The sequence below is a fragment of the Molothrus aeneus genome, chromosome W (assembly GCF_037042795.1).
Source record: "Molothrus aeneus isolate 106 chromosome W, BPBGC_Maene_1.0, whole genome shotgun sequence".
NCBI lineage: Eukaryota > Metazoa > Chordata > Aves > Passeriformes > Icteridae > Molothrus > Molothrus aeneus.
In genome coordinates, this window is record NC_089679.1 from 632667 (window position 1) to 921024 (window position 288358).

General features: G+C 44.6%; 1 protein-coding gene and 2 long non-coding RNA genes across 9 annotated transcripts; 1 reads left to right on the forward strand and 2 right to left on the reverse strand.

The window, feature by feature from the left end:
- Positions 1–65041: 65041 nt before the first annotated feature.
- On the reverse strand, positions 65042–67174 carry LOC136568543 (uncharacterized). The gene is made up of 2 exons (XR_010785244.1): positions 66513–67174; positions 65042–66349 (listed from the first exon to the last, which is right to left on the reverse strand). It is a non-coding gene; the product is annotated as an uncharacterized lncRNA (long non-coding RNA).
- Positions 67175–106682: 39508 nt separating this feature from the next.
- Positions 106683–116445, reverse strand: LOC136568570 (uncharacterized). Its single transcript, XR_010785257.1, has 3 exons — positions 116038–116445; positions 113982–114182; positions 106683–106908 (listed from the first exon to the last, which is right to left on the reverse strand). It is a non-coding gene; the product is annotated as an uncharacterized lncRNA (long non-coding RNA).
- Positions 116446–116533: 88 nt separating this feature from the next.
- Positions 116534–223766, forward strand: LOC136568568 (spindlin-Z-like). Of its 7 annotated transcripts, XM_066568585.1 has the most exons (8): positions 116534–116859; positions 167002–167066; positions 178635–178774; positions 180791–181016; positions 196583–196631; positions 217288–217541; positions 218550–218783; positions 220048–223766. In XM_066568585.1, exons 4-8 carry the CDS (start codon positions 180965–180967, stop codon positions 220245–220247), a joined length of 789 nt encoding a protein of 262 aa, XP_066424682.1. In that variant the 5' UTR covers positions 116534–116859; positions 167002–167066; positions 178635–178774; positions 180791–180964; the 3' UTR covers positions 220248–223766. The 7 variants fall into 7 exon arrangements, with proteins under 7 accessions (XP_066424682.1, XP_066424681.1, XP_066424680.1 ...); XM_066568584.1 differs by lacking the exon at positions 167002–167066; XM_066568586.1 differs by lacking the exons at positions 116534–116859; positions 167002–167066 and adding an exon at positions 117258–117362.
- Positions 223767–288358: the final 64592 nt, after the last annotated feature.

Consider the following 288358-nt stretch of genomic DNA (forward strand, 5'->3'; position numbering starts at 1 on the left):
ACATCATTGTTATCAATTTTTACAGCAGCACAAGCAGTTCTCAAGCACACACAACCTTGACCAGTATATACGAGCACAGTTTTCTGATCAGTGACTGGATGAATTTCGAAGTGGCAAATACTCTGTTCAGTGTCTAGACACACATCTTGGGCATATAATAGTATTGCTTTCACAAATGAATCTTAGTTGTTCTTTAGTGATGCAGGATTCTAAGTTTACTGTTTGCCACTTTTCATTCACTTTTCGTGCTCACACCCTATGTTCTGAAGGGTAGAGCACTGTTTTTTCATGATTTAATCTTAGTGCAATGATGGGATGGATAACGTAAACAGTGGCATTACGTATGGTAAGCACAAAGGCAGTGGCCACATTAGAAGCAGGATCATAGGCGAAATTTACCATAGTCCACTAGGATTGAAACTTCTTTTCAAAATCAATTGCATTATTCTAGACAACTTTCTGAATTTCAGCTGGAAAATTACCTTCACCCCTTTCCCATATGATCAGTGCTGCTGTTGCTTGCATCTATAACTGTGCTTGTATACAACTGAAAGCTAAAGACACATTATCTTGAACTGTACTAAGCACTTTTTTTATTAAATTGTGGTCTTGGTCCCTGGCCTTTTCTCACTTTGGCAGCACTTTTGAAATCTGCCCCTGGCTAGTTCTTAATGCTAATAGAGATGACTGTAAAGGCTGCTTCAATTTTGCTAGGCTACCTGCTGCAGTCGCTAGCTTATTCATCAGTATTTCTGAATCAATTCCATTTAAAACTCTCAATCTTTTCTTTAATATCTCAGTTAGATCTTTTTTTATACTGCTCTTGAGGTATACCTATTTTTGTAACTATGTTGTCTAGCTCTCAAAGGATGTTCTTAGGAAAGAGGAGCAGGCTGGTTGGATTTTTGAGATGTTAATTTGCATTAGCAACTCATCGCATTTCCACAGTTCTCGTTCTTGCCACTCCTGCTCTTCATATACTTGATCTTCATGAATTACTACAGTGGATAGGTTTAGATCTTTTATCTCAGAAAGTTCTCCCATGGATCTAGTATACTGATTAAAAGCCTGGGACCAAGGCCATTCAGCATTGCTTTGAATAGAGGTACTCTCTAATTCTAAGACTCTAGTTATAATTATATACAAAACAATTCTGTAAATGAAATTACAAACTACTCCTGGCCGCAATATACTCATTTTGCTTGAGTAAGTTTTAGTCTCAGTTCATTGCCTCTTGGTGTCATTTTGCTTGAGTAAGTTTTAGTCTCAGTTCATTGCCTCTTGGTGTCACTCTCCAAGGGGCTTCTGGGGCCTTCTTCACTCAAGAGTGATGGATCCAGGCATTTTGCTCTTTGATCTTGATTGCGGTGAAGGTGGTGAGAAGCACTTGATGTGGTCCCTCTCACTGTGGTTCTAAAGTCTTTTCTGCAAGAGGCTTAACATATACATAATCTTCAGACTGTATATTATGTACTGGTCTTTCTTGCTCTTTGCTCCTAGTTCCAGCCACGTGTTTCTCAATTTCTCTGAGCTGTTTGCTTAAAGCCACCATGTAGGTGGCCAGTGTTACCTCCCCAATGTGGGTGGACATTGCCTTTTGTATTTTATATGGTCTTCAAAAAAGCATTTCAAAAGGACTCAGCTTTTCTTTAGCCCGAGGTTTAGTTCGAATTTGCAATAGTGCCAGTGGAAGAGCTTGGGGCCAGGGTAGATTAACTTCCTGCTCAAGTCTTACAATCTGCTGCTTAATCAAATGATTCATTTTCTCTACCTGGCCGCTTGATTGGGGGTGGTATGGAGTGTGAAGTTCCCAATCTATGCTCAGGTGGCTACTAATTTGTTGCACTATTTTGGAAATGAAATGTGATCTTCTATCCAAGGATATTGTGGCTGGAACTCTGAAGCATGGTATTATTTCTCGTAATAATACTCTGGTCACCTCTCAAGCTTTGACAGTTCTGGTGGGGAATGCTTCTGGCCACCCTGAAAATGTATCTGTCAATACAAACAAATACAGATACCCCCCTTTCCTTGGGAGTTCTGAAAAGTCAATTTGCCACTGCTGTCCAGGCCCATGGCCTCTCCCAATCTGACCGAGTTTTGGCCTGGGGGTATTTTTGGGGTTAGTCTGGAGGCAAGGATCTCCCTGTCGGTTTACCTGAGTAATAGTGGCATATAAATTCTTAGCAATGATTCTTTCAATCAGATATGTGTTCTAGAAAGCCTGTGGAAACTACTACTTCAAAGTCAACACTTCATTTCGATGAACTCTGTATCACTGGCAGCCTTGGTCATTCTGGGAAAGGAGCTACACTTTATAAAAGTTTTTAAGTAGTTAGGCCCCAGTGTATTTTCTAGTACTCCTCCTTCACTAGTGATAGTTGCTTGGAGAAGTAAGCAACTGCCCTCCGGTATGGACCCAAGTCTTGAGCGAGTATTCCCAGGGCAATTCCCTGTCTTTCATGGGAAAATAGAAAGAATGGTTTACTTACATCTGGAAGTCTCAAAGCTGGAGCTGACACGAGGGCACTCTTTAGCTGGCGAAAGGCCCGTGTGGCTTCTTTTGTCTACTGGAGATCTCTGTTTCCATTGGCAATAAGAGCATAGAGGGGTCTGACGAGCAGTCCATAATTATAAACCTACAGCCGGCACCACCCTGTCATGCTTAAGAAGGTTCAGAGTTCCTTTATTGTCTGGGATTTCAGGGTTTGGCATATGGCTTCTTTGCAAGCCTGCCCTAAAGTCCCTTGTCCAGCACTCACCTCGTACCCTAGGTAGATTACTTTCTGTTTCACTACCTGTGCCTTTTTCTTTGATACTCTGTATTCTTGGAGTCTTAGGAAATTTGAAAGGCTTACCGTCCAAGCCATACATGCTTCCCTCCTCCAAGTGGTTACTAGAAGATCATCCACGTACTGCAATAGCCTTCCTTCTTCCTGTGGAGCATCCCAGGACTCTGGGTCTTTGCAAGTTGTTCCCCAAACAGAATGGGGGAATTTTGAAGCCTTGAGGCACATGGACAATGTGAGCTGGGTTTTGCACCACTTTTAGGACTTTCCATTTGAATGCAGAAATTTTTTGTCTGGCTTCGTGGATAGGGAGGCAAAAGAAGGCATCTCTCAGGTCTAAAACAGTAAACCAGGTTAGCTCAGGTGTTAAACAAGTTTGTAAAGTATATGGATTTGCTACCACAGGGTATAAATTCTTTGTTATCTTATTGACAGCCTTCAATCTAGTACTATCAATTATTGGGCTGATTTCTTCCCTATCTTCTTTTTGAGGGGGTACTGCTTAATTCTCACTAGTTGTGTACCTTCCTTAAGCTTGATTACTATGGGGGGGGGGGCATTTTTCACCCTCCTTGGTACAGCAGAGGCCCATACCCCCAAAAATACTTATTTACTTATTCTAATATCTCTTTACTAATGTCTTTCTTAATTTCAATGGCTGTTAATGTTAAGCCTAACATCTTTATATCATTTGCCTCCAGAGTAACCTCCCCATTTGAGAATGTTTAGCGAATTGGGCATATACAAAAGCTTCTAAGTACACATGTTACTTTAAAAGCTTACAAAAGTATGCCTTCTCAGACTGGCCAGTTGTTCTCCACACTACAATATAAACATTCTCCACAGGTACTAAAGCTTTATTTAAAACTGAATATATGGCCCCTGTATCAACTAAAATTCCACCCTTTTTTTTTCTTCTGGTCTCACTGCCTCTTGCAGAGGGGTCTGTTACCTCCTAGTTCTGGATGAAATCAGACTGCTAGGAGGGAGATGGGTGCGAATGGGTATACCTTCAGAGCCTGAGTCCTCTTCCCTTTTGGGGAGGTCTTCCTTATCCTTCTTTTCTTACTTTAGGAGGAGCCTTTAACAAATCATATGTACTCATTTTGGGAATTGTAATCGCTTTGCATTTCAGCATGATAATCTTTGTCTGATTTCATACATTGGTATCTTATGCTGCATGCTGAACAACACGTTTGATTTGCCTTCTCTTTGCTTTGTTTTTTTTTTTTTTTTTTCTCAAGAGCTACACCAGTAGGTCAGAGGGAGCTCTGAACCCACAGTTACTCTGCCATTCTGGGTGATTTTTTAAAACAAAAAACACATCAGCATACGGGACCTTATCCCATTTACCTTCCCATTTTAAAACAGCATTAACTGCAATAAGGTATTATAAATCTTTTTATTTTCTGAGCCGCCCCTACTGGCAGCCTTCTCCCAGTGAGCCCCTCCCAAAAAGGGCTAGTTCAGGAACCTCTTTACTCTGATTAGTTCTCATTATCTCCTTCTCTTTATACTATCTTGTTTCCACCCAAGCCTCACAGTGTCTTTTCTCAGTTTTTCATCACACACAGACCTCCAGGTGGCAGGTATCAGATGTGATTCTCTACACATAAGCTTTAGGATCTCAGGTTCTGAATTGGCTTGATCAGGAACCTTTAATTTACACTTAAGACACGGAACAGTAATACTAGCGCCTCTCACAAACTCTGCATTGCACATAAGGTGCCAGCCTCTCAATGCACTAAAAACTCCCAGGAATTGCCTGCAGGCTATTCCATTTATCACTTCGGCGTTTATCACTTAACCTCTGTGGCGGGTTGTTCTCAGTCCAAACTTACTATATTACCCACTGAAGTCCCATAAACTCATTAATCTCTTCTATCTAAACTCTGTTTTACAAAATGTCAGTCTTTTCTAGTTCTCTTCTTGCACAATCTAATTAAACATTGTTTCTACTGACACTCACTTTACTGCCTTGCAAAAGGCTGTGCTTGTTACAGCAAAAACTCTGATATGCCCACAAACACAGACACACACACACACCCCTTATCTCAAATTGACTAGAGCCAGGGCTTGAATTGCTGTGGGGAATTCTTGGAATTCCTTTAATTTGCTTTACCACAGTTAAACATAAATCACCATACCATAGTTCTTCTGTGTAAAATGCTACACTTGTTGTTAACAAAATCCTAAAATCTCCACAAACACCACTATACAATCTGAGAATTAAATTACTACAATGCGGGGGAAGAACCACACAAACTCACTGGGAAAGGGCATATCTCTCAAAGTGCCCACTTTTCTCAACACAACACAGCATACAATAATTCAGCATTTACCCACATCAGCTTTCTCTGGACACAATCAAAATAACAGCACACAGTAAAATTCCAGAGATCAAGTCCAAACTACCAGGGCAAAGGAACTCCCTGAGCTCGTACTCACGGTTGCAATGTGCCAAATCTACACAAATCACCACCTTTAAACACAATAAATATCCTCACTGATGTTTCTCCAGTTGTTCTACTTCTCTGCAGGGCACTCCCTGCCCCCACAGCCTGCCTCAGCCAGCACCTCAAGCCTCACCCAGCCACTTCAAACACGGGTAGAACTCACACCCCCGCATCATGGGTGAACTCACTTGTTTGCTCTCTCTTTCATATGCCACACACTCGCACGATTACAAACACATTAACATTAACCATACAATGATACAGTGTCCGGACACCACACACACACACATGCACACACACACATACAGGTTCACTCGACCCACCCCCAGGGTTGCTAGCGGTCCGCTTTATCAGACAGTGAACCCCTGTCTCTAGTCCAGCCACTCTACTGACTGCAAGCACAGGCTGAGCACTCAGACCTTTCTGAGTGACTTATTCAGCCGTCCTATCTCTCTTTTTCCCTGGGGGCCCCTCAATACATACCATATCCTCCGCACACCAGCAGGTCCTTGTCTGTCTCCACAGGAGGCAAGCCGAGAGGAGCGGAGCTCCTCCAGGAAAATCCCGGGGCACGCCTTGCAGGTCCATCTATTCTCTCCTGCCCCTGGGGGGACAGAGACGGTCCCATCTGGGGTGCCAGAATGTTTTGCGGAGATGAACAAAACTCCACAACTTTTGTGAAATTTGTAAAACCGGTATGTTTATTACAGCGCTGGATGCAGGTGGGAATCGTTCTCCTAAAATGACATGCGTACTTCTGGGAAATTCAGGTCCTTTTTTATCCCCCTCTCAAATACATATCCATACAATTTCACAATAGGTTAATACATATTCATTTTTACGAATTTCGCGTGATATTTGCTACTAGTTCTTCTTTATTGGAAAGAATTCCTAGGTCAGGTTGACCTGCTCCCACAGCAGTCTCTGTCTCTCTCACTTTCTGTCTCCCCCTCTTATCTCTGTCCTTCACTGAAGCAGTTTCTCTGAGCTTAGGCTTTTGCAGCCAGACTACACAGCAAGCCACATTCTTAAAGATGTAAATTCCACCTAAATCAAAATGGATTTCTACCCTGGAAAATTTCTACTCTGCCTCAGCAATAGCCTGTTACATATTCATATATCTCATACATTATTCAAAAATTCTTTTCAAACAAAGGCTGTTTTCTGGTTATTGTCAACTTCCCCCCCTCATCTTCTAAATCAGTCATCTCGGTCCCCACCAAGTCTGGTCCTTCCCAATAAGGAGGCAATAATTCTTTTCTTGGGGATTTTGGTGTCTTGTTGCTGTTATCTCTGTGCAAAGAATTTCTTGAGCTAGTTAGAAAAAGTATCCTACATCACATAGTTTCTAGTTTAATATTATGTTATAGCCTAAAACTATATTTAACACACTACCGAAAAAGATTAATGCAGTATAACTTTCTAACATAACACTTATAATATTCATTTTCATATTTGCGAAAAGCCAATCACATAATATGCATTTTTCACAAAGGTCAGTTTGGATAGGGCTTTGAGCAACCTGTCCTAGTGAAAGATGTCCCTGCCCTTGTCAGGGGGGTTAGACTAAATGATCTTCAAAGGTTCTTTTCAACCCAAACCATTCTATGATTGTATGACTTTGCAACTGCTAAGATTGTAAACTGGAGGGATTCCACACTGGTAAGTATGTAAAGAAATATGTATGTAAAGAAGGGGTTGGACTGTATAGTATTTGCACTTGGGGATGGCATGGTTGAGAGCCTCTGGGTAAGGTTTAGGGGGAAAAACTAATAAAGTGGATGTTGTTGTGGGAGTCTACTATAGATCACCCAGCCAGGATGATAACACCAGTGTATTATTCTATAAGCAATTAAGGGAAATATCTAGATCACTTGCCCTTGTCATTACCGGTGACTTCAATGTCCCAGATGTTAACTGGAACTATCAGACAACAAACACAGTTAGATTCAAGAAATTCCTGAAGCATGTTAAAGATAACTTTTTGGTAAAGATACTAAGGGACCAAGTAGGAAAGGTGCACTCATAGACCTTTTGTTTGTAAATAGAGATGGTCTCATGGGTGAAGTGATGATTGGTGGCTTTCTTGGCCACAGTGATCATGAAATAGTTGAGTTGAAAATGTTTGCTGATATGAGAAAAACTGGAAGCAGAGGTGCTACCCTGGATTTTGGGGAAGCAGACTTAGGGTTGTTCAAGGAGCTAGTAAGGTCTCCTGGGAATCTGCTTTCAAGAATACTGGAGCCCATAAATGCTGGTCACTTTCTAAGAATCATCTTTTAAGAGCACAGGAGCAGGCAATTCCAGTGTGTCAGAAATCAAGCAATTGGGGTAGAATGCCACCTTGGCTGAACAGGGATCTCCTGGAACGTAGGCAGAAAAAGAGAATATATGAACTTAGGAAACAAAGTCAGGCTACAAAGGAGGACTACAGAGATGCTGTTCACTACTGTAGGGAAAAAATTTGTACAACCAAAGCTCAATTGAAGTTGAAGCTGGCCAGTACTGTGCTGAATGACAAAAAAATGCTTTTTTGCCTATGTTAACAGCAAAAGGAGGACTAAAGAAAACATTGGTCCATTACTTGATGAGGTTGGTCACCTTGCCAATAGGGATGAACATCAAGCAGAGACAGTTAATGCCTTCTTCACCTCTGTCTTTAACACCAATGATGGGCCCTGGGCTCAAGGGCTATGACTTGGGGAGTGCCAAGTTACCAGTCAACTTTGAACTTTTATGGGATGTGCTGCTGCAAGTGAATGCACAGAAGTCTATGTGGCTTGATGGGATTCATCCCACAGTATGAAAGTTGGCTGATGTTCTTGCAAGACCTCGCTCAGTTATTTATCAATGGTCTTGGGAAATGGAAGATATTCCAGTTGACTGGAAGATAGTAAATATTATTCCCATTTTTAAGAAGGGCAAGAAAAGTCCCGGGTAGTCATAAGCCTGTCAATCTTACTTTGGTGCCTGGTAATATTAGGGAGAAGATTATTCAGGGAGTTATTGAAAAACACTTGAGAGGGTCTTAGGTTGGAAATGCAAGATGTGTCTGGGGGTGTGTATTCTATTGCCACCTGTTAGATGTGGGGCAGTTATCTTCTGTTAATTGGGCCACCTGTTAAAACTAGGTGGGGCAGTTTTCTTTATCTCTTCCACAACCAATCCTCCCTCCTGGGAGATATCTTCTGTTAACAGGCCATTGAGTCTCACTGCATGACTGATAAAATTACATCATCCCATTGTGAGATGCTCCACCCAGGGGGAGGAGACAAACATTCCTACCTGGATATAATATGAAATTTGTAACACCACAGGCAGCCTTTTCCCACTGGATTCCCAGAGGAGCAGCTTTCTTTCCCACTGGATTCCCAGAGGAAGACCAGGCCCATCTACACCACTACTGGACCTTCAGAGGAAAACTACACCATTCTGCAGGATCATTGTTTCAACAGAACCACATCTGTCACTCCAGGAGGACTGCAGCCACCATTTAATCAGACTGCTACCAACACCCTGACCCACAGAATGTCAGGTCATATTCTGACTCTGTCAGTGTTGTTTTGTAATACTTCATTTTTATTTTTACATTTTCTTTTGATTTTTTAATTTTTTTCCTTATAAAGAACTGTTATTCCTGTTCCCATATCTTTGCCTGAGAGCTCCCCTTAATTTCAAAATTATAATAATTCGGAGGGAGGGGGTTTGTATTTTCCATTTCAAGGGAGGCTCCTGCCTTCCTTTGTGTATACCTGTCTTTTCAAACCAAGACAGAGAGTCATCAGTCAAGGCCACCATGGGTTCATGAAGGGAAAGTCATGCCTTACTAACTTAACATTCTTTTATGACACAGTTACCCACCTGGTGGGCAAAGGTAAGGCGTCAGCAGTAGGGTTTGGGGGATTTTAGCAAAGCTTTTGATACTGTCTCCCACAGGATCTGTATTGGGTTTGCATGGCCTGGTTTTTGGTAGCAGGGGGGCAACAGGAGTGGCTTCTGTAAGAAGCTGCTAGAAGCTTCCTCAGTGTCCAGCAGAGCCTATCCCTGGTGGCTCCAAAGATGGACATGCCACCGGCCAAGCCTAGGTAAATTAGAAATAGTGGTAACACCTCTGTGATAACAGTTAAGAAAAAATCAAAACAAAAAGTGCTTGTGTAGTTTTAATTTCAGCCAGAGAAGAGCAGAGTGAGAACAAGTGAGATGAACAACTATGCAGACACCAAAGTCAGTGAAGAAGGAGGGGGAGGAGGTGCTCCAGGTGCCAGAGCCAAGATTCCTCTGCAGCCTGTGGTGAAGACCATGATAAAGCAGGCTGTCCCCCTGCAGCCCATGGAGGTCCATGACAATGCAGAGATCCACCTGTAGCCCGTGGAAGAGCCCCACGCCAGACCAGGTGGATGCCTAGAGGAGGCTGTGATCCTGTGGGAGCCCCATGGAGAGGCCAGCCCTGCTCCCATGTTGGAGCAGTCTGTCCTTAGAGAACTGCACCCTGTAGAAGAGTGACCCATGCTGCAGCAGTTTGAGGGGGAGGTTTTGCCCATGGGATGGACTCACGTTGCAGGAGTTTGCAGAGAACTGTTGCTCGTGAGATGGACTCACATTAGAGAAGTTCACGGAGAACTGTCTCCTGTGGGAAGGACATCACAGTGCAGCAGGGGAATGACTCCTATCCCTGAGCAATGGGAGAAGCCATGTGTAATGAACTGGCCATAACCCCCATTCCCTGTCTCTTTACATCACTGGGGAAGGAGGTAGAGCTGGGAAGTAGGGAGGAAGGTGTTTTTAAGGGTTTATTTTACTTCTTATTGTCTTGCTCTGATTTTGTTAGCAATAAATTCACTTCATATCGCTAAGCTGAGCCTGTTTTGCCCATGCTGGTATTTGGTGAGTGATCTCTCCCAGTCCGTATATTGTCAAAACCTCCCTCATAGGTCCCCCTGATGGGGAGACCCCTAAAAAGTTCTGTGCCAGGAATGAGAGACAGATGGGACTCTTGGTTTTTCAGTCTTCGGGTTATTGTTTATTTTTCTCTTATCAAAAGTTCTGCATGCTATCTACATGCCAGACTTAGCGTACAAAGAGAAGGCACCAAAAGTCACAAGACACACAGATTCAAGGTCTTTTAAAGCTGTTTTGTCCAATTAATTCTTAGAACATATTTTATTTCTACCTTTCTACCAATAACTTATTATTTTTCTGTCCACTCAACATCTGCATTGCAGTTCTTTCTAACCAATCACCCTGTGCTCCCAACACTGCAGAAAATGGAGTAGATGAAGAAGAACAAGAAGGAGATCAGACAATGCCCAAAATCCTCCATCTTGTCTCCAATTCACCTCCATACTAAAAACCCAAATCTCTAAGTTTTTCACCCTGTGATAAACTATACTACTATCTATTTCACACACTCGTAGTTTCTAATTCATCCCAAAGTCTTGGAAGCTTTCTTCATGGATGAAGGTTAAAAGCAGTGTTCTCCTGAGGATCAGGACATCTCAGGACAGGCAGAGAAATATTCCCTGTGCCCTGGGTGAATTGTCAAAACCAAAAATCACAAAGACTCTCTAACTAGTCAAAGTTAGAAAGTGGTATGTTTATTACGGCAGCGGGGGGCACAGGGGGTCATTCCCGAAATGCATGACCGCGCCGTACAAGGATTTTTGCCTTCTATTTATTTCCCAAAATAATACATATGCACAACCCCAGCACCTCCCATCCTCGCTTTGTATTAAAATGAGATTATTAGTCTTTTACGCGTACACAATTCTTCTCTCGAATTGGGTCGGTGGTCTTGAATTGGGTCAGTGGTCCCAGGGATGAAGTCAGAAATGTCTTCGTCAGGTCTCTGTGACCCTCTGGCACAATCCAAGGCCCCCTGCTTCATGATGGATTGACATAGAGTCCGGGTGCTGGGCATTGTTCTACTGGTTTCAGTATGTTCCTATAATGGTTCACTTGCTCCACTTCCTTCTACAAATAAGCTCATAATATAACAATTAACTTTAGCTTAAGCATCTAATAATAATTAACCTATCGTTTGTGTATCTAACTTCAATATGAATTGGTTCTAACCCTCAGCTAAAATCTTAACCCTTTAAAATCATGATTCATGGGTTCCAACAGTGTATCAACCCATGAATGCTTCATTATATTTTCTCTCCTCTGTCTGGCTGCAGAGGGGAGTGAGTGAGTGGTTTTCATGGGTACCTGGCATCTGGCCAGCATCAACCCATGACAGTATCCTTCTGGACTAAATGTCCAGCATACAGCTAGACACACACACAGTACAATGGGTGGACAATTGGCTGAAGAGTCAGGCTCAAAGAGTTCTAATAAATGGGGCAACATCTGGCTGGCAGGCAGTCACTCAGTGGTGTTCCACAGGGCTCAATTTTAGAGTGAGTTCTCTTCAATGCTTTTATCAATGACCTGGATGTAGAAATTGAGTACACACTAAGTTTGTTGATGATACTAAATTAAGAGAAGTCAATTCCCTCAAAGGTAGAGAGACCTTACTGAGAGATCTTGATAGATTAGAGTGCTGTGCAATTGCTAGCCTTATGAAATTTAACAAGGACAAATGCCAGATTCTGCACCTGGAATGGTGTAATCCTGGATGTACACATAGACTGGGGGACAAGAGGTTGGAGTGCAACCCTGTAGAAAGGTATTGTCTTGGTTTGAAAGACAGATGTCTGCCAAGGAAGGTGGGAACCTCCCTTGTGTTGTATTGCACTAAATAGTTATTTAGTTATTTGCACTGGGTGTTTGGTAATTTGCACTGTTCATATTATTTGTATCCTATCACCATATGGTCTTCCCCCTTCCCCCCCCACCATTAGTGTTAGCGGTCTCTTTCTGGTTTACCCCTCCCCTCACCCCTCCTCGCTTGTATCCCGTTGGCTGTTGCCCCCATCCTCTGCCCCCCCTTCCCCTCAGCTCAAAATCCTCCCCCCCACCCCCACCCCCTCCCCCCCCCCCAGGAGAAGGCGATGCCCTCTTTTCCATCTGAGGAGTCACCTGGACCATGTGGTGTCTCCTGTCAAGGAAATAAACTTAGGACATTTGTCCCCACGTGGAGAAGAGCACTTCACGTCTTTTGCCTTTTGTCCTATGTAAGATCGTGTGGGCTGGAGTCCATAGCTAGCCGGATTGGATCTGAACAGCTCACCAGACATGGATTCTGACACCTGTGGAATGGAAAAAATTACTCCCTTCCCTCCAAATTATTATAACTTTGAAATTATGGGACTTTCAGGGTATGGTAAAAGGAATAGAAGTTCTTTACTAGTATATATATATATATATGTATAACAAGGCAAGCAAGCATCACCACCAGCAGCAACAACAAACAGAAAAAAACCCAGAAACCCAACAACAGCCTTCTCTCAGCTGTCAAGCACTTTCCCCTTTGGTGTAGTTATGGTCACAGTTGTCAGGGATGCTGTTGGCTCCTGGTGGGCAGGGTAGGTATTATGATCCCCCTGCGGCTGCAAGGGGGTGCTGTGGCGTGAGCTCAACCATCTCTGCCATCTCTCTCCATATGAGTAATGGCAGGTGAGCTGGCAGAAGAGATAGAAAAGGGGCTTCCTTTAAAAACCCACAGGGGCAGCCAATCCTGGTGCCCCTCTAGATGGCAAAATGGACTATAGCAGGAACCTCAGAGCAGCAAGCTGGAATGGCAGAGGCAAGGAGACCCTGGAGTGGCAAAAACAATGTAGAAGAAACTCCGCAGCCATAGCAGGAGCCGTGGGGGTTTGGGTGGACACAGGAAGTTGAGTTAAAGTGCAGCAAAAAACCTGAAGCAGCAGAAGAAAAGCAGCGGGGCTGGGCAGTGGCAGCTGGAATCCTGCAAACAGCTGTGAGATGCTCCCTAGGAGGAACTCAAGGCTCAGGCTCCTGGGTTTTCCCCTGGGGCACTAGAGTAGATGGTGAGGGTCCTTCCCAGTGAGGTCAGGTGTTAATAAGGTCCCAGTTCAATAGCTGCTTTTACAAGCAAAGGCTCACCCACAGTAAAGAAGCAGCAAAGGACAGAACTCTGCAGTGGCATCGAACTCTCCCCACAGCAGCAACAACACAGTCTCCTCCTCTGGTCCCAAGAATGAGAGAGAGGAGCAGAGCCCAGCCCCTCACCCCTCAACCAAAATCTCGCAGTATGCCTGCCCTTCCCAAGAGAAAGCCCCTCAGCTAAGAGAGTACAGAGAGCTGCACTCCTCCTCCTCCTCCTTGGCTGCATCTTTTATCTCTCTTAAGTACCATTGTTATCATCTCTCAGGCACTAAAATCTGATATTTTTCACTCTGGGGGCCAATTTCTAAGTTTACCAGGGGGTCTATCTGGTGTCCAATCTCATCCCCCAGAGCATAGAGCCCCTGACACCCCTAATCATCATCTCCTCTCAGAATCTTCTCCAGGGTGTCCTGTTCTTGCTCAATTGCTTCATCCATTTGTAATTTTTTGCAGGACAGCTTAACGTGCCCTTTTTTTGCTGCAGTAATAGCAATACACATAATCTTTTCCACGTACCCAGCTTCCCTTTATTTTCTGCTTCCCCTTTTGGCTCCCTTCTTCCCACTCCTACACTTTCTCTTGCTACTGCCACCACAATTTTTGCTTTTGTTCTGTTCTTCTCCTCATCTCTCCTTAAATAAAGTTTTAGAGCTTCCCTTAACAGATTGTTAATTCCCCTTGCCAGTCTTCCAATTTTTTCTAATTTCCCTCTAATGTCAGGCAAAGCTTTGGTAACAAACTGTACTTTTAATAATACTTGGCCCTCTGGTCCATCAAGATCAATTTTGGAATGTAACTGAAAATTTCGTTTTAATCAATTTAGTCATGCCCCCGGGGACTCATCCTTTTCCTGACCCCCATCAAATGCCAATTTGGTATTGCTGCTTTTGGGTACGGATTCTTTTATGCCTCTTATAATTAGAGTTTTTGTTCACCCGGGAGTCCAGTGCAGTTCTCCTTCTCCCAGATCTTTATCCCTGCTGATCTTATGAGGCGTATCTCCTTTGGGGAGGAGAGGATATTCATAATAGAATGAAGCTCCCCCCAGGTATATATATTGGGACCCAGGAATTGATCTATTTGCTGTGCTGTCCCAAGTGGATGATCTACCAGGCTTACCAGTTACTTTTTGAATGTTCTTACATCAGAGGCTGTCAGGGGTGCATTTACAAAACCTATTCCTCCTATCCCCCCACCCAGTGGAACTTCCCTCAGGGGAAACAGCTTGTCAGGATTTAACTCTGGCCTCACACCTCTTTTTGATCTGGTATTACTGTAAGGGCCAGCATCTAAAGGGTCATTTGACTGTCTCACAAATTCTTTGTTATCATTGTGGGAAGTTACAGTTGTTAGGTTGGAGGATATATCCAGAGGTTTTTTCTCAGGGAAAGGAGTTGTATTCTGATTTACAGGTTGAGCAAGCTGCAGGTTAGTGGGTGTAGGTGCAGCGGGGGAAAAGCATGAAGGGGTGGATATATGTGAGGGAGTGGAGTTGTTGGAGTTAAAAATAACATGGAGATTCTCTGAGGAAATAGAGGAGAGGTGGGGATTGTTATAAATGATCAAATCAGTAGCCAAATTTATGAAAAATTTAACAAAGATTTATTGGATCAATAACAAAAAAAAAAAAAAATAGAATTTCAAAAAAGAACCACCACAGTCAAGACAGTGTCAGCCCTGGGTGTAGGTGCTGGGTGAACTAGGGTCCACTGACAAAGTGACAGCATTTCCCCAGTGGTTCACCCCGAGTGCTTCCAGCGGCTAGCTTATATACAGTTTATTCTGCCTGAGGCAGAGATGACCACACGTTTCTTTGTGTCTCTTCACATGTAAAGTGGGATCCATACATGTGCAGGAACAGACAAAGATGAATCCGGAGACTCAGATGAATGTCTGAGTATCCAGGCAGAAGCTGTATTCACATGTAGTAGAGTGATACCAGTTCCTGAGTGTAGTAAACCCCATAGATTTAGGAAAAGCACCATGGAGGATATGAACAATAGGAATGCTGAAACAGCAAAAGAAAATTCCTGTTTTCTTGTCCTCCACCCCTTAACCTACCTCTGTAACCCTATAAGGCAATGTCATGTTAACCCCTTACCCATTGGTCAAGCTTGGATCCTTTCCAACCCTATAAAAGAAGCATACTGTACCCCATTAGTTGAGAAAGAAGAAGAGCAGAGACCCTTCACGGACCTCCCCAAATAAAGCCATCTTCGTGGAACAGCCTGCGCCTTCTCCTTCTCCTCTCTCTCCGTCTGCTGCAGCCTCAAGCCCAGGGCACCACTACCTAGCAAGCAGAGCTGAAATCCTGAGAGCTTGCAATCACTATAGAGCTGATAATCACCATGCTTGCTAGATGGTAGCCCTGCGGCCTTGGCATGAGCGAGCGAGCTTCGGGCACCCAGTCCCTACCCAGGGACTGAGCTCCTGAGCCCTAGTGCTCTGCATTATGATAAGGCCAAATAAGAGGCTTTATTAAAGTGGCGTCCCAACGACTTCGGATTCGGACCCCCCCCAGAGGCGATATCCGTCGGTTGAGCAACGAAGCCCCCCTGGGGTTTTCTGTGATTGCCTGTTCGGGAAGCCGCTCCTTCTGTGAAGGGACTTTTCGTTTTAGAAAATCCTTTCCCCAGGAGGGTCAGTTCGACACTCAAAACTTACATCTGAACGACAGAAAGTTCCGAGAAGAACTGACGTCAGCAGACCCCTTCCACAGATCTTGGACCCCAGGAATTGTAAGTATTAGCTAATATTGCGCGCATAACTTTGGGGCTCTAAAACTTTTTTTTCGGGTTTTTTTTTTCTTTTTTTTTCACGTTTTTTCTGCTGGAAGGGCTAACCATTAACATGGGTACAATTTTTAGTACTTTAAAACTAAGTAAAACCGAGAGAGAGATATATTCAACTATTTTAGAAATCTTATCTGCTAACAACTTCTCCTTTTCTAAAGGCAAGCTCTCAAAAACTAATCTTAAAAAATTTGTAACTTGGATTATTTCGCAATACCCTGATACTGATCAGAAAGCAGTCATTGAAAATTCGTTTTGGGATATGATCGGGAACACAATATATATCTCCCAAACAAACCAGGATTTCTCTGCAACTCACTATTTGCCTTTATTCCATATAATAACTAAAACCGTTGAAAGATTTAACAGAGAAAAAATCTTGCAGGGCTTAACAGATACTTCCTCTTCAAATAGTAACAAGATCGATAAGGACTCAGAGGAATGTCACTTGCATATCTCACACCACCCCTTCATTCCTAAAGTCCCTCTTGTCTCCGTTACTCCTAAAGCAGAGGTTACGCTGCCCACCCCAGTTCCCCCCCCCACATCCTCCACCCCTGCGGGACCTGCGCTGCCCAACTCCGCGAATCCTATCTTATCTGTAACTCCACACATCCCCCCTACCCCTGGCTCGGCTTCCTCCTTGCTTCCGGTCCCGGGGGTCCCTTTTCCTGCCTCTGCCGCCCCCTCCACCCCTGTGTCGGCTCTTCTCCCCTCTGCTGCGTACCCCCCCACCCCCGCGCTGATGTCCCCCACCGTCCCTCCCGCCGCCGCGCCCGCCCCCACTCCCCTCGTCCCGGCTCCGACCGGCCTGGCCACCCCCGACGGCTCCCCGAGCCACACCCACCCCGTAACCGCAGCATCCCGGACCGGTACCACAGCCTGCCTCCCCTCATTCCCGCACCCCCACCCCGCCCAGCCCCCCTGCCCCCACCACGTGTCGCCCCGACCCCCCGCCCACCCTCAATGCCATCCGAACGGAATCCCAGACACCCCCCACGGTGCTATCCCCCCCACCCGGTCCTGTGCGTGCTGTGCTGCCATCCCAGCTCCAGTGGCACCTCCCCCCGGCCAGGTCATGCCATGTCTCCCCCCCCAGCCATTGAAACCTTTGAAAAACGCTTCTAAACGAAAAAAGCGCAAGTCACGGATAGCAACCCTCCCTCAGTCCTCCTCAGAGGACCAGAGCTCTTGCAGTGAATCTGATTCTGATACGATCCACACGGATCCATAGGCTCTAATTAAAGTAGAAGCGACAAAGGCTGGAGACTGGGAGCTGGCACAGAAGATTAATGCTTTCCCAGTAGAATATAAGCAAGGACGGAATGGTGGCGAGTCCGCTATAAAGACGTGGAAAGCTAACTCCAATAAGGAACTAGTGCAATTAAGAAATATAGCCAAAGAACATGGGCGAAGCTCACATATTTTTAGAAATTTCTTAGAAGCCATGTTCTCAGCACATGTCTTACTTCCCCATGATGTAGAAAATATTTCACACTGCCTCCTGTCCCCAGCAGAATATTTGTTATGGGACAGGCATTGGAAAAGACATTTAAAAACGTTATCAGATTCATATTCTGCAGATGCTAATAAGACGAATTTTACAGTAGCCCAACTAGCTGGTGAAGGTGACTTACAGAAACCAGCAGACCAATTGGAAACCTTGAATAAAGAGGCACTGCAGGACATCGCTCTTGCAGCAAAAACCTCTTTACTTCTCGTGCATGATGAGTCAATGCCAACAATGCATTTTTCTGCTATTAAACAAGGGACAGATGAAAGTTTTATCAAATTTGTGGACAGACTTAGAGATGCTTTGGAGAAACAGATAGAGAGCACAGAGGCAAAGAAGGAACTCTTATGTAAACTTGCCTTGTGTAACTCAAATGAAAACTGCAAAGCCATTTTGAGGTCTCTACCCATGGATACAGACCCCACCATAGAGCAAATGCTGGAATGCTGTACACGTCACACGTCCACGGAAAATACAGTGGCCCAAGCAGTTGCTAAAGGTATTGCTGAAGGAGTTTCTGGTGCATATGCAGTAATAGCTTCTAAAGACCAAGCTAAATGCTATCACTGTGGAGATCTTGGACATTATATAAAGGACTGCCCAGAGAGATCACACCCCCGATACCACCGTAACAATTACCAAAGACCCCAGAATCAGCAGCACTACCAGCAGCATTCGGGAAACTTCTTGCGCCGCCCGGTCGAGCCCCGGACGCTGACAACAAATCAAAGGCCACCCAGACCCAGCCCCGCACCAGCCCAGGATGTTCCGGACCACAAGAAGAGGATCCAACCCACGGGGCAACCCAGATGGGAACTCGCCATCAACTGGTAACAGCTTTGTCCATTGACTTTAATAATGAGAATGTTCACCGTGTTCCCACTGGCAAATATGGGCCAAAAGGTGGTCCTTCGCACATTTTAATTATAGGTGACTCTCTTAATAGCCCAAAGGAGATCTTCGTTGTTCCAGAAGTGCTGACAGTGCAGCCAGGACAAGAGATTCTCATCCAGGTATGCTGCATAGATTCACCATTTTTTCTTTCAAAGGGAACCCCAATAGCACAAGCCTTTTTACTCCCAAAGGATCACAGGGAACAGATTCCTCTCAACCCTACAGCTATGTGGGCACAAGTCGTGGGACCATCCAAGCCTACTATCGAGTGCGGCCTCACCTGCAAAGGCGAGAAGACCCACCTGCCAGGGATGCTGGACACCGGTGCGGATGTGACCATCATCGCCCGCTCAGAATGGCCAGCACACTGGGATCTACAACCTGTTGCAGGCATGATTTCTGGGATTGGTGGAGCCACAGTGTCCATGAGAAGCAAGAACAACATCCTTGTGGAAGGGCCTGAAGGCAAGCTGGCAACCATTCGTCCATTTGTGGTAAGGGCCCCCATCACCCTTTGGGGCAGAGACGTTCTATCCCAGTGGGGAGCTTCCCTATGTATCCCCACTCAGGATTTCTAATTGGGGCCACTGAGGCACGCGCACTGCCAGATACACCTCGTCTCACCTGGAAACGCCACAAGCCACTCTGGATTGAACAGTGGCCCCTTAACAAAGCCAAACTGCGCGCCCTAAACACCCTCGTGGAAGAACAGCTCGCAAAAGGCCACATAGTGGAGTCCAACAGCCCTTGGAACTCTCCAGTCTTTGTTCTACGGAAGCCTGGGACAAACAGGTGGAGGCTTCTCCACGACCTTCGCAGAATCAACGAGGTCATCGAGGACATGGGCCCCCTCCAGCCTGGCCTGCCCTCCCCATCGATGCTGCCTAGAGACTGGACACTTGCTATCATAGACATTAAGGACTGTTTCTTCAGCATTCCTCTGCACCCTGAGGATGATCCACGGTTTGCTTTTTCCGTTCCCTCTCTTAACAAGGAGGCCCCGCTCAAAAGATATCATTGGCGTTATCTTCCTCAAGGACTAAAAAACAGCCCCACTATTTGCCAGTGGTACGTGGCTCACATCCTGTCTCCCATTCGGAAATCATTCCCCGATGCTATCATCCATCACTACATGGATGACATCCTGGTGTGTGCTTCAGACAAAGCTTACTTGGACAATACAGTTAAAAAGACTATTGAAACCATAGAAAAGGCAGGAATGGAGATTCGTGAGGATAAAATCCAGTACACCAAGCCATGGACTTACCTTGGAGTCCAGATCCGGGAAAGGACCATCGTACCTCAGCAGCTCACCATAAATGACGACCCAAAAACCCTCAGGGACTTACACAGCCTGTGCGGATCCATCAACTGGGTACGTCCACTGCTAGGAATTACAACAGAGGACCTTGCTCCCTTGTTCAACCTTCTTCGCGGACCTAAGGACCTGGACTCTCCCTGCACTCTCACAGAAGAAGCCAGAGGTGCCATCACTAATGTCCAGGAAGCCCTGTCTTCATGCAAAGCCCATCGCTTCAAGCCCAGTCTGCCTTTCAAGTTCATCATCCTGGGAAAAGCACCTCGATTCCATGGACTGATATTCCAATGGAACTCACAGCTTCGAGACCCTTTGTTGATACTGGAATGGATCTTTACAAATAGCCAGCCCACAAAGACACTCACCACCTACCAGGAGGTCATAGCACATTTAATAAAAAAGGCTAGGACTCACCTTCGCTCTCTTTCAGGTTGTGAGTTCGAATGCATATACTTACCAATAACTCTTACAGACTTTGAGGATTTGATCCAGACCAATGAAAGCCTCCAGTTTGCCCTGGATAGCTACACGGGCCAAATTTCAGTTAAGATCCCAAAACACAAACTTTTTAACCCTGATGTAACCTTCCATTTGATTCCAAAACAAATCCAAAGTAGAAAACCTCTCAAGGCTCTAACACTCTTTACAGATGGCTCAGGGTCTTCCCACAAGTCGGTGGTTACATGGAGAGACCCCCAAACACAAGATTGGCACTCTGACATACAAATAGTGGAGGGATCTCCACAGATCGCAGAATTAGCAGCCGTTGTCAGAGCCTTTGAAAAGTTTGAAAACGAGCCTTTCAATCTGGTTACAGATTCAGCTTATGTCGCTGGGATAGCGATGAGAGCAGAACATGCTCTTCTCAAAGAGGTCTCTAATCCAAAGTTGTACCAACTGCTCTCTAAATTAACACACCTAATCTACCACAGAAAGCAACCTTACCATATAATGCATGTGAGGTCACACATGGACCTCCCAGGTTTTGTTGCAGAAGGCAACAGAAAAGCGGATGCATTAGCAATGGCAGCAGAAACTGCTAATGTTCCTAACATCTTTGCCCAGGCAAAGTTGTCACACGCGTTTTTTCATCAAAATATACCTGCCCTTATGAGAATGTTTAAGCTCTCAAAGGATCAGGCAAAGGCTATCGTGGCTTCGTGTCCGAACTGTCAGAACTATCAGATACCATCCATGGGGATGGGAGTCAATCCCAGAGGTCTGAATAGCTGCCAGCTGTGGCAGACAGATGTAACTCACTTCGCACCTTTTGGAAGATCAAAATACGTGCATGTATCGATCGACACGTTTTCAGGAGCAGTATTTGCATCATCACATGCAGGAGAAAATACCATGCACACAATAAAACACTTTCTCCTCGCTTTTGCCGCCCTGGGTGTACCAAAAGAGATTAAAACAGATAATGGACCAGCCTACACTTCCCGCAAGTTAAAGGAGTTTTTCAATGAATGGGGAATAGCACACAAGACCGGCATACCTGTAAACCCCACAGGACAATCCATCGTGGAAAGGACACATCAAACCCTCAAAAGAGTCCTCGATCAACAGAACAGAGACATGAGAATCACATCTCCAGTGGAAAGACTTTGCAAGGCTCTCTACGTCATCAACTTCCTGAACTGTACAGCCTCAGAGCCTGACCCACCAATACTTCACCACTTTGCAAATACCACCCAAGCAAAGCTCACTGAGAAACCACCTGTGCTCGTGAAGGACCCTGAAACACACCAAATTTCTGGGCCTCACCAGTTGATTACCTGGGGTAGAGGATATGCGTGCGTGCTACTACCATCCGGTCCGAGGTGGTACCCCGGAAAAAACATAAAGCCATACCTAGGCACTGAGAACACTACTCCTGCAAACGGGGACAAGAACGCTCCTGAGGCAAACACAAGACCACCTCAAAACCAAACCAGCTCTGCCTGGAGACGAAGACGTCGCCGAATACCCACAAACACAAGAACAGACCACCCCATTACAAGACAGCAGACAAAACTGAAAAGCTAAACAACAGTCTGCTGCATCAGACCATAGATAACCTTAACACAAAAGTGTTCTCTGAACTATATGTTGTTACACTGTTTTTTTTTTTTTGTATTTAAAGAAAGAAAAAAGAAAAAAAAAAAAAGAAACACTGTTATTCCCCCTCCCTAATCTTTTAAAACCCCTTAACCCTCTACCCACTCCTCCTCCCATAGTGTAGCTTAGAAATTAAAAGAAAAAGGGGGGAGGAGGGGAACAAGAAAAGAACAAGGCAGAAAACCCTCTCATCATAAAGATAACAAATTCTGCTTATATTCCCTATCAGAAGCCCTATTCCTGCCCAAAGATGAAAAATATCTCAGTCGCTGCTGTCCTCATTGCTGCCTGGATGTTCTTCACTGTACCGCGTGCCTTTGGCTGGATTAGCCTACAGCCCAGCCATAATGTTTGGGTAACCTTAGCAAAAACATTAAAACAGGACAACATGTGTTTGTCCACGGGAAGCATTGATAATCCACTTTCCACATGTCTAGTAGGAATTCCCTTTGTAGCAGATGACTGGCCTGTCTATAACTCAGAGCTTCTCCGCACCACAGGTAAGAGACCCAATGTGGTTGATACTTGGGACGAGTGGACAAAAATTCTGCCAGATGCTCGAGAGGAACCCCAAGAATTAGATCTGTTGGGGTCCTCCAAGGCCACATACTGTGTCAAATTTTACTTTAGACGTCCAAAAAACAATTGGCCAGAAATTGACCAGAACAAAAACACATATCGAAAAGAGATATCACCAATTAACAAAGCCTATAACTCTCACGATTGGTGCAATTACACGGCTCGTGTGATTTCTGTGTCCTCTCTCCATCCCAAAGTATTACCCAAGGGAATGTTTCTCATCTGTGGTGACAGAGTATGGGCTGGGATCCCCTCCCGACTCCAGGGAGGTCCCTGTACCCTTGGAAAACTTTCTACCCTTACACCAAACATCACCCTGTTACATAATTGGAAAAAAGAAAGCGAATCAAAACGACAAAAAAGGTCCTACACTGAATTTGATGAAAATTGTGATCCTAAATTATACGATTGGAACAAACCAAAAGAGATTGCTGTCTCCCTTTTTTTAACCTGGGTAGCTGCAGCTAAAGCCCTCGGTGAAATCAATCACCTTGGGTGCTGGCTCAGTAAACAAGCTAACGCTACTTCTGCAGCCTTGAGTGATCTCTTAAAGGAAGAAGAAACCACAAGACATGCTTCGCTCCAAAATCGAGCAGCAATCGACTTCCTGCTGCTTGCCCATGGACACGGCTGTGAAGACTTTGAAGGGATGTGCTGCTTCAACCTCTCTTCACGCTCGGAATCCATCCATGCGAACATCCAGAAACTGAAAGATCTCGTGAAGGACTTGAAAGTAGAAAGAATCCCAGACTGGGTCAATGAACTTTTTGGGCAATGGGGATTAACAGGATGGGCTGCATCCTTGATTAAGGGAATGTTGTTGATTCTCCTTGTAGTTGTTATTGTGTTAACTATGTTCTCGTGCCTTGTTCACTGTTTCAAAAGAACTATAACGAACGCCTTTTTTGTAAAAACAGAAAGTGGAGTTGTAGTAAACCCCATAGATTTAGGAAAAGCACCATGGAGGATATGAACAATAGGAATGCTGAAACAGCAAAAGAAAATTCCTGTTTTCCTGTCCTCCACCCCTTAACCTACCTCTGTAACCCTATAAGGCAATGTCATGTTAACCCCTTACCCATTGGTCAAGCTTGGATCCTTTCCAAACCTATAAAAGAAGCATACTGTACCCCATTAGTTGAGAAAGAAGAAGAGCAGAGACCCTTCACGGACCTCCCCAAATAAAGCCATCTTCGTGGAACAGCCTGCGCCTTCTCCTTCTCCTCTCTCTCCGTCTGCTGCAGCCTCAAGCCCAGGGCACCACTACCTAGCAAGCAGAGCTGAAATCCTGAGAGCTTGCAATCACTATAGAGCTGATAATCACCATGCTTGCTAGATGGTAGCCCTGCGGTCTTGGCATGAGCGAGCGAGCTTCGGGCACCCAGTCCCTACCCAGGGACTGAGCTCCTGAGCCCTAGTGCTCTGCATTATGATAAGGCCAAATAAGAGGCTTTATTACCTGAGTACCGCAGATGTAATCATGCCCAGGTACAGGTCTTGTGAGTTTCTTGAGACATTCCATTAATCATGGTCCAGGAAGGTCTAGATGCTATCTCCCAGGTGCAGATGCCAGGGGAAATCATCTATGATGGTCCAGGACTGTCCCATTCATATGGTAACAGACCTGATAATATCTTAACGCTGTCCAGGAACTGGTTACAATGAGAATAGAACTCTGCTCCCAGCCAGAGTGGTCAAAGGCATAACTTTGGACCTTCACAATATTTTATACACACATATATCTATCTATATAGCATGAATTATCTCTACCATATATTACAGGGATAATTGGAGGGGATAAAGGTAGGTTTTGAGAAGCAGGAGTCTGGGTGTTAAGTGGGGGGGGTGGCTTGATAGTTTGGAGGAAGAGTTGGTGGGGCTTCATAATCAAGGGGATCCCACCTCTTTTGAATAACTCCCTTGTTTTCTTTATCCTTTTCTTCTGATTTCTGCTCTTTATCCTTTTTTAGTTTGTATATCTGTCATGGTTTGACACTGGCACAATGCCAGTGCCCCCATGAGGATACCTTCTCCCTGGTTTCTGCTGTGAGATGTGACCAGGAATAAGCAAAGCAGGCTCCCTCTTAGAAAGAAAAGAAAAGAAAACTTTATTAACTACACTACAACTATAGATAAAAAGGAACACACAGGGAAAACGAAAACCTTACAAATACATTTCCTCCTCCCCCCACCAAATTTCCAATACAATGCATCTATTCCCCAAATCACCAACTCTTGGTCCAGAACCACCCTTCAGACAATCAATCCTCAGTTCATCAAGAGGAGAGGAGTCCTTCTTGTACTATGGGCTTCCCCTGGAAACACAGCTGAAGCCTCGTGTGTTTCCGTGTCACTCGTGGCACCGCCCAGAGTACATCTGCCGTCGTGACCTCTTCCTTTCATGTCCAGTGCTCTCACCACTGAACACGGACCAGAGCTGCTTCTAGGGTTGTCTTTTTAAGGATGCTTTGTCCTGATCCAAAAAAGGCACAGTCTCTCTTTTGGGACACCTGTCCCCACAATCTCTCCTTTGGGACAAGTGTCCCCCCCATATTTTTTCACCCCCTGGGGCCGAGGGGCACCAACACTGAACCCTCTTGGTTCTGAGGCCATTGCCTCCCCCTAGAATGCAGTCTCTGTGTCACAAGGAACATGGTTCTGTCCATGGCTGTACAAAAAGAGTCCAGCAAAGCCACTCCATCATCTCTTCCCATTAGGATTCTTCTCTACTCTTCCACTATCTCTCACTCGCCCAGACCTCTCTCACACTTGCACATTTCCTTCCTCATCTTCCACTCTATCTCTCTTCTAGGAAAGGTCAATGTTCTGTAAAGTTCTCATTCTCCGAAAAGGGGTTAAAAGCTCCTACAAGCGGCCGGCTGCACCCCCCCCTTCTTCTCCTTCCCAGCCGTGCTGCCGGCACAGGCCCATGTTTATCAAGTTTCAAGGTTACAGTCTCAGGCAGCGGCTCTCTTTCTCTCTCTCTCTGTGTCTCTCAGGGGGGGCTGCCCGATGGCTCCCGGTGTCTCGCTCTCTCTCTTCCACCCTTCCACCCCCGGGCTCAGGCCTACCTCTCCCGGCCACATGGCTTTTCCCCTCCCCCTGCCCAGCCAGCAGCTGGGCCGGGGGAGAGACCCGAACTCTTTCCCGCCGGAAACCCAAGAGAAGGCTCTCAGGGGAGAGCTCTGCTTTTAACCCCGTGTTCTCAGAGGCGTGTCCAATGTCCTAATGGCCAGGTTAAATGCCAATATTAAAGTCTGAATATCCATTGGCCCAAACACAGCATGCCAAAAAACACATTTCCTGTCAAACCACCACAATATCTTAGAATTTCCTTCTAAGAATTTGACCCAGCAAGTAACATACTCTACTTCTTCTGAATTAGGGTTTTCTTGGTTACATACTTGCTGATATAATAAATTACATAACCACTTATCTCTACTTCCATACCAGGGCCACTTTAAAGATTTTTGTTGTAATTTCCTCTTTAGCCAATGTTCCACACAATAATAAATCATCCTCACTTGATCTAACTTTTTAGTTGTTTCCCACTTATTCCAGTCATCCAGTATATCACCAAGGGGGCTACCAGGAGGAATATTCTTATTCTTTTCCCTTGGTCGCCCTCCTCATCTACTGTGGCTCTGACCCATGGTGACTTTTAAGTTACTATAAGCTTTTGAGCCAGTAAATAAAACTGCTTACTGTTTCTGGCCCTTTTAAAAGTTCTGTCTTACTTTTTTTTTTTTAACTTAAAAGAGAGAAGTTCTCCTCTGAATTTAAATTAGCTCCTTTTAATCTCTTTCTGTTTATGCAACAGGTCTCCTTGCCCTCAACAATCGACTTTGGTGCCCCTGGGCACTCTTATCTGGTGTTTTATCTAAGGAACACTTATTCTTTGGCACTCACACACACATTTTTTCACACCCTCACACCCTCAGGCCTGTTCATTCATACTTCTCTAGCCAAGTTTTTGGCTCTTGGTGCCTCGCCCACCTGGACTTATGTAGGTACTTTTTTCAACACTCCAGAGCCCTTGAGTACTGACACCCTAAGTTTCCCCGCTGACCTAGGTTCAGCACCCCCATAAATTTCCCTTTTCTTTTATTGGACAGAGGAAGGAAATGTTAGCAAACCTCATAGACTTACACAAAGTGGAACCCTGTTGCCAGAGAATCACTGGTCCGCGTAGGCCCCCACCCTGACCCCTTCCACCTCCCCTGAGTTTTGGTTATCCCTCTTCCCTAGAGATAGCCTCAGAGTCAAGGGTTCGGACCTCCGCACCTTGCTCAAGCTGGACTTCCCACCCCCTGTACCCTGAGGCATGGGCCACATAACCGCCCCTCGAAGCCACAGAGCTATAAAGGTCCTACGATACTGTAGCCCCCCTCGTCTTGGGGTCGGCCTCTCCAGGCTCCAGTACTGCCGGGCCTTCGGAAAGGACCCTGAATCTGGTTGCCTCTGGTGCCAGTTCACCTGTGAGGCTGATCTGCGTGTCACTCAAACCTTCATCACCGCCGCCTATATGCCCAGGGAGCTGAAGCTGATTTGCATGTAACTCACTCTCTCCCCACAGTCCCCACATGCCAGGGGATCAATGGCTTGTTTGTGTGTCACTCACACCTTCCCTTGAGATTGCCACTGCCCCCTACACACCCAGGGGACAATGGCTTGCCAGGCTTTATTGTGGCCTGCCTGGGTGCTGGAACAAGGAGGGGTGGGGGAGCGCCTCACTCGGTCTTCCCTCTTTCTCTTCCCTCCATTCCCAGCCGGTGTCCTCGTAGAAAGCCGGAACCGTGGTACTAGGAGGCCCTTAATCACTCTGGGGCTCCAAGCCGCTCGGGCTGCCAGTCGTGCCTCAAACACGCTCTGCACACACTCACGCCCCCCCCTCCCCCCCCCTTGGCCCCTCCCCCTGTCGGTGGATGGTTGATACTTACCAACTAGCGTCTTGCTCCGCTGTGCCTCATGTGCCTCAGGCCTTTTTCCTGGATACTGACAAAAGGTCCCTCCATGTATCTGGGGAGGACAGGCAGCCGTCCCATCTTCCGGTCTTGATTGGGCAAGGTCATATCCTGGCGAAAGTCCCCAAGCTGTTATAAACGTGAACACACTCCCGGAACTAAAGTGATTTCAGCATTTATTATAAGGCCTAAAGCTTGGAGGGCCCATGGGTCGAACAGGAGAGTTCCCAACAAATGAGGATGCTGCAGAACCAGTGCTGGCTGGATCTTCTTCCTTTCTTGAGCAGGGATGTTCCCGATGTTCCAGGTGGAGCGACACAGATTCACTGGGTCAGATGTCCCCTTTTTATACTGTTTTTTGTTTCTTTGCAGTGTTTTCTGTTGGGATCCTTCATTTGCATGAAAGTTAAGGTGCTTGATTGGCCCTTACAGTTCTTTCCAGGCTGGCTCGTTTTTTGCCTTGGCGGGGTGGCGGGGGTGCACTTTACTTAGGTGTAATATGGTACGTTGAGTACCGTATTTCTTATAACTACCCTTTTAACCCCTTTTACAATATAATAACAAAATTTTTTAACAGTACATGCTTAACAATTATTAACTATTTTACAACAGTTTCCAATCTATTTTTGACAGAATGATTTGGGTTGGAAGGGACATCTTTGAAGATCATTTAGTCTAACCTCCCTGACAAGGGCAAGGACATCTTTCACTAGGACAGGTTGCTCAAAGCCCTATCCAAACTGACATTGAACACTTCCCAATTATGGGGCATCCACAGATTCTGTGGGCAACCTGTTCTAGTGCCTCACCACCCTCACAGTAAAGAATTTCTTCCTAATATCTAATCTAAACTGCCTTCTTACAGTTTAAAGCCATTTCCCCTCTTTATATCACTAAAGGCCCTGGTAAAAAGTCTGTCTTTCTTATAAATAGCCTTTAAGTATTGAAAAGACACAATAAGGTCTCCCCAGAGACATCTCGAGACTAAAGAATTCCAGTTCTCTCTGCCTTTCTTTGTAGGAGAGGTGTTCCAGTCCTCTGACCATTTTAATGGTCATGCTCTGGACCTGTTCTAATAGGTCCACATCTTTCTTGCATTGGGGGCCCCAGAGGTGCACACAGTACTCCAGGTGGAGTCTCATCAGAGAAGAGTAGAGGGGCAGAATCACCTCTCTTGACCTGCTAGCCACACTTTTTTGATTCATCCAGGATACATTGGCTTTCTGGGCTGCAAGCTCACATTGCCAGTTCATGTTCAATTTTTCATCTACCAGTACCCCCAATCCTTCTCTGCAGGGCTGCTTTCAATCCATTCATCCCACAGTCTGTATTGATACTGGGGATTGCCCTGACTCAGGTGCAGGCCTTGTTGAACTTCATAAGGATCACATGGACCCACTCCTTGAGCCTGTCAAGGTTCCTCTGGATGGCATCCTTTCCCTCAAGTGAATCAACTACACTGCTCAGATTGGTATCAGCTGCAAACTTGCTGCAAGTGCACTCAATCCCACTGTCTATGCCATTGATGAAGATAATGAACACTACTGGTCCCAGTACCCTTGAGGGACATCACTAATTCCTGGTTTCTACTTGGACATTGAGCTGTTGACTTTGAATGCATCCATTAGCCAATTCCTTATCCAACAGTCCATCTATCAAACCCACATCTCTCCAATTTAGAGGCAAGAATAAGTCCACAATAGCTAACATCAGTTGCTCTTCCCTTGTCCACTGATGTAGTCACCCCATCATAGAAGGCCACTAGATTAGTCAGGCATGACTTGCCTTTGCTGAAGTCATGTTGGCCATCTCTAATCACTTCTCTGTCTTCCATATATTTTGATGTGTCTTCCAGGAGGATCTGTTCCATGATCTAACTGGGCACAGAGGTGAGGCTGACTGTTCAGACTAGTTCTTTTTAGCCTTTTAAAAAATGAATGTGACACTTTCCTTTTTCCAGTCACTGGGGAGTTTGCCTGACTGCCATGACTTTTAGAATATGTTGGAGAATGGCTTAGCAACTACATCAGCCAATTCCCTGAGGACCCTGGGATGCATCTTGTTGGATCCCATGGACTTGTGTATGTTCACGTTCCTCTGTTGGTCTCAAACCATATCTACTATGACAAGAGTGACTTCATTCTCCCAGTCCCTGCCCTGAGGTTTGGGGACTCTAGAGATATGGGAAGAGAGATTACCATTGAAAACTGGGGCAAAAAAAAAAAAAATATTGGTAACAATCTCAGCCCTCTCCATGCAGAGTGTCACCAGTTTTCCTGTCTTATTTATCCAGGAGAGGCAGGGCGGGGGGGAAATTTTCTTTAGTCTTCCTTTTCTGGCAAATGTACCTGCATGTTGATCCTCCATGATGCTTGTGGGTCCTTTCCAACTCAGGATATTCTATGATTCTATGAAAGGAGCAAGTGGGGGTCCTAGTATCATTCATTGAGGGGCCACAGATTTTTGGATCTAGGAAGGGTTCTGCAGACTTTAAACCCGGAGTGCCAGCTACTGGGGTGACTAGTGTGAGTGAATTTGGTGATAGATACTGAAATCAGACTGGGAGTGTAAGCACCCCTGGCCTGTGGTGACAGCTACTGGAGCAAGTGGTGTCTAACCTCCAGCTACTGGGGTAGGAACAGTGTGCGTTCTGAAAACCAGCTACTGGAGGGACTGGCATGACTTGGTGTGTTGTTGAAGATTGCATGCAAGATGTTTTCCATTACCATCTGTATGGCAGATTACCTTTGTCAAGTGGGCAGTTTGCTTTATCTCTCTCTTTGAGTGACCACATTCACACCTCCCTTGGGAGGGGACCTCTGCTGATAACAGACTATTGAATGTCAGTGCATGACTGATAAGAACTATAACATCCCATTGTGAGATGCTCCACCCAGAGGGAGGAGCCAAGCATTGCTACCCAGATATAATCTGAGATTCTGGAACATCAGCACGGCTCTCTCCACAGGATTCCTCAGAGAAACAGCAGCTGTCTTTGTCTTCCACAGGATCTTCAGAGGAAGAATACATCCTTCTCTACAGATCCCCCTTGCTCCAACAGAACCACACCTGATACTTCAGGAGGACTGCAGCCACATTTCCAATTGGACTGCTACCAACACCCCACAGGGTGTCAGGTTGGGTTCTGACTCTGTCAGTGTTGATCTAGTGTACTGCATTGTTTATTTTATTTTTTATTTTCTTTTCCCTGATAAAGAACTGTTATTTCCTGATTCCATATTTTTGCCTGAGAGACCCTTAATTTAAAATTTATACAAATTCAGAGGGGTGGGCAGGGCTTACATTCTCCATTTCAGGGGAGGCTCCTGCCTTCCTTAGCAGACTCCTGTCTTTCCAAACCAAGACAGGTGTGTACACACACATGTATGTGATCTGAAAAGACCAGGTGCTAGCTACTGGGAGGACCAGAGTAAATGGATTTGGTGTTATCTACTGGAGTCAAACCGGGGGTGTTGGAGGCCCTGGCCTGTGGTGTCAGCTACTGGAGCAAGTGGTGGAGTTCTGAGTGCCAGCTACCAATGAGATCTGTGTGTGTGCAAGTAAAATTTGTTGTCTGCTACTAGAGTCAGACTAGGGGTATAGGTGCTGCACAGCCAGTAGTGTCAGCTACTGGAGTGGGGAGGGGGGATTTTTTATCTTCAGCCACTGGGTGGGGAACAGCATGTGTCCTGAAAGCCAGATATTGGGGGGAATCAGCATCAGTGAGGCGAGTGAGAGGCTCAATGCCAATGACTGGAGCAGGACTGCAGGTCACAGCATGCATACCTAGATCTGGCTGCTGAGGGGCAGGGGGAAGTTGGGTGTCTGTATTTTCCCCAAACCAGCTGTGTGGGTATGCATGTGCAAGCATCTTTGCTAGCAAACTTCAAGCTGTACTTGCCAGCAAGTAGCAGAAGGGTCTTGGGGCTGGGCTGGGCTGGGGCATTAGGCAGGCAAGGGTTAATGCTGGTATACCCATGGGGACTTGTGACTGTAGAGTGCCTGGGGGATGAGCTTGTGAGTGCATTCATGTTTGCTATCCAGCATCAAGCTCAATTAGCCCTGAGTAGGAACCCATGAAGCAAGTAGGAGGGTCTGGGACTGGGGCAGGGCTACCAGGTAGACAGAGGGTCCATGACAGTACTTGAGGGATCCTCAAAAGTGTGTGTGCACTTTCATTAGTGACTTTGTATTTCTACCAACCAGAGGAGAAAGGGGGCTTGGCTGTTGTCCTAGGGTGACGTTATGATGCTTGTATCCCCATTCACGTGTTCTGTTTATGCTGGATATTATGTTCTGTGCCTTCAAGACTGGCTCTGAAGAGTGAAAGTTTTGTTTTGGTTTCTTAACAGCCGCTCCCCCACAGCTGGCGGGACACAGAGACAGGACAGTACATAGTGCTGCTTTTGCTTTTTGCTTGGCTTTTCACTTTGCTCTTGCTTCTGCTTTGCTCCAGCTTTGCTCTTGCTTTTTGCTTCTGCTCATTAGTTAGTAGCTAAGCAGTCCAAATTTTTTCCTGGACTGTTTCTCCTTTCCCTTTTTTTGGACCTACTTGAACCTGCTCCAGACTGGGACCTAGGAAACACCGAGAGTTTGCACCTTGTGGCTGCAGCAGCAACCCCAGCGCCGGAGGGACTGACGACAGAGCGACAACCGCCAAGAGAGACTTTCTGAATTTGTCATTTTTTCAGAGTGGTGAAAGAGTGATGTCATCCAGAATTGTTCATTTTGTGTGCTGGGGGGGTGCTGTGCCTGTTAAATTAACAAGTTCTTTCCACTTCTCTCTGAGGAATCCTTCCTGAACCTGGTTGGGGGGAGGGGCTGTGTTGGTTGGCTTTCTGGAGGGGCCCCCTTTGGAGGTTTTCTCCCAAATTTGCCCTAAACCAGGACAAAATTTTAGTGCCCAACACGGGGGGCTCAAGGGAGAGTGAAAAAAAACCCTGTTTTGAGTGAATTTTGGTTGCCATTACTCTCTGTTTAAAGCAGTTAATAGCCATGTTTTTTGAATTCATAATGTCTCTTGGGGTGAAGGCTTGCATGCATTTCTGGTCCCTAGGTTTTTTTGAGATCTTAATACCTCTATGGTCCCTAGGTTTATTTTCTTATCCAGAAATACCTCTAGTATTGTCCCTAATACATAGTTTTTACAGCAGAGGGGCAGTGACCAGAATAGCTATCCTGCTGGGCTTGGTGGTAATGGTTTGTGAAAAGTTTATAAACATGCTGAGGTCTTCTCCAGGTATGAATGGTTCGTGGCTATGGTTATGCATCCAGTTTGTTAGAGGAGGAGCAGGGGATGAGGCTTTTCAGCCTTTGCTTTCCTTCTTCTCCTCTGAATCTGTTACACCACTATTGAAGAATGTTCAGTTTCCCCTGAATGTTAAAGAGACCATCTTTCTGGTATTTAATCTGGTAACCTTCCTCTATACAATCTGCTGCTTCTCTAGAATGATGGCTGTGATTTCTAGAGGGGCTGATGAGACCCCTGACCCAGAAGTTGACCTAGGAGTGGAAAATCCTGAGTGGTGTGGGAAATGGGAGGATATGGGCCAAATCCTGAAGGAATTCTCTGACCCTATAGTCTGGGACTTTCCACATGAACAAATACAGAACCCAGCTGAGGTGGGGAAATACCTGAAAGAGAAGTACCATGATGACCCTAGGGAGAAAAAGATCATTGCAGTGAGCTAGGCCCTGGCATATGCTTATCGCACTCTGTTGGAGACTGTACGACAGCAGACAGGGGCAGGGAGATAAATCAGCAGCTATCCCAGTCACTCAGGCTGTAGCCAACAGCCCAGGCTCGAAGCCAGCAGCCAAAACAGATAGTGAGCCTAAGCCAGCAGCTAAACCAGAGAGTAAGCCTCAACCAATGACTGTTGCTACAGGCACTAGAAGTGGAAAATGCACGGACAAGACTAATCGACCAGTGGATGATGATGATGATGATGGTGATGCAGGAGAAGGACCCTCAATGCCTCCTGACATAAAATCAGGAGTCAAAGCAGCGGGTGCAAGATCAGAAGTCAATATTGAGTCCTTTTCCCTGAAGGACCTTTGTGGCCTAAGGAAGGATTACACTTGAAGAGCTGATGAATCCATAATTAGTTGGTTTGTCTGTCTTTGGGATGCTGCAGGCGAGGCTACAATTCTGGATGGCACTGAAGTGAGGCATTTGGGATCCCTGTCACATGATCCCGTCATCGACTAAGGTATGTTGAGGGGGGCTAATCCTCACAGCCTCTGGGAACGGGTCTTGGAAAGTGTTGCACAAAGATACCTGTGTGCAGATGATCTCTATATGAAGTTAACCCAGTGGAAGACCATAGAACAAGGGACCAAATGCCTGAGAGAAATGGCAGTGGCAGAGATTTTCTTCTCAGATGGCGTAACAACTAGGAACCCAGACTTGGTACCATGCACGTCTGTGATGTGGTGAAAACTTGTACGACTTGGGCCACACGAATATGCTTCTGCTTTAGCCATAACGAAGCGTGATGAGAGGGATGAGACTGTGCTTGATATGGCAAAGAAGCTCCGAGCATATGCAGATGCTGTACATGGCCCAACACATGCCAGAATCGCAGCGGTGGAAACATTTCTGCAGAAATTAGAGGACGAGATAGACGAGAATGGACATTCCTGAGTACTGTCAGATCGTGAGCCCTCTTTACCTGGTCACCCAGAAGAAGAACACTTTCCACTGGGGCCCTGAGCAGCAACAAGCTTTTGCCCAGATTAAGCAGGAGATCGCTCATGCAGTAGCCCTTGACCCGGTCAGGACGGGACCAGATGTGAAGAACATGCTCTACTCTGCAGCCGGGAACCATGGCTTGTCCTGGAGCCTTTGGCAGAGGGTGACTGGGGAGACTAGGGGTTGACCACTGGGATTTTGGAGTCAAAGCTACAGAGGCTCTGAAGCCAACTACACTCCAACAAAGAAAGAAATCTTGGCTGCCTATGAAGGAGTCCAAGCTGCCTCAGAGGTGATTGGTACAGAAGTGCAACTCCTCCTGGCACCCCGACTACCGGTGCTGGGGTGGATGTTCAAAGGAAAGGTTCCTTCCACTCACCATGCCACCAGTGCCACATGGAGCAAGTGGATTGCTCTTATCACTCAGCGCGCCCGTATAGGTAAACTGAATTTCCCTGGGATTTTGGAGGTAATTACAAATTGGCCTGAAGGTGAGAATTTTGGTGTCACAGATGAAGAACAAGAACCAGTGAAACGGACTGAAGAGGCTCCTCCATGTAATCAACTGCCACCAGAGGAAACACGCTACGCTCTTTTCATTGATGGTTCCTGTCACATTGTAGGGATGAACCAGAAGTGGAAAGCAGCCGTATGGAGCCCCACACGACAGGTCGCAGAGGCCACTGAAGGAGAAGGTGGATGTCATGGTTTGACACTGGCACAATGCCAGTGCCCCCATGAAGATACATTCTCCCTGGTAGCTGCTGTGAGATGTGACCAGGAATAAGCAAAGCAGGCTCCTAATTAGGAAAGAAAAGAAAACAGAACTTTATTAACTACTCTACAACTACAAATAAAAAGGAACACACACACACAGGGAAAATGAAAACCTCACAAATGCATTTCCTCCTCCCCCCACCAAATTTCCAACACAATACATTTATTCCTCAAATCACCAACTCTCAGTCCAGCACCACCTTTAGACAATCAATCCTCAGTTCATCAAGAGGAGAGGAGTCCTTCTTGTACTATGGGCTTCCCCTGGAAACACAGTCAAAGCCTCGTGTGTTTCCATGTCACTCGTGGCACCGCCCGGAGTACATCTGCCGTCGTGACCTCTTCCTTTCATGTCCAGTGCTCTCACCACTGAACACGGACCAGAGCTGCTTCTAGGGTTGTCTTTTAAGGATGCTCTGTCCCGATCCAAAAAAGGCACAGTCTCTCCTTTGGGACACCTGTCCCCACAATCTCTCCTTTGGGACATCTGTCCCCCCCATATTTTTTCACCCTCTGGGGCCGAGGGGCATCAACACTGAACCCTCTTGGTTCTGAGGCCATTGCCTCCCACTAGAATGCAGTCTCTGTGTCACAAGGAACATGGGTCTGTCCATGGCTATACAAAAAGAGTCCAGCAAAAGCCACTCCATCATCTCTTCCCACTAGGATTCTTCTCTACTCTTCTACTATCTCTTGCTCGCTCAGACCTCTCTCACACTTGCACATTTCCTTCCTCATCTTCCACTCTATCTTCCAGGAGAGGTCAATGATCTGTAAAGTTCTCATTCTCCAAAAAGGGGTTAAAAGCTCCTACAAGTGGCTGGCTGAACCCCCCCCTTCTTCTCTTTCCCAGCCGTGCTGCCAGCACAGGCCCATGTTTATCAAGCTTCAAGGTTACAGTCCCAGGCAGCGGCTCTCTTTCTCTCTCTCTCTCTGTGTCTCTCAGGGGGGGCTGCCCGGTGGCTCCCGGTCTCTCTCGTTCTCTCTTCCACCCTTCCTCCCCCGGGCTCAGGCCTACCTCTCTCGGCCACATGGCTTTTCCCCTCCCCCTGCCCAGCCAGCAGCTGGGCCGGGGGAGAGACCCGAACTCTTTCCCACCGGAAACCCAAGAGAAGGCTCTCAGGGGAGAGCTCTGCTTTTAACCCCGTGTTCTCAGAGGCGTGTCCATGTCCCAATGGCCAGGTTAAATGCCAATATTAAAGTCTGAATATCCATTGGCCAAAAACACAGCATCCCAAAAAACACATTTCCTGTCAAACCACCACAGTGGATCAAGTCAACTTGTGGAACTCAAAGCCGTTTGACTGGCCCTGGACATTGCAGAAAGAGAGAAGTGGCCAAAGCTCTACCTCTACACTGATTCATGGATGGTAGCAAATGCTCTTTGGGGATGGCTGGAGAGGTGGAAAGAGGCTTACTGGCAGCGTAGAGGAAAACCAATTTGGGCTGCTGATGAGTGGAAAGATATGGCTACCAGGGTAGGGAGGCTACCTGTGAAGGTCTGCCATGTAGATGCTCATGTCCCCAAGAGCAGAGCTAATGAGGAGCATCAAAACAATGAGTAGGTCGACCAGGCTGCAAAGATAGGGGTGTCCAAGATTGACCTAGATGGGGAACACAAGGGAGAGTTATTCCTAGCTCGATAAGCCCATGATGCCTCAGGCCATCAAGCTAGAGATACCACCTATAAGTGGGCACGAGACCAAGGAGTAGATTTAACCATGGATAGTATTTTACAGGTTATCCATGACTGTGAGACGTGTGCTGCCATCAAGCAGGCCAAGTGAGTGAAGCCCCTGTGGTATGGTGGGTGGTGGTCCAAGTACAGGTATGGGGAGGCCTGGCAGATTGACTACATCACACTGCCACAGACATGCCAAGGGAAGCGCTACATGCTCACAATGGTAGAAGCTACCATGTGATGTTTGGAAACCTACCCTGTGTCTCATGCTATTGCCCGTACCACCATCCTGGGCCTTGAAAAGCAGGTCCTTTGGAGGCATGGTACCCTTGAGAAGATTGAGTCAGACGATGGGACTCATTTCAAGAACAGCCTTATCAACATCTGGGCTAGGGAACATGGCATTGAGTGGGTGTACCATGTCCCCTACCATGCACCAGCTGCAGGAAAAGTAGAGAGGTACAATGGACTACTAAAAACCCAGTTGAAAGCTTTGGGTGGGGGATCTTTCAAAAATTGGGAGCAGCATTTAGCAAAGGCCACCTGGTTAGTTAACACCCAAAGTTCCACCAACCAAGCAGGTCCTGCCCAGTCTGAGTCCCTGAATATAATAGATGGAGATAAAGTCCCAGTGGTACATGTCAGACGTTTGTTAGGGAAGACCGTGTGGATCAATTCTGCCTCGAGTACAGACAAACTCATTTGTGGGGTTGTCTTTGCTCAGGGACCAGGTTGCACATGGTGGATAATGCAAAGAGATGGAACAACACAATGTGTACCTCAGGGAGATCTGATTGTGGGGTGAGAATGATATGCAAATATCATTCATTGAATGTTACTGCCATTGTCTCTACATTAAACCATACAGACATGAGATAGAAGGAAATGTGTAAGTGTCGAAGGTCTCAGCATGTGAAAGATTGAGTTTTGAGTGAGTTAAGTGAAAGTGGGGAATCCTGCAGCTCTGTAGTATGGGGCCTGGATTCAGTGGTCCAGTGTGGGGATGTGATGAGGGCATGATGGGTATTGTTTGTAATTTTTGGGGGAACAGATGAAAGTTTTATGTGAATAAAATGCATGATGTGTGGTAGCATGTTGACGATATGGGGATAAGGGATGGATTGTCCTAGGGTGACGTTATGATGCTTGTATCCCTTTCTGAATTTGTCATCTTTTTCAGAGCGGTGAAAGAGTGGTGTCATCCAGAATTGTTAATTTTGTGTGCTGGGGGGTGCTGTGCCTGTTAAATTAACAGGTTCTTTCCACTTCTCTCTGAGGAATCCTTCCTGAAACAGTTGGGGGGAGGGGCCATGTGGGTTTGCTTTCTGGAGGGGCCCCCTTTTGGAGGTTTTTTCCCAAATTTGCCCTAAACCAGGACAGCTGTCTATTTTTATGTTATATGCAGGTCCTGTATATTAGGTACTGTTGAAGGCAGCACCTTGTCTGGGGCAGTCTCTGTAACCAGCCATGTCAGTGTGCTCTCTGTGTGCCTCTGGGATACATCCTCAGCTTTGCAACTGATTGAACCAGCAAACAGATAAGTGAGAGTTGAGTCCCTGAACCTAGGCAGAGACTCTGGGTGCCCAGGATACTGGGCTGGGCTTAAGCAACTGGGCAGGAGGGAGTCCTCGGCTGGAGGAGTGTCTCAGTTTCAAGACAAATTTCAGGAGAAAATGTCCTGGAATGAACATTTCCTCTAAAGAAAAGAGCTTCATTAATCCCTTTTTGCCAATGAGAGAAATGCATAGCCGGGTGAAAGTGAAGAAAACCCCTTATTATTAACAAAAAAAATAATGGTGCCTGCAAGTCACATAAAATGAAAGAAAAAAATTTGAATAAATGCTAAATATTTATGAAAAATGTGTATTGTATGATTGTCTCTTCACAAATATTAAAATGAATACTATATGTGTTATGTTGGAAAATTATGCTGTATTAATCTCTTTTAAGTAGTGTGGTAGATATAGTTTTTAGTCTATAGCATAATATTAAAATAGAAACTATGTGATGTAAGATACTTTTTGTAACTAGCTCAAGGAATGGATAAGATAATCAAGAAATTCTTTGCATAGACATAACAGCAACAAGACACCAAAATCCCAAATGTATTATTGCCTCCTTATCGGGAAAACCCACCTTCATGGGGACCAAGACGATGGATTTACAAGATGAGGGGGGAGAGTTGACAATAACCTTAGCCACTCCTCCCCAGAAACCCAGTAACAGCCTTCTCTTGCCTGCAAGCATTTTCCCGTTTGGTGTGGTTACAGTCACAGCTGGCAGGGGTACTGATGGATCCCCCGCCGAGCAATGACGGTGTGATGACTCACCTGTGGCTGCAGGCAGCGCTGTGGTGAGAGTCCAGTCATCTCTCTCACGTGGGCAATAGCAGATGCAGACGGCGAGATGGGAAGGGGCTTCTTTTACAATTTCACAGGGGGAGCCAATCTTGGTGCCCCCTCTGGATAGCAAAAGGAGCTGTAGCAAGAACCTCAGGAGAAGCAAGCTGGAACGGCAGGACCTCCCGGTAGGCAGGGGGTGAAAAGCTACTCAGAGGAATAGCGGATTTGTCTTTACAAACAAACTGTGGGTCTGCTGGTAGATAAAACTAGCACTGGGAGATAAAAGAAACAATGGGAAGGATTCCACTGATTGATGAATGGAAGAAGATATTTGCTTTTACAAATAAGCTTTAGGTTTGCTGATAAATGAAATTAGACATTGAAAGATGAAAGAAACAATGAGGAAGAAAAACCCCTAAATTTCATATCAATTAAAAATTAAAAGGGAGGGTTATACATTAGAGGGAAATCTTTGGTATCAGGCATATTGGGAAGTCTGTACCTCTCAGGTACCTCAGCCAATGGGGAAAGAGAGAAGGGAAATGCAGCCGAGAAATTAGGATAAAAAGGGAGGCTGCATCCTCCAAAAATTTGAGAGATCCCAGGGGAATGCCCCATGGCCTCTCCCTTTATTCAAATAAAGTAAAAGGACTCCTCTGTCTCCTTTTTGGACATAAGCCTCTGATGTTTGTGGATTAATTTTCCTAACACTACAGTGTAGCACAATTCCAGAACAATGGCAGAAGTATGGCAGGGGTTGGGCAGCAGCAGTCCAGCTCCCGAACAGAGTAAGGAAAAGGGTCCTTGGGATTTCTCACTGGCACTGGCTGGTTCTTTGGGTCCAGGCTGTACAAAGGGTGGGGGAGCAGCCCCCCGGCAGGAAAAACGAGGGTATTCCCGGGTCCTGTTGGGGCACACACTGGCTCTGGGCTTCCTGACAGAAGAGCAGCAGAAGAAGCCAAGCCGGCAAGCTCAGTCACAGTGCCGAAGCAAAAAAAAGAAAAACAAACCCAAAGAACAAACAAACCCCCCCCCAAAACAAAACAACCAAACAAAAAGAAGCAGGCAAAACCCACAGAAAGAGCAGGATCTCTGGTCAGAGATACCGGCTGCACGTGTCCAGTCGAATGGCCCGTGCTGAAAAGGAAGGGCTGGCTGCCTCTTGTCTTGCTGGGCTCCCAATTCCCTCTGGAAACCCTGGCTTGGCTGCAATTCATCACGATAGTCCCAGAGCCAGGGAGGATAAGGGGTGGAGCAGGGGCGGCAGCCACCTCAGGCACAAACAAAACAAAACATATCAAAAGGCCCCCAAATGGTATGGGATAATAAACCGTCCCCAAGACAAACCTGCTCTGGACTGAACACCCAGAAGAGCACCGGCAGCTCGCACCTGTGGCCGACCGGGCCGGGCCTGGGCCACGACATTTCCAGCACCGGAGGAACTGATAAGAGACTGAGTGAGCTGAACTGCCACCTGGGGAGGGGATTTTTTTCAGTTTGTCATCTCTTTTGGAGCAGCAAGGGGTTTTATTGTTTAATATTTTTTAGGTTTTATTGTTTAATAAACAGATTTTTTTCCACTTTCCTCCAAGGAGATATTTTCTCCCAGACCAATTGGGGGGAGGGGCCGATTGAATCTGCTTTCCTAGAGGATCCCCTCTGGGGGTTCTCTCCCAAATTTGCCCTAAACCAGGGCAAACCAGGACCTGTGTAATGGAGAACTGGAGACACAAGTACAAAGTGGGAGAAGGGTTTAAGTTTCTGAAATAGTAGTATGATTCATTTAGTATTGTCTTCCTGTGACCAGAGAGTCTGCTGAAGAATTGGTCTCATCTTAAATAACACTAAGTCATATATGTTTCAAAGGGATTTCTGACTACTATCAGTGACTTATCTCTCCAGGGACATTTATTAGACTTTCTTTTTTCCTTTCAGTGGTTTATCATTCTTTGAAACATAGTAGTGATCATTTATTCACAAAAATCAATGTAACTACACTGGTCTAGTGCGTTGACCTTGGCTGGACACCAGATGCCCACCAAGACACACTATCACTCCCCTTCCCAGCAGGACAGGGGAGAGAAAATAAAATGGAAAACAACTAGTAGGTTGAGATAAGACAGTTAACCAAAACAAAAAAAGTGAAAAATTGCACGTGCATAAGCAAAGAGGAAAAAAAGTTTATTCTCAACTTCCCATCAGATAGAATGTCCAACCACTTCCTGGGAAGTAGGGCTTCAGCATGTGTAGCAGTTTTTCCAGAAGGCAAATATTACACATGGGACCACTTGTTCTGTGGAGTCGGTGATCAGAGACAGGGACAACACACACCCCGATGTCCATGTGGCAATAGAGAATGTTTATTGGTTCAACCCCTCTTTATAAAGGAGGTTTGACTGGATAGCTCATTGGTCTGATCTTTTAACCCCACCCAGCTGCTGGACCAGTGAGATGCCTACAGCTTAAGCTGGAATGTAATTGGTTGAGGTTCCTGTATGTCAACCCAGAGGCCAGTTTATGGAACCAGATAGGTTTCTTATTTATAGCCGAATTAATTGCCCAGTACAAGCCAGCTTGTGCTGTGACATACTGTGATACCTCCTTTTTTTATTAAAAATTGCAACCTGCTCTCTTTCACCTATCTGCAAAGGCCCCTTGCAAGCAGGGTGACAGAGGACAGCATGGGTTTAATTTGCATGAGGCTATATATCACTGGAGCTGCAGCATTCATGTCTAGGAGCTGTTAGGTGAGAACTACTATCTTTTCAGGCTAACATGTCACAGGCTATTTTCTTAGAAGTTACAAGTTATAACTAATCTCTAAAAACAAAAAACTATTTAACTCTTAAACTATTTAACCCTTAGAACTGTTAGAGAAAAACCCAACTACCAGAAAAACAATCTGTAAACAGAAAACCAGTTTGTAAACAGGAAAAAAAATTGTAAACAAATGAAGTAACTGTAACTTCTAGAGTCAGCTTTCCATGAGGTAGGTGATTAATTGTTCTGGTTACACGACTGTGATGTCTGTTGAGGGGTCATCAGGAGGATTGCTGCCTGTGGTCCCGAGCTGGACACATCTGGCAGGTATCCAACATGTCCCATTGTCTGTTGAAAAACATGCATATCTCTTTTTTTAAAGTAATAAGATCTCAAGGACCCCCCCCCCCCATGTATTGGTGAGGAGGTGTCTCACCATTACTTTGGGTTTGGGCAGCTGAACATCACAGGATGATTGTAGTGATAAGAAGTGATTTAAAATAACTGGGTTCTGGGACTTTTCTAATACTGCTAAACGATTTAGTGTTTATATAGCTTTAGCTATTCTGCTCTGTGGGGTCTCACCACATGCCTCCTGTCGTTGTAGAGATGGATGGAAACGACACACCGAGCAATGTATCCAAGGCTTTTTTTTATTGCTGCATGTTCTCCTTTTTTATACAGTTTTACCTACCTTGTGTGTGACTCCAATTGGTTAGTAGCTTTCTATCCAATTACTCTATTGGTTAGTAAAAGGTATTTTTCTTGTCCATCAAATATCTCTATTCTTAAATTGTTTACATACTTTCTTCGCTGATTCCCATGGGACAGATTTAATGTTTATGCAGGTGCTAGTTGTTTTTCACCCCGGAACAGATTGTTATGTTAACAAACTGTTCATGCCAGGATTGTTTTCACATGGAAACTTGCAAAGTGCCAGCCACTCATCTAACAGAGCAGGCCTGATTTTGAGGCCTCTCTTGAATAATTTTTCTACTTGACTGCAACAACCTCCCTTTTGTTTATTAAGTATACCTTTTAAATTATCATGCACTCTTTCCACTACTGCTTGTCTGGTTGCAAAATGGGGGATACCAGTTTAGTGTGCCACACACCGAGTTGTAAAAATTGTCTAGTTTTCTGTGAAGTGCATGAAGGGCCATTGTCTGTTTTGATGGTGAGAGGGATGCCCAAAGCTACAAAAGCTGATCACCAGTGTGTGATGGCATCCCGACCTTTTTCTCTTGTGTGTACTGTAGCCCATATTGCTGATGAAAAAGTATCGAGACATGCATATTTTAAACAGCCAAATTCAGGGATGTGTGTGACATCAGTTTGCCAGATTTTTACAGCATGCAAACCATGAGGGTTCACCCCCCTGTCCTAGATTGCAAGGCTATGTGTGTATTCTATTTGCCATCTGTTAGAGGTGTGGCAGTTATTTTCTGTTAATTGGACAGTATTCTTTATCTCTTCCACAAACCAATCCTCCCTCGGGGGAGACATATGCTGTTAATGGGCTATTGAATGTCACTGCATGACTGATAAAAATCACAGCATCCCATTGTGAGATGCTCCACCCAGAGGGAGGAGCCAAGCATTCCTAACTGGATATAATCTGAGATTTTGGGACACCAGAACAGCCTTTCAACTGGATTCCCAGAGGAGCAGCTGACTCTTCCACTGGATTGACCCTTCTACAGGATCACTGCTCCAATAGAACTACATCTGCCATGCCAGGAGGACTGCAGCCACCATTCCAATTGGACTGCTACCAACACCCTGACCAACAGGGTGTCAGGTTGTATTCTGACTCTGTCAGTGTTGTTTTGTATTACTGCATTGTTTATTTTATCTTTTTATTTTCTTCCCTAATAAAGAAATGTTATTCTCGCTCCCATATCTTTGCCTGAGAGCCCCCCTTAATTTCAAATTTATAACAATTCGGAGGGAGTGGGTTTACAGCTCAGGGGAGGCTCCTACCTTCCCTAGCAGACACCTGTCTTTTCAAACCAAGACAGGTTTCTTCATCCTACCCAGCATCCTAATTCCAGTAGCGTGTTTTGGGGGTTTATTAGTAATTGCACCCAGTTCCTTTGAGGAGGAGTAGTGGATGAGGCTTTTCAGCCTTTCCTTTCCTTCCTCTCCTTTGAATCCATTAGGTCACTTTTTGAGAATGTTCCGTTTCCCCTGAATGTTAAAGAGACTGCTTTCCTGGTATTTCATCTAGTAAGCTTCTTCTATATTGAGACATAAACTTTAAGGAATTTAGAGATTTTAGAGGAGCTAAGATTTTAGCTAGAGATAAGCTTTATTTGGGTAATTAAAATAAATGGGTAGGTCTTGATGAAGTGAAGAGTTAGTAGTTAACTAATAATTGATTGCTTGTCAACACAATGTTTGGTTAGCTGGGTTTATAATGAAGAATATAGAAACTGATAAATAGCTTTTAGGAACATAAGACAATTGTAGGCCTCCTCTGTTCTGAAACCAATTGAAGAGAGGGAATGGGAGTTCTACCAAGGGTTCATTTGTCATATTTGCATTGAAAAGATAGAAAGGTTAGAACCAGGAAGACTTTTTTTACTTCCTCATTTTGGGACCCCTCCCCATGAAAAGGACCAACCACCCATTTCAAGGAACAAACTACACAAGCTTAATAGCTTTTGAACTAATTACCATACAAAGCGGGGAATGGGATGTACCAAAGTTATGAATATGTATTTGTATTTTGGGTATTCAATACTTGTATAGATAAAAGGACTCTGTAATCACCTGTAAATTGCAGTGTGTATTTGGGAGCTATCCCGCACACTTTCTAACTTTAAACTGTTAGAGAGTTTTTGTCCATCATAGTTGGATATAGGTACTAGATAAATATCCATATTTAAAAAAAAAATTAATATGGTCTGCTGTTGTGTTGTGTCTGTATAAGTTGGACTGTTCTGTTCCCCCTATCATGTAATGGTTCTGCCCTGGTTCTCCCTTCCCTCCTTTATGCTGCCAGTTATCCCAACTCCTCCCCAGTTGCCTTGGAGATTAATGTACCCTTTCTCAAATCCCTCCCCGGTGCCCTGTCCGTCACTTGGCGCTCCCACCCTTCTCTCTAGAACTCTCTAGAAACTTCCAGCTAGAGCGTCGAGTGATTGGCTCAGGGGCTGGGGCCCCACCCTCAAGTTATCCCCATTGGGGTTTTCCCTAAGTCAATCTTTTGTATCCCACTCCCCTCTGAAACCCTATTCGTCCAAGGACTGATTCCTCCCCTGTGTCCCTCCCTCCTTAAAAGCTGCTTCAATCCCTCCCTCATCCTCTTCGGTTGTCTGTTTCCCCTAGGACCCAATAAACCTGGATTCACCACAGCTGGAGAGTGCTCTCTTCTTATTTCTGCTGACTGTAGCCATAAGCCAAGCCACGTCCTACCACAAGGTTGCACTGCTGTCATAGCACAGAGAGTTTGCCTTAGGTGCTGTCCTGAACCACGGAGATTGGGATAGTGCCCCCCCTACTGCTAGTGGTGCTGGAAAGCTAGCTGGGACATCCAAGAAGGACAATCTTTCTCCAGCTGGACCGCTTCAGTCTGCAACTTCTCTAAAATGAAGGCTGAAATTTCCAGAAGAGCTGATGAGACCCCTGACCCAGAAGCAGACCCAGGTGTAGAAAATTCTAAGTGGTGTAGAAAACAGGAGAGAATGAGTCAAACCCTTAAGGAATTTTTTGATCCCCCAGCCTGGGAATTTTCACATAAACAAATTCAGAACCCAGACAAGGCGGGAAAATAACTGGAAGAGAGCTACCATGATAACTAGAAGACCAACAAGTACCAATATACTACCTCAACAGTACAAAACAACTTGTATGCTCCAAAACATCTTCAGTACATCAATAACATCATAGTGTGGGGAAACAGCAACAGAAGTGTTTAAGAAAGGAGAGAAAATCATCCAAATTCTCCTAAAAACCAGTTTCACCAGCAAAAAGAGAAAAGTTAAGAAACCTGCTCAAAAGATCCAGTTCCTGGGAGTAAAGTAACAAAATAGACAACAACAGATTCCCACCAATGTCATCCACAAGATCACAGCAATGTCTCCACCAACCAACAAGAAGGAAACACAAGCTTTCCTAAGAGCCATAAACTTTTTAAAAAATGCATATTTCTGCGTACAGACAGATAATAAGCCCTCTCTACCTAGTCACCCACAAAAAGAACACTTTCCAGTGGGGCCCTGAACAACAACAAGATTTTACCCAAATAAAGCAGGAGATCACTCATGCAATAGCCCTTCGCCCAATCAGGACAGGACCAGATGTAAAAAACGTACTCTACTCTGCAGCTGAGAGCCATAGTTTATCCTAAAACTTTTAGCAAAAAGTACCTAGTAAGACTCAAGGCCGACCACTAAGATTTTAGAGTCAAAGTTACAAAAAGTCTAAAACCAACTACACACCAACAGAAAAGGAAATTTTAGCAACCTATAAAAAAGTCCAAGCCACCTTAGAAATAATAAACACCAAAGCACAACTCCTCCTAGCACCCTGACTACTGGTGCTAGTGTAGATATTCAAAGCAAATATTCCCTCTACCCACCATGCCACCAATGCCACATAGAGCAAGTAAATTACCCTCATCAAACAACACACCCATATTAAAAAACTGAATCACCCATAAATTTTAGAGATAATTACAAATTAGCCCAAAAATAAAAAATTTACTCTCATCAACAAAAAAAATCCAAGAGCAAATAACACATGCTAAAAAAGCTCCACCATACAAGCAACTACAAATAAAAGAAACACATTACACTCTTTTTACTGATGATTCTTGCCACATTGTAAAAATAAAACAAAAGTAGAAAACGACCATATGGGGCCCCACACAACAAGTCACAGAAGCTACTAAAAAAAAAGTAGATCAAGTCAACTTACTGAAATCAATGCCATTCAACTAACCCTAGACATTACTAAAGGAGAGAAGTGGCCAAAGCTCTACCTCTACACTAATTCATAGATAGTAGCCAATGCTCTTTAGAGATGGTTAGAAAAGTAGAAAAAAGCTAATTAGCAGCATAAAAGAAACCCAATTTAAGCTGCTAAGGAGTAAAAAGATATCGCTACCAGGGTAGAGAAACTACCTATAAAAATCCACCATGTAAAAATCCATATTCCCAAAAGTAGAGCCAATAAAAACCACCAAAATAAAAAACAAGTAAATCAAGCTGCAAAAATAGAAGCGTCAAAAATAAATTTAAATTGGCAACATAAGAGAGAGTTGTTCCTATCTAAATGGGCTCATAATGCCTCAAGTCATTGGGGTAGAGATGCCATCTATAAGTAAGCACAAGACCAAAGAGTAGATTTAACCACAAACAATATTTCTCAAGTTATCCCTAACTGTGAGATATGTGCTGCCATCAAGCAAGCCAAGCAGGTAAAGCCCCTATAGTATAGTAGACAGTGATCCAAATATAAGTATGAAGAGGCCTAGCAAATTAATTACATCACTGCCTCAAACCCACCAAAGCAAGCACTATGTACTCACAATAATAAAAGCCACCACTAAATGGCTAAAGACCTACCCTATGCCTCACACTACAGCCTGTAACACCATCTTAAACCTTAAAAAGCAAGTCCTTTAGAGACATAATACCCCTGAAAAAAATTAAGTCAAACAATGAGACTCATTTCAAAAACAGCCTTATCAACACCTAAGCTAAAGAACATAGCATTAAGTAAATGTACCATATCCCCTACCACGTACCAACTACAAGCAAAGCAAAGAGGTACATTACTCTGTTAAAAACCACCTTAAAAGCATTGGGTGGGGGATCTTTCAAAAATTAAGAGCAGCATCTAACAAAAGCCACCTAATTAGTTAACACCCAAAGTTCCACCAACCAAGCAAGCCCTGCCCAATCTAAGCCCTTACATACAATAGACAAAGTCCCAGTAATACATGTCAGAAATTTATTAGAGAAGACAATTTAGATCAATTCTACCTCAAATACAGACAAACCCATTCATAGAATTGTCTTTACTCAAGAACCGCTACAGACAGTAAATAATGAAAAAAGATAGAACAACACAATATGTACCTCAGAAAAATCTAATTAAGAACTATGTGTAAATATCAGTTTGCGAAATGTTACTGTCATTATCTATATATAGCTATATACATGTATATATAATGTATGTGTTTATAAAGTTAAAATACATATTAATTTTAATAGTAAGCTGGCAATATAGAGATAAGGAGTGAAATGTCCTAGAGTGACTTTGTGATGCTTATATCCCCATTCGTCTGTTTAGCCCAAAATAAGTTTTGCACCTTTAAGACTGTTTCCAAGAGCAAAGGGCAGGAGAGAAGAAGCGCAGAGTTTTTTATCAGAAACTGCACTTGCTCCCCCGCATTCTTCTCCTAGACTGTGTTCTCTGCAGAACAGACAGATGGAGGGAGAGAGCATTACTTTTTAGGTAGTTTTTAGTTAGCTAAAGCAGAGAAGTTCCCTAGACTGTAGATTTCTTTTTCTTAGAACTGTTTAAACCTACTCTAGATGAAAAACCCAGAAGAGCACTGGAAGCTCACACCTATAGCCCTCCGGGCCAGGCCTGGGCCACAACATTTCCAGCACCAAGGAGACTAATAACAGACTGAGTAAGCCAAGATACAACCTACAAAAAAAAACTTTCTAAATTTATCATCTCTTCAGATAGGCAAGAAGTTTTATTGTTTAATATTATTCATTTTTTTATGCTAGTAAATACTTTGCCTGTTAAATAAATAGTTTTTTCCCACTTTTTTCCAACAAAATATTTTCCCTAACCAGTTAAAAGAAGACCCACTTAAATCTACTTTCTAGAAGAACCCCTTTAAAATTTTTCTCCCAAATTTGCCCTAAACCAGGACACAAGGACATTGCTGTCACAAGAACGATAACCAAAAACGTTTTGTTACTAAGGGAACAGGGGCAAAAAGGTTAATTTGTGGAAAGAACTAACTCCACAACTTTGTAAAAGTTGCAAAGCTGGTATGTTTATTACAGCGCTGGACGCATGTGGGGATCGCTGGACGCATGTGGGGATAGTTATCCCCCTAAAGGACATGGGCACCCCTGAGAACCCTCGATCATTTTTTTATCTCCTTTACTAATTCATATGCATAGAATTTAACAATGGGTCCATACATATTCATTTTACTGATTTCCCGTTACACTTGCAAGTTACACTTGCAGCCATTTTTTTTTATCAGAAAGTACAAAAAGAACTCCTGGGTCATCTGTCCCTGTCTCCCTGGTCTTCGTCTGCTTCAAAGTTCAAGGGGCCTCTCTTATCTCTGTCCTTTGTCTGAAGCAGTTTTTCGAGCATAGGGTTTTTTTGCGAAAACAGGCAGTCTTGAACGCAGATCAAACAGTTATGCTTTCAAGCTACATACTTAATAATTCAAAGTGGCACATTTCACCTAAATCTGAAATGGATTTCTACTCTGGAAAATTTCTACTCTGTTTCAGGGTTTGAGTGGAAAATTTTGTATGGAACTTAGCATCCTATAAATACTAGTGACTCGTGTAAAACACTCGCTTTGCTTGCATAGCATGGTCCGTGTCTCTCAATCCCCGCAAATGGTGTTTCTGTGTGAGGAACTGTGGATGCAAGAGTTTAATCGGAGAGAGAGAAACAGATAACTTTCCCAGGCATCATTCTAGGAAAAGCTGAGAGAAGCTCAGAGAAAGAATTGAAACAATCTTGCAGCTGGTGTTTTGAACAGTTGTTTTCTCATAAGATGTTTACCAAAGGGTGTCTTCTTAACTAGCCAATGGTTTGAGGGGTGTTGATTAAATGACCAATCAGGTCCACCTGTATCAGAACAGTGTATAAAAGAATGGGTTTCTAATAAACTCTAATTAGCCTTCTGAAGAGACCTAGAGTCTATGTATTGCTCATTCACCTGTCCCTAACTCAACGGTGACAAGGAACGACAATTTGCCTATCCAGCTGTCTGGTGGAGGAGCCCCACAGAACTGAAGTGCTGCTGAAAGGAAGCAGGAGCCAGCGAGCAACAATCCCTTCAGGTTTTGAAGTTGAGCTGTGGGGAACATGGACAGTAATATGTGTCTTGGTTTGGAAAGACAGGTGTCTGCTTAAGAAGGCAGGAGCGTCCCCTGAAATGGAAAAATGTAAACCCCCTCCCTCTGAATTGTTATAAATTTGAAATTAAGGGGAGCTCTCAGGCAAAGATATGGGAGCAGGAATAACATTTCTTTATTAGGGAAGAAAATAAAAAGATAAAATAAACAATGCAGTAATACAAAACAACATTGACAGAGTCAGAATACGACCTGACACCCTGTTGGTCAGGGTGTTGGTAGCAGTCCAATTGGAATGGTGGCTGCAGTCCTCCTGGAGTGGCAGATGTAGTTCTATTGTTCTATTGGAGCAGTGATCCTGTAGAAGGGTGTAGTCTTCCTCTGACAATCCAGTGGAAGAGGCAGCTGCTCCTCTGGGAAATCCAGTGGAGAAGCCATGCTGGTGTTCCAGAATCTCAGATTATATCTGGGTAGGAATGCTTGGCTCTTCTCTCTGGTCAGAGCATCTCACAATGGGACTGTTCTTATCAGTCATGCAGTGACATTCAATAGCCTATTATCAGCAGATGTCTCCCCTGAGAGAGGATTGGTTTGTGGCAGAGATAAGGAAAACTGCCCACTTAACAGAAGACAACTGCCATACAAATGGCAAATAGAATACATCTTGCCTTGCAATCTGGGACAATATGTCTTCAGAAGAAAAACATGTTTTCGAACTTATGTTTAAACTTTTAGAGAAGCATGGCAAATCAGGTGCTTCTCATTCTCCTAAGCTGATTTTACGCTGGGTGGAATCACACGTTAAAGGGTTAAACGCCAGCACGGCTTTCACAGCAGAACTATGGTATGAAATAGGAGTGAGGCTCTGGGATTGGGCGAGGAGAGGTGATAAGATCGTGGCTGTTCTTTTACCTCTCTGGAGAGCTATTTTAGAAACTCTTAAAGCTCAGGAGGGTGCCAGGAAAGAATCACCTCCCAGTGCCCCCTCAGGAACAGGCAAGGACTCTGCAGAAAAGTTTTTAACATCCCCCATGCCCCCCTTCTGCAAAAGCACAAGTTTCTAACATGCCGATATGAGCCCCTGAAATCCAATTTACTGCCTCTAATGGGGATTCAGAATTTGAGGACTATACCTTTGATCCTTGACCTCTTGAGAATTAGCTTGATTTATATCTCCCTAATCCACATAACAATTATCAGTGGCTCTGGCAGCAGGTACGGCTGTGACAAAGAAGTTACTCATCATGAAGCTTGTGATATTATTCTTTTAATGTTAGCAATAGAGAATGCAAGCAGTGACTGTCAAAAGGTTCTTAGGCCACTTAAAAATCCCACAATTATAGGAATGGTTGAAGCTTGTAATTGTACCAGAACGGTTGAACACAAGTTTGAAACTATGGCTGCTGCTTTTGCTGCATTTAAGGTGGCCCCTGCTCCTGCGGGAAAGACTTGTGGAAAACCAGGCCACCTTAAAAGAGACTGCCATGCTTCAAAAGGAGCAAAGCCAAAAAACTGCTTGGACTTTGTCTGAGATGCTGCAAAGGACAGCACTATGCTAACCAGTGTTGCTAAAAATATGATATTGATGGCAAACCAATCAGAGCACAGCATGGCGATGAGGTCAGACACAAATTCTTCAGCTGAACTCTGCAGCAGGAGTACTGCTGCCTTACAGCCAGCCGCCAGCCGCAGTGCTGGGGTGGACCTGGCAACTGGCTGTGCAGTAACTATTTCAGATTCCTCTGTCCATCTGATCCCCATGGGGATAAATGGACCTTTAGGGGAGGGGCAGAGTTCATTGCTTTTGGGGTGTTCAGCCACCTTAATGGGATTGTTTGTGCTCTCCAGGAGTAACAAATGCAGACTTCTTAGGAGAAATCAAAATCATGGTCTGGACTCCCTTCCCCCCATGTACTGTACCCCAGGGTTCTAAAATTGCTCAGTTAATATTTTTTACAATGCCAATATCTACTAACGCAGAGCAAAAACAGAGGGGGAGGAGGGTTTTGGGTCTACTGGAGAACCTCAAATTTTCTGGACTCAGCAGCTAACTGTTCAGTGTCCCAGTTGCAAATGCAAACTGTCATGGCAAGGGCAGCATGTCACACTCACAGGCATTATTGATAGAGGAGCTGATGTCACAGTAATTTCACAAGCCAAGTGGCCCCCCAGATGGCCACTTACTGCAGTTCCCCAAAGCACTCACTGGTATTGGGGGAAGCAGTACTAGCTTTCAAAGCAAGGATTTTATCCACATTGCAGGTCCTGAAGGACACACTGCTACTATTAAGCCTTTTGTTTTACAAATTCCCATGATATTATGGAGCTGGGACATGCTCTCACAGATAGGAGTGACAATTGGGTCCAATTTTTCATAGGGGTCACTGATTTGCACACTACCCTGAAACTGACCTGGAAAACTAATGAACTGGTATGCATAGATCAGTGTCCCCTGCAAGCTGAAAAATTGTGCAGCTTACAAGTATTAGTAAGACTAAGCAAAGTTAAATTTAAGTCTTATTCAATTTAAGTTCTGTTATTTTAAGTTCTGTTAAGTGCTAGTAAGGTCAATTCAGTTTCAGTAATGTTAACTTTAAGTTCTCTTAGGTGTACTTTCTGTTATATTTAGGTGACATTAAGTTTCAGTGAAATAAATTTTAAGTTCTGTTAAAATATGCTTGTTTCAATTATAAAATGCAATTATGTTGTTATAGAGATGAGTCATGTGAAGTTTGCATGAAGCTGACTTCTGTTAAAATCTGCTCATTTACAAGATACAGTTATTTTATTATTGTCATGGTTTGACGCTGGTGCAATGCCAGTGCCCCCATGAAAATACATTCTCCCTGGTGTCTGCTGAGGGATGTGACCAGGAATAGAGCAAAGCATGTAGTAAACCCCATAGATTTAGGAAAAGCACCATGGAGGATATGAACAATAGGAATGCTGAAACAGCAAAAGAAAATTCCTGTTTTCTTGTCCTCCACCCCTTAACCTACCTCTGTAACCCTATAAGGCAATGTCATGTTAACCCCTTACCCATTGGTCAAGCTTGGATCCTTTCCAACCCTATAAAAGAAGCATACTGTACCCCATTAGTTGAGAAAGAAGAAGAGCAGAGACCCTTCACGGACCTCCCCAAATAAAGCCATCTTCGTGGAACAGCCTGCGCCTTCTCCTTCTCCTCTCTCTCCGTCTGCTGCAGCCTCAAGCCCAGGGCACCACTACCTAGCAAGCAGAGCTGAAATCCTGAGAGCTTGCAATCACTATAGAGCTGATAATCACCATGCTTGCTGGATGGTAGCCCTGCGGCCTTGGCATGAGCGAGCGAGCTTCGGGCACCCAGTCCCTACCCAGGGACTGAGCTCCTGAGCCCTAGTGCTCTGCTTTATGATAAGGCCAAATAAGAGGCTTTATTAAAGTGGCAGCCCAACGACTTCGGATTCGGACCCCCCCCCAGAGGCGATATCCGTCGGTTGAGCAACGAAGCCCCCCTGGGGTTTTCTGTGATTGCCTGTTCGGGAAGCCGCTCCTTCTGTGAAGGGACTTTTCGTTTTAGAAAATCCTTTCCCCAGGAGGGTCAGTTCGACACTCAAAACTTACATCTGAACGACAGAAAGTTCCGAGGAGAACTGGCGCAGCAGACCCCTTCCACAGATCTTGGACCCCAGGAATTGTAAGTATTAGCTAATATTGCGCGCATAACTTTGGGGCTCTAAAACTTTTTTTTTGGGTTTTTTTTTTCTTTTTTTTTCACGTTTTTTCTGCTGGAAGGGCTAACCATTAACATGGGTAAAATTTTTAGTACTTTAAAACTAAGTAAAACCGAGAGAGAGATATATTCAACTATTTTAGAAATCTTATCTGCTAACAACTTCTCCTTTTCTAAAGGCAAGCTCTCAAAAACTAATCTTAAAAAATTTGTAACTTGGATTATTTCGCAATACCCTGATACTGATAAGAAAGCAGTCATTGGAAATTCGTTTTGGGATATGATCGGGAACACAATATATATCTCCCAAACAAACCAGGATTTCTCTGCAACTCACTATTTGCCTTTATTCCATATAATAACTAAAACCGTTGAAAGATTTAACAGAGAAAAAATCTTGCAGGGCTTAACAGATACTTCCTCTTCAAATAGTAACAAGATCGATAAGGACTCAGAGGAATGTCACTTGCATATCTCACACCACCCCTTCATTTCTAAAGTCCCTCTCGCCTCCGTTACTCCTAAAGCAGGGGTTACGCTGCCCACCCCAGTTCCGCCCCCCACATCCTCCACCCTTGAGGGACCTGCGCTGCCCAACTCCGCGAATCCTATCTTATCTGTAACTCCACACATCCCCCCTACCCCTGGCTCGGCTTCCTCCTTGCTTCCGGTCCCGGGGGTCCCTTTTCCTGCCTCTGCCGCCCCCTCCACCCCTGCGTCGGCTCTTCCCCCCTCTGCTGCGTATCCCCCCACCCCCGCGCTGATGTCCCCCACCGTCCCTCCCGTCGCCGCGCCCGCCGCCCCCGCTCCCCCCGCCCCAGCTCTGACCGGCCCGGCCCCTCCCGCGGGCTCCCCGAGCCACACCCCCGCCGCTCCCGAGCCCGTGTCCATCCCCGCCCCCTCCCCCTGCTCCCTGCCTGCCACAGCAGGGACACCTCACACAAGCCCAATCCCAGACACCCCCCACGGTGCTACCCCCCCCACCCGGTCCTGTGCGTGCTGTGCTGCCATCCCAGCTCCAGTGGCACCTCCCCCCGGCCAGGTCATGCCATGTCTCCCCCCCCAGCCATTGAAACCTTTGAAAAACGCTTCTAAACGAAAAAAGCGCAAGTCACGGATAGCAACCCTCCCTCAGTCCTCCTCAGAGGACCAGAGCTCTTGCAGTGAATCTGATTCTGATACGATCCACACGGATCCATGGGCTCTTATTAAAGTAGAAGCGACAAAGGCTGGAGACTGGGAGCTGGCACAGAAGATTAATGCTTTCCCAGTAGAATATAAGCAAGGACGGAATGGTGGCGAGTCCGCTATAAAGACGTGGAAAGCTAACTCCAATAAGGAACTAGTGCAATTAAGAAATATAGCCAAAGAACATGGGCGAAGCTCACATATTTTTAGAAATTTCTTAGAAGCCATGTTCTCAGCACATGTCTTACTTCCCCATGATATAAAAAATATTTCACACTGCCTCCTGTCCCCAGCAGAATATATGTTATGGGACAGGCATTGGAAAACACATTTAAAAACGTTATCAGATTCATATTCTGCGGATGCTAATAAGACGAATTTTACAGTAGCCCAACTAGCTGGTGAAGGTGACTTACAGAAACCAGCAGACCAATTGGAAACCTTGAATAAAGAGGCACTGCAGGACATCGCTCTTGCAGCAAAAACCTCTTTACTTCTCGTGCATGATGAGTCAATGCCAACAATGCATTTTTCTGCTATTAAACAAGGGACAGATGAAAGTTTTATCAAATTTGTGGACAGACTTAGAGATGCTTTGGAGAAACAGATAGAGAGCACAGAGGCAAAGAAGGAACTCTTATGTAAACTTGCCTTGTGTAACTCAAATGAAAACTGCAAAGCCATTTTGAGGTCTCTACCCATGGATACAGACCCCACCATAGAGCAAATGCTGGAATGCTGTACACGTCACACGTCCACGGAAAATACAGTGGCCCAAGCAGTTGCTAAAGGTATTGCTGAAGGAGTTTCTGGTGCATATGCAGTAATAGCTTCTAAAGACCAACCTAAATGCTATCACTGTGGGGATCTTGGACATTATATAAAGGACTGCCCAGAGAGATCACACCCCCGATACCACCGTAACAATTACCAAAGACCCCAGAATCAGCAGCGCTACCAGCAGCATTCGGGAAACTTCTTGCGCCGCCCGGTCGAGCCCCGGGCGCTGACAACAAATCAAAGGCCACCCAGACCCAACCCCGCACCAGCCCAGGATGTTCCGGACCACAAGAAGAGGATCCAACCCACGGGGCAACCCAGATGGGAACCCGCCGTCAACTGGTAACTGCTTTGTCCATTGACTTTAATAATGAGAATGTTCACCGTGTTCCCACTGGCAAATATGGGCCAAAAGGTGGTCCTTCGCATATTTTAATTATAGGTGCCTCTCTTAATAGCCCAAAGGAGATCTTCGTTGTTCCAGAAGTGCTGACAGTGCAGCCAGGACAAGAGATTCTCGTCCAGGTATACTGCATAGACTCACCATTTTTTCTTTCAAAGGGAACTCCAATAGCACAAGCCTTTTTACTCCCAAAGGATCACAGGGAACAGATTCCTCTCAACCCTACAGCTATGTGGGCACAAGTTGTGGGACCATCCAAGCCTACTATCGAGTGCGGCCTCACCTGCAAAGGCGAGAAGACCCACCTGCCAGGGATGCTGGACACCGGTGCGGATGTGACCATCATCGCCCGCTCAGAATGGCCAGCACACTGGGATCTACAACCTGTTGCAGGCATGATTTCAGGGATTGGTGGAGCCACAGTGTCCATGAGAAGCAAGAACAACATCCTTGTGGAAGGGCCTGAAGGCAAGCTGGCAACCATTCGTCCATTTGTGGTAAGGGCCCCCATCACCCTTTGGGGCAGAGACGTTCTATCCCAGTGGGGAGCTTCCCTACATATTCCCACTCAGGATTTCTAATTGGGGTCACTGAAGTAAGCGCGCTGCCAGAAACACCTCGTCTCACCTGGAAAAGTCACAAGCCACTCTGGATTGAACAGTGGCCCCTTAATAAAGCCAAACTGCGCGCCCTAAACACCCTCGTGGAAGATCAGCTCGCAAAAGGCCACATAGTGGAGTCCAACAGCCCTTGGAACTCTCCAGTCTTTGTTCTACGGAAGCCTGGGACAAACAGGTGGAGGCTTCTCCACGACCTTCGCAGAATCAACGAGGTCATCGAGGACATGGGCCCCCTCCAGCCTGGCCTGCCCTCCCCATCGATGCTGCCTAGAGACTGGACACTTGCTATCATAGACATTAAGGACTGTTTCTTCAGCATTCCTCTGCACCCTGAGGATGCTCCACGGTTTGCTTTTTCCGTTCCCTCTCTTAACAAGGAGGCCCCGCTCAAAAGATATCATTAGCGTTATCTTCCTCAAGGACTAAAAAACAGCCCCACTATTTGCCAGTGGTACGTGGCTCACATCCTGTCTCCCATTCGGAAATCATTCCCCGATGCTATCATCCATCACTACATGGATGACATCCTGGTGTGTGCTTCAGACAAAGCTTACTTGGACAATACAGTTAAAAAGACTATTGAAACCATAGAAAAGGCAGGAATGGAGATTCGTGAGGATAAAATCCAGTACACCAAGCCATGGACTTACCTTGGAGTCCAGATCCGGGAAAGGACCATCGTACCTCAGCAGCTCACCATAAATGACGACCCAAAAACCCTCAGGGACTTACACAGCCTGTGCGGATCCATCAACTGGGTACGTCCACTGCTAGGAATTACAACAGAGGACCTTGCTCCCTTGTTCAACCTTCTTCGCGGACCTAAGGACCTGGACTCTCCCTGCACTCTCACAGAAGAAGCCAGAGGTGCCATCACTAAAGTCCAGGAAGCCCTGTCTTCATGCAAAGCCCATCGCTTCGAGCCCAGTCTGCCTTTCAAGTTCATCATCCTGGGAAAAGCACCTCGATTCCATGGACTGATATTCCAATGGGACTCACAGCTTCGAGACCCTTTGTTGATACTGGAATGGATCTTTACAAATAGCCAGCCCACAAAGACACTTACCACCTACCAGGAGGTCATAGCACATTTAATAAAAAAGGCAAGGACTCGCCTTCGATCTCTTTCAGGTTGTGAGTTCGAATGCATATACTTACCAATAACTCTTACAGACTTTGAGGATTTGATCCAGACCAATGAAAGCCTCCAGTTTGCCCTGGATAGCTACACGGGCCAAATTTCAGTTAAGATCCCGAAACACAAACTTTTTAACCCTGATGTAACCTTCCATTTGATTCCAGAACAAATCCAAAGTAGAAAACCTCTCAAGGCTCTAACACTCTTTACAGATGGCTCAGGGTCTTCCCACAAGTCGGTGGTTACATGGAGAGACCCCCAAACACAAGATTGGCACTCTGACATACAAATAGTGGAGGGATCTCCACAGATCGCAGAATTAGCAGCCGTTGTCAGAGCCTTTGAAAAGTTTGAAAACGAGCCTTTCAATCTGGTTACAGATTCAGCTTATGTCGCTGGGATAGCGATGAGAGCAGAACATGCTCTTCTCAAAGAGGTCTCTAATCCAAGGTTGCACCAACTGTTCTCTAAATTAACACACCTAATCTACCACAGAAAGCAACCTTACCATATAATGCATGTGAGGTCACACACAGACCTCCCAGGTTTTGTTGCAGAAGGCAACAGAAAAGCGGATGCATTAGCAATGGCAGCAGAAACTGCTAATGTTCCTAACATCTTTGCCCAGGCAAAGTTGTCACACGCGTTTTTTCATCAAAATATACCTGCCCTTATGAGAATGTTTAAGCTCTCAAAGGATCAGGCAAAGGCTATCGTGGCTACGTGTCCGAACTGTCAGAACTATCAGATACCATCCATGGGGATGGGAGTCAATCCCCGAGGTCTGAATAGCTGCCAGCTGTGGCAGACAGATGTAACTCACTTTGCACCTTTTGGAAGATCAAAATACGTGCATGTATCGATCGACACGTTTTCAGGAGCAGTATTTGCATCATCACATGCAGGAGAAAATACCATGCACACAATAAAACACTTTCTCCTCGCTTTTGCCGCCCTGGGTGTACCAAAAGAGATTAAAACAGATAATGGACCAGCCTACACTTCCCGCAAGTTAAAGGAGTTCTTCAGTGAATGGGGAATAGCACACAAGACCGGCATACCTGTAAACCCCACAGGACAATCCATCGTGGAAAGGACACATCAAACCCTCAAAAGAGTCCTTGATCAACAGGACAGAGACATCAGAATCACATCTCCAGTGGAAAGACTTTGCAAGGCTCTCTACGTCATCAACTTCCTGAACTGTACAGCATCAGAGCCTGACCCACCAATACTTCGCCACTTTGCAAATACCACCCAAGCAAAGCTCACTGAGAAACCACCTGTGCTCGTGAAGGACCCTGAAACACACCAAATTTCTGGGCCTCACCAGTTGATTACCTGGGGTAGAGGATATGCGTGCGTGCTACTACCATCCGGTCCGAGGTGGTACCCTGGAAAAAACATAAAGCCATACCTAGGCACTGAGAACACTACTCCTGCAAACGGGGACAAGAACGCTCCTGAGGCAAACACAAGACCACCTCAAAACCAAACCAGCTCTGCCTGGAGACGAAGACGTCGCCGAATACCCACAAACACAAGAACAGACCACCCCATTACAAGACAGCAGACAAAACTGAAAAGCTAAACAACAGTCTGCTGCATCAGACCATAGATAGCCTTAACACAAAAGTGTTCTCTGAACTATATGTTGTTACACTGTTTTTTTGGGGTTTTTTTGTTGTATTTAAAGAAAGAAAAAAGAAAAAAAAAAAAAAAAAGAAACACTGTTATTCCCCATCCCTAATCTTTTAAAACCCCTTAACCCTCTACCCACTCCTCCTCCCATAGTGTAGCTTAGAAATTAAAAGAAAAAGGGGGGGAGGAGGGGAACAAGAAAAGAACAAGGCAGAAAACCGTCTCATCATAAAGATAACAAATTCTGCTTATATTCCCTATCAGAAGCCCTATTCCTGCCCAAAGATGAAAAATATCTCCGTCGCTGCTGTCCTCATTGCTGCCTGGATGTTCTTCACCGTACCATGTGCCTTCGGCTGGATTAGCCCACAGCCTAGCCATAATGTTTGGGTAACCTTAGCAAAAACATTAAAACAGGACAACATGTGCTTGTCCATGGGAAGCATTGATAACCCACTTTCCACATGTCTAGTAGGAATTCCCTTTGTAGCAGATGACTGGCCTGTCTATAACTCAGAGATTCTCCGCACCACAGGTAAGAGACCCAATGTGGTTGATACTTGGGACGAGTGGACAAAAATTCTGCCAGATGCTTGAGAGGAACCCCAAGAATTAGATCTGTTGGGGTCCTCCAAGGCCACATACTGCGTCAAATTTTACTTTAGACGTCCAAAAAACAATTGGCCAGAAATTGACCAGAACAAAAACACATATCGAAAAGAGATATCACCAATTAACAAAGCCTATAACTCTCACGATTGGTGCAATTACACGGCTCGTGTGATTTCTGTGTCCTCTCTCCATCCCAAAGTATTACCCAAGGGAATGTTTCTCATCTGTGGTGACAGAGTATGGGCTGGGATCCCCTCCCGACTCCAGGGAGGCCCCTGTACCCTTGGAAAACTTTCTACCCTTACTCCAAACATCACCCTGTTACATAATTGGAAAAAAGAAAGCGAATCAAAATGCCAAAAAAGGTCCTACACTGAATTTGATGAAAATTGTGATCCTAAATTATACGATTGGAACAAACCAAAAAAGATTGCTGTCTCCCTGTTTTTACCCTGGTTAGCTGCAGCTAAAGCCCTCGGTGAAATCAATCACCTTGGGTGCTGGCTCAGTAAACAAGCTAACGCTACTTCTGCAGCCTTGAGTGATCTCTTAAAGGAAGAAGAAACCACAAGACATGCTTCGCTCCAAAATCGAGCAGCAATTGACTTCCTGCTGCTTGCCCATGGACACGGCTGTGAAGACTTCGAAGGGATGTGCTGCTTCAACCTCTCTTCACGCTCGGAATCCATCCATGCGAACATCCAGAAACTGAAAGATCTCGTGAAGGACTTGAAAGTAGAAAGAATCCCAGACTGGGTCAATGAACTTTTTGGGCAATGGGGATTAACAGGATGGGCTGCATCCTTGATTAAGGGAATGTTGTTGATTCTCCTTGTAGTTGTTATTGTGTTAGCTATGTTCTCATGCCTTGTTCACTGTTTCAAAAGAACTATAACGAACGCCTTTTTTGTAAAAACAGAAAGTGGAGTTGTAGTAGACCCCATAGATTTAGGAAAAGCACCATGGAGGATATGAACAATAGGAATGCTGAAACAGCAAAAGAAAATTCCTGTTTTCTTGTCCTCCACCCCTTAACCTACCTCTGTAACCCTATAAGGCAATGTCATGTTAACCCCTTACCCATTGGTCAAGCTTGGATCCTTTCCAACCCTATAAAAGCAGCATACTGTACCCCATTAGGAGAGAAAGAAGAAGAGCAGAGACCCTTCACGGACCTCCCCAAATAAAGCCATCTTCGTGGAACAGCCTGCGCCTTCTCCTTCTCCTCTCTCTCCATCTGCTGCAGCCTCAAGCCCAGGGCACCACTACCTAGCAAGCAGAGCTGAAATCCTGAGAGCTTGCAATCACTATAGAGCTGATAATCACCATGCTTGCTGGATGGTAGCCCTGCGGCCTTGGCATGAGCGAGCGAGCTTCGGGCACCCAGTCCCTACCCAGGGACTGAGCTCCTGAGCCCTAGTGCTCTGCTTTATGATAAGGCCAAATAAGAGGCTTTATTAAAAGCAGGCTCCAACTTAGGAATAAAGAAGAGAAAACTTTATTAACCTACAACTATATGTAAAAAGAAACACACAGAAAGAATGAAAACCTTCCAAAAACATTTCCTCCTCCCCCCCCACCAAATTTCCAATACATCCATCCCTCAGATCACCAACTCTCAGTCCATCACCACCCTTTAGATAATCAGTTCTCAGTTCATCAAGGAGTGAGGAGTCCCTTTTGTACCATAGGCTTCCCCTGGAAACACAGTTGAGACCTCTTGTGTTTCCGTGTCACACGTGGCACCGCCCGGAGATCATTTGCCATCTTGACATCTTCCTTCCATGCCCAGTGCTCTCACCACTGTGCATGGACCAGAGATGCTTCTAGAGTCTTCCTTTTAAGGGTGCTTTGTCCAGGTCCAAAAAGAGCACAGTCTCTCACTTTCGGGACACCTGTCCCCATGAAATTTCACCCCCTAGGGCCGAGGGGTCTCGAGAACAGAGATCTTCTCCTCCACTGAAAATTGAGGGCACTAACCACCCTCCTCACCCGTTTTCTCTGTTCGCTCTGTTCATGCACTCCTTCACATAACATCACTGCACTGTCTTGGCTCAGAGCCATTGCTTCCCCCTAAATGCAGTCTCTGTGTCACAGGAAAAAAAATGGTTCTGTCCATGGCTATACAAGAAAAGTCCAGCCAAAGGCCACTCCATCCCCTCCTCCCACCTAAGATTCTTCTCCACTTCTCTCGTGGCCCATTTCCTCTTATCTCATCTCTATCTCTCTTCTCATTCAGCTCCAGGAGGATCAGCATTTGTAAGGTTTCCATCATCCAAGAAAAGGGTTAAAAATCTCCGTCTCTGCCTGTCCAGGACTCCCATGGCTGCCCTGCCGGACACCTTCTCGGCCGCAACCCCCCTTCTCCTTCTCAGCCGGCCTGATATCAAATTTCAAGGTGGCACATATCAAATTTCAAGGTGGCACAAGCACAGGCACCGTCTTTTCCTCTCTCTCTCTCTCCTGGGGACGGGGGGGGGGCGGGGCTGGCTGCCCGATGACTCTCCAATGTTCCTCCACCCTTCCATCCTGCAAGGGCCTCTTCACCTCCCCTCTCTGTCCAAGGCCCCGGCCTACCTCACCTGGCCGCATGGCTTCCCCTCTCCCGCCCAGCTGCAGCAGCTGGGCAGGGGAGAGGTATGAACCTTTCCCTGACCAGAACCAAGAGAAAGTTTTCCTGGGAGTTCTCTGCTTTTAACCCCCTGTGTTCTCAGAGGCGTATCCATGTCCTCAGTGGCCACACCAGGTGCCAATATTCAAATCTGAGCACCTATTGGTTTGACCACAGCAGCCCAAAAAACTCACTTCCTCTCAAACCACGACAATTATAGAGATAAGATAAAACCAACTAACAGGATTATAATGAAACACTGGTAAACACCTATTTAAAGATATAAGAAGATACAGTTTGTTAGATCCTTGATTTCATCAGGGATTCTATGCATGTAAATACTTTGCACTGGTTAATTAACATAATTATTTATAACAACTTCTGCTGCTTTATCTTCCATAGGTAGCACAGAAGAATGACTTACAATTCCAAATTATGGCTGAGCTGTAAGCTTGTCATGGTTTGACGCTGGTGCAATGTGGAGAGCTTTGTGGATAATTGGCTAGCTGAGAAAGGCCACTTGGATATGATACCGTTGGATAAGTTTCAAGGAGACAAGCTGGGGATTAAGTAGTCAGTGTCCAATCACTGACAAGGGTCATGGTGACCTTGCTGCAACATGAAGATGGGGGAGAGAATCTTTTGCCAGAAAAATGAAGATAGCCTTGGTAGAATAGCCACAGGAATGTAAACGTAGAAACAAAATAATCATTAGAGCATAGAAGTAGGTGTGGTTGATTCATGTGTGTTTTAACCAATAATGAGCTCAGCTTTGTAATATGTATAAGCTTCATTAACACCAATATAAATATGTGTGAGCGACCAATAAACTTTGGGATTTGCTGTTCATTCATATTGAGTGCTGTTCTTCCTCCGCCGACCCGACAGTGCAATGCCACTGCACCCATGAAAATATATTTTCCTCAAATAAGTGCTGTGAGATGTGACCAGAAACAGAGCAGAGCAGGTTCAAGCTTAGAAATAAAGAAAAAAAATTTATTAACTTACAACTATAATAAAAGGAACACACAGAATTCAAAATGAAAACCTTTCAAAACATTCCTCCTCCCCCCACCCCATTTCTACCAAAACACAGTGAGACAAAACCTTGGATTCTCAATCAAGTTACCACCCCTCAGATAATCAATTCTCAGTTCATCACCACCCCTCAAATAATCAATTCTCATTTCATCAAGGGAGAGAGGAGCCTCTCTTGAACCACAGTCTTCCCCAGGAAACAGTTGGAAACTCTTGTGTTTCTATGTGACACATGGCATCACTGGGAGAAAATCTGCCATCATGACATCTTCCTCCCATGTACAGTGCTCTCACCACCATTCATAGACCAAAACTGCGTATAGGGTTCCCTTTTAAGGATGCTTTGCCAAGTACCAAAGAACAACCATCTCTCATCTGGGAACAACAGTCCCCCCCCCCCCATTTTCACTTCCCCTGGGGCCGAGGGTCTCGAGAACAGAGATCTTCTTCCCTGAAGACAGAGGGCACCACCACACCCTCCTCATCTTTCTCTGTTCACTTCACTTCACTCCTGTACTGGCAGTCACTGCAGTAGGTCACTATCTTGGCTTAAGCCATTGCCTCCCCCTAAATGCACTCTCTGTGTTACAGGAAAAATTGGTTCAGTCTATGGCTATACAAGAAAAGTCCAGCCAAAGGCCACTCCATCATCTTCTCCCACCTATGATTCTTCCCCATCTTCTGACATCCTTCACTTGCTCAGACCTTCACTACACTTGACCATTTCCTTCTATTTCATGTCTGTGTCTCTTCTTGTTCAAATCAAGGAGGATTAATGTTCCGCAAAGTTTTCATTGTCCAAGAAAAGGGTTAAAATCTCGGGCTCTGCTTGCCCAGGACTCCCACGGTGGCCAGGCACCTTCTCATTGCACCCCCTCTATAGGATTCAACGTGACCCCTGTGGCAGGGATAAATGACGAGGAGGACTCCATTGATATCAGAAGGCTAATTAATTACTTTATTATACTATATTATTCTATACTATATTACATTACATCTAAACTGAATCTGCCAAGCACTCAACTGCACCGAATCTTGTGACTGTCTGCTGACCGACAGTCTGGACACGCGCTTGGCCCTGATAGGCCAAGGAAATAAAACACCATCACTGTGGGTAAACAATCTCCATTTTGCTTTCTACTTTGGCACAACACAGGAGCAGAGGAGCAGCAAATGAGATAAGAATTGTTTTAAAAATTCTTTTCACTGCTTGTCTCACTGCTTGTCTCAGGTTCAGAGAATGTGAATCCCACACCCCCCCTTCTCCTTCTTGGCAGTGCTGCCAGCACATGATATCAAATTTCAAGGTGGCACAGGCACAGGCTCTCTCTCTCCCTCCCCCTCTCTCCCGGGGATGGGGGGGGGGGGGGGGCCTGCCTGATGCCACTCTTTGTTCCTCCACCCCTCCGTCTTGTAGGGGCTCCAGCCTACCTCAACCTGGACCAGGTAGTTTCCCCTCCCCCACCAAACCCAAGGCTGGGCAGGGGAGGTATGACCTTGTGACAGCGTTCACAGGGGTTCATGGATGAGGCAAGAGACGAGAATGTTGACTCCATGTTCAGAAGACTTGATTTATTATTTTATGATATATATATATATTACATTATAACTATACTAAAAAGAAATAGAAGGAAAGGTTTTGTCTCTCAGAAGGCTAGCTAAGAATAGAATAGAAAAGAATGATAACAAAAGGCAGCTGGCTCGGACAGAGAGTCCAAGCTATCTGGTCTGTGGTTGGCCATTAATTGTAAACATTCAAAATGGCCCAATCACAGACACACCTGATGCATTCCACAGCAGCAGATAACCACTGTTTACATTTTGTTTCTGAGGCCTCAGCTTCTCAGAAGAGAGAAAATCCTAAGAAAAGATTTTCACAAAAAGATGTCTGCAACATGTCACCTTTTTTTATTTAGTTAAATTAAAAAGTAAAGTGTTTGTAATTTTCTCTGCTGGGCTCATGCAGAGGAAAGAACAAACACTTGACAGGTTATCTTTTGCCAATCAAAACCTCAATCAAGTGCTGGTGTGGAATGTAGAACATAAAATTCTATCATATCACTAAAATAATCTTACAATATAAGAAAATGCAAAAACAATGCAAAGAAGATTCAAGTCCAAACAGCTGAGTTTCAGGAAAAGTCTATGGACTGAAGATCTTCCTCTTTGACATATCCGAAAGTCCCTTTTGATCCTGAAACAGGCTTGCTACAGAAAAATCCATCAATAGTTATCAAAAGTCTATTGACAGTCATCTGACAATTTCAAACAATTTTGAGAAAACTTCTGGAATGTCTTGCCACAGCCCTTTATTGAACAACTTGGGCTGAAGGTAATTTTTGGCCCTTCAATGCTTTTGAGCTGCTGCCAGCTCTTTCAACCCTTTTTATTTAATTTAATTTTTTTTTTTTTTTTTTTTTTTTTTTTTTTTTTTTTTTTTTTTGGAAAGAGCAGCAGCAGACAGCCTGAGAGGCCCTCCTGAGAGGCCCTGGGGAGCCCTGGCTCTTTTGGAAGGATCAGGAACCCCAGACCTGGCCCACAAAAGCGTGGCCCAGGACCTGAAGGGGGAAGCAAAGCCCCCAAACCCAACAGCTGGCCAGGCAGTGGCCCTGGCCCAAGCAACCAAGCCAAACGGCCCAGGCCCAGCCTGCCAGGCGGGCTCTGCATTGTCACAGCCCAGCACCACACTGCCAATGCAATGGCAGAACAAGTGACCAAATGCTTCCTCCCCCCAAAACCACCAACACATGCCGGCAGTGAGGGAATAGAAGCTGTCCTGAGAACCTTCATCTTGGGTCGGGGGATGTTTTTTCCCCACAGCAGACAAGCGATGATCGTTTCCCGCTGTGCCCTCTGCCTCTGCAATGCAAATGCAAAAGGTGTTCCTCCCATCTGCCTCCCGGTACCACCCCCACTGGGCTGGGGACCAAAGGCAGAATGTTCAGGACCCACCTCCCCCTCGCCGCTGGGGCGGGAGAGGGGCGGCAGAGAGATTCGCACCCCCCAAGGGCATACAACTGACCAAACATCCCCCAACCCGCCAAGAACGCTGAGCTTGAAAGCAGGCAGCCGGGCTCCACCCGCACTCAGCTGTCGGGCCATGCCTCCTCCACGGAAGGAGAGGCTGGCTGCTGGAGCCGCTGCCGCGAGGGCAAACAGCCCGGGACGGTCCGAGCTCGAACATGCCGCTGATTCCAGGGCAGCCTCTGACGCAGACACGGAGGACGGAGTCCCCGAAGGCGGCAGAACTTCCGGGGTGGGCAGCGGGGGCAGCAGGGGTGCACGGGAAAACGCCGCCGTTGTGTCGCTCAGCTCCGGGAGAGGCAGTGCAGGCGCGAGCTCTGCCCCTGCGGGAGGGGCTGGCGGGGACAGCACGGGGTCGCCAGCATCTTCTGCCCCTGGCTCTGGGGTCGGCCACGGAAGCGCAGTCGCAGAATGCGGCAAAGTCCGCGCGGAAGGCAGCGGGGGGGGTGGCAGCGGCGGCACCAGGTCGCTGTTCTCAGCTGCAAGTGCATCGCCTAGCAACACAGGCGCAGCCGCGGGAAGTGGCGGGAGCGGCGCTGGGTCGCTGTTGCCTAGCAACACCGGCGCAGCCGCAGGAAACGGTGTTTCTGAGATCGTAGGCACGGGCACAGAACCTGGCAGAGCCGCAGGCGGGGCTGTGCAGAGAGGCAGCCGCAGGGAGGGTTGGATTGCCCCCGCTGGCTCGGGAGGCGGCCCCGCGGGCCCGGGAGGCGGGACCTTGGGCACCGATGCCACCCCCAGGTCTGAGCGGGGCAGGGTTCAAGAGGCCAGCCGGGGCGGGGCCTGCAGGGCTGCCAGGGGGGGTGCCGCCCACTCAAAATCCCCCAGAGGGCAACGGGGGGGGGGGGGGGGGGGGAAATAAAGCGGGTCCGTCTGAGCATGCTCCGAAAACGCAGGAAAAAAAACTTCTTTGGCTGCAGGCAAAATCTCCCCCCCACTGCGATTCAGGGGGGCTGGGAAGCAGCAGATCGCCTCCCCCCAAAGGATCTTCTCCCGTAGGAACTGGGGGGAATGGCGCCTGCCCCCTGCAATCAGCAATCCACTGAAAGGAAGCGGCTCCCTGTTTCAAAACCCGGAAGAGCGCCCTAAATGATGGGTAAATCCGGGGGTACCCCAATGCACGGTCTCAAACGGCTTGGAAAATGGATTCCATGCATTCCCATACGAACATATCAAGGGCATAGAGCACATTCGTAAAAAACCCAAAGATCTTTGCCCATCGAAAAAACTCATAGAAATGTCTCTCTGCCATAGAAATTCTGTCCTCTTCACCCCATTTTTGCCAGAGGGCAATAAGTTTCTCCTCTGAGGGGGAGAAAGGAACCTCTGCCTCGGTGGCCAGCCCCCACCACTTTTGCAGCCATAATCTGCAAAGGCCAGCATCTTCAGGAAGGGAAAAGCTAACAGTACCTTGTGACAGTGTCCAGCACTCTCTGGCCAGCTGCTTGATGCTGCTGAGCTTTCCGGACATCTTCCTGGAGGCTTTTCAAAAGGTTTTCTTTGTGGTCAGCCTTGGCTGTGAACTCTGTCCAAATCAGGATCTTCAGTTCTTTAGCTCCTGGCTAGAATCCACTTCTGTGGTCACTTGTGAGGTGACCATCAGCGCCACACATTCGGGGTTTACCCAAATGTAGCAATGCTCCTCTGGGGGTCTCACCAAGTGATGATTTCCTCTTCAGTCACTCGGGGTCACCAACTGTGACAGTGTTCACAGGGGTTCTTGGATGAGGCAAGAGACGAGAATGTTGACTCCATGTTCAGAAGACTTGATTTATTATTTTATGATATATATATTACATTATAACTGTACTAAAAAGAAATAGAAGGAAAGGTTTTGTCTCTCAGAAGGCTAGCTAAGAATAGAATAGAAAAGAATGATAACAAAGGCAGCTGGCTTGGACAGAGAGTCCAAGCTATCTGGTCTGTGGTTGGCCATTAATTGTAAACATTCAAAATGACCTGATGCATTCCACAGCAGCAGATAACCACTGTTTACATTTTGTTTCTGAGGCCTCAGCTTCTCAGAAGAGAGAAAATCCTAAGAAAAGATTTTCACAAAAAGATGTCTGCAACATGACCTCTTTCACCGACAGGAACCAAGAGAGTGTTCCCCTGGGAGTTCTCTGCTTTTAAACCCCCTGTGTTCTCAGAAGTGTATCCATGTCTCCAGTGGCCACATCAGGTGCCAGTATTTAAATCTGACCACTGATTGGTTTGACTACTACTTCCCAATAAATTCACTTCCGTGTCAACCCAGGACAAAGCTATTTTGTGCTTACTTTTTTACTTTTATTTGCTTTAATGCTATATATGCATAAATATCTAGAAAAATATTATCTTGACTTCTTAAGACAGTTACTGCTGATGTATTTATTTCATAACGCAAATTCACTGACCTTTTATAACAGGCATTATCCATAAGATATTATTTAAGGTTACACATATGCATTACTTTAGATATTTGCGGTTTGTTCATGGTACCGTTGATTATTTAGCTAAAGATTAATTACAAAGCCAGCTGCTTTACAAATTTTAGTATATCTTTGTGTAGCTATCTGCAAGACGTATCATTTTAAGAAACTTTCCTAAATGCTATTACTAACAGACCTGTCTATAAAATATGTTAGGGAGACCCTTCCAATTAAGGCCTGGGCTCTGGCCAAGCCCAAGCCCACTCCAAGGGCAAAACAGGCTCAACTTAGAAGTACAAATTAAATTTATTACTAACAAAATCAGAGGAGGATAATGAGAAGCAAAAGAAGCCCTTAAAACACCTTTTCCCCCTATCCCCTCCCTCCTTCCCACAGGGAGTGCAGGGAGACAGGGCATGGGGGTTTTGGTTAGTTCATCACCGAGATTTTCTTCCGCTGCTCTGGGAAAGGAGTCCTTCCCCTGTGAGACTGTGGAGTTCCTCCCATGGGACACAGCTCTCCATGAATTTCCCCAGTGTGGGTCCACTCTCATGAGCAACAGCCCTATCAGAACTGCTGCAACGTGAGTCCCTCCCAAGGGCAGACAGTCGTCCCAAAACTGCTGCGACATGGGTCACTCTTCCATGGGATGCAGTCCTCCAAAGACAGGCTGCTTCAGCCTGGAAGCAAGGGCCCTCTCTCTCCACTGTACCTCCCACTGGATCACAGCCTCCCCCAGGTATTTACCCACTCCGTCATGGGCACCTCCCCCATGGGCTGCAGGTGGATCTCTGCATCCTCCACAGACCCATGGGCTTCAGGAGGACAACTTGCTTCACCATGGTCTTCACCACAGCTTGCAGAGAAATCTTAGCTCTGATGTCTGAAGCACCTACTCCCTCTCCTTCTCCACTGATCTTGGTGTCTCCATGTTGTTTTCCTTCACATGTTCTCACCTCCTCCTCTTCTCTGACTAGGAGCAAGACCCGTGACTTTGGTTTGATTTTCTTCTTAAATATGTCATCACAGAGGCATTACCAACCTCTTTTATTGGCCCAGTTTTGGCCAGCAGCATGTCCATCTTCAAAGCTGTCAGAGATTGGCTCTGCTGGACATGGTAGAAGCTTCCAGGAGCTTTTCACAGGAGCCATTTTTGTGCCCCCCCTGCTACCAGAAGCCAGGGTGTGGAAAACCAATACAGAAGGCACTAAAACTTTCCCATATTGACCAAATCTTGAGGATTAAAATCTTGACCTAAATGTTACATATTTTAGAGCAAATCCACCAACTCTCTAGTATTAATTGTCCAATTTTGAAAACCTTTTTTACTGAGTTAAATTCATCTAGCCTAAAAAACTGGAGGCTGAACTCATCCAATCTCTTAAATCTCAGTTAGTTTTAAGATTTTGCTCGAATTGAACTACTGACTCTTTCTTTTAAATATATTTGTCAATCTTTTTTCCAATTCTAAATAAGGTTGATTTGTTACAAGCCTGTTCCTAGAAATTAAATATGTTTTCCAGAAGTCACTGGTAGCAGAAGGAAGTAGTATCTGATACAGCTTACTTTTAATTTAGTTGTAATTGGAGCATTTATCTTAGAAGATTTGCTTTATTCACTACTTCCAGTAGTGTGCATGAATTCACTTAAAGAAGGCAAATTTTCCTGAAATAGTTACACAGTTGACTAGTAGATCATTGTAGGTCTCTTCTGTCAGGAAAGTTAATCCACAAACACCAGAGGTTTATGCCCAAAAAGGGGACAGAGGAGCCCTGTAACTTTATTCAAATAAAGGGAGAGGTCAATGGCATTTCCCATGGGGACTCTCAAACTGTTAGAGGATGCAGCCTCCTTTTATCCTAATTTCCCGGCCGCATTTCCCTCTCTCCTTCCCCATTGGCTGAGGTACTTGAGAGGTACAGACTTTCTGAATCAACTGATACATCCCCTTTCTAATGTGTACTCCCCCCCTTTTTATTTTTCCTTGTGTCATTGTTCTTTTTCTCTAAATCTAGAGATTTAGCACAGTCTTGAGTGGGTAACAGTCTGTGTCAATTAGTGGAATTCCTATGGAATTTATGGTTCCCCCCATTGCTTCATTCACCTTTCTGTATCTGGCCTTATCTACCATCAGGCCCACAGTTTGTTTGTAAAGACACCTCCTTCTCATTCCATTCAATCCCTCCTTATTTTTTCAATAATTTTCTTTGAAAACCTTAATTATCAATGCCTTAACTTTCTGTTCTTGGGTCCTTTTTGGTTTTGAAATTATTTGCAGCAACATCATTTTCTGTCCTTTTGTAGCTGATTCTGGATCAGTAAGCATAGCTACTGCTTGCACCCCCTTGATCACATGTTGAATAAGTTGCACTAAGCAAGGGATCAAAGTCTATCTTTGACACCTCTATCTTTGCAGCCTGATCTACCTGCTTGTTATTTTGGTGCTCCTCATTAGCCCTACTCTTGGGGACATGGGCATCTACATGGTGGACTTTCACATATAGCTTCTCTACCCGGGCAGCAATGTCTTTCTGTTCTTCAGTAGCCCATACTGGTTTTCCCCTACACTGCTAATTAGCCTTTTTCCACTTTTCCAGCTATCCCCACAAAGCATTGGCTACCATCCATGAATCAATGCAGAGGTAGAGCTTTGGCCACTTCTATCATTCAGCAATGTCCAGGGCCAGTTGAATCACTTTCAGTTCAGTGAGTTGGCTTGATCCACTTTCCCCTTCAGTAGCTTCTGTGATCTGTTGTGTTAGGCTTCATACAGCTGCTTTCCACTTTCATTTCATCCCTACAATGCGACAAAAACCATCAGTAAAAAGAGCGTAGCGTGTTTCTTCTGCTGGCAGCTGGTTGTATGGTGGAGCTTCTTCAGCATATGTCACTCTTGTTCCTCTTCATCTGTGAGACCAAAGTTTTCACCTTCAGACCAATTTATAATTATCTCTAAAATCCAAGGGCGATTCAGTTTTCCAATACGGGCGTGCTGTGCAATGAGGGCAATCCACTTGCTCCATGTGGCATTGGTGGTGTGGTGGGTAAAGGGAACCTTTCCTTTGAATATCCACCCCAGCACTGGTAGCCAGGGTGCCAGGAGGAGTTGTGCTTTAGTGCCAATTACCTCTGAGGTGGCTTGGGCTCCTTTATAAGTTGCTAAGATTTATTTTTCTGTTTGAATGTAGTTGGCTTCAGACCATCTGTAGCTTTGACTCCAGAATCCTAGTGATCAGCCTGGAGTTTCACCAGGAACTTTCTGATAAAGGCTCCAGCACAGCCCATGGCTCCCAGTTGCGGAGTAGAGCACGTTCTTCACATCTGGTCTTGTTCTGAGTGGGCCAAGGGTAGCTGCATGAGCGATCTCCTGCTTAATCTGGGCAAAGGCTTTCTGCTGTTCAGGGCCCCATTGGAAAGTGCACTTCTTGTGGGTGACCAAATAGAGAGGGCTCACAATCTGGCTGTACTCAGGAATATACATGTTCCAAAAGCTTATGGCACATAGGAAAGCTTGTGTTTCCTTCTTGTTGGTTGGTGGAGACATTGCTGTGATCTTATTCATGACATCAGTGGGAATCTGATGCTGTCCATCTTGCTGCTTTACTTCCAGGAATTTGATCTCTCAAGCAGGTCCCTTAAGTTTGCTCTTGATGGTGAAACCAGATTTCAGGAGAATCTGGATTATTTTCTGTCCTTTCTCAAACACTTCTGCTGCTGTGTTTCCCCACACAATGATATCATCGATGTACTGCAGATGTTCTGGAGCCTCACCATTTTCTAGTGCAGCCTGGATCAGTCCATGGTCGATGGTAGGACTGTTGGTTCCAGGTGTACTGCATGCCCTTCCAAGTGAAGTGAAATTGAGGCCTGCATTCTGCTATCAAAGGAATGGAGAAAAATGCATTGGCAATGTCAATAGTGGCATGCCGCTTCGCTACCTTGGACTCCAGCTCGTACTGGAGCTCCAACATGTCCGGCACAACAGCACTCAATGGTTGAGTCACTTCATTTAAGGCATGATAGTCCACAGTCAATTTCCATTCTCCTTCAGATTTGTGCACAGCCCAAATGGGACTGTTGAGGAGTGTGTGGGTTTTCCTGACCACCCCGTGGCTTTCCAACTCACGGATCATCTTGTGATTGGGAATCACAGCATCTTGAGTTGTTCTGTACTATCTGTGGTGCACTGTCAAAGTGGCAATTGGTACTTTTTGCTCTTTCCCTTTCAGAAGGCCTACTGCAGATGGGTTTTCTAATAGTCTAGGCAAGGTGTTCAATTGCTTAATGCTTAATGCCCTCTGTCTCTATAGCAGCTATCCCAAATGCCCACCTGAGTCCTTTTGGGTTTTTGAAATACCCACTTCGGAGGAAGTCTATGCCCAAAATACATGGGGGTCCTGGACCAGTCACAATAGGGTGTTTCTTCCACTCATTTCCAGTCAGGCTCACATCAGCTTTCACTAAGGTGAAATCCTGTGATCCTCCTGTCACACCAGCAATAGAAACAGATTCTGCCCCTACAAGTCTCAATGGGATTAGTGTGCACTGCGCACCAGTGTTGACTAAGGCCTCATATTTTTGTGGTTCTGATGTTCCAGACCAACGAATCCACACAGCCCAAAAAACACGGTTTTCCCTAGCCTCTACCTGGCTAGAGGCAGGGCTCCTCTAAGCCTGGTTATCCTTCCTTCCCGGGGTGTACGTCTTAGAGTTTCCTTCAGTGGGATCAGAAATATCATCACCACCATACCTGGCAGTTCGGCTTTGGGCAACTGGTGCTTCTTCCTTTTTGGTGGAACTTCCTCTCTGAGTCCTGCTCTCCTTTAATTTACACACCTATTGCGCCAGAGCAGCAGTGGGTCTTCCATCCCATCTCATGCTTCTCCCACAATCACACAGGAAGAACTGTGACAGTGTTCACAGAGGTCTTAGGATGAGGGAAGAGACAAGGATCTGATTCCATGTTTCAGAAAGCTTGATTTATTATTTTATGATATATATTATATTAAAACTATACTAAAAAAATAGAAGAAAGGACTTCATCAGAAGGCTAGCTAAGAATAGAAAAAGAAGGAATGAATAACAAAGGCTTGTGGCTCGGACTCTCTCTCCGAGCTAGCTGACTGTGATTGGCCATTAATTAGAAACAACCACATGAGACCAATCACAGATGCACCTGTTGCATTCCACAGCAGCAGATAATCATTGTTTACATTTTGTTCCTGAGGCCTCTCAGCTTCTCAGGACAAAAAATCCTAAGGAAAAGATTTTTCAGAAAATATCATGGCTACAAAGAACCACAGCTCACCTTGTGGGGTGTACATTCTCTCCCTGTCTGGGGAATGTCTGTGTTTGGTTCCAGAACCTTTGATCTGTACTGCCAAGATTTGGAGAAGGTCATCCATAATGTCTTCTTTGAGTTTCTTGTGATTCTCCTCTATCTTATCTTTTAATTTTTGCAGATGTGTTTCCACAGCTGCAATTCTTGCATGTGTTGGGCCATGCACGGTATCTGCATAAGCTCAGAGCTTCTTCGCCATATCAAGCATGGTCTCATTTCTTTCATCCCACTTCATCATTGCTAAAGCAGAAGCGTATTCTTGTGGCCCAAGTAGTACAATTTTCACCACATTACGGGTGTACATGCTACCAAGTCTGCATTCTTAGGCATTGCTGGGTCTTCTGAGAAAACAATCTGCCACCACCATTTCTCTCAAGCGTTGAATCCCTTGTTCTATGGTCTTCCACTGGGTTTGCTGCATGTAGAGAACCTCTGCACACAGATATCTTTGTCCCACACTTCCCAAGATCTGTGCTCAGAGACTGTGTGGGTCAGCCCCCCCTTACCATTCCCTGCTCAATGACCAGATCATGTGACAGGGATTCCAAATGCCTCACTTCAGTACCGTCCAGAATTGTAGCTTCGCCTGCAGCGTCCCAAAGACAAACTAACCAACTAATTTTAGATTCATCAGGTCGTTGGGTGTAATCCTTCCTTAGGCCACAAAGGTCCTTCAGGGAAAAGGACTCAATAGTGACTTCTGATTTTGAAACAGTTGCTGGAGCTGGCTTTGAGGGTCCTTCCCCTGGATCATCATCGTCCACTGGCCGATTGGTTTTGGTTTTGTGCTTCTTTCCCACGGTAACGACTGCCAGTGGCTTAGGCTCACTGTCTGGTTTAGCTGCTGGCTTAGGTTTACAGTCTGGTTTAGCTGCAACTTGAATGACTGGGGTATCTGCTGCAACAGGGATACATGTCCTGGGGTGACTTTATGATGCTGGTATCCCCATTGTCTTTTTGCTCAGAAATGGGTCCTGTAGTTTTAAGTTAGGTCCAGAGAGACAGAGAGGGCAAAGAGGGGGGAGAAGTAGTGCGCAGATTGCCTGCAGAAGCTTCGCTTTACTCCCCTGGAATTCCTGTCTCGTGGACTGTGCTGCCTAGCCCGGACAGAATGAGAGAGATAAGGCTCTCAGTGCTTTTGGAGTTCTCGGCTTTTGCAGAGAGAGAGACGGAGTTTTTCTTTGCTTTTATTCACTGGTTTTCCTCATTAGCTACAAGAAAGGTTTTCCCTGGACTGTGCCTTCTTCTTCTGAGACTGTTCAGCTACTCTCCAGTCCAGGACATGAGGAGAATCACCATGGGGACCCCAAGCTGCATGCCGGGCCTGGCATGCTGGGCCTGAGCCCCAGAGCAACTGAAAGACTGAGCCACGCCCACAGAAAGACTTTCTGAATTTGCCATCTCTTCAGAACAGTGAGAGGTTTTATTGTTTAATATTATTAATTTTCCATGCTTGTCAATACTTTGCTTGTTAAATAAACAGGTTTTTTCCACTTCTCTCCAAGGAAACTTTTCTCCCGAATCGGTGAGGGGACAGGCTGCTGAATTTTGCCCTATAGGGAAACATCCTTTTGGAGGTTTCCTCCTAAAATTTGTCCCAAACCAGGACAATGGTAAAAAGATGAGAGTTGCTACAGCACATAAGAGGGAAAAAAGTATTTGTTTAACCCATAGTCTGCCAGGTAACCACTAAAACATGTACCATTCCCATCCTTTCCACATTTAGACTGGTATATGAGCTAACTTTCTTATTCCCTTTTTATTTGTTTCACTACTTTTCCATTGTCACCTATTTGTCAACAGCACTTTGAGTAATTTAATTTTCTACACACTCCTCCTTCTTCTGCTAATAGATAATCTAATACCATCCAATGCTGAAATTTTGCATTGCTCATCTGAGTGGATTGGTCAGCAAGAAGGTCAAAGAGCTGTAGCTGTGTTCCAGATTGCAAGGGAAGATGTATTCTATCACCACCTGTATGGCAGTTGTCTTTTGTCAAGTGGGCAGTTTTCCTTATCTCTTCCACAGTCACTCCTCCCTTGGGAGGGGATATCTGCTGATAACAGGCTATTGAATGTCACTGCATGATGGATAAGAACTATAGCATCCCATTGTGACATGCTCCACCCAGAAGGAGGAGCCAAGCATTGCTACCCAGATATAATCTGGAGATTCTGGAATACCAGCACAGCTTCTCCACTGGATTTCCCAGAGGAACAGCAGCTGCCTCTTCTTCCACTGGATTGTCAGAGGAAGACTACACCCTTTTTCTACAGGATCCCTGCTCCAGCAGAACCACACCTGATACTTCAGGAGGACTGCAGCCACATTTCCAATTAGACTGCTACCAACACCCTGACCAACAGGGTGTCAGGTTGAGTTCTGACTCTGTCAGTGTTGTTCTAGTGTACTGCATTGTTTATGTTATCCTTTTATTTTCTTCCCTATTAAAGAACTGTTATTCCCTGCTCCCATATTTTTTGCCTGAGAGCCCCTTAATTTAAAATTCATACTAATTTGGAGGGGTGGGGAGGGTTTACATTCTCCATTTCAGGGGAGGCTCCTGCCTTCCTTAGCAGACACCTGTCTTTCCAAACTGAGACAAGCTGCCTGGCTGGTTATTATTTCAAAGACAGCTTGTAACCTAATTATCCAATATAAATGTGTTGAGAAGGATGAAAGTTTGACAAGAAAGTCTCACAGATATGTATGTTTGGCAGAAAGATTTTTGAATGTAGAACCTGAGAATGAAATGGAGATGGAAGCAAGTTTTGATATAGAAGAAAAGAATTGCTGAGCCAGTCTTAGTAGATAACTAAGAAGGCAAAGGGTATGTTAGTTAGAAGGGGTTTTTATGACTTAGAGCAAAGGATAAACCCACCTCACACAAGATGTTTTTACCAAGCAGAAAGATAGTATAGGCAAACAAGTCTGCTGATGTTGCAAGTAGAAAAAAGGTCTCAGAAATTTCCACTGCAAGAAAACTGAAAAACAACTCTCTTAAACTGCAATGTACTAACTTTTAGTGATTGGAGAATAGTAACATGAATATGGTAATTATAGTAGTATGATAGGCTATAGGTAAAAAATATGGTATAGATTGGTTCTTCTGTATTAAGATGCTCAACAAAGAAAAGTATATAATGCATTGTAACCAAAGCTAAAGGGTCTCCAGGCTTGCCTGCAGCTGGAGCTGACAGCTGTAGGCACAGGCTCTGTCGCCCACGACCCTGGACTGCTGTAACGTCTTGGATGCAATAAACTGCATTTTGAAGAGCTGCCTGAAGTCTCACATCCCTCATTATGGCTCTTACATAAATGGGTTGTCTGGAACTTGATATTAAATCATTTGGATTCCAGGTGGGTGGTCCATAATGTATGATTTGCTTAGGTGGCCATTTATCTGTTCCCCACTTTTGGGTGCTCCCTCCAGCCGAGGATGCATCAACTGACCTCTTTTCTCTAATTAGATAATCATATACCTTGATTCCTAACGGATTTCCCTGAACTTGTGGTAGCAAAGAAGAACAATGGTTTAATATACCCTACATAACATATTCCTGACCAGTTTGGAGGTAACCTGCGATAGGCATGTTGGCCACCCATGCATGGCCTGTTGTCAGATCCTCCTGGCCTTCTGCTGACCCAACAATTGCTAAGGTTAAAGGTTTTTGCTACTTCTCCTAGGACTAAAAAAACAATTCTCCCACCTCTGGCCCAAACCTAACTGAAAATATAAAGGTAAGATTATTATGAAAAACATTCTAATGGTGTAACCTGATTTCCTAATCTAATTCTCATGTTGTCTTCCGCACCACCTGTGGCGAGTGAAGGTGCAGAAACAACTAAACATAAAGAAAACAATGACAGAGAGGATTAGCCCCCAATGACTGGAGATCCAAAAGGAGAGATGCCCATACAGGCTATTTCAGCAGACAGTCTGTGGGTAGGCACATGGGGCTTCCCCCGTTGTCGACACACTGGTTACTGCTCTGGTCCACTACTGCAGAGTGTCAGTCGTGACCTCCCATCCTTCTCCAGCTGAGATGTCCAAGTTTCTGGGGCCTTAGAGACCTTGACCAGAGTGTGATGGGTCCACCATTGTTCAGCTGTCTTGATGGCTATTTCTGTGGTCAGTAACACTTGGAAAGGTCCATGCCACTTTGCCACTAGTGGTGCCTTTTTTTGCCCCTTAACTAGGACCCAATCTCCTGGTTGGATGTTATGAACAGCAAAGTCTAAAGGCAGGGTCTGTGCCAACTGAGCTTCCTGCCAAAGAGGTTTCACAAGAGAGAGTATCCTGGCCACATATTGTTTTAAATACCCATCACTTATTTCCACTGCCCTACTAGGTTGAGAATTCTAAGGGTAAGGAATTCCAAACATCAATTCAAAGGGAGATAACTGAATATCTCCTCTGGGTCTGGCCCTTATTCTTGCCAAAGCCAATGGCAAAAGCCATACCCATGGCATCTTAGTTTCTATCACAAGCTTCAAAAGGTGTTTCTTTATTTCTCCATTCATTCTTTCAACTCAGCCTGAGCTCTGGGGGTGCCAGGGGGTATGGAGGTTCCATTGTATTCCTAAAGCAGTCATAACCCCTTGAAGAATTTTTCCTGTAAAATGAGTTCCCCTGAGTCTATTGCTTCCACAATCCCATATCTTGGAATTATTTGTTCCAAAAACACTTTAATAATTGATCCTCTAGTTGCTGAAACAGTTGGAAATGCTTCTGGCCATCCTGTTAACTGACATACTATTATCAGAAGATATCTAAACCTTGCCACTTGGGGCATTTTGGTAAAATCCACCTCGCATCTTTGGAAGGTACCTACAGCCCAAGGCCTCCCTCCCCTGGCAGTTTTCTTTGTAGCCCTGTTACTGATTTTAGCACAAATCAAACAACTGTCAATAGCTTGCTTTGCTAAAATAAAAAGACCCACAGTAACATACATTTTGAGGAAGGCTTCTGCCAGTCCTTGAGAGCCCTAATGGCTCCCTTCATGGAGTTGTTTTAATACCTGTAAGGCCAGAGCTTTTGGTATCCACTGCATACCATCCCTTGTAAACCAATTATCCCCTCTGTATTTCTGTCTTAGTTTAGGGCAAATTTGGGAGAAAACTTCTAAAGGGGTTCTTCTAGAAAGTAGATTTAATCAGCTCCTCTCTTAATTGGTTTGGAAAAATATTTCCTTGGAGAAATGTGGAGGCCTTTGAGCCTATTAGGGGAACTTCTAGGATATTGCCCTGGAAGAATTTACTGCAGGTTAAAAGGATACCTCAATGGTTAGGGTGAGACAAAAGGGGCTTCTCCCATGGTGCTCTGCAGTGTTATGTTAATCTGCCCTTTCCCCATACGTCATTGCCATTTGCCCTGCCCTTGTACTGCCCTTGTGCCCACAGATGATTGGCCCCTGACTCCATACATAACCCAGGACCCTGCACTGTTTGTCTTTGTCCCTGGACTCCATCAGTGTGACTCTATAATAAACCTCGCTGGAACTCTATACAGAGACCCTTTCAGTCTTTCTTTGCTGACCTATCTGTGGTGTGAGTGTGGATTGAGTGACTGTACTTGCCTGACAGGCTTTCTTAGAAGAGACTTTTGGGAAGTAGCAGCAAAACACCATCAATTTTACCACACTGCTAAAGAGAAAAGTGGAAAAAATTTGTTATTTGTTTATTTAATAGGCAAAGCATTTACCAGCACAAAAAAAAAAGAACAATATTAAACAATAAAACATTTTGCTGATCCAAAAGAGATGACAAACTCAGAAAGTCCCTTTCGTGAGCTGTAGTTTGGCTCACTAAGTCTGTTATCAGTCCCTCTGGCAGTGGAAACACTGCGGCCCAGGCCAGGCCCCGGTGGGCTATAGGTGTGAGCTGCCAGTGCTCTTTTGGGTGTTCAGCCTAGAGCAGGTTTAAACAGTTCTAAGAGAAAAGAAAAACTACAGTCTAGGGAACTTCTCTGCCTCAGCTAGCTGAAAACTAACTAAAAGCAAAGGAGAGCTCTGTCCCACTGTCTGTGCTGCAGACAACACAGTTGGAATGTGGACGAGTGAGTGCAGTTTCTGAAACCAAACTCTACATTTCTTGTCTCCCCCCTACACTCTCAAAACTAGTTTTAATTGTGAAAAACATATTTCTGGGCTAAACAGATGAATGGGGACACAAGCATCATAAAGTCACCCTAGGACATTCCACCCCTTATATCTATATCATTAGCTTACTACCATAACTAATATATATTCTAACTCTACTAATACATATATTATACATATATATATAGTGTGTGTATATGTATATATATAGAAAATGGCAGTACCATTCAGCAAATAGTGATATTTACACATGGTTCTCACTCAACAATCAGATCTTTCTGTGGTACATATTGTGTTCTTTCATCTTTTTGCATTATTCACCATGTGTAATTTAATCTCTGAGCAAAGATAACCCCATGGACGGGTTTGTCTGTATTCAAGGTAGAATTGATCTAAATTGTCTTCCTTAACAAATTTCTGACGTGTATTATTGGGACTTTGTTTACTGTATGTAGGGGCTTAGATTGGGTAGGACCTGATTGTTTGGTGGAACTTTGGGTGTTAACTAACCAGGTGGCCTTTGCTAGATGTTGCTCTTAATTTTTGAAAGATCCCCTACCCAATGCTTTCAAGGTGATTCTTAATAGTCTATTGTACTTTTCTACTTTGCTTGTAGTTGGTGCATGATAGGGTGTCGCTATAGAGTCCCACATGGTGCAAAGCACTAGGGCTCCATCAGAAGGCTGTTTAGACTTATTTATTGAAGCAACATGTTGCTTTTATAGTTTTACAAGATGTTTACATTTACTTAACGAACACATATGTGACGGTGGTCACAGGGGTCTTGTTGAAGGAAGAGACGAGGACTTGACTCCATATTTCAGAAGGCTTCATTTATTATTTTATGATATATATTACATTAAAACTATACTAAAATAATTGAAGAAAAGGTTTCATCTCAGAAGGCTAGCTAAGCTAAGAATAGAAAAGAATGAATAACAAAGGTTTGTGGCTCGGACAGAGAGAGAGCCAGCTGAGCCATGATTGGCCATTAATTACAAACAAGCACATGAGACCAATCACAGATGCACCTGTTGCATTCCACAGTGGCAGATAACCATTATTTACATTTTGTCCCTGAGGCCTCACAGCTTCTCAGGAAGAAAAAATTCCAAGAAAAGGATTTTCATAAAAAGATGTCTGCGACACACATACTCTGCCCATTGGTCATAAAGAAGAAAAAATGCTTTCAATAGGTGAAAGGAGCCACACCACTGTGTAAGCAAACCAAAGTCCAGATCTTTAGCTTACACATTTTCTTTCTCTTTCTTCACATTGTCATAGTGATAGCCTTGGTAAATTCCTTGAGCGAGATATGAGGCTTTCCTAATCTTCAAGAAGCCTTCGCTGGCTCACAAGAACAGCACAGAAATGTCTTTCCCACAGTAGGGGATATGGCACACCCACTCAATGCTATGTTCTTTAGCTTAGGTGTTGATAAGGCTGTTCTTGAAATGAATTTTATTGTCTGGCTCAGTCCTCTCAGGGATACCATGCCTCTAAAGGACTTGCTTTTCAAGACTTGAGATGGTGTTATGGGCTGTAGTGTGAGGCATAGGGTAGGTCTCCAGCCATCCAGTGGTGGCTTCTACTATTGTGAGCACATAGCACTTACTTTGGCATGTCTGGGACAGTGTGATATAGTCAATCTGCTAGGCTTCCCTATATTAATATTTGGACTACCGTCCAGCATACCATAGGGGCTTTACTGGCTGGTTTGCTTGATAATAGTAAACATCTCCCAATCATGGATAACTTGAGAAATATTGTCTATGATTAAATATACTCCTTGGTTTTGTGCCTACTTATAGGTAGCATTTCTACTCTGATGACTTGAGGCATTATGGGCCTATCAAGCTAGGAACAACTTTCCTTTGTGTTGCTAATCTAAGCCTATTTTTGACACTTCTATCTTTGTAGCTTGATCTACTTGCTGATTGTTTTGGTGCTCCTCATTAGATCTACTCTTGCAGACATGGGCATCTACATGGCAGACTTTTATAGGCAGTTTTTTTACCTTGGTAGCGATGGTTTTTACTCTTCAGCAGCTCAAATTGTTTTTCTTCTGTGCTGCTAATTAGCTTTTTTCTACTTCTCCAGCCATCCCCACAGAGCATTGGCTACTACCTTTGAATCAGTGTAGAGATAGAGCTATGGCTACTTCTCTCTTTTAGCAATGTCTAGGGCTAGGTTGAATGGCTTTGAGTTCAGTGAGATGGCTTGATCGATCTTCTCTTTCAGTAGCTTTTGTGACTTGTCATGTTGGGCTCTATATGGTTGTTTTCTACTTTTGTTTTATTATTACAATGCGGCAAGAACTATCAGTAAAAAGACAAGAACTATTAGTAAAAAGAGCGTAACGTGTTTCTTCTGTTGGTAGCTGGTTGTATGATGGAGCTTCTTTAGTACATGTTACTTCTTGTTCTTTTTTGTTAGCAAGACTAAAGTTTTTACTTTTAGGCTAATTTGTAATTATCTCTAAAATCTTAGGGCGATTCACTTTTCTAATATGGGCACGCTGTGTGATGAGGGCAATTAATTTGCTCTATGTGGCTGTCATGGTTTTGACATGGGAGGAATTTAGGGAAGTGATGTAAAAATTTTTGTGTAACTAACAGTCTGTTCAACCACTGAGAAGCTAGACACACCTCTGTGAAAGACACATGTTAAAGATGAAAGAAACCCAGCAACTTCTTCTTTCTTTCCCGGCCAGCAAGAAGGTAACAACCCCGGGCCCGCTGGGTCCTGTCCTGGCCAGGCCCGGGAAGCCTGCCGGGCCCTGTCCCAGGCTGGGCCGGGCAGGCTCTGCCACAGGGGGGACTGGGCCCCTCTCCGGAGGCTCTGGGGGTCTCTGAACCCCATTGCGGCCGGGCTGGGCCCCAGCAGTTTCTGGGCGGGAAGGGGGGGAGACTGCAGAGCCGTGGTTGGAGCAGGGCTGGCTGCAGCTGGTAAGATCTTACCATCAAGTCCCCTCCCCCCAGCGTGGCTGAGACCAGAGGCAGCCCTGCCGCCATGCAGAGTGGCCCTGCGGCTGGAATTGAATGCAAAGAAAACAAAAAACCAACCATGAAGCTGATCCTTACACAGCCCTAGCCGCAGCTCCAGGCACAAGTTACCGGCGCAGGTCAGGCGACCATTTGAAGGACCCAGGTAACATTAACTCTTTCAGTACTTCAATCCTCCCTTGAGTAAGAGAAAAGAACAAGATACAAACATGTAAAGGAACAACATGAAAACATCATGATCAGTGAGAAAGAAGTTAAATCCCACATGGGAAGGATGAGGAGATACCTTGATTTTAGAGCTGAAATCCTCTTATAAACTATGGAGAAAAGACTCTTTTCCCTATAACACATGAAACTATGGGGAGATGAAGAGTTCAATTAATATCGAGCAAAGGCCTCCATGCTAAAGTAAACAGATATTAAAGTAGCTGTAATCTCATGAGAAGTTTGAACAGAAAGAGAGTAGTCCTGTGCCCCTAGAAGAAGATCTCTGTTCGCAGAAATGAAGATGATTTTAGAAATGGATAATGAGAACTTTTACCTTTGACCAACTCATCTTTAAACCAATACCCCATAAGTTAACATAACCCATAAACAAACTATGGGAAGGCTTGTAGAAAATAGGAGGGGCTTCACAATAGCAGATTTTCCCTGTGCAGCTGCTATTCGTAACCAAATTGAGAACCACAAGAGAACTGTTTTTTCTCCTCTGGAGAAGTCTCCATAGCATTAACAAGAGAGACTTCTCTCCCTAAGTGAACTGAAGAAAGACAATTTTAAAAGTGATAAACTAACTGGAAATTTTAAGTTTTGTTTCTTTACATTATCAGTAGAAAATAAAAGGTTGTGGGGAGAGAAGTGTTAGGAAAGGTTTGTCTTGATTCTTACTACTTTTTTTCTTTTAGTTACTGTTAATAAAATTTTCTTTATACACTTTTAAAGTTTTGAGCCTACTTTACCTTTCTCCTAATCCTATCTCACAACAGGAAGTGAGTACATTGGTGATTGGCCAACACCAAAACATACCACAATCTTTGGTACATTAAGTTGAGAAATATTAAAATTGGAAAAACCTTAAATTAGCAAACCAAAACCACTATACAAAATTTGTGTTTCTACCCTGTTTCAAACTTAAACCAGCACAGTGGCATTGGTGGCATGGTGGGTAGAGGGAATATTTGCTTTGAACATCCACCCTAGCACTGGTAGTCAGGGTGCCAGGAGGAGTTGTGTTTTAGTGTCTATTACTTTTGAGGTGGCTTGGACTTCTTTATAGGCTGCTATTTTTTTTTTTGGTTGGAGTGTAGATAGCCTCAGACTTTCTGTAGCTTTGACTTTAAAATCTTAGTGGTCTGTTGTTGAGGGTTTCTTGAAGGACAATGGACATATGTCGCTGTCGAGGCGGTCACGACACAAAGCAGAGACCACAAGCAGTCTCAGTTGGCAACTCTTTATTATTGAACATGGTTGACTTTTATACACTTTCCAATTGTTTATGCTTCTTCTACCTTTACTATTGGCCACAATAAGTCAACATAATACTATTGGTGAGAAGTTATAGTGACTTCAACTAACTTTCTAAAAATGCTTCGTCCAGCTGCAAGGTTCTCTTATCTTTCTTCTCTTGGTCTCCTTGGTTACAGCCTTGGAGAGAGCTCCTTATCAGCTTCTTCTTACTTCTCAGCTTCTTCTCGCTCCTTTAGCTAACAGGCCTGCTGTTAGCCCCTCCCACAATTCCCCCTTTTTGTTTTTGAACTGTAAATACAGCTGCTATGGATTTTTGCAGGGCCCTTTGCAAAAATCCTAGTGGAGAGGGGACACACAAAACCACAATCACAACCATCAACAAAATTCCCATTCTTAATACAATCGTTCCTGTCCTTCATCCATCTATAAGTACTGATATATGGTCTTAGCCAGTGTCATCCGCACCTTCTGCTTCAGCTGTGGAACCATCCATCCTGTCCTTTCCTGCACGTTCTAGGTAAGGTTTAACACAGCGAGCAGGAACCCATCGAGGACCAGTATCTGTCAAAACACAAGCATAACCCCTCCCCCAGGTTATTAGTTCCACTGGGCCAGACCACATACCAGTAATTAAATCCTTGACCCATACCTTAACATTTCTACGGAAATCTGGTTGCTTAGAATTCAAAGAAGAAAAGTGTTAAAAGATTGGAGATAACTGTGAGTCAGGTAGGGGACGCAAAAGTTTAACACATAAACAACTTTATCTAATCTCACTTGAGGTGAGTCCTGTTGCATTCCCCCTTTTTGTTTTTGAACCTGACGTTTAAGAAGTCCATGAGGTCTTTCAATAATTGCTTGGCCCGTGGGGACATGTGGAATGCCTGTTGAATGCTCAATGCCCCAAGCACGAAAGAATGCTTGCATTTTCTGCGAAGCATATGCTGGGCCGTTATCTGTTTTTACGTGACATGGAACACCTAGGGTAGAAAAAGCATGATAAAAATTACTAATAGCATCACGAGTTTTTTCTCCTGTGAATGCTGAAGCAACCATTGCATGAGAAAAAGTATCAATTGTAACATGAACATACTTAAAGCGACCAAATTCTGGCATTTTAGTAACATCAGTTTGCCATTCTTCTAACGCAGAAAGGCCCCTAGGGTTGGTACCATAATACTGAGTGACATGAGTCATGTGACAGTCAGGACAAGAAGAAAGGATTGATTTTGCTTCACCAGGAGACAATTTGAATTGCTGCTGTAAAGCTTGAGCACTCTGATGAAAAAATTGATGAGATAAAATTGCCTGCTGCAACACATTCGGTACAGTTTTGATTGCAGCAGCAGCTACTAAAGAATCTACATAGGCATTGCCTTCAACAAAAAATCCTGGTAATGATGTATGGCTGCGAATGTGCATGATGAAGTAAGGATATTTTCGAGTGCCAATAACTGTCCATAACTTCACTGACATGTTAAACAATGGCTTCTCTTGAATATTATATAACACTGCTTGATCTAAATGCTTAACCAAATTGGCAACATAAAGGGAATCGGTAACTATATTTACAAAACCAGGAAACAAAGTAAAAGCCAAAAGAACAGCAGAAAGTTCAACCAATTGAGGAGATCCCTGCTGAGTCATTGTCTCATATTCCCAGTGATCATCCTTTCTCCAAGCCACAGCTGCTTTTCCGGTTTTCCTGGATCCATCTGTAAGAACCGTTATACCTTCCACTGGAACAGGAGAACAAATTTCTTTCCCTTCAAAAGGAATCTCTTTAGTCAGTGTTAGAACAGGATGAGAAGGCAAATGGTATGTGATTTGGCCTGTAAAACAAGATAAGGCAGATTGCAATTCATGATTATTTTGAAAGCACCATTCAAAATACCACTGTTGTACAGGTATCACAATGGTCACAGGGTCGTGTCCCAAAATCTCATGACAACGCCTGCGGCCCTTGATGATAATATCTGCAAAAATCTCATAAAGTCCTGGAGCTGTTTTCCGAGATCTGAAAGATAAAAATATCCATTCCAGAATATGCAGTTGACCTTCCCAATTTTCATTCCATTGACACAGTATCCCACATGGTATTTCATGGTCCTTCAAAATAAACAATTGAACACCAACAGAGATATCTATCCTGTTAACAATTCTGTGTGCTAGGGCTAATTCAACTTCTTCTAGGGTCTTTTTTGCTGCTGAGGTCAATTGCCTCCTATGAGTAGAGGAGGTGATGCCTGACAGCAAATCAAACAATGGCTGCATCTGATGATTAGTTATACCTAAATATGATCGAATCCAACCTATCAAACCAACCAATTTCTGCACATCAGTAGCAGTTTTAACATCAATGTCTAACTTTACAGGTTGAGGCATAACTTGAGTGTTGGTCACCAACATACCTAGATATTACCAAGGCATGTGTTCCTGCACTTTCTCTGGAGCAATGATCAGACCAAAAGCCTTCAAATTTGTCACAGCACATTGTTTAAGAGCTGATAACTGTTGTTTGTTGTCAGATGCCAACAAGATATCATCCATGTAATGATAACAGTAACCATTTTTAAATTGCTCCCGCACTTTTGACAAGGCCTGTGCCACAAACCATTGACAAATAGTCGGTAAATTTTTCATGCCTTGGGGAAGTACCTTCCATTGATATCTTTTATTTGGTTCAGCATGATTTATAGAAGGCACAGTAAAAGCGATTTTTTCTTTGTCCTGCTCAGCCAATGGAATAGTAAAGAAACAATCTTTCAGATCAATGACAACTATTTGCCATTCCTGTGGAATCATTGTAGGTGGAGGAAGGCCTGGTTGTAAAGCTCCCATTGTTGCCATTACAGCATTTATCTGCTGTAAATCATGTAAAAGTCTCCATTTTCCCAATTTCTTTTTTATTACAAAAACAGGGGTATTCCAGGGACTGAATGATTCCTCAATATGTCCTGCTTGCAATTGTTCTGTGACTAATTCTTGCAGGGCAGTAAGCTTTTCAGTAGTAAGGGGCCACTGGCCAACCCAGACAGGCTTATCTGTCAACCATGTCAGGGCCAAAACTGGACGTTCATTGCCCTGCATCACAGTGGCCCCCGTTAAAAATCCATAGTAATTTTGACACCCCATTGAGATAAACAATCTCGTCCCCACAAACTCTGAGGAGCATCGGCAACATAGGGTCTGATGTTAGCTTGTTGGCCATCAGGGTGTTTCACATTAATTACAATGGCTGACAGGCCACCTGTTGTAGCACCACCCAACCCCAGGAGTCCAAAACTTGCATAAGTGAGAGGCCACGATTGAGGCCAGCAAAGTCACGAGAGTATTGTGACATCTGCTCCAGTGTCAATCAAACCTGTTACTGATATAGTTCCTGGATGACATCCACTGGCAGTGAGAGTGTATGTCTTTTCTGGATGGCTCTCCATTACTTTCTCAGTCCAAAACACTTGAGGTACTCCTGTCGATCCAAAACTTCCTGTGCCACGACTTCGGTCCACTGTGTTTGGAACAGAACTCACAAAAGGTACAATTTGAGCAATGCAAGTTACTTTCTGAATAGTGACAGGAGGGTCATCAATGGATACTATGGCATGAATCTGTTCTAAATAATCAGCATTAATAAGCCCTAGATGCACATGAATACCTCTAAGTGTAGTACTTTATCTCCCTATCAAAAACTCATTCAATCACCGTCCTATCGGACCATAGGCATCGAGGGGCACTTTACATATTTCTTTTGTCAAAATGGTTACTGTGCCAGCGGTGGGTATATCAATCCCTGCGGACCTGCTTGTTGCCCCTGAGTATTGTTCACAAATGGGTAGCTTTGCAGTGCTGGGAAGGCCCACATTTGCTGTTGTGGTGGTTGTTGTCGGGGTATTTGTTTCCCCACGCGCGCCTTCGTGCTCCTCTTTGGGTTTCCCGGTGATAGCTGACCATTTACATGATATTTACTCCTGCATTGTTTAGCATAGTGCCCAGGTTTAGCACAGCGATTGCATACAACATCGCTGCTTGCACTTGGCTTAAATGTTGTTTTCCGGACAGTACACTGTGACCTTACGTGCCCTTGTTGTCCACAATTATAACATTTCGCTGAAGGTCTTAGCACTGCAACAAGAGCTGCCATTTTATGCTCGACTGAACCAACTTTCGAGCAAGCAGTAACCATTTCAGACAAGGTGGGTTCCCCAGGTAAAGTGTCAATAATCTTTTTGCAGTCTGGGTTTGCATTTTCTTTAGCCAATTGTATACACAATTTGTCTCGCAAAGTTTCATCATCTACCTGTTTCTCAATAGCTGCAGCAAGTTTTTCTGCAAATTGCAAAAATGGTTCTCTCATCCCTTGCTGTATAGTGACATATTTCTGTCTTGGAGCTGCCATTTCCATTGTTTTAGTTAAGGCACTTATGCCAATTTGCTGAGCTTGCGCCAAAATCGAAGGATCCCACCTTGCCTGTAAATCTGGATTGGCAAAAGGCCCAGTACCCAGTAGGGCATCAACACCCACAGCAGGACGAGGGTGGTGTTGAGGCAACTGCATATTTGTTAAAGCGGTGCGCTCAGCCACTCTCCTCCAAGTGTCTTGAAATACACTTTATTGCACTGGCTGGAATAGAATTGTAGCGAGATGCATGATGTCATAAGGTGCAAGCAAATCTGCATTAATCACACGTATTAATTGCATTACCTCTGAGGAATTAATACCATACTGAGCCACTTTCGATTGGAGATCTTGCACAACCCTCCAGGCAAAGACATGATGACTGTCACCCTGCCCTGTTCCAGGAGCTGCTTTAAAAACTGGAAAAGCCATAGGGTTATCACAAGCAACATTTGCATTGGCACTGTTCTCCTGAGGTACTCTTGGACCACCTAACCTTTCTATGATGTCCCAATTCTTTTCTTCAACTGCTTTGCTCCTAACAAATTCCCAAAACTCCTGAGGGTGTCAAGGAAGCACAGTTACTTGACATGGAGGCAAAGTCCATGGGGCAGCAAGGCTAGAGCTCTTAGGAGGTAAAGGGACCAGAGCTCCTTGCCCCAACTCAAGTGTTACTGCAGGCGACTCATCACTTGATTTGCTGTTGCTGTCACTGTCAGATAACGGAGGATACAACCTTGCAGGTTGTTCAAGCCGCTCAGAGGGGAGCAGGGGGGCGGACGGCTGGACTAGAGCGGAGGGAAGCGGGGGGCCAGATGGCTGGGTTTCTCTCTCTGCTAAAGACATTTCAGCTAACTGGCATAGTGGTGTAGTATATACAGGCACCATTGTGAGCTGCTGTGCAGGTGTGAGATAAAGAGGTTTAAGGATCTGATAAGAGGATGCTATGGAAGGTTGCCCAGAAGTTTTGGCAGGTTGCCCAGAAGTTTTGGCAGCTTTCCCAGAAGCTTTGGCAGCTTGCCAGGTAACTTACATGGCACCCAGACTTTCTTCCCCATCAGAGGCCCCCTCTGCCTCATCCTCCCCATCAGGTTCTGTTATCAGCCCCAACTCTTCGTCCGCATCCCGCTCTGCTTGTTCTCGCTCTGTTTTCCATTCCTTTAATGCCTCAAAGAGTGATTCCCAAGTAACTGCTAGATTGACAACTGTTTTATCTCCCACTCGGATGACTTCCCACAGTCTGTCCCTGACTTTTTTCCATGCCTTAACACTAAATGCTGTGTCGGGATCAGTGCCAAAGTCCTGTGATTTAGCCCACAGCAATATATTTCGAAGTGCATAGTCTGACGTTTTAATCCCCTTATTTCTTAACAAAACTTTCCATGTAGCCAGAACATTTTCTTCCTCTTTAGATAAATTATGTCCCATTATTACTAGTTGGTGGCTCACCTACTTCCAGGTGTCTTGATAGGAGGAAATCAGGTCCAGACCTCCCTGCGGCTTCCACCTGCCACTCTCAGCTGCACCAATGCCGCCTCCCCCACTATGTCCCAGCGGGTCACGGTTGCCAGTTGCTAGGACCCCATATGGGCCCCCACCGACTATGTTCTTATCATGTCGGCAATCACCAGATGTCGCTGTCGAGGCGGTCACGACACAAAGCAGAGACCACAAGCAGTCTCAGTTGGCAACTCTTTATTATTGAACATGGTTGACTTTTATACACTTTTCAATTGTTTATGCTTCTTCTACCTTTACTATTGGCCACAATAAGTCAACATAATACTATTGGTGAGAAGTTATAGTGGCTTCAACTAACTTTCTAAAAATGCTTCGTCCAGCTGCAAGGTTCTCTTATCTTTCTTCTCTTGGTCTCCTTGGTTACAGCCTTGGAGAGAGCTCCTTATCAGCTTCTTCTTACTTCTCAGCTTCTTCTCGCTCCTTTAGCTAACAGGCCTGCTGTTAGCCCGTTCCGCAGACATATGCACAATCCAGCCCTCACAGAAATTGAGTAGAAAGTCACAATGCCCTTGAGGACACGAAAGAGGAAGAGCACACTCAGCAGTAGACAACTCCAGGATGTAAGGCAGGATGTAAAGGCGGAACGAGAAACCACAGCGAGATGCATGAAGAAGAAAAACTAACTAATCAACTAAAAGCTTAATACGCATGCACAGAAGGGCTTAACCAATCATGTATTAGCTTGAGGTGTGTGAACAGTAGAATGCAGTATAAATCTAGCTTACTTTTTGCAATAAATCAACTTCACTTGATCACATTGATCATGGCGTGATGTCCCATTCTTGATCCTCTGCAGTCTATGGATACTGACAGCCTGGTCAGAGAGAGAAACAGATAAACTTTCCCAGGAATTGTTCTGGGGAGTTTTGAGAAGGCTGAGAGAAAGAATTAAAACAATCTTGCAGCTGGTGTTTTGAACAGGTGTTTTCTCATAAGATGTTTACCAAAGGGTGTTTCCTTAATTAGCCAATCATGTGAAGGGTGTTGATTAAGAACCAATCAGGTTCTGGGTGAACGATGTTGGTTATAAATATTGTGAGATTGTAATAAAGGAGCCTTTTGCCTCTGAAAATGTATGGAGTCAAGTGTCGCCTTTCTTCCCGTTCCTGACTCAATGGTGACAGTGGTCGGCTTCAAGTCTTCCTAGGCACCTGCCAAAGGCTTTAGGACAGACCATGGCTCCCAGCTGTAGAGTAGAGCACGATCTTTATATTTGGTTTTGTCTTGATTGGGCTAAGGGCTATTGTATGAGTCATCTCCTGCTTGATTTGGGTAAAGGCTTGTTGTTGTTCAGGGCTCTATTGGAAAGTGTTCTTTTTGTGGGTGACTGTGGATGTGACAGCCTGGCCAGAGAGCAAAAAAACTAGATAAGTTTTCCCAGAATCGGCTTGTGAGTCTTTACGGAGTTGCAGAGAAACAATGATAGCTTGTTATTATAAACAACCTGCAGGTGGTGTTTTCCTACTCTCTGTTTTCCTGGTTTTCTCAAAGATTGTTTATAAGAAAGGTGTTTTTGTTAATTAGCCAATCAGGTGAAATGTATTGATTAATTGACCGATCTGGTTTGTCTCTATCGGAACAGTGTATAAAAGAGAGATTTTCGAAGTAAAGCAGGATGCTGTGCAAACCAGCCTTCTGGTGAGTCTGTGTCATTTCTTACTCAACAGCGACAGGTGAGTAGGTAGAGATGGCTTACAATTTGGCTGTACTTAAGAATATACATTCTCAAAAAGCCGATGGTGCTTAGGAAAGCTTGTGTTTCTTTTTTGTTGGTTGGTGGAGACATTGTTATGATCTTGTTGATGACATCAGTGGGAATCTGACACTGTCAGTCTTGCCACTTTACTCCCAGGAATTGGTTTTCTCAATAGGTTACTTAATTTTGTTCTTCTTGATGGCAAAATCTGCTTCTTGGAGAATTTGGATGATTTTCTCTCTTTTCTTAAACACTTCTGTTGTCATGTTCTCCTACGCAATCATGTCATCAATGTATTGTAGATGTTTTTGAGCTTCACTCTTTTTTAGTGTAGCCTGAATCAGTCTATGGCAGATGGTGGGACTGTGCTTCTACTTTTGGGGCAATTGGTTTTAGGTGTACTGCATTCCTCTCTATGTTAAGGCAAACTGAGGCTTGCATTCTGTTGCTAAAGAATGGAGAAAAATGCATCGGCAATGTTAATAGTGGCATACCACTTTGCTGCCTTGGATTCTAGCTTGTATTGGAGTTCTAGCATGTTTGGCACAGCAGCGCTCCGTGGTGGAGTCATTTCATTCAAGGCACAATAGTCTATAGTCAATCTCTATTCTCCTTCAGATTTGCGCATAGGCTAAATGGGGCTGTTGAAAGGTGAGTGGGTTTTGTTGACTACCCTTTGGCTCTCTAGCTCATGGATCATTTTGTGGATGGGGATTATGGCATTTCGAGTTCTTCTGTACTGTTGGCAGTGCATTGTTGAGGTGGCAATTGGTATTCGTTGGTCTTCTACCTTTAGGAGTCTTATTGTAGATGGGTTTTCTGATAGTCTAGGCAAGGTGTTTAATTTCTTGATGCCTTCTGTCTCTATAGCTGCTATCTTAAATGCCCACTTGAGTCCCTTTGGGTCTTTGAAATATCTACTTTGGAGGAAGTCTATGCCCAAAATGCATGGGGCCTCTGGGCCAGTCACAATAGGGTGTTTCTTCCACTCATTTCTAGTCAGGCTCACATCAGCTTCTACCTAAGTAAAATCTTTGTGATCTCCTTGTCACGCCAGCAATAGAAACAGATTCTGCCCCCACGTCTCAATGGGATTAATGTGCACTGCGCACTAGTGTTGACTAAAGCTTCATATTTTTGGGGTTCTGATTTGCTAGGTTAACAAATCTACATAGTATAAAAAACACAGTTTTCTCTAGCTTCTATTTGGTTAGAGGCAGGGATCCTCTAAGCTTGGTTATCTTTTTTTCCCTGGGCATATGTCTTGGAGGTTCCTTCAAGGGGATCGGACGTGTTGTCATCTGTTGTAGTGTGTTTTTATACTTTGTCATACTTTGTAATAGTTTTGTTTTTGTATCCCTATATGTTTCCCAAATGGTTTATCCCAGATTGTACCCCCTTCCCTTTACCTGTGTATTCCCTTTCCCTTGCTGAGATCATCCCCAAATCCCCACCCTGGCTCTCTGTCAATCACTCAGCATCCCATCCCCTCCATCTAGAAGCTTTGGTCCAGGATGTTGAGTGATTAGCCAGAGGCTAGGGGTCAGTCCCCTAAGCCTTGCCCCATACGCTGTCCTAAATGTCTATCCCCCAGTATCCATCCCTTAGGGTCACTTATTGGTTAGTAAAATGTTACATACTTTTGGTTTCTACCTCCCTTTAAATGTAACCTTGGCACATCTCCTGGGGCTCTCAGCAGGAGGCCCCCTGAGGTGTAGGGGCTCCTTCGGGACTCCTAGAATAAAACCTTGGATTGACCCCTGCTAAGAGTCGGCCCTGTGTCGTCTACTAATGTCTCTAGTGTCTCTTCTGCTGCAAAGGTGACTAGCCTAGCTGCCCTCAATACCCTCGGGGTGCGAGAGAGTGTCTCCCCGCTGTCGGCTGTGTCGGGGCTGCCCCCCCCGCTGTCTGCAGACTCGGGGCTAGCCAGGGTTCCTGAGAGGCTCCCAGAGAGACAAAGACAACTTGACTGCCCTCTGAGAAAGCAGTTTTTAGATTTTAAATACAATAAGCTTAAAGATCAGAATTCCCCAAAAGAGAACCTTCCAAAAAACTAAATAAAGAGCGCTCCTTTTTTCAGCACTATGACAAAAATAGGGTGGATCTGATTCTGGCCCAGGGGGGACAAAAAAACAAGTTTAGGAGATGTGCAGATACTGGCATTGGACAAGACAGAACATTCATTTAACTGTGACAATCCCAGACCAATTCTAACGACCAATTCTCCCCATAACTCTTACAGATTGGCATTGACAGAGCCTCTCCATCTCAAGGACACTAACTGGCATTTCGTAACTGTTAACCCTGAACAGCCAGGTACTTGGACACAGCTTTGCCAGAGACGTCATAGTAAGTATGTCGTCCTTGGGGACACAAAACACACACCCCAGGAAATTAACATTCCTCTGGGTCTCATATCATCAGACCCGAAACAGTTTGTCATTTGGCTCCATTGTACTCACCCACCCGTGTACTTGCCCAAGGGCCAAATAATAGCCCAAGCCATCCCAGTGCCTGAGCCTCCATGGGACCAGGAGCAAGGAGACACCCTCAGAGATAAACTCCATCCCAATGTCTGCTGGACTCAGGTATTGGGAAGAGAAAAACCCAAGATATCATGTGGGTTGCACCGAGGTGGGGAGTACAAATCTATGCAAGGACTTCTAGATACTGGACCAGATGTTACGATCATTCCGTCCAAGGAGTGGCCATCACATTGGGAATTCCAAACCGTGGCAGGACATGTGCAAGGTGTAGGGGGCATCCAATTAGCAAGACAATCAAAAATTGTCATCCAAATTGAGGGACTGAATGGCAAAGTGGCTTCTATATGCCCATTTGTTTTAGACTACACAGAGCCCCTCTGGGGCAGAGATTTGATGGTTCAGTGGGGAACCACAATTGACATCCCAGAAACCCCACAGGTTTTTCGGGCGGCGGCCACTGAAGAGCACTCTATCCAAAAGCTGGTTTGGAAAACTGATACTCCAGTGTGGGTAGAACAGTGGCCACTCAAGAAAGGAAAATTAAAGGCACTTGAAGAGCTCGTCGAGGAGCAGTTAAAAAAAGGTCACATCATGGAGACCACGTCACCGTGGAACTCTCCTGTCTTTTTCATAAAAAAACCCAACAAAGACAAGTGGCAGCTCCTCCATGACCTCTGTCAAATCAACAACGTTATTGAGGACATGGGCTCTCTACAACCAGGGATGCCCTCACCGACCATGCTTCCACATAATTGTTTTTTAGCTGTGATTAACATCAAAGACTGTTTTTTTCAAATTCCCCTGCATCCTGACGATGCCCTGCATTTTGCCTTTTCGGTTCCCACCATTAACCGAGAAGCCCCAATGAAGAGATACCACTGGAAAGTACTCCCACAAGGTCTCAAAGTGAGTCCTGTGATTTGCCAGAGGTATGTCTCTTCCTTGCTGTCCCCAGTCTGTGAAGCTGCAGGAGATTCCATCATCCTGTACTACATGGATGACATCCTGGTGTGTGCCCCAACCGATGACATGCTTACTCACACACTTGACCTGACAATCAATGCATTTGTTGCTGCAGGGTTCGAGCTCCAGGAAGAAAAGATTCAAAAGATGCCACCTTGGAAGTACCTGGGTCACGAAATAAGAAAGCGGACCATTGTGCCGCAAAAATTAGCTATCAAAAACAACATCAAAACCTTAGCAGATCTCCATCAACTGTGTGGGTCTTTAAACTGGGCAAGACCTTGGCTAGACATTTCCACTGAGGATCTAGCCCCCCTTTTCAATTTGTTGAAAGGGGGAGATGACCTTAATTCTCCTAGGACCCTCACCCAGGAAGCAAGAACTGCACTGGAGAAAGTTCAGGAGACAATGTCTGCCAGGCAGGCCCACAGGTGCCAGCAGGGCCTGCCCTTCAAGTTCATCATCTTGGGTAAGTTGCCACACCTCCATGGGGTGATCTTCCAGTGGGAAACTGCCCAGGCAGGGAAAGATGACCAGGACAAGAAGGACCCACTCTTAATCATAGAATGTGTCTTCCTCAGTCACAACAGGTCCAAAAGGATGACAAGGCTACAGGAGCTGATGGCAGAACTGATCCGGAAAGCAAGGATTTGGATCAGGGAATTGGTAGGGTGTGACTTTGACTGCATCCACATCTCCTTAAATTTAAATCAGGCCAACTATTTCAAGCAATGTTAGAACAATTGCTTCAAGAGAATGAAGCCCTGCAATTTGCGCTAGACAGCTACACGGGCCAAATTTCGATCCAGCGACTGGCCCACAAAATTTTTAATTTGGATGTTCAGTTTTCTTTATCATTGACAAGTATTCAGAGCAGAATGCCTCTAAAGGCACTGACAGTTTTCACTGATGCATCTGGAGCGTCCCACAAGTCTGTGGTGACTTGGAAAGATCCTCAAACTCAGCAGTGGGAGGCAGATATTGCCAAGGTGGAAGGATCACCCCAAATTGCTGAGTTGGTCACTGTCATCAGAGCCTTTGAGAGCTTCTCCAAGCCTTTTAATTTAGTTACTGATTCAGCTTACGTAGCAGGTGTAGTGTCCAGGGCAGAGAATGTGGTATTGCAAGAAGTTTCCAACATTCCTTTATATGAATTGCTTTCAAAATTAGTAAAAATAATTTCCCACCAGGAACAACCCTTCTATGTGATGCATGTCAGGTCACACACAGACCTGCCAGGGTTCATTGCAGAAGGTAATCGTAGGGCTGATGCCCTTGCAGCACCAGCTGAGATGGTCTCGCTCCCAGATGTATTCCAACAAGCAAAGATCAGTCACCAGCTTATCCATCAAAATGGAGCCGGCTTGGTTTGGCAATTCCACCTGACACGCGAACAAGCCCAGGTCATCATAGCCACGTGCCCTTCTTGTCAACACCATTCACTACCCTCTCTAAGTACAGGGGCAAACCCTAGGGCTTTGCAGAGCTGCGAGGTGTGGCAGACAGATGTAACCCACATCTTGTCATTTGGCAAATTTAAAGATGTCCATGTCTCAATGGATACTTTCTCTAGTGCAATCTATGCTTCCGCCCACACAGGAGAGAAGGTCTCTGACGTAAAAAAACATCTCATGCAAGCCTTCTCCACATTGGGAATCCCTAAGGTCATCAAAGCAGACAATGGCCCAGCATACAAGTCCAAAGAGTTTCGGAGCTTCCTGCAGCAATGGGGAATAGAACATAAGACAGGCATCCCCTATTCCCCGACAGGCCAAGCCGTGATGGAGAGGGCCCACCAGAGCCTAAAAAAGGTCCTTCACCAACAACAAGAGGCTATTAAGGTGGAGTCCCCTCAAGTCCAGCTGTCCAAAGCATTGTTCATGCTGAATTTTTTAAATTGCACGTATGAAAACCTTAACCCACCCATCATGAGGCACTTCAAAGAGAACAGTCAGCACAATCTGAAAGTCTGGCTACCCTTCCTCATAAAAGACCCTGAGACTTGGAAAACGGAGGGGCCCTATGAGCTAGTGGCCTGGGGTAGGGGATATGCGTGCGTATCCGCTCCCTCAGGCTTGAGATGGATCCCCTCCGAGTAGGTAAGACCATACATTCCAAAAGTGTCAAAAGATAAAGCCACGGCACAAGTAGCTGATGTCCGCTGGAGGAGGAAGCGTCGTCAGACTCTTTAAAGTTAAGTTGCTATTACCTGAACCTTATTCCTAACATTTTTTATCTTCAGTTTTTTCAGTGTTTCCCCTTGATCTGAACTCAGACCCCGTACCATCAGAATGAGCCCCATCCTTCTGCTGCTCCTGTTGTCAGCCATCCATCCAAGTCAGATATGAATCATTTCTCAGCCTCAGGCAAACGTATGGACCACTCTTGCCAGAGTTCTCAACAAGATCACATTTGCCTGTCTGCCTCCTCTGTGTCTGACCCAATGTCTACTTGCATTGTGGGGATCCCATCTAAATCTAGTGAATTTCCGGCAACATTAGCAACCCCCATTTTTCCAGTATATAATCTGTTATCCCCTTGGTCAAAATTAGTTTACAGACAGACAGTAACAGAAAAGGAACCCCAAGAATTTGAGCTCCTTGGTTCTTCAAAGGCGTTCTATTGTGTTCAGTTTATGTTTAAACAGAAAGACCAGATAAATTTGTATCAGGAAGTCCAACAGTTTAAAGAAAACTACACAGCAAAAAATTGGTGTAAGAAAATTTCCCATGTGGAGATGTCGTCCACCCCCGATAATAAGCCCCATGCCCTCTCTAAAGGGTTTTTCCTCATTTGTGGCGATAGAGCGTGGGCAGGCATCCCCTCTCGTCTAATCAGAGGTCCATGCACCATTGGAAAGCTGAGCCTGTTTACACCCAACAAGACCCAAATCATGGATTGGCGAACAAAAACCAGTGCCCACAATTTGGCCCGCAAAAAGAGAGACTTAAGGAATTTAGACCCAAATTGCGATTCTGAAATTGTACATTGGTCCAAACCAAAAGGGGTTGCAATCACTGCGTTTTTGCCATGGATGTCTGCAGCCAAGGCTCTAGGTGAATTGTCACAGCTAGAGTGTTGGGTTGATAAACAGGCCAATATTACATCATTTTCACTTTCTGACCTCCTGGCAGACGACAAAACAACAAGGAAGCCACCCTACAAAATCACGCTGTAATTGATTTTCTTCTCCTACTACATAATCATCAGTGTGAGGAGTTTGAGGATCTCTGTTGCCTGAATCTGCCATCCAAAGTGGAAGACGTCCACAAAATCATTGGAAAGATGCAACAGATGGTCCAGGACATCAGTCAAGAAACAGCAGACTGGATGGACGGACTTTTCCAAGGATGGGGACTCTCGGGCTGGGTCAGATCCATACTAAAGTCTGTATTTTTAGTTTTGCTTGTTCTTTTTGTTATTTTGATCAGTTTTGGGATTATCAAGAGCATCGTGGTCAAATTAATATCGAAAGCTACTTCTCATTTAGAGATCAATCAGGTGACTGTTCCCACCGCTCCCGAGGAGGAAACAGGAACCTCTGCAGGGTTCATAAAACAGCCTTGGTTTGCCGATGCTTGAGATCAGCCCAAGCTGAGTTTTGATGTTTTTATACTTAGGTGCCTCTCCCTTTTTATTTAAACAAAAAGAGGGAGTCATCATCATCATACTTGGCAGTGTGGCTATGGACTATTGGAGCTGCCTCTTTTTTGGTGGAACTTATCTGAGTCTTGTTGTCTTTTAATTCAAGCACTTGTGCTAGAGCAGTAGTATATTTTTTATCGCATCTCTTCATGTTTTCTGTATAATTATGTAGGAAGAACCATAGCTTAGTTTGAGGGGTGGACATTTTCTCCCTATTTGGGGGACATCTGTGTTTGGTACCAGAACTTCTGATTTGTATTGCTGAGATTTGGAGAAGGTCTTCTTTAATCTCTTCTCTGAGTTTTTCGTGAGTTTCTTTTATCTTGTTTTCTAATTTCTGTAGACATGTTTACAGAATTGCAATTTTTGTATGTGTTGGGCCATGCACGGTATCTGCATAAGCTCAGAGCTTCTTGGCCATATCAAGCACAGTCTCTGTCTTGTCATCTTGCTTTATTATTGCTAAAAAAAAGCATATTTTTGTGGCTTAAGTCATATAAGTCTTCGCTACATCATGGATGTACATGGTACCAAGTCTGGATTCCTAGCGTTTATGTTATCTGAGAAGACAACCTCTGCCACTGCCATTTTTCTCAAGCATTGAATATTTTGTTCTATGGTCTTCTATTGGGTTTGCTGCATATAGAGATCATCTTCACACAGATATCTTTCTGCCACACATCCCAGGACCCATGCCCAGAGACTGTGAGGGTTAGCCCCACTCATCATTCTTTGGTCGATAACTGGATCATGTGACAGGGATCCTAAATGCCTTGCTTCAGTATGTCCTGGTTTAGGGCAAATTTGGTAGAGAATCTCCAAAGGGGGGGGGCCCCTCCAGTAAGCAAACCCACACGGCCCCTCCCCCCAACCGGTTTGGGAAGAATTCCTCGGAGAGAAGTGGAAAGAACCTGTTTATTTAATAGGCACAGCACCCCCCAGCACACAAAATTAACAATAACAGATGACACCAGTCTGAAAAAGATGACAAATTCAGAAAGTCTCTCTCGGGAGTGGTCGCTCTGTTATCAGTCCCTCCGGCGCTGGGGCAGCTGCTGCAGGCCACAAGGTGCAAACTCTCGGTGTTCCCAGGTCCCAGTCCGGAGCAGGTTCAAGTTCTTTCTAAAAAGAAAAGGAGAAACAGTCCAGGAAGAAATTTGGACTGTTTAGCTAAACTAGCTAATGAGCAGAAGCAAGAGCAAGCAGAAGTGAAGCAGAAGCAAGAGCGAGAGAGCAAAGTGAAAAGAAAAAGGAAAAAGCAAAAGCAGCACAAGCTGCGGCCCTGTCTCTGTGTCCCGCCAGGCTGATAAGAAAACCCAAACAAAACTTTCATTCTTCAGAGCCAGTCTTAAAGTTACAGAACATATTATCCAGCATAAACAGAACACATGAATGGGGATACAAGCATCATAAGTCACCCTAGGACATTCCACCCCTTATCCCCATATTATCAACATACTACCACACATCATGCATTTATTCACACAAAATTTCCATCTGTTCCCCCAAAATTTACAAGCAATACCCATCATGCCCTCATCACATCCCCACACTGGACCACTGAATCCAGGCCCTGTACTAGAGAGCTGCAGGATTCCCCCCTTTCACTTTACTAAATCAAAGCTCCATCTATCACTTGCTCAGGCCTTGGACACTTGCACATTTCCTTCTCCATCTTCCACTTGCCCAGACCTTCAACACTTACACATTTCCTTCTTTCTCATGTCTGTATAGTTTAATGTACAGACAATGGCAGTAACATCCAATGAACAGTGATATTTGCCTCTCATTCTCACCCCACAATCAGATCTCCCTGAGGTACACATTGTGTTGTTCCATCTCTTTGCATTAACCACTATGTGCAACCTGGTCCCTGAGCAAAGACAACCCCATGAATGGGTTTGTCTGTACTCAAGGCAGAATTGACCCACACAGTCTTCCCTAACAAACGTCTGACACGTACCACTGGGACTTTATCTCCATCTATTACATTCAGAGACTCAGACTGGGCAGGACCTGTTCGGTTGGTGGAACCTCGGGTGTTAACTAACCAGGTGGCCTTTGCTAAATGCTGCTCCCAATTTTAGAAAGATCCCCCACCCAAAGCTTTCAGCTGGGTTTTTAGTAGTCCATTGTACCTCTCCACTTTTCCTGCAGCTGGTGCATGGTAGGGGATATGGTACACCCACTCAATGCCATGTTCGCTAGCCCAGGTGTTGATAAGGCTGTTCTAGAAATGAGACCCATTGTCTGACTCAATCCTCTCAGGGGTACCATGCCTCCAAAGGACCTGCTTTTCAAGGCCCAGGATGGTGTTACGGACAGTAGCATGAGACACAGGGTAGGTTTCCAACCATCCAGTGGTGGCTTCCACCATGGTCAGAATGTAGCGCTTACCCTGGCGTGTCTGGGGCAGTGTGATGTAGTCAATCTGCCAGGCCTCCCCATACTTGTACTTGGACCACCGCCCACCGTACCACAGGGGCTTCACTCGCTTGGCCTGTTTGATAGCAGCACACGTCTCACAGTCATGGATAACCTGTGAAATACTGTCCATGGTTAGATCCACCCCTCGGTCTCATGCCCACTTATAGGTGGTATCTCTGCCCTGATGGCCTGAGGCATCATGGGCCCATCGAGCTAGGAATAACTCTCCCTTGTGTTCCCCATCTAGGTCTATCTTGGACACCCCTATCTTTCCTGCCTGGTCTACCTGCTCATTGTTTTGGTGCTCCTCATTGGCTCTATTCTTGGGGACATGGGCATCTACATGGCAGACCTTCACAGGTAGCCTCCCTACCCTGGTAGCCATATCTTTCCACTCATCAGCAGCCCAAATTGGTTTTCCTCTACGCTGCCAGTAAGCCTCTTTCCACCTCTCCAGCCATCCCCAAAGAGCATTTGCTACCATCCATGAATCAGTGTAGAGGTAGAGCTTTGGCCACTTCTCTCTTTCTGCAATGTCCAGGGCCAGTCGAACGGCTTTGAGTTCCTCAAGTTGACTTGATCCACCTTCTCCTTCGGTAGCTTGTGCGACCTGTCCTGTGGGGCTCCATATGGCTGCTTTCCACTTCTGGTTCATCCCTACGATGTGACAGGAACCATCAGTGAAAAGAGCGTAGCATGTTTCGTCTGGTGGCAGTTGGTTACATGGAGGAGCCTCTTCAGCCCGTGTCATTGGTTCTTGTTCTTCATCTGTGACACCAAAATTCTCACCTTCAGGCCAATTTGTAATTACCTCCAAAATCCCAGGGTGATTCAGTTTACCTATACAGGCGCACTGATAAGAGCAATCCACTTGCTCCATGTGGCACTGGTGGCATGGTGAGTGGAAGGAACCTTGCCTTTGAAAATCCACCCCAGCACCGGTAGTCGGGGTGCCAGGAGGAGTTAGCTTCTGTACCAATCACCTCTGAGGCGGCTTGGACTCCTTCATAGGCAGCCAAGATTTCCTTCTCTGTGGGAGTGTAGTTGGCTTCAGAGCCTCTGTAGCTTCGACTCCAAAATCCCAGTGGTCGACCCCGAGTCTCCCCAGGCACCCTCTGCCAAAGGCTCCAGGACAAGCCATGGTTCCTGGCTGCAGAGTAGAGCATGTTCTTCATATCTGGTCCTGTCCTGTCTGGGCCAAGGGCTACTGCATGAGCGATCTCCTGCTTAATCTGGACAAAGGCTTGTTGCTGCTCAGGGCCCCAGTGGAAAGTGTTCTTCTTGCGGGTGACCAGGTAAAGAGGGCTCACGATTTGACTGTACTCAGGAATGTGCATCCTCCAAAAGCCTATGGCACCTAGGAAAGCTTGTGTCTCTTTCTTATTGGTGGGTGGAGACATTGCTGTGATCTTGTTGATGACGTCTGTAGGAATCTAACGCTGTCCATCTTGCCACTTCACTCCCAGGAACTGAATCTCACGAGCTGGTCCCTTTACTTTGCTCTTTTTAATGGCGAAACCAGCTCCCAGGAGGATTTGGATGATTTTCTTTCCTTTCTCAAAACACTTCCGCACCTGTGTTCCCCCACACAATGATGTCATCAATATATTGCAGATGTTCTGGAGCCTCACCCTTTTCTAGTGCAGTCTGGATCAGTCCATGGCAGATGGTAGGACTGTGCTTCCACCCCTGGGGCAGTTGGTTCCAGGTATACTGCACTCCCCTCCATGTGAAAGCAAACTGAGGCCTGCATTCTGCTGCCAGAGGAATGGAGAAAAATGCATTGGCAATGTCTATAGTGGCATACCACCTCGCTGACTTGGACTCAAGCTCGTACTGGAACTCTAATATGTCTGGCACGGCAGCACTCAGTGGTGGAGTCACTTAATTCAATGCATGGTAGTCCACAGTCAATCTCCATTCTCCTTCAGATTTTCGCACAGGCCAAATGGGGCTGTTGAAGGGTGAGTGGGTCTTGCTGACCACCCCTTGGCTCTCCAGCTCTCGGATCATCTTATGGATGGGGATCACAGCATCTCGAGTGGTTCTATACTGTCATCGATGCACTATGGAAGTGGCAATTGGCACCCGTTGCTGTGCTCCCGTCAGGCGTCCTACTGCAGATGGATTCTCAGACAGCCCAGGCAAGGTGTTCAATTGCTGGATGCCCTCTGTCTCTACAGCAGCTATCCCAAATGCCCACCTGAGTCCTTTTGGGTCTTTGAAATACCCACTTCGAAGGTAGTCTATGCCCAAAATACATGGGGCCTCTGGGCCAGTCACGATAGGATGTTTCTTCCACTCATTCCCAGTCAGGCTCACATCAGCTTCCACCAAAGTGAAATCCTGGGATCCCCCTGTCACATCAGCAATAGAAACAGACTCTGTCCCCACATGTCTCGATGGAATTAATGTACATTGAGCACCGGTATCAACCAAAGCTTTATACTCTTGTGGTTCCGATGTGCCAGGCCAATGAATCCACACAGACCAGAAAACACGATTTTCCCTAGCCTCTACCTGGCTAGAGTCAGGGCCCCTCTAAGCCTGGTTATCCTTCTTTCCCTGGGCATATGTCTTGGATGTTCCTTCAAGGGGATCAGACTTGGCATCATCAGCATCATACCTGGCAGTTCGGCTATGGGCTACTGGAGCTGCTTTCTTTCTGGTGGCTTCCTTCAATACATGCACCCGTCGTACAAGAACAGCAGTAGGTTTTCCATCCCACCTCCTCATGTTTTCTCCACAATCACGCAGGAAGAACCACAGCTCAGTTCGTGGGGTGTACCTTCTCTCGCTATCTGGGAAATGTCTGCCTTGGATACCAGAACCTCTGATCTGTACTGCCGAGATTTGGAGAAGGTCTTTAATCTCCTCTCTGAGCTTCTTATGATTCTCCTCTATCTTATCCTCTAAGTTCTGTAGACATGTTTCTACCGCTGCGATTCTGGCATGTGTTGGGCCATGCACAGCATCTGCATATGCTCGGAGCTTCCTTGCCATATCAAGCATGGTCTCATCCCTCTCAGCCCTCTTCATTATGGCTAAGGCAGAAGCATATTCATGTGGCCCAAGTCGCACAAGTTTTCACCACATCACAGACGTGCATGGCACCAAGTCTGGGTTCCTAGTTGTTACATCATCTGAGAAGATAATCTCTGCCACTGCCATTTCTCTCAAGCGTTGAATCCCTTGCTCTATGGTCTTCCACTGTGTTTGTTGCATATAAAGGTCATCTGCACACAGGTATCTTTGTGCAACACTTTCCAAGACCCGTGCCCAGAGGCTCTGAGGGTTTGCCCCCCTCATAATTCCTTGGTCGATGACAGGATCATGTGACAGGGATCCCAAATGCCTCGCTTCAGTGCCATCCAGAATTGTAGCCTTGCCTGCAGCATCCCAGAGACGGACTAACCGACTAATTATGGATTCATCAGGTCGTCGGGTGTAATCCTTCCGTAGGCCACGAAGGTCCTTCAGGGAAAAGGACTCAATATTTGCATCTGATCTTGCACCCGCTGCTTTGACTCCTGATTTTATGTCAGGAGGCATTGAGGTTCCTTCTCCTGCATCATCATCATCATCCACTGGTCGATTGGTCTTGTCCGTGCATTTCCCACTTCTAGTACTGGTAGCAACAGCCATTGGTTTAGCTGCTGGCTTAGGCTCACTATCTGGTTTGGCTGCTGGCTTCGAGCCTGGGGTGTTGGCTGCAGCCTGAGTGACTGGGATAGCTGATTTATCTCCCTGCCCCCCTGCCTCTGTCTGCTGTCGTACAGTCTCCAACAGAGTGCGATAAGCATATGCCAGAGCCCAGCTCACTGCAATGACCTTTCTCTCCTTAGGCTCATGCTGGTGCTTCTCTTTGAGATATTTCCCCACCTCAGCTGGGTTCTGTATTTGTTCATGTGGAAAGTCCCAGACTATAGGGTCAGAGAATTCCTTCAGGATTTGGCCCATATCCTCCCATTTCCCACACCACTCAGGATGTTCCACGCCTGAGTCTACTCCTGAGTCAGGGGTCTCATCAGCCCGTCTAGAAATCTCAGCCCTCATTCTATAGAAGCAGCAGACTGTATAGAGGAAGGTTACTAGATTGAATACCAGAAAGATGGTTTCTTTAACATTCAGGGGAAATTGAACATTCTTCAATAGGGATGCAACCGATTCAGAGGAGAAGAAGGAAAGCAAAGGCTGAAAAGCCTCATTCCCGGCTGCTCCTCCTCTAACAAACTGGACGAATAACCATAGCCAAGAACCATTCATACCTGGAGCAGACCCCAACATGTTTATAAACTTCTTGCACATCATTGCCATCAAGCCCAGCAGGATAGCTATTCTGGTCACTGCCCCTCTGCTGTAAAAACTACGTATTAGGGACAATACTAGAACTATTTCTGGATAAGAAAATAAACCTAGGGACCACAGAGGTATTAAGATCTCAAAAAACCCTAGGGACCAGAAACACATGCAAGCCTTGACCCCAATAGACATTATGAATTCAAAAAACACGGCTATTAACTGCTTTAAACAAACACAGAGTAATGGCAACCAAAATGCACTCAAAACAGGGTTTTTCCACTCTCTCTTGAGCCCCACATTGGGCGCCAAGATTTTGTCCTGGTTTAGGGCAAATTTGGTAGAGAATCTCCAAAGGGAGGGGGGGGGAGGGGAGGGCCCAACCGGTTTGGGAAGAATTCCTCGGAGAGAAGTGGAAAGAACCTGTTTATTTAATAGGCACAGCACCCCCCCAGCACACAAAATTAACAATAACAGATGACACCAGTCTGAAAAAGATGACAAATTCAGAAAGTCTCTCTCGGGAGTGGTCGCTCTGTTATCAGTCCCTCCGGCGCTGGGGCAGCTGCTGCAGGCCACAAGGTGCAAACTCTCGGTGTTCCCAGGTCCCAGTCCGGAGCAGGTTCAAGTTCTTTCTAAAAAGAAAAGGAGAAACAGTCCAAGAAGAAATTTGGACTGTTTAGCTAAACTAGCTAATGAGCAGAAGCAAGAGCAAAGCAGAAGTGACACAGAAGCAAGAGCGAGAGAGCAAAGCGAAAAGGAAAAGCAAAAGCAGCACAAGCTGCTGCCCTGTCTCTGTGTCCCGCCAGGCTGATAAGAAAACCAAAACAAAACTTTCATTCTTCAGAGCCAGTCTTAAAGGCACAGAACATAATATCCAGCATAAACAGAACACATGAATGGGATACAAGCATCATAATGTCACCCTAGGACACAGTACCATCCAGAATTGTAGCCTCACCTGCAGCATCCTAAAGACGGACTAATCAACTATAGATTCATCAGGTCGTCGAGTGTAATTTTTTCTTAGGCTTCAAAGGTCTTTTAGGGAAAAGGACTCAGTAGTGACTTCCAATTTTGTGTCAGTAATTGGTTTTGAGGGTCCTTCCCCTGGATCATTGTCGTCTATATGGTGATCGATTTTGGTTGTGTGTTTTCCTCCTCTCGTGGTAGGAGCAATAGCCATTGGTTGAAGCTCACTGTCTGGTTTAGCTACAACCTGAGTAGCTGGGGTGTTGGCTGCAGCCTGAGTGACTGGGGTAGCTGCTAATTTATTTCCCTGCCCCTGTGCTTCTATTTGCTGCCCTACGGTATCTAGCAGCGTGCAATAGGCATATACTAGGGCTTAGCTTATTGCAATGATCTTTTCTTCCTTAGAGTCATCATGGCACTTCTCTTTCAAGTATTTCCCCACCTCAGCTGGGTTCTGAATTTGTTCACATGGAAAATCCCAGGCTATGGGGTCAGAAAATTATTTTAGGGTTTGGTTCATATCCTCCCATTCTCCACACTACTCAGCATTTTCCACACTTGGGTTTACTTTTGGGTCAGAGGTCTCATCAGCTCCTCTGGACATCTCAGCCCTCATTCTAGAGAAGCTGCAGACCGTATAGAGGAAGCTTGCTAGATTAAATACTAGGAAGGTCGTCTCTTTAACATTTAGGGGAAATTGAACAGTCTCAAAAAGTGTCATAACAGATTTAAAGTAGAAGAAGGAAAGTAAAGGCTGAAAAGCCTCATCCTCTGCTCTTCCTCTAACAAATTTGGCACAGTTACTAATAAATCCCCAAAACATGTTATTGGAACTAGGACGTAGGGTAGGATGAAGAAACTATAAACTATACATATCTTGAATAGATTCTAGTACATTTGTAAACTCCCTATAAATCATTATCACTGAGCTCAGCACAATAGCCATTCTAATGTGTGCCCCTCTGCTGTAAAACCCATGTGTTAGGGATAATATTGGGGTTATTTATGGATAAGAAAATAAGCCTAGGGACCAGAAAGGTATTAAAACCTCAAAAAAAGCTTAGGGACCAGAAACACATGAAGGCCTCTACCCAGAGAGACATTATGAATTCAGGTAACATGGCTATTGACTGCTTTATCTCAATTCAGAGTAAGTACAACTAAAATGTAATCAGTATAGCTTTTTTCTGTTTTCTTAAACCATGTGTAGGGTGCCAAAAACTGTATTTGTCCTGGTTTAGGGCAAATTTGGGAGAAAACCTCTAAAGGGGTTCCGCTAAAAAGCAGATTTAAGCACCCCCTCCCTCAACTGCTTTGGGAAAATATTTCCTAGGAGAAAAGTGGAAAAAACTGTTTCTTTAATAGGCTGTCCTAGGGTGACATTATGATGCTTGTATTCCCATTCATGTGTTCTGTTAATGTTGGATATTATGTTCTGTACCTTTAAGACTGGCTCTGAAGAGGGAAAGTTTTGTTTTGGTTTTCTTATCAGCCTGGCAGGACACAGAGACTGCAGCTTTTGCTTTTTTGCTGCTTTTGCTTTTCGCTTTGCTCTCTCTCACTCTCGCTTGCTTTGGTTCTGCTTGCTTTTGCTCTTTAGCTAGTTTAGCTAAACTGTCCAAATTTCTTCTTGGACTGTTTCTCCTTTCCTTTTTCTGACCATTTCGAACCTGCTCTGGACTCTCACCTGGGAAACACCGAGAGTTTGCACCTTGTGGCCTGCAGCAGCTGCCCCAGCGCCGGAGGGACTGAGAACAGAGTGACCACCCCCCCAAGAGAGACTTTCTGAATTTGTCATCTATTTTCAGAGCAGTGTCATCCGGTATTGTTCATTTTGTGTGCTGGGGGGTGCTGTGCCTATTAAATAAACAGGTTCTTTCCACTTCTCTCCAAGGAATCCTTCCCGAACCAGTTGGGGGGAGGGGCCGTGTGGGTTTGCTTACTGGAGGGGCCCTAATTTGGAAATTCTCCTCCAAATTTGCCCTAAACCAGGACATAGGCAAAGCATTTACCAGCTCAAAAAAATTTAACAATATTAAACAATAAAACCTTTTGCTGATCCAAAAGAGATGACAAACTCAGAAAGTCCCTTTTGTTGGCTGTAGTTCAGCTCACTAAGTCTCTTATCAGTCCCTCTGGCAGTGGAAATGCCGCGGCCCAGGCCAGGCCCCGGTGGGCTATAGGTGTGAGCTGCCAGTGCTCTTCTGGGTGTTCAGTCGAGAGCAGGTTTAAACAGTTCTAAGAGAAAAATAAAACCCACAGTCTAGGGAACTTCTCTGCCTCAGCTAGCTGAAAACTAACTAAAAGCAAAGGAGAGCTGTGTCCCGTCGTCCGTCTGTGCTGCAGACAACACAGTCCATGAGCCAGAATGTGGAGGAGTGAGTGCAATTTTTGAAAACTGTGCTTCTTCTCTCTCCCCCTTTGCTCTCAGAACTAGTCTTAAAGTTGCAAAACTTATTTCTGGGCTAAACAGATGAATGGGGATACAAGCATCATAAAGTCACCCTAGGACACCCTCTTTACTCTGCCTCACTCTTTTTAATTATCTCAACCTCCTCTGATGGAAAAGACAGTTTCTCTGGCAAGGATGAAATTACTAGGAGCAAAGGGAGGATCTTAAGAGATTTCTGGCAATAATGAAGCTTTCCAAGCTTCTTCAGCAGCCAGTCAGTTACCTATTGCCTCTTCTGACCACCCTGCCTGGTGTCCCCTAACATGTATTATTGCTACCCCTTTTGGTAAATTCACCACTTCCAATAGGTGAGAAATTAGGCTCTCATTAGCTAACAATTTTCCTCTGCAGGTTAATAAACCTCTTTCTTCCCATAATTTCCCAAATGCATGTATCACTCCATATGCATATTCAGAATCAGTAAAAATCTTCACTATCTTGTCCCGATATAATTCACAGGCCCTTACAAGTATATACAGCTCCACTGTCTGAGCTGACCATGTGGGTGGAAATCTACCTCCTTCCTTTAATTCCTTTCCATTAATGATAGCGTATCCTATAAATCACTTCCCTTCTACCACCCTTGAAGACCCATCCATAAACACATTTTCTCCCTCAGGCCAGGAAGTGTCTCGTAAACCTTCCCTAGCCCGGGTCTGGAGATCTATCACTTGAATGCAGTCATGGGTTTCTTCCTGGCCCCCTCTTCATGGCCGTTCACAGAGGCTGGGTTAAACCCTTCCCCACTTTTCAATTCCAAGTCCTCCTGTTCCATTAAACAAGATTCATGCTATAATAAGCGAGCACTGGTCATCTCCTTAGAGGCTCTTTCAGTTAACAAAGCTTTAACCTGATGGCAAACTTGAATAATCAGATATCCTCCTACTGTCAGTTTTTGGGACTCAGTTATCATCAAGGCTGTGGTTGCACAGTTCTGCAGACAGTGAGGCCAGCCTCTGGACGCTGGGTCTAAGAGCTTAGAAAAATAAGCAACAGGCTGCTGTGTTCCCCTCATGCTCTTGTACGAAAATTCCTTTAGCATGGCCTTGTTTAACATCCACATATAATTCAAATTCCTTTTCTGAGTCTGGAAGAGCTAAGACTGGGGCATTAACCAATTTGTCTTTTAATTTTCTAAAGCTTTTCTCTCCTTCTGGTGTCCATGCCACAACATTAGGACTCTCTTGGGTTAAAAAGTCCTATAAAGGTCTGGTTAAACAGAAAAATTCTCAATCCATGTTCTGCAGTACCCTACTAACTTTAAAAACTGCCATAACTTCTTCTTTGTCTGGGGTAATGGTACTTGTAAAATCCCTTATATTCTGTCTGGCTCAATACACCGCAACCCTCCAGTCAAAATGTGTCCCAAATATTAAACCTTTTTCTCTACCAACTGCTCCTTCTTTTCAGACGCTCTAAGTTGCTTTTTAGCAAGAAAATTAAGTAGCTTCACAGTAGCATCTTCAACCACCTTTTCCTGTTCCCCTGATAAAAACAAATAATCCACGTACTGCAACAACCTGTCTCCTGAGGGTGGAGTAAACTCTCTTAATATTTTTTGCAGGGCTTGCCCAAACAGAACCGGTGACTCTGTAAATCCCTGTGGGGAGACTGTCCATGTCAATTGTTGTTTTACCATCTTCTCTCCTTCCTCCTGCTCCCACTCAGAGGCAAAATACTGTTGACTGTCCTCAGTAATTGGATACCCCGAGAAAGCATCCTTCAAATCCAGTACTGAATAATACTGATGTGAAGAAGGGATCTGATTCAGGATGGTATAGGGATCCAGAACTGTGCGATGCCTTGGTTTGACAATTTCATTTATTATTCTTAGATCCTGCACCATTCTGTAGGTTCCATCCTGTTTCTTAACCAGCAGGATAGGAGCGTTATAAGGAGACATCCATGACTCCAAAAGACCTACCTTTAGCAGGGACTCAATGACAGGCTGTAACCCCTTCTTTCCTTCCCTTGAAATAGGATATTGCTTTTTAGACACCACTTGTCCTGGTTGCTTCAAAATAATTTGGAGAGGCTCTATATCAAATCTTCCGTATTTCCCTGGGGCCACTCACATTTCTGGGTTTATTTCAGCATAAACCTTCTCAGACATTTTACATAAAGTTACCAGTGTTAGGCTCTGTATCATTTTTCACAATACTAATTTGCATTCCCACTTTAGCCATCAAATCCCTTCCCAGTAAATTACAATCACAATTAGGAACAAACAGGAATTCATGCATTTCAAACCTGACTCCCACATCTATTAATAGGGGTTGAACAAAATGCACACATTCATCCTTCCCACTCACCCCTTGAATAATCATTTTGACAATTTTCCCCTCTTAGGGATAAAATTCAAGGTGGATTGAGAGGCCCCTGTGTCTACCAGGAAACACAGCTCCTCTCAATCTGGACCCACCTTAAAAGTTAGCAAGGGCTCCAGTGTGGTAGGTTCCTGGTATAATGGGAGCCCCTGACACCCCTAACAATCTGTCTCCATTATCCTCTGGACTTCCTCCTCCTGAGGATCCAATTGTTTCTGCAGGCATTCTTGCTTCCAGTGTCCCTCTGCCCTGCAGATAGCACACTGATTTCTCCCCAAATGATGCCTGAGTTGGCTCTCCCCTGCTGAGGAGGGAATGCTTCTGCCACTTCCTTGTGGCCAACCCTGTCCCTTCTATCCTGGGGGACCCCTTGGGTTCTGCGGCTTATGCCTCTGGGGCTGTAAAAACTCTGCTATATCACCTTTGCTTTTTCCTCATCCCTTCTTATATACACTTGTGTTCCAGATTGTGAGGCAAGATGTATTCCATTACCATCTGTATGGCAGTTGTCTTTTGTCAAGTGGGCAGTTTTCCTTATCTCTTCCACAGTCACTCCTCCCTCCGGAGGAGACATCTGCTGATAACAGGCTATTGAATGTCACTGCATGACTGATAAGAACTATAGCATCCCATCGTGACATGCTCCACCCAGAAGGAGGAGCCAAGCATTGCTACCCAGATATAATCTGGAGATTATGGAATTCCAGCACAGCTTCTCCACTGGATTTCCCAGAGGAACAGCAGCTGCCTCTTCTTCCACTGGATTGTCAGAGGAAGACTACACCCTTTTTCTACAGGATCCCTGCTCCAGCAGAACCACACCTGATACTTCAGGAGGACTGCAGCCACATTTCCAATTAGACTGCTACCAACACCCTGACCAACAGGGTGTCAGGTTGTGTTCTGACTCTGTCAGTATTGTTTTAGTTTACTGCATTATTTATTTTATCCTTTTATTTTCTTCCCTATTAAAGAACTGTTATTTCCTGCTCCCATAATTTTTGTTGCCTGAGAGCCCCTTAATTTAAAATTTATAGGAATTCGGAGGGGGAGGGTTCATTTTCTCCATTTCAGGGGAGGCTCCTGCCTTCCTTAGCAGGCACCTGTCTTTCCAAACCAAGACAACTTGCTGTATCTTTCTAACCAGTTCATCCAGGGACTTATTCTGTTCTTCCTCTAGTCCCCCCACTACTGCCTGTGGGTACTCATTTTCCCACAGCTCAAACCCACTCATTTTTCCAGTGAACCAAACAAAATCCTTAAAAGAAAATTCTTATCCTTCCACATACAATCTGCATTTCCCAGATAGGTCTTCCTCCTCCTCGTGCTCACTCTCTTGATCACACACTGCATACCAGAGCCAGTCCTTGTCCTGTTGCAGTGTCCAAATGGCTCCTCTCCCCCAGTGCTCCTAGTGGGCACAGCTGGCAGCACCATGAGCAGCCAGGGTGTCCCGCAGCCTCATGGGGGCCAGCAGCCACTGCCACCCCTGCCCAGGGGTGGCGGGGTCAGGCACTGCCTGGTGCTGAGCCCCGGCTGCCCCACAGCCCCCACAGGCCCCCAACCCCTTCTCCCAGTCCCGCACTTCCACGTCCGGTCTTGCTGCTCCACGCCTCAACCATATCTCTCTACATTCCCCTTCAACTAATCTTTTCTCAACATATCAACACTATTTGTCCATCTCCTGTTGTCAAGACTCCTTCTCGACTCCCCTTATTGCTCCCCCCGGGCATGGATTTTAAAGACCCTTTCTCAACTTTTCCTTATTGCCCCCTTTGGGCATCCATGTCTTTACTTCTGGAAGAATGTGTAAACCAACTCCACATTCTTCCAAGGGATTCTTCAGAGATATTTTGGGATCATCATCCCTTTTGCTGGGGCCCCTTCCCAGCTTTACATTTGCTAGCTCCATGGGTGCCCTCCCAGGTTGACTCCCCGAAGATCCCATTTTACTCACCGGTGAGATTATCAGTGGTCCTTCTCTGTGGACTCTTCACAGACCCCCCTGGTCTGACACTCATCTGTTTCCTGGACAGTTTTGGGAACCCAATCAATCGCCTGGTGCCCATCACCATCAAGGGGAGCTGATCACTGAAACTGGGTGAGGCACACCTTCAGCTCCACTCGCTGCCTGCTGCCCCTGGATGATAGAAATATCCTGGACAAGATCCCGCAAATTGTCAGGAATATTAATCCACAAACACCAGAGGTTTATGTCCAAAAAGGGGACAGAGGAGCCCTGTAACTTTATTCAAATAAAGGGAGAGGTCAATGGCATTTCCCATGGGGACTCTCAAACTGTTAGAGGACGCAGCCTCCTTTTATCCTAATTTCTCGGCTGCATTTCCCTCTCTCCTTCCCCACTGGCTGAAGTACTTGAGAAGTACAGACTTTCCCAATCAACTAATACATCTCCTTTCTAATGTGTACTCCCCCCCTTTTTATTTTTCCTTGTGTCACTGTTCTTTTTCTCTAAATCTAGAGATTTAGCACAGTCTTGAGTGGGTAACAGTCTGTGTCAATTAGTGGAATTCCTATGGAATTTATGGTTCCCCCCATTGCCTCATTCACCTCTCTGTATCTAGCCTTATCTACCATCAGGCCCACAGTTTGTTTGTAAAAACACCTCCTCCTCATTCCTTTCACTTCCAACTGGAACTATTCTATTTATTTAATTTATATTACCAGAATTTGAAACTTATTTATGTTTTATTCAAGTTGCTAAAAGATAGGTTGGTTCCTGCTGGCATATTAAATTTAATCAGTTGTAACCATGTCAGAAAGGAAACACATTGGAAGGAGGCTTCTGTTTCTGTTGACTTTAAATAATTCCTGTGATAACTCTACAGTAGCTTGCTTAAAAAAGAGAAATAGAGAAATTAGACAGGTAGCCAGATAGTTATCTCAAACAGATAATTGCTTATTTAAAGTTAGATTAAAGCAAAAGTAGTATTTGCATTTAAAGATATTAAGATCAGATCCAAGACATCATTCCTCCTTCAAATTCAGATCAAGCAAACATCTAGCCACTTAATTTCTGAGGGTTCTTGATTCTACCATCAAATCAAAAGGGCTGAGGGGGTTTTTTCATCAGTTAAGGCTGTTTCTCTTTAGTTTGGAAGGATATCAAGAAAGCAAAATTTTCTGGGACCAGAGGAAACCTGGTTCTCACACAAAGCTACTCAATAGCATTCAAAGCTTCTGTAAGAGTTCAGCCATTTTATTTCTAACCAAACTAGGTGGCACCTCAAAGCATCCAAAAAGACTAGGAAGTTTATGTACAGCTGCGACCGGTACCTCCTGCTCCTGATCTTTGGTAATATGGTTAGCATAACTAATGCCATTTTATAAGGTAAATGGCCATTCTCTGTGACTGAGTTGGTCATGTATCGGTCCCTTTTTGCCTCCTCAAGGTCTTGAAGGTCCTTCACACTATGCAGACTTTTCCCCTTCCCTATTGGCCTCCAGATTTTTGGACACCATGCTGACTTCTCCCCACCTTACTGGCTTTGAAGGTCTCAAGGCACATGGTCAAATCATCATTTTCATTTCTAGTAGGCATGATATAAATTATTGAGACCACACAGTCAGTAGGTGCTAAGAACATTATTAGTGTATAATTGCTGAATCATTATCTGGAGACCCAAGATCCCTACTAAGGGCAAGTGATCAACGAAATTAACTTCTGCAAGAACAGAGGCTTCTTATCTGAAGGATCCATATCCAAGAGAAACATGAATTGTTGATGCCTAAAAAATTTGCAAAAGTTAATGATGGAAACATCTGGATTAACAGACAAATCACAAGGATGCTGACAGAAAATTATACTGTACTCCTACAAAATATATGCTTGTAACATTTGTTGCTATGCTATACCACGTTTATGATTAGACAATTAGAAATCTGCATTAGTAGGTGGATTATTCATATCATACCCTTGTAGTATAAGGTATAAACCCCCTAAAAATACCTTGTTTGGCTGAGACATCTCATGCACTTGAATAAATACATACCTTTGTAATTCTATACTTTGCATCCTAGCCTCTCTCCTCAGTCGTCACAGGCCAAATTTGTAACACAGGATATCCATAGCTGATTTTTCTTTCTTATGATGGCTTACACATTTTCTTTCCTATGATGGTGAGAGGGCAGTGCGCAGCCACTGGCTCCCAAGGCCTGTTTAAGGAAGCGGTACCGCTGACATAAAGCCCTGTGGCCACTTTACGAGGCAGCACTAGATCCACCGTGGTGGGTGGGCGGATGGGAGGGGAAAGACGGACATTCACTGCCCCAGGGTCTAGTGGTCTGAGTTTGGAGAAGGGCTAACAGACAGCCAACTGGGGACAAGCCCACACCACTCTCCGCTACGACGCCACTCTCCTCGACGGAGCGCCGAGAGACGGCAGTGGAGGAAAAGGAGCGCCTGCGCGGTACAGAGTAGCGGTGGATTAGGCGGAGGATTGCTTCCTGCGCTCCTGTCGCAGTTCGGAATTTCCAGTGCGCCTGCGTGTTGGTGGAGGGGAAGAGGGCGGTGTCCGGTCCCGTGTTTTGAATGTCTCGATGCGGCTAGCTCACTATTTGGCAGGAAAGTGAGGAGGCCTCCATCCTGGTGGTAGAGTTCGTGTACGGAGAGGAGGATCCGAATGTAGCAGAGGCGAATTGGAGGCAGCAGTGGTGACTGCGGAGTGGGACAAACGAAACAAGGGGAGCAGTTCCCCATACTGCTGCCGCAGAGAATCTGGGTGGCCTAGTGAGACAGGAGGACTGCTGCGGCTGCAGTGCTAACACTTCTAGACTATCCTCCTGGCACTCCCAGGCGCCCGTCCCCCCAGCAGGTGAGTAGTGAATGCGAGGGAAGGGGGAAGGGAAAGGAAAGCACAACCTAGGACCGGGTAGAACCGGAGGGAGTCGCTGTGGAACGAGCTCGGAGCCGCGGTTCGTAGCTTTCCCTCCCCTCCTCCTTCCCTGCGGCTGACGTTATTTTTATACTTGCGGTGTTCCGTCTCTTAACCGTTTCTTCTTCACTATCTGCCTCAGCAGCCCGCCTAAAAGCCGCGGGAGGCGGGCGAGAGTGGGGGTCTTCAGACTCTCTTCCCACGTATTGCCCCGACTCCTTGGCAACTACCACTGTTTTGGGCTTTGGGGACTGCTGCTCTCATTTGGCATGGCCCCTCCCGGTATCTACCCCGCCCACATCGCGTCCGTTGCTGGAGAGAAGGGGTCACAGCTGCACATTCCCCCTTCCTCTCTGTGGATCTATTGTACTGTGGGCTGGGGCCCGCTAAGGGGCTCCCAGCAGATAAGCCTCTCTGTCGATAGTGCACGTTGAGGGAGACAGGTATGTCTCTGACCTGTCATCTATTGGCTCCCCTCGTGAAAAAATGTGGTGAAGGGGATGTGAGGGTGGTGGCCGGGCTCGGCCGAGCCTCAGTAGCCAAAGGCTGGAGTTGTGAAAGTTGCTAACGCGTCGGGCTGGCAGCACTGGAGTTGCACACGCCACCGCTGCTGTCCGGGACACCCAGAGTGTGTGGACGTATGCTCGCGCTTTGCTCGCGCTTTTCTGGGTTCCTTTGTCTGCTGCTGTCGCCGCTTTCCCCTCCTCCCTCGATTCCCTCTCTCTCCTCCCTCCTCTCCTTTCTTTCCCCCTCCCTTCTTTCCCCTCTCTTCCAGACTCAAAACGCTGCTGCAGCTGCAGGTTTGTAAATACTGGATTAACACACACAACATGGCTGACGTTCGCCCTGTTCCTTCAACGGGCTCTCCTCTTTCTCCCTCTGTCTCCACTGCTTAGCCTTTTCTCCATTTAGTGTTTTGTTTCTTCTCATCCATCTCCCATTAAAAAAAAAAAAAAAAGAATTCACCCTCCTTATTGCGCCCATGGCGGGATTTCAAGGGTAAGGATTGTCACTTTGGAGTCTTTCTCATTTCGTTTTGCCGTTTACAACAAAATCCAAACCTAAAATTAGAGGGGGTTTGGGAACCTAGCAAGGCCTGGAGGGAGGGCGAGAATTGGCTGAGCCCTGCTGAGAGAGGCTCGGTTGGAATGCGCGTATCTCTTTGGGGGGAGGGGGCTGATGCACTAAAGTGCTGGCAGAGATGAAATACTGTATTATGCTTGCAAAAATGATCTAGTAATTTCTTTCATTTTGGGATATAGCTCAGTATAAGGTATTAACTTGGCATAGTCTTATTAAAAAAAAACCTGAGCTACTTATGTTAGAATAGGTATTGTGTAGTGAAAAAACATAGCATAGGTTTTCTTGGCTTTCTCTGTATCTCCTTGTCAATATCTTAAATAGCTCACAGATCACAGGATATGAAACTGAAATTAACACTTGCCAGGTCTCTTTGTGTTGCTAGTTTTCTGTCACAGAATTATTTGCCCTTGTGATGACAACAGTATAAACAGAAGCGTGTTGGTTTTGTTCTTAATAGGAGCATTTTTTCTTAAAAAGGTAAAAGGCATGGCATTGTGAACTGAAGTGCGATACTGAACTACACAACAGCATATTTCTGACTTTTAACACAAGACAAATGTTCAGTTCAGCACCTACCGGCCTCATTTATTCAGAGTACTCTCTTCTGACTTCAAAGAAAATAACATATTTTATTGGGTGGTTGGGGTTTTTTAATGACATAAAGCTAAAATAACATTTTAATTTCTTGGGCATATGTAAAATGATCTGCTGGGGAACAGCATATCTAGGTTGTAAGGATGAGTACCCAAGGTGCAAAGGATGTGATGCTTTCTATTGCTTTCTAAATATGTGTTACTGTAACTCATAGTCAATGTTTAATTTTCAAAGATTATATTTAAAAACACAGTCTTTATTCAAAGTATGAACACATTGATAGCCATGGCTTCTATCAGAGCAGTGCCCTAAAGTAATGTCCTAACTTTTTGTTTTTGTTATTTTGCTTTAGAAGTTTCTACTGGAGGAGCACTGGTATAGCATAATCATAGTTCTTATTGAGTTAGAAGTAGTTACTGCATTTTAATGCTAGAATTAAGTATCATATAGTAAAACATTCTTTAATTTCTCTCCTGCTTTTTCCCTCCCCATTAACAAGTGTTGATTAACTGGAGAAGACTATAAATTATAGGATCGAGTTTACCACAATGTAAAACTTGAGTGGAGTAATCCAAATTGCATTTTGAAATATGTATTCAAGTCATGGCTCCCAAGCCAACTGTAATATTTCTAGATGGAAAAATCTGAGCAAAAGTCTGTAACTTGATATGTTGGTGAATTTGTGCAGCACTCAGTTACTCTAACTATCATTAACTAATCAAAATATTAGTTAACTAATTTTTATTTTATCTATGAACAGTGTAAAATGGGCCTGGCAATGCTAAAGTAATTTTCAAGTAATGATGAAATTATTTATTTGAATACTATACAGTACTTATTACTTTTTTTATGTGACAGTGGTTGGATTTAACTTTCTCTTTTAATCTAAAATGTGAATTTGGTGATGACATGCAGAAATGTAGGAGGTGAATTTATTTGACTATTTGAGAGGTTGAGGAGAATGTTTTCCTATTCTTTGACCATGTTGTAGCTGACAGTCCCCTTGTATTAACAGTGCCAGCTACTTTAATTGAAGTGCTTTGGATTCAGTCCCTGCAGTTCCATTTTCTGGGAGTGATCAGTGGTGTGATAACCTGGTTAGTCTTAATGTTCCTTTCTGGAGGTTTTGGCTTGTTTGATTTTGTGTCAGAGTTCTGGGGAGCCTATCTGTTTGGTCAAGTTTAAGACTGCTTGTATCTGCAGGTTTGGAAATGCTTTAGGATAAACGTGCACTAATAAAATATATTGTTAATGTTTAAGGTCACTGGTTGATCTCTCATCCTTCTGTTTTCAGAGTCTTCCTAGTGGTTCAGAGGTAGTCCTGAATACCAAGTTCCCTATGTAACTGTGTCTAGCCTATTAAGATGATAATTCCCTCTGAATGTGTACCTCAAAGGCTTTTTAATTCTATCCACTGTATTGCTTGGTGGGTTTTTTGTTTCCCCACATTACTATTAGGTCAGAACAAGTAATGAATATAGACAACATGGGTAACTATTCTGTTTTAAGATTACTATGATGACTAGGTTGTAAAGTATAACCTCACTTAGCAAACTGATGTCTACCACTGGTGCTGCTTCTTAAGGTGATATTGATTTGCCCAGATGTTGCCAGTCACTTCTAAAATGAAGAAGTAAGCTTGACATTTTCAGAAGTGTTCACTTGATGCCTTGGAGTAGCTATCTAGAACAGAGGCTAGACAAAGTTAAAAAAATAAAGTAGGTATCTATCAAAGGCCTTCAATAGATACACCTTGGGCAGTGCAAAAGCCTTGCAGAGACTACACCCAAGATGGGGTTTACTGTTGTTAGATATATACTGTTGTTAAATGCATACTGCTAGTGGATATTTAGTATTGAGACTCGACAAGGTAGAGGCCTTGTCAAGCCTCTAAAGGGGGAAATGATGCCTTAAGTCTTAGCTTTTATATTTTTCAGATCCTGTACTACATTAGTGTATAACTCTGAACTCCATATAGAGTGTTAGTAAGCTCTCTTCACATTTTGGTCAGACAAAACAATCCTTCCAGGCCTGAGAACAAAGGACACCCTCTGCCTCAGGCCCTGAAAAGTATAAAAAAAAGTGAATGGGGGGAAGCAAACCGGGGGTATAGGACTTCATTACCTGAAGCTATAATTGGACAACTAACCTCTGATATGCAAATAGACCAAACTTATATCTGTCTGAGAAACTCGTAACCATCGTCCATCTTGGATGTAGTCTCTGCGAGGCTTTTGCACTGCCCAAGGTGTATCTACTGAAGGCCTTTAATAAATACCTACTTTATTCTTTTAACTCTGTCTAGCCTCTGTTCTAGGTAGCCATTCCAACAGTAAATATCTAACAAGAGTAAATATCTACTTGATCTAAAGCATACTAAGCTGTGTTTATGCTTATTTCTGAAAAAAAGCCTTCACCTATCTACACCTTAAGTTGACTCCCTGTCCTGGTTTAGGGCAAATTTGTGAGAAAAACCTCCAAATTGGATGCCTCTAGAAAGCGAATCCAAGTGACCCCTCCCTCAACTGGTTTGGGAAAAAAGATTTCCTTGGCGAAAAGAGGAAAAAAACTTGTTTATTAAACTGGCAAAGCATTCACCAGCACAAAAAAAAAAAAAAAAAAGAACAATATTAAACAATAAAACCTCTTGCCAATCTAAAGAGATGACAAACTCAGAGAGTCCCCTTCATGTGTTGTAGCTTGGCTCACTCAGTCTCTTATCAGTCCCTCCTGTGCCGGAAATGCCGTGGACCAGGCCTGGCCCGGTGGGCCACAGGCATGAGCTCTTAGTGCTCTTCTGGGTGTTCAGTCCAGAGCAGGTTTAAACAGTTTCAAGAAAAATAAAACCCACAGTCTAGGGAACTTCTCTGCCTCAGCTAGCTGAAAACTAACTAAAAGCAAAGGAGAGCTCTCTCTTGCTGTCTGTGCTGTAGACAACACATTCCAGAAGGATGCAGGGGAGCAAGTGCAGTTTCTGATAACAAACTTTGCGCTTCTTCTCTCCCCGCCTTTGCTCTTGGAAACAGTCTTAAAGGTGCAAAACTTATTTCTGGGCTAAACAGACAAATGGGGATACAAGCATCATAAAGTCACCCCAGGACACCCCCTTTCAAAAATATCAATTACATTTTTTTTTTTCTGAACCTGTCTTAATCACATTTAAGTGTAAAAATGAACTTTACTAGATAATGACTTCTTACTCCAAGAAGCACAACTGAAAGACATATCAAATATCAGATTTCTAGTCTGATATGTGTTAAGATCAAATAATAATTTTCACAACGGTTTCCTAGTTTAGAATGTATTTTCTTTATTAAAAATTCTTCCCTAATATGTTCAAAAAAGGTAACTGCACTGTATAATTTCAAGCTTACTGTTGAGATTTTTAAATCTGAAATTTTCCAGCAGCATAGAAGAAAGCATGTTCTAGATTACTTCTCTTGTGACATTTTTTTAATTGGGTATAATTGGCCAGGTTGGGGTATGGGGGGAGATCAGAGTATGGCTTCAATGAGTGACCTCTGTGGGAGAAATTTGTGGACTGCCCTGTACTGGTTAGAGTTGGTTCTAGACAGCTCATCAGGAACCCCATTGCAGGTCATAGATGAGCCAATCAGTAAACTTTGTGGTGCCTCTGTGAAAATAAAGCAAGGAAGGGTGGTAAATGCTGAAAAAAAAAAAAAGGAAGAAAAGAAATAACAGCAGCAGAGAAGAAAGAGGAGACACAAGACCATGCTGGAAAAGGAAGAGAGCAGGAGCTCAAGTGGTAGTCTGAGCAGGAGCTGAGAGGCCTGACTCTAAAGGGACTGCTACCAGTACAGGAACCACCACACACTGACCCAAATTTCCTGAGCTGCCTCTTGCCCCATCAAAGAGACTTTTTTGTGTGGTGATGGGGTTGGAGACAGAACAGAGGGGAGATTTTGCAGAGGCAAGGGATGATGAAGTGGATTGAAAGCTGTCTGAATGGCTGGACCCAGAGAGTGGTGATCAGTAGCAAAGTCTAGTTGTAGGCCAGTAGCTAGTAGTGTAGCCCAGGGGTCAGTACTGGATCCAGTCCTTTTCAGCATCTTCATTAATGGTCAGGATGGATGGGGCAGAGTGTACCCTCAGCAAGGGAGGGAGTGACATACCAAAGGGTTGTGCTGCCACTCAGAGGGACCTGGGCAGGCTGGAGAAATGGGCTGACAAAAACCTCATGAAAATCACCAAAGGGAGGTGTCAAGTTCTGCCCCTGAGGAACAACTTCATGTACCAGTACATGCAGGGAGCCACCTATCTGAAAAGCAGCTTTGCAGAAAAGGACCTGGAGATCCTGGTGAGCACCAGGTTGAACATGAGTCAGCAATGTGCCCTTGTGGCAAAAAAGCCTGATGTTATGCTTGGCTGCATTAGGCAAAATATTGCCAGCAGGTCAAGGGAGGTGATCCTTCCCTTATATTAAGTACTGGTGAGGTCACACACAGTATACTCCTGGAAAAGCTGGCAGCCCCATGGCTTGGACAGGAGCACTCTTTGCTGGGTTAAGAACTGGCTGGATGGCTGGGCCCAGAGAGTGATGGTGAATGGTGCTGCACCAGTTGGCGGCAAGTCACCAGTGGTGTCCCTCAGGGGTCTGTGCTGGGACCAGTTCTGTTCAATATTTTTATTGACGACATGGATAAGGGTATTGAATCTTTCATTAGTAAATTTGAAGATGACACTAAGCTGGTAGCATGTGTCGATCTGTTGGGAGGTAGGAGGGTTCTGCAGAGTGACCTGGAATGGTTGGATGGATGGGTGGAATTCAATAAGATGAAGTTTAATAGGTCCAAGTGCTGAGTCCTGCATTTTGGCCACAATAACCCCCTGCAATGCTGTAGGCTGGAGATGGTGTGGCTGGACAGTGCCCAGGTGGAAAGGGACCTTGGGGGTACTTGTCGACAGCTGACTGAACATGAGCCAGCAGTGTGCTCTGGTGGCCAAGAAGGCCAATGGCATCTTGGCCTGTATCAGGAATAGTGTGGCCAGCAGGACCAGGGAGGTCATTCTTCCCCTGTACTCGGCACTGGTGAGGCTGCACCTTGAGTACTGTGTCCAGTTCTGGGCCCCTCAGTTTAGGAAGGATGTTGAGACGCTTGAGCATGTCCAGAGGAGGGCAATGAGATTGGTGAGCGGCTTGGAACACAAGCCCTATAAGGAATGACTGAGGGAGCTGGGTTTGTTTAGCTTGGAGAAAAGGAGACTCAGAGGTGACCTTATCACTCTCTACAACTTCCTGAAAGGTGGTTGTAGTCAGGTGGGGGTTGGTCTCTTTCTCCAGGCAGCAACTGACAGAATGAGAGGACACAGTCTTAAGCTGTGCCAAGGGAAATAAAGGTTGGATATTAGGAAAAAGTTTTTGACAGAATAAGGGATAAAGTTCTGGAATGGTCTGCCCGTGGAGGTGGTGGAGTCACCATCCCTGGATGTGTTTAAAAAAAGATTGGATGTGGCACTTGGTGCCATGGTCTAGTTGAGGTGTTAGGGCATGGGTTGGACTCGATGATCTTGAAGGTCTCTTCCAACCTAGTGATTGTGTGTGTGACTACCATGTCCAGTTCTGGGCTCCAGAGTACAGGAGAAATATGGACATACTGGACTGAGCCCAGTGAAGGGCAACTAAGATGATTAAGGGACTAGAACATCTCGTATCTGAAGAAAGACAGAGAGCTGGGAATGTTTAGCCTGAAGAAAAGAAGGCTCAGGTAGAATCCTACTATCTATAAATACCCGAAGAGAAGCTGTAATGAAGATGGAGCCAGACTCTTTCCAGTGGTACACAGGGACAGGACCAGAGGGAATAGGCACACAGTGAAACATAGGAGATTTCATCTGAGCATTAGAAAACACTTCTTTACTGTGAGGGTGTCTGAGCACTGGGACAGTGTTGGGGAAGATGAAACAGGAAAGCCTTATAAATATGATTGCCTGGCAAAAGATTTTGAGAATATAGAAACTAGAAGTGAGATTGAAATGAAAGCATGCTTTGAGATAACTTAGTTACTGAACAACTGGAAAGCAATGGTGTGGCTGGCTGAAGGCAATCCCCTTTTGATGAAACAATACCCTCTGCTTGCAGACAGGTCCAAGGGTCAGAGCAGACCCTACTAGCTTAGCAGAAGGGGTCCAAAGAGTAGTTTTAAGGGTTTAAAATGTAACACAGTATGGTAATGTAATGATTCTTATAGGCTGTATGTAAATGCTATAGGGTTTGTATATTGTACTGGATTAGTTAGTGAGAATTAGAATATTCAACACAGAAGAAGATTTATTGTATTGTAACAGGAACTTCACTCTCTTACGCTCTTACTCTCTTACCCTCTCATCCTCTCTCTCTCTCTCTCTCTCATCCTCTTTACCACTCTCTTCTCTCGGGCCTGCTCTGAGCTGTGGCTGGCAGCTCCAAGCAGGGCCCCTGCACCCACGCCCTTTGCAATAAACCGCAAGTTCCACGACCTGGCTTCAGAGATCTCTTGTCTCCATCCGTCCCGACTGTCCTACCCCCTGACGCTCCTACAGGACAGGTTACCCAGAGAGATGGTGGAGTCCTTGTCCTTGGAAATATTCTAAATCTGTCTGGACATGGTACTAGACAACTGGCTCTAGGTGGCCCTGCTTGAGCAGGGGGGTTGAACCAGATCACCTCCAGATGTCCCTTCCAACATCAACCATTCTGTTATTTTGTGATTTCTGAGGGAGAATGAGCATGGCTTTTTGTTTGTTTCACTAACAGAACTGGTAATTAGAAGTTTTTAATTGACAACAAATTAAATTGTTCGAAATTCCCCAAAAATCAGTAAACTTTTTTGCTCATAACACATTCATGTTAAGTTTTCCTGTTATCCTTTTTCAAATACTGTGTCAAACATAACTAAAATTCAGCACAGTTCTTAGGTCTCTGGTATGCTTAGATAATGGCCATCATCATACCAATGAACATTTTTTTTTAGTTCTTCTGTATATCATTGTCATCGTTGAGTCAGAAACAGAAATGAAGGCAACACAACTCCATGCATTTTCAGAAGGCATAAAAACTCCTTTATTACAAAACTTCACATTTTTATAAGCAACATCGTTTACCCAGAACTTGATTGGTTCTTAATAACACCTGTCACCCAATTGGTTAATTAGGAACAACACCATCTTTCCATAAACATCACGTGGAACACATGTTCACAAACACCAGCTGCAGAGACTTAAGAATTGTTTCTCATTCTGTTCTCTGAGCTTCTCACAGCTTTCCCTGAACGATGCCTGGGAAACTATCTGTTTCTCTCTGAGAACGTCCACATATCTGTAACTTATCTGGTCTTCAATTTGAATTGTAAAATGTTTGGAGAGTAAACTGTCTTTAAATTTTCTAGGAATTGTACAAATAATGAAAATAAGGCTTGGAAAATGTAGGTTGTCTAACACATCTTGTACTCAAAAGACAGCTACATCTGTATGATTTGGGATGGTTATTTGTCTATCCTGTTCCTTAATCTCCTGTATATTGGGCAGTCATAAGATCTCTATCTTAATGTTGAAAGAAGACACAAGGTTTCATTAATGGTTGATTTGCCATCAGTGGAGTGGCAGTTATAGGATATCTGCTCTGTCAAAATATCCACTGACAGGAGTGTCTTCAAAAAACAGCTTAAGAGAAAATTCTGTCTCTTGCGTGGTACAAATACTTTTAAAAAATCTGACTCTTAAATGCTTTTGGAGTTTGAGAATACACAGGTGTTTGATGTATTTGGAAATTGGAAATCAGAAATCATTAAGTACTTATTGCTTGACATTTTGTGAGTAGCGGGACCATTCACAAAAGCTGCCCTCAGGTCCCATAGGGTCATCTCTACTAAGGAAAAGGCTTTTTCTAGAAGGGACTCAAGATAGAAATCTCTCTTGGTCCATTGACTGCTGAGGGCACCTCAGGTGACTACTGGCTTATTTTTATTGCTAGTATTTGTGAATGAAATCTCTTTTGATCTTCTATGTGTGTCCTCTGTCCCCCCCATTTTATAAGTATAAACATACTTTATTGTTAGGTGTCAACCATAAGACAGAGCAAGCAACCTCTCTTCTGGTTTATGTGCCGTCCTAATGACACTGAAATCGGCCAGAATAAATTAACACAATTTGAAGCATTAGAAAGCAGGCATTCTTTATGTAGAAAACACAGAGGATCTCTCCTTATTCTGTGTGTTCAATGAGACTTTACAACAAGGTATTTATCCATCATCATCATACATATTCATTACAGCATATCTCCTATCTGATACATAAACATCACTTCCTTAGAACTAATTTGCATGCATCTGCCTCCTACTGGAAGTCCTTTTATGGTCCTGGAGGGTCATCAAAAGGGGTCTCTGGTGGTTGTATTCACTGAATGCTTTGATATTAAAGGTGACCTTTCCTTGAACTTTTTCTTTGGGCATGTGCTGTTGCTTCTTGTTACGTAACTTGCAAAAAAACTTACTGTAGGCCTCTTTACCCATTTCTCCACTGGTTCCAGCTATGTTTATCATCCTGTGTGCATACCTTTACATCCTTTTATCTTTTTTTGCCAGTTAGTCATTAAGCTCTGTTCAGCAACTTCAGGGAAACTGAAAATTTCTATTCTCTATGTTATTTATCACTAACAATTCACTTGTTTAAAGTTGGGGGGAAGGAGGGATTGACTGACTCCTACCCTCAGTTATAGCAGTGTTGGCTTGTATAGAGAGGATGATGAGGCAAATTTAATTCATATGACTAGAGATGTAGCTGTCAATGTTGGATTAAAAGTATATTTTAAAATGGTAATGACTTGGGACAGGATTCTTTGCTGTGAATGAACATCCTGGTTGTCAGTCATGCTGAGGCCTCTAACCACAATTCTGGGAGACTATGTTTGGGTGAGGGTAGAGCAAGTTTAAATATGAAGCAAGGATGTGGTGGGAAAAAATAGGAAGAACAGGAGCAAGTTTTGTGGGTCAAAACAAAAACAGGGAGATCACTTGCCAATTAACTGCCATGAGCAAAACAGACTTGGGGAATTTAATCACCAGAGGAGTGAGGTTTTGAAAAAGCTTAATTATTGCCAAGTCATTCATATATATATATATATATATATATATATATATATATATATATATATATATATATATAATTCAAATATTGGGAAACAGAATCAAAACAAACATTAAAAGACTTATGGAGAACACACTTAGGAAAACACTTTTCCTTCCCTTTTTCCTGGCCTCTGCTTTACTCCAAACTCTTCCCCTTGCCCCTTATGTCTGCAGGTTGCACTCAGTCCCTTCAGTGATGCAGTGTGTGTATGTCTAAGTTGTTATGGTCAGCATATAGCAGCTTCTCTGCTGCTCATTCCTTGTCACTTTTTCTGTTCTGGCATGGGTTCTCTGCAGACTGCAGTTCCTTCAGGAATGTTTGCTCTGCTATGAAGCTCTTTCTGTTCTGACCTTGGTGTTTCCTCTGTTGTTTTTCACTTATTTTTGTTCCCTTCTCCCATTTTTAAATGTTTCCACAGAGGTGCTGCCAGCTTTGATGTTTGGTTTAGCTTTGGCCTGTGATGGATTTGTTGCTGAGCAGGCTGGAACCAGCTGTGGCAGGTGCAGGGTAGTCCTTAACTTCTTGCCACATACACCCAATGAACTATGAAAGGCAGAGGGAGGTGTCTGTTCTTGTGTGTGCTCTATTTATCCATAGGATAGACTTCCAGAAAGCCTTACCTGTATATAAGGGGAGGGATACCCTGCTTTCTGAGATCCTAACTTTTTCCCTTTCTGTGAGTTTTTTTGTTTGTTATTGCCAATATATATATTTATGCAAAATCTCAGGAAATCCAGGATATAATTAAGTGTTTATGTTGTTGAATCAAGTTCAGGTCAGACATAAGGCTTTCTGCAAAATTTTTTCAAGCTAAGAGGAGGAGGATCTGTCTCTTGTCCCTGTCAAAAGTTCTCACTCTAAAGTCCTATCTTGGTGAATGTACTTTTCCATTTCTTTTCCATTTGTGCTACATGTGCAATAAATAAAATAATTTAGAAGCAAGATTTTTTAATAAAAATTATTATCAAAGTAAGAAATTAATACACATTTTTTGTAGAACAAACAAGGTATACTAGGGGGAAAAAAGATTCCAAGATGGTCTTCATTCTTAGAGTCTTGGCTTCCTTCTTGCCATATTTTTTCACCTCCCTACTAATACAGGACAAGAAGAACTAAATGTTTGAGGCATATATTTTGCTTGTCTGTAGAGGCAATTCCTCAAAGTCTATTCACAGATAGTCCTTCCAGTTATATAATCTTTTGAAGTACAATAACATAGTAACATTACCTTCTTTCTCTGCTGAATTCTCACATCTGTAAATTATTCTAGGTGTTGGTAAGTGCTACCAAATACTGGTCCAGTTCATAAGGGGAGTGTTGTTTTCCCAGGATGCTAGGTTTTTTGTGTTCTGAAAAAACATTCTAGCAAGAGGGGATAAGCATAGAATACAGTGTGAATTCTTGAGCTACAGGTTGGTTTTGACAGCTCAGTTAAAAGGAATTTAAACCAGTTTTGCTAATTTCTGAAGAAAACCTGTTCATATACTTACAAACTTATGCAGGTGTTCTCTGAAAGTACATTTTTTCATAGCCCAATATACAACTTTTCACCAAATAACTTTAATAACTTTAAATGTTTATTCTTCCTCTTAAATACTTCCTTAAGATCTTCTGGTTATCATTTATTTTCATGGGTATGCAAATATGCATTAGTTTCAGAGCCAGTTCTTAGTGCATTTTTTCCTCCACTTCTTAAAACACCAGCAGTATCATGATCACTGTTCTCTGTTTTTTCCTCCCTTTCTGGGAAGGGTTGTCAGTTTTGCAACTTTATTTCCCCACATTCCTTTATTTTTTCTTTTTTAATTATGCAGGATGTTACTTGTTTTCCATGAAAAATCCGAAAGACCTGTATATAAATAGAAAATAACATACAGTGCTATGATGCGGAGGAGTAATCTTTTGTGTGTGTGTGTAAAAACCAAACTCACAACACACCAGTAGAGTAAGTAGTTTAAGTTCTCATTTGCCCTTGTTGATGATTTCAGTGTTAATTACAATATTTAAATTATCAGTATTACAGGGCTATGATTTCTTTTCTATAGCTGTGCTACTCTTCTACAAGCAACACTTCACTTTAAAGAACTGTTTTTCACTGACCTTTCAAATTTATAAATGTATAGAATATTTAGCAGGGCTACTCTCAAGGAGTTTTTCTCCCAGTCAGTGCTCACGTCTGGGATTGTCCTGACCCAGATGCAACACCTTGCACTTGGATTTGTTGAACTTCATGAGGTTCTCATGGGCCCAATTCTCAGGTTTGACCAGGTCCCTCTGGCTGGCATCCCTTCCTTCTCTCGTGTCAGCTGCACTGTTCAGTTTGGTGTTATCTGCAAACTTGCTGAGGGTGCACTCGATCCCACTATGTCATTGATAAAGATATTAAAGAGCATAGGTCCCAAGACAGAGCCCTGAGGGACACCACTCATCACTGGCCTCCACCTGAACATAGAGCCATTGACCACAAGTCTCTGGCTGTGTCCATCCAGAGGATTCCTTATCCGCTGAATAGTCCATACATCAAATCCATGTCTCTCCAATTTGGAGATAATGATGTCATGTGGGACCATATCAATCCAAACCGAAATAAAACTATCTATGCGGAGGTGGGGATGGAGGGGGGAGGGAGGAGAAGGAGAGACAAAAGGATAGAAAGGGTAACAATAAAAAGGAATAGGGCCTAAAGGCCCAACAGCATTTAAGTTTAACAGCACTTTAACAGTATTTAACTTAAACTATAACTTAACTTAAACAATTTAGCAAAGGATTCATATAGGATTTAGTATACCACAACAGTAATTTACTTAGAGGCCTAACTTAGAAATCTAAAGTACTTAAGAATCTAGGAGAGCAGCATTTCTCCCACATTTGATATAGCATATGCGCACCTGCATGAACACATAAAGAGTCTGCACAATGTACCTGTGAAAAATTCCCCTCAAAGGTAGTGAAATACTCACTTCAGATGCCTTTGCATCTTCGCAATTGGTGAAGGGTTGAGCCTTGAGGAATGGGGGTATCAGCCCAGGATCTGTTGTCATTTGATAGTCCTCAAGTATAGCAAACTTGAGAGTTTGCTGGCTCTGAGAGGCTCCACTCAGAGGGAGGTTGCTGGTTGCAGCTGCCGTGGTCCAGGAGAGCTCAAAAGATCTCAGTTTGGACTGCTGTTTATAGGCTCGCAGGAGAGTGGGCTTTGGTCATAACAGTGTTTCATCCTGGCCACACTTCAGGTCGGAAACTATCTTTGAAAGTGTGAGAACAAAAATATCATTCCACTTGACTTGTTATTCAGGCAAAAAAATTTTCCAAGGCTGTTCATTAAAAAAAGAGCAGGAGCTCATAAGCCAGCACTAGTTCCTGGAAGCAGTGTTTCTGATAAACTCAAGAGGAGCTGAGCCCAGGTGCTGTTCATCAAGCCCAAGGCCTAACAAACATTTCTGAGATCATAGTGCAGCCTGGGGGAGGTGAGGGATGCACCACAACGAGTAAGGACAAAACACTTGCATTCTACTACTTGAAGTTCACTTGCATCTACCTATGGTGGGTTGACCTTGACTGGCTGCCAGGTACCTACTAAGCCATTCTGTTACTCCCCCTTGTCAACAGGATGGGGAGAAAGTAAGATGAAAAACTCATGGGGTGAGATAAAGGCATTTTATTGAAGAAAAGCAAAGGCTATGCATAGGAGCAAAAAGTTTTATTTTCTACTTTCTATCAGCAGACAATGTCCAGCAACTTCCTAGGAAGTCCTCTCTAATTTGATATCCTTCTATTATAAGGTCACCTACCTAGTGGATGAAGGGAAGGTGGTGGATGTAGGTTTTCTTGGATTTTAGTAAGGCTTTTGATACTGTCCCTCACAGCATCCTTTTGGACAAGTTGTCCGACTGTGAGATGAGCAGGTTCGTGGTGCGCTGGGTGAAGAACTGGCTGAAGGGCAGAGCCCAAAGGGTTGTAGTTAGTGGGGCTACATCAGGCTAGTGACTGTTCACTAGCAGTGTTCCTCAGGGCTCAATTCTAGGGCCAGTTCTGTTCAATATTTTGATCAGTGATCTGGAGGCAGGAGTTGAATGCACCATCAGCAAGTCTGCAGAGGATACCAAACTGGGAGGTGCTGCTGACTCTCTTGAGGGCCAAGAGGCCTTGCAGAGGTGTATATATATAGATTGGAGCATTAGGCGGTCATTAATGGCATGAAAATTAGCAAGAACAAATGCTGGATTCTGCACAAGGGACAAGTATAAATTGGGAGAGGAGTGGCTGGAGAACATGCTTGCTGGAAAGGATTTGAGGGTGCTAATTGACAACAGGCTCAACATAACTCAGTAGTGTTCCCTGGCAGCCAAGAGGGCAAAATGTGTTCCAGGGTACATCAAACACAGCATAACCAGCTGGTCAAAAGAGGTGATTATCCTTCTGTATTTAGCATTGGTACAGCCTCACCTTGAGTATTGTGTGTAGTTCTGGGCCCCACAAAATGCTGGAGTTAGCAGAACTGCCACCCTGGACTTCTGGAGGGCAGACTTTTGCCTGTTTAGGAGACTGGTTGAGAGAGTTCCTTGGGAGGCAGTCCTGAAGGGCAAAGGATTCTAGGAAGGCTGGATGGGTTTTAAGAAAGAAATCTTAAAGGAGCAGTACCAGGCCATTTCCATGCTGAAAGAAAAGCCAGCACAGAAGACAACTGGTGTGGCAGAACAGAGCTTTAGCTCAAACTCAGGGAGAAAAAGAGTTTATCAGCTCTGGAAAAAGGGGCAGGCAGCTCAGGACTACAAGGATGTCATGAGCTCATGCAGGAATAAAATTAGAAGGGCCAAAAAGCCCAGCTAGAAATTAATCTGGCCACTGCTGTAAAAGACAACAAAAAGTGTTTCTACAAATACATCAGCAACAAAAGCGGGGAGAAGAAGAATTTCCATCCTTTTTTGGATGAGGGGGGAAACATAATAAGAAAGGATGAGGAAAAGGCTGAGGTACTGAATGTCTTCTTTGCCTCAATCTTTAGTACGACCAGTTGTCCTCAGGGTACCCAGCCTCCTGAGCTGGAAGACAGAGATGGGGAGCAGAATAAAGCCCCCATAATCCAGGAGGGAATGGTCAGTGACCTGCAGTGCCACTTAGACCTCCACAAGTCGATGGGGGTAGATGAGATTCACTCAAGGGTACTGAGGAAGCTGGCTGAAGTGCTTACCAAGCCACTTTCAATCATTTACCAGCAGCCCTGGTCAACCAGGGAGGTCCCAGGTGACTGGAAATTAGCAAATGTGACACCTATCTATAAGAAGGGTCAAAAGGGGGATCTGGGGAACAACAGGCCTGTCAGCCTGACCTCTGTGCCGGGGAAGGGCATGGAGCAGATCATCTTGAATACCATCATGTGATACATACAGGACAATCAGGGGATCAGGGCCAGCCAGCATGGGTTTATGAAAGGCAGGACCTGCTTGACAAACCTGATCTCCTTCTATGACAAAGTCACCTGCTTAGTAGATGACAGAAAAGCTGTAGATATTGTCCACCTAGACTTCACTAAAGCCTTTGCCACCATTTCCCACAGCATTTTCCTGGAGAAATTGGCTTCCCATGGCTTGGACAGGTGAACTCTTCGCTGGGTAAAAATCTGGCTGGATGGCCAGGCCCAGAGAGTGGTGGTGAATGGAGTTACAACCAGCTGGCAGTCAGTCATGAGTGGTGTTCCCCAGGGCTCAGTATTGGGGACAGTGCTATTTAACTTCTTAATTGATGACCTGGTGTCATTGTTTAGGGCATCAAGGCTGGTAAAGGGTATGGAGGACAAGTCCTCACAAGTCTTATGAGGAGTGGCTGAGGAAGCTGGGGTTGTTTAGCCTGAAGAAGAGGAGGCTCAGGGGAGACCCTATCACTCTCTACAACTACCTGAAAGGTGGTTTTAGCCAGGTGAGGGTCGGTCTCTTCTCCCAGGTAACTAGCAATTGGACAAGAGAACAAAGTCTTAAGCTGTGCTAGGGGATGTTTAGGTTCAACATTAGGAAGAAAATCTTCACAGAAAGGGTGATGCAGCATTGGAATGGGCTGCCCAGGGAGATGGTGGAGTCACCGTCCCTGGATATGTTTAAGAAAAGACTGGATGCAGCACTTAGTGCCATGGTCTAGTTGACATGGTGGTGTTAGGTCATAGGTTGAACTTGATGATCTCAAAGGTCTTTTCCAACCTAATTGATTCTGTTTTACCTCATCTAGCAGCCAAGCCCCATGCAGCTGCTTGCTCACTCTCCTGCCAGCAGGATCAGGGAGACAATTGGACATTACAAGCTAGAAAACTCATGGGTTGAGATAAAGACAGTTTAATAGGGAAAGCAAAAGCCACACACACAAGCAAAGCAAACCAAGTAATTAATTCACTGCCATCCCATAGAACATGCCTGTGAAACGTGGGAGCACAAGGATTCCACCCCTTATTCCATACCATTTACATTATGCTCAGGTCTGTTTCAAATGGAGAAGGGAGAGTTTAGACAAATCCCTGCCTTTTCAGGTTTCTGGCAGTAGGCAGTGGCTTTATTGAGGCGGCCAGCACCCCAAAACCCACTCTCGCTCCCGAGTTCTTAGTAATGACTGATCAAGCCTATTACAACATGAATTATTTATTTGAATAGGCCAAGGAAACAGACATAAGGCTTAAACAGATTACTTACTACACAGGATAACACAAAAGAGCTACTAGTAGATAAAAAATACAGTGCACAATAATAATAAAGGTACTTTATGTTACAGCTAATGAAAAAATAGTATAGATTAGGAGTCAGTCACTTACCAACAAATGATAGCAGTGTGCAGAGAATCTCCTAATTTCTCTCAATCCCAGGGAAGTAACTCAATGTCTTAACATCGAGAACCCTCCACACACTCAGAGTGTGTATAAGAGATTTCTGATTTCATGAAAATCATGGTGGTCTTTTATAGTTGTAAAAATGCTAGTGTTCTGCAGTAACTAATTTTAGGTTTTCCTTTCTCACCATTCAAGACAGGATGTGTATTGCTGGCTAAGGAAGTTCTCAGCCAAGATAATTCATCACATGACAAATCATTCTGGCCTAACCTAGCCATATGTTACAGGGAAATAAGCTTTTGCTGTATCAGAGGTGAAAGGTCCTGCCACATGGTCCCACCCTATCTAATACAACCTCATTACCCAACACCCCCCTTCCCGTTCTTTGATATAATATACAGATATTGTTTCCTTAGTCTATGGACCACCCCTGCAAAATGTCCATAAAATGTCCACAAAATGTCTGTTGAATTAATCTTGTTCATGACTTTGGGCTTCATCTGTTCTGCTGGTCACTTGGGACAGGAGAGGTGGTGTGCTGCTTGGAGTTACTGGGCACCAAAGCCAGCTCAGGTCAGGTCACTGCTGCACCTGCACTGCTTCTTGTAAGGCTTCTCCTCCATTCGTTTGGGTGGTTCCTGCTGCAGTAATTCCTGTAAGATGCAACTCAAATCGTGGCTTACAACAATTTAGAGGCATATCGTCTTGGTTTGAAAGACAGGTGTCTGCTAAGGAAGGCAGGAGCCTCCCTTGGAATGGAAAATATCACCCCCGCCCCTCCAAATTATTATAATTTTCAAATTATGGGCTATTAAATATTAAACCCCGATGGTTTCCGGGTGTGGGGGTGCCTGGCTTCTTCTGGCCTCGCTGCTGGACCAAAGGCTGCAGCTGTGGTGTTTTCACCGCAGAGATACCTTTGGCCGGCTAGGTGCTGCAGCTGGGCACTCGGAACAAATCCAGGCAAAGTAGGAACTCAGTTTACTTTTGGTGGAAAAGGTTCAAGCGGCAGTGAAGAGAAAAGGAGCGGGTTCTGTCATAGAGTCTTTAATCCAGAGTTTTATTTCAGCATGGTAGACCTCTGAATGTGGTAACAGCTCCCAGACAGACACCCCGGCCACATGGTCTCGTGTCCTTTTAAGCCCCAGGGACAGGTGAGGGCCAACCAGGTGTGAGCAGGGGAAGGGTCCCGGGATACAGACACTTGGACAAGCCAATGAGCCCAGACCTGAGGAGCATCTGCCAACCACACGATGCCCTGCTGGAATGTTAAGATTGATGGACAGCTCTTAGGCAGGAGGGCAAAAGGGGGAGGGGGAAAGGTTGGCGCACCTGAGGGGGTTGGGATAGGTGAGACAGGAAACCACTGCAACAAAGGCCCCTAGTTTTGTTTAAAAAGAAGAGGACTGGGTTTGTGGTGCAGAATGCTTGCCAATCCATGGTTGGTAAATTGGTTCCTCCTCTACAGGAGGTTCAGTGCTTTCCACTGAAGGTTCTATGTCGTTCATGGAAGCACTAAGGGCTTCCAAATGGTAAACTTCAGGAGGGGGAGATGAGCTTGAAATCAACTTGAGAACCATGCATTTGACTAGTCCAAAAACAATGCTAACAACTACAACAACGATAACTAATACAAACAATACTAAAATTACAGTTGTCAGAATAGATCCCACCCAGCCCGAGAGTCCCCAGCCTTTGAACAGTCCACTCAGCCAGTCGTCAGTTTCTCTCTTGATGTCCGAGGTCTTTTGCCAAGGTAGTCCATACGTGCTTTGGGCTGAGGGACTATCCAGGAGATCGCTGGTGGGAAGATCACGAGTAGGACGAGGAGCAGGCTTGGTCTCGTGGCATCTTGAGGCTACACACGAACCATGGGATCTAAACTGGTACAAGGAACTTAAGACAAACATATTACAAACTATTCCAGAAAGGAGGCTTAAATGGAATTTCCTCCAGAGAACACGTGCGGCGTTTCCTTCTCCAGGCAGCATTGGCAACCTGGGGCGCTTCTGTCTATTTCTCTGAGACCTTGGGAACATAGGGCCTTACCCATTTGGAAGGAACCCACTTTAACCCAGAGGGGGTGGACACACAGGCGTATCCACGTCCCCAAGTAACCAATTTGTAAGGTCCCACCGTCTTCCTAGTCTCAGGGTCCTTTACTAAAACCGGAGGCTTTTCTTTCATCAACCTATGACCGCTCCCCCCAAAGTGGCGTAGGATGGGCGGGTTCAGGCTGTCAAAGGAACAATTCAGAAAATTGATTGTGAACAGCGCCCTGGACAACCAGATGTGGGGAGGTTCCACCTTCAGAACCTGTTGTTGCTGGTCCAGGACTCTTTTGATGTCACGGTGAGTCCTTTCTACAATGGCTTGACCTGTAGGGGAGTAGGGGATGCCAGTTTTGTGCTCTACTCCCCATTGCTGTAGGAAGCTCCCAAATTCCTTGGATTTGTAGGCAGGCCCATTGTCAGTTTTCAACTCCTTGGGGATGCCCATGAAAGAAAAAGCCTGTAAGAGGTGCTTAATGGCATCGATAGATGACTCTCCTGTGTGGGCAGAGGCATAGACCGCTCCAGAAAAGGTATCTACACTAACATGAACGTATTTCTGCCGTCCAAATGACTGTATGTGTGTAACATCTGTTTGCCATAGTTCACAACTGTTCAACCCCCTAGAGTTTGCTCCCGTACTCACTGTAGAGAGTGCATGTCGTTGTCAATTTGGGCATGTGTCCACAATCGCTTTGGCCTGTTCTCGAGTGATGTGAAACTGATGAACTAGGCCAGGTGCATTTTGGTGGAAAAGCTGGTGGCTGATTTTTGCCTGTTCAAAAACATTTGGGAGAGTGGCCATCACTGCAGGTGCAGCAAGAGCATCTGCCCTTCTGTTGCCTTCAGCGATAAACCCTGGCAAGTCTGTATGTGACCTGATGTGCATCACATAAAATGGTTGCTCCCGGTGAGTGACTAACTTTACAAGTTTTGAGAGCAATTCGAAAAGTGCGATGTTAGACACTTCTTGCAGTATTGCTTGATCTGCCCTGGACACTACTCCTGCCACATATGCAGAATCCATAATCAGATTGAATAGTTCTGAGAACCTTTCAAAAGCCCTAACAACAGCAGCCAATTCAGCAACTTGAGGTGAACCTTTCACCTCAGCAATGTCCGTCTCCGACTGTTGGGTTTGAGGATCCTTCCAAGTCATAACAGACTTGTGGGACCTCCCGGACGCATCTGTAAAGACAGTCAGAGCGTTTTTTAAAGGTCTCCTACTCAGAGCACTTCTCAATTTCAGAATAAATTGAACATCTTGTTCGAACATTTTGTGGGCAGGCCGGTGGACAGAAATTTGTCCTGAGTAGGAATCCAGAGCAAACTGCAACACTTCATTTTCTCGAAACAATTGTTCCAATATTTGCATAGTATTTTGACCCAATTTTAACTCAATGGGAATGTGAATGCACTCAAAGTCACATCCTGCTAACTCCCTGATCCGGGTCCTTGCTTTCCAGATCAGTTCTGCTACCAGCTCCTGAGGCTTTGTCATTCTCTTGGACCTTTTGTGACTGAGGAAAACCTATTCTATGATCAAGAGAGGGTCCCTCTTGTCCTGGCCCTTTTTAGGTGTGCCCTTTGCCTTAGGAGATTGTTTTTCCTCCCATTGGAAAATGATTCCATGGAGGTGTGGCGACTTACCTAAGATGATAAATTTGAATGGCAGGTCAGGCCGGCATCGGTTGGCCTGTCTTGTGGACATTGCAATCTGAACCTTTTCTAGAGCTTTCTGTGCCTCTGGGGTAATAGACCTAGGAGCACCTGGGTCCTCTCCCCCTTTCAATAAATTGAAAAGAGGGGCAAGGTCTTCATTAGTCAGACCGAGCCATGGCCTTGCCCAATTCAAAGACCCACACAACTTGTGGACATCTGCAAGGGTCTTGATCCTTGCATTGATTTCTAGTTTTTGAGGGACAGTGGTCCTATTTCCAATTTCTAGGCCCAAATATTTCCAAGGTGGCATCTTTTGAATTTTCTTTTCCTGGAGCTCAAACCCTGCAACAATCAATGCATGGATTGTTAGGTCAAGCACATGTGTGAGTAAATCATCATTGGGGGCACACACAAGGATATCATCCATATAATGATAGATGATGGCCTTTTCTGCAGCTGCATGCACTGGGGAAAGCAGGGAAGAGACATACCACTGGCAGATCGCTGGCGAGACCTTAAGGCCCTGAGGGAGAACTGTCCAATGGTACCTTTTCATTGGGGCTTCCATGTTGATGGTGGGGACCGAGAATGCGAAACGTGGTGCATCGTCAGGGTGGAGGGGAATATTGAAAAAACAATCTTTTATATCACTAACAGCTAATTTCCAATCCTGGGGAAGCATTGTTGGGGATGGCATACCAGGTTGGGGAGAGCCCATATCTTCAATGACATTATTAATTTGTCGGAGGTCGTGGAGGAGCCGCCATCTCTTTTTGTCAGCTTTCTGAATGACAAACACTGGAGAGTTCCACGGGGACGTGGTCTCCACAATGTGACCCTTTTTCAGCTGCTCTTCCACTAGCTCCTCAATGGCCTTTATTTTTTGTTTACTGAGCGGCCACTGTTTCACCTCATCTGGTTTGTCTGTTTTCCACTTCAATTTTTGGGTGGGGCACTGTTGTTCAATGACCGCTGTACAAAAATGCTGTGGGGAGTCTGGAATATCAATTGTGACACCCCGCTGGGCCATTAAATCTCTCCCTAACAAAGGTTCCAAATAATCTAACACAAATGGACGGATATTTGCTAATTGTCCGTTTGGTCCCTCTATTTGGATGATGCTTTTGGATTGTCTTGCCAATTGCAGGCCTCCTACACCTTGAACCTGACCAACAACATTTTGCAAAGGCCAATGTACTGGCCAGTCTTGTACTGGGATCACTGTGCAGTCTGCACCCATGTCTACAAGCATCTCAATGCGTTTTGACTCCCCACCCCCACTGACATTACACCATAATTTGGGTTTATCTCTTCCAATAACTTGGGCCCGGGCGACTGTGGGCCCTTGTTTTTCGGTGCCTTCAGGCAAAAACAGGACAGGGATAGCTTGTGCAACAATTTGACCTTTGGTAAGAAACATGGGTGGGTGGAAACAGTGCAGCCCGAGAACGAATTGCTCAGGATCTGATGCTGTCATTCCTGGAGCAATTTCAATCTCATGTGGTGTGTGTTTGGTGTCCCCAATGATGACGTACAGTGAATACAGTGCCAAGTACCCTTCTGTTCTGGGTTGACAGAGACAAAATGCTAGTCCGTATCTTTGAGATGGAGTGATTCTGTCAGCTGCAACCTGAAAGGCTCATTGACAGAAGACGTGGTTAACATAGGTTCACTTAAATCATAACAAAGGTTTTTTTTTTGCATTTTCAACAGTGGACCAGCAGACGTGGTCTTTGAAGCATCTGCTTCACTTACAGAAATAGTAATATTACCGCGCGCTTGGTTTGTTTTGGTTCCCTTATTCCCTTGGCCTGCTCTTTTTGTGTCTGCACGCCTGGCAGGCCGGCGCTCCCCTTTCAGTTTTTTTCTTGTTGTTGACCCCCTCGGAGTGTTTGTAATTTCCCTCCCGTGCCATTTCTAAATTCATCAAATTGCTTTTTCAGGGGGCACTGGTTACTCCAATGCCCAAGGTTATTGCAAAGCAGGCATGGCTTTGTGGGGTCAACCATTGCTGGTTGTCGCTGCTGCCCAGGGTACTGCTGTGCTGAGGGAATGGGGGCAGGGCTGGCAACGGCAACACGCTGTGGTGGTCTTGGCAGCAGCCTTGGTCTGGTGTCTTCAGCCACACTCATCAGAGGCACTTTCCTGTTACAAACTAGAAGCATATCTTTTAGTGTGGGGGGGGTTCGAGAGGAAGGCTCAAAATTGCGGCTTGACACTGTTCATTTGCATTTGTAAATGCCATTTCCTCGAAAACCTCTTCCCTTGCATTCTCTTTTTTAACTTGTATTTCAGTGGCTCTAGTTAACCTTTCTACAAATTTCAAAAAAGGCTCTGATGGTAGTTGGTTGATCTTACTGTAGGGCTCAAAAGGCCCCTCAGGTTGGAGGGAAAAGAATGCTTTTTCAGCTGCTTCTTTTACCTTCTCGAGTGTTTGTACGGGTATTACAGTTGCTTGGATTGAGGGGGAAGACCACTGACCATCACCAAAGAGATGCTCAATGGTAATTGGCATGCCATTGGCATCTTTCGCTGTGTTTGGATCAGCATGCAAGCCTGGGAGAGCCTCTTTTAGCAGTTGTTTCCATGCTAATTCCCATAATTTGAATTCTGTAGAGGTCATGAGGCATGAGAAAAGCTGTTTTAAATCATGCGGGACCACTACATTTTTACTCAATTCAGAATTTAAAAGGACACGGAAATATGGACTGTGTGGACCATACTCCTTGTGGGATTTACAGATCTCCTTAATCAATTGTCGTCCAAAAGAACTCCAATTAGCAGTTTGGGCTGCTCCCCCTTGGGCTGCAGGCTGATACCAAACAGGGGCAAACGACAAAGTGAGACCCTGTATTGGGTCTGCAGCTTCCTGCCCTGTATCCCTTGCATTGGAAGCAACGGGATCACAGAAGCAGGTTCGGGGACATGCAGTGGGTGTGCCCCCACCGAGGGAACCCAGGGAGGGGGCGGGGACGCAATGGGAACAGGGGGTGGAGACAGGGGGAAGGCAGGGGGCGGGGACAGGGGGAAGGCAGGGGGCGGGGATACCGTGGGAACAGGGAGCGTAGACACCTGGTGACATCACCTCGGCAGACGCCCCCTGGGAGGAGTAGAGGGGCGGAGCTGAGGGTACAGCAGGTAGGGGAGGGGGAGGGAAGGTGTCATGAGGAACAGGAGGAGAGGGGGATGGGGAAGGAATTTTGGGATGCGTAAGGGAATCTTGGGAAGAAGATGACCAGGTCTGGGAGGGTGCCACGTGGCATCCTCCATCTTGGGTACCCCCTAGGCACTGGGGGCCATTTTGGGGATCACTGCTCTCCGAAAAGCTAACACGTGCTCTGGGATTTAGAGCGGGGGAAACAGGGTTTTGGGAAGTTTTCCACGAGACCTGGCCAGGGCCTTGTGGACAAGGGGACTCAGGCATTTTAACCTGCACTGGGAGTCGACTTCCCAGCGCATGAGCAGGATTTGCTCTCGTTAAAATACCAAGTTTTGGGGTAAGAGTTTTAGGGCTGGAAGGGGGGGACACAGGGAGAGCAGAGGTACATGGCTTAACATTTGGCTTTTTCTCCAATTCCCTTTTATTGAGTAAACCAGTCCGAATTTGTAAGCTCCAGAACACAAATTTAGCTGAGGATGTATTCCCAGACTGTCCCAAGGTTATCAATTCATGCCCTACTTTATCCCAAAATTGTATATTGTGGACTTCCTCAGGAGAAGTTTGTGGGAAGTGTAGAAAAAGCCACCTTATAAACTGTTTCAATTTTCCTTTAGAGAACTTTACTTTTGCATTATTTAAAATTCCAGTAATATGATAATACACTCCTTTTTGTGCTGTGCTTAATTTTGAGCCCATTTTAGATGCAAATGGCACAGAACAAGTCCCGCCGACCGAATACAAAGCCAAAATCAGCTACCGATTAAAAAAAAAAAAAAAAAACAAAAAAAAAACATGGATAAAAGGCGATAACAGAGGAAAGCTTTCACAATGCAGCTGTATACACTGCTTTTAAAACTGCCGCGGCAGCAGCAGCAGGGAGTCGGGACCCGCCCTGGCCGCGTGGAGACAGGCAAAGCCTCCCCCGCCCGGGAACGCAGCCCCCCTGCGCGCCATGTGGCGAGCCAAAACCGGGGCCGCCCCGCGCTGCGTGGAGACAGACAAAGCCTCCCCCGCACGAGAATGCAGCCCCCCCACACCGAGAGCCGGGTACGCCGCGCTGCCGAGCCGGGGGGAGGGGCAGGCAGAGCCGTCCCGCTCCTCTGAGCCGACGGCGCGAATTCCAAAAGCGGCTAAAACACGCCACAGAATTAAAGCTTTACAGGGAACCCCCTTATCTCCGCAGGGCTGCGCAGCCTAAAATGCAAAGAGCAAAAAAGAACACGTCTCACGGCAAAGACGGATTTTTGAGCTTCCCCAAGGAGCAGAAATACTCACCGAAATCGAAGCTGTTTCTGGCCAGGTCAGGCAGGCTGGTCTCTTCACTGAATAGGACCCATTGAGCAGGAGGGGCTCCCCTATTCTCCCCTGGAAAATTCGCTCACCAGAAAGGAACTGTTTTTCCAAAGGCGCAATGCGTTCCTCGAGGCTTTTTGTGGGTTCAGTCCCAAGTCTCTCTGGAGAGCTGTGCAACCACAGCTCTTTCCAGTGGACGCAAAGCTGCTGTAACACTTTTCCAAGGTTCTGAGGTTCCTTCTGGGGCTGCAGGTCCGTGCAGCCCGACGTTGGGCGCCACTATATTAAATATTAGCCCCGATTGTTTCCTGGTGTGTCCTGCCTGGCTTCTTCTGGGCCTTGCTGCTAGACCAAAGGCTGCAGCTGTGGTGTTTTCACCGCAGAGATACCTTTGGCCGGCTAGGTGCTGCAGCTGGGCACTCGGAACAAATCCAGGCAAAGTAGGAACTCAGTTTACTTTTGGTGGAAAAGGTTCAAGCGGCAGTGAAGAGAAAAGGAGCGGGTTCTGTCATAGAGTCTTTAATCCAGAGTTTTATTTCAGCATGGTAGACCTCTGAATGTGGTAACAGCTCCCAGACAGACACCCCGGCCGCATGGTCTCGTGTCCTTTTAAGCCCCAGGAACAGGTGAGGGCCAACCAGGTGTGAGCAGGGAAAGGGTCCCGGGATACAGACACTTGGACAAGCCAATGAGCCCAGACCTGAGGAGCATCTGCCAACCACACGATGCCCTGCTGGAATGTTAAGATTGATGGACAGCTCTTAGGCAGGAGGGCAAAAGGGGGAGGGGGAAAGGTTGGTGCACCTGAGGGAGTTGGGATAGGTGAGACAGGAAACCACTGCAACAAGGGGCCTTTAGGCAAAGATATGAGAAAAGGACTAACAGTTCTGTATGTGTGTGTATGTATAACGAGGGAAACAACAATGGTAACAACAACAAACAAAGAACAAAAACCCAATTAACAGTCTCTTCCCGCTATTTAAGCACTTTTCCCTTTGGTGTAGTTATGGTCACAGCGGGCAGGGGGGCTGGTGGCTCCCCAGTTGGTCAGGGTGGGTGCGATGACCCCCCATCGGCTGCAGGGGGCAATGTGGCGCAGGTCCGGTGGTCTTTCTCCACGTGGAGGATGAGATACGCAGCTGGCAGGAACGGATTGAGGAGGGGTTTCCTTTACGAACCCCCAGGGGCAGTTGATCCTGGTTCCCCCTCTGGACAGCAAGAGGAGCTGTAGCAGAAACCTTCAGGAGAAGCAAACTGGAATGGCAGGACCTCCCAGCAGGCAGAGGGTGAAAAGCTACAGTGTAGCATAAACCCAGAGCAGTGGTGGGGGTTGGGCATTAGCAGTCCAGCTCCTGAATGCAGTAAAAGGCTCTTCAGGATGTTCTCACGGGCACTGCTTGGTCCTTCGGATTCGGGCTGTGCGGAGGGTGGGGGTAGCCCCCGGTGGGAAACGAGGGCAGACCCGGGTCCTGGCGAGACACGCACTGGCTGTGGGCTTCCCGACAGCAGAGCAGCAAAAGAAGCCCAGCCGGCAAGCTCAGTCACAGTGCCGAAGCAAAAGAGAAAACAAAAAAAAAAGCAGGCAAAACATATAGCACGATCCCTGGTCAGAGATACCGGCCGCTTGTGTCCAGTCGAACAGCCTGTGCTGAAAAGGAAGGAGCTGCCCCTCTCCCAACTCTCCCGGAAACTCTGGCCGGGCTCTCATCGCGATACTCCCGGAGCCAGGGAGGATGGCAGGGGGGGGCAGTCCCCGGAAACAATACAAAACAAAACAGAACAAAACCCCCAAAAGTGATATGGGATAATAAACCATCCCCAAGACATATCTGCTGCAGTCTCTACCCTGGTCCTTTTAGGACAGGTTATAGGGTTTGACATTGCAGTGATCTCCTCCCCTTGTCCCCAGCCTGGCTGCAACAAGGGGTTCCTGTGATAGTCCACCATTAGTATAGTCTCATCCCAGTCCTTCATGGACTGCAGGGGAACAGCTACTTTACCATGATCTGCACCATGGGCTGCAAGGGAATCTTTGTTTCCCCTGCTCCAGTGTGGGGTCCCACCCATGGGAGACAGTCCTCCTTGAACTTCTTCAATGTGGGGCCTTCCCATGGGCTGCAGTTCTTGATTAACTTCTCCAGCATCTATCCCCTGTGATATCACAAGTCCTGCCAGCAAACCTGCTCCAGCACAGGCTTCTCAGCAGGTCTCATCCTCTTTCAGGCATCCACCTGCTACAGTGTGGGCTTCTTCACAGGCTGCCAGTAGATCTCTGCTCCATCATGGACTCATCACGTGTCATAGTCCCTTCAACTCAAGTTCATGCTGGAGTTCCAACCTGTCTGGTACAGCAGCACAGAAAACAGCAGCACTGCCCTGGCCATCTGCCAGCCCAAGCACATCGCCATGGCTGTTATCAAAATGTTCCCAGGCACAACTCAGTAAGATGATAAAAAGTACAGCACTACAGCAAGCAGCAAAAGCAAAAAACAACCACTAATGAGCACAAGATTGTAATATACAATAAAAAAAATGAGTCCCAATGCAAGTTCAGGAGCCTGCTCATTACTACCTAAACAGCACTAAGATATAAATTCAATCTAGCACAACTCCATCAAATATGTTGTAATCTTGAACCCTTTGAGCTCCACATTGGTTGCCAAAAAGGACTGTTGTGGTTTGACCCCAGCCAGCAAGTACCATGCAGCTGATCACTCACTCCCCCACCAGTGAGACTGGGGTGAGAATCAGAAGTGTAAAAGCTGGAGAACTCATGAGTTGAGATTAAGACAGTTTAATTGGGAAATCAAAGCCATGCATACAAGCAAAGCAAAACAAGGAATTCATTCACTGCCTCCCATGGACAGGCACATGTTCAGACATCTCCAGGAAAGCAGGGCCCCATCACACATAGTGGTTATTTGGGAAGACAAATGCCATCACTCCAAACACACACCCTCCCCCCCCCCAACCCCTTCCCCCTTCTTCCTTTCACTTTATATACTGAGCATGATGTCATATGGTCTGAAATATCCCTTTGGTCAGTTTGGGTCACCTGTCCTAACTGTGTCTCTTCCCAGTATCCCATGCACCCCCAACTTCCTTGCTAACATGTCAGTATGAAAAGCAGGAAAGGCCTTGGCTCTGTGTAAGCTCTGCTCAGCAATAGCAAAACCATGTCTATATTATCAACCCTGTGTTCAGCAGAAACCCAAAACACAGCCCCATACCAGCCACTGGGAAGAAAATGAACTCTACCCCAGCCAAAACCAGCACATCTGGATGAGGGTATCAAGTGCACCCTAAGCAAGGTCCCAGATGATGCAAAGTTGGGCAGGAGCATTGATTTGCTGGAGGGTAGGAAGGCTCTGCAGAGGGATCTGGACGGGCTGGCTGAGGCCAATTGTATGAGGTTCAATAAGGTGAAGTGCTGAGTCCTACACTTGGGTCATAACAGGCCCATACAATTCTACAGGCTAGTGGAAGAGTGACTGGAAAGCTGCCTGGCAGAAAAGGATGTGGGAGTGTTGGTTGACAGCTGGCTAAATGGTAGCCAGTATGGGCCCAGGTGGGCAAGAAGGCCAATGGCATCAGCAATAGTGTGGCCAGCAGGACCAGGGAAGTGATTGTTCCCCTGTAGTCAGCACTGGTGAGGCTGCACCTCGAGTATAGTGTTCAGTTCTGGGCTCCTCACTTCAAAGAGATCACTGAGGGGCAGAAGCATGTCCAGAGAAGGGCAACAAAGCTGGTGAAGTGTCTGATGCACAAGTCTTATGAGGAGTGACTGAGGGAACTGAGGTTGTTTAGCCTGGAGAAAAGGAGGCTCAGGGAATACCTTATTGCTCTCTACAAGTATCTGAAAGGATGTTGTAGCGAGGTAGGTGTTGGTCTCTTCTCAGGTAACAGGTGTGTCTTGGTTTGAAAGACAGGTGTCTGCCAAGGAAGGTGAGAACCTCCCTTGGAATGGAAAATATGACCCCCTTCCCTCCAAATTATTATGACTTTGAAATTACAGGGCTTTCAGGCAAAGATATGGAAAAAGGAATAACAGTTCTTTACTAGAATATATATATATATATATATAAATATATATATACATTTATATAAAAAACAAGGCAGATGAACAACTACAATGGCAGCAATAACAAACAAATACAGAAACCCAGTAATGGCATTCTCTTGGCTGTCAAGCACTTTCCCCTTTGGTGTAGTTATGGTCACAGCTGGCAGGGGTGCGGTTGGCTCCCAGCCAGGCAAGACAGGTGCAATGATATCCCCATGGCTGCAGGGGGCGCTGTGGCACGAGCTCAGCTACCTCTCTCTACATGTGTAATGGCGGCTCAGCCAGCAGGAGAGAAAGGGCTTCCTTTGCAAACTCATGGGGGGACAGCTGGTCTCAGTGCCACTCGGGAAGCTGAATGGACTATAGCAGGAAACCTTGGAGCAGCAGGCTGGAACAGCAGAGGCGGGTGCATCCAGAGTGACAAAGTGTAGCAAAGACTCCGGGGCCATGCCAGAAGCCACAGGGTGTTCAGGTGTCGGGTTAAAGTGTAGCAAGAAGCCCTGACAAAGCGGCAGGAAACAGCAGGGCTGGGTGGGGAATCGCTCACCAGAGATGGCTCGTTCTGGGGTCGGGCCGTGCAGAGGGAGCGGCCCCAGTGGGGGAGAGTGGGCTTCCAGCGCAACACGCACTGGCTCTGGGCTCACAAGCAAGCAGAGGAGCAGAAAAGTAAACCAGCAAGCCCTAGTCACAGTGCCAAAGGAAAAGAAATATAAAGAAACAGGCAAAAACCACAAGGCAACAGGATATCCAGTCAGAGGCACTGCACCACATGGCCACATGAGATGATCGTCCCACAGGAAAAGGGAGCAACAGCTCCCTGCCCTCACCCCTTGCAGGATCCTGGGTTGGCTTCCAACCATCGGGATACTCCCAGAGCCGGGGGCGGGGTGTGTGGGGGTGTGACCATTCCGGACACAAAACCAAAACCAAGCAAAAAAAAGGGGTATTGTGAGAAACAATGCTCACTTTAAAAATTTTAAAGGTTTATTAAGACCTTATCAAAATACAACAGAACACAATAAGGAAAAATACAGTGCCCAGGGCAAAGGATTCAATCACCATGTGCTCATCTACAAAATGGATGCTCTGCCTTTTATACCTCTAGCCCCTCCCAAAGTCTTGTCAGTTGACTCCTTTGCTGTCCAGTGGTGGAGATCACTTTCTTACATCTTGATTGAAGGTCAGGTGTTGTCATAGTAACAAGTTGACCCTCTCAAATGCCCCGACTACTCAGTCTATCCCATGATAACAATGCAAGGGGGAGGAGAAACATAACTATACATCTACAAAACTTCTCTTAACATATACATAATATTCACCCCTTAATTGTGAGAGTCAACCATCGCATTACTCATCTATAACAGATATGCTATAAAAACCATCCCCAAGACAAAGTGACAGGACAAGAGGAAATGGCCCAAAGTTGTGTCAGGAGAGGTTCAGATTGGATATTAGGAAATATTTCTCCACAGAAAGGGTTTTCATGAGTTGGAACAGGCTGCCTAGGGAAGTGGTTCCACCACCATCCCTGGAAGTGTTCAAAAATGTGTGGACATGGTACTTGGGGACATGGTTTAGCGGTGGATATGGTAGTGGTGCTAGGTTGGCAGTTGGATTTGATGATCTCAGAGGTCTTTTCCTATCACTGCCAGGAGCCCCCGATGCAGGAAATAATGTGCTCTGACTCCATGATTCAGAAGGCTGAACAATTGCTTAATTAAGCTATACTATATTACACTAATACTATACTAAATTACATACTAAAAATATACTATACTAATTGGCCAAGGAAACAAAACAATCTTCACCAGTGTCCAATTAACAAATCACTTTGGGTTAACAATCTCCATAACACATTCCACATGTGCAAAACAACAGGAGCAGTGAATAGAGATAAGAATTGTTTTCTCTTCTTCTCTCTGAGCTTCTCACTGCCTTCTTCAGGAAAAATCCTGGGAGAGAGAATTAAGTCTCTCTGTTCAGAGAATGTAAATACCACATTTTCCAACCTTAATGGTTCTGTGATTTAAAGTGTCTTAAGGTCCTTGAATGCATCCAGAGGAGGGAAAGAAAGCTGGCGAGGGAGCTGGAAGGCGTTTCCTATGAGGAACAGCTAAGGACACTGGGTTTGTCTAGATTACAGAATATGGTGAGTTAGAGGGGACCCACAAGGATCACTGAGTATAACTCAGCTCTGTACAGGACAGCCCCAGGATTCACACTATGTGCCTGAAAATGTACAAACACTTTATTGAACTCTGTCAGGCTTGCTGCTATGACCACTTCCCTGGGGAGCCTGTTCCAGTGCCCAACTATAATAAAGCCTCTATTCTGGCCTTATTATCAAGCAGTGCAAGATAGCCCGGGAGCCCAGTCCTCAGGGAAACAGGGTGCCCAAAAGCTGGGCTAGCTCGAGGCTGATCGCCGTGGGCTACCCTATAGCAAGCTTGGTGATTATCAGCTCTTTAGTGATTGCAAGCTCTCTTAGGATCTCAGCTCTTGCTTGCTAGGTAGGGTGCCCTTGGCTGAGGCTGCAGCAGATGGTGAGAGAGGAGAAGGAGAGGTCCTGGCGTTCCACAGCGATGTTTATTGGGGGAGTCTGTGAAGGGTCCCAGCGACAGCTCTTCTTCTGTCGAATGGGCTAAAGTAGGCCCCTTTTATAGGGTTAAGGGGAATCCAAACTTGACCAATAGTAAGGTTTAGGTAATATAGCCTAGAAGGTTACAGAGATAAGCTTTGGGGTGGGGGTCAGAGAGACAGGATCTTATTTTGCTGTCTCAGCAGTTCCTATTGTTCAATTCTCCATGGGGCCTTACCCAGCCCCATGGGGTCTATTACAACTCCACTTTCTGTTTTTAGAAAAAAGGCATTCGCTATAGTTCTTTTGAAACAGTGAACAAGGCATGAGAACATAGCTAACACAATAACAACTACAAGGAAAATCAACAACATTCCCTTAACCAAAGATGCAACCCATCCTGTTAATCCCCATTGCCCGAAAAGTTCATTGACCCAGTCTGGGATTCTCTCTACTTTCAAGTCCTTCACGGGATCTTTCAGTTTCTGGATGTTTGCATGGATGGATTCCGAGCGTGAAGAGAGGTTGAAGCAGCACGTGCCTTCGAAGTCTTCACAGCCGTGTCCATGGGCAAGCAGCAGGAAGTCGATTGCTGCTCGATTTTGGAAAGAAGCCTGTCTTGTGGTTTCTTCTTCCTTTAAGAGATCACTCAGGGCTGCAGATGTAGCGTTAGCTTGTTTACTGAGCCAGCACCCAAGGTGATTGATTTCACCGAGGGCTTTAGCTGCAGCTACTCAGGGTAAGAACAGGGAGACAGCAATCTTTTTTGGTTTGTCCAATCGTATAATTTAGGATCACAATTTTCATCAAATTCAGTGTAGGACCTTTTTTGGCATTTTGATTCGCTTTCTTTTTTTCCAATTATGTAACAGGGTGATGTTTGGAGTAAGGGTAGAAAGTTTTCCAAGGGTACAGGGACCTCCCTAGAGTCAGGAGGGGATCCCAGCCCATACTCTGTCACCACAGATGAGAAACATTCCCTTGGGTAATACTTTGGGGTGGAGAGAGGGCACAGAAATCACACGAGCCATGTAATTGCACCAATCGTGAGAGTTATAGGCTTTGTTAATTGGTGATATCTCTTTTCGATATGTCTGTTTGTTCTGGTCAATTTCTGGCCAATTGTTCTTTGGACGTCTAAAGTAAAATTTGACACAATATGTGGCCTTGGAGAACCCCAACAGTTCTAATTCTTGGGGTTCTTCTTGAGCATCGGGCAGAATTTTTGTCCACTCGTCCCAAGTATCAGCCACATTGGGTCTCTTACCTGTGGTGCGGAGGAGCTCTGAGTTATAGACAGGCCAGTCATCTGCTACAAAGGGAATTCCTACTAGACATGTGGAAAGTGGGTTATCAATGCTTCCCATGGACAAGCACATGTTGTCCTGTTTTAGTGTTTTTGCTAAGGTTACCCAAACATTATGGCTAGGCTGTGGGCTAATCCAGCCGAAGGCATGCAGTACGGTGAAGAACATCCAGGCAGCAGTGAGGACAGCAGCAACGGAGATATTTTTCATCTTTGGGCAGGAATAGGGCTTCTGATAGGGAATATAAGCAGAATTTGTTATCGTTATGATGAGAGGGTTTTCTGCCTTGTTCTTTTATCTGTTCCCCTCCTCCCCCCCTTTTTCTTTTAATTTCTAAGCTACACTAAGGGAGGAGGAGTGGGTAGAGGGTTAAGGGGTTTTAAAAGGTTAGGAAGAGGGAATAATAGGGATTTTTGAAATACAAAAAAAAAGGTGTAACAACACATAATTCAGAGAACACTTTTGTGTTAAGGCTATCTATGGCTTGATGCAGCAGAATGTTATTTAGCTTTCAATTTTGTCTGCTGTCTCGTGATGGGGCGGTCTGTTCTTGTGTTTGTGGGTATTCGGCGACGTCTTCGTCTCCAGGCCGAGCTGGTTTGGTTTTGAGGTGGTCTTGTGTTTGCCTCAGGAGAGTTCTTGTCCCCGTTTGCAGGAGTAGTGTTTGCAGTGCCTAGGTATGGTTTTATGTTTTTTCCTGGGTACCACCTCGGACCGGATGGTAGTAGCACGCACGCATATCCTCTACCCCAGGTAATCAACTGGTAAGGCCCAGAAATTTGGCGTGTTTCAGGGTCCTTCACGAGCACCGGTGGTTTCTCTGTGAGCTTTGCTTGGGTGGTATTTGCAAAGTGGCGAAGTATTGGGAGGTCAGGCTCTGATGCTGTACAGTTCAGGAAGTTGATGACGTAGAGAGCCTTGCAAAGTCTTTCCACTGGAGATGTGAGTCTCGTGTCTCTGTTCTGTTGATCGAGGACTCTTTTGAGGGTTTGATGTGTCCTTTCCACGATGGATTGTCCTGTGGGGTTTGCAGGTATGCCTGTCTTATGTGCTATGCCCCATTCATTGAAGAACTCCTTTAACTTGGGGGAGGTATAGGCAGGTCCATGATCTGTTTTAATCTCCTTTGGTACTCCCAGGGCGGCAAAAGCGAGGAGAAAGTGTTTTATTGTGTGCATGGTATTTTCTCCTGCATGTGATGATGCAAATACTGCTCCCGAAAATGTGTCGACCTATACATGCACGTATTTTGACCTTCCAAAAGGTGCAAAGTGAGTTACATCTGTCTGCCACAGCTGGCAGCTATTCAGACCTCGGGGATTGACTCCCGTCTCCATAGATGGTATCTGATAGTTCTGACAGTTCGGACATGTAGCAACAATAGCCTTTGCCTGATCTTTTGAGAGCTTGAACGTTCTCATAAGGGCAGGTATATTTTGATGAAAAAACGCGTGTGACAACTTTGCCTGGGCAAAGGTGTTAGGAACATTAGCAGTTTCTGCTGCCATTGCTAATGCATCCGCTTTCCTGTCACCTTCTGCAACAAAACCTGGGAGGTCCATGTGTGACCTCACATGCATTATATGGTAAGGTTGCTTTCTGTGGGAGATCAGGTGTATTAATTTAGAGAGCAGTTGGTACAACTTTGGATTAGAGACCTCTTTGAGAAGAGCATGTTCTGCTCTCATAGCTATCCCAGAAACATAAGGTGAATCTGTGACCAGATTGAAAGGTTTGTTTTTAAATTTTTCAAAGGCTCTGACAACAGCTGCTAATTCTGCAATCTGTGGAGATCCCTCCACTATTTGTATGTCAGAGTGCCAATCTTGTGTTTGGGGGTCTTTCCATGTAATCACCGACTTGTGGGAAGACCCTGAACCATCTGTAAAGATGGTTAGAGCTTTGAGAGGTTTTCTACTTTGGATTCGTTTTGGAATCAAATGGAAGGTTATATCAGGGTTAAAAAGTTTGTGTTTTGGGATCTTAACTGAAGTTTGGCCCGTATAGCTATCTAGGGCAAACTGGAGGCTTTCATTGGTCTGGAGCAAATCCTCAAAGTCTGTGAGGGTTATTGGCAAGTATATGCACTCACACCCTGAAAGAGAGCAGAGGCGAGTTCTAGCCTTTTTTATTAAATGTGCCATGACCTCCTGGTAGGTGGTGTCTTTGTAGGCTGGCTGTTTGTAAAAATCCATTCCAGTATCAACAAAGGGTCTTGAAGCTGGGAGTCCCATTGGAAAATCAGTCCATGGAATCAAGGTGCTTCTCCCAGGATGATGAACTGTAAAGGCAGGCTGGGCTCGAAGCGATGGGTTTTGCGTGAAGACAGGGCTTCCTGGACTTTGGTCATGGCACCTCTGGCTTCTTCTGTGAGAGTGCAGGGAGAGTCCAGGTCTTTAGGCCCACGAAGAAGATTGAACAAGGGAGCATGGTCCTCTGTTGTAATTCCTAGCAGTGGACGTACCCAGTTGATGGATCCGCACAGGCTGTGTGTTGCCTTCTTGTGAAGGCCGCGATGACCTGGTATCGGAGTCCAGCACTGCGATCTCCTCCTTGGGATCCCTCGTGGCCAATAACAGACGCTGACACCAATGTGGTGGACGGTTAAAGGCGTTTATTGAGGGGTCTCAAGGGTATTTATGGACTAAGGGGCTTCTCTACGTCAGACAGGGGTTTGGCTATACTTTCTAGGGTTAGTATGGAGTGGAAAGTTACTGGCATGCATAGGTTAGGGGGGCTACACGTTTGGCTACATTCCAAGGGTGATCCATATCTATGGGGAGGGGGGGTAGAAGGATTCCTGTAATTTTCCGTCACAGCCCGAAATCTTCCGAACGCCTGTCCCTAGCCTACCACAGCTGTGTAAGTCCCTCAGGGTTTTTGGGTCGTCATTTATGGTGAGCTGCTGGGATACAATGGTCCTTTCCCAGATCTGGACTCCAAGGTAAGTCCATGGCTTGGTGTACTGGATTTTGTCCTCACGAATCTCCATTCCTGCCTTTTCTATGGTTTCAATAGTCTTTTTAACTGTTTTGTCCAAGTAAGCTTTATCTGAAGCACACACCAGGATATCATCCATATAGTGGTGGATGATAGCATCTGGAAATAATTTCCGAATGGGAGACAGGATGTGGGCCACATACCACTGGCCAATAGTGGGACTGTTTTTGAGACCTTGAGGAAGTTAACACCAATGATATCTTTTGAGAGGAACCTCTTTGTTAAGAGCGGGAACGGAGAAAGCAAACTGTGGAGCATCCTCAGGGTGTAGAGGAATGCTGAAGAAACAGTCCTTAATGTCTATGATAGCAAGTGTCCAGTCTCTAGGCAGCATTGATGGGGAGGGCAGGCCAGGCTGGAGGGGGCCCATGTCCTCGATGACCTCGTTGATTCTGCGAAGGTCGTGGAGGAGCCTCCACCTGTTTGTCCCAGGCTTTGGTAGAACGAAGACTGGAGAGTTCCAAGGGCTGTCAGACTCTACTACGTGGCCTTTTTTGAGCTGTTCTTCCACAAGGGTGTTTAGGGCGCGCAGCTTGGCTTTAGAGAGGGGCCACTGTTCAATCCAGATTGGCTTGTGGCGTTTCCAGGTGAGACGAGGTGTATCTGGCAGTGCGCGTGCCTCAGTGGCCCCGATTAGAAATCCTGAGTGGGGATACATAGGGAAGCTCCCCACTGGGATAGAACGTCTCTGCCCCAAAGGGTGATGGGGGCCCTTACCACAAATGGACGGATGGTTGCCAGCTTGCCTTCAGGCCCTTCAACAAGAATGTTGTTCTTGCTTCTCATGGATACTGTAGCTCCACCAATCCCAGAAATCATGCCTGCAACCGGTTGTAGATCCCAGTGTGCTGGCCATTCTGAGCGGGCGATGATGGTCACATCAGCACCGGTGTCCAGCATCCCTGGTAGGTGGGTCTTCTCGTCTTTGCAGGTAAGGCCACACTCAATGGTAGGCTTGGTTGGTCCCACGACTTGTGCCCACATAGCTGTAGGGTTGAGAGCAATCTGTTCCCTGTGATTTTTTGGGAGTAAGAAGGCTTGTGCTATTGGAGTTCCCTTTGAAAGAAAAAATGGTAAGTCCATGCAGTATACCTGGACAAGAATCTCTTGTCCCGGCTGTACTTTTAGCACTTCTGGAACAACCAAGATCTCCTTTGGGCTATTAAGAGAGTCACCTATAATTAAAATGTGCGAAGGACCACCTTTTGGCCCATATTTTCCTGTGGGAACACAATGAACATTCTAATTATTAAAGTCAATGGACAAAGCAGTTACCAGTTGACGGCAGGTTCCTATCTGTATCGCCCCGTGTGTTGGGTCCTCTTCTTGTGGTCCGGAACTTCCTGGGATGGTGCGTGGTTGGGTCTGGGTGGCCTTTGATTTGTTGTCACAGCCCGGGGCTCCACTGGGCTGCGCAAGGCGTTTCCCAGATGCTGCTGGTAGTGCTGCTGATTCTGGGGACTTTAATAGGTATTACGGTAGTATCGGGGAGGTGACCTTTCTGGGCAATCCTTTATGTAATGTCCAAGATCCCCACAGTGATAGCATTTAGCTTGGTCTTTAGAAGCTATGACTGCATGTGCACCAGAAACTCCTTCAGCAATACCCTTAGCAACTGCTTGGGCCACTGTATTTTCAGTGGACATGTGATGTGTACAGCATTCCAGCATTTGCTCTATGGTGGGGTCTGTATCCACGGGTAGAGACCTCAGAATGGCTTTGCATTTTTCATTTGAGTTACTCAAGGCAAGTTTACATAAGAGTTCCTTCCTTGCCTCTGTGCTTTCTATCTGTTTCTCCAGAGCATCTCTAAGTCTGTCCACAAATTTGATAAAACTTTCATCTATCCCTTGTTTAATAGTAGAAAAATGCATTGTTGGCATTGACTCATCATGCATGAGAAGTAAAGAGGTTTTTGCTGCGAGAGCGATGTCCTGCAGTGCCTCTTTATTCAAGGTTTCCAATTGGTCTGCTGGTTTCTGTAAGTCACCTTCACCAGCTAGTTGGACTACCGTAAAATTCGTCTTATTAGCATCTGCAGAATATGAATCTGATAATGTTTTTAATTGTTTTTTCCAATGCCTGTCCCATAACAAATATTCTGCTGGGGACAGGAGGCAGTGTGAAATATTTTTTATATCGTGGGGAAGTAAGACATGTGCTGAGAACATTGCTTCTAAGAAATTTCTAAAAATATGTGAGCCTCGCCCATGTTCTTTGGCTATATTTCTTAATTGCACGAGCTCCTTATTTGAGTTTGGCTTCCATGTCTTTATAGCGGATTCCCCACCATTTCTTTCCTGTTTATACTCTACAGGGAAAGCATTAATTTTTTGTGCCAGTTCCCAATCACCAGCCTTAGTTGCCTCTATCTTAATAAGAGTCCATGGATCAGTATACATCGTATCAGAGTCAGAGTCACTGCAAGTGCTCTGGTCCTCTGAGGAGGACTGAGGGGAGTTGCAATCCGTGTCCTATGCTTTTTGCGGCGTTTAGAAGCGGCGTTTTTCAAGGGTTTTGGTGGCTCTGGGGGGACACATGGCATAACCTGGCCAGGGGGAGGCGCCATTGGAGCTGGGATGACAGCACAGCATGCACAGGACTGGGTGGGGGGGGTAGCACCTTGGGGGGTCTCTGGGATTCCGTTCGGGTGGCATTGAGGGTGGGTGGGGGGTTGGGAGGACTGAGGGTGTGGGCATGGGGGGAGTGGGGGTGAGGAGGCAGTGGGACTGGTCTGGGGTGCCGGGGGTACGGGGTGGTGCGCTGGGACTGTGAATGTGTGGGTACCCCCTGCTGTGGCAGGCAGGGTGCAGGGGGGGGGAGCGGGGGTACACACGGGCACGGCAGGGGGGCTACGGGGGTCGGGGGACCAATGGCGGAGGTCTGGCCGCTCGGAGCAGGGGTGGGGGGAGGGGGGGTGGGGGACACCGCGACGCGGGGAGACTGAGTCACCGTGGGGGTGGGAGGAGCGGGAAGGGGGGTTTTAGGGTCCACGGCGGGGGTGGACAGAGCTGGCGTGGGGGTGGGGGGGCGGGAGGGGGGGGCGGGATGGTTCGTGGCAGGGGGGAGGGTGGGAGGAGCAGGAAGAGGGGGGCCCGGGACCGGAGGCGAGGGGGAAGCAGAGCCGGAGGGAGAGGGGATGTCTGCAGTTGTAGATAAGTCAGGATTCGGGGGATTGGGCGGCGCATATCCCGCAGGCGAGGGGGAGGTGGGTTTAGGAGCTAGGGTGGAAGGCATCGCTTCTGCCTTGGGAGAGGCAGAGGCGAGGAGAGTTTTAGGATCCTGCGGATGCGAGGCATGCGAGCTACATTCCTGCGGATCTTTATCAGTGTAATTAGCATTTGAAGAGGAAGTGTCTGTTGCTAGGGTTTTTTCTCTGTTAAATTTTTCAATGGTTTTAGTTATTATATGGAATAAAGGCAAATACTTAGTTACAGAAAAGTCCTGGTTAGTTTGTGAGTTATATTTTTTGTTTCCAATTTTGTCCCAAAACAAATTTTCAGTGATAGTTTCTTTATCAGTTTTAGGGTATTGCAAAAGAATCCATCTTATAAATTTTTAAGGTTATTTTTAGAGAGCTTGCCATTGGAAAAGTTGTTTGCAGATAAGATTTCTAAGATAATTCAGTATAATTCTCTCTCGATTCGGGTTAAAGTACTAAAAATTGAACCCATGTTACTTTAGCCCTTCCAGCAGAAAAAAAACGAGAAAAAAAAAAGAAAAAAAAAAAAGAAAAAGGGAGTTTAGGATCCAGAAAAAATGGCCGCAGTAATACTTACACTTCTTCAGCTGAGTTGGGGTCTAAAATCTGTTGGAAGGCGTCTGCTTCCCGTCAGTTCTCCTTGCTGAGTTGGGGTCTAAAATCTGTTGGAAGGCGTCTGCTTCCCGTCAGTTCTCCTTGGAACTTTGTCGTTCAGATGTAAATTTTGAGTGTGGAACTGACACCTCCCAGGGAGAGGTTCTTCTAAAACACAGTGGCCTCTTCGCAGGAGGAGCGGCGTCTGGACGGCAGTACTGTAACCTCCGGGGGGGGGGGGGGGTCCGCTGCTCAATCGATGAGTTTCGCCTCCAATGGGGGGGGGGTCCACGTCGTCGAGTCGGGCGCCACGTATAATAAAGCCTCTATTCTGGCCTTATTATCAAGCAGTGCAAGATAGCCCGGGAGCCCAGTCCTCAGGGAGATAGGGTGCCCGAAAGCTAGGCTAGCTCGAGGCTGATCGCCGTGGGCTACTCTCTAGCAAGCTTGGTGATTATCAGCTCTTTAGTGATTGCAAGCTCTCTTAGGATCTCAGCTCTTGCTTGCTAGGTAGGGTGCCCTTGGCTGAGGCTGCAGCAGACGGTGAGAGAGGAGGAGAGGTCCTGGCGTTCCACAGCGATGTTTATTGGGGGAGTCTGTGAGGGGTCCCAGCAACAGCTCTTCTTCTGTCGAATGGGCTAAAGTAGGCCCCTTTTATAGGGTTAAGGGGAATCCAAACTTGACCAATAGTAAGGTTTAGGTAATATCGCCTATAAGGTTACAGAGATAAGCTTTGGGGTGGGGGTCAGAGAGACAGGATCTTATTTTGCTGTCTCAGCAGTTCCTATTGTTCAATTCTCCATGGGGCCTTACCCAGCCCCATGTGGTCTACTACACCCAACCACCCTTTGGGTAAAGAACCTTTTTCTGATATCTAACCTAAACCTCCCCTGACACAACTTTGGGTCCTGTCACTGGTCACCTGTAGTGGGTTGACCTTGGCTAGATGCCAGGTGCCCACCAAGCTGCTCTATCACTCCCCTTCCCAGTGGGACAAGGGAGAGAAAAAAAAAGATGGAAAACAACTAGTAGGTTGAAAAAAGGCAGTTTACTAAAGCAAGAAAAAAAGGAAAGTTTGCACATGCATAAGCAAATGAGAGAAAATTTAATCTGTACTTCCCATCAGCAAGTGATATTCAGCCATTTCCCAGGAAGCAGGGCTTCAGCACACATAGAGGTTGCTCCAGATGGCAAACACTCTAAAAAAACAAATGCCCCCCATTTCTCTTCCCTCCCTTAGCTTTTATATCTGAGCTGATGTCATATGGTATCGAATTTTGCTTTGGTTAATTTGGGTCATCTGGCCTGGTTGTGTCCCCTCCCAGGATCTTGCCCACTCCCAGCCTACTGATGGGGAGTGGAATGGTGAGAGGCAGTGCTGATGCTGTGCCAGCACTGCTCCACAGTAACCAAAACACTGGTGTGTTATCAACACCTTTCTAGCTACCAATGCAAAGCACAGCACTATGACGGCTGCTGAGGGAAAGTGAACTCCAGCTCAGCCAGATCCAATACATCACCACAGAGAAGAGATCAGTGTTTGCCCCTCCTCTTCCCCTCACAAGGAAGTGGTAGACTGCAATGAGGTCTCCCCTCAGTCTCTTCTTCTCTAGGCTGAACACACCAAGTTACCTCAGCTGCTCCTCATATGGCTTCACCTCAAGGCCCTTCAGCATCTTTGTTGCCCTCCTTTCTTATATTGTGGTGCCCAAAACTGCACACAGTACTCATCTGAGTTTAAGACAATTTACAGGGTGGGCACTCCAAAATAAGTTACCTCCCCTTTTAGTTTTAACCACTCCCCTTTCACCATTAAGGAGGGATGAATTTGAGAAGATCTAAGTGGAAAAAAGTTTACTAAAAGGACGAAACAGCAACAGGCAAAATAACAGTAATAATCACTAGATACAAAGGTGTTGAGTCCTGTCGACTACTTGGAAACAAAGAAAATAAAATGACGGAGAAGTCCCCCCCCACCATGGTACCATCCTTAACAAACACGTAGTCCAAGGGACAAAAGCAACATGGCAGATAAGCCCCTCCCCTAAAATGGAAGCTTCAGTAAAAGACTGTGTTGTCCAAGGGACGAAGGCAAAACGGCAGAGAAGCCCCCTTCTCCTGATCGCATGGTTGAGAGAAAGAATAAAGAGAAAAAAACCCACAGCAAATGAACCTCTGTGATTATAAAACTCCCTCTTCCCCTAAACAACAACCAACAGGGAACAAGGACAAAACAAAAAGAAACCTGGAGTCTAAAATCATTTAAGTGTCCCCCAAGCCATTTGCTTCATGCCACCCAATAGTGTCTCTCCTGACAGTGTCAGCTCTGTCAACAATGGTGGCTGGAATTCAGGCAACTGCTGGAACTTGGGAATTGGGGTATAGGCAAACCTGTGGTGTCAATTGCTCTGCTTCTTTTTCAGCCAGCTGGACCCAGTTTGTGTTGGCATGTTTGTGTGTTAGGGTGGGGAAAGAAACGGTCTTCCCAGGCACTGAAACCAGCACCTCCTGGCTCTGACAGTTCCAGCTTCAGAGATGGTGATTGCCTCTGGCAACCACAACCAAAAAGGAGTTGCCAACTATTCTAAGGATACAGGAAAAATGAAAGAGAGCCTCTGCCTACTGGTGGGAATGAAAGAGAGTCTCTGCCTGAGTATTTTGTCTCTGAAAGGCACCCCAGCACCCCCTGCCTCCGCAATTCTGTTTCTGGCCCTCAGGTCTTAAAAGGACAGTAACAATCTTGGGCAAATGGCATAGCACAAATATGGAATATAATACACATTTTTTGGGTTACCTAGGACAGTACTCAAGGTGAGGCTGCACCAGTGCAGAGTAGAGCAGGACAATCACCTCCCTTGACTGGCTGGTGATGCTGTGCCTGATGCACCCCAGGACACAGTTGGCCCTCCTGGCTGCCAGGGCACTGCTGACTCATATTCAACTTGCCTTCAACCAGGACCCCGAGGTCCTTTTCCGGGGCGCTGCTTTCCAGCATCTCATTCCTCAGTCTGTATGTACATCTAGGGTTGCCTTTTCCCAGGTGCAAAATCTGGCACTTTCCCTTGTTAAACTTCATATGGTTGGTGATTGCCCAGTCCTCTAATTTGTTGAGGTCTCTCTGCAGGGCCTCTATGCCTTCGAGGAAGTCAACAGACTCTCCCAGTTCTGTATCGTCTGTGAACTTGCTTAGTATCCCTTCCAGTCCTTCATCCAAGTCATTTATGAAGATGTTGAAGAGTACAGGGCCTAAGATGGAGCCCTGCAGAACCCCACTAGTGACAGGTCACCAGTCTGATGTCACCCCATTCACTATAACCTTTTGCACCTGACCTGTGAGCCAGTTATTCACCCACCGCATGATGTGTTTGTCTAGAAGGATCTGTGAGAGACTATTGAAAGATTTATTGAAATCGAAAAAGATGTCATCAACTGGCTTTCCTAGATCAACTAGGTGGGTTGCAATGTTGTAGAAGGAAATCAGGTTTGACAAGCAGGACTTTCCAACTCATGCAGCTGTGTTGGCTGTGACTGATGACTGCGTTGTCCTTCAGGTGTTTTCAATACCCTCCAGAAGAATCTTTTCCATTATTTTACTGTGCAGTGAAGTGAGACTGACAGGTTGGTAGTTTCTCTTTTTGAATATCAGGACAACATTCAGCAGCTTCCAGTCATCTGGGACCTCTCCAGATTCCCAAGACTGTTCAAAAATCATTGAGAGGGGTTTGGTGATGACATCAGCCACATCTTTGAGGATTCCCATCAGGCCCCATTGATTTCTAGGGATTGGAGAAAAGGAGACTGAGGGAGTGCTCTCATTGCCCTCTACAGCTTTCTGATGAGGGGAAGTGGAGAGGAAGATGCTAATCTCTTCTCTGGTATCCAGTGATAGGACGCATGAGAATATCTCAAAGTTGCATCAGGGGAGGTTCAGGCTTGATATAAGGAAAGATTTCTTTACTGAGAGGGTGGTCAAACCCTGGAACCAGGTTTCCTAGAGGGATGGCTGATCCTCCAAGCCTGTCAATGTTTAAGGCTTTTGGACAATGCCCTTAATACTGTGCTTGAAGTTTTAGTCTGCAGTTGGAGACCATATAGTTGGACTAGATGATTGTTATAGTTTCCTTTTCAGTTGGAAATATTCTATCCTAAGTAGGGCCCCAGTATGTCTAGTGGGGTCTTTGGAGACAAATGCCTTAATATTGTTACATGCCTGTGTAAGGCCCCAAAAACCTCACTCAATGAGACACTTAGAAGAGTTTACAGTTTTTTATGTACTCTGAGTTAGAGGCATGGGAGAAATACCAACAAGATATTCTCAAGAGGTCAAAAACAACAAAAAAACTTTACTGGCAACTTTAGAAAATCAGAGAACTTTGGCAAAAGGTTTAGAGCAGCATTCAGTCAACGTAAAACATTTCACAAAGCATTAACTTAGCCTGTCTAATTTAAAGTTACTCAAAATGTTACTCAGAACTCTGAAGGAATTAGAAGAAAGAGGAAAAGACAGAAAAAATATAGACGAGAACAAATATAGCTACCACTCCTAGTTCCAGCAGTGTTTAGCTGATAGAAATTCCAGTAGGAGGTAGGGTCAAGACGTGCTCGCCGCATGTCCTGGGTGAAATACCCTTTGGCTTTCCTGGGTCCTTCCCCCAGGTGGGACTTCTGGTCATGTGACCACTTAAGAGCTGGGTTAGGAGCTCCAGAGGTGGGGTGTGGAGCATTGCCTTTGGTGTCCCAATGATTGGCAGCCACTGCAGGGCTGGGATACAGGCCCAGGATGGGTGAGGTGTACAAGGCATTGCATTGCCTCCCCAAAGGCAAGGCCCAACCCGCCCCTTTCCCTCACACCCCCACCCCTCTGAAATGCTTCAAGCCAGCAATCTCCTCCAGTCTCTCACAGCCCCCACACCCCCTTTCACTCAGCTTTTATTGCTGAGCATGATGTCATATGGTATAAAATATCCCTTTGGTCAGTTTTGGTTGGCTATCCTGACCCTTAGGGTTGGTGGGTGAGGGGGTTAAGAAAGAGCCTTGATGCTGTGCAAGCACTGGTCAACAGTAGCCAAAACATTGGTGAGCTACAAATACAAAGCACAGCACTGAGGGCTGCTATGGGGAAAGTTAACTCCATCCCAGCTGGACCCAACACAATCTCCACCCTTTTTTTTTCATACCATTTGCATCATGCTTAGGTCCTACATAATTTCCTACATTTACACATCTTCTTATTATCCCCTTATATCTATTTCACAAAATCACAAAATGGATAAGGTTGGAAGGAACCACAGTAGGGTCATGTCACGATCCGTCCTTACAAACGGGGCTCGTGATGGTTCGTGGGGGTGATCTCAGGGTGCAAAAAACCGACACGGCACAGGGGATTTGCAGTAATAATCAAAACAAATGCACCTTTATTGAATGACCACAGCAAAATGTGATAGAGGGATTAAAGGAGAGAAAAAGATAGAGAAAGAGAGAGAAAAGAGAGAGAGAGAGGGGGCATATAGCTACCAAACGTAGAGACAAAGTCCTTTGGTCCAGTCCAGTCGAGGATCCTCCTGTTACGTCGGGGAGATCTCAAAATCTCTAGCTAACTCAGAGGTTTTTAATATGATAATTCTATTGAAAATTGTGAGGAGGGGGGGGGGAACAGATACAATAAGGAATAGATGTAACAGGTAGTCCATGTTCTCAGCAGTAAATGAGAGCCATTGTTTTCTTGGTCCAGTGGTCACAACCTGCAGGCAAACATCTCGGTTTGGTCAGCTTGCCTCCCCCTACACACCTCCCCCGGGTTAGGGGTTTCATGTCTCAGTCCTTGATGGAGAGGCTTCTTACATCTCAGTCTGTCATGGTGGTTGTAAAACAGGTGAGGGTCTTCTGTGGGAGACCACCTGAACTCAGGAGAAGTCCAGCCAGGCCGAGAGGTGGGACAGCTTCCAAGGCTATTGTTGCAAAAAGGGCACAGTGCCCCTTCTCATTGGGCTCAGTGTAGCATACAGCAAACAACACCTGTGAAAGCAATAACTTAGCACTGTGCTCTTGGGTCTCAGGGCCTTTGGCATGTGTAACTTTCTCCTTCAGAGCCAGAGATTTTAGACAGGGGGGTCTTCTCTTCAGTGGTTCCCCAATGACGATCGTGAGGCAGATGAGGGAAAACTTGGACAGACTCTCACAGGTCATCTGCCCCAACCTCCCTGCTCAAGCAAGTTCTTCTCATTCTGGAAGTAATTCTCATTCTGGAAATCCCCTCTTAATGATATTTTCAATTTATGCTATATGCTTAATCCATCTTTCTACCCAACACACAAATTTATACATTCCCATTAACTACTGTTTCTTAAGAGATAGGTAGATATCATTTTCCCTATTCACGAGCTTCTATCATTCCCCTAGATGTTCATAAGAACTGACTATGACTTGGGCCTCATCTGTCAAGGTGGTCTCTTAGGACAGGAAAAGCAGCATGTTTGATTGGTGGGTGCAAACACCAGCTTGGTTTGAGTCATCATTGCACTCACCCAGTTCCTTGTGAAGCTCACTCTTGGTTGGTTGAAGTAGTCCCTGATATGTTACTTCCTACAACATACAACTTGCATCACAGATTATTATCCCCCAAGGTTAAATCTCCTTGAGGCACACACTGGATCTTCCCATGCTTCTGCATTACCCACCAATTACACCCAGATCAATGAATGGGTTTGCCTTTTTTCCAAGGAAGAAGTCCACATTGCCTTCCCCAGCTAATTCCCTTCTTCCTCAAATTCTGCTAAATTTAGAACCCAGTGCCCAATGCTCTCAGTATAGTGTTTAACGATCCATTATATTTCTCAGTCTTTTTGGAGGCTTGTAGATGATAGGGCATGTGATACAAGCACTCAGTGCCCTGTTCCTTAGCCCAGGAGTTTATGAGGCTATTTCAAAAATGAGTTCCACTGTCCAACAGTTCTCTCTGGGGTATCTCAGAATCCTAGAATGGTTTCAGTTGGAAGAGACCTTAAAAACCATCTAGTTACAACCTCACTGCCATGGACAGGGACAACTTCCACTAGACCAGGTTGCTCAGAGCCCCATCCAACCTGGCCTTGAACACCTTCAGGAATGGGGCATCCACAACCTCTCTGGGCAACCTGTGCCAGTGCCTCACCACCCTCTGAGTAAAGAATTTCTTCTAAATATCTAATCTAAACTTGCTGTCTTTTAGTTTAAAATCATTGCCGCTTGTCCTGTCACTATCTGCCCATATAAAAGTCCCTCTCTTTTTTATACTTTGTAATACTTTGTAATAGTTTTGTTTTTGTATTCCAGTATTTTTCCCAAATGGTTTACCCCAGATTGTACCCCCTCCCTTTACCTGTGTAATCCCTTTCCTTTGCTGAGATCATCCCCAAATCCCCACCCTGGCTCTCTGTCAATCACTCAGCATCCCATCCCCTCCATCTAGAAGTTTCAGTCCAGGACGTCAAGTGATTAGCCAGAGACTAGGGAAAACCCCCCAAGTGTTACCCCATACACTGTCCTAAATGTCTATCCCCCAGTATCCATCCCTTAGGGTCACTTACTGGTTAGTAAAATGTTATCTACTCTAGGTTTACACCTCCCTTTAAATGTAACCTTGGCACCTCTCCCGGGGCTCTCAGCAGGAGGCCCCCTAAGGTGGTAGAGGCTGCTCGGAGCTCCTAGAATAAACCTTGGATTAACCTCTGCTAAGAGTCGACCCCTTCAGGTATTTCCCCACCTCAGCTGGGTTCTGAATTTGTTCATGTGGAAAGTCCCAGACTATAGGGTCAGAAAATTCCTTCAGGATTTGGCCCATATCCTCCCATTTCCCACACCACTAAGGATTTCCCACTCCTGGGTCTACTCCTGGGTCAGGGGTCTCATCAGCCCCTCTAGAAATCACAGCCATCATTCTAGAGAAGCAGCAGACTGTATAGACGAAGGTTACCAGATTAAATACCAGAAAGATGGTCTCTAACATTCAGGGAAAACTGAACATTCTCCAATAGTGGTGTAACAGATTCAGAGGAGAAGAAGGAAAGCAAAGGCTGAAAAGCCTCATTCCCGGCTGCTCCTCCTCTAACAAACTGGATGCATAACCATAGCCACGAACCATTCATACCTGGAGCAGACCTCAGCATGTTTATAAACTTTTCACAAACCATTACCACCAAGCCCAGCAGGATAGCTATTCTGGTCACTGCCCCTCTGCTGTAAAAACTATGTATTAGGGACAATACTAGAGGTATTTCTGGATAAGAAAATAAACCTAGGGACCGTAGAGGTAATAAGATCTCAAAAAAACTTAGAGACTAGAAATGCATGCAAGCCTTCACCCCAAGAGACATTATGAATTCAAAAAGCATGGCTATTAACTGCTCTATACGAACACAGAGTAATGGCAACCAAAATTCACTCAAAACAGGGTTTTTTCCACTCTCTCGAGCCACGCGTTGAGCACCAAATTTTGTCCTGGTTTAGGGCAAATTTGGTAGAGAACCTCCAAAGGGGGCCCCTCTAGAAAGCAAACCCACATGGCTCCTCCCCCCAACCGGTTCGGGAAGCATTCCTCAGAGAGAAGTGGAAAGAACCTGTTTATTTAACAGGCACAGCACCCCCCAGCACACAAAATGAACAATTCTGGATGACACCACTCTTTCACCACTCTGAAAAAGATGACAAATTCAGAAAGTCTCTCCTGGGGGTGGTCGCTCTGTTATCAGTCCCTCCGGTGCTGGGGATAGCTGCTGCAAGCCATAAGGTGCAAACACTCGGTGTTTCCTAGGTCCCAATCCGGAGCAGGTTTGAGTGGTTCCAAGAAAAGGGAAAGAAAAACAGTCCAGGGAAAATTCAGACTGCCTAGCTAAACTAACTAACAAGCAGAAGCAAAAGCAAAACAGGAGCAAGAGCAAAGTGAAAGCAAGCACAAAAAAACTAAAAGCAAAAGCAGCACTATGTATTGCCCCGTCTCTTTGTCCTGACAACTGTAGGGGAGTGACCAGGCTGATAACAAACCAAAACAAAACTTCGCTCTTCAGAGCCAGTCTTGAAGGCACAGAACATAATATCCAGCATAAACAGAACAGACAACTGGGGATACAAGCATCATAATGTCACCCTAGGACAATTTTAAAAATTGCAACCATGTAGCCTTTTTCCCCCTGAAACCTGGAGGGAATTTCAGAAAGCTAATTTAGCATGAGACTAAATTTAAAACCTCTAATGAAAATTATCTCTTTTGTTCCCTCCCCCTCATCCCTTTCCGAATATGGTGTGTGTTGCTGTAGTGGACCCCCAGCTGGGTAATAATTAGTATTGACTCTGATTCTCAGAAAGCTGATTAATCTCTTTATTATTATATTATTATTAAGAAACCCATTGTTTTATAGACAGTTATTATACAGCTGGACCTAATTGGTCCTCTAATTAAAATACCATCACCATTAGTTAATTAAGAATCTACCCTTTTGTAAACAAATCTCCATAACACATTCCACATGTTCACAGTAACAGGTGCAGCAAGCTAAGAATTATTTATCATGGTTTTCTCTGATCTTCTCCTAGCCTTTCCCAGAAAGGCCTGGGAAAGTTTTGTGTTGCTTTCTGTGGTCTGAGAGCTGCTGCTGCAGGTATGTATGTGTAGTTTCCCACTGCCATCTCTATTACCTTCATTTTTCTGTACTGTTTTCATCACTTCAGTTTTGTGTTCATGCTTTTAATTTTTGCCTCTGTGTTGATAAACAGGTTTTTTATTAATTTTGGCAGAATCTTTTGCCTATAGCTGATTGTAAGCATCAGTTGATGTATTGATAGTTTGTCTGGTTTAGTGAACATGTAGTGTTGTCAATGTTATTTATTTTATAATTAGCCTGCATGTCTTCAGGTTCAGTGTTTTAAGTCTGGAATAGCTGGTATGGTTTCTTCAGTAGTGGGTTATAGGACTTTCTTAGTATTTGGGTTTTTTCCCTTTCTTTCTCTTAAGAATTGTAGGGAGATATAGAGAAGCATTCAATTAAATGGAATGAAGAAGACTAACCAGATGTTCCAATAGTATTTCCAGATTATTCAAAGCCCAGTACAGTGGGAGAAGCCATAATTTGTGAACTATTGAACTAGACCAGCCAAGACGATCATCCTTTTTGCAGGCACTTCTAACTATTCATCAAAGAAAGATTAAGCAATTTGAAAAGCTCTGGACAGACACCATCTAATTTCTACACCACAATACTGGTGTGAATGTTATATCATCAATGGTTATGTTCCTAATATATTTTTTCTACATTTTATACAAAAAACAAAGGATGAAAAATAAATAAAATATTACAAAAGCACACCATTCTTTTGATGAAAGTGAAGTTACTCATCCCTTTTTTGCTTTTGTTTTGTTTTTAGCAAATCCACAAATGGAAAAATTAGCTGGCTCTGATTAGTTTGTTTGCTTGGGGAGGGGAAGAAATTAGCCTGGGTTTTTTTTGTACATCTACATTTCTAGTGCACCTACATTTCTAGTACATCTACATTTTGGGAGGGGGAGGGGAAAGCAGGGGAGCAAGAGAGAGCACCATGTGGTTTGGAGAGTTTCGGCAGGGGCACTGAATTGGGGAGTACCATTCTTAAACTATGACAACCAAGCACTGAGCCTGGTGTCACTGGCAGCATTTTGGGTTCTTTAATCATGGGTTGGTCTACACCATGCCAGGACTTTTGGCAACAGACAACATACACCTGTGTCCTTGTTTCAGCTAGAGTTATTTTCCTCTCAGTAGCTGTTACAGTGCTGTGTTTTGGATCCATAATGAGAGTGATGTTGATACAATGATGTTTTGTGGTTTTGCTAAGTCATGTTTCTCCTAAGCCAAGGACTTTTTCCTTGTCTTGTGCTCTGCCAGTGAGGAGGTTTGCAAAAAAATGTTGAGGGAGCATAGCTGGGACAAGTGATTCAAACTGACCAAAGGGATATTCCACATGATAGAACATCATGCCCAGTATATAAACTGGGGGAAGGTAGCTGGAAGAGGAGCCAATCTGGGTTTGGGAAGGAGGGGTCTGGCATTGGTCAGCAGGTGGTGAGCAATTGCATGATATATCACTTGTTTTTCCCCTTTTTATTATCATTATTATTTACCATTATTATTGCATTTTTCCTTATTTCCAATTATTAAACTGTTCGTATCTCAACAACAAGTTTTACTTAGATTTTCCTCCCCATTCCACAGGGTGGGGGGACTGGGGGATGGGGGGAAAGAGAGGGGCATTGAGCAAGTGGCTTCATGGTTTTTTAGCTCCAGCTGGCCTTAAAACCATGACAACCTGTCTCAAATGGGGAATAGGATCTTTGTGCAGCAATTAGCAGGGCTCATTAAAAGAGCTTTAAACTAGATTTGATGGGGGAAAGGTACGAAACCAGGCTCCCTTGAGAAAAGCCTGGTGGCTACACTTCAATATTTAAGGGACAGTGTGTCAGCAAGTTCCTTTGGACTACTCCACTATGTGCTGAGTACACTAGAGCACATTTTAAATGCCCTGGCCCTAATGAGTGCAATGCCCTAGCCATCTCAGTGGAGGTAGGGGATGGCGACCTATGCATCAGCAAAGACACTAGGGTTATTGATGTGGTAGAAACCACAGAGGCACCTGAGAATGGTCACATAGGAATTAGGACATCTCCCCCTAAAAAGGGTGGGATCAATAGCCCAACTGAAGTGCATCTGCACCAATGCACACAGCATGGCCAAAAAACAGAAGAAGCTAGAAGCCATTGTGCGTCAGGAAAACTATGACAATAAACATGGTGGGATGACTCCCACAACTGGAGTACTGCAATGGATGGCTAAAAACTCTTCAGAAGGGATGGGTAAGGAAGGAGAGGGAACAGGGTAGCCCTGTATATTAGGGAGTGTTTTGATTATCTAGAGCCTGATAACAGTGATAAAAGGGTTGAGTGTTTATGAGTAAGAATCAGGGACAAGGCCAACAAGACAGATATCCTGGTGGGAGTCAGTTATAGAGCACCCATCCAGAGTGAAGAGACAGACAAAATATTCTATGAGTAGCTTGAAGAAGTCTTGTGCTCACTGGCCCTTGTTCTCATGGGGGACTTCAACCTACCAGATGTCTGCTGGAAATACAACAGAGCAGACAGGAAATGGTCTAGGAGGTTTTGGGAGTGTGTTAAAGATAAATTCCTGACACAGTTCATGACTGAGCCAACTAGGGAAGGTATTGGGATCCAATTAGTGAGAGATGCCTCTGCCTGAACTAAGGTGCAAACAAGATCATATGCTGAAGTCAATAGTACAGATTTAATTTAACAGTAAATGGGAGGTAGAAAGATAGAAAGAAATAGAAATGGGGGGGAAGGAGAGAGAGAGAGAGGGGTCAACCAGAAGACAGTCACTACCATTAATCCAGCCGTGTCCCATTGGTCCTTCTTCACCCTGGGCTCCTTGGTGGTGGGGGTCCCAGAGTTGTTGTTCTGGGGGTTTCACCTTTATACAGTCCAAGTTCCGAGTATCCACAGGGTAGTCACAAGTGCCGTTCCCATAACTTGGGGTGATAATGTGTATGAACAGTTGCTTCCTTTCCCACAGCAATTTGCCACATTGGGAATTTTTGTCGAGATGCGTTAACCAGGATATGCTAACCAGATCTCGCCTCTACCAGGCTTGGAATTAGTGCCTTCCTGTTGAAAATTCCTCCCTTCTGTGCTTATCTCAGGTTCCTGCTGTGGTGGCTTATCTTATGGCAAGTTCCTTCTGTGGCCTTGACAGTGTTTGAGGCAGGCAACTGTGCTCTTTAAGTCCTTACAGAAGGTTCTCGATCTGTTGTTTGTGAACAAAGAAAGACTTGTGGGTGATGTGATGGTTGGAGGCAGTCTTATGATATGATAGTTTTCAATTCTCAGAGATGTAAGGAGTTGTCTGCAGTACTGCTATCCCAGAATTCAATGGCCAGTTTAGGAGACTGTTTGAGAAAGTCCTTTGGGAGGCAGTCCTGAAGAGCAAAGGAGTCCAAAAAGGCTGGATGTGCTAGAAGAAAGAAATCTTAAAGGGGCAGAAGCAGGCCATCCCCATGTGCTGAAAGATGAGCTTGTACGGAAGATGACCGGCCAAGCTAAACAGAGAGCTTTATCTGGAAGTCAGAAAGAAAAAAAGAGTTTATCACCTCTGGGAACAGGGGCAGTCAATTCAGGAGGACTAATGGATGTTGGGAGGTTGTGCAGGGAGAAAATTAGAAGGGCCTAAGCCCAACTAGAGCTTAATCTGAATACTGCTATAAAAGACAATCAAATCTGTTTCTATAAATACACTAGCAACAAAAGGAGAGGGCTAAGGAAAATCTTCATCCTTTATTGGATGTGAAGGGAAACAGTGACAAAAGATGAGGAAAAGGTTGAAGTACTTAATGCTGCTTTTTCCTTTATCTTGAATAAGACCAACTGTTCTCAGGCTACCCAGCCCATTGACCTGGAAGACAGAGACAGGGAGCAGAGTAGGGCCCCCATAATCCAAGGGGAAATGGTTAGAGACCTGCTACACTACTTAGATGTGCACTAGTCTATGGGACAGGATGGGTGCAAGGGTACTGAGGGAGCTGGCCAAAGTGCTCACCAAACCACTTCCAAACATTTATCAAGAGTCCTGGCTAACCAGGGAGGTCACAGTTGGCTGAAGGTTAACAAACATGATGCCTATGTTGAAGAAGGGCTAGAAGGAGGATCCAAGGATCTATAGGCATGTCAGCCTGACCTTGGTGCTGGGGAATGTTATGGAACAGATGATCTTGAGTGCCATTATGTGATGTGTACAGGCCACCAGTTGATCAGGTTCTGTCAGTTTGGGTTTATGAAAGGCAGGTCCTACTTGACTGACCTTATATCCTTCTATGACAAGGTTACCCACTTAGTGGACAAGGGAAAGGCTGTGGATGTTTGTTACATATAGGTAAAAACCTTATAAAAGAAAGGCTTTGTAAAATCATGGCTTAGGCCTGCTACTTTGGCTAAGTACAGCTGGCAGCTAGCCTGATAAGTTCCCATGATAAAACTGTCAGCTTTCATGAGAATGGAATCCTGTAACAGTGAAAAGCTAGTTATTCTCATGAGAAAGAATTCTGAGACTGTGACTGTTAACTGCACTTGTGAAAACTATCCTGAATTGTTGAAGAGAAGAATGCAAACAAAGACTGTAGTCGGCAGGTAGGCACCTCTGGTGAACTGACCAATCAAATGGGGTAACAAATAGTTACCGACCAATTGGAATTGAGCATGAAATTTTGTAAAACACTATAAATTTGGGATGTGGAAATAAACTGGAGCTTCTCTCTCACTGCTTGAACAAGAGTGTATGTCTCATTTCTATCTCTAATGTGAGGGCATAGCAATAGATGTTGTCTACCTGAACTTCAATAAAGCCTTTGACACCATTTCCCATAGCATTGTTCTGGAGAAACTGTTCACGGCATGGACAGGTGTCCTCTTCACTGGGTAGAAAAGCATCTGAATATCCAGGCCCAGAGAATGATGGTGAATGGCATTAAATCCAGTTGGCTTCTGGTTGCAAGTGGGGTTCCCCAGGGCTCAGTATTGAGACGGATTTTATTTAATTTGTCTATCGATGAGCTAGATGATGGGATCAAGTGCATCCTCAGTAAGTTTGCAGGTGACAGCAAGTTGGACGGGAGTGTTGATGTACTTGAGGGTAGGAAAGCTCTACAGGAGTAATCTGGACAGACTGAATCAATGGGCAAGGCCATTTGTATGAGGTTCAATAAGGTAAAGTGCCAGGTCCTGCACTTGGGTCACAACAACCCCATGCAACTCTACAGGCTGGAGGAAGAGTGTCTGGAAAGCTTCCTGGCAGAAAAGGATGTGAGAGTGTTGGTTGACAGCTGGCTGAATATAAGCCAGTGTGTGCCCAGGTGGGCAAGAAGGCTAACAACCTCCTGGCTTGTATCAGAAATAGTGTGGCCTGCAGGACTAGGGAAGTAATTGTCCCTTTCTACTCAGCACTGGTGATACTTCACCTCCAATACTATGTGCAGTTTTGGGCCCCTAAGTACAAGAAAGACATTGAGATACTAGGATATGTCCAAAGAAGGGCAACGAGGCTGGTGAAGTGTCTAGGGCACACGTCTTATGAAGTGGCTGAGGGAATGAAGGTTGTTTATTCTGAAAGAACAGGGGGCTGAGGGGATCTTAAAGGACCTGAAAGGAGGTTGTAGCAAGGTGGGTGTCAGTCTCTTTTCCGAGGTAAGAAGTGATATGACAGAAGTAAATGGCGTCAAGTTTTGCCAGGAGAGGTTTAGATTGGATATTAGAAAAAAATTTCTTCACAGAAAGGGTTATAAAGGATTGGAACAGGCTGCCCAGGGAAGTGGTTGAGGCACTACCCCTGGAGGCATTGAAAAGACATGTAGATGTGGTACTTAGGGATGTAGTTTAGTGGTTGCCTTGGCAGTGTTATGTTTGCACTTGGACTCAATGATCCTAAAGGTCTTTTATAACCCAAGTGATTCTATGGTTGCAGCAATAAAGCTTTTACTTTGAAGATACTAGGAGATTTAGGAAAGGCCAGTAAAATATCTACCTGTATTGACTGGTTTTGGTGGATGGTAGGTGCTGAATAAATAGGAAGATGCTGTGAGTCAATTTTTCACAATATTATCAGGAAGGAAAACTTTTTTTATTATCTTGTACTATATATAAAATAAATAGCAATGTATCTCTTGGGTTGATCTAAAAAGGAATATATTTGCTTTGTTTCTTTGGTCAGCTACCCTTATTCATATCAGAAACATTGTTTACTTTAACATTTATGGAAGCTGTAATATAAAAACAAGCAAATTATGGGTACACAGAGAGGTAGTTTTCATTAGAAAGATTAGTTTCTTCTGCCTAGAAGACTAATCTACAGCTGAACTTCTTGCATGGTCTACTAGGGAGTTCTGATAATCCACACTTGACATGTCCTTGGATTAGTTTTCATTGAAATCCCATTAGTGATTTGAAAGATAAAATATAAGTATGCTTACATAATTTGAAAGCATTTTAGGCTGCATACTTTTTCAAAAATAATTGGAAAGTACAGAAATATAATAAATAGAAAACACAATGTGACAACTATAATGAGCTTATCCTTCTGTCAAGAAAACCATTTAAAGTAGATGTTAATTTTGAGGACTCTTCCAGGCATACTTATTTATGATGCTATTTAATTATACATATTACAGAGAGGGGGAATGCACTTTGCATCTTTCTCTGAAGCCTTCAGCATACAGAATAGTTCAGGAATAATTGGAAAACCTGTAGACTGACAATATGGACATTTTATGCAAGCTGTTGCTTTCTTTTTTGTTTGAGTTGGTAACCTTTTCCCCAGAAATGTTAGTAAAATAAAATGCTGAAAAAAAATCAAATATGCTTGAGAGTTTAGTTAAAGCATAGTTTTGCATAACCATTTAAAATAATGATTTGGGATTGTATGGATAATGTTGTTTACTGCTGAGTATCATCTCCTTCTGTTATTCTCCAAAAGAAGCTAGAATAACATTTTTCCTAAAATGTATTAAGAGAATTGAACAGTGTGATGAATTGTTCTTGCTTCTTCTGAGGGCTATGATTAGCATACTTCATTAGGGGATTGGACCATCTACATTGTAGCAGAATTAAGTGTTAAGGCTCCCAGTGGAAGAAATAAAATTCACCAACTTGTCAGTGGAGTTCTAACTTAATTGCTGATGTCCTGGGAAATTAAAGTAATAGAAAGGAGAGGTTTCTTTTCTACCAAATCTTGTTCACCTTTTTTTATGTCACTGCAGGAGAGACATGTACTGAGTTAGTCCATAACTTTATAAACACAGGAAAAACCCATCCCTGCAATACTTCTCACAGAAACAACATTGCATTAAATCCCAGTGTTATCTTTTCCTCCTTAAAAATTATACTGGATTAGTAGGAGAACTCAGACAGTATTTGCATTGGTCATGGAACTCGAATTAAGTTCATCAGATGGACAGATCTTACATGTGATAGAAACTAGGAGTTTTAGTTCTTGGATATGAATCCACAAGGTGTTAAAACAGACGATCTAGGGGCCTTTTCAACTTTGACAATAATAGGAGGAAAAGTTAACTTGTTTTAGAAGACAGGCAAGATTCAACCTTATGTCTGACTACTTAAGGAGGTGCAACTCTCATGTCCAAAGCTGAATTACAATAATTTTTAATTTTTCCAAAAAGAAAAAAGCAATGCATTGTTAGTGATGCTAGCTGCTTGTGTTGCTTCTAAAGGCCTTCTAGAAATAGATATGCTTGTAAAGAAATCAGAGAATAGTTTTTAAATGCTTAGGTCCTATAAAAAACAACAGCATGAGAGGCAGATGTTTAGTTTCTGGAAAATCTGTCCAGATGTTCAGTGTATTCTTTGCAGCTGGAACATTCTGCTTCTAGAAGGGTACTGACAATACCTGAAGCATTTTTAATACCAGTAGTTCTTGTTGTTGCAAGTTGCCCTCTATGTAGAGGAAAAAAGACGTGTCTCAAATTTGAAGAAGAGTACTATTGGAAATGAGAAAATACTAAAGGAACAAATTCTCATCTGAAAACTTCAGCTGCAGAGAACAGGGAAGAGAGTAATGTGTAGTTAGTAGCCAAGATGATCTGCTCCATGCCCTTCCCCAGCACTGAGGTCAGGCTGACAGGCCTGTTGTTCCCCAGATCCCCCTTTTGACCCTTCTTATAGATAGGTGTCACATTTGCTAATTTCCAGTCACCCGGTTTTATTACGGTGGGGTTTTCGGGGTCTCTCTAACCCCAGCTGCCGTAGGTGTCTAGATAGCGAAGTCCTGCTAATCACAACCTGTCCAGGTCCCTCAGGCAGGCTCTCAGCTGCAGGCAATCTTAGCAAGCAGCTCAGCTCTTAAGTGAGATCAGCTCTTTGGTGAATTCAGCTCTTTAGTGATTTCAGCTCTTTGCTTGCTAAGTGCTTCAGCAGATGCAGGGAGAGAGAGGAGAAGTGCCGTATGAGGTTCCACTGAGGTGTCTTTATTGGCAGCTTCTGTGAAGGGTCACAGTGACAGCTCTTCTGCAGAACTGGGCAGAAGTAGGTGTTTATATAGGGTATAGGAGTTTTGAGAAACAGTCCAATAGTTAGGGTCGAGGCGAATATGACCTGTCGTCTTACAGAGAGATAACGAGGGTCCAAAGGTGGAAGAGGGGCTTTTTTTGGTCCAGTCATCATGACTAGGAATTTCTTATCTTAGGCAACTGACTGCCAGGGAGGCCTTGCAGGCCCTGTGGCTGCTACAACCCAGAACCTCCCTGGTTGACCAGGGCTGCTGGTAAATGATTGAAAGTGGCTTGGTAAGCACTTCAGCCAGCTCCCTCAGTACCCTTGAGTGAATCTCATCTACCCCCATTGACTTGTGGAGGTCTAAGTGGCACTGCAGGTCACTGACCATTCCCTCCTGGATTATGGGGGCTTTATTCTGCTCCCCATCTCTGTCTTCCAGCTCAGGAGGCTGGGTACCCTGAGGACAACTGGTCGTACTAAAGATTGAGGCAAAGAAGACATTCAGTACCTCAGCCTTTTCCTCATCCTTTCTTATTATGTTTCCCCCCTCATCCAAAAAAGGATGGAAATTCTTCTTCTCCCTGCTTTTGTTGCTGATGTATTTGTAGAAACACTTTTTGTTGTCTTTTACAGCAGTGGCCAGAGACAAAGCTCTCTGTTCTGCCATGCTAGTTGTCTTCTGTGCTGGTTCATCTTTCAGCATGGGGACAGCCTGCTCCTGCTCCTTTAAGATTTCCTTCTTAAAGCACATCCAGCCTTCCTGGACTATTTTGCCCTTAAGGACTGCCTCCCAAGCAACTCTCTCAACCAGTCTCCTAAATAGGCCAAAGTCTGCCCTCCAGAAGTCTAAGGTGGCAGTTATGTTGACATCTCTCCTTATTTCTTTCATAATTGAAAACTATAATTTCTTGATTGCTTTGCCCAAGATGGCCTCTGATTTTCACTCTGAGCAGTCGTTCTGTATTTACAAACAGCAGGTCCAGCAGGGCACCTTCCCTGGTTGTCTCATTTACCAGCTGTGTCAGGAAGTTCTCTTCCATTCACTCCAGAAACCTCCTGGACTGTTTCCTCTCTGCTCTGTTGTATTTCCAGAAGACATCTGGTAGGTTGAAGTCTCCCATGAGAATAAGGTCCAACAATCACAAGATTTCCCCCAGCTGCTTACAGAATATTTCATCTGCCTCTTCATCCTACTTGGGTGATCTATAACACTCTCACCAGGACATCTGCCTTCTTAGCCTTCTCCCTGATTCTTACTGTAGTGGATTGACTCTGGCTGGATGCCAGACACCCACCAAAGCTGCTCTATCACTCCCCTCTGTAACCAGACAGGAGACACAAAATATAAAAAAAGGATTCATGGGTTGAGAGAATGTCTGGGGGAGATCACTCACCAAATACTGTCATGGGCAGAACACTCAAATTTGAGGTATTAATTTAATTTATTACTCATAAAATCAGAGAAGGACAATGAGAAGTAAAATAAGATCTTAAAAACACCTTCCCCACATCCCTCCCTGCTTCCCAAGCTCTACCTCCTCCCCCCAAGCAGCACAGGGAGACAGGGAATGAGGATTATACTCAGTTCATCACAAGTTGTTTCTGCTGCTGCTCAGGGAGAGGAGTCCTTCTCTTGTTCCAATGTGGGGTCTCTCCCACAGGAAACAGTTCTCTATGAACTTCTCCCGCGTGAGCCCATCCCACGAGCAACAGTCCTCCCCAAATTGCTGCAATGTGGGTCACTCTTCCCATGGAATGCAGTCATTCAGGCACAGCTTCTTCAGTGTGGATCCCCCACAGGGTCACAAGTCCTACCAGGAAACCTGCACCGGCATGGGCTCCTCCCTCCATGGGACTGCAAGTCTCTGCCAGGAGCTACCAAAACCTGGCCATAAAACCCCAGTACACTTACTGATAAACACTCAATTCTATAATACCATCATGTGAGAGACTGAAATGATAACGGCTAATTACTCAATCGGCCATTTGCAAAAGCAGCAGAGTACTTTGCTGAGAGCAGGTTTGTACCCCCCAACCGAAGGTGAGGAGGAGAGTTTTTGGGTATGTGGTGGCAAAGCCTCTGCTCTGCGAAAAACAGCCCAGGTGCAGAGGGGGTGCACATTTACCACCAGAGGATGACCACTACAAACTGACCTTTGTTTAGATAAACTTGTTGAGCCCTACAATTGTGTACTGGATAACCTGTGACTAATGTTGTTAACAAGCTGGGTTTTAAGCCAGATAAGGGAAAAGGCCCATAAGAAGCAGATCCTGTGTGGTGGGATAATGCTTTTTATCATGTCAATGTCCTCCCTCTCGATAAGGCTCAGGTGGAAAACTCATATATATACACCAGTCATTCAGTGTCCCTCTAATCCGCCCCAAGGGATCTATTAACAAGAACAAGGTCATAACACATTATCAAGCTCCAAAGAATCAAAACACTCCCTAACATACAGGGCTAGCCCACTGCCTCTCCTTCCTTGCCTATCCCTTCTGAAGAGTTTATAGCCATCCTTTGCATCAGTCCAGTCGTGCAAATCATCCCACCATGTTTCTGTGGTGGCAACTGTCATAGTTTTCCTGATGTGCAATAGTTTCCAGTTCCCCCTGTTTGTTGCCCATGCTGTGTGCATTGGTGTAAACGCACTTTAGTTGGGCTAATAACCCTATTGCCTTTTTGTGGGGAGAAGCTCTTATTCATGTGACCATTCTCAGGTACTTCTGGGATTTTTAACACATCATTAACCCTTGCATCCTTACTTTTGCATGGATCTCCATCCCCTACCTCCACTGATATGGCAGACTGAAGGACCTTGGTAGCACACTGTCCCTCAAACATTTGCATGGTACCCCCAGGCTTATCTCTGTTGAGCCTGGTTTTGTCCACATCCCCTTCAAATGTAGTTTAAAGCTGTCTCACTGAGCTCTGCTAACTCCTGAGCTAAAATCTTTTTTTTTCCCCCTTTGAGATGGATGGACCCCATCTGTTGCCAGCAGGCTCGGTGTCATGTAAACTGACCTATGATCAAAACCCAACCCCCAAAATTCTAATGGTAACACCAGTCTCAAAGCCAGGTGTTCATCTGCATGATTTTCCTGTTTATTGCCCCATCATTCCCTGCAGGGAACTGGCAGGACAGAAGAGAACACAACTTGTGCTCCAGATCCTTCAACCAGTTGTCCCAAGGTCCTGAGGTCCCTCTTGGTTGTCTGCAGCCTTCTTGCTGGTACTTTGTCACTGCCCACCTGAAAAAGCAGTAACAGGTAATAGTGGGACGTACCATGCTGGGAAGTATCTTGGTGATGTCCCTTACCCAGGCCCCAGGAAGGCAGCATACTTCCCTATGGGTTGGGTCCAGTCAGCAGGCCCTTTGTTCCTTTTAAAAGAGTCATCAATGACTACTACTTTACTACTACAACCCTTCTTTTTTTTTTTAAGTGAGGAGGTCATGATGCAGTAGGTAGGCTGCCCTGCCCTAGGCAACCCCTCCAGCCTGGATGGACTTTCATCCACATTCTCATTTCCCTGGTCCTCAGATTCCAGGGGTCATAACTATTGTATAAGGGCATCTGGGAAGGTGAAGTAGCTCAGGAGGGGATTTGCCTGCCATCCTGAGTAGAAACCCATTTCTACACCCCTCCATCTCCACAGTCCCCTCCTTCTTCCTGGTGGGGAGAGGGTAGGATATCTATTGCTACTTGTGAAGTAGATGGCGGGTCATCTGTCTAAGGCATGGTAGAGTCCCACTCCACTGGTCAATCTCCTCAGAGTCCCTAATACTTCTTAGCCTTTCTACTTCTCTCAGCTCTGCCACTGGGCTGAGCAGATTGTTGACCTGATTGCACCTCACACAGCTGTTTTCTCTGTTGCCCTGTGTTCTGGTTTAGGGCAAATTTGGGAGAAAACCTCCAAAAGGGCCACCCCACAAAGCAAACCCACATGGCCCCTCCCCCCAACCGGTTCAGGAAGAATTTACTCAGAGAGAAGTGGAAAAAACCTGTTTATTTATCAGGCAAAGCACTCCCCAACACAAAAAATGAAAAATACCAGATGACAAAACTCATTCATTGCTCTAAAGAGATGACAAATTCAGAAAGTCTCTCCGGTGGGTGGTGGCTCTGTTATCAGTCCCTCCGGTGCTGGGAAAGGCTGTTGCCCAGAGTAGGCCCTGGTTGGCTACAAAGTGCAAGCTCTCAGTGTTTCCCTGGGTCCCAGTCCAGAGCAGGTTCCAATGGTTCCAAAAAAAGGGAAAGAAAAAACAGTCCAGGGAACTTCTCTGCCTCAGCTAGCTAAACTAACTAAAAAACGATGGAGCGCGGTGTTCTGCCTCATCCATGCCCAGACACCACAGTGGAGGACTGAGAGCAGGCTGATAACAAAACTCTGTGCTTCTTCTTCTCCCCGCCTTCACTCTCAGAGCCAGTCTTGAAGGCACAGAATGTAATATCCAGTATAAACAGAACACCTGGTTGGAGATACAAGCATCATAACATCACCCTAGGATACCCTCTAGGAGCAGCGCCTGACTCTGGCACTCCTTGCAGCCTAAGACCTGGATGGCTGTGTGTTTTTGTGAACACTCCATTTGGGTTGCCGCATCCTTTCTGGTGTGCATAGAGGAAACAGATTCTGTCTAAGTCGAAACCATATCTGTGCTCCCTTGGCAAGGGTGATGGCCATCAACTCAGCTAACTACTCCAGCTGCAGAGCCTCAGTGCTCTCCCTGCACACCCTTCCTCGTGGTCTGCCATGCAAACTTCTGCACCATGCCACGCATTGTTTGTGGGTTTTTTTTCCACAGAAGGTGGAAAAATCCCACTTGGCTTTTTTTTTTTTTTTTGTTCAAGTCTATTGACAGATGGGTGCTGTAATGCAGACAAGAATGTTTACCTTCCATGCCTTGCATCTCTCACAGTAACCATCTGTGTAAGCATAAAGGTGGTACAGACTAAGCTGAAAACTATTATAGAAACTTTCAGAGGAAATATGGAGTTTTGTCCCTGAAATACAATAATTTTTTTAAAACAGGAATAGCTGCTTTGTAACTTGGGGAGGGTGAGAATCCTATGCTTTCATGCTCTCTCTACTGGTGTTTTCATTATAATTTTCAAATGTAGTATGGGAGTTCTGAAAATTAGTTCATAGTATGGAATGCATCCAGTATAACAGAATATGAAGAGACTTCTCATTGAACATGAAAGAAAAAATATTCTGTTTCACTTCATTGTTTATTTTAACCAAATCTCAAATCAGGCTATCTTTTCTGATTTGTTTTTCAGAGTGATATAACTGAAAGTGCTTCTCCTATATTTGAGGAAGAACGAATTGATGATTGGATGGTATATTAATAAGTAGCTGTTGTATTACGAGAATAAAAAGATATCTGGGGAGTTGGGAAGAACTGGATTTTGACCCTAGTCTAGCAGCTCTGCTGCTCACTTAAACACAGATGAATGAAGACCCCATTTGGAAAATCACCAGGTCAGCGGTCCAGAGCTGATGCAGGTGAGGTGTTACTGAATTTGAGTATTGTTGTTTTTTAGTGGGTAAAAAAGTGTCCTTACAGAGTTTTCTTATGTACTCATGGCTTTATGAAACTGTTACTGTTTGGTTTTGATTGGGACGGTTGATGGTTGTTGGGGTTTTTTTTAAGATAAGAATTATTGGAATTGTGGGATTGAAAGGATATACATAAATTTAAGCTGTACAGAATTACATTTATGAAGTTGTACTGGTTTTGGCTAGGATTGAGTTAAATACCTTTGCAGTAACTGGCCTGGTGCTATGTTTTGGATTTGTGCTGAAAAGTGTTGATAACACTGATGTTACTGCTGAACAGTGCTTATACAGTGTCAAGGCCTTCTCTCTTTCTCATGTTGCAAGAGAAAGACAAACATAGGTGGTGATGGAATTATTTGCTGGATGTTTCCTAATTTTAGGTGTAGATTAGGAAAGTGTACCAGGTAGTCATTATTAGGAGACTTCAAAACCAACCTTAGTTTAAGACAATTTTATGGGGTGCAGACTTTGAAATGTTATCTCCCCTTAGTTTCAACCACTTCCCTTTCAACAATAAGAAGATACAAATATGAAGAGATAAGTGAAAAAATAACCGTTTACTAAAAAAAAAAACAGCAATAAACAAGAAAACAGCAATAACCACTAGATACAAAGGTGCTGAGTTACATGGTGCTCTCCCCGAGAAAAAAGAAAACAATATGGCTACCACCTGGCCAGCCTAGTGGCCCAGAGGACAAAGACAAGATGGTGGAGAAGCTCCCATTTGCCAAGGTGGCAGCCACCATGGCAGCCCATGTGGCCCAGAGGACAAAGACAAGATGGCAGAGAAGCCCTCTTCTCCAGACCGTGCAGCCATGAGAGAGAACAAAGGAAAACAAAACAGCAACCAAGCCTCTGCAGTTCCAGAACTCCCCCCCACCCCCAAACAACAAAAGGAGCAGGGAAAAAGAAAACCTGGAATAACCTATTTTTGTCTAAAAGGCTCCAATGCTGCTGAAACACTGGAAGAAACTTCCTGACATTTGCAGACTCAACCCCCACTCAGTAGCTTGAAACTCATGTAGAGTGGCTCCAATGCTGCTGAAATGCTGATTCCTGTGAGGCAGCAGGAGGCAGGGACTCTCTTGCTCTTTTCTTGCTGAAAGACCTTGCAATATGATATAAATTAAAATTATAGTGAGTTTGTTGTATTTTATTAAAATAATTTTTTAAAAAAATAACTGGGAGAAAAAAGCTATCAAAAGCACAACTAGGTTAAGTGACAAGAAGCTGGAATTAGAAAACCAAATCAGGTGTTATGACTTAGAAGTGGTGGCTTCTTTGAAAAAGCTAGTTTTCCTCTGTCCTGCCTGTCTGCCTACAAAGGTGCAAGGAGCACAGTTGCCTGTCTCACTGTCAAGGTGTCCTGGTTCCAGCCAGGACAGAATTAATTTTTTTCAGTAGCCAGGAGGGAGCATGACTGGAGTACGGAGGCTATTCTATATCACCTCATGTCATTGCTGGGAGCAGGAGAAAGGGCTCTTTTATGGGGAGAAGGGGCTCCTTCCAGAAGAGAAAATATGGCAGAGGGAGCCTTCTGGTATTGTCTGTTATCGTGGAGTTTTTCCATGTGAATCATTTCTTTTCTTGTACATTCTGTTATTAATATTGTTGCTGTTACTGTTCATTTTCTTATCTTATTGTTGTTTCCAGTAAATTGTTCTTATCTCAACCCGTGATCTTTGCTTTTTGTGCCTCTAGCTCTCCTCTCCAGCCATCCACAGTGGGGAGGAGGAGGTGAAAACAGGGGAGCAAGAGAGAACAGTGTGTGGTTTGGAGAGTTGGTGGGGGCACTGAATTGGGAAGTACCATTCCTAAACCACGGCACAAGGTCACAGAAGGAACTTGCCATAAGATAAGCCACCACAGTGGGAACTTGACTTAAGCACAAAAGGGAGGAATTTGCAACAGGAAGGCACTAATTCCAGGCCTGGTGAGGCAAGATCTGGTTAGCACATCCTGGTTAATGCATCCAGACAATAATTCCCACTGTGGAAAAGAGAGCAACTGCTCATACACATATCACCCCAAGTTATGGGAACAGCATCTGTGACCACTCTGTGATACTTGGAACTTGGACTGTATAAAGGTGGTACCCTCAGAAGAACAATTCTGGGACCCCCACCACTGAGAAGCCCGGAGTGAAGAAGGACCAATGGCATGCTGATGTATTCGTGGGTGGTGACTGTCTTCTGCTTGATTTCTCTCTCTCTCTCTCTCTCCACCCTTTACTCTTTTCTATTTCTTTCTATCTCTCTACCTCACATTTATTGTAAAATGAAATCCGTATTGCATAAGGTCTCATTTGCTATTTGGTCAGAAGCATCTCTCACTAATCAGATCTTACCAAAACAAAAGGCCTTTATTTGCTGTAAAGTAGGTTTAAAAGAGGATAAAAATATATTTGACTGAAGTATCCAGGTTTTTGAAGTTTACCTCAACTGGGAAACAGAATTAATATTTCCATCTTGAGAAATAAAGGATAACACCCAAAATGGAGAAACAAAGGAAAACCAAACTTGTTTCTTATTTTTTCACAACAGTAGAGCATGTGTCTAGAGTCTCAGTAATTTTGTTAAAATATAGAGCAGACTCCCAGGATATAGTTTCAGTAGATCAGTCAGCTCCTTAGTGCTTGGCCTTGTGTTTGTGCTTCTAATTAGAGCATGTTTCTCCTCAATATAGGTGAATCCTGATTTTTTTTTTATTAACATAATCCAGTTGAATTGTCTGTGAGGTAAATTGTGATTACTCTGGTGTCCTGGTTATTGGTATTGTCTTTGCTGTTCATTTTTCTTATTTCATTGCAGTTTACAGTAACTTGTTCTTATCTCAAGCTGTAATCTTTACCATTTTGTGCCTCCCATTCTCTTCTCCATCCCACCATGTGGGGAGGGGGGAGGAAAGTGAGCCAGTGGCACATGGTCTGGGGTGTTTTCAGTGGGAACACTAAATTGGGGAATACCATTCCTAAACCATGACACCTTGTGTTTACATTTATATTTCAACTTTTTGAGCCTAGTGATCACTTGTTTTATGCTGTACAAATGTAATGCATCGTCCTTTACAGTCCTTCCTAGCTGTTACCAGTACTGTCCTTGGGAATTATTAAGAGATTCCACTCCCAGATTCTACTACTTTAAGATGCAATGAAATCTTTTGGGAGAGTCAGGAATTCATTTGACCACTCTTCTCCTGGTCTGGTTTCCCAAACTCTTAGAGTTGACTTTGGGCAGGCAATATTAGGTGTAAATAAACACATCTCTGAAATTTTCAGGTCATTCAAAGTAATTCTGAAAGACATCAAATCAAGATTAATTCTCATGTGATTGCATGGTGTTTCCACAGCAGATACTGAAATATAATTTTTAAATGTCCAGCTTTTGCTGCCTGCCATAAAGACAGGATATTCTGAGAAATAAGCAGCTGTGGTTTGTTTTGAAGAGTCCATCTAATTTTGATAGACTGAATGGAGAGTATCATCTGATATGATGACAATTAAAAACATTACTAGTAGCTTTCTCCCATCCCTCTTCCTTTTCTTTCCTCCTACCTGCTCCAGTTGAAATGTGTGTACTTTCTCTACAGTCCACACCCTCAAAGAATGTTTATTTTATTTCTGTGTTGTCTTACCCTTTTTCTTTCTCTGTAAGGTAGAAGCATTCAGAAACATGGCTCCTAGTTTTGCTATTGAATTTAACAGTATTTTAAGGATACATTAGGTAGAATTAATCCAGGCTCAAAAAGCAAAGGCCATCTGGCAATTAAATGCTTAAGTCTTTTGTTCTTGACTTTTTATTATTGAAAATATTTAGGTTTTTAGTCATGAGAGATTGAGCCATATATATTTTCTTCTTCCTCAGATCTATCCAAGTTTGACTGTTTGCTGCTTATTATAAAGAAGCATAAAACTAATCACTTTGTGTATTTGTTTTTTGGGTTTTTTCCTTTCTGATCTTCAGTATTAACTTCTGGTTTTATATTCATGGCAAATTATATCAACACTGTTTATTTTGAATGATGTCTAAAACATGGAATTTCATGGAATGTGCAAGTTGAAACAGTAGCACTTGTCATTCCATAGTCAGGACAAGGTAAAGGATACGAACTTAAATCCATTCAATGACATTCATGGTATATAGAATCAGATAACTATCCATTATTGTTTTCTAATTACTGTTAACATCTTTGAAGTCATATTATTGCTTGAGACCAAACCAAGCTTGACCCCAAAATACTTGACACACTAATTTCTCACTTGAAATATTTATCTGAATGTATTGCTGTACTGGGCTTGCATGGCAAGGTTTTGGTAGCAGGGAGCTACAGGAGTGGCTTCTGTGAGATGCTGCTGGAAGCTTCACCTTATGTCTGGCAGAGCCAATGCCAGGTGGCTCCAAGACAGACCCACTACTGGCCAACGTTGAGCCGATCAGCAATGGTAGCAATGCATCTGGAGTAACACATTTAAGAAGGGAAAAAAAGTTATTGCACAGAAGTAATTGTGGCCAGAGAAGAGAGGAGAATATGGGAGAGGAACAACTCTGCAGACACCAAGGTCAGCGCAGAAGGAGGGGAAGGACGTGCTCCAGGTGCCAGAGCTGAGATTCCTCTGCATCCTATGGTGAAGACCATAGTGATGTCAGACTGTCCCCCTGCAGCCCATGGAGGCCCCAGGGGGTGCAGAGATCCACCTGCAGCCCATGGAGGAGACCCACTGCCAGAAAGAAGGCTGTGAACCTGTGGGAAGCCTGTGCTGGAGCAGCCTGTTCCTGAAGGACTGCACCCCATGGAAGGGACCCATGCTGGAGCAGTTCATGAAGAACTGCAACCTGTGGGAGGGACTCATGTTGAAGAAGTTTGTGGAGGACTGGCTCCTGTGGGAGGGACCCCACAGTGAAGAAGGGGAAGGACTCCACTCCCTGAGGGGGAAGCAGCAGAAATGACACGTGATGAACTGACCCTCACCCCCAATCCCTGTCTCCCTGAACCGCTGGAGGGAAGGAGGTAGAGACTCAGTTATAAAGTTAAGCCTGGGAAGGAGGGAGGAGTGGAGGGAAAATGTTTTTAATATTTGGTTTTACTTATTATCTTTCTCTGATTTGATTGGTAATAAATGCAATTAATATCCCCAAGTTGAGTCTTTTTTGCCTGTGATGGCAATCAGTGAATGATCTCTCCCTGTCCTTATCTCAATTTACGAACCTTTCATTGTATTTTCTCCCCTCTGTTCAACTGAGGAGGGAAGTGAGAAAGTGGCTTTGGTGGGCACCTGACATTCAACCAAGGTGAAGCCACCACAATTGCCCTTGAAATTGTTGGCAAGTTTTTAAATGTCTTCCTTTGTATTGGACACTTGACAGTGAGTGACTAATGCCAATTATGCTTCTGTCAGAAGCCAGGTGATACTAGACATTTCAGGATGATTTGTCTAAACAAAGTTTCTGCTTTGCTTGTTATGTTTGGCGTTCTCTGTTAAAGGTGACTATCAACATCATCAGCTAATCATGCCTGATGCATTTGGTGGCCTTTGATGACAGGATTAAAGAGGTGGTGGATGAGGGAAGAGCAGCTGACATCACCTACCTGGACTTGTGCAAAGCATTTGACATCCTGGTCTCTAAACTGGAGAGATGTGGTTTTGATGGGTGGAGCAGTCAGTAGAGAAGGAATTGGCTGGATGGTCACTTTCAGACTTGTGATCAACAGCTCAATGTCCAAGTGGAGATTAATGACAAGTGGTGTTCTTCAGGGGTCAGTATTGGGACCGGCACTGTTTTTTACCATCTTTTTCAGTGACATGGACAGTGGGATCGAGTCCACCCTCAGCAAGTTTGCCAACAACATCAAGCTGTGTGCTGTGGTCAACATGCTGGAGTGAAGGGATGCCATCCAGAGGGATCTTGACAGGTTTGAGAGGTGGATCTCTGCGAACCTCATGAAGTTCAACAAAGTCGCATCCAAGGTCCTGAACCTGGGTTGGGGCAATCCCAAGCACAAATACTTGCTTGATGGAAAATGGATTGAGAGCAGCCCTGAGGAGAAGGACATGGAGATGTTAATGGATAAGGAGCTTGACATGAGACATCTGTCGCAGACATCTTTCATGAAAAATCCTTTCTTAGGATTTTTCCTTGTGACAAGCTGCAGTTCAGCAACCAAAGTAAACAATGGTTATCTGCTGCTGTGGAATGCAACAGGTGATTGGTCTCCTGTGGGTGTTTGGATTTCTTGACCACTCATGGCAGAGCTGGCTCTTGCTCTGTCTGAGACACAGATCCTTGTTATTCATTCTTTTCTATTCTTAGCTTAGCTAGCTGCTGAAGAAACTTTTCCTTTCTATTGCTTTTTAGTATAGTCTTAATGTAACATATATCATAAAATAATAAATCAAGCCTTCTGATCATGGAGTCAACATTCTCGTCTCTTCTTCATCCTGAAAACCCTTGTGACCACAGTCACAATTGGTGACCCCCGACTGAGGAGGACAATCATCACTTGGTGAGACCACCAGAGGAGCATTGCTGCACTGGGTAAACCCCAAATGTGTGGCATTGATGGTTGCTTCACAAGTGACCACAGAAGTGGATTCTAGCCAGGAGCTGAAGAACTGAAGATCCGAATTTGGACAGAGTTCACAGCAAGGCTGACCACAAAGAGAACCTTCTGAAAAGCCTCCAGGAAGATGTTCGGAAAGCTCAGCAGAACCATGCAGATAGCCAGAGAGTCCTGGACACTGTCACAAGGTACTGTTGGTTTTTCCCCTCCTAAAGATGAGGCCATTCGCAGTTTGTGGCTGCTCATCTGGAGGACTCCTCCCCTAGAGGATGAGGTTCCATTCTCCCCTTCAGAGGAGAAACTTATTGCCCTCTGGCAAAAATGGGGTGAAGAGGACAGAATTCTCCTGTTGGAGGCAGATCTCTATGAGTTTTTTCGATGGGCAAAGCTCTTTGGTTTTTTTACAAATGTGCTATATGCCCTCGATATGTTTGTCTGGGAGTGTATGGGCTCCATTTTCCAATTCTTTTTATACCGGGGGTTCGGATGCCCCTCGATTTATCCAACCTTTTTGAAGCTCTTTCTAGTCTTGAAACGGAGAGCAGCTGTTTTTCCCTGGATTGCTAACTGCAAGGGCAAAGCCCCGTTCCCCCCAATTCCGGGGGAAGACCCTTTGGAGGGGGACGCTCTGCTGCTTTCCAGCCCCCCTGAACCACAGTGGGGGGGCGAAGTTTCGCCCGCAGCCGGTTTTTTTTACTGCGTCTTCGGAGCATGCTCAGACGGAGCCGTTTGTTCCCCCCTCCCGTTGCTCTCAGGGGGGATGGGAGTGGGCGGCGCTGCCCCGGCCAGCGCCACGGGCACCGCCCCAACCCGCCCCGCGGGTGCGGGCGGTTCCCCGCGCGGCCCGTCCCGCGGCCGCCCCTCCGGGGGAGCCTGTGGGCGCTCCGGCCGCGGTTCCGCCGGCTTCCCTGCCTGCATCTATCTCAGAGACACCGCTTCCCGCGGCTGCGCCGATGTTGCTGGGCAACAGCGATCCACCGCTCCCCCCGGCCGTCCCGCCGCCTTCTGCGACTGCGGTTCTGCGGCCGATGTCAGAGTCCGGCGCAGAAGAAGCTGCCGACCCCGTGCCGCCCCCGCCGCCCCCCCAGGCGGCCCCGCTGCCCGCCCCTGCGGGGACTCCGTTCTCCATGTCCGCGTCAGAGGCTGTCCTGGAGCCGGCGGCAGCCGCAGCGGCGCCTCCTGCATCCAGCGTGACTTCCTCCCCGAGTTTTTCGGGTTGTCCCGGGGCTGCCCCTACGGGGGGAGCTGGGACAGGGGAAGAGGGCGTCAGCCTGTCCTTCCGTGGAGGAGGCATGGCCCGACAGCTGGCTGTGGGCGCAGCCCGGCTGCCTGTTTTCAAGATCAGCATACTTGGCGGGTTGGGGGGTGTTTGGTCCGGGGTTTCCCCCTGGGGGATGCGAATCTCTCTGCCGCCCCTCGCGCGCCCCAGCGGCGAGGGGGAGGTGGGTCCCGAAAGTTCTGCCCCTGGTCCCCAGCCCAGAGCGGGTGGCGGTGGTGCCGTGAGGCAGATGGGAGGAACACCTGGAGCATTTGCATTGCAGAGGCAGAGGGCACAGCAGGAAGCGAGCATCGCTTGTCTGCTGTGGGGAAAGGACATCCCCAGACCCGAGACGAAGTTTCTCGGGACAGCTTCTGTCTTCCCATTGCCGGCATGCCTCGGTGATTTTGGGGAAAGGAAGCGTTTGGTCACCCCTTCTGCCATTGTACTGGCAAAAGGGTGCGGGTCTGTGCCAATGCAGAGCCTGCCTCGGGGGCTGGGCCTGGGCTGTCTGCCTTGGTTGCTTGGGCCAGGGCCACCTCCCAGCCTCCTGTTGAGTTTGGGGGCTTTGCTTCCCCCTTCTGGTCCTGGGCCACCTTTCAGTGGGCCAGGTCTGGGGTTCCTGATCCTTCCACATGGGCCAGGGCCCCCAAGGGCCTCTCTCTGGCTCCTCTGCTGCTGCTGCTGCTGCTCTTTCCGACAAGACAAACAAAAAAAAAAAAAAAAAAAAAAATTAAATTGAATAAAAAAGGGTGAAAGAGCTGGCAGCAGCTCAGAGGCATTGAGGAGCCAGGGATTGGCTTCAGCCCAAGTTGTTCAATGAAGGGCTGTGGCAAGACATTTCAGAAATTTTCTAATTTTCTCAAAATTGTTTGAAGACTGTCAATGGACTTTTGATAAATATTGATGGACCTTTCTGTAGCAAGCCTGTTTCAGGACCAAAAGAAACTTTCAGATATGGCAAAGAGGAACATCTTCAAGCCATGGACTTTTCCTGAAACTCAGCTGCTTGGACTTGAATTTTCTTTGCATTGTTTTTGCATTTTCTTATATTATAGAATTGTTTTAGTAATATGATAGAATTTTATGTTCTACAGGTGAAGAAATTCCCAGTGCATTCCACAGGAGCACTTGAGTGGAGTTTGATTGGCAACAGATAACCTGTCAAGTGTTTGTCTTTTTCTTCGGCATGAGTACAGCAGAGAAAATTACAAACACTTTTTCCTTTTAATTTAACTAAATAAAAAAAGGGTGACATGTCGCAGACATCTTTCATGAAAAATCCTTTCTTAGGATTTTTCCTTGTGACAAGCTGCAGTTCAGCAACCAAAGTAAACAATGGTTATCTGCTGCTGTGGAATGCAACAGGTGATTGGTCTCCTGTGGGTGTTTGGATTTCTTGACCACTCATGGCAGAGCTGGCTCTTGCTCTGTCTGAGACACAGATCCTTGTTATTCATTCTTTTCTATTCTTAGCTTAGCTAGCTGCTGAAGAAACTTTTCCTTTCTATTGCTTTTTAGTATAGTCTTAATGTAACATATATCATAAAATAATAAATCAAGCCTTCTGATCATGGAGTCAACATTCTCGTCTCTTCTTCATCCTGAAAACCCTTGTGACCACAGTCACAGACATCAATGTGTGCTTCCAGCCCAGAAAGCCAATTGTATCCTAGGCTGCATCAAAAGAAGTGTAGCCAGTAAGTTGAGGGAGGTGATTATCCCTCTCTACTCCATTCTGGTGAGACCCTACCTGGAGTACTACTTTCAGATCTTGGACCCTGAACATAAAAAGGACATGGATCAACAAGAGCGAGTCCAGAGGAGGGCCACAAAGGTGATCAGAGGGATGGAACATCTCTCCTAGGACAATAGGCTGAGAGAGTTGGAGTTGTTCAACATGGAGAAGAGAAGGCTTCGGGGAGACCTTATAGCAGCCTTCCAGTACCTAAAGGGGGCCTACAGGCAAGCCGGAGAGGGACTTTTCACAAGAGCATGGAGTGATAGGACAAAGGGGAATGGCTTGAAACTGAAAGGAGGTAGGTTTAGATTGGATATTAGAAAGAAATTCTTTACTTTGAGGGTGGTGAGACACCAGAGCAGGTTGCCCAGAGAAGTTGTGGATGCCCCACCCCTGGAAGTGTTCAAGGCCAGGTTGGATCTGAAGGTGTCTCTGCTCATGGCAGGGGGGTTGGAACTAGATGATCTTAAAGGTCCCTTCCAACCCAAATCATTCTATGATTTTAATATATATGTTAAACATTAATGTATTAAACTATTTTTATTTGCTCTCAAATATTTTGTCATTAAGACATAGTAATAATTACAATATCATGTATTTACTAATAAATATTTTTGTAAAGAAACTGTACAAGCTATTTGGAATTTTAAAAGTCTTCTGCACAGTTGATTTGTTGCCTTAGTGTAAGATAAGGTTTATGTCTACCTTATGCTGTGAGAGTTTATTTCTCCCTTTAATACCTGGGGGAAAAAAGTAAAATATACAGAAGGAAAGAAATCCTAAAACATCAGAAGTTTAGTATTCCTATTCCTGCAGGAAAAACAAAAACAGAAAGGCATTTCTATTGTGAATTTGTTCTAATGAGCTTTACCACTTGTCATGGTTTGACACTGGCCAAACACCAGGCACTCACGATAGCCACTCACGTGCCCTCCCCTGCTACAGCTGGGCAGAGGAAAGGAAAAAAAAATTAATGAAGGCTTCATGAGTTGAAATGAGGACCAGGAGAAAACACTCCAAGGGCAAAACAGGTTCAACTTAGAAGTACAAAGTGAATCTATAACTAACATTGTCAGGGGAGGATAATGAGAAGTAAAATAAGCCCTTAAAAACACCTTTTTCCCCCAACCCCTCCCTCCTTCCCACCAACAGTGCAGGGAGACAGGGCATGGGGTTTTTGGTCAGTTCGTCACCCGAGATCTTCCACTGCTCATGGACAGAAGTTGCTCCCCTGCTACGCTGTGGGGTCCCTCCCACGGGGGACAGTTCTCCATGAGCTTCTCCAACGTGGTTTCAATCTCTCGAGCAGTAGTCCTCCCAAAACTGCTGCAATGTGAATTCCCCCCCATTGGCAGACAGTCCTTCCAAAACTGCTGCGGCATGGGTCACTCTTGCTTGGGGTGCAGTCCTCCAAGGACAGGCTGCTTCAGCCTGGAATCAGGGGCTTATCCCTCTGTATTTAGCATTGGTGCAGCCTCACCTTGAGTATTGTGTGCACTTCTTGGCCCCTGCCCTAGGGTGATGTTATGATGCTTGTATCCCCAACCGGGTGTTCTGTTTATGCTGGATATTATATTCTGTGCCTTCAAGACTGGCTCTGAGAGTGAAGGCGGGAAGAAGAAGAAGCACAGAGTTTTGTTATCAGCCTGCTCTAATTCCTCCACTGTGGTGTCTGGGCATGGATGAGGCAGAACACCGCGCTCCATCGTTTTTTAGTTAGTTTAGCTAGCTGAGGCAGAGAAGTTCCCTGGACTGTTTTTCTTTCCCTTTTTTTTTTTTTTTGGAACCATTCGAACCTGCTTTGGACTGGGACCCGGGGAAACACTGAGAGCTTGCACTTTGTAGCCTACCAGGGCCTACTCTGGGCAGCAGCCTTTCCCAGCACCGGAGGGACTGATAAGAGAGCGACCACCCACAGGAGAGACTTTCTGAATTTGTCATCTCTTTAGAGCAATGAATGAGTTCTGTCATCTGGTATTTTTCATTTTTTGTGTTGGGGAGTGCTTTGCCTGATAAATAAACAGGTTTTTTCCACTTCTCCCTGAGTGAATTCTTCCTGAACCGGTTGGGGGGAGGGGCCGTGTGGGTTTGCTTTGTGGGGTGGCCCTTTTGGAGGTTTTCTCCCAAATTTGCCCTAAAGCAGGACATCCCCCCAATTAAAAAAAGATGTGAAGGTTCTTTAATTGCCCCAAGAAGAGGGCAACAATGCTGTTGACAGGACCGGAAGGAATGTCCTTTGAGGAATGGCAAAGGACTTTGGTCTTATCTAGCTTGGAAGAAAAAAGGCTAAACTGTGATCTCATTGCTCTCTACAGCTTCCTGAGTAGGGGAACTGGAAAGGGAAGTGCTGAGCTATTCTCCCTGGTATCCAGTGACAGTACATGTGGGAATGGTTCAAAGCTGCATCAGGGGAGGTTTAGACTTGACCTTAGGAAACATTTCTTTACCGAGAGGGTGGTCAAACTCTGGAACAGGCTTCCTAGAGAGGCAGTCGATGCCCCAAGCCTGTCAATGTTTAAGAGGCATTTGGACATTGTTTTTGTGGCCTTCCTCTGGGCTCACTCTAACAGATCCATGTCTTTCTTGTGCTCAAGTTCTTCATGTACCTTGTTACCATCTCTTCTTGTAAGTGGGCTATATTCACATTCTTCATCTAAGTGTTGTAACTTTTTATTAAACTGGCCACTACCTTAAGCTACCAACACAAGAAACTGAGCAGTACTGTTTGCTCAGTTGGTTTTTCTCTAGAGCTAGGTATATGAACAAGCAAGTTCTTGAAATCTGTCAGGACCTGTCAAGCTCATTTTTATTTGACAGCAAAATGGGGTAGTCTACTGTCAAACTCTCAGTTCAATTTGTAAATATTTGTTAGTTTGGTACATGTCATTTCATTCATGGAGACCATGTATGCATAGTCAATAAATTTTGCACGTAAGTGAATTTGAGAGAAAAAAAGACATCTGGCTGTAGAACTTGAGTTTTATCAAAAATAAGAGGTGCCTAAGGTGAACAGTTACTGAACAGGGCAAACACTCATTCTGAGTACAGTGCATAGCTTCTCCTTTGCATTTTTTGCAGATTCTGTAATAGATCTTCCTTCTGTGTATCTTTAAGGCTACTTTTGTTTTGGAAGGCTAAATGTGTTGCACTGTATAGTAAGATTCAAAGTCTCTGAGCAGAGGACAGAAAACAAGTTTTGTGTTGAACCATCCTGCTAAATATGAGGGTATGCTTTTTATAGTGTTTTAACTACTTGAACTGATTTAGTTAAATCTTACTTTTTCTCATTGATCAGTAATGGAAAACATGAAATCTGTGTGTTTGCGGTTTTTTACTTTGTGAGAACAGATTTTTTTTTTAATAAGTATGTTTTTAAACTTGCTTCCTCATATAATTAAGAGGTGACTAATGACAGGGTGAAAATGCTTGTTCAGTTGGTGCAGTCAAGTCTCAAAAATCTTTTGGGCTTATATTCATATTTTTTGAGATATCTTTTAATTTCTAGCTGTTAGTTCTTATAAACATGTTCAAGGGAAGTTCTATTTCCTTGGTCTTTATTGCAAATAGCATCTTTACTGTAGCTATTTGCATGGAGGGCCTAATTTTTGAAAAATTCAAATTCCAGCTCTTGTTAAAACTGGAGATGCATATTTTCATGGATTCAGTGCAAGCTTGAGTGTTGGAAACAAAATGTATGTAGTCTAATTTTAATTCTGCCACTTCTGTCACGTGATAGATGTCCTTTTATTTCTCCATAGGAAAATCCAAATATTAAAATATTTATGAAAACTGTTAAGGTTAATTGCACTTTCAGTGCTTAACTCTTGTGTGACACTATTGCTATTATGAAAATTAATTTTCTGAATACATATGCCAAAGCTATGCTTGGAACATGCGCATAATGTTTAAGAATTTGTTTGGATCTGTAGAGAAACCTCAATTAAGAATTTCTCTGTAGGTGTGAATTTAAATGTCCATAGATTAAATTCTGAACATTTCTACAGATATATGAGGGGTTTTTTAATTGATAACATGCATATGTCCAACACTCTCTGACTGTGTCCTTTTAGATATTCCATGTGTATAGGGTTTAATGCTTTAATGCCAATGTTAGTTTTTTGAAGTGTGGTGGGTTGACCTTGGCTGGATGCCAGGTACTCACCAAAGCTGCTCTGCCACTCTCTTCTGTAACTGGACATGAGAAAGAAAATATAGTGAAAGGCTCATGGGTTAAGGATCAAGAGAGATCACTCACTGATTACCATAATGGGCAAAACAGACTCAACTTAAGGATGTTAATTGAATTTATTGCAAACAAAATCAGAGCAGGATAGTGAGAAGTAAAATAAATCTTAAAAACACCTTCGCCCCATCCCTCCCTCCTTCCTCAGCTCTACCTCCTCCCTGCCAGAGGTGCAGAGAGACAGGGAAGGGGGGTTACAGTCAGTTCATCACAGGTTGCTTCTGCCGTTGCTCAGGCAGAAGAGTCCTTTACCTGTGCCAGCATGTGGTCCTGCCCATGGGAGACAATTCTGCACAAACTTCTCCAATGGTAGTGCTTCCCATGGACTGCAGTTCTTCATTAACTGCTCCATCATGGGTCCCTTCCATGGGGTGCAATCATCTGGGGACAGACTACTCCAGCATGGGTCCCCCATGGGGTCACAAGTCCTACCAGGAAACCTGCTCCAGCATGGGCTCCTCTCTCCATGCATCTGCAGGTCCCTGCCAGGACCCTACTCCATCACAGGTTTCGTACAAATTCACAGCCTTCTTTCAGGCATTTGCCTACTCTGGCGTGGGACTCCTCCATGGGCTGCAGCAGGACAGCCTGCTTCACCATGGTCTGCACTATGGGCTGCAGGGAAATCTCAGCTCCAGCCCCTGGAGCACCTCCTGCCCCTCCTTCTGCACTGACCTGGGTGTCTGCAGAACTGTTCATCTCACATATTCTCATTCCTCTCTTCTCTGGCTGCAATTACAACTGCACAATATATTTTTTTTTATTTTTTTATTTTTTTTTTTACTTCTTTAATATGTAATCACAGAGGCGTTACTACCATTTCTGATTGGCTCAGCCTTAGCCAGCAACAAATCGATCCTGGAGCCAGCTGGCATCGGCTCTGTCAGACATGAGGGAAGCTTCTAGCAGCTTCTCATGAATGCCACCCCTGTAGTTCCCCCTGCTGCAAAAACCGGGCCATGCAAACCCAATACATGAATTTCTTTATTTCACATTACATGGAACTTTGATTTAGCAGAATGATACAGCAATTTACTTAAATAACAGTGCAAGTACAAGTTACATTTAGCAGAGTATAGCAGTTGCAATGTACAGTTGTATCACAATACAAATGTGTTTGCCATTATTGGTCTCCATCACAATGCTGGGCATCCCCAGTTGTTGGGAAGAAATATTTGGGTTGAAACCGACTCAAGCCTATTGCTCTACTCAACGTTCTGTCTGTTAGTTGGACCATTTTTATACTATATATGCTATACTTAGTTTTTATACTTGGTTTTGTCTCTATACTAAGTTTTTATAATGATTTTGGCTGAGCCACGTATACACCCACCCATTCTGGCCTCACTAATGCAGGAATATATGTATTTGATGATATTATCAACTCAAGGGCAGATACACAGCCATTTTAATTCCTTAACTGTTGTAGCCATTTATCTATAACAAAGGCTACCTTCAGTCTCCTTTGTGTTAAGTTCAGATTTTTGTAACAGTTGTCATCAGTAACTCCCTAATTCTTCACTTAACTTCATGAGTACGTAGTCCTTGCCTATCTCCTCAGCCTTCTTCCATTCTAGAAACTCATTGATAAATCCCATCATGATGTGTTTAAGCTTTTTTACTTGAAAAGGAGAACTTTTCTATAAGATACCTTTTTGACATTGTGTATAAACAGATTTTATTGTTCAGTAATTCCATCATTTATATTGTAGGTCATGCGGGAGTCTCTGCAAGCATGATGAAGAAAAGAACTTCCCACAAGTAAGTTCCTAATACTTCCTCAAGTGTAGTTCTCAATAACTGGCAGTACCATTCTAGAAATGTATCTGTATTGTTCCAGTCATTTTGAAAAAAATGCGGAGCAGTATTCAAATGGTGTATGTGTGTAGAATCAGACTTTATTCTTTTGGGAGGACAATGGGAAAGAATGCACCATTGGTACAGTTCTAAACATCATTTTGAATGTTATTCTGAGAGAAATTATTCTATCAATAAAGTTCTGTAACTTATAATTCAGAAACAAGAGATTGCAAGCCAGAAATTGGGCATATGTACTCTAGGATTCATTGCAGCTTTAGTTTTTGAAAAGGTTTTTTTTACCTTTGTAAAAAAATAATCAATGTACTGTAGTATGGCTACTATTTGTGTGAAGGTTACTTGCTTATCCTATACATTTATCATATTTATTATTCACTGTACTAGAATTTGAGATAGTAGCTAAATGTTGCTATGAGTAAATGTGAAAAGATATAGGTAGTAGCTTAGACAAAAATTACCTTAATTTCAAACAGCTAGATGTATCTGGCTGCATCTCTGGTGGGTGAACTCTAAAATAAGCTAGAGAAAGGTGAAATTTATTAAAATGCTATTAGTTATATTTTGAGTATGAAGTCCTATAATGCTGATATACAACAGGCATAAATCCAAAACAATTTGTCTGGCAGAAATATCTTCCATGATTAACATTTGAATTAGTATTAACGATTTCCCAAATGCAACACCTGATGTAAAACTACTCTCAATTCCTTCCACCAACTCTTCATTATTCAGTCTTGTCTATCTCCTTACAAGGCAGAGATAAACATTTATTTGTCTAGAGACAGGTAGAGTTAAAATTTAATTTCTTTTGTTCTTTTTCAACCGCTCAGAGAAAGGAGTGTATGATGGGAAGACTATCAGAGGTGGGTTGCCTTTTGTACTTGAGGGTGGCTAGATTTGTCTTTATTGTTATTTTGATATACACTTATTTAAATACCTAAATAGGTTGTATATTTTTTAGCATAAAGGCTTTTATGGGGCATATTAAGTCATGATCCTAAGTCACGTGATTTTGAGGCATTTAACTTAAGCGCCCAGCTGAGTTTTATATTGATTTAGCCTAGTTTAATTGTTTAAGAATTGTTTGGTGAAGGTTTTATTTTGTACCAAACCAAGATGACTTTGTGTGCTGCTCAATGACTTCTCCGCAAATGACACACTAGTATAGAGTTGTTTTTATTTGATATTCATTGCTTATATTTTTGAAATGAACAGTAAGTAGCACTGTAGACATGTTTAAACAAGTGAGATATGAATCACTGTTTAAAAATGTATGCTGATACTACTATGAGCCGTTACAGCAGATCATTAATTAATAATGCATACTTTGTCATTGATTTAGTTATGATGACTTTTACATTCCTCATTAAAAGAAAAAGAGGAACAAGTTACTGGCACTTGAAGTTGTAAGTTCATAGGGGAGGGAAGAGCCACCAGGACAGAACAGGACGTAGTCCAGTAACTGAGGAAGAGATAAAATGAGCTGTGTGGATTAGTTTTCTAAATTCTTCTTAACTAAAATGTTAGTTAACCATTGACCCTTTTGGAAGGGGGTCCCATGGTCAGCTACAAAAGGGCAGTTCTTCTGAATGTTTTGTCAGTGTCAATGGGTAGTGATGATTTTTGCGAATAAAAAGTTGACTCTGTTTGTGTCAGATCAGTCAGTAGTCTCTTGGTTCTTATCTTTTCCACCCTTGTTGCATAAGGAAATAGTGTAAGTATAACATCTTACCAGTTTCTCATAGTTGGTGGTTCAAGGACTTTGTGGTGAAGATTCTATCTGCCCCTTAACTATCACTGTACTTATCCCTTGTGAATTTCTGATCGCAGTTTAAACTAACTTCTTGTGGTGGTTTATACTTGACTATGAGCCAAACTCCCACCCACCTGCTTACTCCCCTTCCTCAGTGAGGCAGGGGGAGAAAATAGAATGAGAATGTTCATGGGTCAAGATAGAGACAGGAAGATTGCTTACTGTTACCAATTGAATGGGAGCTTCAGACAAGCCCTGCCTTTTCCTCAGATTTTTGGCAGCAGCCTAAATTTAGGTGGCCTGCAACTAAAATAGCTCTGGCCTGCAAGTTCTAAGAATGGCAGATCAGGTCTATTATAAAATAAGTTATTTATTGAATAAGCAGGAGATAACAGACAAAAGGCCTTAAACAAAGTTACTTATTACACAGTATAAAACAAAAAGAACTACTAGTAGATTACATAAAACAGTGCACGACATTAAGGTACCTATATTAAAGCAAGCAAAGAAATAGTATTGATTAGGAGTCAATGTAAATTATCACTGAAATGACAATAGTGTACACAGGTTCCCTTCCCTCAACTCCTGGGAGAGTAACCAAAAAGCAGGTGTCCCAACTTTGGGGACAAAGCCCCACACATTTCCAAGGAACATGCAGAAGATTTCTGCTTTGTGAAAGTTTTGTGCAGCTTTTATACTTTGTAAAGTGAAGTGTCTGTCAGTCAGAAATTCCAGCTTATCTTTCCACATCTTGCTTCCACAGCAAGATGTTTATTGTCAGCTGAAAGCCTTAGTGCCATGTCGCCGAAATATCTCACTACAAGACAAGCTGTCTTGATTATTTCACCAAAGCTCATGTGAAGATCATGTGAGGGGCAGGATGCCTTGAGTTATTTCACCAGCTAACAAGCAACAGATAAGGTCTTGTGGTGGGGGAGATGCCCTGCTACACTTACCAGGCACTATCACAGGCAAAACAGGCTTGACTTGTGGAAAATTAATTTATTGCAAATTTAAATAGGTGGTAAGAAACAGGAAGACAAACATTAAAACAACACCTTTCTTTCCTCCTTTCCCATGTTTAAATTAATTCCTTCACTCCAGATTCACCACCATCCCCAGGGTGCAGGGGAAATGAGGGAGGGGAGTTTACAGTCCGTACATAATGGTTGCTTTCTGCCACTCCTTTCTTCTTGTACTTAATTTCTTCCTGCTCTGGCATAGGTTCTCTACAGGTCACAGTTCCTGTCAGGAAAGTGATTCAGCATGGTCTCTTGTGGGGGAGACAGTCCTGTCAGTTAAACTCTGCTCTGGCATGGGTTCTCTATGGGTTCTCCACGGGCCTCAGTTCCTTCATTAAATACCTAACTGCTCCAGCATGGATCCTTTTCTTCCCCTCCTTCTCTGCCTGTCCAGTGGTGGATTTTTTGCTCTTTGCTAAATATGTTTTCACAAAGGCACCATAAACTTTGCTGATGGTCTCTACTTTAGCTGTCAGTGGGAACATTGCCAAGCCAGCTGGAACCAGCTGTGTCTGGCACAGGGTAGCCTGACTTCCTCTCCTAGAGGCTACTTCTGCAGGTGTTGTCATGTCTGTATGTGTATGTGTGTCCATTACCAAAACCTTGCCACGTAAGCCCAATACACCTGTAATCCTAAGAAAATTAATTTCACAACTGAATGATGGCTTTTGAAGGAGGACAGAAAGTATTTTACAACTTCTGTCTTTAGTAATGTGCCTCACAGTCTGAATATTAAGGAAAAAGAGTTTATAACAATTCTCTGATCATATTATCCCCCATTAGTGACAGACTGTAATAGTATCAAAATAGTATCAAAATTCTAATTCAGGCCCTATTTTTAATAATTTTTCTACATGGTTCCATGAAATATAGAAATTGTACTGACCATTGCTACTCTTCTTCATTTGTACTCTTTTCTAAATTTCTTTGAATTTTCCATGATCTGGTTCTGCTAATAAAACCCTTTCTCGTTACAAGACTTCACTTATCAGTTTAGGGTCTTCAAGATAAATACTTAGTCACTGAGATGAGCAGCTCTGGTGCCAGCACAATCCATAGCATAGGGGGGATTCCTGAACCTGGGGGAGCCACAAGAGCTGCCAGGAGCCCACACTTGTGCTACAGCTGCTGATAAGACCTGGGTGGGGCCAGGAAGAATGGTGGTCAACCCCCCCACCTCCATATGAAAGAAGCCCCTATGGAGTGCTAGTGACACAACAGGGCTGTTTGCAGGGAAGGGTGTGCAAAAAAGGCACTGTAGCTCTGCCAACATAACCAGGAAGTAATGGTATCCAGCTGGCAGAAGGCTATGAACACTCTAAACTCTGCACCCACAATGAATGACACAGTTATTCAGACAGAGCTCTGGTGGGAAGATGCTGCTACCCAAGTGTGGGGCTGCAGGGCATATCCTACTCTTATGCCAGTACTGGACAGCAGCAGTGAGCACAACTGGGGGAGGTCCACTCAGGTAGAGGAACTACGCTGCTTAGCAACAAAGCTCCAGGACGTGATGAGTAGGTTGTTAAGGAGTATCAGGGAGAGTGAAAGAGAGACTACTGGAATTGCCCCCTACCTTCCCTGCAGCAGGGCTGTCAGGCAGACAGGACATATGATATAGAATATTTCCTATCCTGTCTTTGCTTGGCAGAATGTGGTGACTTAAGCGATAGGGGACAATGGTGACAAGTTCCTGCTTGGTGTTATCGGCAATGAAGAGAGACAAGGACTCTGTGAAATGGTCAAAGAATCCAAATTTATTGTGAACTACAACTGCTTATGTACTTATTCTAGGAAGACTAGTAATGTTTTAAAACAATGATTGAGTTAATCATTGCATAAACAAACTTATACATTTTAAACATCTCTTGCTTGCAGAAGTTGATTCAATCTTCTTCCCTGTCCCAGTCTGATCCAATTTTCTTGCAATCTTCAAAGCTCTGTTTGTTCTTGCCAAGGCATCCTGTTATCAAATCTCTTATGCTAACCAAGTCCAAAGTCCATCATCTGTCTCATGTGTCCCAATAGGTGTAGCAGAAGTAAGGAGGGGAGTCAGCAGAACTGCCACCTTGGACTTGTGGAGGGCACACTTCAGCCTGTTTAGGGGCCTGGTTGAAAGAGTCCCTTGAGAGGCAGTCCTGAAGGACAAAGGAGTCCAGGAAGGCTGAACGTTCTTCAAGAAGAAAATCTTAAAGGCTCAGGCCATCCCAGTGTGCTGAAAGATAAGCTGACAGGGAAGACCAGCCTGGCTGAACAGAGAGCTTTAGCTGGAATTCAGGGAAAAAAGGAGAGTTTATGACCATTGGAAGAAAGGGCAGTCAATTCAGGAGGACTACAAGGATGTTGAGAGGTTGTGCAGGGAGAAAATCGGAAGGGCCAAAGCCCAACTAGAACTTAATCTGACTACTGCTGTAAAAGACAATAAAAACTGTTTCTAAAAATACATTAGCAACAAAAGGGGGCTAAGGAGAATTTCCATCCTTTTTTGGATGAGGGGGGAAACATAATGACAAAAGATGAGGAAAAAGACTAAGGTAATGAAGGTCTTCTTTGCCTCAGTCTTTAATAGTAAAACCAGTTGTCTTCAGGGTACCCAGCCCACTGACCTGTAAGACAGGCAGGGAGCAGAATGAGGCCCCCATAATCAAAGGGGAAATAGTCAGCAACCTGCTACACCTCTTAGACACACACTAGTCTATGGAGCAGGACAGGATCCATCCAAGGGTACTGAGGGAGCTGGTGAAAGTTCTCATTAAGCCACTTTCAATAATTTGCCATCAGTCCCAGTTAACTGGAGAGGTCTCAGTTGATTGGAAGTTTGCAAATAGAATGTACATCTACAAGAAGGTCTGGAAGGAGGATCCAGGGAACTACAGGACCATCAGCCTGACCTTGATCCTTGGGAATGTTATGGAACAGATTATCTTGAATGCCATCATGCAGCACATACAAGACAACCATTTGATCACATCCATTCAGCTTGAATTTATGAAAGGCAGGTCCTGTTTCACTGACCTTATCTCCTTCTATGACAAGGTTACCCTCTTAGTAGACAAGGGAAAGGCTGTGGATGTTGTCTACCTGAACTTCAGTATACTGATGACGATTGATAAAGAGACAGGGTCTCCATGGTTTGCAGACGTGAAGCTGTTTATTGATACACACAGCTGAGTTTATATACCTTTTCAGCTGTAACTAAAAATAGCACAACTATAACATTTATGTAACTAAGTAACATTGCTTAATTCAAAGCCTCGTACATACTAGCACAGGTATGTGCAATCTTAAATAATTTCTGCTTACCAAGCACATCGTACCAAGCACACCATTAACTTTTGCATTCCTTCTTCAGGGTTCTACTTTCTATTGCCAAGGTTTATGGCCTACTAATACTAACATATCCACTTCTGTCATGAGCTGAAGAGTGCTCCCAGCTCAGCTTTCTAGTTGTATTTTTACATGTCCCCCTTTCTTTTCCACCAGTAAAATTTTCTTTGTGGATTTATCAATCAGTCTCTGAACACATTGCAAAACACATGGCAAACAAATCCTCATAAGCAATAATATGGCTAAAATATAAATTCCTGTTTTAGCTAAGTGTTTAAGCCAGCCAGTAAGCCCCCATCCCCCAAGTATATGTCCAAGCCAGTCACTATCATCTACTACTCTTAATTTGGTTACACTGTCTCAAAGGGCCTGTATGTTAGCGTGAATAGACAAAGAGTTGTCAGAAAGATTCATGCAGCATAAGCCTACAAAATCCTTGCAACCGTGTCCATGCACCAAAAGCAAAAAATCTATCGCAGATCTACTTTGCAACGTATCATGTCTCACGCTATCAACAACTGTTAATAAGCCTGTTAAAGCAGAGCTAGTAGCATTAGTTTGCTTTGCAAGCCAGCAGCCAAGGTTATTTAAAGCTTTTAATGCATGTGCCATGCCTATAGATGGAATAATTGAGGCAAATACTCGGGCTTCAGTGTTCCAGGATTCGACGTTATCATCCCAATTTAGGCTATGTGTGTGTGCTACACTTTGCTCGCACCAATCTGTGTAAAGATGGTAAGTTTTCCTGTAAGGAGTGAAACATGATTAGTCGCCCAAAAGTGCAAGGGCCTCCTACAGCCCTTCCTGGTATTAGTTTCCAGGCTCTGTTTCCACATATCAAGAATTTATTGTCTATTAACCCAATAGAAGCCACTGCAGGTAAAATTGGCTGAGGCAGGGTATGATTACTCCAGGCAGAAGCATTAGCATAAATTCCCATGCCTGAAACATCAAGGCCAAATCTTTTCTCAGCAAAGGGTCCACTAGTATGATTTTAAAAGAAACACGCAAAGGACTGAGTGGATCCAAAAATGTCCAATTCTTGAGGCTGTAGGGAAAGAGTAAAAAAAAATCAGAAACTTTATTTACTCCTAACCCTCTCTCATTAGTAAAATACCATCCTGCTGTCCTATTATTCTTTTTACAATACTTATCATTGCACCACCACACTGGCTCAATTCAACCTGGGGCGATATAATCCCTGGGCATTGTCATGTTATATAAGGCATCCCATTCACTTTTCTCTAAAGGCATGGCTACTAGGCAAGTCTGGAAAGGATCACTGCGGGAGGTCATGGATAGGCACAACATAGATGCATTTAAAGCTTGAGCTAGTGTAAGCCACACGTTGCATTCTGGAAGAGGTGGCATTGCAACTACCTCTCCTTCGTCAAGAAGGAGTCCTACCAGAAAAAACAGCCTGAGAAGGCACATCCGGCTCCCAAAAATACTGATGTGGAAGCCAGCCATGCTCCTTCCCACAAACCAATTTTAAAATGACACGATCACCAAAAGAATAGTGCAAAGGATCACACTGTGGGCAATCCCGAAGCCAGTGTTCTGATTTGCAATACCACTTTCTTTGGCACTTATAACAGAAACACTAAGACCTCACATGGTGGGAATAGTCTCTGCAAATAAAACAAGGGATAAGGTTATTTTCACATCTAAGTCCAAGCCTCCTTTCACTCCATCTCTGCCATTTTTCTCGGAGGGAGATTTGTTCTGCAATTAGAGCTTTTACTATCTCTGGAATGAGTCGACCGTACAGCTTTTGAAGTGGTGAGAGGTCGATGAGTCCCCTCGGGTCAGGTAGAAGCTGGTTTGGGTGGCCACGGGTTCTTGGGGGATCCGGACTCTGCAGTCTGAGAAGGCAGAGCTGAGGGTGAAGTGGGCAAAACCAGGGAGGAAGTGCCAGGGTGATCAGGATCCTCAGGGAGGTATGCAAGGATTCTCTGAAAGGTCTCACATTCTTGGCTGGGATCCACCTCAGGCCATTTTCTGTGGAGACACAAGCAAAACCTCTCCCATGTGACAAGGGGATAAGGTCCTATATTTTTACCTGTTTCTGGGTCCATAATAAGGACAGGGGCATTCTGCTTAACTTCTAACTGAGGGGTTTTGCCAAAATGCCTTACAATTGGAGGGTTAAGATCCATGAGGGAACAATTTAAAAAGTCAAAAACATACACCTTTTGTAATCACTCTGCCAGAGTAGCATTCCTCATTGCCCCTTTCTGTTGTAACAAAAGACGCTTCAGTGAAGCATGGGCACTTTCGATTATAGCTTGGCCTGTTGAGTAATGAGGAATCCCTGTTTTGTGTGTTACTCCCCAGAGGGCAAGGAAATTTGCAACTCTCTGAGAAATATATGCTGGGCCATTATCAGTTTTGACTTGTGAGAGGATACCCAGTACTACAAAGGCACTCATAAAGTGATGGCAAACGTCTTTTGCTGATTCTCCTGTATGACAGGATGCAAATAAAGCACCTGAAAAGGTATCAATAGAGGAATGAATGTACTTAAGTCTGTCAAATTCAGGAAAATGAGTAACATATGTTTGCCAGATTTGACAGCTTTGAAGTCCTCTAGGGTTAACACCTCCTGCAACGGAGGGGAAGGAGTGTCTTTGACAGTCTGGGCACACAGCCGCAATACTAACAGCTTGGAGTGTGGTCAAGTCAAAGGCACAGGTGAGCACAGCAGCATCCTGGTGAAAAAATGAGTGACTGAGTTTTTCCTGGGAAAAGTGGTCCAGCAGTTGAACAGGTAGGGTAAGTAAATCTGCTTGCCAGTTTCCTTCTGCAATAAAACCAGGTAAAGTAGTGTGAGACCTGACATGCATGACAAAATAGGGGTGCTGCCTAATATCTAAAAGGAAAACAAGTTGTAACCACTGAAACAATTCCTTGTTGGGAACATCCTTTAGTATGGCAGCTTCAGCTCTCTCCACAAGTCCTGCAACATAAGCAGAATCTGTTATTAAGTTAAAAAGGGTAACAAATCGCTGGAAGGCCTGCACAACAGCTGCCAATTCAGCAATCTGGGGAGAACCTGAAACAGTGGTGGAATATGAATCCCATTGGTTGAGATCTGTTTTCCATCAAAGCAGTACTGACTTGTGGGTGCAGCCAGATCCATCTGTAAAAACAGTTAAAGCTTGTAACGGAACCTCACTTCTCTTGGGTCGCGTTAGGAGATTAAAGCTGGTTGCCACAAGCTTGTGATTCAGGGGATGTGTAGAAAGTTGTCCAGAAAAGTCAGCGAGGGCCATTTGAAAAACTTCAGATTACTGCAACAGCCACTGTAAATAGACAGTAGTAATAGGCAAAGAGATCAAACAAAAATCCACACCTGCAAGTGTGGTAAGTCTCTGTCTAGCTTTTACAATGAGCAAAGCAAGCATCTCATGTTGTGTGCTTTTAGTTTTAGACATTTGGTGTGGCAGAAAAATCCACGCTATGGTCAGCAAGGGGTCAGGCACTTTAGGATCCCACTGAAAAGTCAAAGCATGGGGTTGCCTTGCCAAATTCAGAATTATTAAAGAAAAAAGCAACTCAGGGGCCCAGCGGGCCACTTGCCAATTTGAAATAGCATCAGCTACTTGCTGCAGTGCCTGGCAGGCTTCTGGTGTGAGCTGCTGAGGTGACAGGAGATCTGGTTCTCCTTTTAACAGATCAAACAAAGGGCTCACATCTGCATTTGAGATTCCTAGCAAGGAATGAACCCAATTAATTGAACCCAAAAGCTTTTGGGCATAATGCAAAGTGTGAATGTCTGTTTGAATTTGTAAAGGCTGAGGAGAAATACTCTGGGTCCTAATGTGCCAGCCGAGGTATTTCCAAGGAGGTTGATGCTGGATTTTTTTGGAAGCAACACAAAGCCCTGCCTGGGTTACAGCAGCAACGATAAGGACTAAGGCTTCCTCCATAACTTCCTGTTTTTCTGCTGCAATAAGAATGTCATCCATGTAATGATATAATAAGCCAGCAGGCATCTTTTGGCAAATGGGGCTGAGGACCTTCACAACAAACCACTGGCAAATAGTAGGACTGTTTTTCATGCCCTGGGAAAGGACCACACAGTGATACCTTTGCAGGGGTGCTTGCATATTAGTGCTTGGGACAGAAAAGGCAAATTTAGGAGCATTATCATGATGCAAAGGAATGTCAAAAAAGCAGTCTTTTAAGTCAATGACTGTCAGGTGCCAATCTCAAGGGATCATGGTGGGAGATGGAAGACCATCTGGAGTGCTCCCATGTCCTCCATATCAGCATTGATTTTGCAGAGGTCTTGGTACAACCACCACTTGCCAGTTTTTTTTTTTTAATTACAAACACAGGTGAATTCCAGAGACTGTTAGAGGGGACTATATGTCCCTTCTGAAGTTGCTCTTGGACAAGGTCAGTAAGAGTGTGCAATTTAGGTAGTGGGAGGGGCCACTGGTCCACCCAGAGGGATATATCAGTTTTCCAGGTTAATTTCAGGGTATCACATGCCACAATGGCCCCTATTAAAAATAAGACTGAATTTTGAGACCCCATTGAGAAAGTACAACTCGTCCCCATAATACCATGGGTACAGGCAGAACAAACAGTTTTACTGAGGCTATGTGACCTTCAGGTCCCGTCACCTGAGGTAGATCGCGACTTTGATAACTGCACTTCTTGCCCCAGTCCCAGTGAGAGCTTGGGGTACCTGTGTGAGGGGCCATGTGGGGGGCCACTTGGCTTGAGAGATAACAGTGGCATCAGCTCCAGTATCTAAAATACCAGTGAGTGTTATCTGCTCCCCTGTAATGTCAGGGTACATTTGCAAGTGGGACATTCATCAGAAATTGTCTGTGCCCACAGTATTTGTGGGGTTCCCATAGAACCAAGTCCTCCCACTCTTGTTTTGCATTCTTTTACAGGGGATGACAAATTGTGTGAAAAGGGAATCAATTGTGCGATATGTGTGCCTTGAGGGACAGTACAGGGTGGAAAGGGGGTCCAAGCCATGATTTTAATTTCCCCAACAGAGTCTGAGTCTATCACTCCTGGGAGGACAAAAAGTCCTAAAAGGGTAGTTGAAGACCTCCCCACCAGCAAAGCACTTTTCTGGGGTCCTGGTGGGCCAAAAATTCCTGTAGCGAGTAAATGAACAGAAGAATCGAGCAATGTTATTGTGATTGAGGTTGCTAGGTCCAGTCCGGCACTGCCTGCAGTTGCTGGGCAAAGACTTGAGGCGATCCTCAGCTGGGTATTGTCACTCTTGCGCCGAGGTTGAGGCAGGAACAGGCGAGAGGCAGGATCGTAGAAAAGGCAAAGAAGGCTTTATTCAAAAGAACCGCGCGGTTTTTATAGAGTAGTACAATAGGTTCTATTCTACTGGCTAACTAACAGAAACATCTTTCTCACACATTGTCCTTGAGAGGAACAGAAAAATAAAGTAGAAAAACACCACCTGCAAATTGTTTATGCTCAACGAGTTATCGCATCTTTCCAACTCCCTAAAACTTCTCACAAGCCGCTGTGAGAAATGCTTGCCGTTTCTCTCTCTCTGTCCCATGGCATCCACAGGGTATCCTTGGTGGATGCATCTGCGGAGTTGGCATCTGTGGTGGCAGCATCTGCGGTGGTGGCTGAGGTATTTGTGTAGGAGTGTGGTGCCTGCCCGCACTGCAATTCCAGTTTTCCTGGATTGGGTGACCTTCAAAACCGTACTTGGAGCGACACTGGTTAGCAAAATGACGCCCCTGATGATACTGTGGACATACATCAGGGGTTTTTGACTTAGCTCCTTTCTGAGCGAAGCAGTCTTTTTTAAGGTGGCCAGGTTTGCCACAGCCGAAACAGACTCCCGGAGTTCCAGAGGGACCTTTGATGGCTGCAAAAGCTGCGGCCATGGCTTCATACTGATGTTCTATTGTCCCAATATAGTTGCACGCTTCAACCATTTTAATAAGAGCTGGTTCTTGGTTAGGCAGGGACTTAAGCTGTTTTTTACAGTCTATGTTTGCATTTTCAACAGCAAATTTTAAAAGCAAAATTTCACGGGTGTCAGAATTATCAATTTGGTGTTCAAGTGCTTGCTTAAGGCGGTCAATAAACTGCATGTAGGGCTCTTTAGGCCCCTGGACAATGGTTGTGAACTCTTTCTGAGGTGTTTTTGCATCGGGGACCTTAAGAAAGGCTTGGTGAACTGCATCCGGGACTCCATCAAGGGCTTCCCTTGGGCGGTCTCGCAACTGGGCAGCAGGATCTGTGTATGGTGTCATTCCCATAAGCTGTCTGATTGTGAGGCCTGCCAGGGTCTGATTAGCATGACCCACACAAGTTATAAGAAGGTGTTGCAGACCCTTCTCCCACTCCTTTTCCCATAAGCTGTATTGAATGAGGCATAGCAGTAGCTGAGCAAGAGTTTTTAAATTGTGTGGGGTCATTATGTGAGCAGCAAACACAGAATCTAGCATGTTTGCAAAATGCAGTGAACTGATGACGTGCTCAGTAGCTGCCTGTTGGAGCTCTTTAATTTCTGGGAAAGACAGCTGTTCCCAATGGGCATTTCACTTTCAGGGTCCCAAATATACTACCGGTGCCACAATTCTTTCAGCAATGTCAAATTCCCCCTCACTTAATGCTTGCTGTTTTAAACAGACCCAGTTGTCATGAGGATTGAGGGGATACAAATCAGGTTCTTTGTCAGGATCAATGGGCCCAGGATCAAAGCGGTCCTCCTCTTCGTTTTCCTGGCTGTTGTCTGGGCAGTAGCCAGCAGCTAAACCCCCTACAGAGCGCAAAGGGCCCCCCTCCCTTTCCCTCATAAGGGAGGGTACCGGGGCTGTGGGTCATGTTTGCTGTGGTGGGAGAGATGCAGTCTCTTCGGAATGTAAGGAATTCTGTGACTCCACCGTAAAGGGGGGGCAAATGGCAATCTGTTTGACTTTAGCAGCAGTCTCTTAAGATTTTAAAGAGCATTGAGCTTCTGCCATAGAGGGAAGGCAGGCATTCCCTTTAGCCTGGGACTTTTCTTGGGCCTTTAAGACCTCAAAAATCACCCACCAGGGGGGTAGCATTTCTGCAGCTGCTTTATTTCCCTTGGTAGCAGAATCCCATAGCTTAATTCCTGCTTTGTCCCACAAATCAGTCATAAAAACCATGGACTCTGTGACTCCTGGTATCTCAGCTGCTGCCCATCGTAATAGGACTTTTAAGTCATATGAGGGCAAAGTTTTGCCATGCTGTTGCAACAGCTTAGACATAAGTTCAAAAATGTCTCTTTCCCCGGGCAGACATCCCCTGACCCATTGTCCCCTGCAGCAGTTAACCTCTTATATCCTGGAGGGATACCTCACCTCCTTTATCCCGGAAGGGTTCGTTGCCAGCTGGCTTTCCTGCTTCCTCACGACAGCACTTCGTTTTGCAGGGCTTGTTGTCAATCACTCAGCTAGATGATCATCGCTTCCTCACCACAAGGGCACCATTTGACGGCAATTAATAAAGAGATGGGGTCTCCATGGTTTGCACACATGAAGCCATTTATTGATACACACAGCTGAGCTTATATACCTTTTCAGCTGTAACTAAAAATAGCACAACTATAACATTTATGTAACTAGGTAACATTGCTTAATTAAAAGCCTTGAACACACTAGTGCAGGTATGTGCAATCTTAAATAATTTCTGCTTACCAAGCACATTGTACCAAGCACACTGTTAACTTTTGCATTCCTTCTTCAGGGTTCTGCTTTCTGTTGCCAAGGCTTGCAGCCGACTAATGCTAACATATCCACTTCTGTCATGAGCTGAACAGTGCTTCCAGCTTGGCTTTCTAGCTGTATTTCTAGCTCTATTTCTATTGTATTTTTATATGTTTAGCAAATTACCATAAATTACAAAAATCCCCAATTAGAGACGTGGTGAGGTAATGCTCCCCCCATTCAACCCTCTTTGAATTCCCCCTCTTTCAAATAGTAACTAAACTTTGTTTATAAAAATGTATCTCAGAGAGGTAGTTTCAACCTTGACTTCCCACAGAATCTAACCTTGGACTCCCAGCTTGGAGGCAGTGGGGAATTTATTTTGTCCTTCTGTCTAATAGAGTAGGTAAAATGCTAGCTACAAATACTATGATAGGCTACAGAGCTACAAATATACATGTAAAGAATATAGAAAATATATAAAAGAAAAAAAGGCAAAAACCAATTCGATATCATCCACAGGGCTCAGTCCTCTTTAATATCTTTATCAATGACCTGGATGAGGGGATCAAGTGTATCCTCACCGAGTTTACAGGTGTCACCAAGTTGGCTGGGAGTGTTGATCTGCTGATCTGCTGGATGGTAGAAAGACTCTATGTTAGATCATGGGGGGGGGGGGGGGTGAGAGGCTCAGGAGACCACTCACCCCAATGTTCGTGTGGCACAGAGAGCTTTTATTTTCCAACCACTCCTTTATATATGGCATTTGAAAGACCCAGTCTGGATGTTCTCATTGGTTTGAACTCCACACCCCTTCAGGTCCTGGCCAGTGAGGTGGCTGCAGCATTTAGAGATATTTGGTTTGCCCACATCCTTTTCAATCACTGTAACAACTCTACAGTGGGATTTGGACAGATTGGATGAACGGGTCAAGGCCAGTTGTTTGAGGTTCAACAAGGTCAAGTGCTGGGTTCTGCACTTAGGTCCCAACAAACTCCATGCAACACTACAGGTTAGAGGAAGAGTGTCTGAAAAGATGCCTGGCAGAAAAGGATGTGGGAGGGTTGGTTGACAGTCAGCTGAACATTAGCCAGCGTGTGCCCAGGTGGCCAAGAAGGCCAATGGCATCCTAGCTTATATCATCAATAGTGTTGCCAGCAAGACTAGGGAAGTGATTGTCCCCTTGTACTCTGCACTGGTGAGGCTGCACCTAGAGTACTGTCTTCAGTTTTGGGCACCTCACTGCAAAAAACACATTGAGGTGTTGGAGTGTATCCAGGGAAGGGCAAAAAAGCTGGGGAAGTGTCTAGAGCACAAGTCTTATGGGGAGCAGCTGAGGGAACTGGGGCTGTTTAACCTGGAGAAAAGGAGGCTCAGAGAGACCTCATAGCTCTCTACAGCTACCTGAAAAGAGGTTGTAGTGATGTGGGTATTGATTGGTCTTTTCTCCAAAATAACAAGCAATAGTTGAGCCAGGGGAGGTTTAAAATGGATATTAGGAAAAATATCTTCAGTTAAAGGGTTTTCAAGCATTGGAACAGAATGTCCAGGGAAGTGTTGAAGTCAGCATCCTTGGAGGTATTGAAAAGATGTGTAACGTGTTGCTTAGGGACATGGTTTAGTGGTGGACTTGGCAGTGTTAGGTTTGCAGGTGAACTCAATGATCTTAAAGGTCTTTTCCAACCTAAATGATTCTATAATTTCTTTGAAATAAGAGGATCTGAAACTTAGTGGAATTGAAGGGCCTTTTACAATGAGTGCATAACTGAAGCATCAGGAATTGTTTTCAGGACTTGACGTTATTTGCTTTTCCTGGCTCTGTGTGTTTTATATGTGTGACTGTAACATGGAGGGGTGGGTCAGAGACAGACATGACACACACCCAAGGTCCATGTGGCAAGAGAGAGAGCTTTATTCTTTGAACCCAGCCTTATATAGGGGGTTTGAAACGTCCCAGTCTATAATGTTCATTGGTCTGCTCTTAACACAGTTTCCTGACCAGTGAGATGTCTGCAGCTTAAGATGGAACCTGATTGCTTGAGGTCTCTGTCTGTAACCAAATTAATTGCTCAGCTACAGACTAGCTGTGACATATGACGACTTAAATTTTGAATGTCTAAGGCTTTGAAATGTTATTCCAGTCTTTAGGAACAAAACTTTGTGAAATTTTAAGGATAATTCTAATAAAACAGAAGGGAAACATTTTGGATTTTCTCATTATACCATCTCAAAATTTACATACTTATGTGTTCCTGTGCTTATCACAGAAACAACATACTATTGATATAAAAAGACGTTTGAGAAAGTTGACTATTATCTTATATGGAAGTATACTGGTCACGGTTATTACACACCCATTTTTGAAAAGGGTGGTGCAAAGTTCCTGGGGAACTACTGACCAGTCAGTCTTACCTCTATGCCTGGTAAGATCATGGAACATATCTGCCTGGAAGACATATTCAAACATATGGAAAACAGGGAGGTGATTAAAGACAACCAACGTGGCTTCAGCAAGGGCAAGTCATGCCTGACTAATGCAGTGGCCTTCTATGATGGAGTGACTGCATCAGTGGACAAGGGAAGAGTAACTGATGTTATCTGCTGTGGACTTATTCCTTCCTCTAAATTGGAGAGACATGGGTTTGATAGGTGGACTGTTACATGGATAAGGAATTGGCTAATAGATGCATTCAAAGTCAACAGCTCAGTGTCCAAGTAGATATCAATAATGAGTGGTGTCCCTTAAGGGTCCATACTGGGACCAGTAGTGTTCATTATGTTTATCAACAACATAGTGCTGTTGACACACCTGAAGGATGGGATGCTATCCAGAAGGACCTAGACAGGCTCAAGAAAGGGGCTCATGGGAATCTCATGAGGTTTAACATGACCAAGTACAAGGTGCTATACCTGGGTCAGGGCAAACCCCAATATCAATACAGGCTGGGGGATGAACAGATTGAGAGCAGCCCTGAAGAGAAGGACTTGGGAGTGCTGGTGGATGAGAGGCTGGACATGAGCTGGCCACGTGCACTGGCAGCCCAGAAAGCCAATCGTATCCTGAGCTGCATCAAAAGAAGTGCAGCCAGTAGGTCAAGGGAGGTGATTCTGCCCCTCTACTCAGCTCTTGTGAGCCTCCAATCTGCAGTGTTGCATCCAGCTCTGGGATCCCGAGCCCAGGAAAGAGACTGACCTGTTGGAGCAAGTCTAGACAAGGTCAAAAAGATGATTAGAGGAATGGAGCACCTCTTCTACAAGGAAAGTCTGGGAGAATTGGGATTATTCAGCTTGGAGAAGAGAAGGCTTTTGGGTGACCTAATTGCAGCCTTCCAGTACCTGAAGGGAACTTGCAGGTAAGATGGGACAAGATTATTTACAAGAGCATGTAGTGACATGACAAGGGGGAATGGGTTAAATTGAGAGTAAGTTTAGATTAGATATTAGGAATAAATTCTTTACTGGGAGTGTGGTGAGGAACTGGAACAGTTTGCCCAGAGAAGTTATGGATGCCCCATCCCTGGAGGTGTTCAAGGCCAGGTTGGATGGGGCTATGTACAACATGGTCTAGTTGAAGGTGTCATTGCCTGTGGCAGGGGGATTGGAAGTAGATGATCTTCAAGGTCCCCTTCCAACCCAAACAATTCTATGATTCTCTGATAGACAGTGGGATTGAGTGCACCTGCAGCAAGCTTACAGATGATACCAAGATGAGCAGAGCAGTTGATTCACTTGTGAGAAGGGATGCCATCCAGAGGGACCTTAAAAGGCTCAGTCCACGTGAGCCTCATAAAGTTCAACAAGGCCAAGTACAAGGTGCTGCACCTGGGTCAGGGCAATCCCCAGTATCAATACAGACTGGGGGATGAATGGATTGAGAGCAGCCCTGCAGAGAAGGATTTGGGGGTACTGGTGTATGAAAAATTGAATATGAGATGGCAATGTGTGCTTGCGGCCCAGAAAGCCAATTGTATCCTGGGCTGAATCAAGGAAGTGTGGCCAGCACGACAGGAGAGGTGATTCTAGCCCTCTGGTCTAATGAGACCCCACCTGGAGTACTGCATGCAGCTCTGAGGTCCTCAGTACAAGAAAGATGTGGACCTGTTGGAGTGGGTCCAGAGGAGGGCCATGAAAATGAAATCAGAGGACTGGAACACCTCTCCTATGGTGACAGGCTGAGAGAGTTGGGGTTGTTCAGCCTGAAGAAGACTCTGGGGAGACCTTATTGCTGCTTTTCAATATATAAAAGGGGCTTATGAAAAGACAAAGAAACTTTTTACCAGGGTCTGTATTGACAGAACTAAGGGCAATGGTTTTAAACTGAAAGAGGGTAGGTTTAGATTTGACATAAGGAAGAAATTTCCTATGATGAGAGTTGTGAGGCACTGGAACAGATTGCCTAGAGAAACTGTGGATTCTCCATCACTGAAAAGTGTTCATGGTCAGTTTGGATGGGTCTTTGAGCAACCTGATTTAATGAAAGATGTCCATAGCAGGGGGTAGAAGAATTGGATGTAAATGATTTTTAAAGGCTGATCATTCTATGATTGTTGTTTGTAGTCAGTTAGAAATCTGTTTTCTTTCTTATGACATGTTCAGTAGCAAGCAAAAATGCCAATTCTTTGGCAATTTATTTGTTTGAAAATTGTTATTTCCTGCTATAACAAATAGCGATACAAATAACAATGAGTGGCTGTGCAGTAGTACCAGCCTTCAAACAAAGGAAAACTTGAACTGCAAGTATACCTAGCTGCTCCTTGATTTGTAATTGCATTTATGACACTTTTTGCTCTCTCCAAGGTGTTTTAAAAGGTAGTGACCAAATTGAACTGTATTGTGTAGCTTTTTTTTTGTCATATTTTTTTAAGTGATTGAAGTTTTTCACTTAATTGTGCAAATTTAAATGTTATGATTTATAAGCAGAAAGTGAAATTAACTGTGTGGTTAAACATGAACAGTATTATTTTACCTTTTTCAACTTTAACTTTTTAGCTTCAGTAACAGTTGGTTTTATTCTGTGAGGATGCCTTAAAATGGAATAATGGAATCACAATTCATTAAAATTCAATAGATTAATTTAATGCAAAATAAAGTAATTTTCATTGTGCCCAAGAACCAGATCTCTCATCTCATTTATTCAGAATAAAACTTTTCAGAGACTATTATATTTTTTTTTTAAAGTAAGACTTGAGCAAGAATGAGTATTTGAACGTATGTTCAAGTTTCTGTGGAAAATTAGAACCAACTCTGCAGAGGAGTTCCTCTTAACTGGAAGAGATTAGCATTTCTATAATACTAACTTCGACAAGATAAATTGTGAATGCAGACTGATCTCCTTAATCAGGTTAAATCATCACAGAAGTTAAATTAGACAAAAGATACTGTGGAACTCTGCTAAGACTTTCATGAAGAATGAAAGTCTTGAGGTGGGACAAGCTATTGAAGGAATTATACATCTTGTTTTTAATGGAGTTATGATTACATCTTCAGCATTACTAATTTTATATACTGTTTTTATTGGTTTTTAAGATTTATTATGAGACTTCATTGATAAGATTGCTATTTTTGTCTTTTGGATCTCTTGCATACATGGGTTGTTCTTTGAGCTTTCATTGTTCCTAGAGACATTTTTCTTTGGTCACTGTCACTAATCTAAGGATGGATGTTGTTTTCTGCAACTGATTTTTCTTTTTTTAGATGTTGCTTTTAAGCATGCTTCTAATGTGTATATTGCCATTTAAATGAAGACTACTATAACTGGTAATTAATAAAAACATTTATTTTGGAATTAGCTAACATTTGTGAGAATTTTAATCAGGCAACCCACTAAGTATCACTCTAAGAATGAATATGCATATTGTAACATGCTAAAATAAAGATGATTATATACATTTATCACCAATGTAATGTTGTAATGTTCATGTTTCTTCATATGTTGTATTCACAAATGTCAAGCTACTGTTTGGGTTTATTTAACTCAATAGAATAAAACTTGTGTAACACTGTTTTAGTGGGTTGAAACTGTCAAATAGCTTACATGACTGTTTATCAGAGCAACTGCCATTCACCAGAAGGAATCTTCCTATGCAAGTTAGATTACAAAAATGAGGAAGGGTAAAAAGTATATTTAATCTATTATCTGCTTAGAGAGTATCACTTCTCTTGCAGTGACCTTTGCATATAATTTTTCTTGTGTTGTACTAAAAAGGAATGTTAGAAAATGTTGTTGCTACCATGTGCCTTTAAAAATACTTGAAGTCAAAGATACCTGTAAGTGCAGAGGGAAGTGAAATTTCCTTCAGATGACAAGTTAGGGAAAACAAATGCTCTGAAGAATTTTAATCAACCACCACTAATGTTTCCACTGGATTCTTCCTATTGGGGTGAGGGAATTATGTTTACCGTTCTGTGGAGAGCAACAAGGTAGCAAAAGTATATACTATTAGGTGACATTGCTCTTTCAGAGCTGATTTAGGGTTTTAACAATCAAGTTTTACTTTTGATTTTCTGTGTAGCAATGCCTAAAATAGTTCTTTTGGCTTAAGCAAACTAGTTTTAGGAACTACTATTATGAAAGCAACCTTATACAAAATAGTGAAAGTATTCCACTACTTTTCAGTGTGGGTTTTTTCTTTTACCAGAGCAATGTAGTATTCTTTATAACCTAATTTGAATAAGGTGCACTAAGCTGTATAAATTAATGTATCTTATATTTATATATAAGTATAATATATTGCCTTCTTAAAGCATGCAGCTCTTGTCCAGAGTAAAATTTTGAGTATGTACTTGTTTAATGTTATGTTTGTATCTGTGTACAGAAAGCATAGAAACAATGTTGGACCAAGCAAACCTATTTCTCAGCCACGAAGAAACATTGTAGGCTGCAGAATACAGCATGGCTGGAGAGAAGGGAGCGGACCTGTAACACAATGGAAAGGCACAGTTCTTGATCAAGTTCCTGTAAATCCCTCCCTCTATCTTATAAAGTACGATGGATTTGATTGTGTGTATGGACTAGAACTGCACAAAGATGAAAGAGTTTCAGCACTTGAAGTCCTTCCAGACAGAGTTGGTAAGAGGTTTTTTCCTATATGTACATATGTTGTCAGAACATTTACATTTTATTAAATTACTTTTCAGTATATGGCAGATAATCTAAATGCTCTGTTCAATTTTTATTTTTTTAGTTCACAAAGTTTTGATGATAACAGAGAGATTAGTGCTGTCTCTTGTCTTTAAATTGTATGTAGAAAGTTCCATGGGTTTTCTTTTTCAGAGTCTTATCCCTAATGAGCTTATGTACATGTAGCGTCGATATTTCTATTAAAATTTAAACTCTGAGCCAGCTGAGAAATATCCTGGCTATGCTGTCTTGCATGTGTTTGACATTAATTATGTGTTTGGTTGGGGTTTTTTTTAATGTGCTTTCAATAGGTATTAATACAAGTGGAGGGGAAAAAAGCATTTTCTAAGTGAAATAACTTAGTAACTAGTAACTTAACTAGTAACAAGGCTTTATTGTTTTTTATAATTAGCACAGAATTGTTAAACTGCAGGTGTTTCCAAACTGTAAAGTTCAAAGTTTGACCTAATAAGGTGGGTTTTTTAAAATGGAATCAACTCTTGGGTTTCCTGACTGCAAAGAAATCAGTAGCAGTCTCTAGAATGGGGTTAGGGGGAACCAAACCTAACACCTTCATTAATAACTTCATACAGCTGCTCTGTGATTTAGCCTCTCTTCCTCCCCTCCTCCTCCCCTTCAGTATAAATATTTAAAATACAGGTGCTAGTCCTTGCTGTGGCTTATATTGGTCTCCCTTTACCTTGCAGTATGATAGCTTGATTGGGGGGAGTGCAATGATGGAAAATGTCAATAAAGAGTGTTAACATGTTAAAATAATTATTTGAGTTCTGCTGTTCTTTGATCTTCAGCTCTCTGAAATGGGCATTATTTGTTTTTTATGTGAATTGACTAACTTTCAAATTAATTTATTAATGAATCTGGATAAAGATTATGTTTTGTAAAGATTTATTTCTGTACTTTTTGAATGGACATACTTATGAACTGCTACCATTTCAGCTTCATCTCGAATTAGTGATGCCCATCTGGCAGACACAATGATTGGCAAAGCTGTGGAACATATGTTTGAGACAGAGGATGGCTCAAAAGATGAATGGAGGGGGATGGTCTTGGCTCGAGCTCCTATTATGAACACATGGTTTTATATTACCTATGAGAAAGATCCTGTGTTGTATATGTACCAACTCTTAGATGACTATAAAGAAGGTGACCTTCGCATTATGCCCGATTCCAGTAAGTAGACTGGTTACTTTTTTATTCTGAAAAGTGGCATCTCTCTGTATTATTATACAGCTTATGGGTTATGTATGGAAAAGAGAGTTGACAAAGAAGTATCTTTTTAAGTATCAAAACTAGCAAAGGTTACAACACAACTGAAAAAATATGTGTATTAAACAATTTCTGAAATATTTTCCTTGAGTCAGTGGTGAAATATGCAATAAATACTGGAAAATCCTTTTCCATTATAATTCCTAATTTTGATAAAGATATGCATACTGTTATGAAGAGATTACACTTAGAGTTTTTTTTTACATGGACAAACTAGAATCTTTCCATTGTTATTTTCTTATAGAAGTGTCACAAATCAAGGAGTTATATTTTTGAAGCAGTTGTTATAAAAATAATGTCTTGGGACTAACTAAAATAGGTTAATTTATTTTGGGTAAGCATCATCAGTTTGGAAAGTTTTTGAATAGTTTCTTGGAGGAAAGAAGCACTAATATTTTCAAAACTCATTTTCTCTCATATGTTTAAACATATAAACAGGAAAAAAATTTCAATAGGTTAGGAGGAATATTTTTTCTTTCTTTTTTAAAGAAGGTTATTGGCTTTTTTCCTAGAAATATTTTTTGCAGAATCAGTGCTGTTCAAGGGATTTTAGCTAATAAAAAAAAAAAAGAAAAAAATTTGTCAATAATTTGGGTCCTTTACAGACAATGTGAATTGTGTATTTAAAGATACTTCTGGGTAGATTTTGCTTGAAAAGCAAATAATAAGATTAAACTTCACAACAGTATCCATTCTAGTGTAAAATTGAAAGCTCCTTTTTACAGCATTATTGATTAAGGAGGTCACACTTAGCTTGGAAGATGTGTTTTTTTTGCAATGACATATTTGCATTGACATTTTAGATAGTGAGTTCTAGTACACCTGCCTTTCTGTTAAAAATACTCAGTGCCTTGTTCTGCTGGGGGCTCAAATTCAGTTATCTACAAACATTTTTTGTAATTGGTGTGTAAACTTTCATGTCAAAAGATTTACTTTTCTAACCAAATGAAGTGCTAATTTTTAATTCATAAAAGTGAACAGTATTACTTAAAAAATAAAATCTGTGACTACTCTAGAAGCATGGCAATAGGCACTTGTCTAAACTACTTTAGACATACTTTGCATTTTGAACTTGTGACTTTCTTAACTTATAAAGAAGTCTGCAGTTTTGTATATCGCAAAAAATCCATAAATGTCTACCAAAGTACGATGTATTTTCATATTACAGATGATTCGCCTCCTGCAGAACGAGAACCAGGTGAAGTTGTAGACAGCCTGGTAGGCAAACAAGTGGAATATGCCAAAGAAGATGGCTCAAAACGGACTGGCATGGTCATTCATCAAGTTGAAGCCAAACCATCTGTCTATTTCATCAAGTTTGATGATGATTTCCATATTTATGTCTATGATTTGGTGAAGACATCCTAGACATCATCATGAACTTCTGCCAAATTTGTGGAACTATTAAATGTAAAATTTGTAGACACAGACTTGACTGTTTTTCAGTTGAATTGAAAATTTAGATGTCCCTGCGAACCCACAATCTCTGCCAGCAACTGTTTTGTTCTGAATAATACAAATTTATGTGAATATGACACATCTTGTGTAAGAGAGCTCCTTTTCTTGAAGGAAATCAATATATTTGGGTGGTAGGGAGTTAAAAGCTAAGAACAGTTGCAAATTCAAGCTGTGTGAAGTCAATCTAGTATTGTAATCTAGATTTTTTCTTAGATTAACTTTTCTTCAACCTTGCATCACCTGTTCAACTGCCACATGCAAGTGTAGTTTGCTATTTTTCATATGTCTTCTTTTGCAACATTAAATTTCATTTCTTGGCTACTGGCAGTCCTTGTTTTCTGGGTTGAGACAGAAGTGACTTTTCTGAAAGGTTTAAACAGTTTGTGCAGCAGTAAGGAGTGTCTAACCCACGTAACATCAATTTACTGTGTTTCTATTCTGTTTCAAATTAAGTTATTAAATACTTGTGTGTTTTTTACTAGTCACAGGGCAGTAGGATATCAAGTGTTTGACTTATGCACCTTTCAGTGAAAAGGCTTTAAGCTATAAAAATATATTTAATCTGTATATCCAGCTAATTAGAAAATGAAGGTTAAGGGCCTGTGTTTACAAGTTTTAGGAACCAGTAAAATACACACAACAAAGCTGCCATTAATCCTAAATGTTGTGTTCTGTTTTGTTATTCACATTTCGTAGCAGAATACAAGTGCTTGGTGCCACAAGTTTAACAGTATATAATGCTACTTAAGCAGACTTTGGACTACACATCAGCAATCAGTAGTCTCTCATTTAATATCAGAACCTAGCAACCTGGATGTTTGTGTGTGAACTTAGAAAACTAGTATTAGTTAATCTTTTACACAGTAAATACAAGTTATGTGGGAGGGGGGTCCTTTTACACTGAGGACCTTCTTTAGAGAAGGAGAAGCATTTGTTGCCTTCTCCTCAGTCTGCTGTATTCCTTTGTTTTGTGCTGGGGTTTGCTATTCTTTTTAACCATTTTGGATCAAGAAGGTATAATTTCAGTGTATTCTATTTTTGGCTTTTCCACGTAAGGAGTGTCCAGACAAATCTACAGTTTAAACCTGTTGTTGCCTTTTGTGGTGTACTTGCTTTGAGGTATGCCATTAACATAAATTTCATTCTGTGAACACTAGAGTTATGCATGCCAGTGGTGTACTATCTAATGGGAGCTATAGGCTGTCTCAGTGGTTCAGTCATCTGCATTAGATTGTGGATGCAAATAACAGCCCACAACAGAAGAATCCTTTCACAGTTTTAATCTTGCAAGATAGTTGTAAATCAAGGTTAGGGTATTTGGGTTTTTAAGAATAACAGCTTTTAAAAGCATCATAATTGTAATGAGGATCAGCACAGCAACAAAATTTTCATGTTGAAACAGAACTCTACAGGCTTCAAACCACTGCGTCACAGAAATACAGTATGTGAAGAATGTGAATACAGTCAACGCTATTGATGGAAAGAAGGAATACGTAGATATCCAACCTGATGATGTTAGTGGAAGGATGCAGGAGAGATACTGCTAATCAGAGATCAGGGGTCTGACCTCTATTGTGAGCATTCTTAATAGCAAAGACTCAGTGGCTTAAATCCTTTTCTGTCTTTTTTTTTTTTTTTTGCCTGATTTCATGCTTTAGCCTTAAGGCTTGTGCCTCATTATGCTGTTAAATGGTAATACTGTATAAATATGGTATCAATTCTTTGTCCCTTGCTACTATATTGCATTATGTCCTGTATTTCACCATGGGCAACCAAAGGCAGGCTATTGTCTTTCAGTTCAAAACTTCTCAATCCGGTCTTTAAGCACCAAGTATCTGAGTCAGTAAATTTTCATTGTGTTTTGAACAAAATGAACAGATTTGCAACATAGTGCTTTCATCCTGCAGATCTGTTATGTGCTTCCTATTGACTCTTAAGAGTCCTGCATGTAAATCTCAAAGCTGAGCCTGGCTCCATGAGCCCAAGTTGATATTTGTGGCACAAGAATGAGTGTATTGATTACACACGAAATACACTAATAACATAGTACAATGAATTTTGGGCTTTACATCTAAGGATGTAACAACAAGGTTTGTTTTGAAATATTTGAGGTTTAGCTCTACTGGAACATTTTTAGCATTTGGATTGCATTTGTGGGGTTTTATGTAAGCCACTCTAATACACCACATATTTTGCTAATTAGAATATAATCTATACAGTATATACTGTCAAATTTTATAGTTGTTTTTAGATGTCCCCATTGTCTGTTGCATGGGATTTTTCTTTTCATCTTTTTTTTCTTAAGATTTGTGTGGAGGGGTGGTTTTGGTTTTGTGGTTGGTTTTTTTAATAGCTTAAACCACCGTTTTGAGACTTGAGACTTATTCCACTCCCCGCCCCAACTGTTTTGGGCTTACTTAAGGCTCATGTTTCAGATCTGCATGCAGTGCTTGCATTACCCTAGTAACTACATGTTGGTCCCTTGTTCTAGGGGTTCAACATTACTTTCCAAATTTATCATAGGTCTTGTGATGACACAAGCCATGGATCTTGGTATAAAAATTATTAGCCTCATTTACCTGCTGTAGTATTGTTGTATATTGTGTGTGCATGATGTCGAGCTGCCATGGAAAACTTTTAAAAAGGAAAAAAAACCCACCTTAAATGCAGACCATCCTTTTTTGCATGCTTAGAAGGTTAGAACATTCAATGTAACAAATGGAAGTTGCATGTTATAATGTTTAGGTTTGGGGTTTGTTCTGTTTTTATTTTGTGTTCAGTTTTTTGTGAATTTCCTTATTGTGCTGTTTGAATGGTTGTTAATAGGATTAAATGCACTGGTGAGGCAAACATAGTTCCAACGAAAGGTAATTTTCCAGTTGTATGTCATACAGCATTTGAAGGGACCATGTATTCTGTTCAAGGATAAATAAAATCATAATTGATAAGTACAACAATGAATTTTTTTTCTTTTGAATGCCAAACCCTAAACTAAGTGGGACTACATAAAGACTGAAATACTTTGGGGAAAATCCTATTTATTACAATAGGTATCCATCTTCTTAAAATTAATTCTTTAAAATTGAGGATTTATCTTCAAATAGAATAAATTACAGTTGCTTCAGGGAAAAATAATTAGGGTAAAAAACAGTTTCTGGTTCCTTGAAAATGTTGTGCATTTTGTATTTTATATCATTAGTGCAATTTGAATGGTTCTTGGTATGTTTATTGTTCAAAGGTCTTCGTGTTCACATTTTAAAATTAGGTAGTGACTTCATCTTTAAAGCTTGGTTTCATTATTTTTTATTTTCTTTGCATTTAGAAGTATGAACACTTTAAATCTGTTACTTAATTCTGTAAGTAATTTTTATAATTATGATGTAACTCTATCCTTAAAACATTTAAAATAAATCCTTTATGTGCAACTCATGACTTTAAATTTTATTCTCATGAGCAAAATGTAGTGATGTGACTTCAGACTGCAAAGAAGCAGTTTCTTCAGTATTTTAATTTAAAAAGGTTTAGTATTTTAGAGTTGGGCCATATGTGCTGGTATAATACTTTCCCCTTATGAAATAAGTTTGCTTGCTAAGTCAATTTTTTTCCCGCATGTAAGTATGAATGTCAGTAAGATGGAATTTCACTGAGGTAAAGCATAATGCTTAAATTGTATTTCACCAAAAAAGGAAAATTCCTCCTCAGGGGTTTAAGCAAGTCTGTGAGGAAGCATCTTATTTCCAAAACACACTAGCTTACACTGTAATCAGTAGTTAAGAAGCAGGGAACAGTAGAAGTGTTTGTCAGTGTTTAGCTCATAGATTTGACTGCTTTGAATTAATGGGCTTAACTAGAATTGGAATTTTATTTTGCTCACTAAATTAAAAAAAAAAAGTAGAATTTATCCAAAACTAGACATGATGAGCAATGAAGAGAATAATAGCACAGTGCTGTGAATTTCCTTGAAGCACATAAAGTATTTCATACTAATCAGTGAACACTTAATTATTTTATGTTGTTTAAGGTAAATTACCAAGCTTTATTTTGAATACTGAAATTTGATTATAGGGGGGAAAAATCTTATAGGAATAGCCCAAAATATATTTTTGACACCAAGTTGCCGACACCTCTGGACAGTGGGAAAGAGTGCACCCTCAGCAAGTGCATAGATGATGCAAAACTGGCAGGAATGGCTGATACACCAGAGGGTTGCGCTGCCATCAAGAGGTACCTTGACAGGCTGGAGAAATGGACTGACAGGAACCTCATGAATTTCAACAAGGGAAAGTGCTAAGTCCCACACCTGGGAAAAAACAACTGCATGCGCCAGTACATGATGGGGGCTCACCAACTAGAAAGCAGCTCTGCAGCAAAGGACTGTATGTTTGTAGTGTCCTAGTGGAGACTAAGCTAAACATGAACCAGCAATGTGTCCTTGTGGCAAATAAGGCTAACAGCACCCTGTGCTGCATTGGGCTGTCGTTGCCAGAAAGTCAAGGAAGGTGATCCTTCCCCTTTACTGAGCACTGGTGTGGCTGCATCTAAAGTACTACCTTCAGTTCTGGGCCCTCCAGTACAAGAGTCATGGACATTATGGAGAGAGACCAGTGAAGAGTCACAAAGATGATTAAAGGATTGGAGCACCTCTCTTATGAGAAAAGGCTGTCACCTGGCTTTATGGGGACAGACAGGTTGTTTTGGAAATCCTTGGCAGAATCATGATGAAACTAAGTTGTAGTTGCAATTAAAGTTGTTTTTTTTAACCGGACTTTTATGATCAGCATAGAATGGTATCATCAGAGTAGAACAGGTGTTTTAATAAGCAGAATCAGTGTAGCACAATTTTATAAGTAGCATAGCACAGAATTTCAAGGCATAGCTTAGCTTATGCCTTCTAATCACCTGGATCCTCTGCATGTCAGGTCAAATCTTTAACACGTGACTTTCCATATCAATATAACAATCATAATCTAGGCTTGAAAGATGTAAAAGAATTTGAGTCACTAAATCCTCAGTAGGAGCAGATGATGTTGGAGGCATCCCTGACCACTGGAGGATCACAAGTTCTGCTGTCCAACTGCTGTTTCAGTCCAAGTCCCACTTAAGATTTAACTGCTTGATTTTATAGGCAGTGCTATGTGTGCTGCTAAGCTTCCCTGTTGTGTATCAGGGTCACAACCACCTGACTAGCCAGGTGCCTGGGACCTTCAAGGCCAGTAAGGAGGAGAGTAGTTAGCCTGGCACCCAGGAACCTGGAGACTGATAGGAAAGGGGAGAAGTCTGCCTAGCGCACAAGACCTTCAAGGCCTGATGAGGGAAAATGGGACTGATATATGCCCAGTTGAGTCACAGAGAATGGCCTAATTTGCCTAATGGCATTAGTTATGTTAACCATATTACCAGGGGTCAGGTGTAGATGGTCACACTGAGAGAGCTGGGAGTGTTTAGCCTGGAGAAAACTCAGAGAGATTCTCATCAATGCATACAAATACCTGATGGGAAGGAATGAAGAAGAGGGAAACATGCTCTTTTAGTAGTGCCTAGTGACAGGTCGAGAGCCAGTGGGCATAAGCTAAATCATAGGAGTTTCCATCTCAACATCAGAAAACTAATTTTTTTTACTGTGAAGGTGACTGAACGCTGCAACATTTTGCCCAGAGATGTTGTGGAGTCTCCCTTCTTGAAGAACTGTCTGGACATGGTCCTGAGCAACTAGCTCCAGATGACCCTGCTGGGGATGGCAGGGGGAAGATGTGGACTAGGTTCCAGCCTCAACCATTCTATGATTTTAAGGATTGACAGCCTGGGAAAAGTTATCAAGCTTCTAAGCATTCTTTTCAGGCTTTACTCTTCCCATATTACTAGTTTACTGTTCTGAATTCCTCAGTTCCTCTTCCAGATTTGGAGTATAGCAGCATTATATGTGCAACAATGTAGCTGAGGTCCCACTGGTATCAATAAGCTGGTATATATGTAACACTTGACTATTCCACTTGGATATTAATTACTGCTTTCTGTTGCACATCCCTCTTAATCATTGTCACAATTTCCATAACTTCAGTTGAGCAAAAAATGTAAATGGCTTTCATACTCTGACAATTTAAATACCTATATATTTTGGTGCCTTTTTCTCCAAATAATCCTTAAATTTACTTGTGAAAGTCACTCCATTGAATATAAATCCTTTTTTTTAACATCTCCATGCTTTTTGGTGTTGCACTGTTACTCAGGTCTATACACCAGACTACCCTATTCAAAGCTGACTCTCATAATGAATACTGACATATATGCACCTCAGTTTGAGCAACCTTCTTTTTTTTTCTTTAGTGTGTTTCTGTCCTGGTTTGAAAGACAGGTGTCTTCTAAGGAAGGCAGGAGCCTTCCTTGGAATGGAATATGTAATCCCCTTCCCTCTGAAATACAATAATTTTGAAATTAAGGGGCTTAATTTTAAAATGAAGGGGCTTTCAGTCAAAGGTATGATGATAGGAATAACAGTTCTTTACTAGTTTGTATAACAAGGCAAACAATCAACAATACCTATGGCAGTTACAACAAATAGAACCAGAAACCCAGTATCAGCCTTCTCAGCCGCAGGCACTTTCCCCTTTAGTGTAGTGATGGTCACAGCCGGCAGGGGCACTGGTGGCTCCTGGTGGGCAGGGCAGGTGCAATGATTCCCCCGGGGCTGCAGGGGGTGCCCTGGAGTGAGCTCAGAGAGCACGTGGTAATGATGGCTTGACCAAGACGGGAAGGGATGGAAGAGAGGCTTGTTTCACAAACCCTTGGGGCAGTTGATCCAGGTGCCCCAGCAGGACTCTTGGAAGCAGCAAGCTGAAACAGCAGGAATGAGCAAAAATCCCAGGGTGGTAGATGAGATGTATCAGAAGCTCCATGGCTGTAGGTGGAACCGTGGGACATCTCAGCAGGCAGGAGGTGAGGGGCTACAGTGTAGAGAAAGCTCGGAGTAGTGCCGAAGAAGCGGCGAGGATGGGGCAGCGGCTGCCTGGCTCCAAGCACAGCAGGGAGAGGCGAGCTCAGGATCCCAGGCAACCGAGCAGATGGTGAAAAGTCCCTCTTTTAGGGAGGTATGTAGGTGTCCCAGTTCAGTTACTGTTCTCACGAGCAGAGGCTCACCCCACAGTAGAAGGAGCAGGACTGGGCTGGGCTCTGGCAGCGCCAGCGAATTCACTCCCCCAGGCGGCAGTTCCAACCACCCTCTTCCGAAGCAGAGAGAGAGAGAGAAAGAGAAAGAAAGAGAGAAAGAGCAGCTGCCCCAGCCGGGTCCTTTACCAGTCCAGTTATCGAGGTATCTCTGCCCCTCAGATAAGAGAAGTGCAGCCAGATGCCCTCCTCCTCTGAGCTTGGCCACTTCTTTTGTTTTTCTTAAGTACACAGTCATTACTCTTTCCTAGCAACTTATGGGACAAAAGTCCCTAAGTAAAAGGAAACAAAAGGAAAAAACCTAACCCCCAACAGTGTTCCACTTGGAGCTGACATTTGAGAGACATATTTTTGTTAAATTAAGATAAACACCACAAGTTAAAGCACACTTTATCCTACTTTAAATGCACATTCAAGTTAAATTAGTGGAAATTTACATAGCCACTCTGGGGAATGAAGAGATCTAATAACACTTGTGTGGAAGACAGCTCTGAAAGGGCATCTAAGCCTTTAAATATGTATAAGGAGATATATAAGATCGTTATGCATTTTACACAAAAAGTTTGGACTGATTTTTAATTCTGCAGAACTATCTACATGTGGTATATACTCACCTTTGAACTGAATTCTGAGATGTCTTCTTAAATTATCCTTATGAACATTTTGATCTACAAATGGAGTTGTGCTGGGAATGGTTTGTTGTGTTTGCCAAAAAGATTCTAATAAATTGGGTTTTTTGCAGTACTGACTTCTAGCCATTTTAAACTTAGAAAAGCAGGTATCTAACTTAAATGTTTATGAATTTAATGATTTAGAAAACAAAGTAACATTTTAAGCTATAACAACAAACAATGTTAATAGGAGAAACAGTACAAAAAATATATTATTCAGAGATCATTCTCAAAAGTACTGAGAAATAGGTCAACAGCAAGTTAAGCAAGTGCCCATTTTTGCTACATTACCCCACATTTCATTGGGAAAGGATGAAACTGTCTTTATGGGGTTCCTCACTAATCTCAGGTTTTGTACACTCATTCTACATTTACCACTGTAAGGCCCCCAAAAAACTTGCTTGATGAAACTCTTAAAAGGATTTATGCTTTTTCGTGTACTCTGAGTTAGACACAGAAGAAATATTGTCAAGATATTCTCAAGGGGTGAAAACAACAGAAAACTTTACTGGCAATTTCAAAAAATCAGAGAACTTTGGCAGAAGTTTAGAGCAGCGTTCAGTCAACATAAAACACTTCACAAAGCATTAAATTAGCCCATCCAACTTAGCAAACTCCAAGCCCATCCAATTTTAGTTACTCAAAACTCTGAGAAGAGGGAACTAGAAGAAGAAAGAATGAAAGAGAGAAAAGATATAGAAAATATATATAGAAAATGTTATAAATGGCAATATAGTTATTGGCTTTTGCTGTTATGTATTAGCTTTTGCAGATTAGTATTAATCGCAACAATTGTGATGTAGTACACTTTCTAATCACTTTTAATTGTTTTTGGATATAGTATAATTTGTCAGCTTTTGCAGCCAATGCTCTGACCATGTGTAGTTTATATATATTAGTGTGATAAATATAGTTTAGGCTTTCGCAAAATATTAAAATAGAGGCTATGTAATAACTTTTGCAGAATGTTTTTATCTTTGTAACTAGCTGACAATACTGAGAAAACTCAGATAAGTCTGTGGAAAAAGCTAAAACTGTCTGTATGATTCAATAACATTGAAGGAACCACACAGATAACATCGAAAGAAAGGATGTGAAAAAGACTCCTGCCATTGACTGTGCAGTGATCAATAATTCCCCATCTGCCATTGTGAGGAAATGGCATACATGTTGTGAGGAAATGACATACACGACTCACAAAAATCAAATGTACACTATTGCTCAATAGGTCAAAGAACAAACACAGCAAAAAGAATTCCCAGAACATGTAAAAGAACTCACAAGAATGTTTGAATATGTATAATCCTAATGAATATGCATTAACTAATGTAATGAAAAGTGTTATAAATTATCAGCCAGAAATCCAAATTAATAAATGCGAAAGATTTTATTTTCGCGACCAAAATACGGTCCTCAAAAAACCACAGCCAAAGAGACAGCATCGAGCCCAGGGTCAGCACTGGGTGAACATAGATCCGACCTCTATCGCACCAGATCTCCCTCTGTTCACGAATGCCATTTCCAGCAGGGCTGTTTTATACAGTTTTTATGCCTGAGGCAGAGGTACCCCAATTTCTTTTGTAACCCCGCATATGTATGAAGGTTTCTTTCACTGTGCAGGGCTGGACAATTGCTGTTTCCTGAGTAGTGAAAGGCGTTGATCATGTCAGGGGAAGTCTCGTATTGGAGACTTCGGTTATCTTGATTGATGGTATCTATCAAGGGATGATCACCCTTGGGTGTTCCCTGATGGCTCTGGAGGAAGCCCATCTCCGCCCTGGCCACGTTCTTTTCTTAGTAAACAAAGCATTGTTCTCCTGCTGCCTTCAGGAGTTTTGTAATTCCGGAGTAGTTATCTGTCTCTGGGCTGCTTGTGCTCCTTGGATTTTACAATTTTTATTGTGTACATTCTCCCCTTAAGCATGAATTACTTTATAACATATATTACAATCCCTCCCCTTCTATATAAACACATTAATTCATGCTCCCACTACAACCCTTATATCTATTATCTACATTTTTACTAAATCTACCCTTCACCTCTTAGGGCTTCCTACAAAGAGAGGGGGAACTTTTCAGATTCTTTCTGTGTTCTGTTCTCCTTGTGGGACCCCTTGGTATAATTTGTAAATGTTTCCATCACCTTTGCTTTGATTTTTGAATTTTGCTAGGACTTCAGCAGCCTTACTTTCCTGTTCTCCTTCCCCCAAGTTCATGATTTTAGATATTTTGTTATTTTCAGAAGCCAGCTCCAGGTCCATTGGCATGGCTGCTATTTGCATGTCCTGTACCACGGAGTGTATCAGCCTAATAAAGCAAGGTATTAGGCACAGTAGGAATATGACCCCAGCTACTGAACACATCACAAAGAATATTATCTTTTTCCACCAGGCCCCATCAAATAGTCAGTTCCACCAAGTTGCCTGCAAAATGGAATTCCATTTTTGGACTGGGACATGAGCCACCTTTTTGATCTCTGCTGATAAACCTCTGATGGTTTCTCCATAATCGTAAATCTCAATGCAGCACTCGGACTCATTGAATTTTCCACACACTCCCCCTTCCTCGGCCAACAAATAGTCTAATGCTATACTGTTTTGGTACACGAAAGCCCGCACTTGAGAGTGTTGCTGGCTTAACAACTCAAGGGCTACTGAGGTGTGGTTCGAGACTATTTCTACCACTGCCTGTAGCCTAATCAGTCTGTTCAGTAGGTAAATTGGGGTCCTATATCCCCAGCTCCTGTCTTGTGCCCATGTGGCTGGCCCATAATATTCTATTATCCTCTCGGCCGGCCATTCTTCCTCTCCCCATGTCTGACTGCCTCCCATGGCAGGGAATTTCTTTTTCAAACTTCTCCCTGTTCAGAGTCTCATACAAGGGAGCCCCTAACAGGTCACTTTTTGATCGGGGGAGAGTGAAGAACACAGGTAGTATCATACCTAAAGTGCACGACCCTTTCCATTTTGGGGGTAACTCACTGTATGCTTTCTTCCCACAGATCCAGTAAATTCTGTCAGGGGCCTTCCACTTGATGTTTGTTCTGCCTGGTTCCTTCCAATATTCTCTTAATTCCTCCAAGGATTGGTAAGGGTTAACTCTGGAGCCTTTGACCCTACAAAGTCCAATCTTATCGTTCCATTCACAATTTGTCTCTCTTTTCTGACTCCAATATCCTGTAGGAGGCTCTGGTTGCCAGACTTTGCTCCTACTGCTTAAATTTACCGCTAATGTGGATATACACAGGGTATACCAAACTACCTCAGTATATTCTTTTCCTTCCCTGCTGATACAAATTGTTCCAAATCACCCTCTGGTCCAACACCCAGCCCTCAGGTCTCTGTGTCATCCTGGAGACCCGGGTATTATCCCATTTCAACAGCTGCTCCGGGGTTAAACTCTCACCTTTCCAAGGCCACTTCTCGGCAGATTTCAGCCCCCTACAAATCCAACAATTCAACAGTCCCAGTTCCGTGGCAATTTCCTGGACAAGGTCAATGAATAAGTTTTGATCTGGGGCAGGTAGTCCCCAGTCGGTGTATTGTCTCTTGAGTTGCTCATATTGCTCACTCAGAGTTTTCAGCCTTTCTTGCTCCACCCTCATTTTCCTCAACTCTGACTCCTGTCTCTTCAACTCCTGAGCCATCTGCTTCATTTTGCTTTTGGGATCTATCCCTTCCTTGTTTTTTGAGAAGCAGAAAGCCCTGTCATATTGCAGACAGGCCCTGTCATCATTTGCTTCAAGGACAGGCTCGCTGTTCAGGGGGAGCTTATTTTCATATTTCAAATTCTTTCCAACCCAGTACATTTTCCTGTTCATTATACACATTTCAAGTTGGGTATTATCATAACACAATGGGTTAACTTGATAATACGCTACAAAAACCAATTCAGTTTTTCCTCTGACCCACACAGTTCGATTGCATTGGTTACAAACAGGGACCTGTCTTTCCTGCATTCCTTTTTTGTCTTTTGTGATTGAACCCTTCTGACAGCCCACCCTTAACTGTCACCTTTTGACTGAAACATAATGTTTCTTCACCCAATCTGCATAATTTCAGTTGAGTGCCATTCATGATGCAGTACCTGCCTTGCTCCATGATGCAATCTTTCAGGGCTTGGTATGCTGAGACTCCCTCTCCCTCTTGTCCCTCTTGGACAATCCGAGTGCATTGTCTGCACTCTTCAACAGGACTCTGTCCTCCTGTCTGAGATGGGATCTCAGTGTGCAAACCGGTGGTTCTACACACGACTAGGCTCAGGCCCATTAGGATTCCCCATAGGCGTACTCCTCTGCCTTTGCCTGTGCCCCCTGGGGTGCCACCAGCAGCGAGGAAGACCATCTTCTTGGCAGCAAGAGTATTCTTCCAGGATCTCACTCTCGGACCGAGACGCATACCTCCTCTTAAAGGCGCCCCACCTTGATACCTTGACTGCATCTGAACTGCAAGGTACTCTGATTTCCGGCACTCGACCTCCAAGATCTCAGCCTTGGAATCTAGTTTCCCTCTTACACCATTCTGGAATATGTGATAACATTCTCGAGAATCAAATTCTATTATTCCTAGATCAGTGGTGAGAGTTAAAATGTGGTCAGTCAATTCGAGTTCCTCCTCCAAACACCAAGTACACAACCCCTTCGGCCACTGTCCCCTTTGACAATGTATAACAAAGACCTCCAGACAGCACTTGCACTTGAAGTACAGGAACGGATAATATACCCAATTTGACAGTATACAACTTATCCGCCCTTTGTCGGTCATTTATTTAGACGGCATAGCTTTATCTTTAAATCTCCAGGGGAAGAGGTGATCCTCCACTCAGGAGCCTCCTCCTGATGCTCGACCTTTTTCACCTGCAATGCCTGTGTCCAGCCTTTTTCTGCCGTCCGAATGGCCGTGTCTGTTGTCAGAAGGACAAGAAAGGGACCTTCCCAGTGAGGGGAGAGAGGAACTTCTTTCCACACTTTCACAAGCACTTTGTGTCCCAGTTGTATTTTGTGGATAGCAGGTGGAACGTGCCTGGGCTCGACCCTTGCCGCTGGGCCAAAGGTGGCAGCTGGGGTATTTCACCTCAGAGACACCTTTGGCTGGCTGGAAGTTGCAGTTAGACACTCGGAACAAGTCCAGGCATGGTAGAAACTCAGTTTACCTCTAGTGGAAAGGCTCCAGGCTAGGTGAAGAGGAAAAGGAGATGGATTCTGCAGAGGGTTTGATCCAGAGTTTTGTTCCAGAGTCACATATGTCTGAATCTTGTAACAGTTCCACAGAATCCTGATGGCATGGTCTCCATGTCTTTTAACCTCGGGGGCAGGGGGAGGGAAGGGACAGGTGAGCCACCAACCAGGTGGGAGGGGGGGAAGGCTCAGGGGACAATGACACTTGGACAAGCCAATGACCCCAGGGCTGAGGGGCATCTTTTGAACTTTTGCCAATCACACGACGCCCCTGCTGGAATGATAAGATTGACTGACAGCACTTAGCAAGGAGGCAAGGGGGAGGGGAAGGGAGACGGTATTGCCACACCTGGGAAACTACTGGGATAGCTGAAACAGGAAATGGCATCACACTGCAACATCTCCCCCTAGTTTTGTTTAAAAAGAAGAGGACTGGGTTTGTGGTGCAGAGTGCTTGCCAAACCATTGTTGGTAAATCGGTTCCACCTCTACAGGAGGTTCAGTGCTTTCCACTGAGGCTTCCATGTCATTCATTGGAGCACTAAGGGCTTCTAAATGGCAAACTTCAGGAGGGGGAGATGAGCTTGAAATCAACTTGAGAACCATGCATTTGACTAGTCCAAAAACAATGCTAACAACTACAACAACGACAACTAATATAAACAATACTAAAATTACAGTTGTCAGAATAGATCCCACCCAGCCCGAGAGTCCCCAGCCTTTGAACAGTCCACTCAGCCAGTCATCAGTTTCTCTCTTGATGTCTGAGGTCTTTTGCCAAGGTAGTCCATACGTGCTTTGGGCTGAGGGACTATCCAGGAGATCGCTGGTGGGAAGATCACGAGTAGGACGAGGAGCAGGCTTGGTCTCATGGCGTCTCAAGACTACACACGAACCGTGGGATCTAAACTGGTACAAGAAAACTTAAGACAAACATATTACAAACTATTCCAGAAAGGAGGCTTAAATGGAATTTCCTCCAGAGAACGCGTGCAGCGTTTCCTTCTCCAGGCAGCATTAGCAACCTGGGGCGCTTCTGTAGATTTCTCTGAGACCTTGGGAACATAGGGCCTTACCCATTTGGAAGGAACCCACTTTAACCCAGAGGGGGTGGACACACAGGCGTATCCACGTCCCCAAGTAACCAATTTGTAAGGTCCCACCGTCTTCCAAGTCTCAGGGTCCTTTACTAAAACCAGAGGCTTTTCTTTCATCAACCTATGACTGCTGCCCCCAAAGTGGCGTAGGATGGGCGGGTTCAGGCTGTCAAAGGAACAATTCAGAAAATTGATTGTGAACAGCGCCCTGGACAACCAGATGTGGGGAGGTTCCACCTTCAGAACCTGTTGTTGCTGGTCCAGGACTCTTTTGATGTCACGGTGAGTCCTTTCTACAATGGCTTGACCTGTAGGGGAGTAGGGGATGCCAGTTTTGTGCTCTACTCCTCATTGCTGTAGGAAGCTCCCAAATTCCTTGGATTTGTAGGCAGGCCCATTGTCAGTTTTCAACTCCTTGGGGATGCCCATGAAAGAAAAAGCCTGTAAGAGGTGCTTAATGGCATCGATAGATGACTCTCCTGTGTGGGCAGAAGCATAGACTGCTCCAGAAAAGGTATCTACACTAACGTGAACGTATTTCTGCCGTCCAAATGACTGTATGTGTGTTACATCTGTTTGCAATAGTTCACAACTGTTCAACCCCCTAGGGTTTGTTCCCGTACTCACTGTAGGGAGTGCATGTCGTTGTCAATTTGGGCATGTGTCCACAATCACTTTGGCCTGTTCTCGAGTGATGTGAAACTGACGAACCAGGACAGGTGCATTTTGGTGGAAAAGCTGATGGCTGATTTTTGCCTGTTCAAAAACATTTGGGAGAGTGGCCATCACTGCAGGTGCAGCAAGAGCATCTGCCCTTCTGTTGCCTTCAGCGATAAACCCTGGCAAGTCAGTGTGGGACGTGACGTGCATCACATAGAATGGTTGCTCTCGGTGGGTGACTAACTTTACAAGTTTTGAAAACAATTCAAAAAGTGCGATGTTAGACACTTCTTGCAGTATTGCTTGATCCGCCCTGGATACTACTCCTGCCACATATGCAGAATCTGTAATCAGATTGAATGGTTCTGAGAACCTTTCAAAAGCCCTAACAACTGCAGCCAATTCAGCAACCTGAGGTGAACCTTCCACCTCAGCAATGTCCGTCTTCCATTGCTGGGTTTGAGGATCCTTCCAAGTCATAACGTACTTGTGGGACCTCCCGGATGCGTCTGTAAAGACAGAGCCTTTTTTAAAGGTCTCCTACTCTGAGCACTTCTCAATTTGAGAGTAAATTCAATATCTTGTTCGAACATTTTGTGGGCAGGCCGCTCTACAGAAATTTGTCCTGAGTAGGAATCTAGAGCAAACTGCAACACTTCATTTTCTCGAAACAATTGTTCCAATATTTGCATAGAATTTTGACTCGATTTTAACTCAATTGGAAGGTGAATGCACTTAAAGTCACATCCTGCTAACTCCCTGATCCGGGTCCTTGCTTTCCGGATCAGTTCTGCTACCAGCTCCTGAGGCTTTGTCATTCTCTTGGACCTTTTGTGACTGAGGAAAACCCATTCTATGATCAAGAGAGGGTCCCTCTTGTCCTGGCCCTTTTTAGGTGTTTCCTTTGCCTTAGGTGTTTGTTTTTCCTCCCATTGGAAAATGATTCCATGGAGGTGTGGCGACTTACCTAAGATGATAAATTTGAATGGCAGGTCAGGCCGGCATCGGTTGGCCTGTTTTGTGGACATTGCAATCTGAACCTTTTCTAGAGCTTTCCGTGCCTCTGGGGTAATATACCTAGGAGCACCCGGGTCCTCTCCCCCTTTCAATAAATTGAAAAGAGGGGCAACGTCTTTGTTAGTCAGACTGAGCCATGGCCTTACCCAATTCAAAGACCCACACAACTTGTGGACATCCGCAAGGGTCTTGATCTTTGGATTGATTTCTAGTTTTTGAGGAACAATGGTCCTATTTCCAATTTCTAAGCCCAAATATTTCCAAGGTGGCATCTTTTGAATTTTCTTTTCCTGGAGCTCAAACCCTGCAACAATCAATGCATGGATCGTTAGGTCAAGCACATGTGTGAGTAAATCACCATTGGGGGCACACACAAGGATATCATCCATATAATGATAGATGATGGCTTTTTCTGCGGCTGCATGCACTGGGGAAAGCAGGGAAGAGACATACCACTGGCAGATCGCTGGCAAGACCTTTTGTCCCTGAGGAAGAACTGTCCAATGGTACCTTTTCATTGGGGCTTCCATGTTAATGGTGGGGACCGAGAATGCGCAAACGCGGTGCATCTTCAGGGTGGAGGGGAATATGGAAAAAACAATCTTTTATATCAATAACAGCTAATTTCCAATCCTGGGGAAGCATTGTTGGGGATGGCATACCAGGTTGGGGAGAGCCCATATCTTCAATGACATTATTAATTTGCCGGAGATCGTGGACGAGCCGCCATCTCTTTTTGTCAGCTGTCTGGATGACAAACACCGGAGAGTTCCACGGGGATGTGGTCTCTACAATGTGACCCTTTTTCAGTTGCTCTTCCACTAGCTCCTCAAGCGCCTTTATTTTTTGTTTACTGAGCGGCCACTGTTTCACCTCAACTGGTTTGTCTGTTTTCCACTTCAGTTTTTGGGTGGGGCGCTGTTCAATGACCGCTGTACAAAAATGCTGTGGAGAGTCTGGAATATCAATTGTGACACCCCACTGGGCCATTAAATCTCTCCCTTACAACGGTTCCGAATAATCTAACACAAATGGACAGATATTTGCCAATTGTCCGTTTGGTCCCTCGATTTGGATGATGCTTTTGGATTGTCTTGCTAATTGCAGGCCTCCTACACCTTGAACGTGACCAGCAACGTTTTGCAAAGGCCAATGTGCTGGCCAGTCTTGTACTGGGATCACTGTGCAGTCTGCACCCGTGTCTACAAGCATCTCAGTGCATTTTGACTCCCCACCCCCACTGACATTACACCATAATTTGGGTTTGTCTTTCCCAATAACTTGGACCTGGGCAACTGTGGGCCCTTGTTTTTCGGTACTTTCAGGTAAACATGGCACAGGGATTGCTTGTGCAACAATTTGTCCCTTGGGAAGAAACATGGGTGGGTGGAAACAGTGCAGCCCAAGAACGAATTGCTCAGGATCTGATGTTGTCATTCCTGGAGCAATTTCGATCTCTTGTGGTGTGTGTTTGGTGTCCCCCAATGACGATGTACTTACAGCGAATTCAGTGCCAAGTACCCTTCTGTTCTGGATTGACAGAGACAAAATGCCAGCTGATGTCTTTCAGGTGCAGTGATTCTGTCAGTTGCAACCTGTAAGGCTCACTGACAGAAGATGTGGTTAACATAGGTTCACCTAAATCCTAACAAAGGTTATTTTGTTTAACTTTCAACAGTGGACCAGCAGACATGTTCTTTGAAGCATCTACTTAACTTACAGAAATAGTAATATTACTGCGCACTTGGTTTGTTTTGCTTCCCTTATTCCCTTGGCCTGCTCTTTTTGTGTCTGCACGCCTGGCAGGCTGGCGCTCCCCTTTCAGTTTTTTGTTTTTGTTGACCCCCTGGGAGTGCTTGTAGTTCTCCTCCCGTGCCATTTCTAAATTCCTCAAATGGCCTTTTCAGGGGGCACTGGCTACTCCAATGCCCACGGTTATCGCAAAGCAGGCAAGGCTTTGTGGGTCAACCATTGCTGGTCTTCGCTGCTGCCCAGGGTACTGCTGTGCTGAGGGAATGGGGGCAGGGCTGGCCACGGCAACTCACTGTGGTGGTCTTGGCAGCAGCTTTGGTCTGGTGTCTTCAGCAACACGCATCAGAGGCTCTTTCCTGTTACAGACTAGAAGCATATCTTTTAGTGTGGGGGGGGTTTGAGAGGAAGGCTCAAAATTGCGGCTTGACACTGTTCATTTGCATTTGTAAATGCCATTTCCTCGAAAACATCTTCCCTTGCATTCTCTTTTTTAACTTGTATTTCAGTGGCTCTAGTTAACCTTTCTACAAATTTCAAAAAAGGCTCTGATGGTAGTTGGTTGATCTTACTGTAGGGCTCAAAAGGCCCCTCAGGTTGGAGGGAAAAGAATGCTTTTTCAGCTGCTTCTTTTACCTTCTCGAGTGTTTGTACGGGTATTACAGTTGCTTGGATTGAGAGGGAAGACCACTGACCATCACCAAAGAGATGCTCAATGGTAATTGGCATGCCATTGGCATCTTTCGCTGTGTTTGGATCAGCATGCAAGCCTGGGAGAGCCTCTTTTAGCAGTTGTTTCCATGCTAATTCCCATAATTTGAATTCTGTAGAGGTCATGAGGCATGAGAAAAGCTGTTTTAAATCATGCGGGACCACTACATTTTTACTCAATTCAGAATTTAAAAGGACACGGAAATATGGACTGTGTGGACCATACTCCTTGTGGGATTTACAGATCTCCTTAATCAATTGTCGTCCAAAAGAGCTCCAATTAGCAGTTTGGGCTGCCCCCCCTTGTGCTTCCAGCTGATACGTAACAGGAGCGAATGACAAAGTGGGACCCTGCATTGGGTCTGAGGTTCCCTGCCCTGTATCCTTTGAATCGGAAGCAATGGGATCACAAATACAGCTGTGAGGAAATGCAGTGGGCGTGCCCCCACTGTGGGAACCCAGGGAGGGGGTGGGGATGCAATGGGAACAGGGGCGGGGATACTGTGGGAACAGGGGGCGGGGACAGGGGGAAGGCAGGGGGTGGGGATACCGTGGGAACAGGGGGCAGGGACGGGAGGTTGGCAGGGGGCGGGAATGCCCTGTGACATCAAGTCAGCAGACGCCCCCTGGGAGGAGTAGAGGGGGGGAGCTGAGGGTACAGCAGGTAAGGGAGGGGGAGGGAAGGTGTCATGAGGAACAGGAGGGAAGAGGAAGGAATTTTGGGGTGCTTAAGGGGATCTTGGGAAGAAGACGACCAGGTTTGGGATGGTGCCACGTGGCATCCTCCATCTTGTGGACCCCCTAGGGACTGGGGGCCATTTTGGGCATCACTGCTCTCTGAAAAGCTAACACATGCTCTGGGTTTCAGAGCAGGGGAAACAGGGTTTTGGGAAAGGTTCCACGCAGTCTGGCCAGGTCCTTGTGGACAAGGGAACTCAGGCATTTTAAAGAGCTCAGTGAGTCGACTTCCCAGAATATGGGCAGAGTGTGCTCTCTTTAAAATACCAAGGTTTGGGGTAAGAGGTTTAGAGCTGGGAGAGGGAGAAACAGGGAGAGCAGAGGTACATGGCTTAACATTTGGCTTTTTCTCCAATTCCCTTTTATTGAGTAAAGCAGTCCGAATTTGTAAGCTCCAGAATACAAATTTAGCTGAGGATGTATTCCCAGACTGTCCCAAGGTTATCAATTCATGCCCTACTTTATTCCAAAATTGAATATTGTGGACTTCCTCAGGAGAAGTTTGTGGGAAGTGTAGAAAAAGCCGCCTTATAAACTGTTTCAATTTTCCTTTAGAGAACTTTACATTTGCACTGACTAAAATTCCAACAATATGATAATACACTCCTTTTTGTGCTGTGCTTAATTTTGAGCCCATTTTAGATGTAAATGGCACAGAACAAAATCCCGCCGACCGAATACAAAGCCAAGATCAGCTACCGATTTCTAAAAAGACCACGGTTAAAAAGCGATAAAAATCAGACGAAAGCCTTTACAATGCAGCTGTATATACTGCTTTTTAAAATGCTGCTGGCAGCAGCAGCAGGGAATCGGGACCCGCCCCGCCACGTGGAGAGACAGACAAAGGCTTCCCTCCCCGAGAATGCAGCCCCCCCCCCCCGCGCCACCTGTAGAGAGCAGCTCCCCGCCCCCCCACTGAGAACCGAGCACGCTTCGCTGCCGAGCTGGGGGGAGGGGCAGGCAGAGCTGTCCCGCTCCTCTGAGCTGGCGCTGCCAATTCTAAAAACGGCAAAAACATGCCGCAGTGGGCTAAAGCCTAACAGGGTATCGCTTTCACTCCGCAGGGCTGCGCAGCCTAAATGCAAGAGCAAAACAGAACAGAACTCACGTCAGAGACTGTTTTTTGAACTTCTACCCCCCCAAGGAGCAGAAATACTCACCGAAATTGAAGCTGTTGCTGGCAAAGTCAGTTAGGCTGGTCTCTTCACTCGAATAGGACCCCACGGGCAGGAGGGGCTCCCCTATTCTCCCCTGGAAAATTCACTCACCAGAAAGGAGCTGCACTCTCCAGAGGCGCAGAGCGTGCCGCGAGGCTTCTTGTGGGTTCAGTCCCAAAGTCTCTCTGGAGAGCTATGCAGCCAAAGCTCTACCAGTGGACGCTAAACTGCCTAAGTCTTTCTGAGGTTCTGAGATGACTTCTTGGGGCTGCAGATTCAATCAGCCTCCCGTTGGGCGCCAAAATTGGAATAAAATCCCAATATTACCAGTTGGAACGTGCCTGGGCTCATCTGACCCTTGCTGCTGGGCCAAAGGTGGCAGCTGGGGTATTTCACCTCAGAGACACCTTTGGCTGGCTGGAAGTTGCAGTTAGACACTCGGAACAAGTCCAGGCATGGTAGAAACTCAGTTTACCTCTAGTGGAAAGGCTCCAGGCTAGGTGAAGAGGAAAAGGAGATGGATTCTGCAGAGGGTTTGATCCAGAGTTTTGTTCCAGAGTCACATATGTCTGAATCTTGTAACAGTTCCACAGAATCCTGATGGCATGGTCTCCATGTCTTTTAACCTCGGGGGCAGGGGGAGGGAAGGGACAGGTGAGCCACCAACCAGGTGGGAGGGGGGGAAGGCTCAGGGGACAATGACACTTGGACAAGCCAATGACCCCAGGGCTGAGGGGCATCTTTTGAACTTTTGCCAATCACACGACGCCCCTGCTGGAATGATAAGATTGACTGACAGCACTTAGCAAGGAGGCAAGGGGGAGGGGAAGGGAGACGGTATTGCCACACCTGGGAAACTACTGGGATAGCTGAAACAGGAAATGGCATCACACTGCAACAGATAGCAAACCCCAGAGGAGCACTCTGGGATACTATCCCATGTTTCCTTAGTTCCTGTAAATTCCTATTTATCGCTATCAAGTAAGGTGTAATTTGACTATCCTCCAACCTGGGGTGTCCCACCGGCATTCCATGTTCATATGGCATTCCATATAACATTTCGAACGGTGAGAGCCCCGTCTCTGAGTGAGGCATAGTCCTGATATTAAGCAGGGCAAGGGGGACGCACTTCAGCCAGGACATCCGTGTTTCTAACATTAATTTTGATAATTGCGCTTTCAATGTCTGATTCATTTTCTCCATCTGTCCCGAACTCTGGGGATGCCACAGAGTGTGGTATTCCCACCAGATGCCTAGAGCCTCAGCCAATTGCTTAATAATCTTTGAAGTGAAGTGAGTTCCCTGGTCTGAATCTATGTAGTTCACTACCCCATATCGGGGTACAATTTCCTCCAAAAGTATCTTGGATACTCTTTTAGCTGTCGCCCTGGAGCTCAGAAAAGCTTCCACCCAATGGGTCAGTTTATCTACTATTACTAACAAGAATTTGTACCTTCCCACCTTGGGCAGTTCAGTAAAATCAACTTGAATTCTTTCAAACAGTCGGTACGCTATGGGTCTGCTCCCCAGGATTCCTTGCCGTGCCTTAGCTCTGTTAACTTTCTGGCAGATCAGGCATCCTTGTACCTCCTGCTTGGCCAATTCATAAATTCCTCTGCACCCAAAAAATTTCAAGAACTGTTCTGCAAGGGCCTGTGCCCCCCAGTGAGTTTGTTGGTGCAACCTCCTTAAAATTCTTCTGGTATAACCTTTTGATACTAATTCTCTCCCATCCGGTAATTTCCACTTACCTTCCTCCAATCTTCCCCCAATTTTCTCGTACCCTTCAATTTCTTTTTGGGAGGGCTGTGGAGGATATTCTGGAGCCTCGGTTCCTTCAACCTCCTGGGTACTTACCATCAGTAACGCTGCGTTTTTGGCCTCTTTGTCTGCCAGGTTGTTTCCCCAGATTCGAAACTGCATTCCAGCCTGATGCCCTTTTACACGTACTACTGAAATTTCCTCTGGCTCCCTTATCACCTTCAAAATTTGCCTTATAAATTCTCCATGCACCAGTCCCCGTCCTCGAGTGTTGATCAGCCCTCTCTCTTCCCAGATCTTCCTGAATGTGTGGACCACCCCAAAAGCATATTTGGAGTCTGTAAAAATTGTCCCCTTTTTCCCTTTCAGCCTTTTCAAAGCTCTCAAGACTGCGTACAGTTCATACGCTTGAGCCGACCATCCCACATTCAGAGGACCTGCTTCTATCGCTTCTCCTGTCCTGCCATCCACGACTGCATATCCTGATTTCCTTTTGCCTTTTATCACTCTCACTGATCCATCCACAAACCATTTTTTCCCCCTCTTCTAATTCCTCCTCCTTCAAATCCGGTCTTATCTTGGTCTTCAGCTCCACCACTTCTGTGCAGTTATGTACAAACTTCTCTGAGACCTCTCCAAACAAAAATCAGGCCGGATTTTGTGCGGTCGTTGTTCGTAGCTCCAAGTCAGGCGAGTGAATCAAAATGGCTTCATACTTTAGCAACCTAGCGTCAGTGAGCCATTTGTCTGCCTTTTGCTGTAGTATACTCCGCACATTATGCAGCGTGTATACCACCAACGGAGCCCCAAAGGTTACCTTCTTAGATTCTTCCACCAACAATGCCACAGCTACAATTTCCTGCAAACACGTGGCCCAACCCCTGCTTACAGGGTCCAGAAGCTTAGATAAGTAACCTACCAGTTTCCTGGCCCCCGCCAAATCCTGCATTAACATGTCATGGGTGGTATGACTGCTAACATCTACGAACAACTGGAATGGCCATTTCACGTCAGGGAGGCTCAGCCCTGGGGCTGCCACGAGTGCTTCTTTTACTTCCTTAAATTTCTCCTTGTCATTTTCTGTCCATTTCAATTTGTCACAGGTGAGCTTTTCATATAAAAACTTTACCTTCTCACTGTACCCTTCAATCCATTGCTGGCAATATCCCAAAAGCCCCAATAATTGTCTCACCTCTCTCTTTGTCCGTGGAGGAGGCAGGGCAATGATCCCTGCCACCCTCTCAGGATCTAATTTCTTCTTACCTTTTGTTAACCAATGTCCCAAATATCTGACTTCAGGCTCTGTGAACTGCAGTTTCGACTTAGACACTTTTAATCCTTTGTCCCCTAAGAAATTCAAGAGCGCTATAGTGCTCATCCTTACATCCTCTTCCCTTGGACCAGCAATCAGTAAATTGTCCACATACTGTAATAATTTTGTTCCTTCTACTGGTACAAAGTGACTCAGCACTTGCTCGAGTGCTTGCCCAAACAAATTTGGCGAGTCCACAAACCCCTGAGGCAAAGATGTCCATCTGAATTGCTGTTTTCAGTTGGTTTTTGGGTCTTTTCATTGAAACGCAAAATAGTCTCTGCTGTCCTTAGCTAAAGGACAGGTCCAGAAGGCATCTTTCAGATCATTCACGCTGTACCACATGTCCTCGGGAGAGACATTATTCAACAAAGTGTAAGGACTTGAAACCGTGGGGAACGATGTCTTAGTCCTTTGATTCACAGCCCTTAAATCTCACACTAACCTATAACTACCATCTGTTTTCTGCACTGCCAATATCAGGGTATTATGTCTGGACATGCACAGCTCCAACGTTCCTTTCTTCACTAATTCTTTGATCACTGGTTTCAGCCATGGGAATGGGGTATTGTTTGACCCTAATAGGGTCTTCTGGCCTCTCAATTTCAATGTGAATTGGTTCGATGTCCAACCTCCCAGCCTCCCCTTGAGTGTACCAAACTTTTGGATCTATCCTCCCTTCATCCTCGGCAGTGAGTTGGTACAGCCTCACCTTGAGCTGGGAATTCTGCACCACTAGGCTGATTTCTAGTGTCACCATCAGATCCCTTCCCAGCAGATTGTATTCTGCTTCCTTGACCAGTAACATATTTCCAATGCAACGCTTATTTTCTGATTCTATTTCCACATTTTTAATGATTGGAACCTTAAAAGGTTCCCCTTTTGCCCCGATTACCATCATAGTATCATCGCTTATAGAGCATCCCAGTGGTAATCACTGTACAGTGGTTCACTCGGCTCCAGAATCTACTAAAAACACTACCTCCTGCTTGTGCGGTCCCAATCTCAACTTTATCAATGGCTCCTTGGATCTCTCGGACCCCAAATTAAAAAGCCCCTGACACCTCTAGTCTTCCTGAAACATTTTTTCATCCTTGACTTTCTTTGGACAATTCCTTTGAATGTGGCCCTTCTGTTTGCAGTAAAAGCCCTCGATATCCTTTTTCTGGTTGTTTGAGTCCTTACCTTGGGAAGAGTTCTGCTTCCTCTGTGGCGCTGACTTTGCCGAACCTAGGACCTGTTCCTGTTTCTGTGCTTCCCTTACTGCGGCCACTAGTACTTTTACCTGAATTTTCTGTTTTTCCTCATCCCTTCTCATGTAGACTTTCTGGGCCTCCCGAAGCAAATCCTGTAATTCTCTATCTTTTCATCCTTCTATCTTTTCTAGTTTCTTCCTGATATCTTCCCACGATTTTGCCACAAATTGAGTTTTCAACAGGACTGCCCCGATCGGGGACTCAGCATCTGTTTCCAAATACATTCGGAGGCTCTTTCTCAGCCTTTTCAGCCATTCGGTGGGCGTCTCATCCTTTCCCTGGCACTCCCCGAGTACTTTGCTCATGTTCTGGCCTTTTGGCACTGCCTCCCATATACCTTGTATTACCATGTTTCTGAGATTTATCATCCTCTGTCTGCCTTCTTCCGTCTGAGTGCTCCAAGACAGGTTCTGATCTGGCTATCTCTGGTCCCCTTGCTACCCTTGTGGGTTCCTATGTTCCCAATCTCTGATTGAAGCTTGTCTGATCATTTCCCTTTCCTTGTTGTTGAACAACGACCTTAATATTGGGTTAAAGTCATCATAAGTGTGAATGCTGGTTCCTAGGAACTCATCCAGCCTTTCTGCAACCCCCAACGGATCGTCCATCAATTTCCCCATCTCCTTTTTGAAAGCCCTGACGTCCCCGGTATTGATCGGCACACTCACGAAGCCGATAATTCCCAGAGCAGTCGGCACTTCCCGTAAAGGGAAGAGGTTGGGCTTTTATTCCTCATCCTCACTACTGTCTGTGGTCATTTTCCTCGTCCTTTGTCATGTTTGATGGGCTGGGGGAGAGCTGGTTCCTCCTTCGGGGAGGGCTTGCTTCTCTTCAGATTTAGGTGATGGCTGGGGCTGCTCCTGTGGGAGCGCAGGCGTCGAAGCCTGTTCTTGTGGGAGCGGAGGTGCTGAAGCCTGATCCTGTGGGAGCGAGGCTTCTGGAGGTGACACAGGCACCAGAGGTACCTGGGCTTGTGAGGTTCCTGCAACTGCCGGCACCAGGACTTGGTCTTGTGCGGGCTGGGGCGGAGGGACCAGGTAGGGAAGCGGAAGGTTATCCAGCAGCTCCCATTCCCCGCCCCGAGCTGCCGAGTGCCTGTGGGCTCTTATCGGGAATAATCCTGAACAAGCATTTCCCCACATTCCTGCATATTCTAATTCTTCCAAGTCTTGGGGGTACTGACCGGCCACATGGTTTCAAACGTGCCAAAAACAGGACAGACCACGTACCTCCCAATCTCTTTCCCTCCCCATTTCTCGAGGCAAAAATGGATAATTCTCTCCTTGGATTTTCCCTGCCTCCTAGGATTGTCCTCCCAATGTTCTAACATCCATACCAATGGACTATCCCTTGGGATTTCAGGTAGGATCTTTTCTGGGGCTTTCGAAGGCTTCTCCTGGGGTTTTCCCTGAGCCTTGCTCTTTCTCTGTCCCATCTTTTAAAACTACTTCTCCCAGCCTTTCTTACCTTGTGTTTGTTTCTGCTAGGATTCTCGAAGAGAATCCCGGGTCTCTACCCAGTACCGGTTTTTGACGTTTGCTGAAGAAAAAATTCTACCAGCTTACTTAGCCTCACGGAGAACCGTTCCGTGGGCTTTTAGGCTGGTAACAAGCTCTCTTACCTGAATTTCCGGACCAGAAGGTTTACCAGCTCCCAAACCCTTTGGGAATGTCCCTTCCCTCCGGATCCAAATCTGTGATCGAACCTCTGAACTTCCCCCGAGTTTCAGGCTTCACATGTGTGATGAGCCAAGGCGTCCGCTTCCCCCGTGACCGACCACTTCCCTCGCGAGAGAGTGGAACTGCAATCTTGGGGTCCACACTCGCTTTGTGATAAAATCACGTCTCATACACACGCTCGATCACACCCCACTGAACCATGCATTACTTACAGTTCCTTTCCCCACGTGGATTCTTCATGCACGTAGACTTTTCCAAGTGAAAAGTACCGCGGCCCCGGAGATCCCTCTCTGGATCGCTCTGAGTTCCTGAGAGCTCTGGGCCCATTTTTATCCTCTCTTTGGCTGTGGTTCTGGCTTTGTTTCGGTATCTGATTGGTTCTGCTGGTTCCCAATCCTGTCAGGCCACTGAAATCAGTGTGGTGCTTCCTGACCGGAGAGGGGGTCCCCGGACCCCAAATTCAGATCACGTTGGGGTCACGTTCTTTTCTTAGTAAACGCAGCATTGTTCTCCTGCTGCTTCCAGGAGTTTTGTAATTCCAGAGTAGTTATCTGTTTCTGGGCTGCTCGTGGTCAGAGGCTCGTTGGATTTTTCAATTTTTATTGTATACATTCTCCCCTTAAGCATGAATTATTTTATAACATTTATTACAAAAAGTATATAAGAAAATGGTTTTAAGCTAACGGTGTGCTTCTGGCAGTTTGCCAGGCATCCCAGTGCTGGATATTGTCCCTTTTCTCCCTTATCAAACTTTCAAAAATTTTAAATAGTGAGCCTTGCTTCTCACAGAAAAGAGCAAATATAGCTACCACTCCTGATTCCAGCAGTGTTCAGCTAATAGAAATTCCAGGGGGAGGCGGGGTCAAGACGTGCTCACCGCATGTCCCGGGTTAAATACCCTTTGGCTTTCCTGGGCTCTTCCTCTGGGTGGTACTTCCAGCCATCTGGCTACTCTGGGCTGGATTGGGGCTCCAGGGATGGGGGTGTAGAGCATTGCCTCCAGTGTGCAGGTGATGGGCCACCACTGTGGGGCTTGGATACAGGCCCCAGGGGGTGGATGTGCCGAGCAGGGCATTGCCTCACCAGGACAAGGCCTGACCTGTCCCTTCCTTCACACACACAGCAAAATTATTTTGAGCCAGCGATCCTTTTAGTCTCTCACAGCTGCCATCAAAAAATATTTGCTCTGCCTCATGCAAATTTGTCTTGTTAGTGAGCCTCAGTTTATTGTCTAGTGGCATATTGAAAGAATAAAGCAAAAAGTGTGAATTATCATGCAGTTTTCTGAGAAACTGAGGTGGAAAAGCTAACTTGCTTGTGTCAGAATATCTGATGATAAGAAAACAATCATATATAGATACAATAACGACTGAACTGGGAACTAAGTATGAGAGTTTGTTCCAAGAGTGTGAAAAATGCGTATTTTATGATTGGCTTTTCGCAAATATTAAAATGAATATTATATATGTTGTGTTAGACAGTAATGCTGTATTAATTCTCTTAAGTAGTGTGTTAAATATAGTTGTAGGTTATAAAAAATGTTTAAATAGAAACTATGCTATGTAGAATACTTTTTTAAAGAAAGGACTCACAGCGAGATAGCAGCCACAGGACACCTAAATCTTTTAGAGAAAGAGAATTTATTGCTCTCTTATCAGAAGAAACGAACTTCTTCCTGCTTCAAAGGTGCCGTTAGGATTCAGAGGAAGAAGTTGACAATGACCAGACAGAATCCTGTATTTGAATAGAATTTATGCATCATGTATGAGGTGTATGAATATGCAACAGGCTATTGTTTTTAAGGGTTAATCCTTTGTTAATGTGGGTCCTTTTTCGGGCTTATGCTGCCCAGAAAAAGGTACCGGGACATCCGTAACTCTTTGTTTCTATTGTCTCATATTGCCCTAATTAAAATTGTCCAAATTATTATTACTCTAATTGTATTACTATTTTTATAACCATTTTATTACTATTAAACTTTTAAAATTTTAAAAACAAGTGATTGGCATTTCTCACAAAGAGAATGAAAAAAATGCTAACTACATAGTAAACATAGGCCTTTCTTTAGGCTTTACTGAAGAGAAAAATATTCTAAGATTAGTTAAACAAGGTTATACGGAAGTGAGTGCCTGCTCCTTTAAGGATATCTAGTCAAGGACCGTTTTCAATGAAAAAATGGGTAATAAGAAAAGGAGAAAGCCATTAACAAGACTATACCAAGGACAGAAACCTGATGACAAATAAGGGAGGCACTTCCAAGAAGACTTGTCACAGGTCAAGTGGAAGCTTCAGACAAGCCCTGCCTTAGCCTTTCATTTTGGCAACAGTTTACATTTAAGGAATCACTCTGGCGTGCAAGTTCTAATGATGGCAGATCAGGTCTATTTATAAAAATGAATTATTTATTAAATGAACAATAGATAACAGACAAAATATCTTAATCAGAATTACTATAAAGTATAAAACTAAAGAACTACCAGTAGATTACAGCATAGCATAAAACAGTGCTCTATATCAAGGTACCTATATTAAAGCTAGCAAAAAAAATAGTATTGATTAGGAGTGTGTGAAAAATGTGTATTTTATGATTGGCTTTTCACAAATATTAAAATGAATATTATATGTGTTATGTTAGAAAGTTATACTATATTAATTTTCTCAAGTAGTGTGTTAAATATAGTTTTAGGTTATAAAAAATGTTAAAATAGAAACTATGCTATGTAAGATACTTTTTTAAAGAGAGGAATGAGGTACTCGCACTGAGATAGCAGCCACAGGACACCTAAATCTTTCAGAGAAAAAGAAGTCATTGCTCTCTTATCAGAAGAAACTAACTTCTTCCTGGCTCACTCAGCCCTGAAGACTCCGCTGTCAGGATTAAGAGGAAGAAATTGACACCAGACAGAATCCTGTGTTTGAATGGAATTTATGCATCATGTATGAGATGTATGAATATGCAACAGGCTATTGCTTTTAAGGGTTAATCCTCTGTTGATGTGTGTCCTTTTTCGGGCTTATTTTCCCAGAAAGAGGTACCCGGACTGTCCATAACTCTTTGTTTTTATTGTCTCGTATTGTCCTAATCGATATTGTCCAAATTTTTATTACTCTAATTTTATTACTATTTTTATAACCATTTTATTACTATTAATTTTTTTAAATTTTAAAAACAAGTGATTGGCGTTTTTCACAGAGTGGAATGCAACTTACCACTGAAATTACAATAATGTACACAGATTCCTTCACTTAACCCCTGGGGAGTAACCTTGAAGCAGGAGAAACTCCATACTTTTCAAAGAAAATGTATAGATTATTTCTTTGTGAAAATTTGTTATTGCTTTTATAGTTGAAAAGTGAGGTATCTGTCAGTCAGAAATACAGCTTATCTTGCCAGATCTCACTTCAACTCTGTTTGTTGGAAGATGCCAGACCAGTGTTAACCCCATGGCACCAAAATAACTAACTACAGGACAGCTTGTCCTGCTTCAGTTATCTAATCAGTTAACAAGCAGCAGATAAGCTCTTGTGGGGGGCAAGATGCCTTGCTACAAAGAACAACCTGGATTTTGCAACTGATAAGATTGAAAATCAGGGGATTCCAAACACCGGGGTGTGAGAGGGTGCAGGAATCTACAAACCCATGAAGCAACATGCAGGAGAAAGGGGGAACAAACAGGAACAAAGGTGGAGTAGACAGCAAGGAGTATAAAAGGGGCTGGTCCCATGTAGTGGGGCCTGTCAGCATGCTTGTCTGTCTGAGTACTACACCTGATCACCAGAGTCAGTTCTTTCTTCTTATACCTTCTTATAATATCTTTTCTTAAATATACGAGTAATCTCACTATCTTGTGTGTATGTGGACTGAAAGGACTCAGTGTCAGTTACTGGTGAAATGTGTGAATGTGTGTGTGTGTGTGTGTGTGTGTGTGTGTGTGTAATTTGGTGCCAGCAACTAGAGTTAGCCTGGAGATGTAGGTGCCCTGCAACCTGTGGTGTCAGCTACTGGACTGAGTGAGTGTCATAGTATCAGTAATTGAGAGGCCATAGCTTTATGTGTCTGGGGTGCCAACTGCTTTGGCAACTGGTGCGAGTGAACTGGGTGCCAGCTACTGGAGTCAGACCATAGTCTAGACACTTCTGGCATGTGGTGCCAGCTACTAGAGTGAGTGAATGTCTCAGGGCTAGCTACTTAAATCTTCAGACACTGGAGTGGGAACCAGGGTATGTGTGTGCCCTAAAAGCCAGCTGCTATGAAGGATCAGCACGATGAATGAGGGGCTTAGCACCATCAGCTAGATCAGGACTACAGGTCAGAGACTGTGTGAGCTGTGTCTATCTTTCCTTAACCTGGTGTGTGGATATGTGCATCTGTAATTCCCAAGAAAGCTTCAAGGTATATTAGCCATGGAGTAGGGACCTGTGAAGCAGGTAAGAGGGCCTGGGATCTGGGTAGAGATATTAGATGGACAGAAAGAGCTGTGCCATGCTCAAGGCATCCACAAATGTGCATGTGTTTGTGAATCTAAAGAGCACTGTGTGTGCCTTCACTAGTAACCTATTCCTACCAGCCAAAGAGGAGAAATGACTGTTTGGTTTATGTGGGTCCTGTGTGTAGGTGCTGTTGAAGATAATGCCTTGTTTGTAACAGTCTGTGTAATCAGCGGTGTCAGTGTCCTCTCTGTGTGCATGTCTCTGGGATATTTGTTCATCTTTGCTACTGGTTGGACCTGCAAATGGGAAATGGTCCCTCAGCTTAGGCATGGACCCCAGGCAAACAAGGTTGGACTCCAGTGGCCGGGAAGAAGTCCTAGGCTGGAGCTGCTGGAGACAATGGTTGCACTCTTAACATTCCCTAACAAATTACTGTCCATGGAAGAAGATGACTAGTATTGTGGCTTCCATAGAATTAGTTTAGGACATGGTATGTATCATACTTAAAAAAGAATAAAATTATGTCAGCAAATGGCCAAAATTTAACCTCACGTGTGCTTCAATTTCAGAATTTTTACAGTTCAGAAGTAAAGTTAGTTACACTCCTAGAGGAAATCTGAAAGAGTGTGAAAAGGGAGATCTGAATGACCTAATATTTATAGAATATAGTAGTGTGTGGAAGGAAGAAAAAGTCATGATGAATGCTAAAAAAATGCACTGTAGCACTGTTACGAATGGATGTGGGGGATTAGATAAGTACTTGCCTTTTGCCCAGGCCTCTGGCAGTAGGCAGTAGCTTTATTGAGGTGGCCAGCACCCCAAAATCCACTCTTGTTTGCAAGTTCTTTAATAATGGCTGATTTGATATATTATAGAATGAATTATTTATTTAATAGACATAAAACTAACAGACATAAGACTTAAACTAATACTACACAGGAATAAAGACAAAAAAGAAACTACTAGTAGATATATACAGCGTGAGGTTAAGGGTACCTATTAATGTTACAGCTAGTGAAGAAATAATATAACTTAGGATTCAATGTATCTTACCAACCAATTGTTGGTGGGGCACACATCAAGATCCTTTCTCTCAATTCCTGGGAAAGTAACCACAGAATTTGTGTCCAAACTCTGGGGAGAAGTCTCAAACGCTTCAGGGTGTGTGTGTAAGAGGCTTCTTCCTCTGTGATAACTCATGTCTTCTATAGTTTGTAAAACAGTGTCTCTTAGTCAAGAATATTTCTTTTATCTCTTCCCACATCTGATCTCCAGACTAAGATGTTGATTCTTAGCTGATGCCTGAGCCCTTTTGGTGCCAGAGATGACCCCTTGCTGGGCCTTTCAGCCCAGGTTATCTCTTAATGCACCAACTATCTGTGGCAAAGAGGAGAGGGGGGTAGACGTCCTGCCACAAACCATCCCTGGAGCAACCTGTTTTCAGAGCTTAGAGTCTTGTAAAAAACTGCTTTGGAGAAGATTGTAAAGACATCCTACTGGGCACAGGTAGAAGGCTGTTTATGTACTTTAGGATGTTCAACCTGTAAATTGCATCTCATCTTTTCCAGTTGTCCTGGGGTAACCCAAAATGTTACTGTATTCCATATCTATCTGTGTCCAAAAATTGTTACTGTCTCTTTAGGGCCCAGTGGTGCAGCCAGAAACATTATTGCGAGGTCAGGAGGTTTGCTGAGGTCCCTGTAAAAGGTTTGAAGCACTGGAGCCAAGCTCTCTCTTCTCTCATGGTCTTTGCTCAATGGAGAGACTCTGCTTCGGTTTTTTTCCCCTTCCCTTTTGTTCTTCTCTTGCATCTTGGACCGTCTCAAGGCAAATTTCAAATTTCCCAGCAGCGCCGGGCCGGGGAAGAGGGGGCAGCCCTGCTCTGGTCTGAGTTGCCTTGTCTGCTATTTCCTGCCACAAGGAAGGCAAAGTCCTTCCATGAGTTCTAGCCCTTGAGAGAGTGCCATCTGCCTTTCTTGATAAAGATCCAGCAGACACAGAGGTGGGCGGAGGGGGGGGGGGGGAGGAGGAGGGAGAGAGCAGATGCTATCTTCCCTTTGTCTTTCAAACCATGCTCAGCTGCGGAGTGCCATCTTGTGTGGAGAAGGGGTTATTCTGCCATTTCGGGTCTCTGTTCCTGTGGGGTTCATGAGATTTAGCGATTTTGTGTCTAGTGATTATTTACTGCTTTTTATAGGTTTTTTTTGCCTGTTGCTGTTTCACTTGTTAGTAAACTGGTATTTTTTCACTTACATCTACTCGTATTCATTCATTTTTGGTGGAAAGGGACTGGTTGAAACTAAGGGGAGGTAACTAATATTAGAGTGTCCACCTCTTTATATTGTTTTAAACCAAGACACCAGTGTTCTGGAATATGAAGAAAGAGACTTAAATTCAGGTACTTTCTCTTTTGAATTGTTGACCACATTTTGGGATAAGATTACTCTTTCCTTTGAAGGGAAGAATAAAATAGCACTGGTGTTTTAGTCACAAATTGAAAGCACGGCACCCTACAAGTGAATGGAATGAGAGAGATTTGTCTTTACAAACAAACTGTGGGTCTGCTGGTAGATAAAGCTAGATATGGAGAGATGAAAGTGATGTCTTAATGTTATAGATACATATTATAATATTGGCTTTTCACAAATATTAAAATGGATTTTATATGTGTGATGTTAAAGTAACTTTGTTATAAAGATATAGTTTGTATTTCTACTGTTAATTAAGCTTAGACATAGTAGTGAAATAGCTATGGTTGTGTTAAAATGCCTGCTTGGATGAGAGAACATCCAGTGAACATAGGATGAGGACACCTGCTACTGATTTGCTAAAAGAAAAAAAACTCCCCAACTTGTAAAAAGTTGTTAAGCCCGTATGTTTATTATAGCACTTGACCATGTGGGGATCGTTCCCCCTAAAGAACATGCGCATCCCTGAGAACTCCCAATCCTTTTTTATCCCCCTTACTGGTACATATGCATAGAATTTCACAATGGGTTCATACATATTCATTTTACTGGTTTCATGTTACACTTGCAGCCAGTTTTTTTATCAGAAAATACAGAAAGAACTCTTGGGTCATCCTGCCCTGTCTCCTGCAGCCTCAGCTTTGGTTTTCATCTGTTTTAAAGTTCAAGGGGCCCCTCTTACCTCTTTTGCATTTTTTTCGCTCGGCTGAGGCAGTTTTTTGAGCATAGGTTTTTTGTGAGAACAGGCAGTCTTGGGCACAGACTAAACAAATTAAAACAGCGTATCTCAGCTATGCTAGCAAGCTACAGACTTAATAATTCTAAACGGCACATTTCATCTAAATCCTTGTAAATTTCCACTCTGTTTCACTACAGATATGCTAACTATCAGTACTCACCATCTGAAGAAAGTAGGGACCAAGACCCAAACTGGAAGTGATAAGAAGAAGGAGCCAAAACCACAGCCAAGAAACACTCATGCTCTAAAAAGGCGGACCCAAGGAGGGGCCATGTAAAATAGGTCCTGGAATATGTAAACTTGTGTATGGATATGCATAAGTATCTATGAATATGCAACAGGCTGATGTAAGGGAAAAGGTATTTAAGGGGTGTCCCCGAAGATAACAGTGTGGTCTTGCCTGAGTGCCAAGATGCACCCGGCTGTAATAACCTTTGTTCTATGGTCCTTGTTTCCTATTGTCTTTTATTAAACTTTTTAAATTTTCACAGGAGAGTGAACATGTTTTTCACAAATGGGTGCTCATCCCGGATGTAACACCTCGCTCCTGAGACCACCAGGAGATCCCAAGTGGGGAAGGCACGCCCTGCCAGGTTTAGGCAGCCTCGCTCTGTCTCTCATGTCATGATCGGCGGTTGCAGGTAGAACACCCGATTGTGAGAAATGGCTACTCGCTTTTCATAAATTTAGAAAGGTTTATTAAACCTTATCAAAAATACAACAGAAGGCTGAATAGAGAAAATATTACAGCACTGGGAGCAAAGGTTTTACCAACCATGTGTTCACCCACACAATGGAGGTTTTGCCTCTTAACCTTTTTGCCCCTCCCAAAGTTCTGTCTATCGACTCCTTCTTCGCTGTCCAGTGGTGAGTTTACTTCCTCAAATCCTGATTGGAGGTCAGATGTTGCCATAGTGACAAGCCAACCCTCCCAAATGTCTCAACCTTGGCTGTCCCTTGATAACAACACAAGGAGGTAAAACATAACTATAAATCTATAAAACTTCTCTTAACCTATATACATGATATTTATCTGTTAATTGTGAGAGTCAATCATCGCATTACTCATCTATCACACGGTGGACAAGAGGAGGCACATAAAGCAAAGAAAAGGGAAAAAACAAAAAGGCTCCCTAAAACTGCAGTAGCCCCATAAATTCTTGTGCACGAAGACTCGAAGAAGAAAAGAGGATTGGTAAAGTATTCTTTTGGGGGGGGGCAAATACGGGGGAATGAATGTGTGTGTGAATGAGAGGCAGGCTGGTTATCCCAGACCTGCTACGTGTGTGAGGAGTCCCTCATGCTGCGGTTCTGTTCTTTCACAAGAAAAATGGCCAGTGAAGAGACGAAGCGAGAGAAAAGGAGTGAGGGAATCCCCCGGAGTAACTGGGACTGGGTCTCAGGGAAGGGGTTGGACCCCTTGGAGGAAGGGAGCTGAGGATTTTCCTGGCACAGTCCACTGGGAAAGCGGGATAAAAAGTAGAAGGGGCCCCTCAGAATTCTGCTGGCTTGAGGGATAAATATGCCCAAGAGCATCCAGGGTTGAACAAAATTCTGCCGGATTGAGGATATGCCCAAGAGCATCTGGAATTGGACAACACAGCTGGATTGAGGGATTAATATGCCCAAGAACATCCAGGGTTGAACAACACAGCTGTATTTAGGGATACCCAAGAGCATCCAGCGTTGGCCAATAACATTTTGAGATTTTATAGCTCCCGTGGGTGGATATTAACAAGTGTCTTGAGAACAAAGGTACTTTATTTTTGTGTGGTCCTGTTGTGAGTGGGAGTGAGTGAGACATATTAAAGAAATAAAAATGAGTGAATGTGAATGAATGAATGAATGAATGAATGTATATGTGATATGGATTGTTGATTTAAAGTTTAACTTTTTTGGAAGAAGGTGGATTGTATTTTTCTGTGCTGTAAAGAGGGGGAGGAGTTCAAGTTGTCAGGGGAATGGATTGGATGTCAGGGGAATGGATTTCTCATGGGGAAATGAGATGGGTAACCAAAGAATGGGGCTGGGACCCCCTGGAAATGTTGCCTCTCCCTGTCTCCAGTTTCTCTGCTCATGCCAGGAGCTCCAGTCTCCCTACCCATATCAGCTTCTCTGCCTGTGTCAGGAGTTTCAGCCCCCCCTACCTGTACTGACCATGATCACTCCTGTCCCCACTGTGACTCTAGACCTGCCTGCTCCTACCTCTGTTTCTTTGTTGATTCTGGCTTTCCTGCTGACTTCCGCTCCTAATTCTTTCCCTTTATTGGTTCCAACCTCACTATTGACCCCCACTCTTGTCTCTGCTCCCTCGGTGATTCCAGCTCCCGCTGTATCTGTGGGAGAGGTTCAAGAGGGAGGCAGAGCTCCGGTGTGGTCAGGGTCCTGGGAAGGGACTAGGGATGCCTGTTTTTGCTGCAGCAGGGGAGGGCACCCTCCCCTAGAGGGAGACTTGGAGGTGCTTCAGGGGAAGTGCCCTGTGAAGGAGTGGGAAGATCATGGGCTCTGTTTTATGGGGGATAAATGCTGTCTGAAGCCTTTGATAACTTGGGAAGCAGGTCCTCAAGAGGAAGTATTGGAATTTGTGGTTGATTCTGGGGTGGAGAGAACTTGTGTGGTGGAGATTGCAGGGAGATGTGATATGGGTGGTGACACAGTGGAGGTGGAAGGGGCAGAAGGAGAAAGGTTTAAAATCCCTGTCATTGAAGGTGGAGTAATTAGGAGAGAGACTGGCATGGGGATAGGAGATGTCTTGTTGGTTCCTGGGGCAGGCAACAGCTTGTTGGGGAGAAACTTGCAGATGCAACTGGAAATGGGGGTTGTACCAGAAGAAAAAAGGGCTTTGGACTTACTTTTAGAGATAAACTAGTTGTGTGTACATCTTGTGCAGTCCAAAGTGTGTTAAATCAGAGGAAAAAAAGAGAAAAAAAAGAGGAAAAAAAAAGAAAAAAAAAAGAAGAAAAAGAGAGGTTGAAAAAGAAGAAGGGTGGTTAAGAGAATCGAAGATGATGGAATATGGAATAATGATAACTTGGTACTGGAGGAGGACAGGAGTTTGAATACAATTTCTGTATGAAGGGCAGGGAGGTGCCTTAACACATGGTTGTTTGGAGGTTGTTCAATGCCGAACTGGGGTTCAGGAAGATCTAGCAGAATAAGCCCTCTTAGAAGGGGAAAGAAAATATCTTGATGGTTTGTCCAGATGCCTACAAAAGAAAAAAGAATACGTATCCAAGCAGCATGACTCTAATGGGGTAATAATTAGCATTGACTCCATGACTCCAGAAGGCTGATCAATTGCTTTATTGTACTATACTATACTATACTATATTATTAAGAAAAACCCATTGCCCTTGCAGACAGTCCGATACAGTCAGACCTGATTGGTCAATTAAAATCCAAACACCATCACCAGTGGCCAATTAAGAAATCATCCTTTGGTAAACAAATCTCCATAACACCTTCCACATGTTCACAACAACAGGTGCAGCAAGTGAAGATAAGAATTGTTTATCATTCTTTTCTCTGATCTTCTCACAGCCTTCCCCAGGAAAATGCCTGGGAAAGTTGTGCCTGCTGCTCTGTGTGGATAGAGCTGCAGCCACAGATAAGAGCACCTGGGGACACCAGGTTAAAGGTTGTCAAGTTTAGGAGGTGTTTGGCTGCTCTCAAGCAAACAGAAGGGTCTCGGGGGGCTGCAGCAACTCCCAATGTCTGCCCACCAGGTGGAGACAGCAGAAGGCAAGGTTTGCATGGGGCGCCGCTGGGAGTTGGGAGCTGGCTTGGTTGTGCCAAGATCCCGGAGGGTGTGGGGTTGCCAGACGTGCTCGCTGGCCCAGTGCCAGTGCTGGGTGCAGATCGCACAGGTTTGCCGCTGAAGAACAGCCTGGCTCAGTGGCGGAGCTGCCAGGGGCGGCTCCGTGTCGATATAGGACAAAAAATGAAATGACATGGCCACTGGAACCTCCAAGGTAAAAAAAAAAAAGGAAGTTTAATTTCTGACTCCAACATATATAGATTTTCAAAAGTGACCGTGGATTGGAGGATGACATTGCCACCTCTCCAACCACACTGGTAAAACCAACAGTCCATCAATTCTCTCCTCCTCCAGAAAGGAATGCAAACCAATCATTATTTACATGAAAAGTGTATGAGAAACTCCATTACAAAAATGTAAACATCAGAAGGCTTAGAACTTTAGAAGAACAGGGTGACATCTCACCCTTTTTCCGTTGAAAAAAGAAAAAAGAAAAATGAAAAATGTTTAGTGACCACTCATGGAGGAATCATCGGAGTGATCACTTGCGTCGTCTGCATCTGAGTCATCACGCGATGATTCACCCACTTGATGACTTTCAGTTTAGTCACGGTTTCCATTTTGCCTGTCAGCTGGATTCTGTCTCTGAAGTCGTAGGTCAGGACGAACACACTTTGAAGGTACCCAGCGTACCCCAGTATCTGTGGATATGCACGTATACCCACACCCTGAAGCGATAAGGTCATAGGGACCTTCCCACTGTTTGGTGACTAAATTCTGCACCCGAACCTTCGCTTGAGGCTGATGTGCCTCATCCTCAGCCTGCAAGGAAAGGTGATGATTCAAAATTACAGGATTATTTGAATTCTATAAGTTGATTCTGTAAGTAAGATGATTGATGGTATACAAAGCTTTTGCCCACTGACTTTGCGGGGTTTCACTGTGCATTCCCCGTTTTTGTTTTTGAAGAACCCGCTTCAGAGTACCATGAGCGCGTTCTACAATAGCTCGACCAGTTGGACAATGAAGGATACCAGACCTGTGTGACACACCCCACAACTGCAGGAACTGCCGCACCTTTTGCGATGCGTAAGCAGAACCATTGTCAGTATTCACAGCAGAAAGTATGCCCAGAACGGCAAAGGCCTGCCTCCAGTGGGCAAGGACATCGCGGGCCTTTTCTCCAGTGTGAGTCAAAGCCCACATCGCAGAGGAGAACGTGTCCACAGTGATGTGCAAACTCGGCAATCTGGGTGACATCGGTCTGCCAAAGCTCCAAAGCCTTCAGGCCTCTGGGGTTTACCCCTGCTGTAAAAGGTGCAGCAAGAGCGTGACAGTCGTCACATGCCTCGACAATGTCACCAGCCTCAGTTGACGTAAAGTGAAACTGCTTCTGCAAGGTATGTGCATTCTGATGGAAAAACCCATGCGATGCCTTGGCCTGAGCGAGTGTGTCAGGCTGAGGTGCTACCCACGCGGGGTTAGCCAACTTGTCAGCCCTCGTGTTACCTTCCACTACAAATCCTGGCAAATTGGTGTGACTCCTTACATGCAGAACGTAGAACAGATGAACCCGGGCCTTGTTGTATTGTGTTCTTATATGTTTTAGTTGCATTAAGTTGTACTTTGGTTTATCCCAGTTCCCCCCCTGTTATAATGGTTCTGCCCCTGCTGCCTCCTCCCTTTTTGTTAATGTCAATCTCCCTACCTCCTCCCCCTGTTCCCCAAAAGTGGCTGAATCCTTCCCTTAACCCCTCCCCAGTGTCCTGTCCTTCACTCGATGGCCCATCCCCTCCCTCTAGAAACTTCTACCAAGGGCGTCAAGTGATAGGTTCAGGCACTGGGCACCTCCCTCGGGTGGCCCTTATTGGTCCCCCTACCTGCCTGTTTCCCTGATCCCCACACCCTCCTGTATCCCCATTGGCAGGCGGGCAAACCCCTCCCTGGTTTACTCCCCCCTTTATAACACCTTGCAGACACCAAATCGGGTGTCTTCAGTTGGCTGGATCCCCTGGGTTAGGGCCCTCGTTTGAGCTCCAGAACAAACCTGGACTTTGCCTCCAACTGGAGTCCACTCTCCTTCTTCTACCTAGATGTGCTGCTGTCTCGTCCGAAAGGTGAAAGCCTTAGCCATTCTCCTGACCTCCCGATGAATGGGAGAGTGTCCCTCACTGCTCCCTGTGCCAGAGCAAGCCGGGGTGACTCTGAGCACACACTCGGAGAGGCACTGCGTCAGGGCCTGAATGGCACACCACAAGGTCTTCAGAAAATGAAACAAGGCAGGATTACAGACCTCCTTCAAAACTGAATGACCCAACCACTGTGTGATGTTGGCCACATAGGCATAATCCGTGACCAAATTGAAAGGTTCCTGGGAAAATTTCTCAAATGCCATGACAGCAGCCCTCAATTCAACCAATTGGGCTGACCCATCCTCATGACCTTCCAGGACCTGCCACTCAGATCCATCACTCCAAGTAATAATGGCCTTCCCTGTTTTCCCCAAACTGTCAGTGAAGACAGTGGGTCCTTGCACTGGTTCCTGACTATTTTTGGGCCGCAAAGAGATTTGTGTTAATTTCGCCACCTGCAGTAGCTTGTGGCTGGGCAGATGATAAGTGATCTGCCCCGAAAAGTTTTCCAGAGCACTTTGCAGGGACACACTGTTTGAAAAGCTCCAGTCAAAATCCTCCCGCTGTACCGGGAGTATGATCTTTGCGGGATCCACACCCATCAATTGCAAACACCGTTACCAGCATTTGATTATCAAGCGAGCAATTAGCTCAAACAATGTGGCTGCCATCTTCTGCAGCTGATGGGGCAGGAAGACCCATTCCAAGATGTGCAAGGAATCGGACCATTTGTCACTCCATTGGCCAATGATGCCTGTGGGATGCGAATCTGGAGTGGTAATGAACGTAGTGACATCAACGGAGGGATCAATGCGATAAACCGGGTAAGAAGAAACAGCTCGCTGAACCACCTCCAGCACCTGACATGCCTGAAGGGTCAATGTGTGAGTCGACTTTAGATCAGTCTCCTTTCAGCAAACCATACAGAGGAGAAAGTTGTGCGTCGGTCAGTCCCAAGTACGGACGCAACCAAGTGACGACACATACCAATTTCTGGGCATCATTCAGTGTCTTCACCGAATGCACAAATTGCACCTCCTGGTGTCAGATTGTCTGTTACAGAATTTTGACCCCCAAATACTTCCAAGGAGGTTGTTGTTGAACCTTTTCTGGAGCCACCTGCAGCCCATGGGAATGCAAAGCATCGAACAACTGAGGCTGTATCCTCAGCAGCTCATCCTGGGTGGACACAGCCACCAAAATGTTGTCCATATAATGATAGAGACGGGCATCAGGAAGCTGCTTGCGAACTCCAGACAAGGCACGGGCCACATACCATTTGCATATGGCTGGAGAATTTCGCATGCCTTGGGGCAAAACCTTCCATTGATATCCTTGTGCAGGCTCAGCATTGTTAATTGCTGGCACTGAGAAGACAAATTTTGTTTTGTCATCAGGATGCAAAGGAATTGTAAAAAAACAATTCTTCAAATCCAATATGAGGACCAGCCAGTCTTCAGGAAGCATGGCAGGCGACGGCATGCCCGCCTGCAATGTTCCCATGCTTTCCATCACAGCATTGACCTTTTGGAGGTCTTGTAACAACCTCAATTTCCCAGATTTTTTCTTGATGCAGAAGACAGGAGTGTTCCAGGGACTGGTAGAAGGCTCCAGATGACCCTGGTCCAACTGCTCCTGCACCAGGTTTCGAAGGGCGACTAATTTGTCTTGGGGGGGGGGGGGCACTGGTTTTCCCCAGATGGGTTTGTCCACCAGCCACCCTAAAGTAGGCTTAGGACACCCTGCGCCCTTCATCGCAGTGGCCCCCATCAAAAACCCATCCCGATGCACACCCCCCACATGGACAGAACATCCCTTCCCCAGAGATTAGCACAAGTTGAAATAACATGAGGCCAAGTCATGGCCGTCTGTCCCTCTGGGTTCGTGATCAACACGGGCTGCTGGCTCACATAGCATTGCGCCATCCCTCCCAATCCCGCAACAGACGTCTCCACTGGATTCAGGGGCCACTCCGGGGGCCAGGCAGCAAGGGGCAAGGGAGAGAACTGTGATGTCCGCACCACTGTCAAGAAGCCCGCAGAGGCGGCTCTCCAGCGGCGTCACACCAGGGATGGGCAGGGTACACAGCATCTCAAGACGTTCTTTGGTCAGGACAGCAGTCCAGTGAACTTGAGGTGGCCCAGTGGATCCAAAGCCGCCGTCTCCTTGCGACTGGTCAACTGTCCTGCAAACAGAAGACTTAAAGAGCACAAGTTGAGCAATCCGCGTCCCTTTCGGGATTGTGATGGGGGGGTGGGCGTGGAGACCATGGCACAAATCTGTCCCGTGAAATCTGCATCAATGAGTCCCATGTGCACAATGATGCCCTGAAGGGTGGCACTAGATCTCCCCATAAGTAGAGCACTCATGCCCTCAGCCAAGGGACCAAAGGCATCCAGGGGAACCTTGTGTATTTTGCAAGAATCTAAGACAACTGTTGCTGCTGTGCAGACATCAACACCTGCTGAGCCGCGGGTGCTGGCTGCAAGCTGGCTAAGCATACCTCCATTGGCTCTGGGGCTTGGAGAGAAGCTTGTGTCTGGGCCCGTCTCTCCTTTGCGCTCTGCTTCCTATTTTCTGAGCCTGGCAAAGCCTGGCCATTCGCATGAACAGTCGCCTTACAGACATTTGCAGTATGGTTTGGCCTTCCACACCAACCACACCAAAACAAGGGAGTTGTGACCTTCTGTAGAATCTTTCCCTGTTTCTTGCTGGCCTCAGCATTCCCTTGCTGTCTCTGCCTGCCCTGCGGCACTGCCCAGACTGGCTGCACAACAGTAGCCACGGCAGCCATCCTATGTCCTGAGGTGCCTATCTTTGCACAGGCCTCCACTGTCTGGGAGCCAGAAGGATCACCAGGAAGACCCTCTGTGATTCTCCTACAATTGGCATTGCAGTTACTTCTCGCAACGTTTGTAATCAAAAGCCTCCTTGCCTCAGGATCTGCCACCTGCTTCTCCACAGAGGCAGACAGCCTCCCGGCAAATTGTAGGAAAGACTCATCAGCCCCCTGGACAACAGTCGCAAACGACTGCTTTGGATCAGCCATTTCTATGGTCTGAACCAACGCTGCCATGCCTATTGTCTAGCACTGGTCAAGCACGAGGGGATCGAAGCCAACCTGCCCATTAGGACCAGCATAATTGCCTGTGCCCAACAGCACATCAGTGCCAATCACACGCCTGGGATCCTGCGGACCCAGCGTAGCATTCCACTCCACTGCCCTGGCTGCCAACTGAGTCCATTTAGACTCAGAAATGTCGTATTCTACAAGCTGAACAAGAATACGAGCCAGACTTCGGATGTCATAACGTGTCAGTAAATCAGCAGCAAACACTCGAAGCAGCTGCATGATTTCAACTGATCCCAGGCCATATTTTCCCACCTTATCACAGAATTCCATCATAGCTTTCCACGGTATAGGTTGATAGGTGTTATGAGTAACACCCCTAAGCACAGGGAAAGCCTGGCAACCCCCTGGTAAGGAGGCAGCACCCGCCAAGTCCCGTCCTGTGGACCCCTCAGGGACAGAGGCAGATGCCTGACTGGGAGTCAGCTCAACACCACCCGATACCACATCCCCTGCAGCATCAGCAGGGCCAGAGAAGCCATCTCTGCAATCCAGGAGACGATGTGCGAAGACACAATCAACCATTTCCTCAACCTTAGCTTTGACTTCTTGCCAGAATCACCCGTGTTCCCTTGGACGCACGGTCACCTGACATGGGGGAGTGTCCACAAGGCCGTTGAGAACGGCCCACCGGCTTGAGGCCCACGGCGCCAAAGGTGAACACCACAGCGTCCTCACGCACTGCAGCCCCGGTATCTGCGGGAGGCGGCGGCGGAGCCGGACCAGCCACTGCCGGGGCCACTCCAGCCCCAGCAGAACCCATGCCCGTCGGCAGCCCAGCTGTGCTGGCCGCTGCAGCACAGGCAAAGGATCCTGCGGCAGGCGCATGTCCCAGCTGGGCTCGCAAACCCAGTGCGGATTGGAGTGGGGCCATCGCTGGGCCACCTTTCCCCGGCATGGGGGGGGGGGGGAGGAGGCAAAGAGACACAGGGGCCGGCACGGGGGATGAGGGAGGGGCAGGAACCTCGGGCGGGCAGAAAGCCGCGCAGGGCCACTCTAGCCCGGGCCCATCCCCGCTCCGCGAGCACCACCACCCTCCGTGCCCGGTGGAGGCGGCGCAGGGAAGGGGTCGCCCAGAACTGCCCCCAGGAGTGTCCCGCCCACCGTGGTGGGGTCTGACAGAAAATCGATCAATGCCCCACCTCTGGCTGCTTCCACCGCCTGCATATGCCCGGCAGGCTGCACAGAAGCAGAGGCGGTTGGTGCTGCCCTCCCCGGGGTCGAGACCGGCGGTGAAGTGGGTGGCTCTGCTCCTGCTGCCCCCAGGGGGTACGACGTCGAAACGCCACAATGCAGACAGTGTTGTCACCCAATCAGACTCAAGCAGAGGAGGAGGCTGAGCCAGAGGCTCCCCGCAGCCCCCGAGCGCTGGGAAGGCACAAAGGGAGGGTGGTTCCCCCCCCACTGCCACCTCCATAGCGTGGGGAGGGACGAGGCTGGCATAGCCGACTCCACGGGACCCCCAGAAGCCCATGGGGCTCCGTCCATTCGCTAGCCGCGTGGAACCAGCTGGCCAGGAGCCCAATCCACCCCGGGGGAACAAAAGTTGCAATGCGAGATGGAAACGTCTCCCAGCGCAATGTCATGGCGGGGAGGGGAGGGCTCTGCTTCGCGCAGAAACCCAAAATCCCCCTCGGACTGACACATGGGCCTCGGAAAGGACTCCAGCGTCCTCCTCTACCTCCACGTCCATGTCCAAGTTGGAAGGGTCTCCCTGGGAACTCTGCACATCCACAGAAGCCTGAGAGCTGAAGGATTCAATCCCTGCAAAACCCTGTCAAACCTTTTCCATTGTATCAGCAATCATACCACGTCTACACTATAATCAGCAGAGAGAGCCTCCATGAGGTGTTCTCCCAGGAGAGACCACGCCTCCCTGGAGAACACCTCCTCAGGGTCTGGAAAAAATCCTTGCTCTCTGGCCCACAGAAATAATCTTTCAAAACCGTTCTGGGAAATGGAAGCCCGTTTCCACTCTATGAGACCCTTCCAGATCTCCAAGACCAGGGAGTCCTCCATAGAAACCACAGGGGTTGCCATTATCACAAGAGCTGCAAGCAAAGTGCCAAACTGCTCACAGTCACCACGCCACAGCAGGGAGGGGGGGGTAAAAACTATACAGCCTCACCCACGGCTGTCTTACACACGGCAGCCACCAGATGTTGCAATACGACATGAAATGAATGACACTCACACGCTGAGATATCCAAGGAAAAAAAGGCGCATTTATTTCCGGACCTCAGTATTTATAGAATTCCAAACGTGACCATGGATTGGAGGATGAAATTGCCACCTCTCCAACCATACTGGTCAAACCAACAGTCCATCAATTTTCTCCTCCTCCAGAAAGGAATGCAAAGCAATCATTATTTACATGAAAAGTGCATGAGAAAGTCCATTACAAAAATGTAAACATCAGAAGGCTTAGAAGAACTTTAGAAGAACAGAGCGACAAGGGACCTGTGTGTGCTTGGTGGGTAATGCAGGAGAATGGGGAAATCCCATGCGTACCTCAAGGAAATTTAACCTTGGGGGAAAATAACCTGTGATTTGAATTGTGTATTCTAGGAAGTACTACAGAAGTAATCACCTGAACCAGCGAAGGATGAGTCTCATAAGAAGCCAGACAAGTGCATCAATGATCTAACCTGGGCTGGCTTGGGTATTGGTGCCCAGTAATAACTCAGCACAACATGCTGCATCAACTGTCCTGAGTTTAACAGATAGATGAAATGAACTCAATGAACGGTTGATGGACATTTTATTAATGTTTCAGGGGTGGCCTATAGACTAAGGAAATTATATCTGTCTATAAGTCAAAGGACAGGAAGGAGGGTGGTAGTTAATGAAGGTGTATTGGACAGTGTAGGACCTGGGCATGATGCTAATGGTATGGAATAAGTGATTGAGATTTTACTTTGTCTGGATAGGATGGTGTTAACTTTCTTCATAACTTGTGTCAGCAAAATTAATCCACAAACACCAGAGGTTTATATCCAAAGAGGAAACAGAGGAGTCCTGTAACTTTATTCGAATAGAGGGAAAGGTCATGGGCATTTCCCATGGGGTCTCTCAAACTGTTGGAGGATGCAGTCTTCTTTTTATCCTAATTTCCTGGCTGCTTTTCCCCCTCTTTTTTCCCCATTGCCTGAAGTACTTGAGAGATACAGACTTCCCAAAGTTCTTAATACCTAAGACCTCCTTCAAATGTATCCCCCGCCCCCCTTTTTCTTTTCCTTGGGTCAATCAGTGGAAATCCTATGGAATTTATGGTTCTTCTCATTGTTTCTTTTGATGCCTTAAGAAGGCTGACCTGGAAGAGAGACTAGACAGAGCTAAGAGAATAAAGTAGGTATTTATTAAAAGGCCTTAAAAGGATACACGTTGGGCAGAACAAGAGCCTGGCCAGGGCTACACCCAAGACGGCCCCAAAATGGTCAAAAAATGGATGACCGGTCACAAGATCTCACACTTTTATACGTTTTGGTCCATTTGCATATTGGGGTTAATTGTTCAATTATAGCTTCAGGTTATGAAGTTCCATCCTCCTTGTTTGCTCTCTTCAGTTTTCCATTGTTTATGCTTTTTTGGGCCTGAAGCTTATAATGGTTGCCCTTGGTCTCAAACTGGAAAAGGATTGTTTTGTCTAACTACCCTGTGAAGAGAACTTACTGACACTTAATATGAAGCTCAGAGCTACATACCTAGGCAGCACAGAATCTGAGAAATATGAAAGCTAAAACTTAAGCGTTGTCCTAGATTGCAAGGCAATATGTATTCTATTTGCCATCTGTTAGAGGTGTGGCAGTTATCTTCTGTTAATTGGGCAGTTTTCTTTATCTCTTCCACAAACCAATCCTCCCTCTGGGGAGACATCTGCTGTTAATGGGCTATTGAATGTCACTGCATGACTGATAAAATTACAGCATCTCATTGTGAGATATTCCACCCAGAGGGAGGAGCCAAGTAATCCTAACTAGATATAATCTGAGTTTTTAAAACACCAGAACAGACTTTCCACTGGATTCCCAGAGCAACAGCTGCCTTTTCCACTAGATCTTCAGAAGAAGACTATACCCTTCTACAGGATCACTGCTCCAACAGAACCACATCTGCCAAACCAGGATGACTGCAGCCACCATTCCAGTTAGACTGCTACCAACACCCTGACCAACAGGGTGTCAGGTTGTATTCTGACTCTGTCAGGGTTGTTTTGCATTACTGCATTGTTTCTTTTATTTTTTTATTTTCTTGCCTAATAAAGAACTGTTATTCTTGCTCCCATATCTTTGCCTGAGAGGCCCCCTTAATTTCAAATTTATAACAATTCGGAAGGAGGGGGCTTACAGTTTCCAGTTCAGGGGAGGCTCCTGCCTTTCTTAACTAACACCTGTCTTTTCAAACCAAGACAAGTTTGAAAAACACTTTCGCTCTCCTGTGAAAATTTTAGAAGTTTAATAAAGGACACTAAGAGAAAAGAACCATAAAGCAAAGGTTATTAAAGCCGGGTACATCTTGGCACTCAGGCAAGACCACACTGTTACCTTCGGGGATACCTCTTAAATAACTTTTCCCTTACATCAGCCTGTTGCATATTCATAGATACTTATGCATATCCATACACAAGTTTACATTTTCCAGGAACTATTTTACATGGCCCCTCCTTGGGTCCGCCTTTTTAGAGCATGAGTGTTTCTTGGCTGTGGTTTTGGCTCCTTCTCCTTATCACTTCCAGTCTGGGCTTTGGTCCATACTTTCTTCAGATGGTGAGTGCTGATAGTTGGCATATCTGTAGCAGGTGTCCTCATCCTATGTTCACTGGATGTTATCTCATCCAAGCAGGCATTTTAACACAACCATAGCTATTTCACTACTATGTCTAAGCTTAATTAACAATAGAAATAAAAACTATATCTTTATAACAAAGTTATTTAACATCACACATATAAAATCCATTTTAAAATTTGCAAAAAGCCAATATTATAATATGAATCTATAACAACCCTCACTCTTATTCTTTATAAATCATTTGGCTTGAGCAATATTTCTTGTCCACTTGCATTCTTTGCACTATGCTGGTAATTAATCAAGTAAAACCAGGGATTAAACAAGGAAGAAATATCAAAACAGTTGTAACACATAAAAGGAAGAAGCCTAATTTCTTCCACCATTCTATGCCCAATACATTACCCTACCAGCTAGTTTTTAACATTATTTCCAAATTTTGGACTGGTACATGGGTTATTTTTCTGATATCTTTTGCTTTTTCCAGAATGACACCCCCAATGTAATCTATTTTCAACAATCTGATATATTAAACTTTCCACAAAACCCCCCTTCTTTAGCCAATAAATAGTCCAAAGCCAACCCATTCTGATACACTACAGATTTTGTTTGGCTTTGCTGACTTGATATTGATTCCAGTGCCCAAGCAGCTTTGTTTGTTATCACCTCTATAACTGTTTGGAGTCTTATAATATGATTCAACATATAATTTGGGGTCAATACAGAGTTAGATTGCTGTGCTGGTTTTACTTTTTTGTTTACTAATTGTTTCTTTACTGTCGGGTTCGGCTGTCTGTCTCTGCCCCGACACGGGTAGGGTGGTTCTTGGGTGGCACGCGTTTTAAAGGACGAGTCTGGACTCTTCAGCTTTTCGGTCTTCGGGTTGTTTATTATTTCTTATCTACAAAATTTTCTGTCTGCCCAACAGAGGTCTGATCTGCAAGCAGTCACAGGCACTCTCTGACCACCCACGGGGCGGTCATGTCTTTTTATACTAATATCTACGTACATAATATTTACCTTTATTTCCCAATGCTTTTCACCCATGTTAGCAAGTGCACCTTCACCATAAACCAATCCCCAAATGCCAACATCACCACAGGAGATGGAGGACAAGAAGAAGGAAGAAGAAGGACAAGACACGCCCTGATCCCTCCATCTTGTCTCCATAACCCCCTGTACCCAAAACCTTAAAATCTATATTTCACCCTCTAAATGTGTTTCTTTTACACCTTTTACTCTAAAGTGATTCTCTTGTCCTCAAACTCTTGTTATTTCTGTGGATGGATCAAAATCAAGCCACCAGACACTTCTGGCAACATTCCAGGTTTTTCGAGACCCCCAAGGGTTCTCCTGGCATCTCTGGACATCAGGAATGATGTGCTGAGATCCCACATCTCCCCCTTCTGTTTGCACCAAGAAGACTTCTTTGGCAACTTGACTCATGACACGTCTCACACACAAAAAGATGCATGGGACGATGAGCATGAGGACTAAGAGTATTATTAAAATATAAAATCCCATTTTTAAAAACCCTCTCCATAAGGGAGAAAGATCAAAAAATCCTGCCACATCATCAATCCATGATCCAGTGACTTCGCCTAGTTTCTTTATACTGTCTTTTATATTTTGAATACTTTCATGAATTGATCTTGAATGATCTGAGAGATTCATGCAGCACATTCCTTCAAACTCTTCACATCCATGTCCATGAGCAAGCAATAGATAATCGATTGCTGCCCTATTTTGCAGAGTTGCCTCTCTCACACTGCTTATGTCTTTTAACATATCACTCAAAGCGAGAGAGATTGATTGAGCATGCTTGCTCAACCAACAACCCATGTGGTCCAGTTGAGTCAAGGCCACCCCCGACGCTGTCTGAGGTGAGAAAATTGCTGCCGCAATTCTCCTTGCCTTGTCCCAAGTGTACACTTCATCATCACAGTCTACACTGTAATGTTGCAAGGACCTTTTTTCTTTGTGTTTTTGCTCTCTTAATACTTTCAAATCTGGTGACAACATTGAAATCCTCCCAATGCTGCATGGACCTCCCTTGGCATTTGCAGGAATGCCGTGCCAAATTCTGTCCCCACAAATTAAAAACAACCCACATGGCAATTGCACTGGGACCTGGATTGATCCTTTGGCTGTCGTCACAGTGTGATTGCACCAGGCTGATGCGTTTCTATAATATTTGTGATTTGGTGTGACATCAACACTTTTGTTTGTCCTTGACACATTCGAAATTTCGAATTTCATGCATAGCTCCATTGTTGTGGACCCAAAAATTTCCAGTTCCTGCGGTTCGGTAGAAGCCACAGGTAAAAGATGTGTCCAAGCACACCATTCATTCACAGGATCTTTAATGACCTGTGAAATCTCCATTGGAGAATGCCCTGGAATTGGCCATTCGCCCACTGGCAACCCAACCATGCATGCTGTGAATGGTTTCCCTGGTTTCGAATGTGTCAGGCAGATACTTTCTAAATTTGCTGCCTGGGCTAATGCTTCCCAAACATTTTGTTTTGGCTGACTGACAGGTAGATTTGCTCTATTGCTTAAAGCAACAGATGAAAGCATGAGCATCATGAAGCTCACGACTTCACCCTTATAAAATTTCATTGTCATGCTCCCACTCAAAGCCACAAAGGAAAAAACCCCCAAAGTTTTTATTCTTTTCGTCCCTCTTCCGAGTCGCTGTTCACAACTTCAGTTTCTTCCTCCGTCTGCGTACTCGTTTCTCTGCCTCTGGGATCTGTGCTCTCCTGCTCTCTTCCCCGAAATGGCTTCACGTGCCACGCTGACACCCACTTCAGCCCTCGCCCTGTGGAAACACAAGCGAAACCCTTGCCCCAAGTGATTAGTTTGAAAGGACCCTCTATTTGTCCTGTCTCTGGGTTTCTGATCAAAACCAAAGGATTCTCCCTTAGTTTTGCCTGAGAGCTGTTTGAAAAATGCCTCACGATTGGTGGATTGGGTTCAGAAGACGAGCTGTTAAGAAAATTCAACACATACAATGCTTTGTTTAATTTCATGTGCGGTGTCGCCTCTGGCTCCCCCCTTTTCTGCCTGTCTAAAAGGGATTTCAGGGTGTGATGTGTTCTTTCAATGATTGCCTGACCTGTGGGTGAATGTGGAATGCCAAATGTGTGTCTGACACCCCATTTTTTCAGGAATCTGTCAAGCACCCTGCCTGTATATGTTGGACCATTATCTGTTTTTATTTCTTGAGGCACACCTAATGATGCAAATGCTTGTAAAAAATGTCGACAAGCATGTTCTGCTGTTTCCCCTGCATGTGCTGAAGCAAAGACTGCCCCTGAGAATGTATCTACTGACACATGAACATTTTTGAGTCTCCCAAATGATGGATATTTTGTGACATCTGTTTGCCACAGCTGAAGACTTTGCAGTCCTCGTGGATTGACTGCTCCTGTTGAAGCAGGTGGTTGCACGAGTTGACAATCTGGACAAGCACTAATGATTTCCCTCGCCTGAGTTTTTGTGAGACGAAAGGATTCCATCAGCGCCTGCGCATTCTGATGAAAAAATGCATGACTCAGTCGTGCTTGCTCAAAAATGTCCGGAAGTGTTTGTGAAATGGGCATTGTCAATCTGTCTGCCTGAGCATTCCCTTCCGCTAGAAATCCTGGAAGTGTTGTGTGCGCTCTGATGTGAGTGATGAAATATTCTTCTTTCCTGCTTTCTAGTACTATCTTCATGCTCACTAGATAGGAATATAAAACTTCATTGCTGACTTCTTTCAAGAGCGAACCTTCCAATCGCTTGACCACACCTGCAACGTATGCAGAGTCCGTGACCAAATTGAGCGGTTGTTGGAACAACTGAAATGCTCGGACAACAGCTGCCAACTCCACAATTTGTGGAGAGCCTTGAACCGTCTTCACGTTTGATTCCCATTCCCCTGTCGTTGAGTTCATCCACGTGATCACTGACTTGTGTGTCTTCCCTGAGCCATCAGTGAACACTGTGATCCCGTCCAGAGGTTCTTCACTTATTTTTGGCTTTGCTCTGTAGCATATTTGCGATTGCAACATTCTATGTTGTGGAAAATTGATTGTGCAAGCTCCTGGAAAAGCTAACAATGCAATTAACAAATCTTTTGATTTCTGCATCGCCCAATCAAAATAATCTTTTTTCAAAGGCAGATAAATCTTTGAAAATTCTCGTCCCGCCATTGTCAGCAATCTTGTTCTCCCCTTCATGATGATCTGTGCTGCCATCTCCCGTTTCCCGGAAGTGGTAGAGGATTCCCTTCCATGTCTGTCTGGGAAAAACATTCTTTCACAGAGTGTCTTCCTCTTCCACACCGCGCACAAAGTGGCTTTGCAGGCTTTTGTGTCTGCACTTGTGTGTGTGCATGTGGACAATTCTTTTTCAAGTGTCCAAACGCCCCACATTTGTAGCATTGTCCTCCTGATGGATTGCTCTTCTTCTGGATAGTTGCAAGAACTTTATTTATGTTTTCACTCTGTTGTTGGAGTACCTTTTCCAGCATCTTTTCAACCTTGTCCTGATCTTCTGACTGCCTCTCCGGGTTTCTTCTTATCTGTTCTCCCCGTTCTCCTCTCAGCTCATCCCTCACGATCGACACGACGTGCTGAGGTGTTCCCACTCTGCTGCATGCCTCCACCATCTCTGCCAAGGATGGCTGTCCTGGCATTGCGCTGATGACCCGTTGACAATCCGGGTTGGCATTGCCGAAAGCTAGACTTTCCATGAGAGGTTGCTTCGCCTCATCAATCGTCACCTGTCGATCCACAGCTTGCGTGAGTCGATCTATGAAAGATGAGAATGGTTCTGTGGGACCTTGCCTGACGCATGAGAATGGGATGTCTGGAACTCCCGCCGGAGCAATCTGCAAGATTGCTTTGCGTGCTGCTTCTTTGATGTCATTCAACACCCGTCGTGGAAGCCGTGCTGCTTGCTCCACTGGATTGTCATCTGGAGGATCTCCTGCTAGCTGTGCTTCTGTGAGGTTTGCGTTTGGCCCACCTTGATAGCTGGCTCTCAACTCTGTGAGATATCTTCTCCATCTTCTGTCCCAGATAAGACTTTGTGTGTCAGTGAGAATCATCGACACAAGACATCGAATGTCGAATGGCGTGAAATCATACGCATTGAATGTCCCCTTCAGGAGCTGTTTGAAGTACTGCGAATTCAGACCATTGTTCTGAATGGCCTTTGATAAGTCTTTGATCACTTCGTGACCCAACCTTTCCCACCTTGGATTTTGGCCTTGTGCATCATATGTCACTGGCATTATTATGTCTCCTGATCCTCTGATCAAACCCTTTTCTTTTGATAATTCATTTCTAATTTCCCTCCAGTCTATTGGTTCTATTGGCTGTTCTTCTTCCTCCTCTGGAAACTCCATTGGCCATTGCCTGCACAATGGAATCGTGGAGGCTCTTGGTGATCCTTCGCTCCATGTTCTTCGACTTGAGGTCTTCTGTCTTGCTCCTAAATCTGGAAAAGAAACTTGAGGCTCTCTTGAACGTGTTCTTTTTGCTGCATCAAAAGACTGCAGAAGATTCTTTGCTGCTTCTGCTGCTGAAAGCATCCATGCTGGAATTCCCTCTCTTGCTGTAATGTGTATCATTTCTTCTTCTTGAGGCTGTGCTTCATCTGAGCTGTCTTCAACTTCATATGATCCTGAAGTTGATGGAATATTATCCTTTTGCTGTGTTGTTGTTGTTGTTTTTGTTTTCTTTAATGTAGCTTTCTTTTTATAAATTGTTGGAAAAAATTGCTGCATTGTCGCAGTTTGGCCAGTAGGTGATGTGGTGGCGCTGTCGAGCAGTTCCGACATGTCCTGCAATGTGGTCGTCCTTCCACGAGGTGGCGCTGTCGCCTGCCTGGACAACCTTGATGACGACATGAACTCCGTCGCTTCCTGCTCGGCAGACTGCAGCGCTTGCAGCCGTGTTTGAGACCGAGTTTGCATGGCTGTTAACTCAGCTGGCATTGAGGGCTGAATACTTGAATGTTTCTTTTGAGTGGAAGGGGTTTGAACCATAGGGTTTGAGACTAAAGGCATTGGTCTCGGAGAGGGGGTGGAGCCCCGGGATGTCGAACCCCGAGCGTGGCCCCTCCTCTTCGCCCCAGACGTCACAGAGGATCGGACCCGCCCCCGACCTCGCTCCGCCGGCACTTCCCGCGCATGCGTGCCTTCGGGGACGCCCCCTGCCTCCCCTGTACTGACGTCACTGTCTCCGTCCCGCTCCACCTCCGAAGTCTCCTCCCTATTGTCTGTTCCTGTCCCTCTCTCCTCCTCCTCTGACGCTGTATCCACACCCCCCGCCGAAGCGCGCAGCCCCCCCCCCCCGCGGGTGCCCCCCTTCTCGCTGCGATTCATGCCGATCTCCGGGTCCAGATTTCCGGGTCTGACGTCACCACCGCGCGTCTCCTGCGTCCCTCCATGGCAGCTCGCTGGAGCTCTGCAGCTGCTCCGCCCTTGCTGCCCGTGTCTGACGCTGCCGCGCCGGTTTGAGAGCCCTCCCCGGCCAGTCCCCGAGCCTTGCTCGACCCGCGCGCTTTTGGCACCGCGCTAACCGGGGCCGCCGCTGCTTTCGGCGTTGCGCTCGCAAAAGCCGCACCAGAACCCGTGTCTCCCATCGCCTCCACGCCCCCCCCGCCGGCCGCCGCCGCTTCCGCGCCGCCGCACATGCCGCGAGAGAGCGCATCCCCCCCTCCCCGCTTGTTCCCTTTGAACCCCCCTCCCCGACTCTGCCACTTTTTCCACCTCCTCTCCCTCTGATTCCTGCGAATCGGGATGGTACGCTCTTAGAGAGCGACCTGCCTCCTCGATATCGCTAGGAGAAAACTTTATTTCATCAGGGAGCAGAATGGCATCATCTGTGTCTGAGTCAGAGTCTGAAGCCCCTGCACTCTCTGGAGTTTCAGGGCGCTTTAGGGTTCCCTTGGGTTTTCGGGATGGTGGGACTGAACGCAATGACATTTCTCCCGGTCCCCTTTTCTCGGGCACCTTTCCCCCCGGGCTAATTGAGATCAGAGCCAATCTCTGCTTGGAGCCTTGCTCTGGTCCCTCTGCCCTTTTGGGACCCGCAACAACTTGTTGCCTGGCTGACCCTCTCAACTGAGTCGAGGTCGCCTCTAACATAATTCTTGCTGAAGACAGCAATTTCAAGGCTGTCTTATCATCATTGGTGGCTAGAAAATATAGGTGTCTGTTAACTTCTTGCCAAAAGCCTACTTCAAATAACAACCTTGTTTCTGAGTACGGGTAATTACACCGCACCCACAGCAGTAATTCTCTAAGCTTTTTCTTTGGGATCCCCCTTGTGTGTGTGTCTGCCACGCCCTGTAGGTCGGACAGAATCTCTATTTGTTCCTGGGAAAGTGTACCCCCCATGTTCTTAATTCTTGACCTTCTCACCGAATTCCTGTCGTCAGAGCAGTCCGAAGGCTCCTGGTCTCTGGCCTGCAGGTCACAGGAGATGGATTCGGAGGCGCCTTTTCCGATTCCGATCCGGGCTGTCCTGCTACGAACTTTCTTCGGCTGAAGTGGAGTGCGATGTTCTCTGCGGCCGCCGCGTCTGCAGATTCCCCTGGCTGCTTTCTGGCTGTTTTCCCAAGGAGTTATCAGTGCTCTCCTGGGAATGAGTCCAGCTCGGGAGCTGCCCACTCGGTGCTTCAAGGCTGTGCTGTGCAAGAGGTGCACACCAGAGCTCACCGTGGCTCAGCGAGTGCTGCCGGATGCTGCTGGATCACCGGTTGCTGCCGAGTAGCTCACTGGGTCGTCCGCCGGGTGCCCACTGGGTGCCCACCCAGGGATGCCAAATGTCGGGTTCGGCTGTCTGTCTCTGCCCCGACACGGGTAGGGTGGTTCTTGGGTGGCACGCGTTTTAAAGGACGAGTCTGGACTCTTCAGCTTTTCGGTCTTCGGGTTGTTTATTATTTCTTATCTACAAAATTTTCTGTCTGCCCAACAGAGGTCTGATCTGCAAGCAGTCACAGGCACTCTCTGACCACCCACGGGGCGGTCATGTCTTTTTATACTAATATCTACGTACATAATATTTACCTTTATTTCCCAATGCTTTTCACCCATGTTAGCAAGTGCACCTTCACCATAAACCAATCCCCAAATGCCAACATCACCACAGGAGATGGAGGACAAGAAGAAGGAAGAAGAAGGACAAGACACGCCCTGATCCCTCCATCTTGTCTCCATAACCCCCTGTACCCAAAACCTTAAAATCTATATTTCACCCTCTAAATGTGTTTCTTTTACACCTTTTACTCTAAAGTGATTCTCTTGTCCTCAAACTCTTGTTATTTCTGTGGATGGATCAAAATCAAGCCACCAGACACTTCTGGCAACATTCCAGGTTTTTCGAGACCCCCAAGGGTTCTCCTGGCATCTCTGGACATCAGGAATGATGTGCTGAGATCCCACACTTTACCGAATCTTGGACTATATCCTTAAGATCAAATGTAAAACAAATCCATCTCTCTCCTTTTGGACATTCAATTCCCCGTCTATTACCACTTTTCCCTAAGTTTCTTGCAATCCAATATTTTTCCCCATTTTGCCTACAGGTACTTAATTTGGATGGGTTATAACAGTGACTGTTGACATGGGTGTGTGTATAATAAACGAGGAACTTTGGTTTCTTTCCATGTGATGCTTTCTGTAGCATTTGTGACATGATTTTGCTGGTATCCCGAAAGGGAAAAGACAACAAATGAGTGACAGAAACAGGAATAACTGAGGTCTGGTATGGCTTATACTCCCACCTCCCCTGCCTATGGGGTTGCAACCCACAGCAGGTGCATTGGATCTTCTTGGTGGCGAATACAGAGGCCAATCTGGTCTTGCCCTCTATTTCCTTGTCACTTTCTCTTAGCTAATTTCTAGGCAAATATTTTTTGACATCCCTTAACTGTGGTTTCTCTCCGTTCCTCAGGTATCCCCCATTCAACAGGCACTAATAATTCCCATCCACAAAATGAACGTATTACTTCAACACTTCTTGCAACAAAAACATTGATTTTGTGAACTACAATACCAATTATTCCCACAATTCAAACATTTACTTATAACCCAGCTCGCATGTCCAGTACTGGGATGAATCAAATAAAGTTTACAGTATGGTACTGATGGAAATGGTAATTCCCCCTCTCTCCTGTGCAATTCACAGGCTAAGGTCAGAATGTAAGAACTCTGACCAAAACAGTCTTAATCCTTCTGTCTGAAGTATTGCTCCCCAAGGACATGTCGGAGGTGTCTCAGGGATTATTCAGGCAGTGCTTGAAACCAGTGATGTAAGCCTTGCCTTATTTCTTAATTAGGTGTTATTCTTTGTACATTCCTTGGATCATTTGGGTTTTCCCAAAGCATTATCATTCAGTCCCCATTTGAAAGTCAATTTGGTATCACTCGGTTTAGATGTGATAGTCCTTCTTCAGGTTCCTTCACAAGTCCTTTGATTCTGCTGGCATGAATCCACCCTCTTTCCCTGGTTCGGATTGCTGCCTCAGTAGTACCTGGAGAGGACTTCTTAATAGTGTTAGAAATTATCAAATCTGTAGCCAAATTTATAAAAATTTAACAGAGATTTATTAGATCGAATAACAAAAAAAAAATAAAGAATTTTGAAATCCCACCACAGCCAAGACAGCGTCAGCCCCGTGTGCAGCTGCTGGGTGACCTTGGGTTCCTGCTGACAGAGTGACAGCGTTCCCCCTAAGGTTCACCCTGAGTGCTCTTCGCAGCCAGCTTATATACAGTTTATTCTGCCTGAGGCAGAGATGACCACATATTTCTTTGTGTCTCCTTGCATGTAAAGTTGAATCCATACATGTGCAGAAACAGACAAAGACAGTGTCCAAGACCCAGACAAGTGTCTGAGTACCCAGGCAGAAGATGTATTCACATGGAGTAGGTGATGCCAGCTCCTTGAGTACTGTAGATTTAATCAGTCCAGGTGCATGGTCTTGTGAGCTTCTGGAGACATTCCATTAATCATCTCCAGGAAGGTCCAGATGATATCTTCCAAATGCTGGTGCCAGAGGAAACCCCCTCTGATAGCTCCAGTCTGTCCTATTCAGATCTGGTATTGTCTCTGGTTGTCCGGGAATCGGTCACAATGTGCATAACTCCATTCCCAGTCAGAGAGACTGCAAATGTAGCTCATGGCCCAGGGCTTCCCCATTCATACGGTAACAGGTTTGATATTATCTTAATGCCGTCCGGGAATTGGTTATAATGTGAATAGAATGCTGTTCCTGGCCAGAGTGGTTACAAACATAGGTTTGATTTTCTCCTAATATTTTATACATACATATATCTATTTCTACAGCATGAATTATCTCGATCATATATAACAATAGCATAGTGATAAAAGAAAGAAAATACTGCATTAACTTTTACCATTAGCTTTTTTTTTCAAAACTTTCTGGGTTTAGCTAAAAGCTTTCTCCACAGCCACCTCTTCTTCTTGTATCCAGCTGTGCTAATAGCTGCAGAGGCAAATTCTTCTCTCTGTGAGCCACAATTAGTTAAACAAAAGGCCAGGCCAATTTTAACACAAGATGAATCACACCTATTGCTTTTTACTTTTAGGGCAACATTTAACTGTTTTAGCCTTACAGACACATTCCTCAGAACAAAAGCCTCCTCTTTTTAACAGAAAAAAAAAAAAAAACAAACCCAGAAAAAAAATCCCCTTACTTAAAAAAAAAATAAACCACTTTGTGAGGTTTGGAGAGCCAGCAATCTCTGCCTTGATCGTATCTTTATTGAAGCGGCTCCAGCCAGGACAGATCCTGCCCTAGTGGGAGTGGGGGGAGAGAAACTTGCAGACATCCACGGGCATGGGGACCCTGGGTGCATTGCTCGGGTCCCTTTAGCACCCTCTCTCCCTTTCTCTTTTCTCTCTCTCTCTAATCTCCCTCTCCACCCACTTGCCGGGGCCGAGGCTGCCATCCTGGACTTGGGATGCTGGCAGGCTGGGGGCCACCCCTGGCAGCTCCGCTACTGTGTCAGCTCTCTCGTGAGACCCCACTGCTCGTACGAGAGTGGCTAAACCCTTTCTAGCCTTGATAACCCTTAGTTAACATATCTTCTTTTTCTTTTCAAGGAGGGTCCATTCTGTTAAACTTTCTCTGGAGCCCAGTTCAGCATTGAACAACTTCCTAACAACCATGTGTTAAGAAACTTGCCTGCCCTTCATGCAGAAACTGCATTCAAACTCTTGTCCTCCTCTAGCACCAAGACATCATCACTCTACATTCCAACATCCCAGAGTCTGCTAACCACTCCTCCACCTTCTTCAACTTCTCTTTCTTCTTTTCTTACTTTCTTTTCTTTTCCCTATCTTTTTCTTTTTTCTTTGATTCAACACACCTCAGACTGTACGAGGTGTACACACAACTAGTTTACTTCTAAAAGTAAGCTTACAACTTTATTTTACTAGGATTGCAGTAGCTGTTATAGCTTAAATACATACTGGCCAGCTGTGGCTTACTGGGTCCAACATCTTTGATAAATAAGCTACTAGTCTCTTCACTCCTCCCAACTCCTGAATTAAAAATTTAATGAGCTACTCCATTTTCTACATTTATGTACAAATGAAAAGGGTTTTACTAACAAGGGTAAGCTTAAAGCTGGTACTTAGGCCAGTTTTAGCTTCAACTCTTCTAATTTAACATCATTTTCCTTTGTTAATTTTCCATATAAAAATTTTATTGCTTGTGTGTATCCGTCAATCCATAATCTTCAATATACTAATAATCTGCGTAGTTTTCTGATTTCCCTCTTTGATACCTTTAATCCTTTTTTTCCCTGAGAAAATTCAAAAGCTATATAGTAGCCTTTTTAATCTCAACTTCAGTTTTGCCGGATACTAAAAAAATAGTTTCTATTGGCCTTCTTTACTGTGAAAATAGGGGTATTATGAGAAGACATATAAAGTTCTAATGTCTCATCTTTTTTAAGTCTTTTTCTTACTGGCTTCAAACTTTCACATCCTTCTAAAGATATGGGGTACTGACGTACACGTATGGGATGATCCTCTCTCAATTGTGACCCTTATGGGGTCAATATTTAATCCTCCCCTATTTACTTTCTTAGTCTAAACTTCCTCGTTAATTTTTTTCCTCATCCTCTTGACCAAGTTTTAAAACTCTAGCTGTCATTTTCCCTTCTTCTGGTATAACTCCTATTCCTAGTTTTACTTGTCTCTTCCTAATAAGTTGCTACCTGCCCCAGGGACTAATAATATCTAAATTCTAGTTTCTCCCTTAATTACTACATCTTTAATGACAGGAACTGTGAAACTCTCTCCTTTTGCTCCTGTTACTTTTACAGTGTCTTTGCTTACACTATAACCTTTTGGAATATTTAACAGGCAGGTTCTTTCTGCCCCTGTGTCTACCACAAATTCCAATTTTTCTTCTTGGGGACTTACTTTTTAAGTTATCACAGGCTCCATATGGTATCCGTCTTCTAAAATATAGAGCTTATGACTTCTCTATTCCTCTTCTGTGCCCATCTCTTGGAAGATTTTTTAGGTCTTTTACCTGATTAGTGCAATTTCTCTTATAATGTCCTAAGTCTGTCTAACTATTCAGTTGGAGTTTCTTCTTTCTCTCTTTTAAAAGCTGTCCCTTAAAAGCCAAAGCCTTTTTTTTTTTTTTGCATTTCGCCTTTGAGATGCTGCCTCATTTATTCCCTTAGTGTCGGAGGAAGGGGGGTGAGGGGAGTGCTCCAAGGTGCAGGCAGGGTCCGCTGCCGGAATCACCAGAGGGGGATCTTCCAGTGGACACCGAGCTGGAGCGTGGATAGCCTGCACATGGCTTAATGGTGGCTGATCCAGCAGCTCCTGGCACAGGCAGGGCACCCAGGGATGCGATGGCCGGGACAGACAGGACAACCCCCTCAGTGCTGTAGTATATGGTAGAGATAATTCATGCTATTAATTTATAGAATATTGTAAAATCCAAACTATGTCTTTTGACCATCCTGGCCGGGAGCAGTGTCTTATTCATATACATCTGGTTCCCGGACGCACGTTAAGATAAACATCGAGGTTTTAACGTAAGAATAGAAGCTTCCAGGTCGATAATCACTGGCTTCCCCGGTCCGGGCCCACCTGAAAGTGATTATCGCCTCGCCAATTGCATCTGTCGAGATAACCCTGATACATGTGAATACATGGCTTCTCTGGAGTCGACTGACAACATCGAGACACCTGGACTGAACCTTTGTCCAGCTCTGCACATGTAAAGCCACGGCGATGCATGTGAAGAGACACAAAGAACATTTGGTCATCTCTGCCTCAGGCAGAATAAACTGTATAAAAACTCGCTGCGCGAGGCAGCATTTGTGAACTGTGGAGACTCTGACACTCAGAGGACATATCTGTGTTCACCCGGCACCAGTCCCGGGCTTGACGCTAAGTCTTTGGCTGTGGTGGTTTCGACGACCGAACTTCGGTCTCGCAGACAAATTAATAAATCTTTGCTAAATTTTCTTTTAAGTTTGGCTCACGATTTGATCATTTATAACAGTGCGGTTGGCACGGTGACCATGGACCACGCAGCAGTACGATGGAACCCCCCCTCCCCCCTGGCCTGGCCGGAGGAGCATATGCAGGCCAGGCGGCTGGGACCAGGGCAGACAAACTCACCGGTGGGGCCGGAGACGGGGATGGGGGTTGGGGGGGGAGGTGTGCAGCCGCGAACAGGTGAGGGAACAAGCAAGAACGGAGAAGGCAATCTCTTGTTCCCAGCCCTTTTCTTTCATCCTTTTTTCTTTTATTGCTTTGTCTTGGGGGTTTTTGATATTTTAAAGATTTTATTTTCTCATGATCTCCCACCCAGGATGCTGCATATTCTTTTTCTTCTGGATTAAATGGTTTTTTACAAATAAATCCAGCGCCTGACAAATTCAAACTTTTACTTGGATACTTTGAAATGAGCTAACTCAGGACCTCCTAATGTTGTTTTTCTCATCACCTTTTTTTATTTATCTTTTGGCAAGTTATACATCTTTCAGTGACTTGTTTTGCTAATCTAAAAATCCCAATACCCATAGTTCCTTAAAAAAATGATCACTCAAAGCTTGGGTACCCCAGTGGGTTTTCTGATGCATGTCTTCTAATATTTTCCTAGTAAGCATTTTATTAAGTAATTGCCTTCCATCAAGAAGTTTCCATTTCCTAAATTCATCTTGCTTTCTTCCTATCTTGCTTAATTCCAATTTTTCCTCATTTAGAGTTAATATTAGCATAACTATTTCGGCCTTCTTTTCTGATACATCTTTAGCTTCTTGATCTGCCAAATTATTTCCCTGTATTTCTGGGGTCACTCCCTTTTGATGTCCCTTAATGTGTACTATAGCTATCTCTTCAGGTAATTTTAATGCCTCTAAAACCTCTAAAATGAGCCCCTCATGTACTAATCCTTTTCCTCTTGAATTAAATAATCCTCTTCCTTTGCAATTTTTTTTCCCAAAGGTATATACTATTTCAAAGGCATACCTTGAATCAATATATCTAGTTCCTTTCTTTTGTGCTAAATATTCCAGTGCTATTTTTAGAGCGTATAATTCACAAGTTTGAGCTTACTAGTTTAAGGTAATTTCCCTTTTTCAATAGTTTGCATGTTTTTCCCATCAACTACTGCATACCCTGTATTTTCTCCTTTTGCAAGGAGTTCTATCTCTGTCAGCTAACATAACTCCCAAAGGGCTATTTTGGGGTATCTCTGCTAGTACACTTTTATTCCCCCATTTTTCTTTCCTGTATCCAACTTAATGGTTTTCTGTTCCATTTTTCAAGATCTTATCTATTCATCTCCTGCCTGTGTTTCTCACTTTTACTAGCAACCTGAATACCACTTTCTTTCAACTACACACACAAAAAAATAAAAAAAACCCTTTTTCTCACACTACTATTCAATACAATACACCTCCCTCCAAGAAGATATAGTAAAGCTTAAAGTACACAATCTACATTACATATACTTTTTTTCGTCTACATTCTCTCACTTTTATTTCTCATTCACTTCTACACATTCTTTCACATCCTCAGGCCTGTTCATTCATACCTCTCGACTTCTGCTTAGCCGAGGTTTTCGTCCTTGGTGCCTCACCCACATGGACTATGTAAGGTATTTTTCTTTTTCTGACACCCCAGAACCTTAAGTATGATACCCCTAAGTTTCCTCACTGGCCTAGGTTCAGCACTCCTGTTAATTTCCCTTTTCTTTTATTGGACAGAGGAAGGAAACATTAGCAAACCTCTTAGACTCACATGAAGTGGCCTCCTGTTGCCAAAGAATGACTGGTCCGTGTGAGTCCCCACTCTGACTCCTTCCACCTCCCCTGAGGTTTGGCTATCCCTTTTCCCTAGAGATAGAGTCAGGGGTTCGGACCTCCGCACCTTGCCTGAGCTGGGCTTTTGGGAAGGGCCCTGAATCTGGTTGCTTCTGGTGCCAGTTCACCTGTGAGTCTGTCTGTGTGTCACTCACTCTCTTTAGCCATGGCCCTCTCCACAAGCCTGGGAGAACAATGGCCTGTTTGCAGGTCACATACACATTTTTCCACAGCCCCCCCCTTCCCACCTGCCCGGGAAGTTGAGGCTGATTTTGTGTGTGACTCACTCACACACAACAAGACAACAATAAGGTACCTTTTACTTTCAAATCACCTATTACAATTTTAGGTGTTACTCGTCAGTCCCAGTGCTCTTGGATATCCCTCGATCCAGCTGTGTTGTCCAACTCTAGATGCTATTGGGCATATCCTCAATCCGGCAGAATTTTGCTCAACCCTGGATGCTCTTAGAATGTTAGTCCCTCAACCCAGCAGGTTTTAATTCTGAATGCTCTTGAGCACTCTTATCCCTCAATCCAGCAGAATTTTTAGGGGCCCCTTCCACACTTTTTCTTTGATTTTTCCCAGTGGATTATGCCAGAAAAACCCTCGGCTTCCTCTCTCCAAGACGTCCCACCCCTTCCCTGAGACTCAGTCCCAGTTTCCCCGGGGGGGATTCTCTCACTTTTTTTTTATCACTCACTTTGTCTCTTTACTGGCCGCTTTTCTTGCAAACAGACGGAAACTCAGCATGGGAGACCCCTCAATCACTTAGTAGGTCTGGGATAACCAGCCCGCCTCTCATTCACACACATTAATCCCCCCCACCCTTATCCGCCCCGTCCACACTTACCTATCCTTTGACCTTGGGACTTTGTTCTTCGTGTACACTTTAGTTTTAGGGAATCCTTTTCCGTTTCTTTGTTTTATTGCTTCCTTTTGTCCATCGATCGTAACCTGCATCTGTCGGTCACATTAGTAGAAACAGAGCAAGGCTGCCTAATCAGGCAGGGCATACCTTCCTCACCCGGACTCTCCTAAAGCACTGGCAGCAAGGTGTTAGGAACCATCCTCTGCTACCATAATTATGTGAAAAACGCCAATCACTTGTTTTTAGAATTTTAAAAGTTTAATAGTAATAAAATGGTTATTGAAATAGTAATATAATTAGAGTAATAAAAATTTGGACAATATGGATTACGACAATATGAGACAATAAAAACAAAGAGTTATGGACAGTCCGGGTACCTCTTTCTGGGAAAATAAGCCCAAAAAAGGACACACGTTAACAGACGATTAACCCTTAAAAGCAACAGCCTGTTGCAAATTCATATATCTCATACATGATGCATAAAATCCATTCAAACAAAGGATTTGGTCTGGTCATTGTCACCTTTTTCCTCTTAATCCTGACATCGTCTTCAGGGTTGAGCGAGGCAGGAAGAAGTTAGTTTCTTCTGATAAGGGAGCAATAATTTTTTTTTCTCTGAAAGATTTAGGTGTCCTGTGGCTGCTATCTTGGTGCAAATACCTCATTCCTCTCTTTAAAAAAGTATCCCACATACATAGTGTCTATTTTAACTACAAAAGCTACATTTTAAATACAAAACTGCATTTACCATGGTATTAAAATTATAATACAGCACTACTAATCAATAAAACATAATACATATAGTAAATATCTGACTAGAGCCATATAATATGCACTTTTCACAAGTGGTGATCAGGAAAAGTCATCTAATGCATTGAAAAGGAGTACTCCTCCTCTAGAGAAAGATCAATGTGCTTTTTGCAAGAAAAAGCAACATGGAAGAATGAGTGTCTGATGTGGGCAAAAAGAACACACACCCCCAGCTCCTGAATTCGCTGTCAGTGGGGACTGACAGGGACCGAAGGGCTCATCCCTCCCTGACCCTTTGGTTGTAGCTAAGCTGGGGAAAGTTGATGTTGAATTTCTGGTAGATATGGGGGCAACATATTCTGTGTAAATGCTTTAAAAGGGAAATTGAGTGAAGATACTCTAAATGTGTTTGGTGCTACAGGGGTAAGTGAAATATGAAAAATGCGTATTTTATTATTGGCTTTTCACAAATATTAAAATGAATATTATATGTGTTATGTTAGAAAGTTAATAAAGCCTCTCAGATTTGGCCTTATTATAAAGCAGAGCAATAGGGCTCAGGAGCTCAGTCCCTGAATAGGGACCGGGTGCCCGAGGCTAGCTCGCTCGTGCCAAGGCCGCGGGGCTACCATCTAGCAAGCGTGGTGATTATCAGCTCTATAGTGATTTGCAAGCTCTTAGGATTTCAGCTTTGCTTGCTAGGTAGTGGTGCCCTGGGCTTGAGGCTGCAGCAGACAGAGAGAGATGAGAAGGAGAAGGCACAGGCTGTTCCACGAAGATGGCTTTATTTGGGGAGGTCCATGAAGGGTCTCTGCTCTTCTTCTTTCTCCCCTAATGGGGTACAGTATGCTTCTTTTATAGGGTTGGAAAGGATCCAAGCTTGACCAATGGTAAGGGGTTAACATGACATTGCCTTATAGGGTTACAGAGATAGGTTAAGGGCGAGGGACAGGGAAACAGGAATTTTCTTTTGCTGTTTCAGCATTCCTATTGTTCATATTCTCCATGGTGCTTTTCCTAAATCTATGGGGTTTACTACAGAAAGTTATACTGTATTAATCTTTTTAAAGTAGTTTTAGGTTATAACATAATGTTAAAATAGAAACTATGCGATGTAAGATACTTTTTTTAGCTCAAGAAAGGGATGAGGTAATCAAGAAATTCTTCGCACCGAGATAACAGCAACAAGACACCAAAATCCCCAAGAGAAGAATTATTGCCTCCTTATCAGGAAGAACCAAAACCAGGGAACACCCTTTGTTTGAAAATAATTTATGCATCATGTGTGAGATATATGAATATACAACAGGCTATTGCTTTTAAGGGTTAATCCTTTGTTAGCGTGTGTGCTTTTGGGGCTTAATTGCCCAGGAGGCACCCGGACTGTCTGCATGTCTTTGTTTTTATTGTCTTTTATTGTCCTAACTCTGATTGTCCAAATTCTTATTACTCTACTTTGTATTACAATTTTTATAACCATTTTATTACTACTAAACTTTAAAAATTTTAAAACAAGTGATTGGCGTTTTTCACATGAAACATGGCCTTTTTTCCAACCTTTAAAATTTAAGTTGAGAAAACATGGGGTGACTCACCAATTCCTCTATATGCCAAACTCCCCCAAACCATTGTTGGATAGGCATGTACTGGAGAAATTGGAAGTGGAAATCAAGTTTTGCAAAGAAGGGGGAGTGCAAGTTTTAATTCCTGACACTAAATTTGTTGAAGCAGCTGCCATATTCATACAGGAGAATTATGGAGAAATTCCCAAAGAAGTTGAAGATGCTGTCATTCCAATAGTGTGGGCCAATGATTTTCCTGGGAGATCCAAAAGAGATGAGCCTGCATTACATTCAAATTAGGGGCTACACTGGTAAGGCAGAAACAATATCCTTTGACGTTAGAAGGCCGTAGGGGATTGGCACCTCTTAATTGAGAAGTTCCTTAAATTTGGATCACTAGCGGAATGTGAATCTAGATACAACACACCCATCCTGCCGGTAAAGAAGGCTGATGGTAAGAGGCTGATGTTGTTAGGAAAATTAATCCACAAACATCAGAGGCTTATGTCCAAAAAGGAGACAGAGGAGTCCTTTTACTTTATTTGAATAAAGGGAGAGGCCATGGGGCATTCCCCTGGGGCCTCTCAAATTTTTGGAGGACACAGCCTCCTTTTTATCCTAATTTCCTGGCTGCATTTCCCTTCTCTGTTTCCCCATTGGCTGAGGTACTTGAGAGGTACAGACTTCCCGATACGCCTGATACCGAAGATTTCCCTCTAATGTATAACCTTCCCTTTTAATTTTTAATTGATATGGAATTTAGGGGGTTTTTCTTCCCCATTGTTTCTTTCATCTTTCAATGTCTAATTTCATTTATCAGCCAACCTAAAGTTTATTTGTAAAAGCAAATATCTTTTTCCATTCATCAGTCAGTGGAATCCTTCCCATTGCTTTTTTTATCTCCCAATGCTAGTTTTATCTATCAGCAGACCCACAGCTTCTTTGTAAAGACAAATCCCCTATTCCTCTCAATGGTAAGAGGTAATCCTGATTAGTGCAGGATTTAAGGGGACTTAACAAAATGACAGAAGATATACACCCAGCGGTAGCAAACCCCTACAGTCTTATGACCACACTGACAGATGAATTAAGGTGATTCACTGTCTTAGACCTCAAGTATGCCTTTTTCTGTGTTCCTGTGTATAAAAAAAAACCCCAAGAACACTGCTTTTGTATGGAAGAATCCTGAGAGGGAGGAAAAGCCAACTTACCTGGACAGTCCAACCCCAGGGATTCAAAATCAGCCCAACAATATTCAAAAAACAGCTGGCAAAGGAATTGGAGGACTGGAGAAGAACCAGGAGTGGTTATTCTTCAGTAAGTAGATGGCATTCTAATTGCTGCTAAAATGCCTGATGACTGCATCCTGCTCACTGTAAGTCTGTTGAACTTTTTGAGACTAAGTAAGTATAGAGTCTCACAAGAGAAGGCACAGGTTGCCAGGGAAAGAGTAGTTTACTCGGGTAGAAATCTTCTGTGGACATAGACAACTCAGCAGAGAATGGAAGGAAGCTATCTGCCATCTCCCAGAGCCTCACACCGTGAGAGGGATGGTAACCTTCCTGGGAATGCTAGGTTGGTGTTGCTTATAGATAGCAAAATATGGATTACTGGTAAAACCTCTGTATGGAGCACAAAAAGCAGCCAAAAAGGGAATTATTATGTGGACAGAGAGCACAAGGACTGCATTTAAATAGCTGAAATGTTCCTTGATGTCAGTCCCAGCTCTGGAGCTGCCTGACCTAACTAAGCCTTTTGAACTCTTTACATATGAGCTGTTGCTCATATGTATGAATGTTGCTCTGGAGGTATTGGTGCAGCACCGTGGAGACCAGAGAAGGCCAGTGGCCTACTTTCCCGAATGAGTGTGCTTGAGATCACTCA

Bases quoted from the DNA above. Each gene is read 5' to 3' on its own strand.
- LOC136568568 (XM_066568585.1), top strand. From the start codon at position 180,965: ATGAAGACCCCATTTGGAAAATCACCAGGTCAGCGGTCCAGAGCTGAT. The intron at 181,017-196,582 runs GTGAGGTGTTAC...TTTATATTGTAG, and splicing joins GCGGTCCAGAGCTGATGCAG to GTCATGCGGGAGTCTCTGCA. The intron at 217,542-218,549 runs GTAAGAGGTTTT...CTACCATTTCAG, and splicing joins AGTCCTTCCAGACAGAGTTG to CTTCATCTCGAATTAGTGAT.